We start from the raw sequence: 288,358 nt of genomic DNA, 5'->3' as shown, positions 1-288,358 counted from the left end.
AAATATTTATTCAATGACTTGACCATTTCTTCATTCCCCATTATTTCCATAGCCTCATCCTTGAAAGGCTTATGTTCACTTTGGCCTCTGTCTTCCTTTACACATTTAAAGGAACTCCTACTGTCCATTTTTATAATATTTGGTCAGCTATTCTGAGTTTATTTTCTCTTTTTCATATTTGGTTGCTTTTAAAACTTGCCTGATCTTCTTGTAGATCATTAGTCTCTGCCATGTTGATTTTCTTTCTTTGAATTTGATACAATGCTTAACCATCCCCATCTTAGGATCCCTGTTCTTCATTGGGATATATATTTACGAGAGAGGATTAACTATTTTCTTAAAGACCTGCCATTGTTCATCAAGCATGTTTTCTGCTAAATCCCTTTTCTAATCCACTCCAGCCAATACTGCCCTCATTCCTTCTTAATTATCCTTATTTAAGTTTAGCACAATTGTTTCTGACCCAAGTTTCTCACACTCAAACTGAATACTAAATTCTACCACATTATAGTCACTATTTTTATGGGATTTTTTTTTTACTGTGAGATCATTTGTTACACCTGCCACATTGCACATTACCAGATCCAAAATGGTCTGATCCTTGGTTGGATCAACATCATATTGTTCTAGGAAACTTCTCTAAATACATTCCCTAAATTCTTTCTTGTAGCAACCTCTCTGTAAAGTTAATTATCTGAATCTAAATGAAGACTATAGTGATCCATGATTAATGAATATTTTCATTTTCTCCTGATTTATTCGCTGTCCCACAGTATACCTTGTGTTAAGGGACCAATAAACTGCTTCTATCAGAATTTTAGATTAGATTACCCACTGTATGGAAACGGGTCCTTTGGCCCAATAGGTCTACATGACCCTCCAAAGAGTAACCCACCCAGACCCATTCCACTACCCTACACTTACCCCTGACTAATGCATATAGCAGTATGGGACAATTTAGTATGGCCAATTCACCTGACCTGCACATCTTTTGATTGTGGGAGGAAACTGGAGCATCCGAAGAAAACTCACACAGACACGGGGAGGCAGGAATCGAACCCGGGTCCCTGGCACTGTAAGGCAGCAATGCTAACAACTGAGCCACCATGCTGCCCATATTTCTTCCTCTTGTTAACTTTTATATGTTTATTCACCCATATGGATTCTGATCCAAGATTATTTCTTGCTATCATACTTATTTCATTTCATTCTAACAAAGCTACACTCCCACCCTTTCCATCCTGCCTGTTCTTTCAAAAAGTCACATTTCCTTGAATGTTTAATTCCAATCTTTGATCTCCTTGTAGCCATGTCTCCATAATGGATCTAAGATCTTACACATAAACCTACATCTGTGGTGTTATTTATATTGTTCAAAATATGATGCACATTTAAGTAAAGAACCATTCATTTTGCTTTTCTACAACCTTTCTCCCCTTGACCCCATAAGCTGTTTTTTAAAAAGTGTTTGTACATTCTGTCGCTTTCTGTCCCACACTGGCTATATTTCTTAAGTAGCTGCCATGCAACGCTACCATATCTTTTTACCTTGTAAGTCTATGTATTCCCTGTCTAGAATTCTCCATCCTCCAATTAATCTAAAGCCTTCTCTGCAGCCTTAGTTTTTTTTATTCTAATTAATTAATAATTTTGTGAAAAAGTGTAGAGACTGTGAAAACAGGCCTAATCAAACTAGAGTTTAGAAGGATGAGAGGGAGTCTAATTGAAACTGATAAAAGTCTAACAGGGCAGGACACACTTGAAGCAGGGAGGATATTTTCCCTGGTTGAAGAGTCCAGAACCAGGGGTCACAGTTTCAGGATAAAGGTAGGCCACTTAGGACTGAGATGAGCAAATATATCTTCACCCAAAGGATAGTGAATCTGAAATTCTTAACCACAGAAGGCTGTGGAGGACACATCATTTAATATAAAGAAGAAAGCAACAGATAAATGTTTGAATTTTAAAACATGAAGGTATAAGGGGAGAAAGTGGGAATTGATCCATTGTGGCTCAGCCATGATTGTATTGAATGGCAGAGCAAGCCGAAAGGGCTGACAGGCCTATTCCTGCTCCTAGTTTGTGGGTTTTTTTCTATGATTTGCCAAAGCTCTAGACCTGACACAGTTCGAGTGAAGACCATCCCACCAGATCAGCTTCCTCCACTCAGTAATGCTGTAAGTGCCCCATGAATAGTAACCCACTCCTTACTCATTAACCGTGGAGACATACATTTAATATTTTGACTAAATTTACCTCAGTCTGCCCTTGGCTCAAGTAAGCGGGATTATTCCCTAAGAGATTCTGCTTTCTAATTTCTTTAAGTAGAACTTCATTCAAGTCCTATCAATATCTTTGGAACCAAAGTGGATAACAGAACTGGATCCCTGCCCTCCCACTCAAAGTTCCTCTCCAGTCCTGAGATGCTCTTAACCCAGGAACTGCATAGGCAACACAGCCTCCAAGACTCATGCTAAAGACTACACAAAAGAATATTTATTCCATTAAGTATATTGTTCCTACTACTACTGTTATGTTCCCATTATCTCTCCCACATATAGTTTCTTTTACCACACTGCTGCTGCTCTCATATTCCCTACAGCCCCCATTCTAGTTCACATAACTTGCAAGAACTTCATAACTGTTGGACAATTGCGGGGGCTGAGACTCCTCAAAGGCTGTTATTTTGATTCCCGTACCTGCCTTATCTGCAGTCAGATGCTCCTGTCCCAAATCACAGACCAAATGTGAATGACCTAAGCTGAAGAATATGACTGTCTCCTGGAGATAAAGTGTCCAGTAACTCTTCTCCTCCCTGGTGTGGCACAATGTCTGCAGCTTGGACCTCCACCCCTCAAATCCAAAGTTGCTTAAGCTGCAAACATTTGCTACAGATGTGTAGATTTGGAATCACCTTGTTGTCCAGCACCTTCCATATGTTGTAGTAGCACCATCTGCCATCTCTATTTTATTTAAGTTAATTTAGATTCATCGAGTCATAGATGTACAGCATGGAAACAGACCCTTTGGTTCAACCCATCCATGCTGACCAGTTATCCCAACCCAATTTAGTCCCACCTGCCAGCACCCAGTCATATCCCTCCAAACCCTTCCTATTCATATACCCATCCAAATGCCTTTCAAATGTTGCAATTGTACCAGCCTCCACCACTTCCTCTGGCAGCTCATTCCATACACATACCGCCTTCTGTGTGAAAAAGTTGCCCCGTAGGTCTCTTTTATATTTTTCCGCTCTCATCCTAAACCTATGCCTTCTAGTTCTGGACTCCCCCACCCCAGGGAAAAGACTTTGCCTATTTACCTCATATGTCCCTCATAATTTTGTAAACCTCTATAAGGTCACCCCTCAGCCTCCAACACTCCAGGGAAAACAGCCCCAGCCTGTTCAGCCTCTCCTTATAGCTCAAATTCTCCAATCCTGGCAACATCCTTGTAAATCTTTTCTGAATCCTTTCAAGTTTCACAACATCTTTCCGATAGGAAGGAGACCAGAATTGCATGCAATTTTCAAATAATGGCCTAACCAATGTCCTGTACGGCCACAACATGATCTCAATACTCTGACCAATAAAGGAAAGCATACCAAACGCCGCCTTCACTATCCTATCTACCTGCGACTCCACTTTCAAGGAGCTATGAACCTGCACTCCAAGATCTCTTTGTTCAGCAACACTCCCTACGACCTTACCATTAAGTGTATAAGTCCTGCTAAGATTTGCTTTCCCAAAATGCAGCACCTCACATTTATCTGAATTAAACTCCATCTGCGACTTCTCAGCCCATTGGCCCATCTGGTCAAAATCCTGTTGTAATCTGAGGTAACCCTCTTCGCTGTCCACTACACCTCCAATTTTGGTGTCATCTGCAAACTTACTAACTGTACCTTTTATGCTCGCATCTAAATCATTTATGTAAATGACAAAAAGTAGAGGACCCAGCACCAATTCTTGTGGCACTCCACTGGTCACAGGCCTCCAGTCTGAAAAATAACCCTCCACCACCACTCTCTGTATTCCACCTTACAGCCAGTTCTGTATCCAAATGGCTAGTTCTCCCTGTATTCCGTGAGATCTAACCTTGCTAATCAGTCTCCCATAGGAAACCTTGTCGAACACCTTACTGAAGTCCAATTAGATCACATCTACCGCTCTGTCCTCATCAATCCTATTTGTTACTTCCTCAATAAACTCAATCAAGTTTGTGAGACATGATTTCCCACGCATAATGTCATGTTGACTAACCCGAAACAGTCCTTGCCTTTTCAAATACATGTACACCCTGGCACTCAGGATTCCCTCCAACAGTTTGCCCACCACGAACATCAGGTTCACTGATCTATAGTTCCCTGGCTTGTCCTTACCACCCTTCTTAAACAGTAGCACCACATTAGCCAGCCTCCAGTCTTCTGGCACCTCACCTGTGATGTTCGATGATATAAATATCTCAGCAAGGGGCTCAGCAATCACTTCTCTAGCTTCCGTGATCAGGTCCTAGGGATTTATCCATCTCTGCCCATTTCAAGACATCCAGCACTTCCTCCTCTATAGTATGGACATTTTGCAAGATGTCACCATCTATTTCCCTACAGTCTATATCTTCCACATTCTTTTCCAAAGTAAATGCTGATGCAAAATACTCATTTAGTATCTCCCCCATTTTCTGCAGTTCCATACAAAGGCCGCCTTGCTGACCTTTGAGGGGCCCTATTCTCTCCCTAGTTACCCTTTTGTCCTTAATGTATTTGTAAAAACTCTTTGGATTCTCCTTAATGCTATTTGCCAAAGCTGTCTAATGTCCCCTTTTTGCCCTCTTGATTTCCCTCTTACGTATACTTCTCCAGCCTTTATCCTCTTCTAAGGATTCACTCGATCTATCCTGTCTATACCTTACATATGCTTCCTTCTTTTTCTTAACCAAACCCTCAATTTCTTTCATCATCCAGCATTCCCTATACCTACCAGTCTTTCCTTTCACCCTGACAGGAATATACTTTCTCTGGATTCTCGTTATCTCATTTCTGAAGGCTTCCCATTTTCCAGCCATCCCTTTACCTGCAAATATCTGCCCGCAATCAGCTTTTGAAAGTTCTTGCCTAATACTGTCAAAATCAGCCTTTCTCCAATTTAGAACTTAAACTTTTAGATCTGGTCTATCCTTTTCCATCATTATTTTAAATCTAATAGAATTATGGTCATTGGCCCCAAAGTGCTCCCTCACTGACACCTCAGTCACCTGCCCTGCCTTATTTCCCAAGAGTAGGTCAGGTTTTGCACCTTCTCTAGGAGGTACGTCCACATACTGAATCAGAAAATTGTCTTGTATACACTTAACAAATTTGTTTCCATCTAAACCCTTAACACTTATTAATTACTGTAGCATCGCTGCTCTTTACACTTTCTTTTAACGGTGGTATCAATCTTATTTTTAACAAGGTTTTTTTAAAAAAAAAATTTATTGAACAAGATTTTGAATTTTTTACAAAATTCTAAAATTTCTATAAAAAAGTATAACATTCATATCGTATAACAACAATAACAATAAATGAACTACTACTCTACGTCACAAATTAGAGAAAAAAAATCTACCCATACTACAATTCAATAAATAATGAAACAAGATAAACTAAATTAAAATTAGTTTAATTAAATTAAATAAACTAAGTTAAATTACAGCACTCAGTGCAAACCCACCAAAGCTCCCCATTTCCAGTAGCGTCATTTGGCATATCCGCATTTATTCAGGATTCTTCCTCTCAGGGGCCCCCAGCCTAGCAGACACAGCCCTTGCGGCTTCACAAAGTCCCTGATAGCTGACAACTCTGTGCCCATATAATTCAAAAAGGCCTCCATGTCCTCTAAAAAAGTTCTGTTTCTGGTGCAACATACTTGTAAGAAAGTCTAGTGATATATGTTCAATAACTAACCTATGCCATCCCGAAAGTCCTGGGGAATTTTCCGAATGCTAGCTCATCAGACTGTTCTTCCTCACACAATATGAAAGAATATTACACAGCTTCTTCCCATGCACATCTAAAGCAGGCAGATTCGGCAGACCCAAGAGGAGGGACACTGGAACTACCCTGACCTGTTTCCAAGATCCCTTCCAAAACACTCACCAATGCATCCCAATGCTTACAAAGCTTGTGGCATGACCACAAGCAATGAGTAAGGTACCAATATTTGTTTTACGTTTGGGTCACATTGGGGACGTTCCTATTTTAAATTTTGCAAGCCGCTCTGGACCCAAATAGACCCTGTGGAGAACCTTTAGTTGCATAGCCTGAGTCCTATTACAGATCGAAATCTTCCTCACATTCTCCCAAATATCTTCCCATGCCTCTGACGAGATTTCCATCCTCAATTCCTGAGTCCAGATCCCACATAGCCATTCAATGTCCTTCAAGACACTACCTCTTAGTAAATAGTAGAGGGTACTGATTGGGAGAGTACCTGTGGACCGAAGTACTCTCCTCTCCACATCGGACTTATAGGGATTAACCAGTAATGTAGTCTTTTTCTGTATAACGTCCCTCATCTGAAAATAACAAAAGAGGTCTCTACTAGAAAATTTATATTTCTGGCTCAGTTGATCGAAAGACATCATGACCTCCTACTCACATACGGCTCCCAAACAGGAGACTCCTCTAGCCTCCCAAATCCTAAATCCAGAATCCATCGATCCTGGCTAAAATCCTGGCATTCCTACTTTGGGTGTAAAAAGGGAAGTTTTATGTATATTGTCCTGGTTTTGTAACATCATTCTCCATGCTTTAACCATGTTAATGACAATCAGGTTACTGCAATGCTCCGTGACAGTCCTCACCTTGTCGATAAACAATAAATTGTTAAGGGGGCATTTGCCTGGGAGGCCTCCATATTCTAGCCAAATTGACCTCGGGTCCTGACAAGCCCAATCTAAGCTGATATTTCTTGAAATTTGGAAAGTCCACCAGCTGAAAAGCTGGAATTTAGCAAGCTTAAGAGGTTGTCTGTGACACCAGATGAAAGAACCAATCCAGCTGTTAAGCCTTCACAACACTTGCTTAGTTAGCATCAGAGGGAGCATTCGCATGGGATCTAATAAATGAGGAAGAACATTCATTTTAACCAGAGCTATTCTACCCAACCAAGATATTGGTAGAACCTCCCAACGCTGAAGGTCCTGTCTTATCTCCTCCAGCAACTGCACAAACATAGCTTTATATAGTTTGATCAAAGGCCGGAGTAATAAAAATGCCTAAATACAGTAAACTTCCCTGCGACCACCTGAAAAGGAATCGGATTCCACCCCCGATATCGGGTACTCTGACAAGACCCCCTGCACAGGCATGGCCTCTGATGTCATAAAATTGATTTTATACCCCGAGAAAGTGCCAAATAAATTAATCTTTTGTATTAATGGGGCACAGATATATCGTCCAACTGCATAACGTCGTCTGCATAAAGGATGATTTTATGTCCCCCTCATCCCACCTCTGGAGCAACTATCTTGGAGTCCCTTCAGATAGCCTCCACCAATGACTAAATCACTAATGCAAACAGCAGCAGTGAAAGGGGGCACCCTTGTCGGTTACCTCTACCAATACTAAAATTGTCAGACCTTATGCTATCAGCGAGAACCCCTGCCTTAGGATCATTGTATAATACTGCTGAAGAATCCCCCCCTCTCAAGATCAAATCGTTCCAGGACATAAAAAAGATAGAGCCACTCCATCTGGTCAAACACTTTCTCTGCATCCAGGGAAACTGTCAAGTCCGGAATTGATGTCTGCTGGCACACATGGACCATGTTCAGCACTTTTCTAATATTATTAATGGACCTGCGACCCTTAATAAGACCTGTCTGATCATGTTTTACAATAGAGGGAAAGACTTTCTGCAACCTCAGCGCCAGCATTTTGGACAGAATTTTAAAATCCATGTTTAACAGCGATATGGGCCTGTACGAAGTACAGTACTCTGGGGCTTTCCCCCTCTTGAGAATAAGAGAGATATTAGCTTTTCTCAGAGAGGATGGGAGGCAGTCCTGACTGTACGAATAATTGTACATGTCCAACATTGGTCCAGCCAATATGTTTATAAACTCTTGATAAAACTCACTCTGAAATCCATCTGGGCCATGTGCTTTACCACTCTGGAGATGCCTCACTGCCTCCTGTATCTGTTGGGTTGTCAGAGGGGCATTCAAAAAGGGATGCCTGCTCTGCAGTTACACCTGGGAGGTCCAAGTTCTTGAAAAAGAACCCCATCTTCGCCAACGTATCCTCACAGTCCTCCAACCGGTACAACTCAGAAGAGAATTTCCTGACCGCTGCATTAATCTTTTTGGAATCGCAAGTAAGAGTACCAGCACACTCTCTGATGGATGTAATAGATTGGGGGGCACTCTTCTTCCTGGTCAGGTATGACAGGTATCGACCCGGCTTAGCACCATACTCGAATAACTTCTGTTTTACAAAGAATGTCTTCCTTTTTGATGTCTCACTGAGTGTAGAGTTCAGAGCAGCCCTGAGGGCTGTAATCTGCTGCAACTTGGTCACAGACAGCCACCAAGGTATGCCATATCAGTAGCCTTCGACCGGGCCGCAAGCATACGCTGCTGTTCTCCTCTCTGCTGCTTTTGGGTCGTCAATTAAGAAATAATCAACCCATTGCATAGGCCTTGGCAGTCTCCCAGAGCACCGACGGGTTACTGGCCATACTCAAATTAATATCCCAAAACATTTTAAATTCCTGCAAAAAGTACTCAATAAACTCAGTGTCCTTCAGGAGAAAATGATCCATGCGCCAATGCTGCAAGCCTGTCCTATTACCTCTGGCCTTAACCTCCAGGTACACTGCCACATGGTCAGAAATGGCTATATTCCCAATTCTACAGGACAGCACCGAATCCAAAAAGGCCAGTGGAGCAAAAAACATGTCAATCCCAGTGTGGCACTTGTGTGGGTTAGAGAAGAAAGTAAAGTCTCTACCCTCAGGGTGAAGACATCTGCACATACTGGGAGAACTAGCCATTTGGATACAGAACTGCCTTGAGAGTAGAAGACAGAGGGTGCTGGTGGAGGGTTGTTTTTTGGACTGGAGGCCTGTGACCAGTGGAGTGTCACAAAGATCAGTACAGGTTCCACTACTTTTCGTCATTTGCATAAATTATTTGGATATGAACATCAGAGGTATAGTTAGTAAGTTTACAGATGGCACCAACATTGGAGGTGTGGTGGACAGCGAAGATGGTCACCTCAGATTATAGCAGGATCTTGACCAGATGGGCCAATGGGCTGAAGAGTGGCAGATGGATTTTAATTTAGATAAATGCGAGATTCTGCATTTTGGGAAAGCAAATCTTAGCGAGACTTATACACTTAATGGTAAGGTCCGAGTGAGTGTTGCTGAGCAAAGAGACCTTGGAGTGCAAGTTCATAACTCCTTGAAAGTAGAGTCGCAGGTACATAGGATAATGAAGAAGGTGTATGGTATACTCTCCTTTATTGGTCAGAGCATTGAGTATAGGAGTTGGGAGGTCATGTTGCAGCTGTAGAGGACATTGATTAGGCCACTTTTGGAATATTGTGTAATTCTGGTCCTTCCTATTGGAAGGATGTTATGAAACTTGAAAGGGTTCAGAAAAGATTTACAAGGATGATGACAAGGTTGGAGGATTTGAGCTATTGGGAGAGGTTGAATAGGCTGGGGATGCTTTTTTCCTGGACTGTCGAAGGTTGAGGGTGACCTCAGAGAGGTTTATAAAATCATGAGTGGCATGGATAGAATAAATAGACAAAGATTTTTCCCTGGGTTGAGGGAATCCAGAACTAGAGATCATTAGGGTCTGAGGGGAAAGATATAAAAGGGGCCTAAGGGGCAACTTTTTCACGCAGAGGGTAGTGCGTGTACGGAATGAGCTGCCAGAGGAAGTGGTGGAGACTGGTACAGTTACAACATTTGAAAGGCATCTGGATGGATATATGAACAGGAAGGGTTTAGAGGAATATGAGCCAAGTGCTGGCAAATGGAACTAGATTAGGTTGGGATATCTGGTCAGCATGGACGAGTTGGACTGAAGACTTTACTTTTATTTTAAAAACTATAAATACTCTTCAATTCTACTCAGGATTAGCTGCTTTGTTAGGCAAAAAGCAACCAAATCTCTTACCTTCCCCTTGAAATGCTCAATTCTGGCACTCTATTAAAAGTTACATTAAATTGACTATTTATGTATGCTCCCATCACAAAGATTCTATGTGAGGAAGTTTCATTTGGTTCTTAATTAAGCTGTTCTTTCACTGCAACACTTGAAAAATAAACCCTGCTGAACAATAGCAACTACAGAATTTAGATTAGAAATGTTAATTTCAGTGAATTTCCAGCTACAAATTAAATTAGGCTAAATTAGTTTGAACAAGTTTAAGGTTTAGACTTTCCCACCCAACAAATGCATGCACTGAGGCCCAAGTTGACCTGAGTTTGCTAGCTGAATTTATATGCTCCCAAACTAAAGGGCTCAACTCAGGTAGAAAGGCGGTCAAGAGGCATAAAATGTCAGAAGGTCTCTTAGTTTTCTCTCTTATTGGAGGTGCTCTCTGCTTGGCACTTTTGTGGCACAAATGTTACTTGCTGCTTACCATCCCAAATGGCTATTCTCCCAGTTTTGCTATGCGGGCACAGATTGCTTCATTATCTGAAGAATACTGAACAGAACCGAACATGTGTGAGCTTCAACAAATATCCCTGCTTCCCATCTTATGACGGAGGTCATTAATGAAGCAGCCAGAAGATGGTTGGGCCTAGAGGAACTCCTGTAGTGATATGTAAAACATTTGAACTCCTTGACTAGATTCCAATATGTAATTCACTCTTGGGCACCTGTTATTTGATATGTGAATACTTGAACACCTTAATTAGATTCTAGCCCATAACGTATGCCTGATTATCTCTAATTTTATATATGATTGTCTAACACCCTGGTAAGAGTTGGCATCTTGAGGTGAGAAGTGAACCTGAACTTGAAAGAGAATCAGTACCTTTAAGAGAGGAGCGCTTTACAGTCACTGATGTACAAAATGTCTGGACTCACACTATGGCTATATCTTTGGATTGTTGTAGACAGCAGCTGTAACTACTCACCCAATGATTGATATACATCTCCACTATGAGTTATATATGTGGGTATATTGTATCTCCACATTTTGATATTAACAGACCCTCAGTCTGCCCTCATGCTTTATTTGCACCCACACCCATGCTGTAACTGATATAATATTCCTTCAGACATTAATTGCAGGTTGCAGCATAAATCTATTCAACTGTTACTTACTTCTCACAATTTGGAACAACAGGCTTCAATCTATCAATATCTTCCAATGAGGTATGATGAATAGGGAACAAGCCTCCAAGCACGTATTCTGCTGACAATGTAAAAGACTCTGATGAACTCTCGGGAAAACCATGGATAGCAAGGACAAAAAGGGACTGACGAAGACATATTTTGCTGTGAGGAAGAAGAGGGAGTTCTGCATACATAAAAAATGATGTTTGCCATTTCCAGTTCTTTTAAAGCGTTCAATGTGTGGGATGGCTGGAAAACTGGAAAATAGTTTGCATGAATTTGTATATAATTATATAATATTGTCATGTGGTGATACAAGTATTTCCCCCAGGCTTACAGTTCAATGCTGCTGCTGTTGTACTGGCATCCAGGGCTGTGTCGTGTGTCAAATTTAAACGCTTACTCCATCTGGCTCCCAAGCAGAGGTGTAGCATCTTCCAGAAGGACTGAGGGGAAATCAGGGATATGGACAGCTTAGGACAGAGATCACACCTCCTAATGGCGAGTCAAAGGGGCTGTTGCTGGTCAGGAAGCAGACCTTAAAGAGTTCCTCACCTCTCTCCACAGGATTTGAATCCCAGCAGACTATAAATGGAGGAAAGCTAGTTTTGAGTTCAAGTTATCAGCTAAAGAAGGAAAAACAAATCTTATCTATTAAGAAATAAATATCACTATTGTGCTTATACTAGTGTAATTTTGACAGCACCTTCACATGAGACTTTAACAGTTCAAGGAGAAGTCCTAACATCACTATTTTAGGGCAGTGAAGGATTAGTTATAAATGTAGACAGATACCCTCAGTAATGAGTTTAAAAAAGATGTAATTTAGCTGATAAGATTAACTACAGATATGTATTGCCTACTTTACAAAGTATTCAAGATTATGGGTTAGAGGCTTATCCCTTGCTTCTCCCCAAATTCCACAATTCCCAAAATATTAGATGTGATATGTGGGTCTTTCCCTGCATCCCAAATCCATCATTGTGAATCTTCCAGTGGCAGCTGAAGTTAAATATGGAGAAGTGTGAAGATATGCATTTGGGTGAAAAAAATAGATTATCCTTAAAGTAGGGAAGATTTAAGAGGAGATTTAGTAGGATGTTCAAAATTACAAAGGGGTTTGATAGGAGAAATAAGAATAATAATAAATAGGAATAATTCCACAGTTTGGTAGTCAATAATCAGAGGTCATAGATATAGTATCATTTGCAAAAGTATCAAAGGGAGATAAAGGAAACATTTTACAAGGATATGATTTGGAGATGCCAGTGTTGGACTAGGGTGTACTGAGTTAAAAATTACACATCACCAGGTTATAATCCAACAGGTTTAATTGGAAGCACTAGCTTTCGGACCGCTGTGGTTGTGGAGTACACAGTTGCAAGACACAGGGAGTACACAGTTGTAAGACACAGAATTGATAGCAAAAGTTTACAGTGTAAACCACCTGATGAAGGAGCAGCACTCCAAAAGCTAATGCTTCCAATTTAACCTGTTGGACTATAATCTGGTGTTGTGTGATTTTTAACATTTTACAAGGAAATATGTTAGCAGCTTGAATTAGGTTTATTGCCATATGTACTGGCATGGAGTACTGTGAAAGGTTTACAAGTTGCCACTTACAGCTCCACCTTAGTTACAAAGGTACCTAGGTACAAAATCTTGGTACAAAGCAGAAAAATAAAGAAAACGAAGTGAAGCAATTAAACATTACAGTCCTTCTTAATAAAAAATAGAAAAACAACGAAACACTGTTAACGGTTCAACACCACAGTCTATAAATGCCTGACCATGCTGGACTCGCACGCCTCACAAGGGCTTGACCTCTCCCACTCCAGACTTGACCTTGCTCCTGCTGCTGCTCCGCACTGCTGGCTCCTACCGCTTTGTAGCATGTTCCTATTCCCATCCTTACTGCCAGCCACCTCATGCTGCATGTTCCTGCTGTCACCACCCCTAAAGATGCCGTCGACACTAGGGACCTCTCACTGCAACATTGAGCTTGCCCTCCATGTGCTGACTCGATTTCCTCCGCACTGCACGAACTCGCACCTGACATAAGGTAAGTGGATTAAACTAAGAAAAAAACAGTAGTGAAAGAAGAGAAAATAAAAGTGAAAGAAAAGCATTAAATTAGACAGCCCCACGCAGGAGCCAAAATGCTGCACTGCTACTCGCCACCACCTTGATAGGAGTTTGATTGGAAATTCTTGAAAATGAGAAATTTGCAATGCTGTGGGAAAAGAATGGGGTTGGGTGTGTGTCTAGATTAATTTGGAGATGGTTTCAAGGAGCTTCTATAGGCATGATGGACTGAATGGCTGGTAATGACAGAAGATATTATGATCTCCAGTTTTGCCTATGGCTAAGTCTGTAATGTATCTGCAATCTTTCACTGTTTAGCCTTCCATGTTCAGTGTCTCTATGTCTGCATCACACTACCGATGATTGAAAAACTGGGCCCATGTGGATTTTATTTTTTTTCTTCTATCATTCTCATGCTTTGCTCTTAGATCTGATTTATTAAATCATTGACCCAATGCTCAAAGGTTGTTTCATTCAATTTAGAATTCATTATTATTGGATAAAGTTAGAGTAACAATTTAACAGCAAGTGACAAGTAAACCACTGATTATAAATCAGGGCCTAGTTGCCATGGGCAAGAGCTGAACATTTAGAATATTTCTTCAACACAGAGCCTCTCTGACTAAAGAGAGAATTAAATCCAACTGGGAATCACAGGAGGGAGCTGCACAGCCATTGAATTTCGAAGGCTTTCAGAGTAAATCAAGGTCAATAGCAAGAGGATTTATAAGAGCTGTTGCTATGGAAACATGCATGAGCCTATTTTATATGTCAGAAAAAAAACACTTTATATCATAAGCATTTTCTTAACCTAATGGGATGGCTATAGATGAGAGTGAGGGATTGTTCTTCAATTCTCCCATCTGGATTACAATTTCCCATACAGGTCATGACCTCCTACCCTTTACCTTAGAATGTCTTGTACATATACACTTTACCATGAATTGCACCATCTCTCAGTCTTCCTGTATTTTTAATGGAGGGCTTTTGCTGTTGCTTAGAATTCTGGGACAGTTCTGCATTCAAATGCTTTCCCTTGCTGTCATTACAGAAAAACATGAGAATAGATTTAAGAACTATTCAGTCAGGGCCACTGTGAAAAGAAATTGGGACACTGGAAATCAAAATAAAGAAGAAAAAGAATAAAATATAGAGCAGGTAAATTAAAAGTCTTCCACATAATATATTCAAAGAATTGGTACTACTATTAAAGGAAGGAGGTGAGGGCAAGAGAGAAACAGAAGAGAGAAAGAGACAGTAAATAAAACAATACAGACTGAGGGAGAGAGTTAAATACAAAGAGAAAGTGAATAGATGAACACCGAATCTGCATTATAAATCACAACGCAGGGATGTCCTAATAACTTTGAAGCCACTAAGACAATGAATACTTTCTAAAAAAATTCACATTTGTAGGAAACATAACAATCAAATGCTCACAGCAAACTCCCTTAAACGCCCACAAAAAAAAGAATTTGCTGGAAAATCTCAATTTTGACAGTATTAGGCAAGAACTTTCAAAAGCTGACTGGGGGCTGATTTTCGCAGGTAAAGGGACGACTGCAAAATGAAGGGAAGCCTTCAGAAATGAGATCATGAGAGTCCAGAGAAAGTATATTCCTGTCAGGGTGAAAGGAAAGGCTGGTAGGTGTACAGAATGCTGGATGACTAAAGAAATTGAGGGTATGGTTAAGAAAAAGAAGGAAGCATATAGGATAGATCGAGTGAATCCTTAGAGTACAAAGGCAGTAGGAGTATACTTAAGAGGGAAATCAGGAATGCAAAAAGGGGACTTGAGATAGTTTTGGCAAATAGAGTTAAGGAGAATCAAAGGGTTTTTACAATACATCAAGGACAAAAGGGTAACTAGGGAGAGCATAGGGCCCCTCAAAGATCCGCAAGGTGGTCTTGGTCTGGAGCCACAGGAGATGGGGCAGATACTAAATGAGTATTTTGCATCAGTATTTACTGTGAAAAAGAACATGGAAGATATAGGATATAGAATATAGGGAAATAGATGGTGACATCTTGAAAAATGTCCATATTACAGAAGAGGAAGTGCTGGATGTATTGAAATGCATAAAGATGGATAAATCCCCAGGATCTGATCAGGTGTATCTAGAACTCTGTGGGAGGCTAGTGAAGTGATTGTTGGGCCTCTTACTGAAATATTTGTCTCATCGATAGTCATAGGTGAGGTGCCAGAAGACTGGAGGTTGGCTAATGTGGTGTCACTGTTTAAGAAGGGTGGTAAGGACAAGCCAGGGAACTATAGACCAGTAAGCCTCACGTCGGTGGTGGGCAAGTTGTTGGAGGGAATCCTGAGGGATAGAATGTTCATGTATTTGGAAAGGCAAGGACTGAATAAGGATTGTCAACATGGCTTAGTGCATGGGAACTCATGTCTCACAAACTTGATTGAGTTTTTTGAAGATGTAACAAAGAAGTTTGATGAGGGCAGAGCGGTAGATGTGATCTATATGAACTTCAGGAAGGCGTTTGACAAGGTTCTCCATGGGAGACTGATTAGCAAGGTTAGAGCTCATGGAATACAGGGAGAACTAGCCATTTGGATGCAGAACTGGCTCAAAGGTAGAAGACAGAGGGTGCTGGTGAAGGGTTGTTTTTTGCACTGGAGGCCTGTGACCAGTGGAGTGCCACAAGGATCGGTGCTGGGTCCACTACGTTTTGTCATTTTATGAATGATTTGGATGTGACCCTAAGAGGTATAGTTAGTTAAGTTTGCAGATGACACCAAAATTGTAGTGGACAGCGAAGAAGGTTACCTCAAATTGCAACAGGATCTTGGTCAGATAGGTCAATGATTGAGAAGTGGCAGATGGAGTTTAATTCCGATAAATGTGAGGTGCTGCATTTTGGGAAAGCAAATCTTAGCAGGACTTATACACTTAATGGTAAGGTCCTAGGGATTGTTGGTGAAGAAAGAGACCTTGGAGTGCAGGTTCATAGTTCCTTGAAAGTGGAGTCACAGGTAGATAGGATCATGAAGAAGGCGTTTGGTATTGAGTACAGGAGTTGGGAGGTCATATTGCAGCTGTACAGGACATTGTTTAGGCCACTGTTGGAGTATCATGTGCCATTCTGGTCTACTTCCTATCGGAAAGGTGTTGTGAAACTTGATAGAATTCAGAAAAAAGTTACAAGGATGCTGCCAGGATTTGAGGATTTGAAATATAGGGAGAGGCTGAACAGGCTAGGGTTGTTTCCCCTGGAGTGACCTTTTAGAGGTTTACAAATTCATGAGGGGCATGGATAGAATAAATAGACAAAGTCTCTTCACTGGGGTGGAGGAGTCCAGAACTAGAGGGCGTAGGTTTAGGGTGAGAGGGGAAAGATGTAAAAGATCCTAAGGGGGGTACGTGTATGGAATGAGCTGCCAGAGGAAGTGGTGGAGGCTAGTACAATTGCAACACTTAAAAGGCATCTGGATGGGTGTATGAATAGGCAGTGTGAAGAGGGATGTGGGCCAGGTTCTGGCAGGTGGGACTAGGTTGGGTTGGGATATTTTGTCGGCATGGACAGGTTGGACCGAAGGGTATGTTTCCATGCTGACATTTCTCTGACTCTATGAGGTCTGGCAGCATCAGTAAAGAAATCAGAGTTAACGTTTCCAGTCGAGTTACTCTTCCTCAGAACTCAGAACCTTCCTCAGTGCTCTCAGATGCTGTCAGACTCACTGAGCTTTTGCAGCAATTTCTGTTTTTGTTTTTTATTTACAGCATCTGTGTTTCTTTTGGTTTTTATTCACTTAAACAGCAATGTAGTAATGACCAATTAATCCAATTCCTGTTGAGAAATAAATTTTAAACTGTCATCGTCAGCAATCACTTGCTAATGGGCAAGATATGAGAATTTTGTATGGGGAGAATTGAATTCCTTAGATGCCTTGCGTCTTTTAACATGGGAATGCTATTGCACATCACCAGACACACAGTGTTTGTCAGAAAGTAGATCCAGTTCCAGTAGCAAGGAAACCTTAACAATTGGGTATCTCCCTACTGCCCCAATCTTCATCCATTGTCACAATTGTTGGTATCGCATGAATAACTTCCAGCTGGATTGCCATCGAAGACTTGTTTTGGATTAATTTTAAATAACATGAGTGGCTTTGAGGGAATGGTAAGGAGATCAGTAGATTGGGTTGAGGGATAAGGTAGTTAGGTTAAGGGATGGTGAGAATGTGAATGGTGGTGGTGGTATGTTACAGATCACTCAGCAAGTGCCCTTTTCACCACCAGCCAAGCTATGTCTGGTGCTGGTTGGAAAATTTGCACAATGAGGCATTCTGCCAAATGACATTGACAGTTTGCTCAGCCTTATTCTTTTCTCAAAGGGTCTCAAGCTCTATGTGCTGAAAATGGCCTGATGGGCTTGTGGTCAAAGCTGTTTACCTTTACAAATTTTTCCATGAGGAACAGACGATGCAAAGTGCCCCAACTATTTAGAGTGTTCCACGCCAGTCAGGCAGGTTCATTCTTTCGAACACCAGGGTCAGGTAGAATATCAGTATGTTAGTGACACTTGATGCTTGCACACCAAGGATCTATGCACAGCTTAATGCAGCTGCACACAAAAGTGACCATCAGGATGAGAGCAGCATTGAGTACATTATTCCTCCCCTTATGCAGAGTTTCTTACCTCGTGTCCCTGTGGACATGGTCCATCTTTAATCTCCAGATGAAGAAGAAGATGGCTCAGGTGACTGCAATAGCACAGGTTCGAGGAATAAGTGAGATCTGTGCCACATATAACAGAGTGCTGCACACCTGATGACCATGTTTTTACCTGCAATGGAGAAAGAGCAATGCTCCCATCTGCCCAATTTCTGCCTCAACTTAGTGATACACTCCTCCCAAGTTTTGGCACAATCCTCGGCCCATCTGAACCATATACCGAGCATCTTCAAATAATCTAACTTGAAGGTGAAGGGGCTAAAGGATTGGTCGGCCTGATTTCCAAAGAACATGGCCTCGCTCTTGCCATGATTTACCTTGGGTCCTAAGGCCAGTTCGAACTGGTCACAGATGCTCATGAGTTTGTGTACTGACAGCGGATCAAGCAGAAAACAGCAATGTCATCCATGCTCATGGAGGCTTTGACCTGCAGGCTACTGCTGCCTGGAATAGCCACACCTTTCAGGCTCGTATCCTTCCTGCTGGATTGGGCAAAAGGTTCTATACAATACATAAACGAGGCAGGAGAGAGAGGGCAGTCCTGACTGGTTCCAGATCTGATCGAGAAGCTTTCTGATTCCCACCCATTGATTGAGATTGCACTGATGATGTTGGTGTAGAGCAGTCAGATCCGATTGCAGATTCCCTTGCCAAAGCCTGTTTTGGAGACCACATCTCTCATGTAGTTGTGTGATGGATATCCCTTCAAAGGCCTTCTGGTCCAGCCTGATGATGTAGATGTCCACCCACCTGTCCTGCATGTAGGTAATCATATCTCTGAGGCACTTAGCAATCTTCCTGCCTGGTGCAGGACAGGTTTGATCAGGGTGAATCACCAATCCCAGACCAGACCTGACCCGGTTGGCTATGATGTCAGACAAGATTTTATGATACAGATTCAACACTGAAATGGTGCCACTTACAAATTTCTTCTTTCTCCCCATCACCTCCGTAGACAGGGGAGGGTGATGATACCGTTCCTCATTGATTCATTTGTGAGATCTGCCACAGGTGTTCTGCTCAAAGGCAGAGATATTACATATTGCATCATAAGATTTTCCACAACAGGTAGGTATATGGGATTATCCTATATGGAAGGGATCTAATTATCTTTCCTTCTTCCAACACACTTTTCATGATAGGGCTAGAATATGAATTTGGCCATTCATTGTTTGGATTTTTCCTTTATACCAACCTAAGTTTTAAAAAAAGACTGACCTTGGAGTATTTTTAACTTGAAACATTGTTCCATTACTGGTGTGGTTAAGATGTTGCTCAGCAGATATAAAAATGCAAATATCCCTCAAATGAGGTCGAACAATTACTTGAATAAGAATGACATAACCTAAATGTTCACAATGAAAATCAATGAGTTTCTGTTTGCATAGAAGAGTCAATTAATGTGGAGATTTGTTGCAATTCAAAATGAATTGCTGTCCTGTCTCTTACAACTGATGTTTTTATTTAGTGATGGGCAAGAGTTCTGTGATTGAGACTCAGGGGCTTAATTGAATCAGTGCACAGGACATGCTACCTGGAGTCTACAATATAGGACCCCTGGTTCTTTTCCATACAGTACCCGTTGGGCTTGTTCATCAGTCAAAGCCCGAAGAGGTGACTTGTGACAGGTAAGGTACTCTACTCTGATAAAATAATTATACATGCTCTCCACCCTCAAGGTACTGATTCTCTCTGTAGTTCAGATCACCTACTCTCTTGCAGTGCTGACTCTCCCAATATTCATGACCTTTTGTATGAAAAACTGATTCCTGATTTCACTCCTTAGTGTCTTGGCTATAATTTTCTTATTTCCTTGTTTTTAATTCTCTTATCAGCAAGAATCTGTATATGTCTTCTTTAATCCCTTAATCATTATAAGCATCTCAATTAGATCATTTCTCATACTTCTATACAAGCATAGTCTATGAGTCTGTTCTCATAATTTAATCTCTTTAATTCTAGCTTCATTACAATGAATCTGTGTTGTTCCCCTTTTAAAATCAATCTATTCCCTACAGCCATCCCCACAGTAGGTCATGTATTTGAAGAAGCCAAATGTCAGGCTAGTTGCCAACAGCATGACTTATAGCCATGGGTGAGGTATAGAGAACACTTTTGCTCCTCCATGGCATAAGTTGTCATTTAACTATTTACAGTAATAATGAAAAATGTGATATTTGACATCCCTATACACAGAATAAATGTGGACTCAGTATTTCAATTCCCAGCACCACATCCTGCAGCAAATCACAAGAATAATGCCAAAGATCAACTGTCCTAACCCAACCATGGTTGCTGCTGATATGCCCAAAATCAAGCAGAAATGCAATGCAAGTGCTTATGCTGAGTGTCAGTTGGCTGGTTAGCCACAGAAGACAAGTTTATGTGTTCAAGCGTTGCTTCAGAGACTTGAGCCCATAATCTAGGCCACACACACCAGTGCAGTCCTGAAAGAATGCTTCAGAGTCAGAAATACTGTCTTTCAAATGAAATATTAAACCAAATCCCAGCAGATGATGGGGAAGGCAAATGGAATATTGGCCTTTACTTCAAAGAGAATGGAATATAAAAGTAGGGAGGATTTGCTAAACTGTACAAGGCACTAGTTCCAGTATACCACAGCTAGAATACTGAACAGTTTTGGGTCACTGATCTAAGGAGAAAGTGAGAGCTGCAGATGCTGGAGATCAGAGTTGAAAAGTGTGGTGCTGGAAAAGCACAGCAGATAGCATCTGAGGAGCAAGAAAATCAACGCTTCGGGAATAAACTTGTCACCAGGAATATGGGGCGGGGGAAAAGGAGCTGGGAGGTAACCAAGAGGGTGGGAATGAGGCAAGATAGCTGCGAAGGCGATAGGTAGATGCAGGTTGTGTGGTGATAGTGATAGGTTGGAGGGGAGAGTGGAGCGGATAGGTGGGAATGAAGATGAAAAGGTAGGACAGTTCAAGAGGGTGGTGCCGAGTTGGAGGGTTGGATCTGGGATGAAGTGGGGGGAGGGGAGATTAGAAAACTGGTGAAGTTGATGTTGACACCGTGTGATTGAAGGGTCTCAAGGCAGAAGGTGAGGCATTCTCCAGTTGTCAGGTGGCTTGGATTTGTTGGAGGAGGAGGCCCAGGACTTGCATGGCCTTGGTGGAGTGGCAGGGGGAGTTGAACTAGTCGGCCACAGGGCAGTAGGGTTGTTTGGTGCATGTGTCCCAGAGATGTTCCCTGAAATGTTCTGCGAGTTGGCATCCTAACTCTCCAGTGTAGAGTAGGCCACATCGAGAGCAACAGACACGGTAGATGAGATGTTTGGATTGCAGGAAAGTTTTTGCTGGATGTTAAAAGATTCTTTGGGGCCTTGGACAGAAGTGATGGGGGAGTGTGGGTGCAGGTTTTACACCTCTTGTGGTGGCAAGGGAAGGTGCCAGGTGTGGAAGATGGGTTGGTTGGGGGGCATGGACTTAACAAAGGCATCAGAGGGAATGGTCTCTGCAGACTTATCCCCACTGATCTCCGGGTACACTGTATTATCCTATGCCATTTCTGCCATCTACAATCAGACCCCATCACCAGAGATATATTTCCCTCATTACCCCTATCTGCATTCCGCATAGACCATTCTCTCCATGACTCCCTCATTAGGTCCACGTCCCTCCACCAACCCATCTTCCACACCCGGCACCTTTCCTTGCCACCGCAAGAGGTGATGAAAAGCTTATGCTCGAAATGTCGATTCTCCTGCTCCTCGGATGCTGCCTGACTGGCTGTGCTTTTCCAGCACCACATTCTTCGACTAACCAACCTCACCTACCACTTTGCCAAGGACATGCAAGTCCTGGGCCTCCTCCACCACCAAATCTAAGCTATCCGATGATTTTAGGAAGAACACCTCATCTTATGCCTTGGGACCCTTCAACCACACAGCATCAACAACAACTTCACTAGTTTCCTAATCACCCCTCCTCCCCACCTCATCCCAGATTCAACCCTCCAATTCGGCACCGCCGTCTTTAACTGTCCTATTTTTACATCTTCCTTCCAACCTATCCACTCCACCCCGAACTAATACGGAGACTTGGATATCATAGGGACAGGAATGATTGTCGGATGTTCCTGAGTTTAGATATTTCAAAAGGAATGGGAGGGAGGTAACAGAGATGGGGGAGTAGCAACTCAAGGTTACTACAGGAAGTGAGGGAAGAGATTGATGCACCTTTGGCGATGATCTTTGCATCCTCACTGTCCAATGGAATAGTGCCAGATGATTTGAGGGTGGCAAATATTATTTCCTCATTCAAGAAAGGGAATAGCGATGATCCTGGGAATTACAGACCAGTCTTATGTCTGTGGTGGGCAAATTATTGGAGAGGATTCTGAGAGACGGGACTTATGATTATGTGGAAAATCATAGTTTGATTAGAGATAGTCCACATGGCTTTGTGAGGAGCACATCATGCCTCACAAACCTTATTGAATTCTTTGAGGATATAACAAAACACATCGATGAATGTAGAGCAGTGGATGTAGGCTCATTCAGAAAGTAAAGAGTCATGGTATACAGGGAAATCTGGCTGTCTGGATACAGGATTGGCTGGCCCATCAAAGACGGAGGGTGGTAGTAGATGGAAAGTATTCAGCCTGGGACTCGGTGACCGGTGGTGTTGTGCTGGGATCTGTTCTGGAACCTCTGCTCTTTGTGATTTTTATAAATGACTTGGATGAGGAAGTGGAAGGGTGGGTTAGTAGTTTGCTGATGACGCAAAGGTTGTTGGAGTTGTGGATAGTGTGAAGGGCTGTTTTAGATTGCGACGGGACATCAACAGGATGCAGAGCTGGGCTGATGAGTGACAGATGGAATTCAACCTGGAAAAGTAGTTCATTTTGGAAGGTCAAATTTGAATGCAGAATACAGGGTGAAAGGCAAGATTCTAGGCAGTGTGCAGGAACAGAGGGATCTTGTCCACAGATCCCTCAAGTTTACTGGGTTGTTAAGATGGCATATAGTGTGTTGGCGTTCATTAGCAGGGGAACTGAGTTTAAGAGCTGCGAGGTTATGCTGCAGCTCTATAATGCCCTGGTTAGACCACACTTGGAATGTTGTGTTCAGTTCTGGTCGCCTCATTATAAGAAGGATGTGGAAACTTTAGAGAGGGTGAAGAGGAGATTCACTAGGATGCTACCTAGACTGAAGGGCATGTCTTATGAATAAAAGTTGAGGGAGCTAGGGCTTTTCTCATTGGAGTGAAGAAGGATGAGGTGACTTGATAGAGGTGTACAAGATGATGAGAGGCATGTGATAGAGTGAATAATCAGAGATGGTTTTTCCAGGGCAGAAATGGCTATCAGGAGGGGGCATAATTTTAAGGTGATTGGAGGAAAGTTTAGGAGAGATGTCAGAGGTCGGTTGTTTACACAGAGAATGGTGAATGCAAGGAATGCACTCCCAGCGGTGGTAGTAGAGTCAGATAGATTGACTGTTTGGTAGGCACATGGATGATATTAAAGTGTAAGGTATGGAGGTTAGTTTGATGTTAAAGTAGAATGGCACAACACCGAGGACCGAAGGGCCTGTACTGTGCCGTACTGTTCTATATTCTATCACTATCCGCGTCTACCTATCACCTTCCTGGCTACCTTCCCCACATCTCCCACCCTCCTATTCATCTCTCAGCCCCATTCCCCACCCCCCAACATTCCTGATGAGGTGCTTCTGCCCGAAATGTTGATTCTCCTGCTCCTCAGATGCTGCCTGACCTGCTGTGTTTTTCCAGTGCTACACTTTTTGTGTCTTTTCAAAGTCTCTTACTGGCATTGGAGACAATCCAAAGAAGATTCACTTGGATGATCCCATGTCTTATGAGGAGAAGTTAAGTAATCATGGCCTATACTCATTGGTATATAGAAGAATAAGTGATAACCTTTATTGAAACATACAAGATTCTTAGCGGACTTGACAGGGAAAATGCAGAGAGATTTTTTTCCCCATGTGGGGGAGTACAGGAGCAGAGAGCAATGTCTCAGAATAAGAGGTTGCACATTTAAGACAAAGATGAGGACAGATTTCTTCTTTCGTAGAATTGTGAATTCATGAAATTCTTTACCATAGAAGACTGTGATTCTCGGTAATTAAATATATTCAAGGCAGAGATAGACATGGAATCATGGGTTGGGGGAAAAGGCAGAAAAGTTAAGTTGAGGATTATCAGTTCAGTCATGATCTCATTGAACCGTGGAACAGACTTGATGGGCTGAATAGCCTACTTCTGCTCCTCTATCTTATGGTTATATCTTATGGTTAAGTACTTTGGAATATAAATCGTCATGAAAAGTCTGTATTTCCAAAATTATTTCCAAAAGTGCAAAATGTTGCTTTTAATCAACCTGCTTAGATGTGTTATGACATACCTGCAGGTAGGTAGGACTTCAACATGGGCCTTCTAGCCAAGAGACAGGGACATTGCCAGTGCATATGACCCATCCACCCAAAAGCACATGTTGTTCTATTCTGTTTGTTGATTATTCCTTATTTTGGATGTGGGACAAAGTTATTTCATTCATTGGGGACAGCACAATACTACATTACTCAATGAGTCAATCAACCTGCCTCGATTACCTAGAATAAATGGGGATAATTTTGGTCTCCAGGCAAAAACAGATCCTAAATGCGAATAAGAAGTGCTCACTTTGGTATTCAATTCTCGGCTTCATTGATGAACATTTTGATTTAAATGTACCTGCAGTTGTTATCACTGGTTTTGTCCTCAAGTGCTGATTAGACACAATTTGTGTGGAATGATTTATGTGGGTGCCTTGCACATACTTTCACTAAAGGTGTGAACTGCTCTGGATGACAGAGTAGCACATTAACATTGGGATTGAGCATAGAGTCATAGAGATGTACAGCACGGAAACAGATCCTTTGGTCTAACTCGTCCATGCCGACCAGATATCCTAACCTAAACTTGTCCCATTTGCCAACACTTGGCCCATATCCCTTTATACCCTTCCTATTCATGTACCCATCCAGATGCCTTTCAAATGTTGTAATTATACCAGCCTCCACCATTTCTTCTGACAGCTCATTCCATACACGCATGACCCACCGTATCCCTTAGGTCCCTTTTAAATCTTTCCCAACTCACTTTAAACCTGTGCCCTTTAGTTTTGGACTCCCCTACAACAGGGAACAGACCTTGTCTATTCGCCCTATCCATGCCCCTCATGATTTTATAAACCTCTATAAGGTCACCCCTCAGCCTCTGACATTCCAGGGAAAATAGACTCTCCCGAGAGCTCAAACCCTCTTGTAAATCTTTTCTGAACCGTTTCAAGTTTCACAACATCCTTCTGATGGGAGGGGGACCAAAATTGCATGCAATATTCTAAAAGTGGCCTAATCAATGTCCTGTACTGCTGCAACATGACCTCTCAACTCGTGTATTCAGTGCTCTGACCAATAAAGGAAAGCATACCAAACACCTTCTTCACTATCCTGTCTCCCTCCAATTCCACTTTCAAGGAACTATGAACCTATACTCCAAGGTCTCTCTGTTCAGCAACACTCCCCAGGCTCTTACCGTTAAGTGTATAAGTACTGACCTGACTTGCTTTCCGAAATGCAGCACCTCACATTTTTCTAAATTAAACTTCATCTGCCACTCCTCAACCCACTGGCCCATCTGATCAAGATCCCGTTGTACTCTGAGGTAACTTTCTTCCCTGTCTACTATACCTCCAATTTTGGTGTAATCTGCAAACTTACTAATTATACCTCCTATGTTCACATCCAAATCATTTACATAAATGATGAAAAGCAGTGGACTCAGCACCAATCCTTGTGGCACACCACTGGTCACAGGCTTCCAGTCTGAAAAGCAACCCTCCACCACCACCTTCAAGCCAGTTCTGTATCCAAATGGCTAGTTCTCACTGTATTCCATGAGATCTAACTTTGCTCACCAGTCTACCATGAGGAACCTTGTCAAATGCCTTACTGAAATCCACATAGATCACATCCACCGCTTTGCCCTCATTAATCGTCTTCATCAGTTCTTCAAAAAACTCAATTAACTTCATGAGATATGACTTCCCATGCACAAAGCCATGTCGATTATCCCTAGTCAGTCCTTACCTTTCCAAATGCATGTAAATCCAGTCCCTCAGGATTCCCTCCAACAACTTGTCCATCATTGATGTCTGGCTCACCAGATTATATTCCCTGGCTTTTCCTTACCACCTTTCTTAAATAGTAGCTCTATGTTTGACAACCTCCAGTCTTCCGACACCTCATCTGTAACTATCGATGATACAAATGTCTCAGAAAGGAGCCCAGAAATCACTTCCCTAGCTTCCCACAGAGTTCTGGGGTGCACCTGATCAGTACTTCTGGATTTAACCACTTTTTTGCATTTTAAGACATCCAGCACTTCCTCCCAAGTAATATGGACACTTTTTAAGATGTGACCATCTATTTACCCACATTCTATATCTCCCATATACTTCTCCACAGTAAAAACTGGTGCAAAATACAGGTACACATCCTTTCTCTGAAATTCCAAAATCCGAAAAGCTCTGAAATCCAAAGATTTTTTGTGAAGTTTTTCTCTGTATAACAAGGTTGTTTGGCGTGCGAACAGGTGACTCAACTCCACACACACTTGATCCACATTACTCAAATGTGATGTGGCAGCATGGCCCAGCACTGGCAGGCATCAATTGTGTCTCAGTGCTCACACTAGTCGCATGTGGGTCTGCTGTTCAGTGAGGTTTTTTTATTTCACTGTGAAAATGTCATTTATTCTGAAATCTGAAAAATTCTGAAATCAAAAAAACATCTGGCCCCAAGGATTTCGGATAAAGGATTGTGTACCTGTACTCATTTCGTATCTCCCCCATCTCTTGTGGTTCCACACATAGGCTGTCTTGCTGATCTTTGAGGCACCTTATTATCTCCCTAGTTACTCTTTTGCCTTTCGTATATTTATAAAATTTCTTTGGATTCTCCTTAACCCTCTTGCCAAAGCTATCTCAAGTCCCCTTTCTGCCCCTCCTGATCTCCCTCCAAAGTTTACTCCTACTGCCTTTATACTGTTGTAAGGATTGACACAATCTCTGCTGTCTTTACCTGACATATGCTTCCTTCTTTTTCTGAACAAAAACCTCAATTTCTCTAGTCATTCAGCATTCCCTACACCTACCAGCCTTGCCTTTCACTCTGACAGAAATGTACTATCTTTGGACTCTCGTTATCTCATTTTTGAAGGCTTCTAATTTTTCAGCTGTCTTTTTACCTGCGAACATCTGCCCCCAATTAAGTTTGTGCCTAACACTGTCAAATCGGCTTTCCTCCCATTTAAAACTTTAATTTAGAGCAGTGAGAACATAGTTTATTGAATGTAGTGTTGGAGGTCCTGGTGGAGTAGGTTGAGAATAGGAGGAATACCCTGCAACTGCATGGAGAAAAGATGTCAGCTTACCTTCCTCTGTTCAACTCTGCAACAGCTGGTACTGCTTTGTATTGGCTCATTATTCTTCTATTCTTCAGCTAAGAAGCAAGGAGCACTATAAGCAAGATGCCAATGACTAAACACTCCTTCTCCAGGTGATCTAAAGTTATAACTTAGCAGTTAGTCTTCTTAGGTGAAGTCATCAGAGAATTTCCATTTGTTGTTCAAATATTGATGAAGTCTTAACAAAACTTCCCTGTTTGAGAGGGCCCATCTTCACTGCACCAGAAACGTTTAAAATGAAAAGTCAGAATTATGTGGTGAGGATACTTTTAAGTAGTCATGAAATCCACATCAAGCATATGTTTACTCTCAGGTAGCTGGTTGGTTTTTTGGAGAGGATTTTTAACTAACATAGTGCTGGTTATTCCTTTATCAGATGGTGTATGGTGCTGAATTCAGAGTAAGTTGGCAATTCAGCTTAAGACTCCATATTGGCTGCCTATTTAGTCTCTAAGATATTCAGCAAAAACTCCTTCCTTTGTCTCTCCAGGTCAGGGTCACATCAGGTCATCAGTTGTCTTCTCTGTCTATCTGTATTTCTATCTTTATTTTTTTCTTTCTTTTTTTGTCACCCTCTCCCTCTCTGTTACTCTCTCTTGCCAATTCTCCCTCTGTCAATTTTTCTTTCTCTTCTTCTGCCCTCCCTTCTTATTCTTCTTCACTACTGCCATCACACTCTGTTCGCTCTCCTTCCTTTCTATTTCTGTGTCTTTCTTTCTCACAATGACACGATTTTCTTTGTATTTTCTCACTTACTGTTGCTGCCTTGTTTTCTCTCTCTGTCTGTTACTAGTTCGCTCTAGCTTTTATAGCTGTCTGTTCCTGGTTGATATCCATATGCCATGAATTTCTCATTTATCTCCATTTCAGCTTTTATCCTGTTGGTTATGGGATTTTTCTGGCGATGACGTTTGCAATTGATGAAATAAATAATTCCACCTCTCTTCTGCTGGATGTACAACTGGGTTATGAAACCTATGATGACTGTTTTGAGATGCTGGCCTCCCTCCTGCCCAGCCTTCTATTGTTATCAGAAGACAACAATAATGAGATTGACATTCTCTGTAATTACACAGAGTACAGAAACCGTGACAGCGCTGATAAGATCTTGGGCATCAGAACGAGCAATTGTCACGGGCAAACTATTCAGCTTGTTTTTAATTCTACATATAAATTGTGTTTTCAAGGTTTGTGAACTGAATACTTCTTATGTTGTGATAACTAGGAATTAAAGTTTCCAGGGTATAAACTAGTTGTGAATGACAGCATAAAACAGGTGATAATGAAATTTCAGCAATATTTACATACCACTGAAGTCAACAAAAGAAGGGAATTGAGTTGGATATAAAATTCTCTGTTAAATCATTATCATCCATTTTGTGCAACCACTGTCTAACATTAGTTATATAGGTCCTAGGCTCATATATGGACCGTTCTTTATTCCAGTCTTATCCAAGACTCCCCCATTTTACCAGTACATTGATAACTGTATTTGTCACATTTCATGCTTTCACCACAAAATGCAAAGTTTCACAACCTTTGCTACCAGTTTCCACCCTTTCCTCATCTTGAATGGTCCATCTCAGACCCTCAGATTTCTCTGTTGTCATTTCTGGGGAGAGGTCTTGAACATAATTTGTGAAAAGATTTCGCTTCCTCACACACAGCTTCTTATTAGAATAGAATAGACCACTTAAAATTTCACTCTCTTTCTGTCATATCTGTTCTCATGATGTAAGGTTCCATTTTAGAGCTTCAGATTTTTCATCCTTTTTCCTCAACTGAGGGTTCTCCCACCATTGATTAACAGGGCCCTTGACCATGTCTATTCAATTTCCTGTAAACCTAAATTCATATATTCACATCCAAGAACTACAATAGTATTTTATTTATTCCATTGCACTTTCTACCCCAACTGTAATGGATTATTCTCCAGCATATCAGCCACCATCAATCATATCTTCCCTTCCCCTCCCTTTCAGTCATCCAGAGGGACCATTCCCTCTGTGACACTGATCCACTGTAGGAAAGTGGAGTTGAAGATTATCAGATCAGCCATGATCTGATTGAATGGCACAGCAGACACAATGGGCTGAATGGCCTGCTTCTGCTCCTATGTTTTGTGGTCTTATAGATCAGAATTGAACTAACTAAACTAAATAAGCTAGCAATTAATGGCGTAAGTCTGGGTCTTAAAATCCAGCATCAACACAGCGGATAGTGGGAGGTGAAAAGCTCCACAGTGGTGAGAAGGAATGTTTTGAGAATGGAATAAATAGTACAATGAATCTTGATATCAACATTGTGAACATGCAGAAGGAGATGTGTGTTGAATCTTAAAAATAATTGAAAAGCCAAGTTTAGAGGAGTAAAAACAGGAAATGCTGTTTAAGAGGATATTTAAGAGAGAATCAGGGCTGAATCTTACCAAAACAGTTCATAGAAATGTAATTTAATAAAAATACGAATTAAAAAAAAACTAATGGTGCCATTAATACATATTGTGAAAACCCATCTGGTTCACCAACGCCCTTTAGGGAAGGAAATTCGTCATCCTTACTTAGTCTGGCCTACACATGCCCACAGCACATGTATTCTCCCTGGATTTGGCAGTTAGGGGAATTTGGCACCCCACTTTGCAGATGGGAATCTGGAGGAACTGTGGATGAGGTGATGCAGAGGAAGAATGTCCTTTTTCTCAAGGAAGGCAAGGCACCAGACACTGCCGGCCTTCACATCAATGCTCATACTCTATCAGCCTCACTATTACATGCAACATCTTCCCTCACTTGTCCTCTCCCGCCACTAACCTACTAACCCTGCATACCCTCTGCACTGCCTGCTTACTCACGTGGGGATCTCATCACCTTCCCCTCATCTGCACCAGCACTAACAGCCGTGTCACCAACTTTCATCTCATTCACTCCCTCCTTTCTCTCATTGCAGGAGAAATGGCCATAACTGCACTGAAAAAGCCAGGGTAGGTGGTGAAGTACTCCCAACACTAGGCTCCTCAGCCCCTTAAAGGAGAGGATCTTGACCCCCTTACTGATGAGGACTGGTCCTGTGGAAATGCTGAAACTTCCATATCCTGCCAACCAAGTAAGGGGCATTATTATTGTGATGCTATTCACCCATTACCTCAACAGTGAATATATTATTAACATAAATTTATCTCTTGCTCACAACATACTCTCTCTTTTGTCTCCTGCAGGTACAAGCAGGAATTCCACAGTCTCTGTGTTCAAGAGGATGGTGCACCGACACATCCCCGGCTTTCTCCTCTTGAGGAATAGATGGCTCAAGAGAAGCATTAGCAAGGCTGCCTCTCGCACCCCTCATCAGCTCAGATATTGCCACCTCAATGGATGGATAAGTTAGATTAGAGTCAGGAGCATCTACATCTGACTGCCATGTATCTGCAGGTGGTACAGGATTCTGGCACTTGGAGGACTGCTGGAGACTAGGCATTTGTTCAGCACCAGGCAGGAGAGGAATCTTGGAAATGACCTTTAGCTCAAAATGAGTCCTCTTTGCTGACAAGGAGAGAGGGTGGTGCCAGTAGGTACTGGCCAGAGGAGGAACCACATACAGGCCCCTGAGAAGCCAGGATGCTGCAGACTGTGAATGACAACCCTTTCCTGAATGGCCCCTTTTGGTTCCCTGCTTTGTCATCTCCCCCACTTATAGATTGAGTCACACACCTTCACTTTTGTAATCCCCTCTGCATCCCAGCATTCTGCCTTCAATCATCACCGTTGGGTTCCCCAGCTTCCCTCCCATAGCAGTAACCCCTGATAAAGCCCACTTGTCTTTTAATGGCTAGATGCCAGGACTAACAGTGGCCCACCTCCTAGAGTAACTTAGCCGAAAAGCTGTGAACAATGAGTGACAAGACCCCTGCCTGATACCTGCCCAGAATGATCCATAGTGCTGACTGTGACCTGGCACCTGGACCATAGAGGCATGGATTCTGAACACTCTGAGTGACCAACTGACCATGCCTAATTCTAGACTGATATCAGCAGCAGCCTTTTACTATACTAGGACCCATGCCTGAAATGTCTTCTTTGGCTGAGATCGATTCCCCTTAGACTTTGAGACATGATGCTTGTTTGAAGTTCATGTTGTATGTTTGGCTGGTATGCAGCTTGCACATACGTAGGTGTGAGACTGACATAGCACAGTGTCACACAACACCATGTCTACTCCCTTGAAAATTGTCTGTTGACCACTATGACAAGCTTCCTGATTTTGTCTGCTCTGAATAGCAAGGCGAGGTAGAAATACTGTGAGCATTTAAAGTCTGGGTGAGGGGTCAAAGAGTAAATAGGCAAGACAAGAGAAAGCAGGGCTGCTATAAGCATCCATGAAGGTGTGAAATGATGAGTGTTAAGGAAATAAGGAAGCAGCCCTGAGACATAGCAGGGTAAAATCTATGAGGTGGGTTCTTGGCCCTTTGCCTGTTGTGTCCTTGAAGCAGCATTCCATTGAAAGGTGCTGATGTGCTGCAGAGTGCTTTGAAATGTAGTTTAAGTTGATTGGAGATATGCCATGATGATGTGGAGAGACTGATTGCCAATGTTCATGAACATGGAGTGCATGCGGCTGTTTCCTGCTGAGCATGCCCTGAGAAAATGGTGATGCTGTCCAAGATAGAGTTCCAAAAGAGCAAGCAGTGAGCTGGAGTTGCCAGGTACCCATTCAGACTTTCAGCACTTAGTTTCTATCTAGTATGTGTATGCCTACATATTAATGAAATGAGATTAGATCATGATGAGGGTGATAATGAACAATAATTCATCTTAACAGGCTTCTGACCACTCTGATCAGAATCTTATGTCAACATCTGGGACTTAATTGGTCTCAACATTTTACCGCTAATGGAGTCAGGTGTTACTAGGGGACATAGCTTTAAATTAAGGGGTGGTAGGTATAGGACAGATGTTAGGGGTAGATTCTTCACACAGCGGGTTGTGAGTTCATGGAATGCCCTGCCTGTATCAGTGGTGAACTCTCCTTCTTTATGGTCATTTAAGCGGGCATTGGATAGGCATTTGGAAGTTATTGGGCTAGTATAGGTTAGGTAGGATTCGGTCGGCGCAACATCAAGGGCCGAAGGGCCTGTACTGCGCTGTATCCTTCTATGTTCTATGTTCTAAAGGTCTTGCTTGATATCTTACCTGGTTTTCTCAAACTTCTCACCATTGCGCATGTCATTCAGGACCTGGGACATTTCCTCCCAGAGTTAACATTTCAGGTCTGGTTCTCTCTCCACAGATGCCATCAGATCTGCTGAATTAGTTCAGCACTTTTTTGTTTTAATTTTCAGTATTCACAGTATTTTGCTTTTATGTCAAATTCAGAAGAACGAAAGCCATAGTTTTATTGATTGGGTATAAAGAGAGACAGAGAGACAGGAAGAGAGAAACGGAGAGACCAAGCCTGGTTTGGATGGCAGAACAGTGACATGATGATATAATTGTTAATTCTCTTCAATTTTCAGATTAGTTATGGGTCCTCAAGTGAAAAACTGAACAGCAAGAATATCTTCCCATCATTCCTGAGGACAATGCCAAATGATCAAAACCAAGCCATGGCCATGGTCTCCATCATCAGAAACTTTTGCTGGAATTGGGAGCAATGATGAATATGGGTGATAGGGAATAGAATTAGTTCAGAAATATGCATTATTTGAAGATATCTGCATAGGCTACATCGAGCTGATTTCCTTCCACCTCAGTCTACCCAGCACCAAGCAAAAAAGTCTTTGAGATTGTGGACCGGATCAGGCATATGAATGTCAATGTTATAATTCTCTTCTCCAATGAGAGACCCGCTCATGAATTCTTGAAACAGATACTTAAAGCAAACATCACAGGGAAGGTCTGGATTGGAAGTGAGGCCTGGGTCAAGTCTGTCTTTATTTACACCCAAATGTTAGACAGATTGGCACTGTGATCGGTACAATCATTAACAGCAGAAGCATTCCAGGTTTCGACAGTTACGTTTTAAACCATCTTACTAATGTCAGAGAAGCAACCAGTGACATCTAGTGTGTACATGGCAGTGTACAGCATTGCACATGCACTCCATACTCTGCTCAAGTGCCACAGTCGAAGATGCCAAAACACAGCTGGATGGCACAACTGGCAAGTACAGGAAAGTCTTATTATTTGTGCTCTGGGTTAGATGCTCCAATGGATCATTGCAGCCCTGAATGTATGTTGTAATAAAATTATTACAATTTCTGATGCATTTACCAATTTCTGCATCAGATCTAACCATAGGGTTCCTCAGTAATGAATACACTCACGAACTACAGGATTCTCCAGTTGTGTACATACTGACTTGACCTCAGGGTTCCTTAGTAGTGAATACACTCACTGACCACAGGATAAAGCAAAGTCACTATGGTCTTACCAGCCCATGGAGCTGGTCTCTCATTAAAGAAAAATGACTGGTAGTGTGGTCACCACACAGGCAAGGGGAGAGGTTCATGGAATCTGCACTGCAAGAATTGAACACACACTGATTGGCATCATTCTGCATTGCAAACCAACAACATTTGAACCAATTGACCTAACCTAAATAGTGTGCACACTCACTGACCACTGGATTCCTCAGAAGTGGTCACATTCATTGACCACATGATTCTTCAGTACTGAACATATTCCCTGACCACAGAGTCCCTCTGGATTGAACATACTTCTTAACAGAGGATTCCTCAGTCATGATCACACTCACTGACCCTAGGGTTCCTTAGCAATGAATGTACTCACTAAGCACAGAGTTCCTCAGAAATGATCACACTCACTGTCCACAGGTTCACTAGTAGAGAACTGAATGAGCAGTTCAGGCTGAAAGGTCTGTTCCCTGCTTTGGCAAGTCTGGAGTCCTTTGTTGTTGAAATGTACATATACCCTGGAGGTACTGGTCCAGATACTCAACAGCACAGGGTCCATTTTTTTGAGCAGTAACTAATTTCCTAAGTTTTCAACCTGATGTGGAGGAAATGTGCAGTCAAGCCCATGATTCACCTAGTACCATATAATGAATGGGCACCTGTCTTAATGTCTTTCATCATAGGATCATACAAAATAAGAAAAGTCCGCCATCCAGCCTATCAAACTTCTTCCACTATTCAGTAAGATAATGACTAATTTGATTGTTGTCTTAACTTGATTTTCCTTTTGTCCATAAGTCTCAACTTTCTTGTCAATTAAAAATTCTCAATTAAAGAATCTGACTTGCTCACTTTTGTATATGTTCAATAATGCAATCTCTACTGCTTTTCCTGGTAAAGTTTACAAAGACACTTTAGGCCAGTGTCATTATTTTTGTCTGATTCCACTTCTTCAAAACTTCCCGGGATGTTTTATTTCATTAAAGGTGCTATGTATATTCAAGCTCTATTCTCTCCCAGGCACTGGTCAACCCCTTTCATCGCCATCTTCGCTCCCTTAATTTAAAAAAACAGATTTGATTGATTAGTAGATTTAGCCATTATTTCCCAATTTGCCTGGATATCAGGTCCCCTTCTCCTCTGCAAACTGTTCACTATTTCAGGATCTTCCTCAAATTTATTGCAATCCATTTTTTAATACCCTTCTTGATTCTCACCTCCAACGACAAAACAGGAAACTGAAGGCTTTCTTTTTCACCATTTTGAGATCATCTGCTCAGCTGCATCTGATATTTTTGTCTTCTCCTAGCCCACTAAGCCAAATTTACCCCTGCCCTGTCTCTGAATTGATCTTTCTTTCTTGTGTGATGTTTCTTGGCATAGTTTCCTAGATTAAAGGTTTTATGTAATACAACTTGTCATTGTATCATTTTTTAATGAGAGGATTTACAGGTAGATTAACAGAGTTCCAAGCCATAATTTTAATGCTCCTTTCATTTTGACTATCTTTAAACTAGTTGTCAGGACTGGGGAGGAGGTGGGAAGTGGGGGTATGCTTTGTGGCCACATTCAAATTTTGAGTGAGAGCAAAGAACCACCACACTCACCAAATGCATTTGTTCCATCGGATGATGCTTAAAAATTCTTAACCAGGGCTCAATGGCTCTTTGCTCAAGGATTTAATTGTAAATATTTCTTGAATTCATTAGTATTAAAAGTTATTCGGTACAGAATTTAAAATATTTGTAACAATATTAGACTTTCAGCTTGTAACTCGCTCTAGGGTATTTGTTATCCTATAAATAAGCCACAGTATGCCCTTCAATTAGATTTTAATCAAAAAGTTTGTGTTTCAGATATAAGTATCTGATACGCAGGAGTGAGCTACAGGCTGGTATCCATAACCCTCTCGGTCTGAGGGGCATTGCTGGGATTGTCTAGAGTGTGATTTGAATTCTGCATGCCAATTCCCAGAGCGGAATTTTATTACAGGGCCAGAAAGACGTCTCATCTCTGAACTGATTTCTTCAATCCCTTTAACAAGTATTGGGCTTTGAAACCTAGAATGTCCACACCAGTACAGAAAACACATCCTGGATTTCATTGAGTGATTCAAGGACAGTACACCAAGATTAACTAATTAATAAACATACCTGTATCGGCAGGTACCTCCATCCTATTCTTCCAAGAGCTGTGGCCTGGGGCAGAAGGAAATTGCCATCAGCCTTTATTTCTACTGCTTTGAATATAAAGGTTGTCCAGGAGGAACTTTCCAGAACCTGACCAGTAGGCCTAATTACTTATCGACTATCATACAGTTCACTAGATCAGAGCAAAGGAATAATTCTGTGGAATATTTTAATGCCATTAGTTCCCCACCCCTAATTGCTCTTGAGAAGGTGGTGGTGGGCTCCCTTCTTCAACTGTTGCAGTCCATTTTGTTGTAGGTATCCCCACAGTTAGGTATGGAATTACAAGATTATAATCCAATGTTGTTTGAGAGACTGAATTATATTTCCATGCCAAATGATGTGAGACTTAAAGGAGAACTTATTTTTGGTATTCCCATATTCCTGATATCCTGGATGGCAAAATCACAGGTTAGCAAAGTGATGTCGAAGAAGCTTTGGTGACCTTCTGCAGTACTTGCTGTAGATTTTACACACAGTAATAATTGTGGATGAGGTACCAGAAAGCATCCAATGTCTGACAAGCTCTTGTCACCACTGTGATCAATGGAGACTCCTAGGATGTTAAAGATGAGGATTTTGGGGATTCTAAAGTTGTTGAATATCTCAAAAAGATGGTTAGACACTCTTGTTTATTTTAATTCTTTTATGGGATGTGGGCTTCATTGATTGGACCAACACTTATTGTCCATCCTTAATTACCCAGGTAGTGAGCTGCCTGCTTCAACTACTGCAGTATATTTGGTGTAGATAGACCCACAGTACTGTAATGGATGGTGTTCCAGAGTTTTAACCAAGCAACAATAAAGGAATGGTGATATATTTTCAAGTCAGGATGATGAGTGGCTTGGGGTATTATCTTTTTTTCTGATAGTGTTCCCACGAATCTGTTAACCTTGATCTTCTTGATGGTAATAGTTAAGGGTTTGGATGGTGCTATCTAAGGAGCCTTGATGAATTGAAGGAGCTAGTTATTGCCTGGTACTTGTTAGGGATGAAATACTACTTGCGCAGACCTGTTTGTTACTGCGTACAAGCAAAACCTCATTCATTTTCTGAGCAGTTGCAAATGAACTATACATTCATCAGAGAGAAATCCCTTTTTCCCTCTTTCATAAGATCAGAGGTAATTGATGAAACAGCTGAATATGATTGGGACTATGGTCTGGAGAAAAAGCCATAGCCTTGTCCAGAGTGGAGATGATTGGCCTCCAACGACCACAACTATTGTCCTTTGCCCTAGGTCAATAATTTTAATTAGCTTGTACTCTCAGAGCAGGTAGTATTTGAACCTGTATTCTCTGGCTCAGTGGTGCACTACCACTGCACCAGAAGAGACCTTCCTTTGCCCTAGGGATGACTGCAGCTAATGAAGAGTTTCTCAACAATTCTCATCAACTTCAGTTTTAACAGGAATTTAGGATTAACAAGACATGGAAGATGTTAATGATTTGTTGGTTATCCATCAGATGAATTTTGACTGATTAATTTTTTTGTGCAGATAGCTTTTCTTGCGATGAATGCAAATCTGTTGAATGGTCACCACCAAACAGTCCTTCCTGCTTCAAGAAAATTTTGCTGTATCTGTCCTGGATCTCACCTGTTGGTATTACTCTGCTTCTGTTCATGGTACTCAAACTCACTCCGATACTGGCCATTATGGTGATCTTTCTAGTGTATTCTAGCACACTAACTGTGGAAGGTGCTGGAGGAAAGAAGAACATGATCACCCTAACCTCACTGGCTCTCTCATGCTGCAGCACATTGTTGTACCTCAGAGAACCTTCTGTATTCATCTGTAAATCATGTCTATTGGTCATTGCCTTCAGCCTCACCTTCTCTATCTCAACTCTTCCAGTCAACTTGATGCAGATCCTGCTCAGCACTGAGCTCACTGAATTAGCCAAGTCTTTGCTGCAGAGAAAGAAACACAGTCGTTGGTACATCATCATCTGCCTCATGGGGCAGGCACCATTTGCTATCTTTGGCTGAAAATAGGTGGTGATTTTCTGATGAAGACCACAGGCAATTCTAAAGATGTCCTTGTCCTCTACTGTAAGAGTGATTCAAAGATGATGTCCTGGCTGATGTTAGGTTACAGTGGCACTGTAACAAACACTAGCTTGTTTCATGTGTACCTTTCTGATTCAGACCCCCATCTCAAACCTATAACCTGGCCTGGAAATAAGTGTCTCTGTGCTCTTCTGTATTATCATCTGGTTTTGCTTCATCCCATTTTACCCAGGAGTAAGCAGGAAACATGCATCCACCATTCAGATTTCTGCCACACTTTTCAGTTCTAAGGATTGTTACCTGTTTTAAACCTGTTTTAAAACACTCCTGATTATTTCCTCATTTATGGTCTATAAACATCAACAAGGAGGGAGTGTCAATGATACAAACTCATTGAGTTATCTTTAGAAATATGAGGGAAGGAGATGGATAGAGGACAGCTGCTGGATTGAAGGAGAATGACAAAGAAGAGGAGCAAACACTGATGGGGAGGAACAGTTTATAGAGAGGGGATTAGTTTCACATCTCATTTTGTGCCCTTCACTCTTTCCATATGCTCAGTGTCCTTGCTCTCTATCCCTAGCTGCTGGGAGCTGTATTGATTTGATCCTTACGTGCAGTCTGTCCTCAAGGGTTTCTTATTACTCCCACATTAGGCAGGTTTGTTCTTCATTCTTGACTGGCACCTAATCCAGTCAGGACCTCACTGTTGGGGTAACCTTGAGTATCCACCTCAATCATTCGGTCTGTACTACAGTGATCAAACATTTTATGTCAATCTACTGCTCTTTAGGTCCTGCGCAAAATGTGTTGGAAAAAATTGGTGAATACTTGGTGAATGCATGCTACAAATTGATAATGCAGGTAAATGGAAGACTTTTCAACATTTAACACCTTGCTTTTGTGGCTACCTCTTAAAAAACCCAGTATTATTCACCATGCACTCTACACTTTGCACCTTTGGAATAAATCCCCAATCTGTTCTGAAATACATGCATCTTTGAGCTGTGACTGAAATCACAAAAATTTACATTGCCATTGGCCAGCCCAGCTCACTGGTGCCAGAAAAGACAACCAGATGAGAGTAACTCTTCCCCAGTCATACAAGGCTGCATGATCTCAACTCACTCCCACAGCCATGTCATTCCCTCAACCTATGTCCAGAAATAAATGGCTTACTATTTATTTAATACACTGCCTTTAATCCCATTAAACAACTGCACTTTGTAAGGTGGATCATTTTGACTGCAGAATAACTGCCTTGTTCAGTTATACATAAGCATCTAATGAACATCAGAAAAACATCTGAAACAGATACTTAAATCTCTAGACGTAGTACTACACCTTAACAGGGCCAACCTTTCTAGAGAGACAGAATTGAAAAGCAGAGAAGCTATGTTAAGTGAAAAGAATCTTGGGAATATTATAAAAAGAATATAGATGCACTGGAGAAAGTATAAAGAAAAAAGATTTACACAGAACAGTCTAGGTCATTTCTCTGGAGAAGCAAGCTCTGAGGGGTAAACTGATTAAGATCTTTAAAATTGTGAGGGAATTTCTTAGGTGATATATAGTAAATTTAGTTCCACTTGTGGGGAAACATGGCCAGATCCAATAATTGTAAATTAGACATTAATAAGACCAATTGGTTTTTAGGTCAGTCTTTTTAATTCAGAATTAGTTCATAGCTCATAATCAGAAGGTGTAATTAAGTTGAAGGGTATGAACATACTTCAGAAAGAGTTCACATAGATGAATGGAATTGTAATATGTGTTGAAATAGTTAAATTAAGTGAAAAGAGGCTTCTGTAAAGGGTAGGGTGAACCTGCTGGGATTGATTAGCCTGTTCTTGATGAAGGGCTTTTGCCCGAAATGTCGATTTTCCTGGTCCTTGGATGCTGCCTGACCTGCTGTGCTTTTCAGCATCACACTCACGACTCTGATCTCCAGCATCTGCCGTCCGCACTTATTAGTATCTGTTTTTTTTAAGTCCTTCTCTGTGACTTTGCAATTGTAAACTTGAACTGGAAATAAAATGATTTCCTTTAAGTGGTCACTAGCTGATTAATGCTTTCATGGTTACCTGTAGCTACTGTATCTGCTGACAGGTTAATATCAAAGGTGTTAGGAAAAGTTCAAGTTCTGAGCAGGTAAGCAACCTGTTCACTTCTAACTGCCCATCTGTCTGTTTGGAGTAGGTTAAAATTGATCCAGGTATTCTGTGACTCACAATAAGCAATCACAGGGAGGATTTAATGTGTTATCCTTGAAAAAGTACATCATGTGTATAGATATCATATTTTGTTACATTTGCAACTTAGTTTCTTAAAAGCCAATCATTTACTGCTGACTTAAAACTCAAACTGACAAAAATGGTGAAATTGGCAAAAGTCTGTGACCAAACCACATCTACACTAAGTTGCCAAAGCCGGTCAACTTGACTCTCTCCCTAATGGGTCAGAATAACCAGCGCAGTGACATGATAATAACACATTGTGCACCACTTAGCACCATGCTTCTGTTAAAAAAAAAGTATTTCCTTTGATAAAGTGCCATTATAATGCCATACAAAATCAGTAAGCAAATTTTATGCTGTATCTAAATCTTTCCTCAAAGATTCCTCCACACTTTGAAGTGTCAAAATTGCAGTGTGGTAAGTACACTTGATTGACACAACTATGTTAGAAAAAGCCAGAGATATTAAGTAAAGACCTTGCATCTGTCTTCATGGCTGAATGTAGTGGGCAACCAAGATGTAGTGAAAATTAGATACTTTGACTGTTAATACTGGCAAATAACGTATTAAAGAAATTAATGGGGTTAAAAGCCCCTAAATCCTCAGGCCCTGATGGGATTCCCTTTAAGGTTTTAAAAGAGATAGCTGAAGCGATAGTAGATGCATTGCCTTTGATGTTCCACATTTTCCTATATTCTAGAATGATCCTCATGGATTGATAAACTGCAAAAGTAATCCCTTTACTCAAGATGAAAAGAAAAGTTAGGGAATGATAGGACAGTTATCCTGAAATCAGTAATAAGGAAAATGTTAGAATCTATTGTGACGGATGTGATATCAGGACATATAGACAAACATATAAAGAGTGGGCAGAATAAACACAGATTTACAAAAGGAAATTGACTTTAGCAAGCCTGGTAGGAGTTTTTTGAGAATATAGCTAATCGTAGCAGTGAATATGGGTACATTTGATTTTTTTAAAAGCATTCAATAAGGAGTTGCTCAAGACATGTTACACAAAAATGTAAAGAATGGATTGGATTATTATATTTGCATTGGTTAATAAAAATCAGCAAGTATGAACAAACAGTTCATTTTGCTTTCTCAGGCTGTAAATTGTGGGGTACTGCAAGGATCAGTAATTGGGCCTCACTTAAAATCTATATTAATAAATTAAATAACAGAATTGAGCATAAAGCGTTAAAGTTGATGATACAAAGCTCACTAAGAAAATAAACTGTGAGGAGACTCAAAGATAATGCAGAAGAATTTAGATAAATTAATTTGGTGGAAAAATATGGCAGATGGGATACCGCGTGGAGAAAGGTTAAGCAATTTCCTTTCAGAGGAAAAATAGAATTTTTAAAAAATGCTGAGTGGGAAATTATAATATTCAGAGTGGTCTGGGCATCGTACAGGAATCACAGAAGCTTAATGTACAGATACAGCAAGCAATTAGGAAGGTAAATGGTAAACTCTATTGGTGAATGGTGATCTCAATTACAAAAGTATTGGAATGTAACAGTAAAGTCTTGCTGCGATTGTATAGGGCACATCTGAAGTACAGTGTACCATTCTGGTGTCCTTACAAAGTATATAATTGCTTAAAAGGAAATACAAAGTAGGTTATGCTCCTCAGTCTATAGGCAGAGATTGAGGATCTTTGATCTATATTTCCTATAGTTCCAAAAGATAAGAAGTGATTGAAGGATAAAATTCTTAAGGCTTGACAGGGTAGATGCTAGTAATTGTGGAAATAGTGGTCACAATTTATGCTTTCCTTTATTGATCAGTAGATCGAGTTTAGGAGTTGAGAGGTCATGTTGCATCTGTTTAGGACATTGGTTAGGCCGCGTTTGAAATATTTGTCCAATTCTGGTCTCCCTTCTATCGGAAGGAAGTTGTGAAACTTGAAAGGATTCACAAAAGATTTACAAGGATATTGCCAGGGTTGGAGGGTTTGAGCTATAGGGAGAGCTGAATAGACTGGGACTGTTTTCCCTGCTGTCAGAGGTTGGGGACTGACTTTATAGAGATTTATAAAATCACGAGGGGCATGGATAGGGTAAGTAGACAAGGTCCTTTCCCTGGGGTGGAAGAGTTCAGAAATACAGGGCATAGGTTTAAAGTGAGAGAGGAAAGATTTAAAAGGGACCTGAGGGGCAACCTTTTCACCCAGAAGACAGTGCGTGTATGGAGTGAACTGCCAGAGGAAGTAGTGGAGCTGAAAATGTGTTGCTGGAAAAGCGCAGCGGGTCAGGCAGCATCCAAGGAGCAGGAGAATCGACGTTTCGGGCATGAGCCCTTCTTCAGGAATCTGAGGAAGTAGTGGAAGCTGGTACAATTGCAGCATTTCAAAGGCACTTGGATGGGTATATGAATAGAAAGGTTGAGAGGGATATGGGCCACGTGCTGGAAAATGGGACTAGATTAATTTAGGATATCTGGTCGCCATGGATAAGTTGGACAGAAGGGTCTGTTTCTGTGCTATACAACTCTATGACTCTAATAAGGGGTCAGCCATTTGGCAATGAAATGAGTGACCTTTTTTTACCCAAAAGAGTTGGGACATTTGGGATTGTACAGGACATGTTTAGTGATTGAGTATATTCAAATCAAATATTGATAGACATTTGGATCCAAGGGAATCAAGGGATATGAATATGTTGCAGGAAGAAGGTGCAATTATGTTAAGGATCCATCAGTAATTAATAAATAGTGGAAAAACAAATTGCTCTTCATGATTTACCTTTCTCAATGATGACAGTCACTGTTTCCACATATGTGCGCATTGACTGTCTTACTCACTACCTCAGGCTTCTCTTTAGCCCTAATTTCTCAGTCTAGCTGCTTTGCACTGATCCGACTAGATAGTGCCTCCCAGAAAGTTGGCAAAACTCCAAGAGAACATGGTATTTTACAAACAGGGTTTACTCAGGTAAAGTTGCCATAGTCACAGAAAACCATGCAGTGCTCTTTCATTAGAGAGAGATAACTGGTGTTGACTTTAATTTGAGGGTCACCACGCCTCAAGCAACGGCAATGTTGAGAAAGTAGGACCTTCATGGTAATCTCAGGCTGTGCTGGGGTAAATGGCAAAAGGTTTCATGGTACAAGGTCAAAGGGAATGGTTGTGTCATTTAAGCTCTCCTGCCCTCTATCATTTCACTTGCTCAAAACCTACAAAATCTCTGACTTTTCCCTGTTCCAGTGAAAGGAACAGACTTGAAACATTGAGCAGAATCTTAACTGGTCCTGCCTGGTGAGTTTGGGGCAGGGGAAAATTTAATCATGGGCTGGGATCATGGGGTCCCTGGCTCTGTCCTGATTTAGTCCATAGTGAATTTTGACATTCATGCTCCAATGCCAATTGAGGCCCTTAAATTGGCAGTTAATGAACATTTCCATTATGTTCTATTTTCATTTATTATTGCCATACGATAATTTGTCTCATTTACTGCTGTCCCAGCAGATGGCGATAACATACAGCATTCACTCAGTTCTCACTCGGATGAGTATCTTAATGGAGAGTCATAACAATATTTTGCTATTAGAGATAACTTTTATCAAAAAAAATCCAAACGTTGTTTCCTCAACAGCGATAATTTTGACTGAACTCTTTCAACTGCATTGATCTGAAACCTCCTGCTTACGTATCATTCAACAAAGAATTCTGACAATTTAATTGAAACCATAACATATTAAAATACAGTATTGATAAGTTAGCTTCCCTATTCAAACAACTTAGACTAGGACTGCCATAGTGTTAAAGGTTTAGATGGAGAGGAATTTGTTAAGTGCAACAAGAAAATTTTCTGATTCAGTATGTAGATGTAACTACGAGAGAAGGTGCAAAACTTGATCTACTCTTGGGAAATAAAGCATGGCAGGTGACTGAGGTGTCAGTGGGGGAGCAATTTGTGGCCTGTGATCATAATTCTATTAGTTTTAAAATAGTGATGGAAAAGGATAGACCAGAAGTTCTATATTGGAGGAAGGCCGATTTTGACGATATTAGACAAGAACTTTCAAGAGTTGAAGGCAGGGCAGATGTTCGCAGGTAAAGGGATGGCTGGAAAATGGGAAGCCTTCAGAAATGAGATAACAAGAGTCCAGAGACAGTATATTCCTGTTAGGGTAAAAGGGAAGGCTGGTAGGTATAGGGAATGCTGGATGACTAGAGAAATTGAGGGTTTGGTTAAGAAAAAGAAGGTAGCATATGTCAGGTATAGACAGGACAGAAGAAAGCGAGGACTGCAGATGCTGGAGATCAGAGCTGAAAATGTGTTGCTGGAAAAGCGCAGCAGGTCAGGCAGCATCCAAGGAGCAGGAGAATCGACGTTTCAGGCATGAGCCTGAAGAACTTTGATTCCTGAAGAAGGGCTCATGCCCGAAACGTCAATTCTCCTGCTCCTTGGATGCTGCCTGACCTGCTGCACTTTTCCAGCAACACATTTTCAGTATAGACAGGACAGATCAAGTGACTCCTTAGGAGAGAATAAAGACAATAGGAGTATACTTATGAGGGAAATCAGGAGGGCAAAAAAGGGATATGAGATAGCTTTGGCAAATAGGGTTAAGGATAATCCAAAGGGTTTTTACAAATACATTAAGGACAGAAGGGTAACTAGATAGCGAATAGAGCCCCTCAAAGATCAGCAAGGCAGCCCATATGTGGAGTGCAGGAGATGGGGGAGATACTAAACAAGCATTTTGCATCAATGTTTACTTGGAGAAGGACATGAAAGATATAGAATGTGGGGAAATAGATGGTGACAACTTGAAAAATGTCCATATTACAGAGGAGAAACTGCTGGATGTCTTGAAACATGTAAAAGTGGATAAATCCCCAGGTCCTGATCAGGTGTACCTTAGAACTCTAAGAGAAGTGATTGCTGGGCCCCTTGGTAAGATATTTGTATCACTGATAGTCAAGGTGAGGTGTTGGAAGTCTGAGGGTTGGCTAACACGGTACCACTATTTAAGAAAGGTGGTAAGGACAAGCCAGGAAACTATAGAACATTGAGCCTGACATCGGTGGTGGGCAAGTTGTTGGAGGGAATCCTGAGAGACAGGATTTTTATACGTATTTGGAAAGGCAAGGACTGATTAGAGATAGTCAATATGGTTTTGTGCACGGAAGATCATGTCTCACGAATGTAAATGAGTTTTTGAATAAGTAACAAAGAGGATTGAACTGGACAGAGCGATGGACGTGATCCATATGGATTTCAGTAAGGCATTCGACAAAGTTCCCCATGGGAGACTGGTTAGCAAGTTTAGATCTTATGGAATACAGGGAGAACTAGCCATTTGGATACAGAACTGGCTCAAAAGTAGAAGACTGAGGGTGTTGGTGGAGGGTTGTTTTTAAGACTGGAGGCCTGTGACCAGTGGAGTGCCACAAGGATTGGTGCTGGGTCCATAGTTTTATCATTCATAGAAATGATTTGGGTCTGAATATAGGAGGTATAGTTAGTAAGTTTCCAGATGACACCAAAATTGGAGGTGTAGTGGACAGCAAAGAAGGTTACCTCAGAGTGTAATAGGATCTTGATGGAGTTGAGGGGTGGCAGATGGAGTTTAATTTAGATAAATGTGAGGTGCTGCATTCTGGAAAAGCAAATCTTAGCAGGACTTAAACACTTAATGATAAGGTCCTAGGGAGTGTTGCTGAACAAAAGACCTTGGACTGTAGGTTCATAGCTCCTTGAAAGTGGAGCTGCAGGTACATAGGATAATGAAGAAGGCTTTTGGCATGCTTTTCTTCATGGTCAGAGTATTGAGTACAGGAGTTGGGAGGTCATGCTGCGGCTGTACAGGACATTGGTCAGGCCTCTTTTGGAATATTGTGTGCAATTCTGGTCTCCTTCCTATTGGAAGAATGTTGCAAAACTTGAAAGGGTTTAGAAAAGATTTACAAGAATGTTGCCAGGGTTGGAGGATTTAAGCTATAGGGAGAGGCTGAACAGGCTGGGGCTGTTTTCCCTGAAGCGTCAGAGACTGAGGGGTGACCTAATAGAGGTTTATAAAATCATGAGGGGCATGGATATGATAAATAGACAAAGTCTTTTCCCTGGCTTGGGCGAGTCCAGAACTAGAGGGCATAGGTTTAGGGTAAGGATTAAAAGATATAAAAGGGACCTAAGGGATAACTTTTTCACACAGAGGGTGGTGCATGTATGGAATGAGCTGCCTGATGAAGTGGTGGAGGCGGATACAATTGCAGCATTTAAAAGGTATCTGGTTGAGTATATGAATAGGAAGAGTTTAGAGGGATATAGGCCAAGTGCTGGCAAAGGGGACTAGATTAGGTTAGGATATCTGGTCAGCATGGACGACTTGGACTGAAGGGTCTGCTTCTGTACTGTACATCTCTATGACTCCAACTTTAAAAGACATCGTAAAACTTGAAGCATAACAGCTTCAAACTCAAAAACTTTGGGACATGTCCATATGAAGTAAACATTAGCAGCAGAGAATGAAACAGATTTTTCAATGTTAAAAGAAGTATAAATGGTGACAGAGTAAGGGCACAAAAAAAAAATTTGCCCTAAGGGGCGGAAAGTCTAATTCGGTGCCACCAACTGACATGTCCTTTTTCCAGCAGCATCCTGCCCCTCAGCCCTGTTCCCATAGGTTGTGGGGAGGGCTAGTCACTGGCAAGCAGTGGATAATCAATTCTGGTAAATTAAAGGAGCTGGTTTGTTGCCTCGCTGTGGTGCCATACGGCAGCAGAGTGTAGGGTGATATTCGCTACATCTGGGCAAACATATATATGGTGACTTTCTGAAGAAGACAACAAGCACTGCTGAAGATCTCGTTGTCCCCTTCAGTAAGGATCATTCAAGGTAATATTCTGGCTCATATGTGGGATACAGTTGTCTGCCTACAGGTACTATTTCTGATCCAGATCCCAGATGAAAACTGTAATCCTGGATTGGGAGATCAGCATCTCAAAACACCTCTAATCTCAGAACTGGATTTGTGTCACTACAAGCAAGAAACATGCATTCACCATCAAATTTCCTGCCAATTTTTGAATTTCCAGCAATCCTGGGTGCCTATTTCATCCTCGGATGTTCTGTTCCAGTACAATACACTAAATGTCTTCAAAATATTAACAAAGAAGGATATGGAATGAGAAAAGTGTGATGTGGGAGCCCTCGAACCCAACCCACTGCAGGCTGTAGTTTAGAGTCTCCAGGTAGATACAATTTGTCACGTGATACATAGCATATATGGTGATAACTATATAATTATAGAAGCTGAAAAATTTCAAGTGTTGACCAACTTTCAAACTATGAGTCATTTTTGCCTTCAGTTCTTTTTGCCATCTTCGTCTTATCTCAAAGGTAATGTTTCAAAACCTTGTCTTCCATGAGATAGTCGTATCGCTCACGTAGTCTGAGCCTAGGCAAGGAAGTTGACATAAATTCACAGGATCACTGGGAACCAGTTGTCTTTCTTGACATCAGTGTATCTTCCTACATATCCTGCATCTTTTTTCATATCCTCAGTGGGTAACTGGGTACATAAGGGCGGCACGGTGGCACAGTGGTTAGCACTGCTGCCTCACAGCGCCAGCGACCTGGGTTCAATTCCCACCTCAGGCGACTGACTGTGTGGAGTTTGCACGTTCTCCCCGTGTCTGCGTGGGTTTCCTCCGGGTGCTCCGGTTTCCTCCCACAGTCTAAAGATGTGCGGGTCAGGTGAATTGGCCATGCTAAATTGCCCGTAGTGTTAGGCAAGGGGTATATGTATGGGTGGGTTGCGGGTCGGTGTGGACTTGTTGGGCCGAAGGGCCTGTTTCCACACTGTAAGTAATCTAATCTAATTGAGGACCGTAAATGGATATTGAGAGGAAACCTTGCCTGTATTTGGTTTATCTTCAGAAGTAGCCTAGATTTACAACCAACTTCCCAGGGTAACTAGAGATAAGCATCAAATGCTGGCATTGCCAACAGTGTCCACATCCACATCAAAATGAATACACTTAAATTTTCCAAGTAGTACTAATAATCTTTCATTATTTATCTTTTCAAACTATTTCCAAAAACTGCTTCATGCCTCCTTTAAAAATGGCAAGTAGTGAGTGTGTTATCATTAGTCCCTAAGTGAAGATTGTGGAATCAAGCTGTTCCCAGCAGCTAAGAGAAGCTGAAATACCTATTCCATAAAGAACTAACCCTCTCATTAGGCAGCTCAAGAATGCCACTGGTGGGAGGTTAGTAGTGTGCATTCCAGATAGGGATTGGGATATATCTTGAGGGTCAGAATAATCTAAAGACGGAGAAAATAAATCAACAGTAAGATTGAACTGGGTTTGTACGACTGAACAATGGACAGGGCGGGGGTGACTTAATCTGAGACGTAGTTTAATTTGAAAATTGCAGTACCTGAATGTATTTACACAGTTCAGTGAATCACATGCAAACAAGACAGGACATGAAAGTACAGCAACTTGGTGCAATAATGATACTCACAGGTGTTCAAAATAAACTTGATTTTCTTACATCATGGTCCACTGATAAATTCCGGTACTGAAGAGATTCCTCTTCTTAACTATTTATACCAAATAAATCTTCTCTCAACTAATGGGATATTAATCTTTATTTCAAGGACTTTGGGGAGAAAATTAAGTTTCAGTTCTTCAGAGTTTTGGTCAGAATCTATTTGTGAAACAATATTTAGTTTGAACACTCAATCTCATGGATTTGCAAGGAGTTCAGCACAAATTCACCAGCATTACATAGGACCTGAAAATATTGTGTAGGGTATTTTTTAAAAATGACTTCATGGAGTGTGGGCCAATATTTGTTGCCTGTCCCTAGTTGCCCTAGAGAAGTTGGTGGTGCAGGTGAGCTGCCTTCTTCAGCTGCAGTCATTTGGTTCAGGTAGACCCACAGTGGCATGAGGGAGAGAATTCCAGGATTCTGACTCAACAACAATGAAGGAACAGTCATATATTTCAAAGTCAGGATGGTGTGTGGCTTGAAGGGGAATTCGCAGGTGGTAATATTTCAATGTATCTGGTGCCCTTGTCCTTCTAAATGGTAGTGATCATGGGTTTGGAAGATGCTGCCTAAGTATTTTTGGTGATTTTCTGCAGTGCATCTTGTAGATGGTACACACTACTGCTACTAAGCACCAGTGGTGGAGGGAATGAGGTTTGTGGATTTTGTGTCAATCAACCAGGCTATTTTGTCTTTGATCATGTGAAGCTTCTTCAATGTTGTTGAAGCTGCATTCATCCAGGCAAGTGGGAAATATTCGATCCCACCCCTTCTGACTTGTGCCTTGTAGATGGTGGGCAGATTTTGAGGAGTCAGAAAGTGAGTTAAACACTGCAGGATTCCTTGCCTCTGACCTGCTCTTATAGTAATTATAAAGCTAGTCCAGTTTAATTCCTGGTATGTTGATGGTGATGGATTCAGTGATGGTAACACCATTGAATGTCAAGGGTGATAGAATCTGTCTTGTTGGAGATGATCATTACCTGGCACTTGTCACAAAGCTCATCCTTTTTTTTCTAAAAGCTATTTCTTGGCTCAAGGAGACTCTGTCCTTGATTTTTTTCAGAGGGCCAATAAACCAGGCCGGGCTCCAATCAGTCTGGTTTGGTACAGAGATGAAAAGGATTTTGAGAGGCCTTTTGTTTGTATGTAAACAGATGAGACTTAAGGCCAAAGTGGACATGTTTTAGAAGTGATCTGTATAATGAAAGGGGAGTAGTCAGCTCTCTAGCAGAGCGGTTTTAGTTCACTCTTGAACTGGTTGGAAGTTCAACAGGGAGCTGTGTGGAAACCCTCTCTCTCTTTGCTTCCCTTCAACTTCAACCTGTAAACATATGTTCCATTTATACTGGTTTTTAAAGGGAGTTTGCTTATTGGGACTGTTGTGTATATTCGGAACAGCATAATTAAATCTAGTTGGATAGGTTGAGTTCTGTTTTCTGTAGCGGTTCTTTATTCTGTTCTTTGTGTTTCATTGTGTAATGTTGTGAATGAATGTTTGTTTTAAAATCTTGAGTCAACCTAGCTATCTTACTCCGGTAATTTTCACTGTATACTTACTGAAACAAATTGCAAAGTTATGGTCTGGAGCTGCCTGCTTAAGAATGTTTTGAGTGGTCTGGCCTAGTCCATAACAAACGTGAGGGAGGGAATGGCCTAATTACCACTAGATTGTTAATCCAGAAACCCAGATAATGTTCTGAGCACCTGGATTCGAATCCTGCTATTGGTAGATGGTAGAATTGAAATTCAATAAAAAGTCTGGAACTAAGAATGTAAAAAATGACCATGAAACCCATCTGATTCACTACTATCCTTTTGGGTGGGAAATCTGCCATCATTACCTGGTCTGGCTTATATGTGACTCCTGACTCACGGCGATATAGAAATAGGCATTAATGCTGGCCCAGCCAGCACCACCAGCATCCTGTGAATGAATTAAAACTAAACTTATGTGACTTGCTATTTGTCAGCCCAAAACCCAGATATTGTTTCATTATCTATGCAGTCACGAATGGTGCTGAATGTTGTGCAGTGATCAGTGAACATTCTCGCTTCTGACCTTATGATGAAGTAGCTGCAGATGGTTGGGCCTAGGATGTTACCCTGAGGAACTCCTGCACAGATATCCTGGAGCTGAGATAACTGACCTCCAAAAATCACAATCATTTTCATTTATGCTAGGTATGACTCCAACCAATGGAAAGTTTTCCCCTAATTCCCATTGACTCAGTTTTGTTGGGACTCCTTGATGTTACACTTAGTTAAATCCAGCCTTGATGTCCTAGGCAGTCAATCTCATCTCACCTTTAGAATTCAGCTCTTTTGTGCATGTTTGAACTAAGGCTATAATGAGGGCAGGAGTTGAATGCAAACTGAGCATCAGTGAATTGGTTATTGCTGAGCAAATCTTGCTTGATAGCATCTTTGATGATACTTCATCATTTAAGTGATGATTGAAGGTTATAAAGACAGAATCCATAAATTTAGTTGGTATTCTCTTGGATTTATCATGGGTGGATCAGTGGCTCAGTGGTTAGCACTGCTGCCTCACAGCACTGGGGGCCCGGGTTCAATTCCTGCCTCGGGTGACTCTGTGGAGCTTGCACATTCTCCCTGTGTCTGTGTGAGTTTCCTCCTGGGCCTCTGGTTTCCTCCTACAATGCAAAAGATGTGCAGGCCAAATGAATTGGCCATGCAAAATTGCCCATAACATTAGGTACCTTAGTCAAGGGTATATATAGGGTAGGGGTAGTTGATCCTCGGAGAACCAGTGTGGACTTGTTGGGCTGAAGGGCCTGTTTCTATACTGTAGGGTATCTAAACTAATTTAGAAAAATGGAGCATGGTCTATCTATGAAAGGTAAGGTTATCAAGGGATATGGAGCAATGGCAGGAAAATGAAGTTAGGGTACAGATCAGAAATGATCGAATGAACTAGTCAAAGTACTCGTAGTTGAATGACTTACTCCTATTCGTATGTATACAGTTTCATTAAACATTCCCTAGTCTGTGTGATAATCCCTACAAGGTCCATGGAGAATCACTAATGTCCCTGTGCAGCTTGCTGAATACGAGTTCCCTTAGTAACAGGCAATTTCCTGTCCAGCTAGAACTCATCACCCAAGCCCTTGCTGAGGAAGACATTATCTCCTCCTCCAACTCCATTCTGATTTTACTGCCTTACTGCTCTCTCTTCCTCCCCCTCACTTTTGATGGTTTGCATTGGCCTTAATGGACTTTGCATTTAATTATTTATTGGCTGCAGGAGTGTTTTAGAGGTAGTGGTTAATGTTTAAAAAGGGAAAAATAAACAAAAAAAAGAGTCACTGTGATTCTAGTAGTGGGAAAAAGAAACAGTTCAAATGCATGGTATAAGAGCACTTCTAAACTAAAAAAACAAAAAAGTTAAGGCAGATCCACTCAATTAGAAACTCAGGTGATTTCCTAGTGGTGATTAATAGGATTAAAAGGAAAACTTATTATTGGTGATTTGGTAATGGGGGAATAAAAAAAAAAGTTGTGTGATAGGACTTCCAGGTATGTATACAAGAAAAAGCAGACCCACGGATTTTCCATTATGGCTTCCTGAGTTATTACAGTCAAGCAGAACAGGGATTAGACTGAAAATAAAGTTTCTTCTACAGTACCCCACCAAATGCTACTACAGCAGGTACAGCACAGGTTAGATACAGAATAAAGCTTCCTCTATGTGGTACCATCAAACAGTTTGCGTCTAGTACAGTCATAAGTAGATGTTTTCCTTACAATTTCTATCAACCATAGTATAGCACGAGTAAATTCACAGACATTAGGCTCAGAAAGGTCCAAAGTATGGTTCTGATATCGAGAGAAAAAACTGGCTAAATTCCAGTTTATCTATTGGATTATTCTGAAATTGTACATTAATTTGTAACAGTTCAATAGTACTGTATTTTTCTTTCAAGAAACAAGAACCACGTGCTATAAAATGCCTTCACAAATCCAGAGCAGTGAAAGAACTTCACAGCCTTTAGGTTTGAAGTTGAGCAACCAACATAATTAAACCTGTCAGCTAATTTGCACATAGCAAGATCTAACAAACAGCAAAGAGAGAAATAAAGAACTAATGTGAAGACCCATCTTCTTATTTTCTTCCTTTTTAATTGTGGACTGAAATTGGGAAAGGATTGTTTAAAACCATTGCTGAACTTTGAAAAACAAATTACTGGAGCTCAATGTAGGTTGGGTTTCCATTATTTCTTTTCAAGCAATGGGGGAGGTGAGATAAGTTACCACAGCACTGAAGTGTAGAGTGAAATTCGACCAATAGCAGATCACTGATTGGCTTGTGCAATTGCAAGCAGTCGCTGGCTGTCAGATGTGATCAGCCTGGTAACAACTCTCTGCTTGGTTCCTGACAACTGAGCAACTGGTGTGGGTGAATGATACAGAATCAGAAGGCCTTCAGATTGGAAGAAGCAGGGTCTGTATCTGTGTCTCTCAGCACTAAAAGTAACCAAAGCCTGATGAAAGCTGGTTATTTTCTTCCCCAGTTGCTTTAAGCTGATACCAGTAACTAAAATACTTTAGAATTAGCGTACCAATGCTCTGTGCCTCCTGCAAAGGCAAGAAAGAATCTGGAGAAGGAAATTAGACAATAGAATATCTTGAGAAGTGAAAGGAACACCTCCTCAAATCCTATGGATTGGTGCTATTAAATTGTGTTTTCCCAATGACATTTTTAACCTCCATCAATAATCCCATTTTTTTCGGTGTGTCTGTCTGTATTTGTGTGTAGGTGTTTGAAAAGGGAATTAGAGTGTTAACTAGTAGAGTTATATGTTGATAGAGTTTGGTTTACTGTGGTTAGAGCTTATTTAATTGCAATTAATAGTAATTCTTGTTAAGTATAGGAACCTGGTCAGTACTTTTTGGTTAACCTGATGCCATCAAAAACAGGTAAACTGGGCACTTTATGTATCTTGATTAAATCAGTAACTTTTGAGGTGACCCATGGAGAAATGGAGCTCACAGATTTGAACATGTTCCCAAGTGGTTGTAACACTAAACTGTTTCAGTGATGCTGATAGTGAAATAAGCATTAGCCAGGACACCAAAGGACTTTACTGGACTTCTTGCATTGATGGCTTTGGATCTTTTATGCCCACCTAAGTGGACAAGAAGCATTTTACCTCAACATCACATTCAAAAATGGCATTTCTGACAAAGCAGCACTCTCTCAATGGTGAAATGTCAGCCTGAATTATGAGCTAAATTTTCTGGAACGGGACTTGAACCCACACATTATGACTCTGAGGCGAGGGTTTTATCACCAAGTGACTGATGACACCCATGCAAATAGCCAAAAATGTATGGCAGTATTTCAATATAAATTCAAGTATATAATCCTTGGATACATTCATTGTCTGGGTAAACTGGCAGATTCTGCTGACAGGCTGCCTGGTTCACTTAGAGAACCTGCAATTTGCCATGAACACAATGAAGAAAAGCAAGGGGAGTATTCTAATCAAAACATTAAATAATTTACTAGCCTAAGTTGAGTTGACAGTATCAGGAAAAAATAAAAACTGTCAGCAGTGTAAGAACCAACTGTGTCTCCAAAAGATACAGCCACATACTAAACATCCAATTGCACTGCATGTTGGAATTTCCATGCATGTCTCAATGGGTTCTGTCTCGTACTTAAATTCTCCTTTGATGTCAAATAAGCTCATTTTCCTTGAGGTTTCAGTTCAGAAATCAGCCTGGGGCTCTCTGCCACTGTTGACTGCAAATCTACTGTCACTGGTCAATATATATATGTTGGGATTATTTTTGATCCTGAAAAGTATCTTTGGGTTGTGCAGGACACAGCTACCTGCAGATCAACAACAATCCTCAGTCACAAACACAAATAGTTTCTGCATAAATTATGCTTAAGGAACACCTAGAATATGTCCAGTAATAATGGGAGGTGAACAGGGAAAAGGCAAGATAATGTCTGCTCAGAGAAAGTCTGAGAGGATAGTATTTGGATAAGGAAACTGTAAGAATCAGACGTGTGGTCTGCCACTCAGATATTTAATCTTTCCACAATGCATATGCAACATTGATGATTTCTCATGCAAATAGTGAGTGAATGACGTCTGTGACCTGAGCCAACAACACAAGCATACAAACACTGTACTTGTGCACTTGTTTCAGCTCTTCATCTACTCTTTAACATGCTTCATGTTCATTACTGGATAGTTTTCTGTTGCATCCTAAATGGACAGTATGATACCTCAGCATCTGACCGCAGCAGAGACCCACTCAGGCAGTTCCAGGCTGCTGGTGACTACATACTTGGAGGGTTCTTTCCCCTTTATTCCACTGAAGTGCACTGGATGAGTGAAACAAGGTCAGAGTCTGGAAAATGTGAAAGGTAAGGCATGCTGTTTGTACTGAATTACAATTGGATCTCCATTAGCCTGATGTGGGACTGAATCTATACGATATAGTTTCAAACTCTATTCCTGAGTTAGTACAATCATTTACATTTATATAGTGTCTTTAATGCAGTAAAATATCCCAAGATAATGCACAGAGAAAATTATCAAAATTCTGAAGTCAAGTCAAAAAGTCATAAGGTCATGTCCCCAAAGCATCATTCAAGAGGTAGGCAAAGAATGTCATAAAGGAGGAATGAGAGGTAGTGGGAGGTAGAACTTTAATGAGAAAATTCCAGCGCTTAGAGCCATGGAAACCAAAAGTACTGTTTTCAATTGTGGAGAGAAGAAATTTGGGGATGAATGGGCGATCAAAATTGGAAAAGTGAAGAGATTTGGAGTGAGGGCTTATAGGGCTCACTATGGTTACTGAAATAGCTGGTTCAAATTTGTAAATGACAGTGAAAATAATCAAATTGAGGCTTGGTGGAATAAGTTTTAATGTAGGTGAGTGAACACAGGGATGGCAGGTGAAAGGTTTATGACATTAACTTTGGATGATGATCTAATTTGGGTGAAGAGAAGAGGCTAGAATTGGCCTCAGTGCTGTACCTCTGGTTTGAAATGTAAAAATGCCCAGTGAGTGCATCCTTGTTGGAACTTGTGCAGCGACATGGGCAGTAAACAATCAATAAACTTGATAAATAACAAATGAATACATGCTACACCTTCCAATAGTGCCTTACACCAGAAGCATTACATGGCAGTGGAGCTGGCAAATTAAGGTGGAATTCTATCTGTATAAAATTGAAGTGTTTTGAATGCTGTCTGTAAAACGTAACTTTAGGGACTGCAATTTTTCAAACTGTGTGACTGACTGTATCATTAGTGTTAGCCCACACACTGTCACTCAGTAACCCCTCTCTCAACATACTATGTTACCAACTCTCCTCATGTTAATCTTTCACTCCACCATTCAATAGCGACCTTCCATTGAAGGAAATGTAAAATACCTGATTTTATGAATTTAAGCCTTTTCCTTGCCCTTACGGTTCCATCAGCTATTACTTGTTGACCTTTGCTCTTTTACAGTTTCCAGCAGAATGGTTTCCACTGGTTTCAGGCGATGAAGTTTGCCATTGAGGAGATCAATAACTCCAGCACTCTCCTACCAGGTGTGACCCTGGGATACGACATCCAGGACACCTGCCTCAAATCCTCAATTGCGATACAGTCAGCTATTTCCTTCTTGACCGCAAAGGATGGAAACAGATTTGAACTAAAGTGTGATTACACGAACTATAGTACACGAGTACTCGCTGCTCTTGGCCCCTCTAACTCTGAGCTCTCCAAGGTGATTGCTCGGCTCTTCAGTTTCCTCCTCATTCCACAGGTATGATAGAGGAAATCAGTCAATGGTATGAAAGTCATGATCATTCTTAAGATTCAATGCATTGATTCAAAATACAATGCTCCTAAAGGTGCTCTTCGTTGATAATCTTAACCTGTATTGCTCTAACTATTCCCAGTTGAAGGATCAGTAAAACATTAACGAAGGAGATCCGTTGAGAATCTCACCTCTGCTGGAAAGTGTACTGGGATGTTAGGACCTTAGAATTGTTTAGGACAGAAATGGGCCAATCAACACATCATGCCTGTTCTTTGAATAAAGCTATCTCATTATTCTTACTCTCCTTATACTTTTCCAAATGCCCTAAAGTTTTTAATGAAGTATTCATTCAAATTCCTTTAGGAAGCTACCACAAATACTGCTCTTGTAAACCTTTGTGGTAGTGTATTCCAGATTACATTAGCTTACTGCGTGAAAAGATTTCTTATTCTTCCCTCCAGTTTGTTTTTTTTGATTGGGGAAGCAGAATTGGTCTTGCAATTATGTTCCTCATGATCAAATACCCTGGTGATATTTATTGACGCAAGTCATTGCACTAAGAATGTGCTGAAGCGTGGAGTGTGTCTAGTGACTGTTCTCCAGTGGAGCAGCATTCCAGCAGATTTCAGCATGGTAAAAACTGGAAACAAGGAATTTCTAACTCCTAAGATACTTTCAATAACATCCAGCATTTTTAATGATAAATATTTTACATTAAGCAGAAACCGCTTGTAACAGGGCGACAGGTTGGAAGAATTACTGAATTGTGTTGGGGAATCTACTGAAACATTTGTCTATACCTTATTCACATCAGTACAGTTCCTTCACTCAATCACCCATGTATCCAGGGCCCCGTGTCACTGACTTTTACTGATGTTAATCCACCTTTTTCACATAGTCATTCGATACTGCACCATATTCTTGTTTTTGCTGATGTTAAACAATTCCCTCATGAGTATCTATGTGGTTGGGCTTTTCTTTCTTGTTGCAGATTAGTTATGCTGCTTCAAGCAATTTATTCAATGACAGGATGAATTTTCCATCATTTTACCGGACAGTTCCCACAGATGAAGTCCAGGCAGCAGCCATGGTGTCAATGGTGAAGACATTTCAATGGAACTGGATGGCAGTGATTGGGACAGACAACATGTACGGCCGAAGGGGAATAGAACACTTTACCAAACTTGCTTCTGGAACTGGGATTTGCATTGCATATGAGGAACTGATTCCCTTGAATTTACCTGGCTCCAAATTTCATAGAAAAATGGTGTCAGTCATCAAGAACATTATCTATTCACGAGTTAACATCACAGCTGTATTCGCTGATGAACATCATGCCCAGACACTAATGACAATAATCCTTGAGCAAAATGTGACAGGTAAAGTGTGGATTGCCAGTGAGGCTTGGGTCACCTCTGAAACAGTTGCTAGCTCCCCAAACATCACAAGCATAGGGACCATTCTGGGTGTGGCCATTAAAAGTGGCCATATACCTGGCTTTGAATGCTACAAATCTACAGCACTGGCCCTCAGGGGCCTGCCCAGTCTGAAATCTAAGAGATGTGGCAGTAAAGGGAAACTTCTGAAAGAAGAGTGTAATGAATGTCTAACACAATCTGTTGATGAAGATGCTAATAGTGATAGTGAAGACCTACAGCGCATTACATTTAATGTCTATGCTGCAGTCTACACTGTGGCCCATGCACTCCATCGCCTGCTCCGTTGTAACTTGGGGAACTGCAGTAAGAGCACTATTTACCCATGGCAGGTGAGTCTTGTGTAGTAAAGGCATCTCAGGGGGTCACTAATGGGATCAAATCTTTTGATCTAGTCTGAAGACTGAGGCAAGTAATTAATTGGAAAATAAAAACTCCTAATTTAATCCTTGAAAAATTGCTCAAAGTGCTTAATATTGTTATTTGGTCTTTATAAAGAATGTTTTTACATTAGTGAATGTGTCAGGTATTCTGCAGTATTAATTTGTTCTGTCGTATTATTAATTGAAGTTAACTGTTGCTCAGACTAAGGGAGAGAATTTCCTTGCAGTCATCAAATTGTACCATAGGAGTTCTAACATTCACCTAATCAGTCTCATTTGATAGATGGCATCTCTGAAATTTTTTTTCATTCAATTGTGGGACATAGACATTACTCCCCAGGCCAGCACTTATTGCCCATCTCTAGTTCAGCACTCCCTCAGCATTGCAAAGAGGTTTTGGCATGGATATTTGTCCAAAACTCTGAACTTTATCAAGAATCCATAATGGTGCTGACTCTCACTGGGTTTCAGCTCCCCCACTGCCTGAAGTTGGTATTTCTTAATGGGATACAGTTTTCCTCCTTTCACTGGAGTACAAATTCCACTAATATCGACTAACCTTTGATAGCTCACACATTTGGCTATTCTTCAACTATGTGTTAGGAGAGGGAATGTTTCTCAGATGTGCAGCATTTTTCTTACATATCTCAACATTTTTGTTAACTAAATATGATTCTTGGTTTCCATCCAGCTTCTCAAAGAAATTCCACAAGTTAATTTCACTCTCCATGGCAGAGTGATTTTCTTTGATAAATATGGAAACCCACCCACAGGATATGATATAATTAACTGGCAATGGAGAAGTGGGAATCAAATTCCTGCGTTCAAAATGATTGGAGAATACATAGCACAGCAGAAGGAGCTTCGAATTAATACATCCCTGATCCAATGGAACACACCTCAGAATAAGGTAAAGGGTTTCTTCTCATCTCTCTCCCTTCCCCCTCCCCCCCGCCCCCATATTTCCTTAAAAGATAAAATGGTCTCTGCCTCAACAACTTCACTTGTCAAAGCACTCCATCATCAAGTAACCTCCAGTGTAAGGAAAGCTCTACATTTCAATGAACCTTTTATCACATGCTATGATAACCTTAAATTCCTCATTACTGATTCCCCAATCACAGGGAAGTCCTTTTCAATTTACTTTACCAAAACTCATTGTCATATTAAAAAAATGTCCTCTTGGCTATCTCCATTCTAGTGGAAATGTTCCCAGCATCTTGAATCTGTCTTTTCACCAAAATGGAAAACTACAGTGATTCTACATGAATACTAAATCTAAACACTTTTGTTACTTTTTAATGTTATAAACATTGCAAGAATCTGTACAGTAGCAACAAGAACAGAGAGGTCAGATAAGTGAGTATTGGTGAGGTTAGAAATGGCTTTTAGGAAAGCTTTGAAGATGACAGGACACATTTTCACACACAAGTAGACATGCATGCATGAACTCAGATCAAAGATAAATTCATGGGGAATGTATACTGTGTTATGGAGCTGCAGAGGTCCACTGTACTGAAGGAGCTGAAAATGATTACAAGGATTTTGAAGGTGGCACATTGAAGAACAAGGAGCCTGCAGAGATCAGAACCATTAGGAGAACCGAAGGTGAGGCAGTGTAACCTAGTAGTGCACCCATCAATCTTGTACTGTCTTCATCATCAAGGAGAAGTTTTAACTCTTAATAATGCAAAGTTTATTATGTTTGTACTGTCAGATTCCTGGTTCCAACTGTTCAACTTCTTGTGAACCTGGACAAATAAAGATGGTGAAAGGATTCCATTCCTGCTGCTATGAATGTGCAGATTGTCCAGCAGGAACTTTTCAGAGTGATGGTGAGTCTAAGCATTTTTGTTTTCACCAATCTACAGCTCAAAGGGGTCTTAGATACTAGCACTGAAGTGACAAATGCAGGGACTGTTTTTAGGTGGAAACTGTCAGATAATAATCTGGGGATTGGAGTTAAGGTCTTACAGCAGTTAATGGAATTTAATTTTAATTAATAAAGCTGGTCTCAGTTATAGCAAAAATGACAGCAATCATGTATTGTTGCAAAAAAATCCATCGAGTTCACTAACCATTTAAATTTGACATCCTTACTCAATTTGAGTTACATGGGACTCCAAATCCAGAGTAACGTTGATTGACTCTTTAATGCCTCCTGCAATAGCCAAGCAATCCATTCAGGTCAAGGGCAATTAGGAATGGGCAGCCCTTGCCAGTAACGCTCACAAGCTATAAACAAATATGGAAAACACTGTATTCAACTAAAGACAAATAAAATATTGAAATGGTCTACCCCCAATCGTTTTATTATTTAGTCAAGGGATGAGTGTCACTGGCAAGGTCAGCAATCATCAACTAACTACACTTAAGTGTTTGAGAAAGCAACACTTTAACAGTTCACGTGGCCTGGGTTCATCCACAGTGCTGTTGGGGGGGTGGGGAGGTTTCAGGATTTTGATCCAGCAACACCGAAGGGGCAGTGATATGATTCCAAATCAGGATAATGCGTGACTTGGAGGAGACTTGCATATGCATATACTTTCTTTGTGCTTCGAGGTGTTTGAAATCATGAATTTAGAAGCTGCTGTCAAAGGAGCCTTGGCAAGTTGCAGTGTATCGTGTACACACTATTGCTAATGTGAAATAGGGGTGGAGATATTTGATGCACAAATCCCCCTCGTATAGTAACAATGTTTCCCTTCTTCACACAGACAACCAGTGCATTCCGTGCCTGAAGAATGAATGGTCATTGCTGAAGAGTATTAAATGTCAGAATAAAACAATTGAGTTCCTACGGTGGACAGACACACTGGGTATCCTATTGGTCTCACTGACTACTGTGGGTCTTCTCATCATAGCGGCGATAACCAGCATTTTCATCATCAATCTGAATACTCCCATGGTCCAGCTGGCTGGAGGTAAAACCTGTCTGGTGATGCTGATGTCCATGATCATCTCGTGCTGCAGCCTTTACTTCTTCATGGAAAAGCCAAACTGGTTGCTCTGTACCATCAGGCAGCCCATTTTCTCATTTGGTCTGACAGGCTGTCTATCAGCTATGCTAGTAAAGTCCTTCCATGTAAGTGGCCTGTTGAGAGGGACCAGCTTTAGTGCACAATGGTGGCCCAGGGTTCTGAAGTATCTCGGGGTTTGTTCACTTGTTCTCATTCAGATCATTCTGTGTTCAGTTTGGCAGTCCACATCCCCTCCCTCTGTCTTTGCAAACTACAACATCTCTGTGACAGTAATAGTTGTGGAGTGTGATGAGGGTTCTGTGACTGGCTTTGGGCTACTGCTGGGTTACAATGGTTTGCTTGCTCTTGCATGCTTCCTGTGCACATTCATGGTTCAAAGCTCAGCCAAAACCTACAACCTAGCCCGGCACATCACCTTCGCTATGCTCATCTACCTCATGGCCTGGGTTTTCTTCATCCCAGCCCATGCCGCAGTGAAAGGCAAGTTTGTCTCCTCTATACAGCTGTTTACAGGTCTCGTGAGCATATATGGAATCATTACCGCCTACTTCCTGCCTAAATGCTACATTATCCTCCTTAAACCTGAGTTAAACAGTGAAACCTACTGTCAAAGCCCGACGGTCAATCCTCCACCTAGCACTGAATCCCAGTGACACATTGTCCCTGCTCACTGTTGGGAATAATAATGACACCAAACATTACCTCCATTCATTTATTTCTGTTTCCTTTAGGTTGTATCCCTCCAGATCAAAAGCCATCTCAGATTACTCGTACAAGTGCCTATTCTTCACACAAGCCGTGAGATTGGAAGGCTGTTTTCCCTTTCTACCCACCAGCCAATAGATTATCAATGGTTAGGGATCGGGGGTGGAAAGTCTGGCTTATGTTTCCCTCCCAAACCTAGGTTTACTGAGGGCATCACACACTTAATTTTAATCAGAGTAAAGATTGTGAATGTCAGTGAAACTTCAATAATCAATCTGTACCATGTGGCCCTCTATAAACCAGAGTTGAATAGCCAAACCTATTGTCAAAGCTTTATAAATGCACGTGTGCTACAATGCTGCAGCATTAACTTTCTCATTCTAAGAGAACGAGAATTTTAACACTGTGTCTCAGTCTGGTTAAGAAATCAAAACCTCAGCAATCTCAATTGCGCCAACTTGTCAGCCAACAGCCCCAATCCGAATCTTTTCAACATCAAATCCTGAACCCTGTCAATATCAACCCGACAACAGCCCCAGTCTCAAACCCAGCTCCAATCCTGCTAATATCAAATGCCCAAACCTACCCACTTCATTGTTTCTGTACCCAGCATTTTGTCAGCCAGCTTCAAATTCTCACTAATCCTAGCTTCATCCTCACCCACTTTAGCACCCTGTACTCATCCACACCATTCTTAGTCCAAGAATCCACCTGTCAACTTCAATGAGTTGAACCAAGTATCATTCTAACCTCCCTCACAAATCTTACCCAGCCTATTAAATACCATTTATAAAGACATAATGCAAATTAGTTTCATAAAGTTTTAACAAATCTGAGATACTTCAAAACCGGAGAAAAGCATGTACTTCCTTAGGAGATGCAAGGTGAGTTGTAACATGGACCCTCATCTATGGGGCTCGGATTCAAAGCTGACTATTTCTGACCCACAGGAGCCCACTGTTGTTCACCATTTAACATTCAGTAGGAAAATCAAGACGATATTTGTCAATCTCTGCATATTCCAAATAAACTTAAGAAAAATGGAGTTCAGAGGGTGTGGTCTGTTAGGGAGTTTAACCGAGCAATTAGTCAGGTTGTAACGTCAATTGCACACTTGTCAGCTCACTGTGTAATAGACCAGTATTGCTGTTATGGTCTAGAGAATGTTGTCTTCACCAACACAACTGCCAATTAATCTCCAAACTGTGACCGATGTAAACAGGCATGCATTGAAGCCCGGAAGGAATTGGATTCTAGCTATTCAATTGTGATATGTTGTTTATTTTCTCCCCGACTTGCAACTCAAAGAACAAGCTAATGGAATCCCAGCTGAATGTCAAGTTGACTAGTTATGGTACAAGATTCATGGCATTAGCATAAGAGCAAAGTTTACTCTCGCAAATGTTAACTGGATTACCCTATTAGAATTGTGAGCAATTTATTTCCAAGTATATATGGTGCACGACATATCCAAATTGTGCATATCAGTAAGCGTGAAGGTTATATTACAAACAGGATGAGAGTACAGTGACATTAGTTTACAATGCAAATAATATTCAAACCAATCAGCCAAAGCTATAGAAATGTCCAAGTTTAACCTACATACTTCCTCCAACAGGTGCAATTGGAAAGTGTAGGCAAAACTTTACTCGATATTTAACCTATAATACACTTAGTGTCGGAGATTTTGATGCAATAGTGTTGAGGGTGCTTAAATCTCTACTTCACCTATGCTATATCTAACTTGGGAATGTTTGAGAGGGCTGTGTAACAAGAACTTTGTAGCTAATACATGCAGCATGTATATCAATGCAAACCCCTCTAAGATCATCAATTTGTATGACCAAAGAAATAGGAGTAGACTATACAGACCCTTGAGCTAGTTCTGCCATTCAGTACAATTATGGTTTATCTTCTGCCTCAGCACCACTTTCCCACCCATTTTCACATACATTTTGATTTCTTGAGAAACCTAAAAGCCTTAAACACATTCAATGATGCAATATCCATAACTCTCTGGGATAAACATTTCCAAAGATACACAACTGAGTGAAGAAATCTCTACTCATCTCAGTGTGAAATAACCTCTCATTGTCTATCGTGGAAAGCCCTTTCAGCATCTTTTATTTCAATGAGCTCACTGCTCTTCTCAACTTCAGATAATATTCAACACACCATTGCTGTTCTGCTAACACCCTGTGCTCCTTATATGAGTACACCAAAGTCTGTGAAAGTTAACATTTGGAAGCTTCATGTATTTGAAAAAAAATGTTTTTTCTAGATTTATAATATTCACTGCCCCACATTACTCTAACTGCCACCATTGCCCAGTCTTTAATCTGTCTAGATCACTTCTTTGTATTGTCACAGCTAACATTCTTACCTAACTTAGCATGCATTACCCTGGTTCTCTTGTCTAAGTCATTAATATAGATTTCAGATAGTTAAAATCCTAGCTCACATCCATGCAGCAATCCATTAGTTACAGCCTGCCATGCTGAAATTGGTCATTTATCTCTACGTTTTTTTCCTGTCTGTTAACCATTCCTCCATTCATTCAAATATATTATCCCTTCTTCTTGCTTATTGACCTTTTTTTTGGTTCCTTACCAAATGTATTTTGGAAATCCAAGTGTATTATATCTACTTGCTCTTGTTTATCTACCCTATTAATTACATTGTTAAAATAGGTTAACAAATTTTATATATATGATATTTTCCATTAAAACCAAGTTTATGTTGCATCCTCATACTCATATTTTGTAAGTGTATTATTAACAATTAACAAAAAAAAACATCATTTTCCTGATGACTGCCATCCCTAGCCATTCAGTATTGAAAATTTAAACATCTATACAGTTTTGTTTCTTACCTGCTCAATCTGAATTGCAGTTTTTGTAAGGGCTGTTCTTAACTGTGAGGGCTGAGATAAGTAAATTGAAATAAAAGCAATGTTAGTTCAGACTAAGCTGGTAGGTAGAGCTAGTGGTGAGTTGAAAATGTGTTGCTAGTTAAAGCACAGCAGGTCAGGCAGCATCCAAGGAATAGGAAATTCGACGTTTCGGGCATAAGCCTTTGGTTTTGCAGCATTGTCAGATGAGGGGTCAAGAGATTATGTAATGTCAAAAAGGCTATTTTGAGTGCTTATGAATTGGTAGAGGTTGACAGCGGTTGAGAAACATAAAGGAGGTACTAGGTCAGACCTACGTTGAGTTCAAAAGAATTAAACCTAGTAATTTTAATAGATGGATGTGGGCCTTAAAAATAGATAAGATACACGAGGCTCTAGAGAGATTATTCTGCTGGAGGAGTCTAAAACCTGCTTCCAGAGATGATAAGAATTCATGTGGATGGACAGAAAGTTCAAGAAGTGAGAAGAGTGGCAGAGATGGCAGATGAATATGCATTGGAACATAAGGCAAAGTTTAGCTTCTGACAGGAATTTCATCCTGTGAGGGACAGAAATTTAGAGAAGGGGAGATCTTTCACTACAAAACAAAGAGTAGTTCACACTGGGAATAGTTTACCACAGGTGAAAAAGGAAACCCAAGAGGGTGGAAAGATGGTGAAAGGCCTCAGGGGTGTTTTCACTATAATGGAGTGGGACACAAAATTACAGTGCCAATGGTTTAAGAAAGACACTGGGAAAAGGTGTTTTCACCGCCAGGAGGTTGGACACACAAAATCACAGCGCTGGTCATTGAAGAAAGGCATTGTGGGAAAATAGGCTAAGCCAGTGGGATTAGGAAACGTAGTAAATGAAATCCCAAGAAAATTCGAGGATCTACAGGAGAGTGCACAGCCTAGGCAGGGGCTGAGGATTGAGTTAGTGCCCGGTCTATACATTGTGGGTAATGTTTACTAAGGAAGAATAGGGGGAGAAGGTTAAAAAGTCGTAATTTTGAGAGATATGGGAGCTACTCAGTCTCTAATAGTAACAGATGAACGTATTTGCACTCTTTCTGACATTACCCAAGAGTGATCATTTGTGGAATAGACGGACAGAAATTTAGCGTTCCCAAGTTGGACAGCCAAATTAAGACTGGGGAAGTAACAGTGGGAGTGATTGAGAGCTTGTCAGTTCCAGGAATACAGTTTGTTCTTGGGAACGATTTAGCAGGATCCATGGTGGGAGTGATAACCCTTGTTGTGGAGAAGCCAAAAGGAAGACCAGGAAATTGAAGAGTTAAAAAGAAAAATACCCTGGAATATTTCCAGACTGTGTAGTAACAAGATCCTTCCATCATAAGTCACAAGAAGAAAAAATGAAAGATAAAGATGAAGGAGTTGAAGTTCAATTAGCTGACACCCTGTTTCATGTAATGGTGCAGGAAAAACCTGAAAAGGTAGAGGATCAGGCACGAGTGTTTAGTCCTGAAAGGCTAATGGACTTACAACAGACAAACAAGACAATAAATATTGATGCACAATCTGAAAAGGAATCAGAATGTATTGCTAAAGGCTATTACCTTAAAAGATAGAATCCTAAGATAAAACGGAGAACATGAAGGTTAGTGTCAAGGAGAAATGAGTGGAAGTGCACCAGATTGTGTTACAGATAGAAAGCAATATGGGTAGCACACATGAATTACCAGTAGAAGGTCATTTAAGTGTGAGGAAGACTCAGGCTAAGGTACCTAAGCATGTCTATTGGCCTGGACTGCACAAGGAAGTAGTTAAATTTTGCCATAATGTCACATGTAGGTTGGTAAGCCAGAGGCAATAATAAAACAAGCACCTTTGTTGCCAATTCCTACATTCAAAGAACCTTTCATGTGGGTTATGATTGATTGTGTAGGACCCCTCCCTGAAACTAAAAGTGGGAACTAGTACTTGCTAACCATAATGGATGTGTCTACCAGATTTCTGGAGGCAATTCCATTACAGAGTATTAAGGCAAAATGGATGGTGGAGGAGTTCATAGCTTTCTTTACCTGGTATGGACTGCCCAGAGAGATTCAGTCAGACCAAGGGTCCAATTTTACGGATGGGAGGTTTAAGGAAGCCATGGATAGCTTAGGCATACAGCACTTTCAATCAAGTGCATACCATCCTGAATTCCAGGGAGCTTTGGGAAGGTGATATCAAGACCCTGAAGACCATATTAAGAGCATACTGTCAGGATTACTGAATGATTGGAATAAAGGTATCTCATTCATATTGTTTGCCATTAGAGATGCCCCAAATGAATCTACTCAGTTTACTCCTTTTGAGTTAATTTTTGGACATGAAGTTGGCCTTACTACGTGGTTATTGGCAGGTACCTATATCAGAGAAAGCAAAATAAATTTCTGCATTTGTAACACCAAATGGAATATATCAAATCAAAGTGATACCCTTTGGAATGAAGAATGCACCAACCACATTCCAAAGACTCATGAACAGAGTTGTGGCCGCATGAACAAATTGTGCAGTTTATCTGAATGATGTCGTGATCTTTAGCAAGTCACAGAAAGATCACATAATACAGTTGGCTGAACTCTTTGAGCAGTTATGAGAATCAAAACTGGTAATAAATTTAAAGAAAACAGATTTCGCGAATGCAGAAGAGACATTCTTGCGAAATAACATCGGTCATGGAAGATTGACCTAGAGGAATGTGAAGATGAAGGCCATCAAGGAATTTCTGTGACGTCTTCGAAGAAAGAGCTGCTTCAATATTTGGGACTAAGTAATTCTACTAGAGGTTTGTTCCAATCTTCAGCAGCATGGTGGCACTAAAGAAAAATACAAAGTTTCGATGGACGGAACAATGCCAGGATGCATTTGAGAATTTAAAAGCAGTATTAACCACCACACCAGTTTTAGCTACACCAAAATTTTTGAAACCCTTCAAAGATGTAATTGATGCTCGCGATCTAGGAGTTGGACCTATACAGTTATAGGAAGATGATGATGGAATTGAATAGCCAACTGGCTACTTTTCAAAGAAACTCAACACCCATCAGCAAAAATACTCTAACATCGAAAAAGAATTATTGAGTTTGGACTAGTCTTAGAACATTTTAATGTTTACGTGATGAACAATGTGTCAGAGACTTTTGTGTACACAGACCACCATCTGGTTACATTCTTGGGAAGATTTAAAGACAAAAATATGAAACAATTTCGTTGGAGTCTTGTTACAGACTTAATTTACAAATTGCACATGTTATGGGTCGTTAAAATGTGATAGCAGTTACGTAATCCTGGATTTAAAGGAAAAAGTGTAGATAAGATTTGACAGATTCCAAATATGTGTGTGCAGAAATTAATATGAAAAGTATAACTTAGATTAATGACCTATGTATTTCATCGCAATGGGATTAAGAATTAGGAAAAAAAAAGCCCATCTTTTCATTATGTTTTTTTTCTTAAGGTAGGAGGTGTGAAGTTGTTGAAGGCATGTACTGTACCTTGAAGAGAGACTGAATGCTGTGATTTCAAGCACCTATGTGAGTAGATGGCAGTCCCAGAGTGTGCTGGAAAATTGAAAATATGTAACATTTGGCTGCAAAACGGATACTTGAGTTTTTGGTTGCTGTTTTGACAACAATTCAAATTTAACCAATCAGTTTAAATTATCCTCAGGATACTAAAACCCAATCAAGTTTGAATTTGTTGTTTTGCCAACATCAAACCAATGAGATGATCAGATGTTGGGGGGTATAAAATGAGGACCTTTTGAAAATTGGTCAGAGAGCAACTGCCATTGAGATAGAAACATATGGAGAGCTAACATCTTGCTCTCCAAGAAATTAGGAAATATTCCCTATTAAAGGTACCTTTTCATATGAAACATACTCACTGTAAAAAGACAACAATTCAGGGAGGTCATCAGCCAGTAGAGACACAGAAGACGACAGCGGGTGCATGGTTTTGAAATTAAGTTTATGCAATTTTAATAAGTGTCTTATTAGAACAGCATATTGTTATACAGTTGGAGGCAGATAATAACCAGTGAAAAGAAAGGGGGCCTAGAGTTGTGCGTCGTTGCTTAGTGCTCATTTTTAGAAGTAAAAAAGTAAATTGATGTTATTTTGGAATTTGGGAGTTGTCACTTATTAACAGAGGGATTCCCCTCAGTGTTATAACAAATGGGACAGGAATAAACCCTGGAACCAGTTCCACACCTTTTAAAATGATCAGGGTTGACCTTCTGCCTCAGTGGTTAGCACTGCTGCCTCAGCGCCAGGGACCCAGGTTCAATTCCAGCCTCTGGCAACAGTCTGTGTGAAGTTTGCACATTCTCCCCGTGTCTGCAAGGGTTTGCTCCAGGTGATCCAGTTTTCTCCCACAGTCTAAAGACCTGCAGGTTAGGTGGATTGACTGAGCTAAACTGCCCATAATATCAAGGGATGTGCAGGCTGGATGGATTAGCCATGGGAAATGCAGGGTTACAGGGACAATCAGGGTGTGGGTTGCTCTTCGGAGGGTCGATGTGAACTCAATGGGCCAAATAGTCTTTTCCACACTAGGGATTCTACAATTCTATGATTCACTTTCCTGCCTATTCCCCATACCCTCTGAATTCTTAAAAAAAAACAAATTCTGTTACCTCAACTTTAAACTCACTGAACAATAGTGTAATCACAATCCTGCAGAGTAGACAATTCAAAACATTCACAACCCTATGAGTACACAGATTTCTCATCTCACTCCAAAATGATCAACCTCTTAACCAATCAATCACTCATATTAGCAAAATAACCTAACACCACAACTCCTTACTGAGAGTCATAGAGATGTACAGCATGGAAACAGACCCTTTGGTTCAACCTATCCGTACCAACCAGCTATCCCAACCCAATCTAGTCCCACCTGCCAGCACCCACCCCATATACCGCCAAACTCTTCCTATTCATATACCGGTCTAGATGCCTTTTAAATGTTGCAATTGTACCCGCCTCCAATACTTCCTCTGGCAGCCCATTCGACACACGCACCACCTTCTGTGTGAGAAAGTTGCCACTTGGGTCTCTCATATCTTTCCCTTCTCATCCTAAACCTATGCCCTCTAGTTCTGGACTCCCTTAACACAGGGAAAAGACCCTATTTGCCCTATCCATGCCCCTCATGATTTTATAAACCTCTATAAGGTCACCCCTCAGTCTCCGATGCTCCAGGGTAAACATGCTCGCCTATTCAACCTCTCCCTATAGCTCAAATCCTCCAACCCTGGCAATATCCTTGTAAATCTTTGCTGAACCCTTTCAAGTTTCACAATATTCTTCCAATAGGAAGGAGAAGCATGCAATATTCCATAAGTGGTCTAACCAATGTCCTGTACAGCTGCAACATGACCTCCCAACTCCTCTTGTCAATGTTTTGACCAATAAAGGAAAGCATACCAAATGCTTCCTTCACTATCCTATCTACTTTCAAGGAGCTACAAACCTACATTCCAAAGTCTTTTTGTTCAGCAACACTCCCTAGGACCTTACCATTAAGTGTACAAGTCCTGCTAAGATTTGCTTTTTCAAAATGCAGCATCTTGCATTTACCTAAATTAAACTCCATCTGCCATTTTTTAGCCCATTGGCCCATCTGATCAAGATCCTGTTGTAATCTGAGGTAACCTTCTTCACTGTCCAATACACTTCCCAATTTGGTGTCATCTGCAAACTTACTAACTATACCTCTTATGCTCACATAAGAGATGGAATTAGCAGGAATAAACACTGGAACCAGTTCCACCACCATTCAAAATGATCGTGATTGACGTTCAGCCTCAGTGGCTAGCACTGCTGCTTCAACGCCAAGGGCCCAGGTTCGTTGACTGAAGTAGTATGGGCTGAGGTTAGAAACAGGAAAGGAGAGGTCACCCTGCTGGGAGTTTTCTATAGGCCTCAGAAAAGTTCAAGCGATGTAGAGGAAAAGATTGCAAAGATCATTCTGGATAGGAGCGAAAGTAACAGGGTAGTTGTTATGGGGAACTTTAACTTTCCAAATTTTGACTGGAAACACTATAGATAGAGTACTTTAGATGGGTCAGATTTTGTCCAATGTGTGCAGGAAAGTTTCCTGACACAGTGTGTAGATAAGCCAACAAGAGGCGAGGCCACATTGCATTTGGTACTGGATAATGAACCAGGCCAAGTGTTAGATTTAGAGGTAGGTGAGCACTTTGGTGATAGTGACCACAATTCGGTTAGGTTTACTTTAGCGATGGAAAGGGATAGCTGTATATAACACAAGGCAAGAGTTATAGCTGGACGAAAGGCAATTATGATGCGATTAGGCAAGATTTAGAATGCATAGGATGGGGAAGAAAACTGCAGGTGATGGGTACAATTGAAGTGTGGAACTTGTTCAAAGAACAGCTACTGCATGCCCTTGATAAGTATGTACCTATCAGACAGGGAGGAAGTGGTTGAGTGAGGGAGCCGTGGTTTACGAAAGAAGTTGAATCTCTTGTCAAGAGGAAGAAGGCGGCTTATGCAAGGATGAGACGCAAAGGCTGAATTAGGGCACTGGAGAGTTACAAATTAGCCTGGAAAGACCTAAAGAGAGAGCTAAGAGGAGCCAGGAGGGGACCTGAGAAGTCTTTGGCAGGATAAAGAACAACCCTAAAGCTTTCTGTAGGTACATCAGGAGTAAACAAATGACTAAAATAAGATTAGGGCCAATCAAGGACAGTAAAGGGAAGCTGTGTGTGGAGTCCAAAGAGGTAGGAAAGGTGCTAATTGAATATTTTTTGTCAGTATTCACACAGGAACAAGACATGTGGTTGAGGAGAATACTAAGATACAGGCTGTTAGACTAGACGTGATTGATGTTCGTAAGGAGGAGGTGTCAGCAATTCTGGAAAGTGTGAAAATAGATAAGTTACCTGGGCCAGATGGGATTTATCCTCTGATTCTGTGGGATGCTAGGGCGGAGATTTCAGAGCTTTTGGCTTTGATCTTTATGTCGTCATTGTCTACAGCAATAGTGCCAGAAGACTGGAGGATAGCAAAAGTTGTCTGCTTGTTCAAGGAGAGTAGAGACAACCCTGGTAATTATAGACCAGTGAGCCTTACTTCGGTTTTCAGTAAAGTGTTGGAAAGGATTATAAGAGATAGGATTTATAATCATCTCAAAAGAAATAATCTGATTCGGGATAGTCAACATGGTGAACTTCACAAACCTTATTGAGTTCTTTGAGTATGTGACCAAATGGTGGATGAGGGTAAAGCAGTTGATATAGCGTATATGGATTTCAGTAAAGTGCCTGGTAAGGTTCCCCATGGTATGCTATTGCAGAATATTCGGAGGCATGGGATTAAGGGTGACATGGCGGTTTGGATCAGAAATTGGCTAGCTGTAAGAAGGCGGAGGGTGATGGTTGACAGGAAATGTTCATCATGGAGTTCAGTTACTTGTGCTGTACAGCAAGGATCTGTTTTGGGGCCACTGCTGTTTATCATTTTTATAAATGACCTGGATGAGGGCGTAGAAAGATGGGTTAGTAAATTTGCGGATGACCCTAAGGTTGGTGAAGTTGTCGGTAGTGCGGAAGGATGTTGCAGATTATAGAGAAACATAGATAAGTTGCAGAGCTGGGCTGAGAGGTGGCAAATGGAGTTTAATGGGGAAAGTGTGAGGTGATTCACTTTGGAAGAAGTAACAGGAATACAGAGTACTGAGCTAATGGTAAGATTCTTGGTAGTGTGGATGAGTAGAGAGGTCTCAGTGTTCATGTGCATAGATCCCTGAAAGTTGCCACTCAGGTAGACAGGGTTGTTAAAAAGGCATACGGTGTGTTAGCTTTTATTGGTAGAGGGGTTGAGTTTCGGAGCCATGAGGTTATGTTGCAGCTATACAGAACTCTGGTGCAGCCACACGGAGTACTGTATACAGTTCTGGTCACCGCATTATACAAAGGAAGGAAGTGGAAGCATTGGAAAGGGCGCAGAGGAGATTTACTAGGATGTTGTTTGGTATGGAGGGAAGGTCTTATGAGGAAAGGCTAAGGGACTTGAGGCTGTTTTCGTTTTAGAGAAGGTGGTTGAGAGGTGACTTAATAGAGACATACTAGGTGATCAGAGGGTTAGATAGGGTGGACAATGAAAGCCTTTTTCCTTAGATGGTGATGGCTAGCACGAGGGGACATAGCTTTAAATTGAGGGGTGATAGATATCGGGCAGATGTTAGAGGTAGACTCTGTACTCAAGAGAGCAGTAGGGACATGGAATGCACTGCCTGCAACGGTAGTAGACTTGCCAACTTTAAGGGCATTTAAATGGTCACTGGATAAACATATGGATGAAAATGGAATAGTGTAGATTGGTTTCACAGGTCAGCGCAACATTAAGGGCTGAAGGGCCTGTACTGCACTGTAATGTTCTAACCTTTTATTTTGTGGCATTTTAGTCCATGTCTTTTGGAGATCTGAGTATGCTATATCTATGGCTCTCCTTTGTCGATCTTCTAGGTTACATCCACATTTTCAAACACTATTTTCCAATCAGGAAACCATGCTGACTCTGATCATATGATGATTTCCTATGTGCATTAAGTTTTTCTGAAATAATATATTCAAGTTTCTTTTGAACCACTGGCTTGTGGTTCCTTGCTTTCTCTCCCTCCTTTCTTGAATACAAATATTATATTTGCTCATTTCCCAACCAATGAGACCATCCTCGACAGAGGAAAGTTTGGAAAATCATAACCAGTTGCAACTTCTTTTTCTGCAGCTATTACTTTGAGAACCCTAGGATACAGAACATCTAGTCCTCGGGATTTATTGGCTACTTGTCCTTTACGTTTATCCAATAATTTCCTCTGCTGATATGAAAGACCTTATGTTTATCACTCTTATTAGCCCCTTTGTTACATTTCCAATATGTAATTTGTGTCTTTTACTGTAAGAGAGTCACAATATATTTCTTTTAAGTTTGTCATTTTCTCATTATAATTTCTCATGTCTCTGCATCTAAAAGACCAATATTTACTTGACCCCTCTCTTCATTTTTATATCAGCTCAAACAATCTGTTTTAACATTCTGTGGCATCATGGCTATGAGAGAATAGTAGCTGGCATGGAACCTACCCATTGAGTTGATGATGTTGGTCCTAATCTCAAAACTGTTTCCAGCATAAACAAAATTAAATTGACAAAGACACTGCAAGTGTAAAAAGGAAAATATAAACAAAATAAGACAGGAAAAAATGGAAATTTTTTTAGTTTTTAAAATAGCTTTTACATGGAGGCAGCGATATATTAACTATAGAGACACAGAATCAGAATGCAATATCTACAACACTGTTACACACAATGACAGCCTCCAGCTGCCACATGATCTGCAGTCTGGATTGAACTTCTTTCAGTGAATTTAATCTATAGAATAGTTATAATAATTAATTTAATAAAATTTAATTTCCTACTGTACATTTCTTTTTACATTTTCTCATCATTCTGATTAGCATTCTTAAACTTTCTTCTAAATTTCAATTAGTGTTATTATTTCAATCCAGCTGAGTACAGTCCAAATGCTGGACCAATTTGTGCCAACATTCAAAGAGTGCATTTTACGCAACATCTGTTGATCCTCAAGGTATCCACAAGATGGCCCCAGACAAAGCAATGTTTGATGAAAGGCTATAATTGAAAGTCCTTTTTGAGTGAGTTTCTCACTTCTCTTCAAAGCATGTTGCAGAATCCTGGAATTTTGATACTATTCACACTCACTTTTCGGAAGAACACTTTGCATGTGTGTTAAAGGATGGAGGTGCGCACATACAATGCTTAGTGAGCTTAATCCAGTGCCCTGCTCATTCCTGTACTCTAAGGACTGCAATTAGACCTGGTGGAATCAAATCTGATTCTCCACAATCTACCTCTTCCTCAATTCTAAACAGAAGGAAATCGTTATTTCACACTATACATCCGGCAGTCTGTGCCTACTTTTTTAGTTGCCCGTTTACATTTAGCTCCAACTCTTGAGTAAAGTTGCATATGTTGTGGAGTGGAGAATATTCCATTATATTCCTGTCAGGAACAGAAGGCAACAACACTTCTGGAGTAAGTCTGATGTGTTATCTAGGGTAAGACAGAGTGGGGCAGGTGGTGTTAGGCTTATTGTGTGGCTCATTATTAGGGAGGGGGTGCAGGAGTAGCAGAAAATTGGGGCGGTCCTTGTGCAACACAAATCATCTACAATTCTCCTGGCCCCACGCAGAAAGATTTTGAAACAGTCAATCTTGCAGGATGGATTTTAATTGCAATTAGAGTCTCACAAAGATGACAGAAACATGATCTGAAATGTTAATTTTTCTCAGAATGTGGGCATCAATGTCATTGGTTGTTCATTCATGGACAGAGAGGTGATGGCCTACTAGTCAATAGACTATTAATCCAGAGATCTAGGTAACATCCTAGCACCTGGGTTTGAATCCCACCACGGCAGATGGTGGAATTTAGATTCAATAAAAACTTTTTTTTTAAACATTGGAATGAAGAGTCTAACAATCACCATGAATCCATTTGTCAATTGTTGGGGAAAACCCATCTGGTTAACCAATGCCCTTTAGGGAAGGAAACTGCCATCTTATCTGGTTTGGCCTCCATATGATCCCAGACCCACAGCAATGTGGTTGACTTTTAACTGCCCTGGGCAATCAGGCATGGCCGATAAATGCTGGGGCCTAGCCAGTGATGCCCTCATCCTGTGAATGAATTAAAAACAACCTCTAACTACCCTTGAAACACTGCAGTCATGTGATATAGGTACACCTACACCGTTGTTCGCTGTTCCAAGATTTTGACTGAACAATGTTAAGGAACTGTGATGTAGTTCCAAGTCAGCTTGGTGTGTGGCTTGGAGAGGAACTTGCAGGTTTGGTCTTCCCATAGATCTGTTGGCCTTGCTCTTCTCAGCAGTTGTGGTTTTGGAAGGGCTTGTTGAAGGGGCTTTGGCGTGTTGCTGCATTGCACTTTGTAGATGGTGCACACTGCTACCACTGTGCACTTGCTGACAGTGAATATTCAAGGTATTGGATGGGGTTCCAATCAAACAGGCTGCATGTCCTGAATGTTTTTTGGCTTCTAAAGTATTTTATTAGAGCTACACCCAGCAAGGCAAATTGAGAGCATTCCATCACATTCCTGACTTGTGCCTTGTAGATAGTGAATAGGCTTTGGGAAGTGAGGACATCAGTTATTCACCACAGAATTCCCAGCCTCTAAACTGCTCACAGTAAAGAAAAAGAGCAGGTGGAGTAGAAATAGGGGTGGACAGATGACACCCAGTATGGGGCAACGAGTCCCAAAGATTACAGAGCAGGGCAATCTCATTTGAATGATCTACTGACACTCATTGCACTTGAATAATGGCCACTTGCACATGATTATAGGGCAAATGGGGCCCATAAAATTTGCATCCCCCTGAGAGTTAGCATCTTCATTACAAGTGTGAAAACTGTGAAATAAAGCATAATCGAATTCATGTCCTTATGATTGCAGGCTGGATGCAATAGGTCTCAACACTGAAAGCAGCACTGAACCAAAGTATCATGTCTCAGTAGCTGTTCCAATCAAACTGTGAAACTTTCAGAAATGACTGATCCAGTTACATCATTCAGCAATAACCAGAACAAAAGTGCCCAAGCTAGACAATTTAAAGAAATTGTGGATTGTACACACGCGGCATTCCTGTTGTTCAGGGGAATAAGCTACAGCGTGAAAGACCTGTTTGAATGTTTGGAGATGTAGCTGAAACTTTCTTTATGCTTCAATGGAAAACAATTCTTGGGAGGCTGCTAACCTGCGAAGAAAGTGAATCATTTGTGCGTCATTGCACTGGGAATGGAATCACATCCCTTTGTGCTGAGCCATCTCTGTATAACAAAACAGTGCTTGCTAAAAGGGTTACATGATCCACAATAACAAAAACAGGGTGCACCCATCACAACAGCAGATGAATGATGTTGAGAGGACTATATGAAATTCCCATCTGAGATCATCATCCAGCCAGGTCAAAAGGTCTTCAACATCTTTTTTAAGTCTACACAGAAGGTGATGATTACACTGAAATGTGCAATACACTTACATAAAGCTGTCCTTGGCACCAATATTTACCAAAACCAATACATTTAAAGTTGTTATTAATGGAGGACAGATAACAAAGAGAACCATGGTTAGAATTAGAAGCCTGAGGTTCTTGTGACACCAGGAGTGAGACACAAGCAGTGTTGTGTGCAAAGACTTTAGTGTTGTTTAGTGCAGAAGGCTGATGATGTCACATAATGTCAATAAAGAATTCGCAGGGGTTACCCATGGCCTTTTGGAAGGATTGCCGGCTGCCCGTTAGCTCGGGAGGGACTGCTGCTAGATCCCGGACAGGAGGAGCTCCAGGAGGCCCACTTGTTACCGTGACTGTGGGCAGCTGGTAAACAGGAGGGACCCCCGGAGGTCCATGAGAGCAATAGCTGTGGTGACTGAGCTGGCTTGCTGGCCGTTCGCAGTGTACGCTGTTCCCAGTGGTACGGTCTGGCTCACTTCCATTACCCACTGACTTGGAGTCTGCTTTCTGCTCCTTTTCCTTCCCTGCTGAGCCTTTCCTCTCACCCATGCTCCGATTGGATCCACTGCTCTTGCTTCCTGTACACATAGCAGGTAACACAAGACACCAGTCATTTCACACTATGAGCCTCACCATAATAAAACATCCACAAATGCAGAGGTGTCCAGCTCAATCAACTGTACCTGGACTGTTGAACAGACCTGTTTATAAAATGGTTAAACAACATCATAGTCACGTTTTCCCACAGCTGCAGAGAGAAGAACATGGCTACAGAAAAATCCAAATAAATTTTACAGTCAGCGCAGCAATTAAAGTTGGTCAGTAATGGATGGGTTTCTGAGGAGCAACTGAACATAGCTGTAACATTTGATAAAAGTTCATCTATAAAACTATTTCATTTATTTTGAAAGAAATTCAAATTCTTCTGATGACTCTGTCAGGGTGCTGGGTCACTGCTACTTCCTGAACATATTCAAGTGAGTTAGGCTTCACTTACCTGCCTCTTCTGCTGCAATGAGTTCCTGGGACTATGATCTTCATATAGCAAACGATTTGGTCTTTATATAGTGAACTTTAGATAACTATTTGTAAATTTAACAGAACTGGTGACTCCAGTGCTCAGACAAAAACTCAAACTTGCTGAATGACAGGTTTTCTTTTCTGAATTTTGCAGACATTTATTTTATTAAAACTTCTTAATGAAGCTACATTAACCTTACAATCTCACCCAGCTATAAAATCATTTCCTGTAAATTGTATGGCTCCTCCACTCAGGATTCCTGAGGAAGGGCTTATGCCCGAAACGTCGATTCTCCTGCTCCTTGGATGCTGCCTGACCAGCTGCGTTTTTCCAGCAACACATTTTTCAGCTCCTCCACTCAATCTGACCACTCCCCTTTATTTCCCCATTCTTTACTTCCTTTTCTGTACCTAACCTCTCCCCAAACACTCCCTTCTTTTCTACAGCCACTTGACATAGCCACAATCTGTTCCTGCATCCCTTTCTCTGCACTCTCTTCCTCAAGGCACCCTCCTCATATCCCTCACACTTTCAATTCTGCTCTCCACAGACTTAACCCTAACTCCTATATCCCACCATCTTTCCCACCTCCCAACAGCGCCACCTTGGTGGTTTTGGAAGGCAGTTGCGTTGGCTGCTACACATTGTACATCAGACAAACCAGAGTTAGACCCATATAAATGAATCTTACCTTCACTCTGCTGACTCCCGGTGCTGCCATTTCCATAGGTCAAAGCAGGATCCTGGCAAGTGGACGAGTAATACGGATGAGGCAGTGGATACTGATATGGGAAGCCCTGAGTCAGTGGCCAGGGACAATTTGGATGTGGAAGAGGTGCGAGGATGTCATGCTCTGATGTCCCACTGGAACCTTCATTTAAGCTCAGGCCAGCCAAATCTACCGGCAAAGGGAAGAGTTCACCAAAAATTAAATACATTCCTTCAAGCCTTCCAGCCTCAAAACTGAGTTCAATAATTTCATTTCTTAACAACTGATGTCACTTTCTCAGACAGCTTGTGTAAGCAATTGTTGTGTCACTCTTGACATTCAACAGCATTATTCTCTCCGAATCCCCCACTAGTTTCAACATCCTGGTTGGATACACTGACCAGAAGCTGAACTGGACGAGCCATGTATAGTCCGACAAGAGTAGGTCACTGCCTGAGAATTCTGTGATGAATAACCCACATCCTGACTCCCCAGAGCCTGGCTGTTGAGTACAAGGCACAGTCAGGAGTGTCATGGAATATTTTCCACTGCCTGAATAGTGCAACTCTGACAATAATCAAGAAACTCAACACCACTCAGAACAAAGCAGTCCATTTGATTGGCACTCCCTCCCTGACTAGTTCACAGTGTGGATCAAATACAAGATGCATTGCAACTCACTAAGGCTCCTGAAAGAACACTGTTCAAACCTGTAACTTTTACCACCAACAAGGACCGGGGAAGCAGACTCATGGGTCCACTACTATTAGAAAATTCTCCTCTAAGATACAGACCACTCTAACCTGAAAATATATCGCTTTTCTTTCATTTTCACTGAGTCAAAATTCTGGGGAATTCCCTTCTCAACAGCACTGCAATAAATCTCCACCATGTGGACTGCAACAGTTCAAAATGTGGCTCAATACAACCTTCTCAAGAACAAATACGGGCAAGCAACAAATGCTGCTTTAGCCACTGATGTTAGAAAACTTACAGACTAACCTTCTCTTTCTTTACTTGTCCCATTACTATACTATTTTGACTTGCACAACTGTGACACAGACGTTTTAATCAATCCAGCCTTCCACTCCTTCACAAATTTTAGGTTTTTTTTCCCCCTATTTTTTGCTGTCCCTGTATTTGCTTACAAATTGTTACATTTTTACCAAACAACATTCATTACAAATCCACGGGTTCTCATAGTTGCCTTGACCACACTTGCTTTCACCCTGTTTGCAGTAAAGACTCCAGTCCATTCTTCCAATTTTTCTGTCTCTATTGTGTCTGTCTGATGATACTATCTTCTCTGCCAGTGCATCTGATGTCTTCCTTTGTCCTACCCACCTTGATTGACAGGATTTTCAATTTTATCTGATTCACTTCATGCAACTGGGCTTCTATCCCTTTCCTACCTTTCCAGAAATATATTAGGGTGTTTCTCATTTGTCCTCATCTTGTACTCCATTCCACAAGCCTCCACTTTTAACAAATCATCATTCTTCCAAAGTGCATCACCTCACCTTATCAGGGTTAAATATTATCTGCCACTGCTTTGTCAAGCTGACCAACCCATCTATATAACCTACAACCATCCTCTTCACTATTAACGACCCTAACAATCTTTGTTTAACATTCCCTCCACAGTTTCATCTATATCAGTTATGTGTATAACAAACAGTAAGTGTCCCAGTACCAATCCTTGTGGTACAGCTCCAGACGTTGGCATCCAGTCACTCAAACAACCTTCTACCATTACCCTTTGTGTCCTTTTGCTGAGCTAGTTTCTGAACCATCTCGCCAAGTTTCCCTGAATTCCATGTGCTTTAAACTTCTCAGTCTACCATGTGGTACCTTGTCAAAAATCTTGCTAAAATCCACATTAACTGTTATCATCTGAACTTTCCTCATACACATACATGATCTCATTTTTGAAAAAAAGCCACACTGACTATCGCTAATTAACCCATGTTTTTCCAAGTTGATATCAATTCTCTCCAGAATTTTCTCCAAGAGTTTCCCTATCATTGACATGACCAGGTTTATCAAATGTTAAGGACGCAGAGTGAACTTACTGGTAGAGAGGTCACCAAAGATGTAATAACATTGCTCGGAGAAGGTAATCTTGTTCACTGTGTGCCTTAGGTAGCCATGTTTCAGCATGCTGCTGGCATATTTCCTTGCTTCACGACGATCTTTGAAACCTTGCACATGTGAGAAAAGCCAATCGACCACATCCGCTCCTACAGAAAATCAAAAGCAACTGCATTAGGAGCAAACCAACTAACCAACTGTAAAACCTGCATTCTAACTTAAGACAGAGCTTGCAGAATCTCCCCACACCATTGATCTTGGACAGGATTTCTCAGGATTCCTTCCCACAACTCGGTCAGGGCTTCTCAGGATCATCTAGTCAAGCCCTCCATTTCTTCCTCTCAAAGAACATTAAAGCACAGGAAGAGGCCCTTCGGTCCTCTACGCCTGTGCTGATCCATATCGTCTATCAAAATCTGCCACCCACTTTCAAAAGGGATCTGTAGCCCTTTGCTTCTTGCCCATTCATGTATCTGTCTAGATACATCTTAAATACACTATTTTTTCCTGCCCCTACCACCTCCGCTGGCAATGCATTCCAGGCACCCATCACCCTCTATGTGAAGAACTTCCCACATATATCTCCCCTAAACTTTACTCTTCTCACTTTGAATTTGTGACCCCGAGTAATCGAGACCTCCACTCTGGGAAAAAGTTTCTTACTATCCACACTGTTTACACCTCTTATGATTTTGTAGGCCTCAATCAGATCCCATCTCAACCTCCTCCTTTCCAATGAAATTAATCCTAAACCACTCAACCTCTCCTCATAGAGGGCACCCTCCATACCATGGAACATCCAGGCGAACCTTCTCTGTACCCTCTCCAAATCATCCACATTCTTTTGGTAATGTGGAGACCAGAACTGTACGCAGAATTCCAAATGTGACCGAACCAAAGTCTTATACAACTGTAACATGACCTGCCAATTCTTGTACTCAATACCCCATATGCCTTCTTGACCACTCTACTGACCTGTGTTACCATGTTCAGGGAACCACGGACCTGAACACCCAGATCTCTCTGTACCTCAATTTTCTCCAAGATTTTTCCATTTACTGTGTGGTACACTCTGGAATTACATCTTCCGAAATGCAGCACCTCACATTTGTCCGGATTGAACTCCATCTGCCATTTCTCTGCCCAACTCTCTAATCTATCTATATTCTGCTGTGTTCTCTGCCAGTCCCCTTCACTATCTTAGTATCAATCCACCAATCTTAGTATCATCTGCAAACTTGCTAATGAAGCAACCTACACCTTCCTCCAAATCATCCATGTATATCACAAATAACAGTGGTTCCAGCACGGATCCCTGTGGGACACCACTGGTCACAGGTCTCCAAGCTTCCTTCCACTACTACTATCTGTCTCCTGTTGCCCAACCAGTTCTTTGTCCATCCAGCTAGAACACCATGGACCCCATGCGACTTCACCTTCTTCATCAGCCTACATTAGGGAACCTTATCAAACACCTTACTAAAGTCCATGTATATGACATTAACATCCCTTCCCTCATCAATTAACTTTGTCACCTCTTCAAAGAATTCTACTAGGTTTGTAAGATATGACCTTCCCTGTACAAAACCAGGCTGCCTATCCTAATAAGCCCATTTTCTTCCAAATGGGTATATATCCTACCCCTTAGTATCTTCTTCAGTAGCTTCCCTACCATTGATGTCAGGCTCACAGGTCTGTAATTACCCGGATTATCCCTGCTATCCTTCTTAAACAAGGGGACAACATTAGCAATTCTCCAGTCCTCTGCAACCTCCCCCATGTCAGGGATGTTGCAAAGATATCTGTTAAAGCCCCAGCCATTCCCTCTCTTGCCGATCCAACTAATCCCCCTCCACCGACACATTCATTCAATTGGCAGAACTGGTCCTCACCCTAAACAACTTCTTCTTTCAATCGTCCCACTTCCAACAAACCAGAGGGGTGGCTATGGGTATTCATGAGTCCCAGCTATGCCTGCCTCTTCGGAGGATACATGGAATAGCCCCTCATCCACAACCATACTGGCATCATTCTCCACCTTTTCCTCTACTACATCGAAGACTATATTGGTACTGCCTCATGCTGCCATGGGGAGCTTGAAAGTTCATCTACTACACCAACACCTTCCACTGTGACCTCAAATTCAACTGGACCATCTCGAACACCTCCCTCCTCTTCCTGGACCTCTCAGTCTCCAGCGATTGACTCAACACTAACATCTACTTCAAATCTGCCAACTCACAAAGCTACCTTGCCTACCCCTCCCCCCAAACCCCTCCTGCAAAAACACGATCCCTTACTCCCAATTCCTCTGCCATATCTGCCCGCAGGATGAATGATTCCGCTCCAGGACGTCTCAGATTTCCTCCTTCTTTGAGGACCGTAATTTCACCTCTCCTGTGATGCCCTCAATCACATCTCCATTTCTTGCACCTCTACCCTCAAACTCCTCCCCGCCCCAACCACTACAAGGATAGAATTCCCCTGGTCCTCACATTCCATCCAACTAATCTCCAAATCTAGCGTATCATTGACTGCCATATAGTGAGACCACACCACCAAAAATATATTTCCCACCCCACTCCTATTTGCATTCCGCAGAAACCACTCCCTCTGTGACTCCCTCGTTAGGTTCACACTCCCCAACAATCCCCTCTCCACATCCGGCATCTTCCCCAGTTGCTGTAAGAGGGGCAAACCCTGCACACACATCTCCCTCCTCACCTCTGTTCAAGGCCCCAAAGGATCATTCCAAATATGGCAGAGACTTATTTGCATATCCTAAAATCTCTTTTACTGCATCCGTTGCTCTCAGTGTGGTCTCCTAGACATCGGAGAGACCGAGCGCAAACTCACGGAACAGTTCAGGGAACATCTCTGGTCTGTACACACCAACCAATGCCACCTTCCTGTGGCCATCAATTTCAACTCCAACTCCCACTCCCCCATTCTGGGCCTCCTCCACCACCTCAACAAGGCCACCTGCAAACCAGAGGAAGAACACCTCATCTTCCGCCTCGGGAGCCAATGACCACAACATTGAATTCACCAGTTTCCAAATCTCCCCACCTCATCCCAGATCTAACCCTCTGACATGGCACCACCCTCTCGATGACACTTCCCACCGACCTATCATAATCACTTCCTGCCTTTGCCCACCTATCACCTGACTTTTCCCTAACCCTATCCCCCCAACTTATTTCTCAGCCCCCTACCCAGTCATGATGAAGGGTTATGCCCGAAATGTCAGCGCATAGCTCTCTTGCTCCTCAGATGCTGCCTGAACTGCTGTGCCTTTTCCAGTGACACATTTTATTGATTATGACTCTCCAGTATCTGCAATCCGCACTATCTTCCAAGCCCAATATTTCCCAATGTTGTTCAAACCTGGCCATGACTTCGGGATTCAACTCTAAATGCATTTTTTCAGCAGCGCCTACTATTTTAACACAGAGACAGAGACAGCCAGCCAAACCCAAATCAGCCTTTCTACCTCTGGATTCGCAACGCAATAAAATTAAAATCAAAGACCCTGCAATAGTCATTCCAATGGTTCCTAACTGGACTTTTGATTAACCAATTCCAGACTTCGTGAATAATTAATTTCCAGACATTGGTTTTGTATCATACACAAAAGACTTGAAGTTATTGTGTATCTAATAAACAGTTAACAGAGGGAAAGTTAAACAAAATAAGCTAATGAAAGTCTATGCTTTAAACCCAAAATACCTGCTTTCAGCCCCATTCACACAGAAAGCAGACAGATAAGCCAAAATAACGAACTATCAGATTACTTAAAGGTCTTCCATGATACACTGATTCATAGGCATAAAGGTAGACTCTTTGGTGTTTTTTCTTAAACTTTGATCAAGGTCACCTTCTCAGTGCACCCATGCAGAGGCAACAATACTTCTGACTCAGCTTTCTAATCTTTGGGTTTCCAGAGGTGATGCAGCAGATTAGACAGGTAGCCTTCAAATCTTCATGCTGTCTCAGGAGTAGGCCAGAACCATCTCTCAGAAAACATAGTTAAAAAAATAATTGATTCCTCCCAAGGCCTCAATTGCCATTCAACAACTGCTATCTGGTTGAACACAGGGTCTCTTTTAACTTGCTTGAACTAATTCCTATTAATAGGCAACTTCAAAATCTGCTTAAAGACAATGCTCTTCCTGGGATCACTGTTTCTGTTAAAACATTTTTAATTAGCTTGCAATTAGTCTTCAGGCCTGACCTCATAAACAAACAAAGCTTGATTCGTCTGTTCTCCTTTTACCACAAGCTGTCCAGAAGTCCACCAGTCATTTTGAACTCATAACTCAAAACTGATAAAAGAATAAAAATACTCAAAGATCACTGAGGGTTCTAACACCATCAAATTCAGAACTCATGAAATCAACCAGAATATCAAATCATTGAGCTGCAGGCATCCCCATTTAACCAGAAACAAAAAGGTCTAGCACTGAAAAGCTGTGTCCACCATCAAATTCATCTCTGGCACAGACCAAGTATTGTCCTCTTTGACCATGCAAAAAACACTTGCCTCAGATCATGAACTGTCCATTTGGACTGTGCACCATTGTATCACATCACTTATGGTTCCCTGACACCAGACTTATCCTTGGACCACGAATAACCTTTTTACCCACATACAATCCTTGTGATCATAAACTCTATCCACTTCATTTTCTCTCGAAAAAATCTATAACAAGCTAAGATTGTGGGGAGATTATTGTCCTCCTGCTGCTGACTGTGATTCTTGGTATATGTGACTCATTGATGAGTAATAGATTGGGCAGGATTACCAGTGACCAGGTTAAACGATAAAGTGACAAGGCTGGGGCTCAAAGATCAAGCAAGGTCAGCCCAGCACCACAAAATACTTCAACCAACAGTGACTACACTTCTAAAATAATTAATTAATTGCAAATTATTCTGACATATATGGAGGGTGCAAAAGTCAATTTATTGCAATGTGAATAATTTTTAAGATTCTGGAAATACAACAATTTCATTTTTACTTAATTGGCAACTTTACATGATCGAAGTTTAACTCGAAGTACTTGTGATCTCTGGATTATTCTGGTAACATAATTCCGACATTACCATAGCTCTGTAAGTACTGAGCTGGAATAACTAAGAAGCATGGCAGAGAATAAGTTGTTTTCTGAAACTGGGTAGTTTGTTGCTTTTGAGGGTGTGGAAGGATCCCAGTCCTGTAAGAGTGACAGGAGGTGTAATATTCTAACCAACTGTGGCAAGTCTGGTTACGGCAGGAGGATCACGGCAGCAACATCAGCAGCAGGGTCATTCTCTAGGCATTGGGGCCGGTGGCAGCAGCAGCAGCAGGGTCACTCTCTCCATATTGGGGCCAGTGGCTGCAGCAGTAGCAGGGTTGTTCTTTCAGCATTGGGGCCAGTGGCTGCAGCAGCAGGGTCACTCTCTCCATATTGGGGCCGGTGGCAGCAGCAGCAGGGTCACTCTCTCCATATTGGGGCCAGTGGCTGCAGCAGTAGCAGGGTTGTTCTTTCAGCACTGGGGCCAGTGGCTGCAGCAGTAGCAGGATCATTCTCTCAGCATTGGGGCCAGTGGAAGCAGTAACAGACTGTTTAAGCTGGCAGTGCTGGCAAGGCGACATCTGCAGCCAAAGGAGGACTCGTGGTTTGGAGATGGCCTGACAACAGAGCCAGGGGACTCTTGGTTGCAGAGTGAGTGTGGATTCAGCAACATCAGCAGTGAAAGATGGCGTCAAAAGTGGGATGAGGAGAAAGTGAGGACTGCAGATACTGGAGATCAGAGTCGAGAGGGTGGTTCTGGAAATGCATAGCAGGTCAGGCAGCATACGAGGAGCAGGAGAATCGACATTTTAGGCATAAGCCTGACGAGGGGATTTTCCAGCACCATACTCTCAAATCTAAAGTGGGGCGACTTCCTGCATTGGTGGGTCTGGCGCAGGTGGTGGAGTTCTCCCTTGAAGCTAGGTGACATCATGGACTGTGTTGAAAATACTTATATTCTGAACCTTTTGCTTCTTTATTTTTTCTAATTTATTCATATGATCTATACTGATGGACTACTTATTTCCTTATTTTTCTAAATTTTTTTTGTTCACTAAGAATTTGATCTTAACTATTTGTACCTAGGTCCGTTGTACCCAAGATGGCACTGTGGGGCGGGGCTTGTAAACTTTTCACGGTACTCATTTGAGTACGTGTGACTGTAAAGCCAATTCAATTCAATTCAACTCAACATGGCTAAACCAAGTGAAGCTGTTCCCTAAAATGACAGTGAAATCAAGATGTTCAGGGATAACCGCAAACAGTAAGCAGAACTTAAATTACAATCAGAATCCAGACATGGAAATTATGTGCAAAATAAAAAACGCCAGCTGGTGATTTCCCAGGACCACGTGTGTGCATTATAGGATGCAGGACCACAGAGAGACTCTGGAACATGGCTGAAGAGAAGCCACATGAGACCTATTCCAAAAATAGTGGATGTTGAGTACAAGCTCTGGAATGTCAATACTGCCTGTTTTTAGAGTAAAGTGAGTCTCATTGATTTGGGATGTTCTCTACATTATTGACACAAACACAGTCTAAAATGAGAACACAGTCTCAGAGACAAATACTCACCAATTACAGCATTTGAAATGGTGATCTTCAACCACAGTCGGTTACGGATCTCTAACCCCGAGTCAGACAACTGCATGGCCTTGACAATAACAGGCATGTCGCTCTTAACTGTGAGTGGAGTATCCTCGTACTCTGAACAAATTAAATTAGAAAAATAAAAGGATCTGATCCTCAGATTTATCAGAATATTAAATAAGCTATACCAATATTGCATATTCCATAGGAACACTAAGAGTAGCAAGGGATTATTGGAAAGTCAAAGTTAGTACCTGCCACCAAACAGGGATACAATAGTTTAGTCAATGACCTTTCTTTCAACCTTCAATTAAATCAAAGCTGAACTGTATAAAAACTCCACTTACCAGATCACATTGGTTCTTACCTTAACTGACTGCGGAAGAGTTACTACACGTGGAAATGTCATGAGCTAATGATATCATTAATGCTACTGTCCCACTGCATGAGATTTAGGGTTGGTCCTAAACCAGTAGGCGGCAGAGGCCAAGGTAAAATTTATTTTCTAAGTTTTTGAGAGGATTTCCTCTGACCCAGAAGAGCCTCTGCCCACCATCCAAAGCCTCAAGCCCTCTGTACCACTGAGCTTCTATCAGAGGGCTTCCACTTCCCATCAAAACCTTAGGACAGGGACTGTTCTCTGAGGTTTTCACGGAAGGGATATTACTTTAGTCCTGTCAGCATCAGCCTAAGGGGATCACCCCATGTCCTAAGCACATTCTTCAAGTTAAAATTATGGCTTAAATCTTACATACAGAGAGACAAGACTAGAGGGCCTCATGAACTCATGCCAATATAAATGTAAACCATTCAAACAGTCTACCTCCTATACACTTGACAGGCTTGAGCATAGAGGGTCCCAAAACTGAAATGTTACTTACTTTCTGAATCTGGGACAGAGCTGGTTAGTGAGGAGCTGGTGGAAGTGATGGCACTGGTGGTGGGGCTCATACCATAGCGAGGAAATGTTCCTGTCATAGCAGTAGTATGAGAGATCCAGGCCGCTGGGTCAATGGGTCTCACTGGTTCTGCTACAACACAAAAAGACCAAAGGAAGATTAGACCAAGGAAAGACCAAAGGAAGAGCTGAACTCAGAATGAAAAGAACAACAAAATTGTACATTTATGACTCAAGGTGTACAAGTTCATCAGCAGCTGAGAGAAAGATATCACACCTCAGCATTAAGCTGCAGGTACAATGACAACTGCAGTGTCAGCTCCAGAGAGCAGCAGTTAGAGAAGCTTATTAGAGATGGATGACGTACCCAACAGAGCTTACTCTACTTCTTCAATGGTTTACATACTGTAACAGTACAGCCCAAATTGAAATAACATGCTCTGGGCAAACCAGTCTAAATTTTGTTTAATAACATGCCTGTTAGGTTCCTTGGAATGCTGGAATGAAAGGCAAGTTGTGGCTGGTGTTGTAGGCAATCCATTGTATTTCTTAACTTTCTCCATAAAGCACAGGCACAAAGTTAGAGACTGAGAGGGAGAAAGGGAGGGAAAGGCAATGGAGCGTCGCAATTAAGAGGAGGAGAGCAGAGAGAGAGGGAGAGAGACAGACAGGCAGACATACACACACAGAGTTGGAAACGATTCCAGAGAAAAGGAATTCCAGAGGGGCAGAAATAAAATGTTAAATAATGCCCTGTAGGACTTTTAATTAAAAAACTAGAATTTCTAGAAAAATTAAACAAACACTAAACTTTGATATTATTATTAATAAAATTAGAAATTGGAATTTAAACACATGTTGTAGGTATGACCTTCACAGGCATAGAGAAGCTCGACTGAAACACAGCTATCATTCACAGAGCCAAAAACATCAGCCAAGTCAACATTTATTCCTTATAAATTACTACAGTTAAAATGCTGAAAGTGTTGCTTACTCCTGGGGATGGTGAAATAGCTCCTTGGGGTGGGGTCCCAACACTTGGCTACTGTTAAGCCGATAGGTCTGGAGAAGCAAACATAGTGAAACAGTTATGAACTGTTGCAAAGATTACACAAACAGAGGATTTGATAAATTTGTCCAGGAATCAAGAAAAAAGGAAACTGAAGGCCCTTATGGTTCAGGGAGGAGATGGAACATTGTGTGAAGAACTGAGTGCACAGACCAGGCTGATCTCAGCACTCTGCACTAAATTGGGTAAATGTAGGATTCAATTGAGATGCCTGCTATATTCGAATAGGTAGCTAACACGTGTTCGATCAGTAATGGTGCTGTGATCTATAGTACCACCCATCTAATTTTCGTGGATTAACAGCTCTGCAGGCAGCAATAGGAAAACAAACATGAACAGGGAAGGTGAAAAAATGTTTCAGACCTCTGCCCCTTGGTGAGGAGTTCACTGCTAGGTCATCACCTTCCATGCAGTAGTCCATTGCTTATTGCTATTGCTTAGGGTGACCCTGAGCCATATTCCCAGTCTTCACAAAACACTTCTTAATCACACATGGAGGTTAGTGAAACTTGTAACTTACCCAGGTTTTGAGACAATTTCCCGAAGAATTCTCACAGCATCATCATTGCTCATGTTTTCAAAATTGACATCATTGACCTAAATCATAGAACAGAAAACTGTTCAGTTCAAGGGGCTGACTAAACTCTAGCAATCAACAAAGGGAATCATACATGAGCCAGGGAGACAATGGCAACATCCCAGGGATATCAGCTTTTAGGTAAAATCTGTAAGTGTTTTAAATTAAAGTAACTGGATGTTGAGATACAATTAATGACTCAAAATTGCTTTTCACTTATGTTGAACATACTTCAAATTTTATGCAGTGATGTGCAAAAAGGCATCCAATGTTTGGACTGACGTGCCAAAGGTAAAGCTAAGAATGAGTGACTTATCCATCATCGTTGCAAGTTTATTGGGTGATATGATCCACAGGTAGCAGATGAATCACCATATACTGGAGTGTTTTACACAAGTTTCTTCTTTTGCCTGTAATACGGTTTGAATGTCGCCTCTAGTTGAATGTCAACTAGAAAACACTGACAAATAGAGGTTAGCTCATTCTTCCTGCAAAGCAGTTAAAAATCACTGATATTTCTGGTATTTAACATATAAAGCAATAAATGTGAGTTATAAATTTTGCACTTTGTCACAGTCAAATTTTTTAAACGTTTGCCTCCAAATTGAGTCAACCAGTTAGAAAATCAGATAAACCTGAGAAACTCAGATAAGCAATAAATTGCTAAGCAAGGTCCAGATCAAATTACACTGAGGTTTAAATCTGGAGATGTGACTAATATTTTCTTTCATTTAAAGGACTGATAGTTAAACCTGTAACTACTGCAAAGCAATGCGTTCCTTCCATCGACAGGGTATTAAGTCTGTTTACCAGTCAAGGTCTAAACCACAGTCTGGTGAAGTGTTTATTCCAACAACTTCAAAGCCGAGAAAGGCTATGCCACGGCACATCTTGTACCTGCCAAGCAAAATATGATAATAAGGGTTCCCTATTCAACCCCTGGATTCATTTCAATTTTCCTAGACATTAACAATGCAAAGGCACAGTCTTGTTTAAAGGGAGCAAGGGCTTGGACACTTAAGTGGCCTGAAATACCGAACCAAGAACTATCTCAAAGCTGTAAAAAAAAATGCAGATACACATACCGTAGACATTTCACCATCAAAAGCTCTGGTTTCATTTATTTAAGTTAACAAATAATGATGGAAGTTCAAATGCAGGAGACTACAGGGAAGTATCAAAAACGACAACGTAATTCACTACGGATCAAGGCCAGGACTCAACCAGTGGACAGTTGAACCTAGGCCAAAACATTCAGAGGGAAGGGATGATGTTCAGAGTGCAGGAGACCAGGAGATAAATAAGTTCCAAGGAAACAACAGTATAAAGGGAAAGGTCAACAAGATTCAATGCCCACAGGGTGTAGGAGGGAAGCATCTCGATATTGGGCAGGTAAAGTTTTATTTTGTCAACACAAATACTTTTGTTTAATAATCATCACTGGTAGGTCATATCCATAATAACTGTGGCCTCTGTCAGGACCTGACTCTTCACACACTTTGTGACCTGCAGAAATTTCATCATCCAACAACGGGATTACTTTCAGAAATTCTACAGAGCAGGATACAGAATAAAACTTGCATATCATCAGGAACTAATACTCTACCGACAGAAGAACTGACATGATTACCATAGTTGCAATAGTATTTAACGTAGGTCCAAAAGCTGCAGCTGGTATACTTCGGCTTGAGATATTTCGCTCTTAGTTAAAAGTTTTATTTGGAATGGTGTAGAGGTGAAGACACTGACCTGCAGAAGCATGTCACCAGGCTCAATTCTGCCATCAGCTGCCACTGCACCTCCCTTCATTATTGACCCGATGTATATCCCACCATCGCCCCGATCATTACTTTGACCTACGATACTGATCCCCAGGAAATTGTATCTTTCTGAAAAGGAAGAGGAAAATAAATTACAGTTCATTTAAGTTTGTGTCAGTGATAAAAATTCTGACTTAATGGAGGAGGTAACAGTCTTCATCTACATGGCAGGATAAACAATGAATAAAATAGGACATCAAGGCAGTCATCATACATCCAGAAGAGCCACTAAACTATATGTTGCAGTTCTAAAATGACATATTCAGAGATAATTAAACTATTTCACCTTGTTGCAAATAAAAGCTGTTTTATGCACATTTATAAACCAAGCTGAACATTGGGTGTGTGCTGGTTCTTCGAATACTCTACATATGTATATAAGGCTACTGAAGGGATATGAGTTGAGAATGTGGTGCTAGAAAAGCACAACAGGTCAGGCAGCATCCGAGGAGCAGGAACATCGACGTTTCAGGCAAAAGCCCTTCATCAGGAATCATTCCTCTCTCTACTCTCAACTCTAATCTCCAGCATCTGCAGTCCTCACTCTCGCCTATACCAAATTGCTTGTCCGTTGCTAGATTAGTATATTAAAAAAACAAGATTCTATATTTCAATCAATAAAGATTCACTTCCTTAAATCTAACTAACGCACATTTATTAAAACAGAATTTCAAAGAATGTCATTTGTCTTTCCTAAATCAACTTCACGCAGTGCTCAATGCATATTCCAACAGATCCCCAATAAACATTCCCCTACTGACATCCATAAATGCTCCCACTACTGACCCCCACAAACACCGTAACTTCATGGATAATAGGTAATAGCCCTCATTCTGCCTCCCAATCTGATTATTACGTACATATTCCGGGAACACACCTGCCTTCACACGGCCATTAACACATTATGTTCACCTTCACCTACACATTGGTAAAAGATAAGAGTCACTCACCCATGTTGAGTGTCACGGTGATAATATTGAGGGACATAGTGGAATCTGTGATGCTGCTCAACGACGAGGACTGTATGACATAAAATAGTTGGTTGTTTAAAAGAAACAAAGTATAACATTTTGATTCTGTCGGTCTCTTGACATTCTCTATGAAACATTTATTTCTCAGAACTACTTAAATGTTTTAAAATATTTCTAAGAAATTAAACCTTTATATTTATGTAATGCATTTCATAAACTCAGGATGCCACTCTATGAACAATTCGGTATTTTTGAAGTGAAATAATTGTTGCAATGTAAGAAACAAGACAGTCAATTTTAATATAGGAAATTCCTGGATGCAGCAGTGTGATCCATTTCTTGATTATGTGTTGTGATCTTCCCGCTATATTGTGTCTGCTGCTGATTGCAATCTTACCCTGTCCACCTGTTTCATGCGATGTCTCCGCCTCCTGCGTTTATGTCTCCTCATGAGTCGAGAGGAAGCACTCTGCTCCACTGAGCTACTTAACCTGAAGTAGTAAAGGAAGTCCAGTCAGCACTCTGCATAGGACTGAACTAAACCCAGATCATATCATTTTATCACATGCTTCACATGATCAACATCTAGCTGCAAAATGCCACCATTATCATGTTTCTAATTTTGTACAGAATGAGAACTTGGACTGCAACTGACAATCAAGACCCAGTCCAGGTTGTCTATCAAACTGTCCACTTTGCATCAGGACTGACACATGCAATTTTTTAAAAAAGTATGTGCATTTGGAAGTCTCCTCCCCAAACTTATTGCCTCTCAACAGTGACAGTGGTTCAATTCCACTATTCCTCTAGAGTTTCCAGCTGATTGAATGTTTCCCTTCAAAGGCCTCTTATTGCTTGGAGGAATACTTGGTGAACCTTTTTCACTCAGCTCCTCGAGAATAACTGGTGTATAAAATAATAATTACTCATGCTGGAGCTACATAGCAGTCAGTGTAAGACCTTTACCAAACTGTGACCCAAACATGAAATTGTTTAATCCCCAAGGTTCCAGTAGGCTTATTTCTAGCTCTATTCTGGGAAACAAATCAATGACTTGTTTCTTCTGTATAGTCACTGTCTGATCTACTAAGTATTTTCTGTTTTCATTTCTGGTGTTGGTTGCAAATGGAGAGATTGTAGTGGTGGGAAGATTTGATGTGGAGTTATATAAACATCAGAAAACATTTTCAGGGTTGCAAGGAAATGGCAGTGAAATGGGGCATGCAGAGAGCTGGCAGAGGTATGACAGGCCACAGATATTCCTGTGCAGGCACCATTCTGTGATTCTATATAGCTTCATATGGCAGAAAGATGAAGGGGAGATTTTATAGATATGTTCAAACTCATGAAAAATTTTAAGTAAATAAGAAGCAAATATTTCCACTGATGGGGAAGATACTGAAAAAGATCCTAAGATTTAAGGTAACAGCATGATTATCCAGAATGAAATATTGCTCCTGTGCATGCAAAGATGCTTCAGCAGCCCATTTTAGTCTGTTGATGTCACAGCCTGCGTCTGTGCATACATCACTAACATCACCACATTCTGTGTGCAGTGACAGCAGCTGGCAGTGCATATGCATATGCTCCCAGTAGTGGGTGCACATGTGCAGTGGGCTGGGACTGGGGCAATGTGGAGATGGAGGTAGTTTCTGCTATCACACCCAGCTGCCTTGGCAGGAACAGTTCAGAGAGCCTGGAGACACATTTGGAGGCAGTGCTGCAAATGTGTGCTTGGAAGTTTGATGAGGAAGTGACATGAAGAATGACACTGTCATTCATTGAAGAATGACAGTGATACGAAGAACATGCTTTCTTTTTTTTTTATTCATTCACATCATGAGGGTGTCAGTGGCTCGGCGAGTATTTATTACCCACCCCTAATTGCCCAGAGGACAGTTAAGAGTTAACCATATTGCTGTGGATTCTGGATTCATGTCGGCAGACCAGATAAGGATGGCAGTTCCCTTCCCTAACAGCATTAGTGTACCAGATGGGTTTTTTCCAATAAATCACAATAGGTTCATGGTCACCATGAGACTCTTAATTCCAGACTTTCTTTTGATTATTGAATTCACATTCCACCATCTGCTGTGGCGAGATTTGAACCTGGTTCCCTGGAACATTACGTAGGTATCTGGATTAACAAGCCATTGATAATACCACTAGGCTGTCACCTCCCCTTTGTGCTATTTAGTGATGTCATTGTAGCATATGCGACTTTACAACAACCAAGAAAAAAATGGAGGAATGTTTTGTTTCTGAGTTGCTTTGGTCTGAAAGGTACTATTATAACGGCTGAAAGAAAATGCAGTCTTAACTATCAAAAAGAATTCTACAAATACTTGAAGGGAAAACATTTGCAGAAATGTAGGGAAAAGCCAGAGACGCAGCAAGGTTTGGAAACTCTCTAAGAGAACTGGAACAGGCAATTAGGCTGAACAGCCTCTCTGTGTATTATCAGTCGATTATTCTAAGTTTAGAAACAAACAAGTCACAGACTCTAAGCCCAACATCAATTGTACACTTTCAATATCAAACAAATCTTTCACTGACTACTTTCGAAAATCTCTCTCAGCCTTAAATCCAAACATATAAATTATTTCAGTCTGCTGTGATGGGGATTGACATTGATTTTAATAATCACTATTTTACAAAGCTCAAATCAGCACCCTGTTGAAAACTCAATTTAGCAAGAGTTCTAAATAGTCAAGAAAGATTTATAGCTAAAGTTAATTAAACAGTAATAAAAAGGATTAAAGCTGCTTTCAAAATTATTTAACTCAACCCGAAGTGGCGAGTAAAGGGCTAGATTGAACAAGTAACCGGTAAAGTTTTAACTACAAAACATTCATATCTTCCTTGCATTATTAAAACACACAACCACTTTTCTATTGGCTCGGTTGGGAAAGTTGCTGTGAACAACATTCTCATTTCTACTATCAGAAACTTACAAGCTCCACCTTGGTTTAGTCTATGGTAGCAACTGGCCTCAGTGCCCAGGCTAGAAAGGAGAAACCACCCATTGCTTTTGCAACTCATCGCTATCCAGTACTTCTTCTGCAAAGTGTGATAGTGTGGACATACAGGAGACAGGAATGGATTTGGCTGTGATTCTGTTAGAGAGCAATACCTGTTTCAATTCTCACTTAAATAAGGTACAAGGCTACTGGTTCTCTTTCGGAGAGGAGAGGAGCTGAACGTCAGTATCAGTCAGCACCTTCATAAGAGGAGGTGGAGCTGAACCCCAAGAAGAGTCAGCACCTTCAGGAGAGGAAGTGAACAATCACAATAGGAATTTTACAGCAATGGAGGAAAGGCTGGGGTGTGGTACTAAATGAATTACACCTTCAGATGGGTCAGCACAAAGATACTTTGACTTATAAAATAAAATGCAAAACTGCAGTGAGGGGGCTAGATAATGCAGTGTTATACTACTGTTTTAAGTATGCTAATAAGCTAAATACCAGGATTACACCACATGACTAGCAATCATGAGGAGGTGAAGCAGCAGTGTACTAGACTAAGAATGTGTACAAAAGTTGTTGTGTAATGACAACTTATCAGTTTGAGTGTTAAATAAATCTACTTGAGATTTCAAGTAGGTTGAACCTATGTTACTCACTAAGTACAGGGCGACCCCCATATCTGCGAAATCGTTTTCCTCAATTTCAGTTACTGCGGTTTACCGTGACCTGAACATTTTATTGGAAACTTTCCGGAATCAGGGACTAAGAAGCTGCCAGGAAGATAAATTTCCCATTGAAATGAACGGGTTCGCTCCTATCTGCATTTTCGGGCTACTTTTGGTCTAGGAACATATCACCCACAGGTACATGGGGTCTACAGTATGTGTGTATTAGTTTGATATTAAGGAACGTAACACAGGGTAAAGTTGCTATTGTCAGAGGACGATAAGCCTGCTCGCTCATTAGAGACAGATACCTGGTGGTGAGTTTAATCTGAGGGTCATCATGCCTCAGAGGAAGGCAAGGTTAAAAAAAGTCATACATGGCAACCTAAGCCAGTTCAAGAACTGAACCCATGTTTTTGGTGCCACTCTGCATTGCAAGCCACCAGTCCAGGCAAATGACTAACTGATCCCCAACTCTCAAAATAAGACGACGGCATCAACAACCACTTCATATTGTAGACGAAGCTCATGCCCTGCTCTGAGCATGCTTTACAGAATTCTATGTACAAATGTTAAATTTGGTTTGGATTCTGTGCAACAAGGAAGAAAAACTTAAATTTCTAAATAGCCTCTCATCCTCAGGAAACTCAGAATACTTTATGGTCAATGAACTACCTCTGAGAGGATGAGTGGATCAAGTTCCGTCGCGAAACTGAAATTTTTCAGTCATTTGACTCAGAAGGAAAATTGTATCAATAAAATTTGGCAGTTAGGGAGAATTGCCTCCATACTATACTTTACTCAGATTCTACACAGTGTTTGGTGAAGGGATATTACAGTAAGGCTTCCTTTCTTGTAACATAAGACCATAAAAAATAGGAATAGGTGTAGGCGGTCTCCTTGAGCCTGCTCCACCAATGAACAGTTGATCTGACATTCCTCATGTCCACTTTCCAGTCCTTTCCCCTAACTTGCATGACTTACATTTTTCAGCTTATACTTAGACAAACTTGCTCCTTGGCATGTAAAATAAGCTCAAATTTCTGATTAGAGCTTAAATTTGCTCGATTTATGTCAGTCTAAGTAGCGAGGTTTCTGAAGTCTCCAGCAACTGAAGCAATAGGTCAATTAATCACCTTCCAAGAGCCTCACTCCAAACTGGTGTGTTTTCTATGGCAAAGTGAAAGTGAATATTCAGGAGACTGTTTACCACTGTCCCTCTCCTCAGATTAACTGTCAGCTGAGTTAGAAGGAATTAAAGCAAAGTTTGTGTTCCACTACCAGTAAACCTTATGATTTACTAAATACCTCACACCTCCTAAAAAATGTTTGCCTTTGCCATTAAGAACTGTTTGGTATGGTACTAAGCCAAGAAAAAGATGCAGGAGATTAATTGAAGTGAAACAGGATGATTGATCATGGAAGTAAAGCAAAAGAAACTGGAGCTTTTTTCAAGATGTTCAGAATTATAGTTGGTTTTTGCAAAGCTAATCAGGAAAATCACTTAATTTTGCAGGTAATGGTTATGTCCTGACTCACTGATGAGTGAAAGAGTTTAATAGTGATGAGGAAACTATTGTTGATTGTTATTAAAATCCATCTGGTTCACTAAAATCCTTCAGGTAAGGAAAATTCACCTTGTCTGACCCCCATGAGAATGCAGACCAAAACAATACATTAACCCTTCAATGTCCTTTGAAATGGCCTAGCAAGCCATTCAGTGTATCTATCCATTACAAAGTTTAACAAAATAAACAAAACCAAAAAGACCACACCACAGTGACCAAGGCAATGGAAATGACAAGGACATAAATAGCATTATTGGCCCTGAAAGAGAGCACTCTCACAGGCTAGTCAAGCAAAAACCTGACATAGTAATTCTCATGAAATCAGACCATGTCCCAGACATCAGCATCACTGGGTATATCCTATATCACAGGCAGGGTGGACCCAGCAGAGTTGATGGCACAGTGGTGTTGAATCAGGAGGAAATTGCCCTGGGAGTCCTCAACATTGAATCTGGAGTTCATGAAGTCAGGTCAGACACAGGCAAGGAAACTTCCAGCTAACTAGTACCTACTGCATCTCCCTTGGATGATCAATCAGTCCTCCTCCATGTTATGTGCCACTCGAAAGAAACACTGATGGTGGCAGAGGGACTTAATGTACTCTGGATGGGGAACTTCAATGTCCATCACCACAAGTGGCTAGGTAGCACCACAAGAGGACGCTACTGTTAGATTGGGTTGCACTCTGTGGGATACAAGAAGGGTACACCATCTCGTCTTTATCAGTCTAACTATCGCAGATGCATTTGTCCATGACATTTATGAGTAGAGACACCACTGCACAGTCTTTATGGAAACTAGGTTCCACCTTCACATTAAGGATACCTCCCATTCGCTGAACGAGACAGAGATTTTGTTCTAGCAACTCAAGATTGGCACACATGGTGCACTGTGGGCCACCATCAAAATCAAGGTGGCAATGAGGTCAGGAGTGAAATAGATCTCACAGAACCCAAAGTGAGGTGTCAGTAAACAGGTTATTGTTGGGTGACTACTGCTTATACCCAAACAAAATCTGTAACCTCATGGACTGACACATACTGCATTCTATCATTAACATCATGCCAGCAGGTCAACCCTGGTTCAATGAAGAATGCAGGAGGATACACCAGGAGCAACACCTTGCATACCTAAAAAGGTGTCAATCTGGTGAAGATGCAACACAGGAAGCAGCAAGTGATAGACAGAGCCACGTGATTCCATAACGAGCGCATCAGATCTAGGTTCTGCAGTCCTGCCACATCCAATTGTGAATGGTGGCAAGCAATTAAACAACTCACTTAAGGAGGGGGTTCCCCAAGTATTCCTAGTCTCAATGATGTGTCAATTCATCAGAGCAAAAGACAAGGTTGAAGCATTTGTAAGGAGAAAGTGAGGTCTGCAGATGCTGGAGATCAGAGCTGAAAATGTGTTGCTGGAAAAGCACAGCAGGTCAGGCAGCATCCAAGGAACAGGAGATTCGATGTTTCGGGCATAAGCCCTTCTTCAGAAAGCATTTGTAAGCCAATTGAAGTCAGAAGTGTCAAGTGGACAATCCATCTCAGCCTTCTCCTGAGGTCCCTAGTATCACAGATGCCAGCCTTCACTAAATTCACTCCATATGGTCTAAGAATGGTTAAACTCAGTGAATATTGTAAAGGCTTTGGCACTTAAGAACATCCTAGTAATAGTACTGAAGAGTTTGCTCTAGAAAAAGCTTTAACCAAGCTACTCCAGTGTAATTGCAACACTGGCATTTCCCAGCAGTGTCAAAAAATTGTCCAAATATGTCCAGTATTTCTAACAAAAGGCAGGACAATCCAACCTGGACAATTACTGCCCTATCGATCTATGCTCAATCAATAGCAAAGGTGGGAGGTGTTGTCAACAGCACAATCAAGCAGTAGTTACTCAACAATAACCTGTTCACTGACACCTCACTTTGGGTTCTGTGAGATCCTAACCTCATTGTCACCTTGATTTAAAGATGGACAAATGCTGAACTCAAGAGAAGCAAAGAGGGTGATATTGACAGCAAAGCATTTGACAGAGTATGCAATCAAGGAGCCCTAGAAAATCTAAAGTCTATGGAAGAAAATTCTCCAGTTGCTGGAGTTACAAAAAAATGGTTGTCAGCCACAGAATATCAGTGCAGGAATTCCTCAGGGTAGAGTTCTAGGTCCAACAATCTTCAGCTGCTTCAGCAAAGATGTTATCTTCATTATAAGGTCAACGATTGGGATCATTGATGATGAAAGCACAATAATCAGCACCATTCACACCTCTGCAAGTAATGAAGCAGTCTGTGCACAAATGAAGCATGGCCTAGAGAAGATTCAATTTGGGCTGGAAAGTGACAGGTATAGTACAAGTGCAAAGCAACTACCTTCTCCAACAGACGAGAATCAGATCTCTCCCTGATGTTGAATCCACCAATAAAAAAAATGTAGGGGTTACAGTTGACAAGAAATTGAACTACATCAGCCATATAATACTGTGGTTTTAAGAGTAGATTAGATGCTAGTAATTCTGCAGCGACTATCCCACCTCCTGTATCCTCAAAGCCTGATCACCATCTAGAAGGCACAGGTTCAAGAGCATCGTGGAACATTCTTCACTTGCTTGGATGAGTGCAGTTTCAACAACACTCAAGCAACTTGACATCATCCAGGACAAAACAGCCTGCTTGCTGGAAGCCAGTCTACCACCTTCAACATTCACTCCCTGCAATACTGACACCTTGTGACTGCACTGTGTACCATCTACAAGAGGCACTGCAACAATCCACCAAGGATTCGTAGACAGCATCTTTCAAACCCAAGACTTTGTCCACCTAGAAGGATAATTGAAAAGACCTGAGGTTCCAGCATCAATTCCTGTGGTACACCAGTCATGATATTCTGCCATTCTCTTAAAAATTCAGGGCCCCAAAGGCAGGCAGCTAACTACCCAGACATAAAATCAGATCAGCCCCATAACAAGGCAGGGCTACCTCTGACTTTCTGATCAGTGGATAGGGTCATTAGCTCCAGGCCCTGAATTCAAGTGAACATCTTGAGCAGAGAAGGGGAGGAAAAAAAACCAACAAAGTGAAGAGATGAACAAATGAAACTTAACATAATCAGGCAGAATCTGAGAGGTAGTGACCATGTGACCTAATGAGCAGAAAGGGTATCTTTTCACAATATCATTACAAGACACAGAAGTAAAGTTTTAATGGTTGAACGTGAAATATTGCTTTGTCCAGCCATGAGTCCAGGACAGCCCTTTGGTTAACTCATGGTTAACTTTCATTCTTCCAAAGTAACCATCACTGATTTTTCTCAAAATAATTTACAGTTTCTCTGTTAAAAGTAAGTGTTTTTACAGTAGCAATGATACAACCATAGATTATCTCTAACAAAATTTCCAAGACAATGCAGAGATAATATTTTAAAAACTGAAACCTGATCAAACAGTTGGGTTTGAGGAGGATCTTAAAAGAGGAGAGAGACGTGGAGTTGAAGAGTGTCGGCAAATTTTTTTTCATTATTCATTCATTGATGGCATCTGAGCATTGCTGACCAGAGCAGCATTAATTGCACAGAAGGTAGTTAAACACATTGCTGTGGGTCTGGAGTCATATGTTGGCCAGACAAGATAAAATTAATCAGATGACATTTTACAATAATCAGCACTGGTTACATGTCATCATTAGTCAGCTGTTTATTCCAGATTTCACTGAATTCAAATTTCACCTTCTGCCATGGTAGAACATTAGCCTGGGATTCTGGGTTACCAGTCCAGTGGCATTACCATTATGTCACCAAGTCTCCCTCCGGTGACAACACACAAGAAAATACACAAGATAGTAGAGTTAAAGAACCAGAATGAAGGAGAAAGAGAATTTGGAGCCAGAGGAGATTACAAAGATAGGATGAGGGGGATAGCGAAAGGATTTAACCCAAATAGGAAAGTTTTAAATTGAAGGTAATTGGGGACCAGGAGCCAACAGGCCTGTGTGACCCAGCAGAGATGAGCACATTGGTTTTAATACAGGATAGGACACCGATAACAAGAATATTGGATGAGCTGAAGTTTATTGAGGATTGTGGATAGAAGGTGGGACAAGATGGGAATGGGGAATAGAGGAGTGTGAGGTGGCAAATACTTGGATGAGGGCTTTCATAGTAGACAGACTGAGGTATAGATGGATATGAGTAACATTATAGAAGTGGAAGTAGGTGGTTGATTATGATGGTACAGAAGTTCAGGGTCAATTAGAATTTGAGGTTTCAAACAAACGTAAGCACATGTTCAGAAAGGAAATGGAATTGGAAATGGCTTACAGAGTTTATAGTCAGGCTAAACTCAATGGCTTCAATCTTTGCAATATTTAAAATAGCAACTCATGATTGATTCAGAATCAGATGTGGTAGAAGCAGATTGAAAACAAGTGACATGAAGACATCAGGAAAATTTTGTGTAGAGAAAGAGGTGAGTGTTGTTTACATACATGAAGAAACTGACATGTCTGAACATGATGCTGCCAATGGGACAGCAGGTACACGGTGAAGAGCAGGGATCCAAAAGTAGATTGTTTGGAGGTTATGTAAGAAACATGAATAAACCTTGGTTGGAGGGGGTTAGGGTTACAGTGAGGTTTGGAGGAATTAAAAATGGTTCCAGAATACAATCAAGGAGAGATGATAGGCAAGGATATTGAACTCCTCAATGGTTCCAGCAAGATCATGGAGGAATAATAATCTATCAATGGTTACAATCATGTTCAAGGAGGTTATTGAAGTAACCAGAGTAACCTTACTGTCTGCAATACTTCAAGTACTTCTTGTCATAGAAGAACTGAATCTGCAATTAAATTTCGGTACGACACAAAAAGGGTTACTTGGTCTGTAAAACCAGAGGCCAATGACAAATCTAACTGGAGAGAGCATGACATGGAGATCAGCATCTAAGATACAAATATAAGTAATCACCTTCATTCTGCCCTCATCAGACAGGCAAGGCTGGCAGGTGATATATCACCCAGTTTCCTCCCTGCAAATTGTATAACCTCTAATTCTGATATACAATGCATCATCTTTGCTACTATCTATAATAACATATCATCTGTCCTCTTATGTGTATGATGCACTGCTTGTTAACCTGACGTATAACATATTTTGTTTGTTTTGTTACATGCTCCTACATCACCTTTGCTCCTACCTGCTGGTGTTGTCATCATCTGAGTCAATGAAGCTGCTCGAGTCCAGCTCGCTGCTCACCACTGTGGAAGCACTCTCATAGCCACCTGCACTGCGATGCCGATCTGTTTTAGTATGTCCATTTACTCGTGGAACTGTGGGAGAAGTGCTATGATGTTAGTAGGCTCAATAATGTCCATCAATAATTTTCACTTATTCTAAGACAGTATCAAGCATTTCAGTGAAATAACATCCAAAAAGTCCATCAAGAGGAGTAGACTGCTAATCAGTATCGAGTATTTCACCCATTACCAGCTATTGACTAAATGAGATCATTGGAGATGCTCAAAGGCCCTACAAATGCTGGGTGATGGTAGTATGGCTTTAAGAGCTATATTTTGCCCTGGTTTCTTTTAAATGAAGAAAGGTTGAGACAGAGGTGGCTGAGCAATCTGTTCCAAAGCCAGCAAAGTAAACAGTTTGCAAGCCTTAGATTTTCTTTTTGAAAATTCTAGAAACAGCCTGAATGGGTGAGGGTCAAACACCCACAGAACGAGGATCTTTTCTTTAGTTTTAGCCTTCAGTAACAGTTGCTGGGATCTGGAAGCTGGATGTAGAAGCTCCTATTTCTCTCCCTGTTTACAGTTAAAAGCTCTGGTTCTGTTCCTGCTGCTAGGATCACATGAGAGATAATCTATTTTACTGAATTAACTTTTGCCAAGGGCGTGTATATGAGGTGTTACTCTATTGGAACATTAATTAGTAGTAATTAATATATTTTTTTTGTTAAGCATTTTGATAGTTACAGTTAAGCCAATCTTTTCTTTTCATTTTGTCTGTATTTTAATTATAGTGTATGAATAAAGTGCATTTTGTTTCAAACCTGGTAGTTTGACCAATCAAATTGCATCTGGAACACAACGCCTTACACTTACTTATAAAATGAGTAGTTACAGACTAGACTACCTTCTTCATATATTTGGAGGGGAAATGGTCAGGTCCACAACCACCCTTCCACAAAAAAGGTGCTTTCATTATACAGTCTATAGTATAGACCTTTTCTACATACAACACAAGTGCAAAGGTCCAAACAGTGTTTATACTCCTCATAAGCCTCCTCTCACCTTTTTCCATCTAATTTTGATCCAAGACATTCTTCTAATATATTCTCCCTCATGTGCTTACCTACATTCCCCATACACTCTAGTCACTACGACCAATCAGTTATGGGATATGCTACCGGACAGTGTGATACAGGCAGGTATCATCATGGAATTCAATATGCCATTAGACTATTAAGATAGGGGAATGGCACTAGTGAATTGCTTATTTGGACAGGAGGCACAGAAATGAAAGCCTGACCAGTTTTCTTCTGCGATTTTGAGTGCAACATTTGATCCATTCTTTAGAGAAAGTAACTTTCATTGAATTCCCTAATAAGATTGTCTTATAGGGATGGCTCCTAGATCTGACGAACCTGCAGGCAGAAACATCATCTTTGCACCGATTAATCTCTTCCATAACGATGAAGGCCCCTCTCTGGTCACACCTCAGAAAAAAAAATCTTCTCTTTTGGCTTTCCTGCTTACATCTTCTCAGTTTTGGTCTCATTCTAGCAAATGTTTTTGTACCTTTTCCACTGTCGTAATATCTTTTTAATAATATTAAGAACAGAAACTGGTCACAGTACTCCAAGTATAGTCAAACTAAAATTCAAGTCATTTAATATAAGTTGTCTGTTTTTCAATTCAAACCTCTAGAAATAATTTCTAGCATTTATATATGTTTTAATGGATTTATTAACCATGATCACTATTTTCAAAGATTTGTCTATCCTTCTGTTCCATTTAGATACTTACTTTTCAAGGAATGTGTGACTTTCATATTCCTGCTGCCAAAATGCAACAGCTCACACTCATCTATGTTTGTCTATATAGTAGCTCATACGCAGTTGTATCTTTCCAAAGACTGACAAAAACTCATGAGGTGACAATTCAGAGAATTATAAAGGTTCAAGTACACACTAAATAAATGTTTGAGCAGTGAGAGGGGGAATGGGAACAAGGATAAGAACAACAGCAAGGAAAGAGAGAACGGGAGTAATGGGGAAGCTGTACTGAACAGCAGCATCATGGGAAGAAGTAATGTGTCAGAAACAAACACATCAGATCCCTCCTCTCTTTTTAACCAGGATTTCTGCTCATAGCTGGCACTTAACCTCTGGTGTCAATGTTTCCCATGGTGATGGTCACATGCTCTACCTTATCACACTGAGTGCCAGTAGATCCTCACTCTGGCTGGACTCTACTGGGACTTGGTCTCAAAAACTGCTGGAAGCCCAATCACATACTTTGCTACAAAAGGACCCAATATTGTATCGGAAAGGATGGAGAATGAGGGTCCAAAAATCTCTTGTACTCAGGAGAAGAAATTTGTCAATGAAGACCTGGGAAATGTGGGACTTGGGACATTTCCTCAAATTTTAGAAAGCACAACAGCTTGGCTTTCTTACCACCCTAATGTTGTCACTTAGCCAATGAATGAAATGCTTCTTGGCTCCATTGGCAATCGTTTTCACTTTTGCTGGATTCTGTTTTTGCAAACCATGTGACTGAAGGCTGAGTAACTGCACAAATTTCCTGTGATACCCAGTCTGTCAGTACTGCTAGGCTCAGTATCACACCAGACAGGGCAGAACTGGTGTCATCCCTGGCATCAGTTATCATATCCAGTGTACCCAAACTAGAACATAATATCTGCACAGGCATCAATCTAGGTATACCTAGGCATGAAGCCATCAGTTAGTGTGTGCAAAAGGGCTGTTCAGGTGATAGCCTGAGAACATATATCACTGATTGCATTTCTGCCTCATGATATGTCTAAAATCTAGTACACTATACTTACATAACTGAGAAAGACTATTCATTTAACCTATGCCAGTGGTTATGCTGCACTTGCATAGCCTTCTACTTCTTCCTCCATCATGAGTTTATTTAGATTTCCTTTGAATGCACAACATGATTTGTCTGTACTCCCTGTGATAGCATGATCTTCATTTACATTAGCCTATTTTAGATTCAGAGCAAAGTTGGCAGTGGTACAGACATATGAAGCCAAATAATGTCTCCATAATTAATATCAAGAAAGGCTGTCTCTTTAAAACAGAACTAACTTGCCAATCCTGCTCGGATATAAGCAGTTTTTTTTCCATCAACAGAGCAAATATTCTTAAGTTTCCCACTGTCTGCCCACTCCAATTTAGACAGGTGGCGAGAATAAACCTCAGTGGCTATGACTGCTGCAATTCATATTGATTCCACACTGAAGTATATATTGCCACCTAATTAAAACTGACCAGTGACAATTGCTTATAATCTCTCTTCTTTATGAAGGGCTTGAACACTGAACATATAAGGGACTCCAATGTTTATTGAAGCTAGAGTCAAGCATTAGTAAATTCACAGGTTTCTCACCTCCCTGATATCTTTGTAACTTAGACTGACAGACCGCAAAATATTCAGTTCCATCCCCACTTTGAGTAGAATAAATTAGCTCCAGGGTCACAGTCATTGACCTCAGCACCATGAGGTTAGGAAGGAGAAAGAAATTAGCCATTTGAAGACAGTACATGGTTCAGTTATTATTACTTAATAGTGACACCTCACTCTATACACATCATGTATGAAGTTGACACTGATGGTAAAGCAAATGAAGCCTGTGAAGTTGTACTCAGTAAGTCAGTGTCTGCTAGAGAGGAAATCAGAGCAGGGTGTGGAACAGGAAATTCAGGTCAGCTTGCAGAAGCCAGCTGACTTAGTGACAAGGAGGGAGGCTGGGATACATTAACTTGAGATTTGGTTGGGGTAAAATGAGATTGAGGCATGAATGGGAAAAGGATTAAGGTGAGAGTAGGTCGAAGTGGGATGGGGCAAGGTTGAGGGAAGAGGCCAGGACAAGGGAACAGGCAAGGGTGAGTGAAGAGTGGAGGAATGGAATTAAGCTAAGTGTGGAGGATTTGGAAATGGGGCTCTGTATCACTTTGTGAGGTATTTCATATTTTTCATCTTTAGAGGTTGGACAGATTGCAAATTGTTCAAATATAAATACAGCTTTGCTTGTTTTGCAATAATTGAATAAAGGAATACAACTAGGATAACAATGGACCAATCCATCCCCCCTTGCTCCAGTTGATGCTGACTGCAAATAGCTGGTTCACTCGTGTAAAATTTAGACAGGATCCACTCTAGAGTGCGTCATGGTTGATGCCATATATTTCTTCAGCCATTTTATACCTACACTGATAAACCCGGGGTGGTGGCTCAGGAAAGCATCGCAATGGCTGCAGTGGTTTCAATAGCGAGCGTCCAGATTGGAGGCACCGATTCAGTTGAGAAGAGCATTGTGTAGAATCTGGTCTCTGTCTGTTTCTTCCAAAGCACTGCAAGAACCTAGACGTAACCATTGCTGGTATCACAACTTGTCCTTGTACCAAGCAAACGAGGGAGCTACAGTCCTCCTGTTCCAAGTGTGGCGTAATCCTTGAAGCGATAGGTCACCTGTATTCCCATACGCACAATACAGAAATATTCTACTGGGACAGAAGGCAAAACAGATCCACAGCAAATCCAAGGCTACTTCAGGGAAAAATGATAAATCTGCTGTTCCTTTGAAAGATTCCGTTGGGCATCATTTACCACACCGTAGATGTATGCTGGCCCTTGAATGGTGACAGCCACAATCTGTGGGAAAGTTACATCATTATTTCTACACTCTGCATCTATAACTCACCTTGCGTACATCACTGAATTGGAACTTGCCCCTCTTACGCAACAAAGTAGAACGCTCACAAAAACATGCTGACAGATTGGGGTGTATTTGACAGCAGTAGCCCTAGCTGATTTACCCCTTTCTAATCCAGGGACTCTGAGATCAATTGTAGCATCAAAGTACTCCCTTAGCTGACTGGTGGAATGATAGCTGGAAGCTTGCTGGTCTATGTGACACAGTATCACACTATGTGGTGAGATAATGCTCCCAGCTACTGGGATGCAGTTCTAATGGCACATGTTGCACAATGCCAGGAAGATTACCTTACACAAAGTATCAAACTATCCACAAGAATGAAAGTGAAAACAATTTGTGATTTGGGTTAAATGGAGGTCAACCCCACATCGACTGCAACCTCAAAATCAGCCAAGTAATGGGGGCTGAAGACGTAAAGGAAATGGTAGGCCAGGTAGCCTGATACCTACTCCCTCCCCTGGTGTTCACATATGTGGAGGAGGCATGCAAGTCACACTGTGCCAATGCATCTGAGCAACAGTTTGCTGCCAAAACCCAACTTCTAGGAGTTGAACATATTTCTCTTTAGAAATGAGAATGATTGAGTTTGACCATCATAGAAGTTTTTTTTGCATACCTGCAGCTAATTCATTTGATCTTACATTGCATTAACCTGTATTACTACTGACAGATAGCAATGCTGGTATACTTAATAAAGGTGATACTGAGCAGTGAGATTCTAGGTAACTAGGGAGTTGGTGATTATCTGGTAAATGTGTGAATTGGTAGTAACCCGACTTCTTTGTTGTATGAAAATATAATTCAACATTGCATCCTACTCAGTGTCTGCAATCATTCAGCAATTTCCTCTTGCCTTCCCCTCAGATTTTTGTTTTTATCAGTGGACAGTTTGTAAATGCTACATTATCAAAATAAAATTACCCATTGATTCAGTGGTAGAACATGATAGTGGCCAATCTTGAAGTTCTTTGACATCCAGCTGATGTGTCATCAGCCAGAGGCAATGGCTGGCACAGGAGTAGTGTCAGAGCCAGTCAGAAGCTCAGTGAAAGATTTCAAATTTGTGTCTTAATAATTCACTTTAAATAATCCCCCCACATCTGTAGCTGGATGCAGAAAATTGACTCTTAACATACTCTGCCGAGTCCCAGGAACAGCAGTGATATAGTGAATCGATCAACAATTGACACTTTAACAGTAGGGTTCTGCTTAAGTTATGCAGAAAACCACTAATTTTGGGAGCAACAGAGGCCATAAAGGCTAGCTGTGCACAGGTACAGAGTCTGGCAACAAAATACCTACTAATGAGCACATTTTAATAGCTAATAATATTAACACAGAAACATTGAATTGGAACAGTCATTGAAACACCCTAGATTAGGTCATAAATTACTTACTGTAAAGAAGCACAGCAACTTCCCAGAGATGCGAGCAAGAGTTAAGCATGCTAATTTAAACAGTATACAGAACTGTGTCTGCAGCAGCTTATGTACCTGTGATACAATGAAACTATTCCACTGACAGAGATCTTCTGTTTTTCAGGCAGTGAGGGGTAGTCGCAACAGTCGACAAGAATCCAATAGCAACAGCACATGCAAATTATCCCCCCTCCCCGCCTCCCTCTCTCTCTTCCCCCTTCTGTAGACCGTCAATGCCTGCCTCAGGCACCTTATTATTATGAAGGACCGATTGAGCGGCAACCGAAACTGAAGCACCATTTTATATCAACGGGTACCATTCTCCCCAGCCTTGGAGTTAACCCCCTCCCTGCCACTGCCTTTTTTTTGTTTATTCCAAGGTCATATTCTAATTTGTGTTGTTTTGATTTCAAAATTTTACTTTTTATATTGCTCAATTTTTTTCTGCTTCTTTCCTGCAGTGCTGACTTTCACAAGGAAATCAGTTTACTAGGTTCAGATTCCATCCTTTCCTGATGGAGCTGACTCTCGTCAATAGTGCATTTTTCTGTGCGAGGTTTTAAGTTGAGAACAGGCAGACTATTCCAAAATCAAGACATCATACTGAAGTTTGACCCTCTCTTTAACCAATCCCTGCATTAATACACTTTCCTGCAGAAAATCACCAATGAGCAGATGGAATCCAGAGGGATTTTCCCCTCAGTCATACGGGGGTAGGAGGACCAGCTTCAATTATCTAATTCAGTACAGATGAGGAACTGAACCTGGGATTTGCTCAGAAAACAGACTTGTTTTTTTTTAATGTCAACCCAAGAACACAGACAGGGCCTCAGTATAATGTTTAATCCAAAAAAAAGGCACCTCCAACTCCCTTAATACTCCCCACTGTGACGGAGCAACACTTATGTAATATTGCCTTTCTCAATAAGATCAGATGGGCCAATTACTAGGGATACAGGCTGGGGGGGTGGGTTGAAAAGAGATGTGTGAGGCAACTTTTTCACAAAGGGTGGTGACTGCCTGGAACGTGCTGCCAGGAGAGGTGGTGAAAGCAGACACAATAGCAGCACTCAAGAAACACCTGGACCAATACATGAACAGGAAGGGAATGGAGGGATACAGATCCTGTAAGTGAAGACAGTTTTGGTATGGAAGGGCCTAAACCTGTGCTATTTAGTTCTGCGTTCTTTGGAATGATGAATATCTGCATGCATATTAAAGAGACCAGGCCATTCCTGGATCATCATATCACTCTGGAAGATGGTAACACATGATGTTGCTTGATTAATTTTAGACAGCAGCCCTTCCCAACCTGATTGCAGCTCACTTGATGCACTATTCCAGGCTAAATCCCTTCATATTTCTTAGTGTAATCACTGACTGAAAAGTTAGTTGGTTGGTTGCAATTAGCAAGTTGAAACATTTACCCTTTCACTGTTATCACTATGTGCAATGGTGCTACCAGCTACAAGATGCACTGCCAGCAACTTGCCAAAACTGCTAGGACTACACCTTTCAAAACCATAACTCTTACAATTTAGAGAACAAGGGTATCTGGCACAAAAATGCTGACTATCAACTCCAGGGTCCTTTCCATTCACAAGCCAACCTGACTTGAAAATATATTGCTATTTCTTCACTGCTGCTGGATGAAAATCTTGGAACTCCCTCCCTCATAGCAATGCAGGTGTGCCTCACCACAAGAACTACAGCAGTTCAAGCAGGCAGCTCACCACCATTTGTTGATGGCATAAATGCTGGCACTGCTAGTGATACCTACATTCTGTGAAAGATGCAAATGAACTGTGAAAACTGCAGTCTGATAAAAGAATGGCGCCTTTAATTAACCTTCAATCCAGACATTTCCTCAATATCAGTTCCTACCCAAACTTCTTTTCCTTGGTTTTAAGAATTTCTTTCTGCATTTTAAAATAGTTCATAATAAAACACCTGCTGTTGCATTCCTCACATGACAGAAGAATCACTGTGCCATTCAAAGAGAGTGAAGACCTTCCTTCAAACCCAAGTGGATAAAAATGGCATTTTGCATTGTTTCAGTTCATAAAATCTGATTTACATTAACAGCTCTCAAGAATTCAATTTTAACATACACATTAATTTGCACTGAATCTCATTGATAATCTGAACATCTGGGGCTTGAAATTAATCTTTAGGTACGAAATTTAACAGGGAAGAAAAACTGGGAGAGTGTAAAACAGGCAGCTGATTTCCCTCTCCATCTATTTCCCACATCCAATCTGTGCTACTTTCTCAACAATTCCCAGCCCAAAACCAGATTTCTGAGAGCCCTTACAACCAGTTTAGTACAGATTTTTGTATTTCTTAGCATATTTACTACAAACAAAAGTTCTTCAATTGACAGATGAACTATCTGCACTCCCATCAATTTCTACCCACATGATCCCAATAAAAAGAAAAGTTGAAAGTAAAATGCTGCTATTAAGAGCACCGAATATGGCCTCAAGCTGAGTATTTGTGTGTTTGCGTGAGAGAAAAAGCACTTCCTTAGACACCAAGGAATTGCTAGTGTTTGATCATTGCTGATGGACACAGATTGATCCTTGTGTGTGACCTGCAAACTCTGCCACTATATATATTCAACATTATAGAACAGTGACAGGAGATTTCTGAAAGTGTAAATATTCAAAATATCAAAAGGCATAAGTAACTTACATCAATACAGTGCCTTTAATGCAATAGAAAAATCGCCATATGCTTCACAGAAATATTATAAAACAGAATATGATTCTGAGGCACATGATGATATTAGGTCAGATGACCAGAAGCTTAGACAGAGATTAGTTTAAGGAGTGTCTTAAAAAAAGCCAACAATAGAGAGGTAGAGAAAGGTAGGGAGAGTATTCCAGACCTGACCACTCAGACACTGAAGGCAATATTGGAGTGCTTAAAGTCAGGGAAGATCGAGCGGTAAGAATCAGAACAGTACGGCTATCTCAGATGGTTGTGGGCTGCAGGAGATTATAGGGATGTAGAGGATGAGGCCACAGAGACCTAAAAACAAGAATAAGAATTTTAAAATCAAGATGCTGCTTGACCAGGAGCCAGTGTAGGTTGATAAGCAGAGGTGATGGGCAAACAGGATATAGTGCAAGGCGAGACAAAAGCAGCAGGGTTTTGAATGATCTCAAGTTTACGCAGGGAAACAAGCTGAGTCTATGTTGAAATAATTGTCTGGTAGTGATGAAAACATGAATGAGAGCTTCTGCAGCAGATAAGCTGATACAAGTGTGAAGGTGGTGCATGATACAGAGGCATAAAGAGGTCATAGTCATGGCACAATACAGTAGTTCCCCCATGTACCCGTGGGGGATACATTCCAAGACCTACCGCGGAAGCTCAAACCATGGACAAGAGCGAACCCATTCACTTAAATGGGAAAGCTACCTTTCCAGCAGCTCCCTGGTTCCAGAAGGTTCCTGTAGTATGTTCGTGCCATGGTAAACCACGGGTAACTGAAACTGTGGATATGGAGGATGTCCTGTATGTGATTAGAAATTCATCTTACATCATGTGTTCCACCATGGTTGGAAACAGACTGGTTTAATTACAGACTGGTGCCAGCAAAGAGGATAGTGTCAGTAATTAGGGACTGGGACAGACACAGACAACAATGGGTTCAGTCCCCCTAATATTTCATTGGAAGAAACGTCTTTTTATCCTGTACTAGGTAGAAGAGCGGTCTGTTAATTTAACAACAGTACAGGAATTGAAAAAGATGGTGTTGAGATAAAGCTGGGTGTCATCAGTAAAAATAACAAAGTTATTTATAACCAAAAGAGTAGATGTAGATTAAAAATAGGTAGGGGCAAGGATGGATCTTTGGGCATTACCAGATGTGACAGTGCAGCAGAAAGAGAGAAGTCATTACAAGTGATAATCTGGCTATGGGTAAATAGATAAAAGTGAGAGCAGTCCCACCCAATCAAATTTTAGTGGACATATTTTGGAGGCGGACTTTGTGCTCAAATTTGTCAGTCTGTTGATAAATTGAGAAGAGGAGGGACCTTTGTCACAGTCATATAGGATGTCATTTGCCACACTGATAACCACAAAACGGAGAACCACATAACTGTATAATAACTAGCATGAAATTGTATATGATTAGAAATGGATAATAATTGATATGAACTAGTGATGCATTAGCATAATAATGCGTTAATTTAATAATGAGTATTAAACAGATCAATATTTAACTCACCCTGACTAACGTTAGGATACTGAAAATCTGAAACAAAAATAGAGTGCTGCAGAAACCCAGTAGATCTGGCAGAATCTGCAGCGAGAATAACAGGTCCTTAATTGGATAACATTAACTTGATAATAACTAGCACAGTAAAATTAGCACACAGCTGAATTTGTTTTGCATTGAAATCATGGCAACCATGTGACTTCAATAAAGCCACACACTATTTAACAGGACCTTCTCTTATTACACTTGTCTTTTGACAGTAACTGCATCAGTGAATAAGAACCATGCATGGAATAGGTGCAAATATGATGAAATGTAAAGTACATTATCTAAATGCACAAAGCATACATGAGAAGATTTAATCTGCATTGCAGGCTCATATGAAGAACAGAGCCAGAAAAGGAATTTCAAGAACTAGGAAAAATAAGAGGTGATGCTCAGTCTCACTCAGGACACAGTGACCTAGGCTGAAAAGTTAAGGATTGAGATGTAAGGAATTGATTGTTAAACTGTAAGTGCTGCTGTGATTCTCCCCTCCTTCTAACTGCTGCAGGTTTAATGTGGCTGATACCAGGGCCACAATCGGAGGTATTGTGAGGGCATTTATGCTATAGCCACTGAATCCTACAGGAATGATGCTGTTACTTTATTCTACTTCAAATATTTACTTTATTAACATTATACAATAAGTCACATCACCTGATGAAGAGCAGTGCTCCGAAAGCTTGTGATTTTAAATAAACCTGTTGGTCTATAACCTGATATCGTGTGACTTCTGACATTGTACTGTATGTAGTCAGAATAAGCATGCTCTCTACTCTAATCTTTTCAGCAAAATGTCACTAGTGTTGAAAGTTTCTTTATGAAGACTTGTCTCATTGACTCGGATCCTTTGGGATTAGCCATCAGGCTGATTAGACTTTACATTCCATCTCTTCCACCATCCCAGCAATAAGCACTTCCTTTTATAATGATTTCCTAATCAAATGTTGCACTAAATTCCTGATGACAACTTCTCAGTTTCATGGTATACTGACCTTGACAGTAAAACACCCTTTCCGACCTATGAATAAGTGTGCATTGCTTGGTCTTTTGGATGAAAAAGAGTTTTGCCCTACAGTTGAAAGAGTAAATATTCAACTCAGTGTATCCTGTTGGCTCGGATAGTTCTGGGATCAAAGCCAGTTTTAGACCCCATCTCAGCTAAATGTTCTTGCCTCTGTTAAGGTGCTCTTTAAAAGCCAAATCATTTTCCAAGCTATTTTGTTAATTGCCCAAATAGTATATGTGGTCTGATGTCAAATTTTGTCTCATTTGTTTATGCAAATTATTTTGGAATATTTCATCATATTAAACAGACCATATAAATGCAAGTAGTTGTTATTTAATGCCCGTGGATTAAAGGATAGCAAAGAATTCATAGTTCTGAAGAAGGGTCATTAAACTCAAAACATTAACTTTGCTCTCTCTGCATTGATGCTGCCACACCTGCTGAGCTTCTCCAGCAATTTCTATTTTAATTAAAGAGTTCAATAAGTTTGACAGAATTACCTTTAAGTGATTATGTGCAGGCAAGAAACAATTGCATTCTGACTTCCTATTAAAAAGTGTTCCTTCTTTAATCTGCTTTATCACAAATGATCAAACAATGACCATGGTGAGCACTACTCCAGAGATGGGCACTTTTGTACATGGGACCAATCGGTTAAGGACTAATAAAGGACAATTGGTCCCAGCTCCCCTTCTACACAATCACGCTGCTTTAATTTGTACATAACATCTCTCAGATTCTCCTCAACCTAATGCCCATCTGTAATTAAAGCTGACCTCGGCCATCCTCATGGATAAATTGCCTCTAAGCAAAACTATCCTTTTTATCTTTGGAACACTGACAGCAGCATTATACCAACAGTGACCTCCTAATTACAGAGCAAGAAAAGGATACACCATGTTTGACCCTGAGAGGTGAGTCTTCTCGAACAGGGTGGAGGGGCAAAGAAGAGAAAGAATGAGAAAATACTGCATTTAGTAGTGCACTGCTCAACACATCTAGCAACTTTTATGTTGAAGGGAACTATAAGGGATTGCCAGAGGATATCCAAACACAAAAAAAGGTACAATTTCCTGTTTTGAGGTACCAGGAGTCCCACACCCAAACCAAGAGGCCAAATAAGCCAATTGGTTCCTTTACTGTTTGTAACCGGATCATTTTTGTCCATAAATATTTAAAGACAACTCCTAAATGTCACCCATTCCAGTATCTGATCTGGCACAATTGTTGACAACAAGCTCCCGGGGCTTTGTTCAGGGTCAGGAGAGAAGTCAATTCCAACCGTCCTTAGTTACTTGCTTCACAAAAAGCCCCTCAGGACATTCATACAGTTGGAAAAGGTATGTTATCAGATGGTACAGACGTCCTCCACTTTCACCAACACTGGCAAAGGTCACTGAACAAAGGGGAAGGAACACTTCAGAAAATTGTAATCAAACAACTTCTGTTTAGAATTATGCTACACTGGTCGACTAGGGGTCAAACCAGCTTCACTCAATCACTCAACACCGATACCGTTGTTTCCTGTTCAGGCAATTTAATTGTACACTTCACACAAAGAAAAAATAGTTGTAACCACACATTACACCACATAACATGTAAACAGCATATACTTTAATACATAAGAAGACTTCCAAATGGGTTTGAGTTCCCATGCCCCTCTTGTCTGAGGAGAAGCTGGAATCAATTGTCCTTTATTAGTCCTTAACCGATTGGTCTCATGTATAAAAGTGCCCATATCAGGAGTAACATTGGGAACATGATGAGACTCCCACGAATTTGGACATGCAGCCATTCAAGTGGTGAGCAACATCAGAGGGAAAATAATGTTACTGAAGATAACTGCCATGAAGACTGTAGATTTGCCATTGTGCTGTTGAGTGTGTCCGAAGGGATAAAACACAGGACAGTCAAGCCACTCCAAAGAAAACTGCCAAAATAGCAATTCACAAAGTAAGTAGTCATCCACATTCACAATAATGGAGAGGTGGATGGACAAAGGTAACTTAAACATATAGCTGGGGAAAATGTGAGGTTTCTGACCAGAAGGATTACATAAAGAAAAAATGTCCTCTCATCTGAGACATATTTAGATAATTCTTCAATGATAACATTGTTGAAGTTAGATTTCATATCAGTGAAATTGCATTGGGCTAAAAGTCTTGTTCAACCATTGGAATTCTCTCTAAATAACTCCTTCAAGGGTATCATCAGAAAGAAGTGGGATTATTGGATAACTGGAGAAGACACCGAGGAAAGCAGTGTCCAACCCTGTATAAATGGGTTGTAGAATGGTCTGGAATGAAATCAGATTAGAAATCATTCATTAAATGTGGGATATTCAATGCATTTCATGGCACAAATGATGATTTTTGAATGATATAATAAAATATAATTTATGATGATAATTGCTGAAGAAGATGAGGCTGTTGATCAATTTAGTGATTCAATTCATGAAGCAAATTGGGAATGTTATTTGATTCTCAAGGAAGAGGGTAGTGTTCTCTATACTGTGAAGTAAATGGAATTAAATTATAGAAATGTATATATGTGGCTTTTGATTTTAATAAACTCAGTGCACACAAATTAATGTATGTCTCTATGATAGTTATTATTATAAAGATGTGATAATAAAAATACTTTATGGTCTCTTTTGTATTACACCTGGGGCAGGGATGGCAAGAACAGCCTCCAATCTAGCAGATATAGGATAATAAGACAATGAGAGGAGGTGTATTTCAACCCTTTAAAATATAACTCATGTAAAAGATGAATTTCTATTTTTTGGCTGAAAATTTAATCGCAGAATTCAGACTTTTACGTACATGTATATGGTACATCACTGGCTAATCAACAATATGAATTACATGACTTCTTGGTGAGAGAAATGTACTGTTTCCCTTCAGATGGTCAGATCAAGGGTATGTAATGTATGACACTGGTGTGGAAGCCAGTATTCATCACAGCACTGAAAAGGCACTGCTGCAGACTTTATCACAATTTTGTCACTGTGTCTTTTCATCACACACCCTAGCAGTGTGAGCTTTCTTTTTTTTAGGGGGGGTTGCTCTCTGGGCCATTTAATTATTAGGTTGATCAGCCTTTCCTCACTAATACAATTTCATTGTTTTTTTTGTGAAGAGTTGTTCAATTGATTATGATGTAAGACATTCAGTACAATCTCACCGCACTATTAATTTAATTTAATCAAACACCAGCTGTTAACTAGAATGAGGTGACATGGAACATTTGAATGTTGTGTTTGGTTTGAAGACCTCAGTCAACAATAAGGTTGAGAATAGAGGAGCAGAATTAATCAGCTTGAACCCCTACCCCCTCAAACCTCACCTTTTACAATGCTTAGCAGAGAACTAACTATACAACCTCTCCTTTGCCCTGTGTGGACACAGAATAGCAATCAAATACGATCTGAAAAAAAACAAACTTCATGAATAGGCACAGTCTGCTTAAAATTTCTACACACCCAATCCCAGTAGACTTCTCGTGACCAAACCACATCCCAGTCACCCTCATTAAATAGAATCCCTGATCCAAGCACAACATTCCAAATCAAAATCCTCATCTCTTAAAATTCTCAAGACAAATCCTTCCAATAAATTTTTAACATTTCTGCAAGGTTTTCACCCTTAGCCAGCAGCAGGTTTCACTCTTCCACTTCTGGCTTTATTTCTACATTTTCTTGAGACTCATTTTCTTAATGTTGTTTGGAAACTGCTTCTCAGCCTTTTCTTCCTGCAACTTCCACCCCTTCATGCTGAAGGCCCAGGCATGCGTTCCAATGGCACTCAATGTTCAACTTAGCTTTTTTGCCAATCAACATTTCAAGCACGAGCCCCACTTCACACACAATATTTATATTTATATTTCATTCCAGTAGGCAGCATCCCAATTTAGCTTCAGCAACCATCCTATGTGGTGATGACCAAAGTTGCACAACCCGTTCCCAATTTTGTGACCCTATACTTTTCTGCCTAGGAGAGAGCACCTGGACTGGCTGAAGTCAGCAGCCCGACATCTGTGAGCAAGCCTGAGGCAGGAACAGAGAAGGGCAGATGCCAAAGCAGTTATGCTAGAATACTTGTATCTGTTCATTGGGGCATCAGTCCAGTTTTGCAACTGATTGTTAGGCATGAATTGTTAGGTATGCTCACCCTCTACTCACCACCATGCCATCTGTATATCCCTATATCCCAAGTCCCCTCCATGCTTCTCATTTCCCCTATGCACCTTACTTACCCATGCGCCTCTCACATCTGCCCCCCACCCCCTCCCCAAATGTGCCCTCCACAACCCCATTTATCTTCCACATTCATTTATCTAGTATATATTATGGGCAAAACTCATGCTAATCTGTCAAAACAGTCAGCCATTTGTTGAACCAGATCGTCATCCGTTCAGCCTGTTTGAAAGGTTTCAATGTATTCAGCTCTACATCTTTTGGTTGTACAGCTGAGAGACAGAATCTTATTAGGAATGCAAGGCTGAGCTCCAAACCTACTGGTAAATTCAGTTCTGCAGAGGGTCTTCATAGAACTGTGAAAGAAACTGTGTGTTGAGTCAGATTTAACATTTTATGAGCTGTTGAGAGACCTGCATATCTTCGAATCAGATGTTGAGTGACAGTTTATTATAATAGATGTATGGGTGTGTGAAAAGCTCATTACATTTTTGCAACTGGAGTTTGCATCACTTCATTTATTTTGACTGGTTCATGAGCATTTCAAATACTTATCTTTATTATAAGGCTTATGACTTCTGCCATGGTGGATACCAGAAGGTCTCAAAAGATTCAGCAGATCATTGAATTTTAAAAGAAGAACGTTCAGTATCCAAGTGGCACAGTACAGTCAGATTCTTAAAACTGTTGTGCACAGAGGAGAATTTTATCTATACGATGTCGTAATCCAAAACTAATTTACAGAATTCTGTTCAATTTAATTGTCACATCTTTTTAAGAGTGAGTATAATAATCAATCACTGCATTAAAAACGTATTTAACTTATCATAGGCCATCTAGTTAAGGACGTCTCATGGCAAAATGGGTAGAATCCCTGACCTTGGGCCAGAAGCTCCAGATTGATTGTCACTTAAAAAAACATGCTGTCCAAGGAATGTGTGTTCATTATGCAGCCAAACAGAGTGAGTATCAACCTCAAATCCTTCCAAAGCAGGTCAACAGCAGGTAATAAAAGTGAATCAATTCATGGCCAATCATGTAATGGAGTCTCTACTATCACTATCCAAAGCTCCAGACTATAAAATTCACATAAAAATGCATTCTGACACAGCAATTTAGGCACCAATGAACTGTAAAACATATTCAACCAACTGATGTTGACTACACCACTTAAGTTACCTGTCAATAAGTTCCCAACTCCTCCACAGTCTTCCAAGATTCACAACTCCTTTGAGATGCTACAATGTTTTCTAACAAAATGGACCTGATTCTATAAAAAACATGTCCAAAACATCAACTCTAATAGGAAACAGGATTTACCACGTGCAGACTTGCTACTCATATACTTATACCAGAGCCATAAAAATCCCATACATGGAAATGGGGAGCAACATTTCTAGAACTGAATCCCATCTACATTTTTAAATTCCTCCAGCCCCATTTCAACACAGATAAAGGCATGAAAACTAAGTTAAACTGTCCTGTGATTGCTTTTATTCTATGTTAAAAATTAGACAACTGAGTCAGACACATTAACGTTAAATACTATCAGAGAAGTCAACAATGACTATCTGGAAAACATCTAATAAAGGGCTGAAAAGTTGCATTCATCTTAAGCATTTGCTTCACAAAAGAATACTGAGAGGATAGGACTGCAAGTCTCTATACTCCACAGAGAGAAAGTAGCTGACTAAATCAACTTACTTGGCTCTTCATGTAATTCTCAGCTCTGCGCAAAACCACAGTATTTATGAATCAGACTGCAGGTCTAGAGGTTAAATAGTTACACAGTATCAATACTTAATCTGAAAAAATTAACAATATTTAGTCATTAAAAGCAAAAGGAGATGGACACCAGAAACCATGGCCAGTGATTAATCCAGTTTCTTTATTTCCTTCATAATCACGTCCAATTCTTGTCTCACGAACTTCCTTGATTTCAATCTCTTCGTTACCTCCCGGATGTATTAATTCTTTATCTTTCTCTCCTCCTTTAAGATATTCATACAAAATCCATTTTTCTTTGGTCAAGCTTATGGGGAAATGTCCTGATATCATCTCTAGTGGTTCAATGTGAAACACGTGTTTTATCAATTGATAATACTCAGAGCATCATGGGACCTTGTGGTATATTAAAGGTACCATACAAAAGCTTGTTGTTCTTGTACTCTCAACATGTCTCCAAATTCTGCCTTTCCACAGTCCTCGATACAGTCTATGATGGAAAACCAACTCATTATCCTTTGCACCATTTATACTGGCCACTTCATGGTCCTTATCCCATACCTTGCTTCCTCTTTGGATAGTAATGCTCCTCCTCAGTTCCCTCATGTTAAATCTCTAGTGCCTGGATTTTGAACAATTAATTTCCAGCTATTCTATGACCACTGCCTGCCCAAAGTGGGTAGCTTCAGGGACAAGCACAATCTATAAAGTAAGGCTAGGAATAGCTATTAAATAGAGAAAAAAAAATATTTTTAGGCCAGAGGGAGGGTGCTGCATAAAGAAGCAAAAATAAGCTCAGGTAAAGTATTTTAACATCAATTCCTGCTCTGTGATGCCAGTTACTAAACGAGGCACACACAGAAACGTAGAAAGAGACATGCAATTAACCTGACAGAATCTCAGTAACAAAATGATTACATGTTAAAATATTATGTACAGTATCAGTGCAAGAGAGAGGGAGACTGAGGGAGATACAGCACACATATAATTACTATGATTATATGTTACAATATTTTTAGTGTGGTAATTATCAACAAGTAACTATCAGTGAGAAAATTAGATAAAAATAAACATATTTAAATGGAAGGTAGTAAGATATTGAAAGTCAAAGATGCATGTTCCAACTTCTGTAACTGTAGATTATCAGATCGGATTTTACCTTTGCAAGAGAACCTGAAACCTGACTAAATATGCTAACTGACAGTGTATGACCTTTAACAAGTGACATTTAAGGACTTGGGGAAAAAAAGTAGTAAAACTACTGAGGAGGACAAAGTAAAGTAAGCGATGGTCAAATCGTTTATTTAAGGAAGTAAGCTTTAAAAAGCTTCTTAAAAAAGGCAGTGACGCTGAGGAAGGAAAATCCAGAGTTTGAATCTCAGCTATAACTGAAAAATTTAAATTTGGGATATTCAAGAGACAATAGCTAGAGCAGTACAGGCATTCCGTGACCTGAGATAATGGAAGTGGAGATGAATGATCATAGAGGAATATGAAAGCAACGATGACAGTTTTAAAATTAAGGCACAACTTAATCATGAGACAATGTAGATCAGTGAGCATAGCGGTGATAATGAACAAGAAATGGGGTGAATTAGGCAGGGGCAGCAGAGCTTTGGACAACTTCACATTTATAGAGAGTACAATATCGGAGGTTATATAGGAATGCTTTGGAATGGTTAAGTCGAGACATACCAAAGGCACAGGAGAGCAGCAGATGAGTTTAAGTAGGGGTGGGAATTGAGTGATGTTCAAGAGGTGGAAGTAGGCAGTTATAGTGATAATATTGACCTGGGAACTCATCTCAGGTCAAACATGTAATCAAGATCGTGGACAATGTGACTCAGCCTGTCACAAGAAAGTTATCAGAAAGAGAGATAGAGTCCCTTGGGATAGAGTTTTAATTTCTGCTCATCCAGTTCTGATTGACAGACAAGATGCTAACAATTTTGATTTAGTGAAAGGTCAAGAGACACAGTGGTGAGATAGAACTGGCTGTCATCTGCATCATGTCATTGGATCAAGTCATTGAAAAAATGCTTGCACTTTCAATGACAAGCTCCAAGTACCTGTAGCAGGTTCAGCTTATATCTGCTGTTTAAATATAGCTCCCTTGTGAAAGTGAGAGTACATTATAACAGTGGAATAGACAGAAAGATGCCTTTTTCACAAAGTAAATAGAGTGTTGCAATTTGAACAGCAACTTTGAAATACAATATTGGTACTTACCTGTGCATTTGCTCCTCTCCTTATGATTGCTGCTTCATTCATACACAAACAGCAACGAGCACCATTAATCAGGGGAGCATTTAGACAAGTTACACCCGGCAAGTGAGTGAAAAGCTGGAACTGCCTGCCAGAGGACAGGCAGGAGTCTCAAATATGCCTCATTACATTTCACATCTTACCCCTTAGTACCAACTACAGATTCCACAGAGGCACTCCCAAAATGGCCCACACTCTGACAGTGCCAATTCCAAGCTAATATAAACTCAGGCTAACAGAATGAAAGTGCTTTGAGATAAAAAGCTTTTACTCCAGGACATGTTGTGCTTTAAAATGGTTATGTTTTGTAATTTCTAGGTATATTAGTTATGTATGGTTATACTGAGCTCTACTAGTTTGCTGGTATTTTATATATTTTGCTGTATCTGGCAACATTACTTCACTGTAGTGATAAAATCTATTTTTTTCTAATATGTCTCCTAATTTATTTGGAGAATGAAAGAATCCAGTATGGTCTTCTGAAAGTAAATTCAATTAACTTATTTCAGGTTTTAATAGTCATTGTGGAGCTGCACATGGCTTTTTTCACTAAAAAATATTGAGGGGTATTGGAATTTTTCAGAATATCACAAGGTGTGGCACTACATATTCTCACACTGGTGATTAACTTTCTTGGAATAGATATAAAAAATTAAAAAACTAAGGGATACAAGTGATGATTGAATGAATAATTCCGCAAGGGACAGCATTTCAAGGAACAAATCAGAATATTGTAGGAAATGACGTCAGTAAGATGATCATCACTTTTAAAGAAACCAAGTTAGGAATTATACACACACTGTTCACTCATTCTGAGATTGACCATGTACTATTCATGTATTGACAAATCAATTAGGATTCGGGATGCCTCTGAATGTGCATAGGAGCCAGTAGCTTGCAAGGATCATTAGGCAGTGCTTTTTTTGTCATTTGGTGCACAATAATAAGATTGAAGACAGAATGAAAATTATGGTCAAGCAACCATCCAGACAGCCAGAAAGAACAAGCTGATATTCCATTGTGAATCGACCGAACCCAGTTTTTTTTTTACTGAATATCATTTTTTGTCATTATTAAGATAAACTTGATAAATTCTCTGAAACTTGTGAAAGCATACTTGCACCTGGAATGGTCCTGCAAGGGCTAGCATATATTTAGATTTGCACTCTCAACTCAGTCTATAGATGTAATTGATTTAAATCTTGCAGTTAAAGTGAACACATATACACACAGAGCAAAAAAGTACACAGACATTGCCGTCATCGAACAGTGTTCCATATTATTTTTATTTATTCCTATCATGGCTGTTTAACTACAGATTGTAAGGTAAGGTAATAAAAACAAAGACTTGCATTAATAGAGCACACTCTCTACTACTGAACATCTCAAATTACTTTATAGCCAATGAAATATTTTTTGAAATATGGTCACTGCTGTAATGAAGGAAACAGGGCAGAATTTTTGTATACTGCAATTTCCCATAAACAGAAGTGTGACAATCTTATTGAATGAGGAATGAATAATGACCGGGATACTGCAAATAGTTCATCCATTTTTCCTCAAATCGTGTCATGGGATCTTTTATGTCTACCTGAGAGAAAAGGCATTGTGATAAAGGTTTACAATGTATTAGGTTTTTGAGGGGATTTGAGTTCTAAAGTAGGGGTAAATGGGTTTTTGGTTTCAGTTCTATGAAAGTGACTTTTTTTAACAAAGGTCAGACACAATTTTTAGCAGTAGGTCAAGACAGCATTTCCAAGAAATCATGTGACTTAAGCAAAATGACAAGTGAACATATAACTGCAAGGATATTTACAAGGTTGTGCTTTTAGGGCCTAGAAAAAGAGAGGCCAAAAGCAAATTAAGTTCATAAGAAAAGATCCATGCCTGCAGGTGTGCTGTTTAGCAACCTCAAAGTAATTAAAATAACTGGGAAAAAGCCTGAGATTTTCTTTAGTGGAGAATGACAAACGTCAGAGAGTTAGATTGTCCGTGTTTCTTGGGAAGAGATAGACAGAATCACAGTTAGTGAATGTGCAGAAAGTCACCGAAAGGAAAGATTTGCAACCTTGTTAAGTAAGAAATTAAAGTTGAGTGTCTGAGTCAAATGGTTGAATCTTTCTTTTTGTTGTTTATCATTGGGTACTTCCAAATATTTCAAAATTGTCTTATATCAGTATATATTTTTTAAAAATACCTTTTTTGTTTTTTTTTCATTTGCAAACGGAACTTCATGGCAGTCTCTTGGGAATATGTTCAGAGACTGACCATCAAGATAGCCAAACAGCAAAAATAAAACTTCTAGTTTATCAAACCAGGTTGGAGTCTGACTTGCCATTAGATGGATCCACACTCCCCACCAACCCAACCTCCACTCCCGGCACTTTCCCCTGCAACCACAGGAAATGCAAAACTTGCGCCCACACCTCCTCCCTTACCTCTCTCCAAGGCCCCAAGGGATCCTTCCATATCCGCCACAAATTCACCTGCACCTCCACTCACATCATCTATTGCATCTGCTGCACCCGATGTGGCCTCCTCTATATTGGGGAGACAGGCCGCCTACTTGCAGAATGCTTCAGGGAACACCTCTGGGACGCCCGAACCAACCAACCCAACCACCCCGTGGCTCAACACTTTAACTCTCCCTCCCACTCCACCGAGGACATGCAGGTCCTTGGACTCCTCCATCGCCAGAACATAACAACACAACGGTTGGAGGAAGAGCGCCTCATCTTCCGCCTGGGAACCCTCCAGCCACAAGGGATGAACTCGGATTTCTCCAGTTTCCTCATTTCCCCTCCCCCCACCTTGTCTCAGTCAAATCCCTTGAACTCAGCACCGCCCTCCTAACCTGCAATTCTCTTCCTGACCTCTCCGCCCCCACCCCACTCCGGCCTATCACCCTCACCTTGACCTCCTTCCACCTATCACATCTCCATCGCCCCTCCCCCAAGTCCCTCCTCCCTACCTTTTATCTTAGCCTGCCTGGCACCCTCTCCTCATTCCTGATGAAGGGCTCTGGCCCGAAACGTCGAATTTCCTGTTCCTTGGATGCTGCCTAACCTGCTGTGCTTTAATCAGCAGCACATTTTCAGATCAGATGGATCATAACAAAATAGCCTTAGTTAACATCGCATCCAAAAATCTGCATCTCTAACAGTGCAGCTCCTTGTCAGTCCTGTGTTATCAGCCTTGATTTTTCTTCTGAAATTCTAGAGTGGGATTGAAATTGGAAACTCTGGCTCAAAGGAAAGAATGCCAACAACCATAGTTGAAAGACAACTTATAACAAAAGGTTAAACTATAGTCTGCAAATGGGAGTTGATCTATAGCCTGTAACTGAGAAATGGGGAGAAGAAACATAGCAGTTCAAATGCAGCCTATAACAAAAAAGATGGTTAAACTCAGGAATGACATTGATAGGAAGAGGAAAGTTAAACTACAGCCCGTCTGTAAAAACTCAAATTATAGTCTGCAACTGAGAGTTAAATGATAACTGTAACTGAGGATTACCTAGTCACGACACACAGCCAGATTTTGATTGTACATATCATCAATACCTGACTCTGCCATTTCAAGTTTAATTTCTAGTTATGATAAATCAAGTTTGGAGAGAACTCCTGACCTCTAAGGATCATTACACGTGTCAGTGAGCTGCTCACAGCCTGCTGCAGGTGCTAGGAGTGGAACGGAATGAGTTTGACAGCCACCATCTGTTCATCTGGGGTGCTACAAAAATTTTAATGGTGAGAAGCAGATTGTCTGTAGACAAACAGCTGTCTCTGAAAATATTTTTGTTTTGGTAGTAAATTATTGAGAAATTTGAAATGTTCTACCACCCTGTTCTACATTTAGTCAGTCACAGAATTCATAAATGTTTGCGACTAGGACTTGTCAAAAGCACAAATTAAGGTTAGTTAACATGAGGTGGGAGAGCACAGAGTGGGCACGCCAGGCAAGAGCATAATCAGCGGGCACATCAGGTAGGAGCACACGAAGCAGACATGACAGGCAAGACAGTGTACAGTAGGCATGACAGGCAAGACAGCATGAAGCAGGCACAGAAAGTAGGTGAAGGTGGAGAGAACACATCACGCATGGTATAGTGCAGAGTGAACTCCTCCACTTCCTGTTAACACACTGTCCTGTGTGAACCCTTTCCCTGGTTTATTGAATTGTCCTTCTGAACACTTTATTCTCAGGTGACACACCATCCTGTATCATCCTCTTACCACAACTGTAAAACACAATTCTAGGCCATCCTGAACATATTATTATGATGATGTATGGCAGCATTCTTTGTAGCTCTTACTTTCATCCTGTTTTAAAGATAAACATGCAAACGTACACCACCTGCAGCCCTATACTTCAGGAACTAGGCTGCAAACAATGAGTTGGAAGGAATGTTCCACAGTATTGCCTAATCCAGATACAGATTTTAATTCTTATTTTGCCTGTTCTAGGGGTAAGTGTCAGCCACCTTTGAGGTTGCACAGTTTAGAAAATAGCACAGATATGGGTGATCCCAAATATTCAGAGCTGGAGGACAGTATAATAGGATATTTAGTAAAACTGCAATTCTCTCAATATCTTACTAGCAACATAATAATTTCTTCAGAGAAGACATCATTTCTCACCACTGAAATTTTTGTACCAGCACAGATGGTGGCTGTCAAATTCATTCCATTATTTTCCCATAACATTCCCTGAACAGGCTGTGAGCAGCTCACAAGCATACAGCAATGGTCCAGAGAGGTCAAGACCAAGGATCCCTGTCAAAACACTGATAACCCAGAAGTGAGCATCTCTGTTCAAATAAAGTGTACTGATCACAAGAGACCATGATCTCCCCACATACAGTGTAATGATCCAGAGAGGCCAAACACAGCTTAATAGATAACTTACCATTTTTAAATGTATTTAATCACCAGCCTCTGCACTCTCATGAATATTGGAATCTAAGGCATTGGGAAAATACAATATATCAAATGCTACTGCCCAAAGACAACCCTGCGAGTCCAAATTTGTACTTGTTGCCTGTAGCGTGATGTATTTTTATTTTGCTTGCCGCAGATATGGCTGAGCTGTTTCTGAGTACAGTTTCATGGATTGTGTGAGACTGATGCCTCAACTAAGGCCCAATCTCATACGTTGGCCGGGACTGTCACAATTTCTAAATAACCAAGAGAGGAATAATGACAGAGAAATGATATGTAGAGACTTTTACATCAGTTAGTTAGGCCAGTTGTATAGCATCCATAGATAAAAGATCAAAGAAATGTTAGATGACTTTGCATTTGTTGATTATTTCTTACAAATGGGTGCTACCTAATATTTTGACTCATTCATGTTAGACAATCAGACATCTGACAGGTTCAAGTAATTACATAACTAAGTTACCAATCAATGTTTTTGCCTTGGATATGTGAGGCTTTGGATGTGTGAAACTGCAGAAATGCATCAGATTCAAAACTTGTACTTAGACAGCTAGCATTACAGACTTGCGAACACGGCACCATCCTCCAACTAGGCTGGGGTGTGTATGATTATATAGGGAAATATGTCTAATCACATTCCTTATCAAGTTAACATAGTACTTAAACAGCACACCTTTCATCAGGTCAGCCAGGTTTCTTGTTGAGAATCAATTAAATAGACATCATAAACAGTATTTACAGATACAGGCTGCTGCAGTTATTGACAGCTCCTGTCTGCTTGCTCACTGATTAATGCTGTCAGGATCCTCATACTGTACCACAATGAATGATCTCTAATCAGATGAGAAAAATAATAAATGAATTCATTCAGGATTCCAAACCCACACAGATTATGATACAGCAATTGAGTTTCACTAGCAACAGAGTGAAAATAGCAGTCTGATAGCAGAATCAGCATGTCCTCCAATGTATCATTCTTGGAATGTGAAGAATGAGATGGATTTACTACTGCTATCAATGTCATACAGTCATTGAGATGTACAGCACAGAAACAGACCCTTCCATCCAACTCAGTCCATGCTGACCAGATAGCCTAACCTAATCCAGTCTCATTTGTTCACATTTGGCCCATTTTCCTCTAAGAGGAGAAAGTGAGGACTGCAGATGCTGGAGATCAGAGCTGTAAATGTGTTGCTGGAAAAGCGCAGCAGGTCAGGCAGCATCCAAAGAGCAGGAGAATCGACGTTTCGGGCATGAGCCCTTCTTCAGGAAGAAGGGCTCATGCCCGAAACGTCGATTCTCCTGCTCTTTGGATGCTGCCTGACCTGCTGCGCTTTTCCAGCAACACATTTTCAGCCCATTTCCTTCTAAACCCTTCCTATTCACATACCCATACAGATGCCTTTTAAATACTGTAATCATCTGAAAATGTGTTGCTGGTCAAAGCACAGCAAGCCAGGCAGCATCACAGGAATAGGGAATTCGACGTTTCAAGCATAAGCCCTTCATCAGGAATGAGAGAGAGTAGCCAAGCAGGCTAAGATAAAAGGTAGGGAGGAGGGACTTGGGGGAGGGGCGATGGAGGTGGGATAGGTGGAAGGAAGTCAAGGTGAGGGTGATAGGCCGGAGTGGGGTGGGGGCGGAGAGGTCAGGAAGGAGATTGCAGGTTAGGAGGGCGGTGCTGAGTTGAGGGAACCGACTGAGACAAGGTGGGGGGAGGGGAAATGAGGAAACTGGAGAAATCTGAATTCATACCTTGTGGTTGGAGGGTTCCCAGGCGGAAGATGAGGCGCTCCTCCTCCAGCCGTCGTGTTGTTATGTTCTGCCGGTGGAGGAGTCCAAGGACCTGCATGTCCTCGGTGGAGTGGGAGGGAGAGTTAAAGTGTTGAGCCACGGGGTGGTTGGGTTGGTTGGTCCGGGCGGCCCAGAGGTGTTCTCTGAAGCGTTCTGCAAGTAAGCGGCCTGTCTCCCCAATATAGAGGAGGCCACATCGGGTGCAGCGGATGCAATAGATGATGTGTGTGAAGGTACAGGTGAACTTGTGGCGGATATGGAAGGATCCCTTGGGGCCTTGGAGGGAAGTGAGTGTGGAGGTGTGGGCGCAAGTTTTACATTTCCTGCTGTCGCAGGGGAAAGTGCCGGGGGTGGAGGTTGGGTTGGTGGGGGGTGCGGATCTGACGAGGGAGTCACGAAGGGAGTGGTCCTTGCGGAACGCTGATAGGTGAGGGGAGAGAAATATATCCTTGGTGGTGGGGTCCGTTTGGAGGTGGCGGAAATGACGGCGGATGATACGTTGTATGCGGAGGTTGGTGGGGTGGTAGGTGAGAACCAGTGGGGTTCTGTCTTGGTGGCGGTTGGAGGAGCGGGGCTCCAGGGCGGAGGAGCGGGAAGTGGAGGAGATGCGGTGGAGGGCATCGTCGATCACGTCTGGGGGGAATCTGCGGTCCTTGAAGAAGGAGGCCATCTGGGATGTGTGGTGTTGGAACTGGTCCTCCTGGGAGCAGATGCGGCGGAGACGAAGGAATTGGGAATATGGGATGGAGTTTTTGCAGGGGGCAGGGTGGGAGGAGGTGTAGTCCAGGTAGCTGTGGGAGTCAGTCGGTTTATAGTAGATGTCTGTGTTGAGTCGGTAATCATACCAGCCTCCACCACTTCCTCTGGCAGCTCATTCCATACACGTACCAACCTCTGTGTGACAAAGTTGCCCCTTAGGTCCCTTTTATATCTTTCCCCTCTCACCCTAAACCTATACCCTCTAGTTCTGGACTGCTCCACCCCAGTGAAGAGACCTGGTCTATTTATCCAATCCATGCCCCTCATGATTTTAAAAATCTCTATAAGGTCACCCCTCATTCTCTGACTCTCCAGGGAAAACAACCCCAGCCTATTCACTCTTCCGCTGTAGCTCAAATCCTCCAACCCTGGCAACATTCTTGTAAATTTTTTCTGAAACCTTTCATGTTTCACAACATCCTTCTAATAGGAGGGAGACCAGATCTGCATGCAATATTCCAAAAGTGGCCTAACCAATGTCCTGTATAGCTGCAACATGGCCTCCCAACCCCTGTACTCAATGCTCTGACCAATAAAGGAAAGCATACCAAACACCTTCTTCACTATCCTATCTATCTGTGACTCCATTTTCAAGGAACTATGAACCTGCACTCCAAGGCCTTTTTATTCAGCAACACTCTCAGTACCTTAGCAGTATGTGTGTAAGTCCTGCTCTGATTTGCTTTCCCAAAATGCAGCACCCCGCATTCAACTAAATTAAACTCCATCTGCCACTCCTCAGCCCATTGGCCCATCTGATCAAGATCCCATTGTAATCTGAGGTAACCCTCTTCGCTGTCCACTACACCTCCAATTTTGGTGCCATCTACAAACTGAATAACTACATCTCCTATGTTCACATCCAAATCATTTATAAAAATGACAAAAAGTAGTGGCCCAGCACCAATCCTTCTGGCACACCACTGGTCACAGGCCTCCAGTCTGAAAAGCAACCCTCCATCACCACCCTCGGTCTTTTAGCTTTGAGCCAGTTCTGTATTCAAATGGCTAGTTTGCCCTGTATTACATGAGATCTAACATTGCTAACCAGTCTCCCATGAGGAACCTTGTTGAACATCTTGCTGAAATTCATACAGGTCACAACCACTGCTCTGCTCACATCAGTCCTCTTTGTTACTTCCTCAAAAAACTCAGTCAAGTTTGTCAGACATGCTTTCCCACACACAAAGCCATGCTGACTATCCCTAATCAATCCTTGCCTTGCCAAATAAATGTAAATACTCCCCCTCAGGATTCTCTCCAATAACTTGCTCACTACCAATGTCAAGCTCACCAGTCTATAGTTCCCTGGCTTTTCCTTATGTCCAAGCTATTGCACAGGCTCAATAAGAAAATGCCCATCATGTGTAGCAATAAACTGGATTAGATAGGAAGATTCCCAGTTTAATCTCTGCACTGGTGAGTATCAGTATATTTGATTTGTGTGTTCATCACGTGGACCCCCAATCCACCACCTGCACAGTCTTTTCACCAGATGGAACCTTCACTGAGCTGTAGCTGAATGATTGGAAAATGCAATGCAATTCCCCAGAAAAGAGTTTCAACAAGCCTACCCATCTAAGCAAATATCACAGGCATGCAATCACTTAGAGAGAAGAATTCCTGACAGACGAATGCTGTAAGGCTTAAACAGATACAGGTCAGAAGACAGAAGCACTAACCATCAGTGAGTTACTGCTTCTTACAAGTGTTACATCGCACCTCTACATCAACACCAAGATACTTTATCATCAGCTGCAAAAGTTGCACTGCCAACATCACAAAGGAGAGCAAGTCATTTCAATGTTCCTAATTTAATTGTGATCCTTTGCAGAGCATCATCTGCTGTAAAGTTTCAGTTGCTCCAGTTTCTGGTCAAGTGACTGGACTTAACTCACCATCATCATGCACCTCACGTTCTCTGTTCCTTCGCCGGTGTCGATCCCGCTCCCGCCTGATGCTCAAGATTGATTCTGCCCCTGTTTCATTGTCCAGTCCGTCCCGACTGCCAGCTGTGTTAGCACTGCAATAAACACAAAATTCCAAATATCAACTTTAAGAAATTAATCAACATGAGATTGGATGTAATGAGGAAGATCCACATTGCGCAAATCATATGAGATTTTTTTTTAAGGTGTACATAGAATAACAGGTACTTATGCTGAGTTAGAGGCTAGGATCAGATCAGGTGCTTTTCATCATGAAACGTTAATCACCGTAATTTAATCCCTCAGTGAGATTACAGCTTTCCCCAGGCACAAAATGATAATATCTGATGAGCACTTTGATAAGATACCAGAGGCCACAGGTACTGGCTGACCAGACACTTTATAGGGGACAAAGATAAGCACTGGCTCAATAGACTCTTATGACAATCTTAAAAACCACCTTTCTATTACACAGAACCTTTCATAACCTCAAGATGCCCCAAGCACTTTACACTGCCAATGAAGAACTTTTGAATTGTAGGAAAAGTGGCAATAAATTGAAATAACAGGGTCCCAAGAACAGGACTATGATAATAATCAAGAAGGTTCATAATTCCTTGAAAGGGGAATCTCAGATTGTTGGATAGTGAAGATGATCTTGAGTATGCTTTCCTTTATTGGTCAGAGCATTGAGTACAGGAGTTGAGAGGTCATGTTATAGCTGTAGAGGACATTGGTTAGGCCACTTTTGGAATACTGTGTGCAAGTCTCGTCTCCCTCCTATAGGAAGGAACTGTGAAAGGGCTCAGAAAAGATTTACAAGAATGTCACCAGGGTTGGAGGGTTTGAGTTATAGGAGGAGGCTGAATAGGCTGGGGCTATTTTTCCTGCAGCATCAGAAGCTGAAGGGTGACTTTATAGAGGTTTATAAAATCATGAGAGTCTTGGATACGGTAAATAGTCAAAGTCTTTTCCCTGGATTGGGAGAGTCCAAAACTAGAGGGCATGGGTTTAAGGTGAGGGGGAAAAGATTTAAAAGGAGCCTAAGGGGCAACTTGCTCACGCAAAGGGTGGTGTGTGTGTTCGGAATGAGCTGCCGGGGAAGTGCTGGAGGCTGGTACAATTCCAACACTTAAAAGGCATTTGGATGCGTATATGAATAGGAAGGATTTAGAGGGATATGGACCAAGTGCTGGCAAATGGGACTAATTAATTTAGGACATCTGGTCGGCGTGGACGAGTTGGATGAAAGGGTCTGTTTCCATGCTGTACACCTCTATGATTCTAAGTTGTTTTCAGTCATGCTGGTTGAGAAATACATATTCTCAGGACACTGGGTATACCGTGTTCTTCTTTGTAACTGTGCTACGGGATCTTTCACATCTGCCTGAAAGGGCAGACAGAGTTAAAAATTATAAGTTCATCAAAAACAGCTAGCATAAACTTGTGAAAGACGCTGATTAAAAGGTCACAGACATTAAATAATATGTCAGATGCAATGAGATTTGCTGAGCTTTTCCAGCATTTTGTGTTTAATTATGAATTTGTGAAAGAAAGTCATGCTTGACAAATCTGCTAAAGTTTTTGAAGATGACTAAAGTAGTAGACTTTAGATGTTAATTAGATTCCCTTCCAGAAGGTGTTCAGTAAAATGTAAGTTAAAGTTTAAGCTAATATAATTGATATCGAGGTTGGCTGAGTGGCAGTAGACAAAGTAACAAAGGCAGTAAGTTCTCTCATTGGCAAAATATAACTAGCGATGTCTCAGAAATCAGAGCTCAAGTTTGGACCTCAGCTATTCACTTCCTTTACCAGCAGCTCAGTTAACGGGATAAAAAGGAACATAGCTAAGTTTACCAATGACAAAGATTGGAAGTATAATTAAGGAGCATATAATTACAATGATGGATTAACGAACATATGAATGGGCAAAGCTGTAGTGATTAGGTTTCATAGAGTCATAGAGATGTACAGCATGGAAACAGACCTTTCGGTCCAACATGACCATGCTGACCAGATGTCCCAACCCAATCTAGTCCCACCTGCCAGCACCCAACCCATCTCCTTCCAAACCCTTTCTATTCATATACCCATCCAAATGCCTCTTAAATGTTGCAATTGTACCAGCCTCCATCACATCCTCTGGCAGCTCATTCCATCCACGTACCACCCTCTGCGTGAAAAAGTTGCCCCTTAGGTCTCTTTTATATCTTTCCCCTCTCACCCTAAACCTATGACCTCTAGTTCTGGACTCCCCAACCTAAGGGAAAAGACTTTGTCTATTTATCCTATCCATGTCCCTCATAATTTTGTAAACCTCTATAAGGTCACCCCTCCGCCTCTGACTCTCCAGGGAAAACAGCCCCAACCTGTTCTGCCTCTCCCTATAGCTCAAATCCTCCATCCCTGGCAACATGAGCGATCATCTACTTTGGACCCAGAGAAAACATTATAAATGTTTTTATAAATGTTCTTTATAATTGGTGCAATGCTAGAAACACTGGAAGTCCACAGATACTTAAAGATTGATGTACACAGTTCATTAATATTTCATAGAGAGGTACAAAAATAATCAAATGGCTAAAAGAACGCTGGTTTTTATATCTCAGGGCCAAAATACAAAGGGTTAGAGCTCATAATAAAGCTATATAATGGTATACTGTGGGCAGTCTGGACACAGCACCTTAGCAAAGATGCACTGCAGTGTAGCACAAAATGATACCTAGACTCCAAGGGTTCTGATTCCATGTATGAGGGAGTTCACAACATCTCTATGACTCTATAAATGGGGTTTGGGGATCGGGCTGGGGCAGGGTAGGGGGAAGGTGGTGGTAGAACGAGGATAGAATAAATACACTTACAAAGCAAAAGAATATAGACACAATGTAGCGTTACTATTTTAGTAACGAAACACAAGTTGCATAGAAAGGGACAGAGTAGACAAATAGTTTAAAAAAAAGGAGCAAAGAGGTTCAAAAGAGGAAGAAAAGTCAAGATTAACATCTGGTCCACTCCTACTCCGCTCCCCATAGCCCCATGGCACCTTCCCATGCAATGGCAAAAGGGGAACACCTACCCTTTTACATTCTCCCTCCTCACCATCCAAGGTCCCATACACAGCTTCCAGGTGAAGCTGCAATTTACCTGCACTTCACTCAATCTAGTCTACTGTATTCACTGATTGCAATGTGGTCTCCTCTACACTGGGGAGACAAAATGCAAACTGGATGACTGTTTTGAACACTTGAGCATTCAGATGCCTGCCACTTTAACATACCATCATGTTCTCTAGCCAATATCTCTGCAGTGCTTCAACAAGGCTCAGCGCAAGCTAGAAGAACAGCATCTCATTTTCCACTTGAGAACCCTGCAGCCTTCAGGACTCACTATTATGTTCAATAATTTTAGGGCGTGATTATCTACTTCCATGTCCTTCTCCTGCCCCCACACCCCAAACTGTGTCATCACATTGTTTGACGAAAATATATTGGATGCGATGACAGCAACTTATGGTTCCCTTTCAAAACTTTTCTTTCTCCCTGGCTCACTACTCACCATTCCTTGATCTGCTCAACTTCTGTTCTCTCTCTGGTTCCATCTCCACTTTTCATTTACTTCCCCCTCCCAATCATTCACTGTCCTCAGCATAAATACTGCTTTCTCCTAGCTACAATCAGTTCCGAAGAATCGTCACTGGAACCAAAATTATGATTCTTCTTTCTCTCCACAAATACATATGAGTCTTTCCCGGAGTCTTTCCACAAATTTCAATTCCAGATTTCCAGCATTTGTAGTTGTTCATTTGTTGTTAAGATTAATGACTCTTTATTTAAACGTGCATAGTATTTGGGGAAGAAAAATTGAATTAATTGCATAAATAAATGTTGATGTGTATGATCTCATAGCCATTATGAAGACATGGGTGTAAGGTTATCAAAACTGGGAACTAAATATACAGGGTTATATGACGTATTGATAGGATAGGCAGGAAGGGAAGGGTGGTGGTAGCTTTGTTGTTAATTACGTTAGCAAGAAATTATCTTAGGTAGGATGATACAGAATCCATATGGGTCAATGTAGTAATTAACAAGATGTATGTGACACTATTGGGAATGGTTTATATACCTCTTAATAGTAGCTGTTCTGTTGGACAGAAAAGAAAATGACATAATGAGAATATGGAGAAAGGAAGCACACTAACCATGGGTGACTTGAAACTTCATGCAGATTGGGAACATCAAATTAGACAGAGATAGCCACTGGGAAGAGTTTATTGAGTGTAAAAAGGACTCTGTGTCGAGGGTTGGTAAGGTAGGGTTTTTTAAATCTCTTTTGGCAACTTAAAGCAAATGAAATGGAACCTACGGTAGTTGCACACTCCTCTTGCAGAATGTGGGAGGTAAGGGTCACCACTACTGACCCTGCTGACTTCACCTGCAAGAAGTGCACCCGACTCCAGCTCCTCTCAGACAGCATTAGGGAAGTGGAGCTGGATAAACTTCTGATTACTCGAGAGGCTGAGGGGGTGATAGAGAGGTAGTCACACCTAAATTACAGGATAAAGGTAGCTGGATGACTGTCAGGAGAGGGAAATGGAATAGGCAGTCAGTGCAGGCATCCCCTGTTCCCCTTAATAATAAGTATGCCGTTTTGGATACTGTTAGGGAGGACGACCTACCTAGGGGAAACCATGGTGGCCAGGTCTCTGGCACTGAACCTGGCTCTGTAGCTCAGAAGGGAAGCCGGAAGAATATGAGAGCGATAGTGATAGGAGATACAAGAGATAGGAGGAACAGACAGGAGATTCTGTGGTCGTGAACGAGACTCCCGGATGGTATGTTCCCTTTGGGTGCCAGGGTCATGGATGTCTCGGATCGAGTCAACAGGATTCTTAAGGGGGAGGGCGAGCAGCCAGAAGTCATAGTACACATCAGTATCAATGACATAGCTAGGAAAAGGGATGTGGACATCAAAAGTGAATATAGGTAGATTGGAAGCTAAAAAGGCAGGACGAGCAGAGTAGTAATCTCAGGATTAGAGTGGTACTGGAAAAGCACAGCAGGTCAAGCAGCATCCGAGGAGCAGGAAAATCGACGTTTCAGGCAAAAGCCCTTAATCCGCAATTCCTGATGAAGGGCTTTTGCCTGAAACATTGATGTTCCTGCTCCTTGGATGCTGCCTGACCTGCTGCTTTTCCAGTACCACTCTAATCTTGAACTCCAGCATCTGCAGTACCCACTTCTGCCTACTAATCTCAGGATTGTTACAGATGACAAGGGCTACTGAAGCTAGGAACATAGAGTGAGTGCAGCTGAACATGTGGTTGCAGAGCTGGTGTAGGACGGAGGGCTTCAGATACATGGAACATTGAGACACGTTCTGGGTAAGGTGAGACCTGTACGAGGAGGATGTGTTGCACCTGAACTGGAGGGGCACCAATATGTTGGACGGGAAGTTTGCTAGAGCTCTTTGGGAGGGTTTAAACTAGTTTAGCAGGGGGATGAGAACTGAAACTATAGATCAGAGGATGGAGAGCTGGTGAACAGGGAAATACAACTTGCAGAGAGTCTGTAAGGAAGGGCAGACAGTTGATAGGGCAAAGTTGCCATCAGTGCGATGGTTGAAGTGTGTCTATTTTAACGCACGAATAATGGTGTTGAACTTAAGAGCATGGATCAGTACTTAGAGCTATGGTGTTCTGGCCATTTTGTAGACTTGGATATCACAGGGATGGCTGTTGGGGTTTAGAAGTTTCAAATGGAATAGGGAGGGAAGTAAAAGAGGGTGGAGGAGTGGCACTGCTAATCAGGGGTAGTATAACAGCTGCAGAAAGGGAGGGCGTCAAGGAGGGTTTGTCTACTGAGTCATTATGGGTGGAAGTCAGAAACAGGAAAGAAGCAGTCACTCTATTGGGAGTTTCTATAGACTCTCCCCCCACCCCCGAAAAAAACAACACCCAATAGCAACAGAGACACAGAGGAACAGATTGGAAGGCACATTTTGGAAAGGTGCCAAAGTAACAGGGTTGTTGTCTTGGGCGACTTCAACTTCCCTAATATTGACTGAAACCTCCTTAGTACAAATAGTTTGGATGGAGCAGACTGTGTGTCAGGTGTGTCCAGGAAGGAGTCCTGACTCAATATGTAGATAGGCTGACTAGAGGGGAGGCCATATTGAATTTGACGTTTGACAACGAACAAGGTCAGGTATCAGATCTCTCGATGGGACTGCATTTCAGTGATAGTGCTCACAACTCCCTGACCTTTACTATACTCATGGAGACAAATAGGAGCAGACAATATGGGAAAGTATTTAACTGGGAGAGGGGGGATTACGATGCTAGTAGGCTGGAGCTGTGGAGCATAAATGAGGAACAGATATTCTCAGAGAAATGCACAACAGAAATGTGGAGGTTATTTAGGAAACATTTGCTGCGAGTGCTGGATAGGTTTGTCCCACTGAGGCAAGGGAGGGTTGGTAGGGTGAAGGAACCTTTGATGACAATGGATGTGGAATTTCTAGTCAAGAAGAAGAAGGAAGCTTACATAAAAGGTTGAGGAAGCAAGGAACAGACAGGGCTCCAGGGTGTTACAAGGTAGCTAAGAAGGAACTGATGAATGGACTGAGGAGAGCTAGGATGAGGCATGAAAAAGCCTTGGCAAGTTGGATTAAGGAAAACCCCAAGGCGTTCTACACTTCTGTGAAGAAAAAGAGGGTAGCCAGAGTGAGGGTAGGGCCAATCAGGGACAGTGGAGGGAACTTGTGCCTGGAGTCGGAGATAGTATGGGAGGGTCCTTAATGAATACTTTGCTTGAGTATTCACTAGTGAAAGGGACCTTGTTGTTTATGAGGACAGGATGAAACAGGCTAATACGTGCAAAAAGGTTGATGTTATAGATGAGGATGTGCTGGAAATTTTGAAAAACATGAGGATAGATAAATTCCCTGGGTCAGACAGGATATACCCAAGGTTACAATAGGAAGCAAGGGAAGGGATTGTTGCACCTTTGGCGATGATCTTTGCATTCTCACTGTCCACTGGAGTACTGCCAGATGATTGAAGTGTGGTAAATGTTATTCCCTTATTCAAGAAAGGGAATAGGAATAACCCTGGGAATTACAAACCAGGCAGTCTTACATCAGTAGTGGGCACATTATTGGAGAGGATTCTGAGAGACAGATTTATATTTATTTGGAGAAGCATAGCTTGATTAGAGATAGTCAGCATGACTTTGTGAGGGGCAGGTCATGCCTCACAAACCTTATTGAATTCTTTGAGGGTGTGACAAAACACATTGATGAAGGTAGAGCAGTGGATGGACTGTACATTGATTTTAGCAAGGCGTTTGATAAGGTTCCCCATGGTAGACTCATTCAGAAAGTAAGGAGGCATGGGATACAAGGAAAACTGGCTGTCTGGCTACAGAATTGGCTGGCCCAAAGAAGACAGAATGTGATAGAAGATGGAAAGTATTCAGCCTGGAGCTCAGTGACCAGTGGTGTTCCATAGGGATCTGTTCTGGGACCTCTGCTCTTTGTGAGTTTTATAAATGACTTGGATGAGGAAGTGGAAGAGCGGGTTAGTAGGTTTGCTGATGACACGAAGGTTGGTGGAGTCGTGGATAGTGTCAGCTGTTGTAGGTTGCAACTGGACATTGACAGGATGCAAAGCTGGGTTGAGAAGTGGCAAATGGAGTTCAAACTGGAAAAGTGTGAAGTGATTCATTTTAGAAGGTTGAATTTGAATGCAGATTACAGGGTTAAAGTCAGGATTCTTGGCAGTGTGCAGGAACAGAGGGATCTTGGAGTCCACATTCACAGATCCCTCCAAGTTGCTACCCAAGTTGGTCGGTTTGTTAAGGCAGCATATGGCGTGTTGGCTTTTATTAGCGGGGGATTGAGTTTAAGAACAGTGAGGTTATGCTGTAGTTCTATAAAGCCCTGGTTAGACGACACTTGGAATAGTGTGTTCAGTTCAGGTTGCCTCATTATAGGAAGGATGTGGAATCTTTAGAAAGGGTGCAGAGGAGATTTACCAGGATGCTGCCTGGACTGGAGGGCATGTCTTATGAAGAAAGGTTGAAGGAGCTATGGCTTTTCTCATGGGAATGAAGGAGGATGAGAGGTTATTTGATAGAGATGTACAAGATGATGAAAGGCATAGATAGAGTGGAGAGCCAGAGATTTTTTTTCCCAGGGCGGAAATGGCTGTTATGAGGAGGCATAATTTCAACGTGATTGGAGGAAGGTTTAGGGGAGATATCAGAGGTAGGTTCTTCACACAGAGTGTGTTGGGTGTGTAGAATGCGTTGCCAACAGTGTTAGTGGAGTCAGATACATTAGGGACATTAAAGCGACTCTCGGACAGGGACATGGATGATAGCAAAATGTAGGGTACGTAGGTTAGTTTGATCTTAGAGTAGGATAAAAGGTTGGCACAACATTAAGGGCCAAAGGACTTGTACTGTTTTATGTATTTGGGACAATCTCCTGCAACAGTGTGCTATGGATCCAACCAGGCATCAGTCTACTTTGGATTGTTAATTTGTATTAAGGCAAGCTTAATTTTTGAAAGAATGAGAGGTGATTTTACTGAAATAAGAGGGTGCGACAGGATTGACTGGCATGTGGCCTGACAAATAAAAGAGGTGTCAAACACACACACACACGTGTTTTTGGCCTTATAGAGATGAGCTCAGTATTTCCAGAAGCATCATCTTCAAAGAAAACCCAAGTACTTGTGCCTGAAGCTGTTTGCTTGGACATTGTGTAGCAAGGGCACATGGACATAGAAAAACAAGATAACTGACACTTGATGTGGTATATTGGCCAGGGATTAATAGCTAGATTTAAAAGTTAGTGAGGATGAGAAGTATGCTGGAGCTACAGGCCACAGCAACAGAGAGAACCTCTACACCAATGTATCATTCCATCAGTCCAAAGTCACCACTGATCTCTCTATCCTGAATGACAATGTTCTAATCTTAGTGATTGATTATTTCCAGTTGTTAGTTAAAGATCACTTCAAGCATGTCCGTGGCAGAAATATTGAGTGCCACCTTCAGTCCATCTCTGCATCTAAATTTCTGAAATGGGCCACAGTATCCAGGCAAAGCTTTCACAGGAGTGTTCATCAAATGGGGTGTGAACCATATGACATTCTATCACATTATATCAAACCAAACAGTCCACTGAGTGAAAGCTTTGCACTTCAAATCACTCATTCTGAAGTTCAATACAATGAAACAAGATTTTCATGTTGCCACATTACACCTGACAGCTACATCTGTGGGAGTGAGGTCACCATCATCATGCACATATCATGAGAATGATATTGCCAAGCCATCACTCATCCAAATTCTCCTAGATGCATCACACGTCTTGACAAACAAGGGAGGATGAAGATGGTGCAAGACTAGCATCCAGGCGTGGATCATCTCAATCAAACACAGAACAAACATCGGAGTCACATATCCCACAACAGGAACATGGTTAACTGCAGAGTTTCGAAAGTGTAAAGCGAGCCCAGGTCTTGTAGTCATGATACCTAATAAAGCAATACTGAGGAGGAACAGAATCGAGCTCAAGGAAGCGTACAATGCATCAATTGCATGCAGGGAAGATGAAATTACACACCAAGACAACAAAAGTGTAATGGAACAACAGGGCAATAAATCAATATACTGATGACATGCCTGTAAAACAATACAAGGTAAACCAGGGACAAAGCTCATATTTTTAAAAGGTTACCCCCAAACTAGATCTAAATGAGTCATCAAACCACCAAAACAATAAATGGATTCTTTCTCAGTTCTGAGAAAGGATCACTGGACTAAAACCGTTAACTCTGATTTGTCTCCACAGACGCTGTCAGACTTGCTGAGCTTTTCCAGCAATTTCTGTTTGCGCTGTGAATGGATTCTTAGAGTTCTATACCCATACATTTTCTCATCCCTATGTTTGTATAACATCTTTTCAATTGTAGCATACAAGAGCTATCTTTAGGGGAAAAAAAGTGAAAATTGTGTTATCACCATTGGAGTGATATTGCTTTAACAGATCAATACGTACATGAGCTAAGTGCTTGGATGTTGTTACATGACCAGAGTGTGTCTGCACTGTAGCATGAGGCATCGGCTGTGGCTGGAGATTACTTTGTACGGTATACCTGAAAATAAACCCACAGAGATCTTCAACTAAATGGAATCCACATAGCTGATTTGTATTATGCTTAGATAATACCAGATTATTGTTATTATTGAGACAGGCAGCAATATGAAGGAAAGACTGCAATCACTTAGCCATGATCCAATTGAATGTTGGATCATGTTCAAGACCAAATGGTCTGCGCCTGCTTCTGTTCATCATGTTCTTATGTTGTGTCCTCTTCCTGCCTTAAATATTCCACAAACAAAGATGAAAATGGAGTGCAGAGCTTTTTGCAGCAGGTGTCCCCTCTGCAGCCCTTTTCACCGCCCACAATCCACTGCCATGGTCTCAGAATTTTGGGGATTTTGCCAGTGGGCAGGATGAGGTCTGAGGCTGTAGTGGGCACATTTTTAGTGTAACCAGGTAGGTCAATGGAAAACATAGCATACATCTTGGCAATGGCAGAGAATCTCCACAGAGCAAAATGCCGTCTTTGAGAGATGTGATCGGTCATGAAGAGGATAAATCTAAGGAATAATCTTAAGACACAGGAAGGAAGATGGCATAAAATTACATTCACCCTCCTTCCCACTATCTTCAGGCTTCTCCAGCTGCTGGCATCATCTCTGTGACCCTCAACACTGCTCCTGTTCTAGCCAACATCCCTACTTTCAGATCCTATCGGAGGAGGAGGATACCTGAACTGCTCAAGTATGTCCAGGTCAAGAAATTTGAAAGAACAACACTAATTCCTTATTGTCAGTTGCACACCTCAAATGCACTACAACCATGACACCTGGCAGAACAGTAACTGGCCCGTTATCAATACTTTACATGAGAGTAACGAGCATTGGAGCTGACACTCCTGGATTGTGAAGGGTCATAAGCTGGATTTTCTGAGGGCACTCAATGAGAAAAATTCACCCATAAGTTTTGAAATTAGTGATTGACAAAGGTTTCTGTGCAGCTCCTGTGCATTGTCTGTCTGCCTGCCTATGTTTGTGTGTGTGTGTGTGTGTGTGTGTGTGTGTGTGTGTGTGTGTGTGTGTGTGTGTACATGCTGTGTACAGTGTACTCAAGTAAATTAATTTGAACTAACTCATTGAGTGTGATGCACTTTGAGATATATTTGAGAGGTGACAAGATGCCACACATAAACAAGTTATCTTTCATAGCCCAATAATTGATTTCCCACCTGCGGGGCTTTTGTAAAAAGTACAAAGAAGTTCAAGAAACATTGCTGTTATATTTTGAGTAAAAATCTCAAAACATGCCCCTATTCAATAAAAGGAGACGTGCTGGCAATACTGAGCAGATCAGGCAGCAGCAATTCAATTGATGTTCTGGAGAATGGATCCATGGAGAGTGTTGCATTACATCGCCCTCCAATGGCGTCATCTAAAATTTTAATTCTGCTCAGTTTGCACTGACCACACAGTGGCTGAAAAGCCCAGTAGCCAGGGCCAGACAGCTGTGCACACCTTTGTCATACCTCATGTTGCTGCTGTACAACACTTGTATAATGCAAAGTTCTGACAAAAATGAAAGGCGTTTTCTCTCGCATCTTGCAAAGCAATGTTTGTCGGTACTACTTAAGTGATAGGCAATTGACAATTCAACTGCTGGCCTCTCCATAGATATACCAAACATTGCAATGTCTAACACTTTAACACTACCCAGTCTTTAGCATTGCACTAGAAAGACTTCTTTCACAAGCTCATTGTGTCTCCAGGTGTTGCACAGCCAATCAAGTACTTTGGAAGAATAGGCAGCTCTTGTACCCGAAGAAATATGGGTGCCAATCTTCATATAGGAAGATATAACAACAGTAATGAAATAATGGTCAGACTATGCCTTTTTATGAGGTATGAGTTTGAGGAATAAGTATTGGCCACGGCACTGGAGAAACTCCCCTGTTCTTCGTATAGTGTCATAGAATCTTTTACATCCACCTGAGGGGGCAAACTGCACGTCAGTGTAATGCTCCACATGAAAGATAGCACCACAAATATTGCAGCAGTGCAGTGTCAACCCACTGGAACCCACAACCCTCTTACTCAGAGATGAGAGTGCTATCAATGGAACCAGTTAATGCCAAACTGACACACATCAAGGAATCCCATATAAGTACAGACACATCCCCAGTAACAGCCATGAAAATACTGAGGTACTCATGGGATCACCATAGAAACATACACACTCCCAGAACTCTGTCAAATATTTATACATCCTAAGGTAGTTGAGTTGAATAATGTCACCCTCCACAGGAAAGATTTCTAAACGCAGACAGAGTCCTCCTGAAAGGTAATGTTACCAAACCACAGATCCTGCTATTTTTAATTATAAAGTTGAGCTTGAAATAACTCCAGAGGGCAGTATCCTGTCACTAACTTACCCTTTATTTACATGTGCATAGTACTTGACACAGGTTCGGTTTTCTCAGAGTCAACTTTCAGAGTGAGCAGAACCTTGGACAGTCTGATTATATCTGTCTGCTGGGGCTCCCTGATTGGTGCTGTTAATCTGGTCCAATTGGGGAACTCATTCTATGGGGTTCACCCGGCTGACCTTGTTGCTACAAGTTAAGTCAATAGAGTTGAGTTAGTGAATACATTCTGGAGACCTCATCGCAGACCATTATGGGAATTTCAAGTTGAAAAGAAAACCACAGATAGTGTTCAATCATCATGGTATCAGAGATTTGTGATAAAGTTTATGTTTGAACTGTACACAGCTGTTTTGTTCTTCACCTTGCAAAGTGATGAGGTCAACCACAGCGTATTTTACAATAAACCAATTAAATCTTCAAAGAAGCAGCGACTGAATTAGTGCAAAGCTCAGGTGAAGCAATGTAAGATAAAGATTTCAGTCTACGTGTGAAGAAGAGTCTCATTGGAAAATGGAATATTGCTGAAACTTGTGTTCAGTAAGAGATGTGATAACTCAAGAAGTTGAGTCCAGCAGTTGATTAAAGGGGGAGCATGTAGTGCAGGTCAAGGTGACTTTATGGAAATAGGCACCTTAGGCCAACAGATAATGAAGTAGGCGAAAGTGAGGATTGCAGATGCTGGAGATTAGAGTTCAGAGTGTGGTGCTGGAACTGCACAGCAGGTCATGCAGCATCTGAGGAGCAGGAGAGTCAATGTTTTGGGCAAAAGCCCTTCATCCAAATGAAAAGCTCATTCCTGACGAAGGGGTTTTGCCCGAAATGTCAACTCTCCTGCTCCTCGGCTGCTGCCTGACCTACGGTACCATTCCAGCACCACACTCTCGATAGATAATGAAGCTGGTTCCCTGAAATGGAAACTCTAGTACCAATTGCACATTGCAATCAATCAGTAGAAATTATACATGAGACATGGTTGTTTTCATTTTGTGAACAGGGAAATTGGGGGCACTACTTTGAAAGTGCTCAACACTATATTTCATGTTTGTTTTTTGTAATAGTCACCTTGTGGTAAGGTAACTGATGAAACCTTCAGCCGCAAGATTCCCAGAGGGAATGAGAGGGTAATAAATTCAGAGCACAGCTGCGACAGTTCCAGGCACTGGGCTAGTGTGGCATGAATGTGCTTTCAGTTACATGAATATGATGGCATTCAATGGGTGCTATAGCAGTAATGAATTTCAAAGCCAGGCTTTCAATACACTAATCAGTTCTTCAAATGGTTGCTATAAGAACCCAGAATGAAAGGAAAGAGAAAGTGAGAGCGCAGTGGTGAGGATTTATAAAGCAATAACGGAAGCACTCTCAGTGCAGCTGATCACATTAGCAGAAAGCCTGGGGCACAGTATATTGTTTATAATCTATCAGAAGTTGAGATGCTACATCTTCTGTTTCTGCTGGAAAACACAGAACTGAAAACAGATTGTGAAACTTCCAGTATGGCAAACATCAAGCACTGAATCTATCAGATGAGACCCTGAAGTAGATGAAGCCAAACATTACCAATACTGGATAGTTCCTAAAGCCTACAACTCTCCCTCTCTTTAGATCTGGACATCAATAATCCCTGGTCAAATAGCCTCCCATCCTCCAGCCTCTCTAAATACTAGCATGGCCAAACCTCTATCCTTCATTCCACCATCAACACTTTGGTCCCTTCAAAGCCCACTTGCTACAGCGCCCTTTATAAAACCTGTGTCTCTTATCATCTCTCTCTCTCGTAATCTTAAAAATCTTAAATTCTAGCTTTTTCACTGACCTCCCATGTGCCAGTTCTAATCTCTCACTCTTCACACAAGACTGATTTTCCTTACCCTTTGTGAAGGAACTGTTTAATAAACGCACTCCATTATTGATCCACTCTACCTGGGCTCACACTCAAAGAATGTGGGAAGGAACTGGCATGCACTTCATATCTAGACCTCAACAACAAGCAGCAGCTAAAGGACAAAAACATGCATCTTTCATCAAGAAAGTAAAAACTTGCAGTACCTTAGGGAAAGAGCAGAAGGACATAATTAATTTGATACCCCTTTAAAAGAGTTTATACCTGAACAGCTTCCTTTTGTTCCATATCAAAATCTCTGAACTGGAATGAAATGAGAAACAGAGAGAAAGAATGGTGAACAGACTATCCTTTTGATGTGCTGGACAGCCAGAAGACTAGGAGCTTATGAGGCATTAAGGTGACAAAAATCCTAGGAGGTGACCCACAGAGAAAATGTTGCGTTGTAAATGCAATGGAAGAAAGCACTTTTAGTAAAATGCAATCCAAAGATTATACTCGCAGATAAATGATGATGCAAACTGTTCATTACAATTCAGACATTCAGGTCTTGTAACATACATAAACTGCAATGGTGCTGCATTACTCACAACACACACTTTATAAAGAACAAATATAAATATAACAGGAAGTAGGAATCAAGATGATTGAAAGGTACCTTTTTACCAAGAATGGTATGTAAAATCTGTGGCTACAAATATCCAAACGACATTCAAGATTCTCTGCACATGCAGAGGTTTTAGCTCTTTAAAAATTAGGTGAGTCCAGCTGAGAATTAAAATTAAAACTAAAACTATAAATCGAATTAAAAGCTGTAGAGGGTAGTAACCAGAACAACAATAACTTGCATTTCTAACAGGTTTAATGTACATTAAGGTGCTTCTCAGCAAAAAGGATTGGTAGTTATTATGAAGCAGTGTGGTTTATGGAGTGAAGGAAATCAATGACATGCAAGAGGAGAGAACAGGAGGAGTCCACAGACCATAGAGGGACTAATTTTGGAGAAAAGTGCAAAGAAAGGAGAGAGGAAATATCATGGAGGAATTTGGAAATAATAATTGAATTTTAAAATCAAAAGTTGAGTGAATGGGACCAATGTAGGTCAGTAAGTACAGGGACGATAGGTGAATGAGCATCTAAGTGAGTAATGCTGGATTTGGTAGAATTGATCCGTTTTCTGTTGACAATGCTGAGGTACATTGTTCCTGTTCATGCAGTTTGCTGCAATTCCTATAACGGGATGGTAGAGGGAGTCAGTAGCCCAGTTTGTATCCAGAACACTGCTTTACACAAAGGGAAAGGAATGAAACAAACAAGAACTGCCACTGAACAGAAAAAAAATTGTGGATGCTAGAAATCAGAAACAAAAACAAAAATGACTGGAAAAATTCAACAAATCTGGCAGCATCTGTGAAGAGAAAGGAGAGTGAACACTTCAGGTCCAGTGATCATTCTTTAGAACTCAGCTCTAGGCTTCGTCTGACTGTAGCCCTTTTAAAAGGCAGAGGCTGGAATTAATGAAACAAACAGAACAATTTACTTATGTCTTGATCCAGGTTACATCTGCACGTCCCCGTAAAACTATCCACTGTCTCTGGGCTCAATCCCACAGTACCTAATGCCCTTCACATGACCTCTGATAGTTATGTCAATGTGGGGATGGTGTTGGGGTTGGGGGGTGGGGGGGAAGAAGAGCTGGAAATCACTGAATCCATTTGTTTCCCTACATCAACCTACTGGTCAGTCATCTTCCCGGGCTGTTCATTTTCCTACTCTCTTGAACGGTGCTGCTAAGAGTTGTATGGAAGAACAGGCAAAGGGCAGAAACACTGGGTTCCAGCTGATTCTTGTTCACTCCTCTCTTGGTGCACTTTCCAAATCCTGAGCAGTAGTACCTATAACACTAAAACACTAGCTCAGAACTTCAAAGTTGTGGATTCATTTCTAGCAACCTCTGCATTCTCTTACATCACAGAAACTCAAACTTAACGTAAAAATGTAACAAATAAGAGCAGGACTAAGCCACCTGGCCCGTCGAACTTGCTCTGCCATTCAATAATAACATGGCTGATCTTTTTGTGGACTCAGCTCCACTTAACCACTTGCTCATCATAACCCTTAATTCTATTACTGTTATCTTACGGCACAAGCTGGACATCACCTAATTTAATTAATCTGCTGACTTTTTCTTTGTAACTTTGGCTTCGTGCCTCAGCCATCACCTGGATCTTTCAATAAACAAAACACTGTTAACTGAAGACTTCCTTGCTGATCTCCCACCACACCCTTTTACCACACTACCAGTGTTAAGATTTCGTAACAAACAAAATAAAAACATTTTAAACTCAGATTAAACATTAAAGGAACATCAAGCAACCCAAAGTATTAAAAATCACTGCGCAAGTCTTTCTTTTGCAGATAGTCAGAGGAAAAGGCAACAGATAGTTTGCAAAATGCTGACATCAGGAAAAATTCAATAACAGTAATAGGATAGAGTTTACTACACAGAAATACAAGAACCTCAACCCAATCCTTCTAAAGATCTTTATCAGGACTGGGTTACATCAAGTCCCACTCTTCTATCCACTTTCTGTTCACAAGCACAGCATAGCAATTACCTCAAAATATGAGCATTACACTACAGAAATGTAATGGTAAAGCATTGTGGATGAAAGGCTGGATTTTATGGGCAAGGACTGGTTTCTGGCCCTGGAGTAGAGGACAGTATTGAACCTGTCCCCATTTGCCCCAGAACTAGTTAACGACCATCAGGTTGCGAATTAGCTTGAGAGGGAGGCCTTCTGCCTGTAACTAGGCTGCAAGTCCTTCCTTCAGGGCTGCTGATGAGTCTGAGTGGGATACCCTTTGGAGAGTTGGTACGAACTTATTGGACCAAGTGGCCTAATTCCAAACTGTAGGGATTCTATAAAATATTGCTGAACAATGCCAAGAATTCATCCTATCCAATTACATGGGAGCTGAAGGCGAGCTGAAGCTCAGGGAGAGTCAGTACCTTCAGGAAAGGAGTGGAAGCTGAACCCTAAGTGGCAATCAGCACCTTAGTTGGAGGTACAGCGACCTCTACCTCAGAGAAGAGATAGCATCTTCAGTAGGGCAGGTAAGGATGATTACGACATGGACAAAAATCTGACTGCATGCCACTCATCTTTTGGGAAGTGAGGAAATGACATCTAGGAGACCAAGGGCGGTGAGGAAAGAATTAGAGTGGATAGATGTTTCTGTTATACAGCCTGCTGTTTCATACTCCATAACCATCACTCCCCTTGGACAAAAACAAGAGTTGAAGGCCCAGTCAGGACAGACATTGCTAGGCATGTCTCTTTATTCAATGAAGCTCTACTCTAGATCTTGACAAGGAGAGGTTCTTACTGGAAGGATGGTGGCCTGGAGTCGCCGATGCCGCCAGTCCTCTCAATGGGGGGCGGTAACTCTGACATACTGTCTGCACACTGTGAGCCGCCGTCAGATGCTGAGCCTTCAGCCAGGACCAGCTGTGGAGAAAGATAAAGGCAGAGATTGAGTGGGTGGGGAGGAAGTTGCACACAGATTACACTTAAGCAAGTGGTGAGGGGAAAGAGGTGGAGAAAGGAGTGTAAACAGGAGGGGAAGACAAACTATGGCCTGGGCAGAGTGATGGCTTTTGGGTGTGGGGGGGTGGGGAGAGGAAGGGCAGGGTGGGCGTGAGGAGGGAGAGGAGGGAGCAAGACGAAGACTGTGATGGGGGCAGGGTGGCTGACACCAACTGCATAGGGACAGCACCAAATAAGCCAACTTAGCATTCTGAACCCTGTTTTATAAGTTGTCACCATGTGTTCAGCCAAGAGTTTGAACAAGAATTATCTTAACAATGAAGAACTACTAAATTGCTGTGGTGAGAAGACAGAATAGGTACTTACAAGCATATTATTTTTCCATTGCTCTATTCCCATGTCATTTGTGTGTCAGGACAACTTAAATTCCATTTATTGATGTGCTCTGGTTGTAACTCCTCATGAAGGGAGTCAAGTTGATCTGCATCACTTTCAGCTCCATTATTAGATGACTAGCTGATGTTACCAAGAGCACAGCACACATGCCCCAGTGTCACCAGGTACAGTCACATCATTTAAATTGGACAGGTACACAAACAGGAGAAAGTAAGGATTGCAGGTGCTGGAGATCAGAGTCGAGTGTGTGGTGCTGGGAAAGCACAGCAGGTACTAACCATGCTTCTTCTAGTCTCATCCAAATTTTTTATATAAAATGACAAAAACAGTGGATCCTTGCAGAACACGGCTGACCACAGGCGTTCAAAAAACAACCCTCCTCCACCACCACCTTCTTTCTCCAACCGTCAAGCCAATTTTATATCCAACTGGTAAGCTCTCCTTGAATCCCATGTGATCTAACATTGCTAACCAGTTTACTATGTGGAACCTTGTCAAAGGCTTTACTAAAGTCCATTAAACAACACCTACCACTGACCTCAACTATCTATTTTGGTCACATCATCAAAAACCTCAATTACGTTTGTCAGACGTGATTTTTCACACGCGTAGCCATGCTTCCAATACCTAAATCAATTCTGGTCTCTTAAGTGCATGTAAACCCAGTCTTTCAGGATACCCTCCAACAACATACCCACCACTGACATCAGACTCACCAGTTTGTAGTTCCCAGGCTTCTCTTTGCAGCCTTTCTTAAATAAAGGCACAGCATTAGCCACCCTTCCAGCACCTCATCTGTGGCTGTAGGTGAATCAAATATCTCCGGTAGGAGCCACACAATTTCTTCCCTAGCTTCCCACAATGTCCTAGGACATATTTAATCAGGTTCCAGAGATTTATCTATCTTTATGTTTTTTCAGATCTCTAGCAATTCCTCTTCTGGAATTTGGACTGTTTTCAGAAGTCAAAAGTTATTTCCCCCGAGTTCTCTAGCTTCTTTGTCTTTCTCCACAAAATATTCATTTAGCATCTTTCCCCTCTCCAGAGGTTCCACATATAGACAACCTTGTCAGTCTTTAAGAGCCCTATCTCTCCCTAGTTGTTCTTAATATATTTCTAGAATCTCTCTGAATTATCCTTAACCTTATCTGCTAATGCGGTCTCATGTCCCCCTTTTGCCCTCCTGATGTCCTTCTTAAGAATGCCCCATTTCCCCTTATTCTCTTCAAGAGATTCACTTGATCCCAGTTGTCTATACCAAATGTATGCCTTCTTCTTACTCTTGAACAGAGCCTCAATGTTTCTATTCATTCAGTGTTCCCTGCTCCTATCAGCGTTACTCTTCAATCTTACAGGAACATACTTCCCATGAACTTTTCAAAACCTCTCACTTGCCAGTTGTCCCTTTACCTGCAAACAGTTTACTCCAATCAACTTTTAAAAGTTCGTGTCTCATATTGTCAAAATTGATCTTACTCCAATTTTGAACATTAACTTTTATACAAGGCCTATCCGTTTTGACTGGTAGCACTAGACCTATACACCATTTTGTCAGAAGAGGAAACTGCAGAATATGAAACTGTTAAGAAGCAATACTCATGTTTATGAGCTTTTCACTAATAGTCATGAATTAACATGCATGACTACAAGAAAGAAACCTAGTCAGGAATTTGTAGAATTTGCAAAAGAAAAATTAAATGCTGAGGGATCCGTGGTTTTGATCATTGAAGTTAGAAAAAAATGTTTGAGAACGTAGGAGAAATCATGATTATGGAAGATTTCAGAAACTAGTAACTGTAAGACTTATTTAAATCAAGTAACAAAGGTCTAAGAAGCAGCAGCAGTTTTGTTAGATATCGATGATATCTCACAATTACATGTGGGGATGTTTCCACAAGTAAGAGAAACTAGGGCCCAACGGTACAGCCTCATAGGGACAATCCTTTAGAACTGAAATAAGGAGAAAGTTCTATAGCCAGAGGGTCATTACACTGTGGAACTCATTGCTGCAGAGGGCTGTGGAAACCATGTCATTCAATGCATTTAAGACACAGCTAGAAGAATGGGGTTCAGAAACATATCATCCGTGATCGAATGGTGCAGTAGCCTTGATGGGCCTCGCGTGGCCTAGTTCTGCTTCTATATCTTATGGTTTTATGGGGGAAACTTACATGGAAATCCACAATTAAACTGAAGGATAGCAAATCTGCAGATGGAACCAAATGACATTATCGAAATAGACTTGTATAAAATTTTATTGACATGAAACTCATTGTGTGTAATGTAAACATTTTACTGTTAATGTGACAAATAATGTTACAAAAATTGTTGATAGAAAATGAAAATACCTCTTGTATGATGAAAGATGTGTAAAATACATTATCATTTTTGGATTTGGACTGTTTTAAGAAGAGAGGCATACGGATGTGAAAGTTTTATTTTAAAACGGGTCAGAAAGCCATTCTGGAACAGTAATCTAAATGCAGTTCAAAGAAGATGTCCGACTGCAATAAAGGGTTTGGGAGAACCAGAGGAGAGTTAATGGAAAAAGGTAGTTATACCATTGAGGTTATGACAAGCAGTGCGAATATATCAATCATTTGTTTTATTTTCAGCTCAGTTCAGAAAAGAAGTTTTATTTTTTTAAAAAATCAAGAGTTAAGTTCAAAAGCAGTTTCTAATTCAGTTCAATGAAAACCAGTCCTTGCAACAGGAGTGTTTGTTTATCTAGTTTGTTTAGTATCCAAGCAGAGAGAGTTTGGGCATGAAATCTTCAGGTTGTTAGAACTGTTGAAAGTTTAGGCTATTAGATTTGTGAAAGGTTTCTGCCAGCAGATTCAGGGTGGAATTGTAAAATTGTCTGAAGACTTCAAAGGAAAAGAGACCAGAAGGAGTCAGTTATATAGAAACTTGAACAGTTGAGACAGGAGTGTAATTTTGCTGGACGTTTATGGATTGCATTGGGAAACCGGTTGAACCTGTGATTTAACACTTGTGTTAAGATCTTTCTAACTGTAACATATACATAAATATCCAGACTTAAAGTGATTTGCAAAGAAGCAAATGTGAGATGAGAAAAGAACTTTTCACATAGCAATTAGGGTATGGAATGCACTGCCTGGAAGTGTGGTGGAGGAAAGTTTGATTGAAGCATTAAAGATGGTGATTATTTGGATAGAAATAATGCAAGGATGCAAGGAAAAAACAGGAGATTGGCACTCGGCAATGATGCTCACTTGAACAGCCATTGCAGATACAATGGAATGAACTGCCTACTTTTATGATGTAACATTTGTGTGATCTGTGGTATACACAGGTTGGTTTGTTCATTTGTTTTCTTTCTTTTGTGTAATACTTTCTTTCTTAAAGAACATCTTCAGTCTCTTGTGAATATGTTTTAGTGACCAATCATCCTGTTAACTAACTAAATGAAACAATTAAACATATGATCTAACAAACCAGCTTTTATTCTGAGATCAGACTTGTCCAGTCACCTTGCATTAGGACAAAGGTCAAAAAGTAGGATGTTTGCACAATTCTCAGCGTCATCCACAACTCCGCAGGTACAATGTGCAACAAGTCCTGAAAAACACTCAGGCCTGAAGTGTTAACTAACAAATAAAATTCATGGCATTCTGATGCCTGGAAATGACTATTTGTCCTTGTGAAAATGTAGTATTCAGGACATATTATATACTCTAATAGATGACATTCAGCTGCCACGTTTTAAAAGTGAAAAGTTCTTGATTGAATCTTCAAGCCCACCAATATTGTGCCCGGAGGCAGACAGAGTTTGAAATTAGAATGCTTAGCTGGCATTTTAGCTTTTTGATGCAGTTCTTGATTAGATTCCCTTCAGTGTGGAAACAGGTCCTTCGGCCCTACCAGTCCACACCGACCCTCCGAAGAGTAACCCACCCAGACCCATTTCCCTCTGACTAATGCACCTAACACTACAGGCAATTTAACATGGCCAATTCACCTGACCCGCACATCTTTGGGCTGTGGGAAGAAACCGGAGTACCCGGAGAAAACCCAGAAGACACGGGGAGAATGTGCAAACTCCACACACACAGTCGCTCCAGGCTGGAATCGAACCTGGGACCCTGGTGCTGTGAGGCAGCAGTGCAAACCACTGAGCCACCGTGCCACCCACAGTATCTCTGGTTGAGTTTGCTGGCCTGCCCCACTATGGCAGAAAGACAATTAGATTCATTAAGAATTTCGTTAAAGTGAGGGAGACTGACTAGGATTTTCTGGACAGCCTCAGGTTTCCGGGTGTAAAAGGATAGGGGAAGATCACCCACCTGAAGGCAGGCATGCACCATCAGGCAGTGGTGCCGGTGCCCTGGCCAGCCTGCAGACCTTTCTGACTGTTTGGGTGGTGATGCCACCAAAGATTACTGCAGAAAAAGTTTTTGTTCCCATTCATGGTTGTGGTCGACTGCTTTTTCTTGTTTTATTTTAAAATGTTTTAAAGATACTGAGACTGGACCTTCCTGTTGAACTGTACTTACTGTTACTGACCTTGAACTGCAGCAGGGTATTCCTCTGAGGATGGAAAGCCTCTGATTACCCTTCCAACCCATCTGGCACCCTCCTCCATGAATAAATCTCAATTTTATTCATTTCTAACTGATACACGATTGGGATCTAAAAACAGTTTCAACCTCCGTTCCCCTCAGTGTGAGAATTCAGTCCACATATCTGTCAACATCTTTCTTAACTCAGACTCTCGGATTTTATGCATCTATCTCATGGTTATTTGCATCAGTTTTAGGGAGTTTGAATGCCTTCTGGCATCACAGTGACCAAATGACAATTTGTAATCCGGGTAAAGGTATGACCAGAAACTTACATTTTAAAAATCTGTATCTAGCATCCAAGATACAATACAAAATAGTTACAAGAGGAATCCAAGGAACTAAGGAAGAATATAATTTTTCAGAATAGCTAGAATATAGAACACATTACCACAGAAAGTGGTTGAGGCACATAGTTTAGATACCTTCAAGGGACAAATAGACAAGTACACGTTACAAAAGGAACAAAACAAAAGCTGGAAGGCTGGTGGGAGGTACATGAGAGGAAACTTGAGTGGAGCATAAACACTTGCACAGATGACGTGGCCCAAAAAATCCTTTTGATATTCCACGCAATCTAGATTCTATGCCACAGGAGACTAGGCGGAGGTGGGTGTGGGGAGAGTGATAAAGAACAGCTGTGAACCAAGATTTGTCCTGGAATATTTGTGTAATGAAATGTGAACTTTGAAATCTTTCATTCCATCTTTCTGAACATTGCTACTATCTACAACTCACTTTAAAGCACGATCAGATGATAAGCTTCCTTTGGCTTATCAGCGTCTCTGTGGAACCACATTGGTTTGATTTTGGACGCTGCTGCTTCCACCTAAAGATTCAGGATTTAATGCAAAAGCAGAGGCAAGAAATCAAGAAACTGTAATATTATCCCTATGGTCAAACACTCCGACCTGGTTTCCGATTGCATCACATTGCCGCAAACCATATGATCCAATAGAGGTTAATGAGACAGCTATCAACAGAAGGAACCCTGCTAATTTCTTCTCTCTTGACCCTGGGCCACAGATATTGAATGCAGTTCTTATCGGCATCCCCAGTGAGAAAGCTAACACAGTACAGTTTCACACAAAGCAGTGATCTCCTGCTCTGTGGGTGTTAAGCTGAATCCTGTCTGCCTTCTCAGGTTAAAGGAAATAAACAGAAGAGGAATAGAAGAGATGTTCAGTGTCCTGGCCAGTACTTCCCCTCACTGAACACAGAAGAAAACAAATGAACTGATCATTCACCTCACTGCTGTTTTAGGAAACCTGCTGTACCAAACCAGAAGTAACTTTTGTTCAGTTTGGAGGGAAAATTCGGTGACTCTAGGGAACAGCAATAGGGGTCAGTTCAGAGTCACAATGATGGAAGGTTAATGATTCACCAAATCATTGTTACTTATACACACACATACAGAAATAAGTCAGTCATTCTGGTCATGTCCATGCTAATTCTTTTCTAGAAGAATCCAAATAATCTTATCAAAACTATATAAAGAGGCTGGCATAACAGAAAAAATAAAACTCCTTTCAGAATTTTCCAACCTGGATAATTGTGATGGGATATTTCACAGTTGACCAGCCACACTGATCACAATGAGTCAGAGGGTTGGAACAGGGCAAGGGATTCACAATCAGGTGAGATACAGAATCCTTCAACATTTTGTGCAAAATTCCTATCTACACATACTCCTTGAGTTGGGATTTAACAAGTTTCATCTTGGTCTTTAAAACTTCCTACATGGATCAATGTTGAATTTTGTTTGATGATTGATGAAGCATCCTCACTGCTAGACAACTATATTACTACCTTAAACATGTTACCCAAACGTAAACTGATGTTAAATAATAATGTAGAATATAAGTGTAACAGATAATAGAGTAATACAATTATTTTAATGCACAACTTGCACTGATGTACCAAGGCACTTCATCAGCAGCTTAACAAATAAAAGTTGACACAAAGATCGGTGGCCAAATGATTGTCCAAGAGGTAGTTTTAAGGGCAATTTAATAGAGGAGAGTGCTTAAGGCCTAGAGGGCTGAACGGGAGCAAGTGTATTGTGGCAATGCCACTGAATTGATAGTTCAGACCCTCAGGCCAATGCTCTCGGGACACAGGTTCAAATCCCACCAGTGGAATTTAACTTCATTTAATAAATCTCATAATAAAGGTATTCTCAGTGTCATGGCATTATCATTATCATTGACTGTTGTAAAAATATTCTCACTCTTGGGGAAATTTGCCATCCTGATCTGGCCTACATGTGACTCGAGACCCATTTCAATGTGGGTGACTCTTAAATGCTCTTTGAAATGGACTTGCAAGCTGCTCAGTTCAAGGGCAATTAAGGATTAGAAAAAGAATTGATGCCCAAATTCCATGAAATAATAAAAGGAAATTTATACCGAACATGCTAGCCACACAGGTTAATCACAAAAAAAAACCCCTCTTGGTCTGAAAGCAATAGAAGCCTCTTTAATTATTTTATCAAGTTATTTGTTTCTGTCCAATCAATTGCATTCAGCTTCAACATAACTGGTTTCATGGTGTTGTACTTCATACCACCCCTCATCAACTATCTTATATAAAAATATTGCTCTCCTCACATCCTGTCTACACATTATATATTAAGAATTTCAGTTGTTTTTATTTGGTTTCTCACTGATTTTGCATTATCATTGATAACTTATGCTGTTATTGGCTTACATACAACATAGGATGCACAATGGCAATAAATGCACAACGCGTTGCTGGACTAACTATCAAGAAAGTGTGCCTACCTGATTTCTGATTAAATCAAGCATCATCTCATTATTAATTAGTAACAGATCACTGTATTTCAGAATCACTGCCTGTCAATTCAAGGAATAACATTAGGACTGTCTGTTCCTATGAAGGAGCCAACTCAAAACTAAGAAGAGTTGCCTGCTTACTGAGCTGTGTATTTGGCAGACTTTCTCCATAGATTTCAATATTCCAGTATTCATGATTTTGTTTAACTTTCTACTCCTCAATCACAGAAGTTAAGGAGCACTCAGTCATTGATTTAAAGATATACATTTTTCAAAAGATTTTACGGTTCAATTGCTAAAATCCAGCACACACTAGTTTTACAATAGTATAGCTGCAATACCACAAGATCCCATTCAGAATGGTCTTAAATTATGTGTGCATGTGTTCCCTTATGTATGTGTATCTGCCTCCTAGCATCAAGGCCAATGGCTACAAAAGTGTGTTTTTCAGAACCTTTAATATCACAAAATGTTCCAAGGTGGTACTCAGGTGATTATCAAAGTTCAACACTAAGCCACACAAAGAAATATCAGTGCAAAAAACCAAAAGCCTGGTTAAAGAAGTGAAAGATAAGGAGCGGCCCAGAGGAGAAAAGAGAGGTAGCATGGTTTAAGGGAATTCCAGAGCTGAGGATTTTGGTGGCAGACTGGCACCAATGGTGGAGTGAATAAAATCTTTCACAATAAAAACAGAGCAGCTATTTTACAGTGTTGTTGAAATGGGGGAGAAGCAGCAGGGCAGAGCAGAGCAGCTACAGGCATCCTGGTGACTCTTGTGCTAGCTGTGACTTCTGTTAGCGCTGTTGCCAAGGAGAAAATTTCATCTATCCATCCAGGACAACTTCTCAGCTAAGAATGGCGACCTACTAACCTTGCGTTGGGAACAGGTGCAATGGAGGATCTGAAACGTGTGGTGGCTACACAAATTGATGGTGAACCCCTGCAAGCTCTCCTCTATGCTGAGTGGATAGTGGGCAATTCTAATACTACAGGATGGTTAAAAGCAAGTTCCCCACCAGAACAAGTCAGCCAGGGAATAAGATCCTAGGATCCAGGAATTTATTAGCCCATAGCTCTAATAATTTGTTCAATACCACATCCTTTGTGATTTTCTTTAGCTAGCTGACATATCCCTGGACACTATGGGCAATTTAGAATGGCTAATCCACCGTACCAGTATATCTTTTGACAGTGGAGGAAACTGGAGTACCTGGAGGAATCACCCACAGACACACAGAGAACATGCAAACTCCACACGGTTCCATAAGGTTTGAATTGAAGTCGGGTCTCTGGTGCTGTGAGGCAGCAGTGCTAACCACTGAGCCACCACGCCACCCGGTTCCTCCCTCCCTTCCACTTCCTGAATTCCAGCTAATTCTGGGTTATTACTTGTATCCCCTAAGAATACTGATGCAAAATATCTAATCAATTCATCTGCAATCTCCTTATTTTTCATTACCAATTCTCCATTCTCACATTAGGACCAATGCTGACTTTGATGACTCATTCATTTGTTAACTATCTATAGAAACTCTTATTATCTATTCTTTATAATCTGGAGTATTCGAATATTTCCCTTTTACCAAACTTTTAGTAATTCTTTGAATTCTTAAATATTCTGTTAATCTTTTGACCTGCCAATCATTTGTGTCTGATTATAAACATTTTTCTTTCAAGTCTGATATTAACTATAATGGTGGGACCTCCCTCAATAATTTTTTTCAAAGGGAAGTCGATCTATTCTGTGTAGTCGAATTATCCCTTAAATGTCTGTCACGACATTTCCATTGACCTTCATTGACTCACTTTGCCTGTTCAGCTAGCTCTGCTTTCATGACTTTTTAAATGGCCTTATTTAAATTTAAAGTACTAGTCTTGGACCTACTCTTCTCTCCTTCAAAGTGAATGCAAAATACAATCAGATTTTGATTGCTAAACCTAGGGGTACCTTTACTGTGAGATCACTAATTAATCCTATTTCTTTGCGCAATACTAGGTCGAGTATAAGCTGCTCTCTGGCTGGCTACAATGCTGAGAAACTATCCAAAAACAATTGATGAACTCCTCTTTCATGCTACCTTTGCCCATTTGACTTTTTCAGTCTATATGTAGATTATAATCTCCCACAACTTTAACTATGCTTTTCTGACAGGCTGTCATTATTTCTTCCTTAATAATCCATCCTAACACGAGGTTACTGTTAACAGCCTTGCACGTCACTCCCACAAATGAGTTATTGCCTTTATCAACCCAAAATACTTCCATTTCCTGGTTTCCTAAACTTAGATCATCCCTCGTCAATGTGCTAATGCCACCATTAATTAGTAGAGCCAATCTTTACCATTTTTCCTGGCTTCTAGCCCTTTTTAAATGTTCTGTACCCATTATCCTGTACCTTCAATCCATATTATCCTCAGCCACATCTCTGTAATGGTTATCAAATCAAGCTTACTAATTTCTATTTGCACTCAGTTCATCTGTTTGGTTCTGAATGCCACATGCCTTTAATTTTGTCTTGTTATTATTTTTTGTAATCTTTCACCTTATCTGTTGATTAACTCTTTGGTATGCACTCTCCATGCTTTCCTGTCATTGGTAGTTTACTATTTCCCATTCTGATTCCCATTTCTCATGCCATTGCCAAATCACTAATTTATCACATTTTCTCAAACTTCTTCCATGTTTAATTTAAAGCCTATGTTCTCAGATATTGCTAGATTACTAGCCCCGGCACAATTCAAGCGTAGACCATCCCAACAGATCCTACTTTCTTCAACATTAGTACCGGTGTTCCACAAACTAGAATTCATTTTTCCCATGCAAAAAGATCCAACATCCTTAGCTTTACCTTCAAAAATAAAGCCACTTAGCTGTCTCCAACCACTGCACTGCCCTTTCTGGTGCCTTCCTTATCCAGGGTTTCTGGATCAGTCAGAATGGTCTCCCAGTTCCAGGAAAGGGAATGTGGTAGTTACAGAGAGCTGGAGATGAGCAGAATCCCATTGCAGAAGCTTCATCTCGCCACAACCCCTAGTGCAGGTCTTACCTCCTGCTGCTCCAGGAGTAGCCCACCATCCCACCAGCCCAGGTGGATTCACCTACCCTCCCCACCACCTGCATTTATTTCTCTAATCTTGTATGCCCTATGCCAATTTGCTCAGGACTCAGGTAATAAATTGAGAGATTAGTTCCTCACACTGACAATGCACCTCTTTCCTTGTCCTGTTCATGGTGTTGGTACTTTCATGGACCACAATAACTAGATCCTCCTCCTCCTACTGTAAACCTCTTTCCAATACAATGTAGATGCTCCTAATCTTGGCACTAGGCATGCAACATAGCTGTTTGGACTTCTGTTTCTTTGCTGCAGTGAATCGTGTCAAACTCACTCACCATCCTGTCCCTTACTATTTAAGGTTGCAAACACTATAAACACCAGCTCTAAGTGATGGCAAGAGTGTGCCATCTAAGAGGCTCCTAAGATAATTTTGCAGCAACATAAGATGCACAGTCTCCAATTCGGCATTGCCAGAATGTTCAGTTGGCAGGAATCAAGAACTCAAGGAGGATAGGGTTGGCAAAGAGGAGCCAAGAAGTGCATGGGTTTTACCCTTCTAAAATGAAAACCTTGTCATCCAGTCCTCTTCAGCTACTGCAATGCCCTTCCAAGACCCACTATTATGCCCACTTCCCCATCCCCAGAAGCAGCATCAGCCAATATGGCCACCTGGCTCCAGGAAGGGGAACATGGCAGTTGGTAAGGGCTAGGGATAAGTTCAGCAATGTGCTGATCTTCTCTCCTCCCTGATCTGCGTGCACGTCACTTCCTACGACTCTAATTTAGGTTGGCACTCATTGCATGATGGAGATTTGTGAACATCAACCAAACTTTCGTTCTTTAGTAAAGGCTCCTGTGGTTGAACGAAGAGCTAAAGTTCAAGTCTTATTTAAAAGAGGGGACCACAAGAATGCAGTCACAGAAAGGAGCTGTTCTCAGCAATCTTAAGGTTTTGACCATTGGCATCATTGCGGTTCCACAGATACTGGATTCCTGTCTCATTTTATGCCTCCAAAAGGACTTTATGTCACCAACTGGATTTTATAATGAAAGTATCATTTTATATCTTATGGTTTTACATCACATATGTATGATATGTAATAGATGGGACATCTGGTATAAATGTTCCTCCGAGACATTATATCTATCTGAGCACAACTTGAAATCATACAGAAATAGAGTGGCAGGGGCTAAGAAAAATGTCCCAGTTAATATTTTGCTGGTGTCAGGTGAAACAGTGAAACAGTAACACATCTGAGATAAGGTCACAGTTATGATTCCATCGTAAAGGAGAGCAAGGGATGGAGACCTCAGCCATCTTGGTTCAACAAATTACTCAACTGAGCGGATCATCATAACTGAATTCAAGCCTGTCCCATCCTCTCACAATATCCAATTTTTGTGGTGGACAAGATGAAATCCTTCAGTCTATCCAACATGTCTCACCTAACAGTAGATACCTTCTGCATCATCGTATTGGAGAGGTGCTTGTATAATGGCATTGTTAACGGACTAGTAATGCAGGTGTACTTGGCAGGTGGACCATTCTACCATGGCAGCTGGTGAAACTTAAATTCAAGAAAAAGTTTGAACAAAAAGCAACCATATAACTGATGCTGGAAGTCTAGTGATGGGAGATAAGGAAATAGCAGGAGAACTTAACAAGTACTTTGCACCAGTCTTCACAGTGGAAGACATGAGTAATATCCCAACATTTAAAGGGAGTCAGGGGCTGAGTTGAGTATGGTTGTCATTACAAAAGAGAAAGTGCTAGAAAAGCTAAAAGGTCTTAAAATTGATAAATCTCCTGGCCCCGATGGGATACATCCTAGAGTTCTGAGGGAGGTGGCTGAGGAAATAGCAGAGGCGTTGGTTGAGATCTTTCAAAAGTCACTGGAGTCAGAGAAAGTCCCGGATGATTGGAAGATCGCCGTTGTAACCCCTTTGTTCAAGAAAGGATCTAGACAAAAGATGGAAAATTATAGGCCAATTAGCCTAACCTTGGTTGTTGGTAAAATTCTAGAATCCATCATTAAGGATGAGGTTTATAAATTCTTGGAAGAGCAGAGTTGGATTAGAACAAGTCAACATGGATTTAGTAAGTGGAGGTCGTGCCTGACAAACCTGTTGGAATTCTTTGAAGAGGTGACAAGTAGGTCAGACCAGGGAAACCCAATCTATCTAGACTTCCAAAGGCCGTTGATAAGGTGCCACATGGGAGGCTGCTGAGCAAGGTGAGGGCCCATGGTGTTTGAGGTGAGCTACTGGTATGGATTGAGGATTAGCTGTCTGACAGAAGGCAGAAAGTTGGGATAAAAGGTTCTTTTTCGGAATGGCAGCCGGTGACAACCGGTATCCCGCAGGTTTCAGTGTTGGGGCCGCAGCTGTTTACGTTATATATTAATGATCTGGATGAAGGGACTGGGGGCATTCTAGCGAAGTTTGCCGATGATACAAAGTTAGGTGGGCAGGCAGGTAGTACTGAGGAAGTGGGGAGGCTGCAGAAAGATCTAGACAGTTTGGGAGAGTGGTCCAGGAAATAGCTGATGGAATTCAATGTGAGCAAATGCGAGGTCATGCACTTTGGAAAAAAGAATACAAGCATGGACTACTTTCTAAACGGTGAGAAAATTCGTAAAGCCAAAGTACAAAGGGATCTGGGAGTGCTAGTCGAGGATTCTCTGAAGGTAAACATGCAGGTTGAGTCCGTGATTAAAAAAGCGAATGCAATGTTGTCATTTATCTCAAGAGGGTTGGAATATAAAAGCACCGTTGCGCTACTGAGACTTTATAAAGCTCTGGTTGGGCCCAATTGGAGTACTGTGTCCAGTTTTGGTCCCCACACCTCAGGAAGGGCATACTGGCACTAGAGCGTGTCCAGTGGAGGTTCACACGGATGATCCCTGGAATGGTGGGTCTAACATGCAAGGAACGGCTGAGTATCCTGGAATTGTATTCATTGGAGTTTAGAAGATTAAAGGGAGATCTAATAGAAACTTACAAGATAATACATGGCTTGGAAAGGGTGGATGCTAGGAAATTGTTTCCGTTAGGCGAGGAGACTAGGATCCGTGGACACAGCCCGAGAATTAGAGGGGGTCAATTCAGAACAGAAATGTGGAGAAATTTCTTCAGCCAGAGAGTGGTAGGCCTGTGGAATTAATTGTCGCAGAGTGCAGTGGAGGCCGGGACGCTAAATGTCTTCAAGGCAGAGATTGATAAATTCTTGATGTCACAAGGAATTAAGGGCTACAGGGAGAATGCTGGTAAGTGGAGTTGAAATGCCCATCAGCCATGATTGAATGACGGAGTGGACTCGATGGGCCGAAAGGCGTTACTTCCACTCCTATGTCTTACGGTCTTATATAACCACTGTAGATGTTGTTAAAACCCATTTGGTTTACTAACATCCTAGAGTGAAGGAAATCTCCCTTCCTTAGTTGGTCTCGTCTGAACGTTACTCCAAATTCTCAGCAATGTAGTTGACTTCTAACTGTCCCCTACACAATTAAGGATTGGCAATAAATACTGGTCTAGCCAGTTACAGCAGCATCAAAGGAACGCACAATAGAAAATACACTGTCTGCCCAGCCTATATTAGTGGTTTTTTGCAAGAGACCAATGATCAGCAGTTTGAATCTGATTTTCACTCCCTCTAAGAGCTCTGTTCAGATAATCAGTGTATTCAATGGATTGATCCATGCAATACACTTTCAATTGACAAATTGTTAAGAGTCTGAATCCAGAATGAGCAATGGGTTGCTTGCAGTGGCCACTTGTGTAAGTTGCCTCAATGGGACTTCAGACATTCCAGGAGAAAGTGAGGTCTGCAGATGCTGGAGTATCAGAGCTAAAAATGTGTTGCTGGAAAAGCGCAGCAGGTCAGGCAGCATCCAAGGAACAGGAAATTCGACATTTCGGGCATAAGCCCTTCAGACATTCCAGACAACTGCTTTCTTATGGTCACTTGTCTTTTTTTTTCGTGTGATTACACTATAGATGATGTGATGGCAATAAGGTACAACCTCACCACTAGTGATGTTTGTCAAAGTTCCACTCAGATGACTGCCTTTTTTCCAAATAGAAGAAATGTAACAGCAACTCAATGGACAGTCATGAATTAGTGAGAGGAAAGGGAAGTGAGGGTCAGAAAGGGCTCATAAGTGATTTATTGCCTATCCTTAATTTCCAGTGACCGAGGTACATACCCAGGTCCTAAAGTATACAGAAGTATGTTTTTTGTTGCATGGCATTTGGAGATTTTAGGAAGAAGGTTAATTCTCCAGCTCAGCACATTACCTTGATATACACTTATGGAATTTTGGATACTACAAGCTATGAAGTGCAGAAATAGATGGTTAAAAAGTGCAAACAAAATCAGAAATTGCTGGAGACCTCAGAGGGTCAGGCTACATCTGTGGAGAGAAAGCAGAGTCAATGTTTCAAATCCAGTAACTCTTCTCCAGTTCTTAAGCGCTGAAGAGTCATCAGACTCAAAACATTAACGCCACTTTCTCTCCATAGCTGCTGCCAGATCCATTGAGATTCCCCAGCAATTTCTGTTTTTGTTTCAGGTTTCCAGCATCTACAGTTTGTTGTTTTATTTTATTATTCAAAAGGAGTAATGAAGTTTGCATGGCTGAATGATTTTCTCACTAGACTGTCATTTGTTATGGTGAAGCTGCTCCTTATACTACCAATCACATTCCTTCATCAGCTGAACTTGTCACCATTTCACGGCAAAACTGCAATGATAAGCCACTGTTTCACTCATAGACCAGTTCAACTAATTGAAGCAATGCAACAACACAGTACTGTGGATCTGAAAGAAAAACAAATGATATTCTGCCAAGTTGCAGTTGACCTGAGGTAAACTAGAAGCTTTCCTCTGGATTTTTCTCAGACCAGTTTGTTCTGAAAATACCATTCACTCAAAGAGCTCATCTTTCATTTCATATGATAATAAAATGGAAATACAGATTTCCTCATTTGACTTTCTGCAAAACTCAACACAAACTCAATGCCTTCTGGCACAGTTAGTCTGTGAGCAAAATTACATTGCATCTACAGCACAGAAACAGATCATTTGGCCCAAATAGTAAGTGACTTAATTTATGTTCTACATTGGCCTGCATTCAATCACACCCAACTGCACCTCATTCATATGGGGATCATTTCTGCAACAATTCTGAAATCTTAGAACAGCAAAGCTCACATCCAATCTGCTAACACAATTCACACAAAATCCAATACTTTCAACATACAGTAACAGCACTGCAAATAAAGTACCCTATCAATCTCCAAATGACATTACTATAGAATGTATATCTCTTCTTATTTTGCGAAGCAGAGTGCAGGATGGAGGGAAAGCAGAAAGGGGATGGCAGACTTGAAGCATATCAGCTCTGAGGAGTACAGACTAAAGCTTTTGTTGAAACACCAATGATTCTCTCCCATTATTAAACAAACAGCCTCTCAAAATAAAACAGCAACTCAAAGATCCTTTCAACCCTCTCAAAAGTAAGGGAAGAATTTTCGCCAAGACTTCAGAACCCCATTGTCAGGCTAGTGTGGGAATTAAAAGCCTCTATAATTTGGGCAACAATCACTCATCAGTGGTTTTCCCCAAATTGGCCAGTGAGCAGGGAATTGATTCTTGGTGTTGGAGGGTCAATCAGAGTCTCTCAGCTCCAAAGCAGCAGCAGGATGTATTTGTAGGTAAGTGAGGTAAGGAGAAGTGCCTCAAAATGATGTTATCCTCTCCAACTTCCTTCAAATTTAAAATCTTAAGATTCATCTTATCAACTAGCTGATATCATAACAGTAGAGATGGGTAATTCCACCAGAACATAAGCTGTAGTTATACGTGAAGCCAAAATGCAAACAAAGACAGCCTATAAGTTTATCTGGAGTCCTCTGCTGTCAGAAGTTAATCTGGGCAGCTGCATTGTTCCCCACTATTTCCTGGGACCTAGAGGCTGACTAGAAAATTCCAGTCTCTGCAATAGGCCCTGAACTACTTAAATCAGGCAACTGTTGCAAGTCGACTGGTGACCATGTTGCCACACTATCTCCAATCCACCCGGGTAAAATGGTCCAGGGTGGAGAACCTGCAAAGATCACAAATTTATGTTTCTGTCTGCAGCCTAATCTCAAGTATGGAAAAGGTAAAATGCTCAAATGTTTCACCTGGTTGCTATGCATAAGAGCTCAGGTTTGATGATATCTGACATACAGTTTTAAACATATGAACACCGCCAAATCATCAACAAAACAGTACGATAAATAGAAATAGTAAATACTGAAAAATCTCCGCAGGTCAGGTGGTATCTATGGACAGAAACTGAGTTATGATTTAAATCCTAAATGTTTCTCACTCCACAGCTGCTGCCTCAGTTGCTGAGAATTTCCAGCATTTTATGTTTTCATTTCAGATTTAGTCATTTGGAGGCTACTTGCTCCACCACATACTCTTTGCTACTTGATCCTTGGAGGCATAAAATGAGACAGGAATCTGGTATCAGTGGAACCGCAATGATGCCAATGGTCAAAACCTTAAGATTGCTGAGAACAGCTCCTTTCTGCAGTGGTTGTGACTGCATTCTTGCGGTTCCCTCTTTTAAATAAGACTTGAACTTTAGCAATTGAACCACTACCCACTCCTGTCCATCTCGAGCCTTGTATCAATACAAAACCAGCCCCATTGTCTACTGCTCTCCCAATAACATGGATCAATCCAAAACTAAACTTTACCCTCTCCCCATCACTCTGTATCCTTCCCTGGACAAATACTAATTTTCCCCTAAAAGTCACAATCAACCCTCCCTCAATCACTCTGTTGGGAAAGCCCATTTTCAACAATACCATGTCTTGACTTCTCTAAACCGGTCTATTCTTGCTATCTAAATTATTGCAGCCTTGTCACTTAGGCTTTCGTTTAATATTCAGGTGAAATCCTTCACTATAGAAAACCTTTTCTTACTTTTCTCTACTCCTGTGGAAACAGTCCCACCAGCTCAAAGCTCTCTTTATGGTTCATATATTACTAAACAATCAATTGTTCAGAAGTTTTGTCACACACCTCTACAGCAGGTGGAGTTTGACATTGGACTAGTTGGCTCAGAGGTAGGGACACTACTACATAGCCACATGTGCCCTCCTATTCATGGTTCATGGTGAGGAGGGGTTATATCCTTACCCAGCTAATGGGATTTGGGCAGATTTTGATTGACTGCCAGTTTTACTCTCAACGAATCTTACTTCCAAGAATAAATAGAACAGACCAGACAGGGAACAGGCCAAGACAGGGTGTAAAAGTAGTCAGTTTTTACATCAGATGGGTTAAGTTTAAAAAACCCCTGAGTTTGCCATCACCTGCACCACCCTGCAGAATTTAAGACATCCATTCTCCATGAGTGTGTGCACACACATCTGCATGGTGACATCAGCAGTCGTTCATTGGGATGGAGACCAGTGTGCATGACACCCATATTGCAACAATACATTGGAAGCTAACTGCAAAATCTCAGTAGGTCTCCTTTAAATACTGCTGAATGGACTTCCTGAGGAAATGGTGGATGCAATTACAATTAAACATTTAAAAGGCATTTGGATAGGTACATGAATATCTAAAGTTTGAAGGGATATGGGTCAGGAGCAGGCAAAAGGGACCAGTTCAGTTTGGGACTGTGCTCAACATAGATTGGTTGGACCAAAGGGTGTATTTCCATGCTGTTTGACTCTGCGATTAGCCAGCATCACTGTTTCCAAGATCTGCCCACCTCACACACTACTTTGGTGAGACCAAGTATTTTGCCCAATGGTTTTAATGTATTTGCTATAATACAAAGGCTAACGGTGCACTTAATTTATAACTGTGGTCTATTCAATGTTTATAGAAATTTATTATTTATCTACGCATGTGTTCTGTACCTAAATTATAAAACTCAAACAATGCCCTCCATTTTGTAGCTTCATCTAAGTACACCCTTACTCTCCATAGTTTTGTATTTGAAACCAAGGTCTCTCTGTGTATTCACAGCCTTTGGTATCTTTTTATTATTGTTCCTCCCAAACAAAGGAACTACACACACCAGACATTAGCTGCTGATGATGTATGAGCTGTTGAGTATTTCCATCAACTCCTGCTTTTGTTTCTGACATTAACAAAACCTGGGTCCAGGAATATTCTGAGTCCAAGAAATCACCTGGACCCATTGGGTTAACAAGTCAAAGGAATGCATTACTCCTTCCCTGTCCACTTACTCCCTCTGCCATATCACATACTTACCCATGAGACCACTCTCCCATTGAAACACGGTAACTTGGCATTGTCATCTGAAATTTCTTCCTTCACAACCCTGCAATGAAAATAATGACAATATTAATGAGGACACTTAATATTTATTAAGCAGGCCAGAGTCCCAAGGATGATAAGTTAAAAATTAGCCCTCTGTTCCATCAACATAAGGATATACAATTCCAACTCCTTAATTCAATTAACAACCTCCTGAGGTTGTAGACTCATGCCAACAAATGACATGATATCTTGCCTTTAACAATACTAATTAGCTGCATGTCATCTATCAGCAACCAGCAGTCTGTACTAAACTGTGCATTTCACACAACCTGGGCACAGGAACCTCCTGACAGAACTCAGTCTCATCCACTGGTGTCTTCTGTTACCCAAGTCACAATGTGGAGCTCATTAGTTTTATCCACAGACATCTCTTGCTGACTCAGTACAATAAAGAACAGGCAAGGTCACAAAACGTATTCCAGCTAGGAACTTCAATGTCCGTATCAAGTGAGGCTCGGTATCACTACGACTGTCTGAGCTGGCTGAATCCAAAGGATGTAATTGCTCGACTAAGTCTGTAGCTGGTGATGAGGGAACCAAGGAAAATATCTACTTGACCTTTTCCTCTCAATCTACCGATTGCAGATGTTTCTGCAGATACATCCATCCACAACTGAATTGGTAGCAGTGACTACCACACAGTCCTCTGGAGACAAAGCCTTAACTTCACATGAGGATGCCTTCCAATATGTTCTATGGGGCTAGCACTGTGGTAAATGGCACAGACTTCAAACAGTTCTAGCAACTCAAAACTAGATATCCATTAGTCACTGTGGGTATCAGCAGCAACAGAGTTGTATTCAACCAAGATGTGTAATCTCACGGCCTGGCATATCCACCATTTTACCATTACCATCAAGCTTGGCAATAAACCCGGTTTAATGAAAAGTGCAGGAGGGAATGACAGGAGCAACACCAGGTATACCTAAAAAATAGAGGTGACAACCTGGTGAAGCGACAACACAGGAGTACTTAAATGCAAAACTATGAAAGGCAGGGTTAAATAATTCTACAATAATGGATCAGATCTAAACTCCACAAACCTGCCACATCCAGTTCTAAATGGTGGCAGACAATTAAACAATTAAAGGCTACATAAATATCCATGTGCCACCAATGGAGAAGCCCAGCACATCAGTACAAAACAAGGTTGAAGTATGTGCATTAGTCATCGGTCATAAACACCAAATGGATGTTCCACATCAGCCTCTTCCTGAGGTCCCCAACACCCCGATGCCAGATCTTAACAATCTGATTCACAGTGTGTTCTATCAAGAAGAGCTAAAGACATTCCCTACTGCAAAGTTATGGGCCCTGACAACATTCCAGCAACAGCACTGAAGACTTGTCCTCCAGAACTAGCCAAACCCTTGACAGGTATTCCTTGTGCTGAAAAAGTAGGTTAATTCTAACCCAGTCAATTACTGTCTTTCGGTCGCCAGAATAGGGGCAGATGATGTGGCTGGATGGGCCACTCACAGTGATGGATTTACGAAAAACTTAACAATAAATGAGGCATGCTGGGAAACTGAGACAAGCTTTAACCAAACTGACTGTGCTAATATTCTTGATTAGTGGTGCTGGGAGAGCACAGCAGTTCAGGCAGCATCCGAGGAGCAGTAAAATCGATGTTTTGGACAAAAGCCCTTCATCAGGAATAAAGGCAGAGAGCCTGAAACGTGGAGAGATAAGCTAGAGGAGGGTGAGGGTGTGGGTGGGGAGAAAGTAGCATAGAGTACAATAGGTGAGTGGCGGAGGGGATGAAGGTGATAGGTCGGGGGGGAGTGGAGTGGATAGGTGGAAAAGAAGACAGGCAGGTAGGACAAGTCATGGGGACAGTGTTGAGCTGGAAGTTTGGAACTAGGGTGAGATGGAGGAAGGGGAAATGAGGAAACTGTTGAAGTCCACACTGATGCCCTGGGGTTGAAGTATTCCGAGGCAGAAGATGAGGCATTCTTCCTCCAGCTGTCTGGTGGTGAGGGAGCGGCGGTGAAAGAGGCCCAGGACCTCCATGTCCTCGGCAGAGTGGGAGGGGGAGTTAAAATATTGGGCCACATGGCAGTGTGGTTGATTGGTGCGGGTGTCCCGGAGATGTTCCCTAAAGTGCTCTGCTAGGAGGCGTCCAGTCTCCCCAATGTAGAGGAGACTGCATCGGGAGCAACGGATAAAATAAATTATATTAGTGGATGTGCAGTTAAAACTTTGATGGATGTGGAAGGCTCCTTTAGGGCCTTGGATGGATGTGAGGGAGGAGGTGTGGGCAGGTTTTGCAGTTCCTGCTGTGGCAGGGGAAGGTGCCAGGATGGGAGGGTGGGTTGTAGGGGGGCATGGACCTGACCAGGTAGTCATGGAGGGAATGGTCTTTGCAGAAGGCGGAAAGGGGTGGGGAGGGAAATATATCCCTGGTGGTGGGGTCTTTTTGGAGGCGGTGGAAATGTCGGAGGATGATTTGGTTTATGCGAATAAACAAGCTGCAGAACGTAGACAGACTGCAGTTACACACAGAGTATGGAATTGACACAGCAGCTGCAGACAATACAATATGCACTTGAATTTAAATTGATATAATCAACCTGAATGCCATCCCCAGGACAATCGGAACCTCGAATTGTTTGCTAGACACAGGGGCACCTCACAACCTTATTTGGTGAAGGTTACCTGACCTACGTGCACTTAATACTGCCAGGAACGGATGCCCAAGGACTACCCTGCCATCAACATGTCAATGCCTGGTTGGGTCCAAACGATCGGGATGATCGAGCCCTGATCGATCTATTGGAGTACACGAACAACCCTCTCAAAGGGTTTGAACAACTACTAAGTGTAAGAATCGCTGCAACATCACCCTCAGGGGCAGTAACTCAAGACCAACCACTGTGAAGGGAAGACCCATGGGACCACAGGGAGAAGACAACCAGACAATCATTGGCACATAGATCAAGGCCAAGATCTAGTGCTGTGGTATATGATCATCCAGAGTTAAGTTAAAGCACAAGATAGTTGATTTCCACATACTTTTCGACTCTGACTCTCTAGCATCTGTAGTCCTCACACTCTTAGATTTATAGTGTAAATGGTTAGTTTATAGTGTATTTTGTTGTTATAATATTAATTGTGTTAAATAGATATTGTTCATTATTACTAGAGAGTTAACTCACAGTTTCTTTCCTAATTATAAGAATTAAACACACTGTGTGGCAGGTGCAATAAAGGGATCATCAACATTGCTAACAAGCAGCACATGCAAAGAAATAACATGTTTACTCATCCTTGCTTTGAATTCCACAAGGGCCACTTGGCTGCTGACATCATTAAAGCCTCGGTCCAAACATGAAGATAAGAGCTGAACCCCCAAGGTGAAGTTTGAGTGATTGCCCTTGACATCAAGACAGAATTTGCTTGAGTACGACATCAAGAAGCCCTTGGGAATCATGGGGAAATCTCTCTGTTGGTTGGAGTCCTATTGAGCACAAAGGAAAATGATTTTGGTTGTTAGAGGTCCATCACCTCAGCCCCAGAATATCACTGCAAGAGTTCTTTGGGACAGTGTGCTGGGTCCAGTCATAGAGATGTACAGCGTGGAAACAGACCCTTAGGTCCAACCCGTCCACTCCGACCAGATATCCCAACCCAATCTAATCCCACCTGCCAGCCCCGGCCCATATCCCTCCAAACTCTTCCTATTTATATACCCATCCAAATGCCTTTTACATGTTGCAATTGTACCAGCCTCCGCCACTTCCTCTGGCAGCTCATTTCATACACGTACCACCCTCTACGTGAAAAAGTTGCCCCTTAGGTCTCTTTTATATCTTTCCCCTCTCATCCTAAACCTATGCCCTCTAGTTCTGGACTCCCCCGACCCCAGGGAAAAGACTTTGTCTATTTATACTATCCATGCCCCTCATTATTTTGTAAACCTCTATAAGGTCACCCCTCAGCCTCTTACGCTCCAGGGAAAACAGCCTTTTCAGCCTCTCCCTATAGCTCAAATCCTCCAACCCTGACAACATCTTTGTAAATCTTTTCTGAACCCTTTCAAGTTTCACAACATCTTTCTCTCCATCATGAGGTCAGAGTGAGAATGTTTGTTGAGGATGGGACAATTTTCAGCACTATTCATGACTCTTCAGATACTGAGGCAGTCCATATCTGCATGCAGCCAGACCTCTACAACATTCAGGCTTAGGTTAAGTGGCAAGTAAAATTATGCAACAGAAGTACTAGACAATGATCAGCTCCATCAAAAAGGTAATCACACCACTGCCCCATTCAAAGATATTATCATCGCTGAATTCCCCACTATTGATATCCTGAGGATCACCACTAACCAGAAACTAAACAGAATCAGCCATATAAATACTGTGGCTACAAGAACAGTCAGAGGCAAGTAATTCACTTCCTGACTCTCCAATATCTGGTCACCATCTAGAAATCAGAAATATGACTTGCCTAGATGATAGCAGCTCCAAATCATTCAGGATAAAGCAGCCTGCTTGATAGACACTCCATCTACCACCTTTAACATTCACTTCCTTCGTCACTGACACACATTGGCAGCAGGGTACACCACCTACAAGATGCAATGCAGTAATTCACTAAGACATCTCCAACAGCTCCTTTCAAATCCACTACCTCTACTACCTAGAAGGGCTAGGGCTCCTCTCTAAAAGTACTGTGGGAGGTCTTTCATCCCCAAAGCAATACTTAGAAATCCGTTCTGCATCCTCTCCAAACGCAGTCACATCAGTCATAAAACATGGTCCACAATTGGACACAATACTTCAGTTGAGGCCAAACCAATGATTTGTAATAACTTCAGCATCTGAGGAACTGTAAATGGTATTGAACACTATAATCAGTGAACATCCCCAGTTCTGATCTTATGATGGAAGACCATTGATGAAATAGCCGAAGATCAATGCAACTAATACTCTGCTATGAGAAACTCCTGCAACAATGGCCTGAGGTTGAGATAATTGGTCTCGAACAACCAAAACCATTTTCCTTTGTGCACTCCAATGCATTTCTCATTAATGCAAACTGACCTGAAATTTGCCAGGGCACTTTAATGTCATACCTGGTGCCTAGATGTCAATGATTATTACCTTCACCTTGTCTCTTAGCCACTATCAATCCCCGACAACCCAGTGAATGATAGTACAGAGGTATTCATTGTCACTACAGGAAGTCATGTATCGGGTTCAATTAAAAGAAACAGTGCTGAAATCTCTTATTAGGCTAGCGCAGCAAGTGGAGAAGAGAAGGTGCAGACAAATGCACCACATTCCTTCTAGAATGAACCCAGAATTTTGGGATATGATGCCAAACATCACTTTCACAATTTTCAACTATTTTCTCTCGAAAGCATATTCAGCCCTCCTCCCTAAGCCCCATCTTTCCCCACACATCCCTATAAATACTACCACTACGCTACTCTCCAAGGATTTAAAGGACAGTTAAATGCATTAGTTGTGGCAGATCTATTCACATTGCAAACATCATGTTTTTTTCTCCAAACGTCCAGGAGATTGGCCCAAGGCCAAGACTGGACAAGCTGTGGCATTCTCCTCTCAGTCCGTAACACTGACAATTTAAACAATTTGCACGTGGGTGCATCATGCTAAGCTTTTGCAACCAGAATACAACAGTTTTTAGTTTTCTTCTTGAAGCAAGTTAAAGGCAACTTTAACCACTGAGTTGCTTACATAAACCCACAGGGGATTTCTAATTCCAGCTAAATACTTAACATACTTAGAAACTGTAGTTGTTCACTTTTCCCCTCAAGGATGCATGGTGACTGGGGCTTGGTGCTTAAAAGCAGTACTTCAGAATGGATCTGGCCAAGCATCACTTCCCCACTTCGTATTTCAGCCCTTTAGAGATAAATGCCAACATTTCATAAGCCACTTTGATAACCTTTTTGGGATTTGTTTGCTGTATCTGGATAGTATCCACTGAAACAAAGAACAGCTGCATTTACAGCAGAGATAATACAAATAATGCAATGGTGCAGTGGATCATAGTGTTCACAAAGTCCTAGATTTGATTTGCAGTATATGAGTTTATAGATCGCAGGGGCACAGTAGAAGGGTGAAATGACAATCTAGGTATTCTTGGATTTGGGAGTGACAAAATATGGAGCTGGATTTTATAGCATCCCAGCTGGATGTGGTTTCACAGTGGGAGCCACATCAAATATCAGGTGACTATCCCACTGTCTTCCTGCCCACCCATAACCCAGTCCCCACAATATGGAATGCAAGTGGGCACTGAAATTGGCGGCCCATCCATTAGTGGCAACATAGATACAAAATAGACTGAGTAATAGGAAACACAAAACAATGATGAATGGATATTTTTTCAGGTTGGAGGAAGGTTTGTAGTGGAGTTGCGCAGGGGTTGGTATTGGGATTCTTGCTTTTTCTGATGCATGTTAATGATCCAGATCTTGGGGCGGTGGGGACAATTTCAAAGTTTGCAGATGATACCAAACTTGGACGAATTGTAAGCTGTGAGGAAAATAATGTAGAACTTCAGAAGGACGTTGATAAATTGGTGGAATTGGTAGACGATCTGACCAAAAGGAATAGATAGGGAGAAACTGTTCCTGTTCATAAAAGGAGTGATACAAAGATTGGTGGAGTTGCAGATAGTGAGGAGGATTAGGCGAAAGTGAGGACTGCAGATGCTGGAGATCAGATTCAAGATTAGAATGGTGCTGGAAAAGCACAGCAGGTCAGGCAGCATCCGAGGAGCAGGAAAATCGACATTTCGGGCCAAAACCCTTCATCAGGCTTTTGCCCGAACGATTCCTGATGAAGGGCTTTTGCCCGAAACGTTGATTTTCCTGCTCCTAGTGAGGAAGATTGTCAAGGGAATACAGCAGGATATGGATCAGTTGGAGGTATGGAAAGAAAGATGGCAGATGGAGTTTAATCCAGACAAATATGAGGTGATGCATTTTGGAAGGTCAAGTACAGTTGGTCAAGTACAGTGATTGGTAGAAACCTTCGGAATATTGATATGCAGTGGGATCTGGGTGTGCAGGTCCACAGATCACTGAAGGTGGTAGCACAGGTAGATAAGGTAGTAAAAAAAGGCATATAGTATGCTTGTTTTCATTGGAAGGGCATTGGGTTTCAGGATAAGCATGTTATGGTGCAGCTTTGTAGAACTTTAGTTAGGCTACACTTGGAATATTTCATACAGTTCTGGTCATCGCACTTCCAGAAGGATTTGGAAGCTTTGGAGAGGGTACAGAAAAGATTTACCAGGATGTTGTGTGGTACAGGGGAATTTAGCTGTGGAGAAAGGTTGGATAGACTGGGTTTATTTTCATATTTCCAGCATATGTAATATTTTGCTTTTGTTTGAGGGTTAGCTGTAAGTTGCTGAATAGGAATGTCTGTATAAAGTGAATATTGCTTGAGCTCTCCTGGGCACTGTTTCCACCCTCTCTCCTAAAGGTATGATTCTCACTGGACTTCAGGTCCTTTCCTGACAGTTCTGATGCTTGTTCGGATAGGAGGAGATCTGAAACCAAAGGAGTTGATGGAATACAGCTGGCCTCCATTATTTATCCATCACTCAGAGTCTGGATAATGAGGGCTTGGATGCCCCTCGAGGCATTACTGCCTGGATGCAGTAGCCAATTACATACATGCACTTTTCAAAGATGATTTATCAAGAGTGGCAACCCTAGATGATTTCTTCTTCTCTCTAAGTCCTTATTACATGCCTAATATCTGCACACACTGTTGCAAATGAATCTGAAATAATGCAGTGAACACACTGGTTAAAGGTGAAAACAACTAAGAGTGAAACAGCCAGATCTGTTTTCACCCTTTTTCTGTATTGAGGGCAGAGCTCAACAGAAATTCTCACTTCATCTACTGGGTAACCCAGATGCTTATAAATCACATCATTCATATCCTTTAATTGAACACCATCAGGCTTTAGAAAACTGCATGATGTTTGAATAATGATTGAAGACGACAATGATAAAACTAACTATTCCACTTACATTCCCCAAATCCTTTTTGCTCAATTAGTTCATCGCCAAGCCATTCCACCCTCACTCTATCCCTCAATGTAGTACATACATGGAGCTGTTTATGAGGTAAAAAGCTACTGACAGGATACATAGATTAGTTGCTTTGCAAGTACCTCCATTCCATATTTCTTTCTTCTTGTTAGGCTGCAGGTAGTACATAGTATTGCCAAAATATACTTAAAAGGATAAAATCATTGCAAACACACAGGGGAGACAATCACTCGTTCCCAGTAACAAGTTTTAAGGGACTATATTATGATAAATATTTGTAGCGAGTTCTCTTTATAGCTTTAATTAATCACCAAGTCAAACAACTCTCTGTAAATGGCCACCACATTCAAGAGACACACAACTATTTACACCACAAACCATTATTTTGATCAAATCTATTTAGTTCTGTCTCTCTAGCGCATCTGGACAGAGATATTTTGGGACAAGCTACTGAGCTCAGTCAGGTCCCATTGCTCACTGAAGTATCACATCATTCATGCATTAAAGCAAGCACTAAATGCTAAGGGAGATGACAGCAGTTGCCTTCAAGATCACAGCAATGTTTGATGGTGTACATCACCAAGTAACCCTAGGAGATCTGAAAACAACAGAGGTGGAAAGAGAGCCCTCTAGGGTTGGAGTAATAACTGATCAAAAGAAAGCGAAACTTTCAACACCTTTGCTGCATGAACAGATAAAAAGATTGGTTATTGCACAGATTATTCATGCCCTGATTACTTAAGGCCTATTTGTATCCATCATTCTATTGTGTGTGTCTCGTGAGCAGAAAGCCTTAAAAGACATGCTCATTATATCATAACTTTACCATAGCATGTAACCCAAGTCTTTATTAAGATCGCATACTCCATCTTAACTTGGGTCACTCCAAGCATCTACACTATTGGAAGCATGTGGTTAATGCTGTTCTGTCACAATATAACAGCTTGATGTTATCTCAGACATTTATGCACCTATGAACGTGATGTTTGTATGTAATAAATGTCTGTTGGGACTCTTCAATACATCGTCCAAACCTAGTTTCTTATGTTACAAGGGATAACATAAGCATTGCTATCTCAAGTAAAATGTCCTGCAGGAGGCAAAACCTACATCAAGCTCAAGAGAGCTGTATGATGGAATACTCATCACTTGATGAGAATTAAGTCAATGACACTGAAGCTTGCGACCTTTCAGGAAAGAGCATTTCACAAGATTGGTTTCCAATATCTACCCTTCTCCCATCAACACCAGTACAGCGGACACTGCTGTTAGTCACTAAGGTTACTTTAACAGCACCTCCCAGTACTCCAAACTTATCAGCGAAAAGAATAAAAGCAATAAGAAAGACACCTTCTCCAACTCACAATGGCTTGAGATCACATTGCCTGTCATTCCATCCTCTTAATATTCTTTTGTAACCCACCACCATTTTCTTGGGGAAATTAGAAACGGTCAATAAATCCAGTCCATGTTGACACTATATAGAAATAATATCTATTGGTTGCCGATCACACTGTGGCTTATGGGATACTGCTGTTTCCAAAATGATCGTCCCTTTTGCCTTCATAACAGGAACTGCACTTCAGAGTTATCTGTCATTTGAGAGATGTCTTGAGAGGTGTCAGGCACCCTTTGGTGTCCTGAACTATAGACCTCAACCCTTCACCTTGACGTCCAAAACCAAAATAACCCCTGCTATCAGTCAGCAAACTGATCTCACTGGCATGGCTGGTCACTGGTTAACATATAGCCAAGTAGGGGTCAAAGTGCACATTGCAAGGCACAGAAATTATAAACTATCCTGGTTAATAGCTTCTGACTGCGGTATACTAGCCAATGAAACTAATGCAAACATAATTTGTTTTTCTTGTCAGAGCACAATTACTTAATGCATTACGTAGAAGGAAATGGAAATTGTACAGGGAGCAATTTTAAATTCAGCAGACAGCTGCTACACACACAGCAGGGAGTATCCTCTTCCAATGAGACTGCATATTTCCAACACAGTCTCAGCACAGCAAAGAAAACTGCACCACAGCTACATTAATTAGCATTTGCCTGGCAATCTTAGGGAGTGGAAAGATCAAGTTAGTACTGTGAGAGAGGATGTTTTCCCAATACTGGGCATAATATGTTCTGCATTTGATCTGTGCTACATTAGGAACAAATAGTTCCATCACCAGTTGCTAAGTTATTCCTGTCCCTCCAGCATCCAATAATGATAAGCACCTCGAGAAAGCTAGTGTCAATGTGGGGGTTCATTATTAAATTATTTGAGTTAGCAGTTTTAAAACCTTCTGTTAGTCACCCTTCACATTATTTTGAAAAGGTGCAGTGTGCTGCCTCCACACTAAGACAGTGGTGATGTACTGAGACTAGTCAGAGGCCCAACTTATTATTCTGCAATAAAAAGATAAAATTCTGGAAGAACTGAGCAGGTCTAGCTACATTTATTGAGGGAAAAACAGAGTTAATGTTAGAGTCCAATTTGGCTCTCCTTCAGAAGTAGAACTTCACTTGTTGAAGAGTCATCTCTGGTTTGCAACATAAACTGTTTCTCTCTCCACAGATGTTGCTAAACCTACTACATTTCTCTAGCATTTCCTCTTTCCATTTCAGATTTCCAGCACCCCCGTCTTTTGCTTTTATGGAACTTTGCTTTTAGAGTCTAAATCTCACTCCTGCAACCAGTGAATTTTAAATTTAATTAATAAATATGGAATATAAAACAACCAGACAACTGTCTTTGATTGTTGTAAAAGTCCATCTGGTTCACTCATGTCCTTTAGGGAAGGAAATCTGCCATGCCTACCCAGTCTGATCTACATATGACTCCAGATCCACAATATTGTGGTCAACTCTTAATTGCTCTTTGAAATGGTCACTCAAACCACTGAGTTCACGGCAATTAGGGATGGGCAACAAATTCTGTCCTTGCCAGCGACATCCATATCCCACATAAAAACAAAGAAAAATTTGCTAGGCACCAACACTAGAGATGCAACTGTTAGGGGTAAGATTTGTTAGGCACAGTGCAGAAGAGGCTATCTCTGCTGAAATGCTGAAAATGAATTTCTCTTGGCAGAAAGGTCTGCATGGACGAGTTGGACCGAAGGGTCTGTTTGTGCGCTATATGACTCAATAAATGGACATCTTATCACTGATCAATCACTTTCCCTCTTTGAACTGATTGACTGTGAATTTAAATTTTGGGAAGAATCTGTCTGTAAGTCGACAAGGGTCTCTTTAAATATGCAGATTCAGCTCAACTGGCATTATCTGGTCCATTTCATTATGACAACTGAATTTCTGTCAGATCATCAAGTCCGTATTTTCCAAAGTTCTGTTGTTCAAAGGATGGTCTAAGACTAACTCAAATTCAGTTGTGTCACAATTTAAATTGTATGTACGCGCGCACACACACGCACGCGCACACACACACGCGCACACACACACGCGCACACAGAGCAATATTTATTACCAATTTATAGTTGCTGTTCAGTATGTGATGAGCATTTTGATAAGGGACTACAACCAAAACATGCCTTTGCTTTTTCCATAAACTGATAGAGTTGCCTTATTTCTGGAACATTCAATCTTTATTGCAGGTTTGTGTCTCTTAAGCGTAAACTGTCATGCTTTTTTGGAATCTGGGTTTAATCCCTCCTCTGAAGAATTCCCGACCTGTTGTGCAAAGTAGGGCAGTGGCAGACACATCAGGACGCAGGTTATCTCAGCCGCAGTTTGGCCTAAACCCCACTCATCCTCTTCAGGAGGGAACTGAAGAGAGTTTTAAGGGGAAGCAAGGAAGTGGAATTGAGCAACAATCTGATCGGCCTTAATTATATTAAATGACAGAGTGCAGGACAGGGCAAATTACCAACTCTTGTTTGTAAGTTCTTAGTTTCAATCCTTCATTGCTCTTACCCCTCCCTATCGATTACCTCCTGCAGCCCGACACCTCCGATATCTCTGCATTCCTCAAATTCTGGTACCTTCTACCTCCCCAATTTATCAAAGTTCTACCATCAGGTGTTCTCAGACCCCAACTCTAGAATCCCCTCCACAAAACTCTCCATCTCTCCTCCTTTCACATTCCTCCTTTAAGACATTCCTCAAAACAAGCAGTTCTATAACGCGATGGTTATGTTCTTGTGCAACCCCGCGTTAAATAAAAAACGCACTTCAGAAACAGCACTTGAAGAGTTGGTGGTTAATCACATTAAAGCCAACACACATTTTAAAAGTTCGCTCTTGGGAAACAGTGTCTCCAATTTGTCAATCACATTACAGCAAATTTGCGTTAACAAAATGTGCGCTACAGCAGAACGACCTGTATTTGATGCATTTTCATATGGTGACTATATTGCTAGATTCTGATTCAAAGGCTTGAGATGATAATCAGGATGCACAAATGACAAATGGACCATGGTAAGTAGGGAATTTAAATTCAATTAGTTAAGTAAAATCAGGAATAAAAAACTAGCATCAGTAACAGTGACTATGAAACTACGAGACTGCCACAATAAGGCATGTGATTCACTAACCTCTTTTGGAGAAGGAAATCTACATTCACCTACATGGTCTCCAGACCATCAGCAACATGGTTAAATCTTTGATTAAATCTGAAGAGGCCAAGTATATCATTCAGTTGCATTTAGGAAGTGCAATTAGAGATTGAAAGGCTAGTATATTATTCCTTTGAATGAGCGAAAGAACAACTTTGGTCACCTCTCCTAACATATCCGTGTGGTATGGTATCAATTTTTGTTTGATAATTGCTCCTGTGAAGCACCCTGGGACATTTAACACCATAAAAAGCATTCCAAATGCAAGCTGTTGTTATTTTCTCTCACAGTTACCGTCCCTTGAGAATCAAAGAAAAAAAAGGCAAGAAATTGGTTCTGAAATATTTTTTCAGAAGTAAAATGATATTTCAGCCATCTGGACTGTGGTTGTGGCTCCTTTCACTGCAAGCTTTACAAGCTGTTTCTGAGTAACACAGATTTGAATCAGCAAGAATGGTCACTGAAAATGTGGTTTTCAAAGAGTATTTCTAAAATCTGAACCTACACATTATATACAAGAACATTAGTGACAGACAATTGCAAGTGGAGAGCAGAAGACAAAAAGAACTATTCCGAAAGGAACACAAAAGCGTAGAGTTGTTCAAGGCAGCAGATTGCCGTCTTATATGAAAATGCCAGGCTAGGGTCCCATAAAGACTCTCTCTGAACTTCAAAAAAGGGTATTCACAAACACGAATCCAGTTAGGTTATGAGCCCAATCTGATTGAACAGCCTGATACCGCCAACCAACCACAAAAAAATTGGCAAATAAATAAAATGTGGCCTGATAATTGCAGCCTTAACACAGTATGCTACACCCTCAAATCTCACCCAAAACTGTAACGTCACAAAGAAATTAACAATCAGGTTAAGATTAGGGAGAGATGGGAGATCAGGTTAAAATAGTAAAACAAATATGCAAGTCAATAAAATGCTGTGTCCCCAATCTCCAATCAGGGCAGTCATTGCCAGCACTCTATTTTTGCATGAAATCTCATCTATAATTGATACTGTGGGCTCAGTATTCCAATCTCGGTCTATGATCTTTCTTTAGGAAGCTTTTCTCCATCGTTATGGTTACAAATGATGTTTTTTCTTTGCACACTTACATCATTCAATTGCACACGTCAATTTAAAATACAATCCAGAGCTCTTACATTCTCTGAAACACCATTTCCCTACGACAAACCCCAGCTGCTGCTGTAATTGCTCCATTTTCAATTTGATCTGAATCTGTTTGTGTACCAATGTAATGGTTCCCTGGCCACTTCATCTCCCTACACAAGTGCCAACCCTTCCCAGAGTGATCCATCAATTAGATTTTCATTCACAGGAAGCTAGCTCTTAAATTTTAACTGGAGGAAATGAATCTGAAACAATTTGAACACAGCTTCATTGTGAAACTATTCATGCCCTCTTCACCTCCACTTGCTGCTTGTTTTGCCTTCTCCATAATTTTGAGCAACAAAAGTATATGCAGCAACTGATCCTGGGTTTTGCCAGTGATATCCTGCATTCACTAACACTTTTTTAAAAATGTTATGCTCTTTGGCCTGTCCTCTCCATTTTGCAGAGGCCACAGTTACCCAAAACCTTACAGCTGTGCCCTCTTGGTGCTTCCAAAATCCTCACCCCAGTGCATACTACAGCCAATTTCAAACCACAAGGGAGACAATACTTAACAAACCTGCTCAAACCACGAACACAACAAGCAAATTTGCAAACCTGTTACAATTCCTGTCCTCCACCCCACCAGCAACCAATCCCTTCATCCTCCCCCATCAGTGACAAACACCTCTGGAATTCTTGCACGACATTCTAATACTTCTTAACTCTCTCTATGATTGGGTGCCCAGTACTCAAGCATTTCATTCACCAATGTTTGCAGTTTCCTTCCTCCTCATTATGTCTCCTCTGGCTGACAAAAAGCAAGCTATTTCCACCCTAGCTAAATGGAAGACACTATAAAAGGAATTGCACGGAACCTGTAAGTCTTTTTTTTACAATGCATGCAGAGTCAGAGTAATACAACATGGGAAACAGGCCATTCAGCCCAAACTGGTCCATGCTATCCATGATGCCCACTCAGCTTGTTCTAATTGCGCACATTTGGTCCATATCCCTCTAAACCCTTCCCATCCGTGTACCTATCCAATTTTATTTTAAGATGTTGCTATTGTAACTGCCTCAATGACTTTCCCTGGCAGGCCATTCCACGTATGCACCATTGTCTGCATGAAGAAGTTGCCCCTCAGGTCCTTTTTAATCTTTCCCCTCTCACCTTAAACTTATGCCCTCTGGTTTTCAATTTCCCATACCTGGAAGAAAGACTATATGCATTCATCTTATTTATGGCCCCCATGATTTTATATACCTCAATAAGGTCACCCCTTATTCTCCTACATTCCAAGGAATAAAGTCCTATCCTGACCAACCTCTCCTTATAACTCAAATCTACAATTCCTGGCAACAGCCTCGCGAATCTTTTTGAACTCTTTCCAGTTTAACTAAGTCTTCCCTATAACAGGGTGACCCAAAACTGTACACAATACTCCAAGTGCAGCTTCACCAACAACTTGAACAACTGCAACAAAACATCCCAACTCCTATACTCAATGCCTTGACCGATGAAGGCCAGCATGCTAAATTACTTCTTCACCACTGTCTACCTGTGACGCCACTTTCAAAGTTGCATATAGGGAGGGTTAGGTGAGCCAGCAGGATCAGTCATTTCCCAGAGACTGGCAAGTACAAAACTGGACAGTGACAGTGACATTTAATAATAAGTGAATACAAACACACAGCTTTTCTACAAGAACTTATCCCTAACCACTCTGTGACCACTAATGCATGACAATGATAAGGCATGCCAAAAAATTGAGCTCTTAAGTTAGTCCCAACAAAGACAATGATAATATCCATGAAAGATAATAACACCAATGTAATATCTGATATCTACAAATTATATTTACAGCAAAATCACAATAAATCAAAACATAGGAGGACTACCCACAAAATTGTGTTAAGTGGCAGTTCAAGATGTTCAAGGGAGTCACTATGTAACCTGATTTGCCTTCAGATACACTATCAAATAGGCCTAGCAAACCTGTTAGAACTCGAAGACATAACAAGCAAGTTAGGCAAAGAAGACCCAGTAGACATGATTTATTTAGATTTCCAGAAAGCCTTTGACAAGGTGCTGCACAGGAAAATGCTGAATAAGGTAAGAGCCCATGATGTTAAGGGAAAGGTTATAGCATGGATGAGATTGGCTAACTGGTACAAGGCAGAGGGTGGGGATAAAAGGGTCTTTTTTCAGGATGGCAGCCAGTGATTATTGGAGTTCCGCAGGGATAAGTGTTGGGATCACGACTATCCACGTTATATATTAATGATCTGGACAAAGGGGTATTTGTGCTAAGTTTGCAAATGACACAAAGATAGCTGGAGATTTGGAGGGATAGATAGCAGAAGGACTTGGACCAGCTAGAAGCTTGGGCAAAGTGGCAAATTGAATACAATGTGACAAATTGTGAGGTTACACACTTTATTTGGAAGAATAGAGGCATAGGTTATTTTCTAAATGGGGAAAGGGTTCAGAAATCTGAAACACCAAGGGACTTGTGGCAGTCTTAGATCAGGATTCTCAACATTAACAGACAGGTTCATTTGGTAGTTACAAAGGCAAATGCATTCATTTCAAGAGGGCTAGAATACAGAGCAGAAATATAATGCTGAGACTGTATAAGGTTCTACTCAGGAGAAAGTGAGGACTGCAAATGCTGGAGATCACAGTCAAAACGCGTGATGCTGGAAAGGCACAGCTGGTCAGGCAGCTTCCGAGGAGAGGAGAGTCTATGTTTCAGGCATAAGTCCTTCAGCAGGCTTACGCTCAAAACGTCAACTCTCCTGCTCTGCAGATACTGTCTGACCGACTGTGCTTTTCCAGCACCACACTTTTTGACTAAGGCTCTGGTCAGACCACAATTAGAATACTGTGATCAGTTTTGAGCCCATACCTAAGGAAGGATATGCTGGTTTTGGAGGGGATTCAGAGGAGATTTACGAGCATAATCCCAGGTATTAAGGGCTTATCACAGGAGGAGCAGTTGAGGACTCAGGGTCTGTGCTCAATTGAGTTTAGAAGTATAGGTTGGGGGGCATCTCTGTGAATCTTTCAGAATACCAAGAGGCCTGGATACAATGAGCACGGAGAAGATGTTTCCACCAGCATGAGCGAGTAGGGCTTAAGGGCACAACCTCTGAATGAAAGCACAACACGTTAAAACTGAGATGAGGAGGAATTTCATCAGCCAGAGGATAGTGAATAGGTGGAATGCTTTGCTGCAGGAGGCTGTGGAGGCCAAGTCATTGAGTGTTTTTAAGACAGAGACAGATAGGTTTTTGATTAGTTGAAAAAACATCAGCTATGATTGAATGGCAGAGCAGACTGGCTGAATGCTGCTATGTTTTATCTATCTTATTAAAAAAGTGAAAATACTGATATAGTAAATAGTGGAAAATGTATTTATTTTCCAATTTGCTCAAACATTATACAATAAAAGTTATTGAAAATAAGCTAGGGATTGGCTCTGGAAAATTAAGTGCTTTTTTGCTTTATATGCTGCCTGCAGATGACCCTGCATGTCATCAATGCAATCAAGCATGTTTTCTGTGTCTATGTACTGCACAGGGAAATCCTAAACATTGCTTTGCATTGAATTCACAATTGCCTTAACAGTACAGAGTATGGTGTCATCCACTACAGCAGATGCTTTCATGGGTGCCTTCGCTGAAATTTCCATACTGGCTTCCTGCAGCAAAAAAGACTTCGTCAAGTTGGTTGGGCTCACCCTGCCTCTCTGTATTTTTGGCATTATGCGCAGTTGTAGCCAAGTTGAACTCAGCGTGGTGAAAAGAGTCAATTGAAGCTTCTGTCACCATCTTCCATACCTCCTTCATAGTAACATTGGTATCTAGACAGTTGCTTTGTACTTCTGCTTACTGACTACCTCAATAACTTGAGCAATTTGGTAAAAGATGTTTTACCAGTGTTTTAACTATTTCTTGATCCATGTTCATTTCTTGACAAAGACCCTTTGAGTCATCCATCATTCAGGTGAACTCCATGTGGGCCAGTCTTTTTGTCAAGGCAACATGCTTTTCCCTTAGGATTAGGCTAGAGATGGGCACATTCATCACTCAAGCTTCCTTGAAAGACTTCAGCAAAGTTTCTTCAATGTTGGGATAGGCAGCTGTTCCCCTTCTCTTACTTGCTGGAGAGAATGTCTGCTGTCAAACTGTTTTAAGATGCTTGTCTTATGCTTCAGAATGTTTGAAAAATGATTGAATGGTTGATGGTGAAATCTTCCACTGCTTTAGTTACGTCGGCTTTCATTTCACAACATGGTTTCTCGCTTGCTGTATAAACTTTGTTTGGTCTCTCATCAATAGCACTTAATTTTCTCAAAGATTTAGCCAGATTTGCAGGGACTGAACATTCTTTCACAGAGAAACCTTGATGTCAAATGGTGATTTTCCCATGATTTCATGCTCTGGCATGGCCCATCTTCACTCCAATTGGTTGGTGTAATCATTTGACAAGCATGTGTAATTTTGGCTGAACCAGAGTTACCAGATGAAACATTTGTGTACAGTGGGCATTCTTCAATTGGATTTCCTTCTCTACCAGTGAGAATAGCAGGCAACTGTATTACAACCAGAGTTTTGGGTTATCTGAATTTGACTTGTGAATTGAATTGCGTTTTCACTGCAATTTAAGAAAATCACTAATCCTATCTTTATATCCTCAATGAATCATATGTGAATGGTAATGGAGTTGGAAAGGAGAGTTGTGGCCATGATGCAAAGCCATGCCCATCTTGCAGGATGTTCTTTGTAGCTTGGATGTACTTACTGCATCAGCTGAAAGTAAGCTTCACCAATAATTGCGTGTGATTACATTTGTCGCCCATGCCCACCATTAAGAATATTTTCTAACCAAGATGACAGGGGTGTTATGACATCTCTGGTGCAGAAGAGACTTAAATCTGGGCCTCCTGATTCATAGGTTGGGGCACTATCACTGCACCAGAAGAGCTCTGCTCAATGTTGACTCTTTACATCTTAATTAGAATCACACGGGAACTGATAAAAAGGGAGCAAGTGGAATTCCCATCCAAATCTCATGTTGACATCAGAAATGGGGTTAGAAGAATAGAATTTTAGAAAAAAATTGTCTTGTGCAAATGAAGGGCTTATGCTCGAAACGTCGAATTCTCTATTCCTGAGATGCTGCCTGGCCTGCTGTGCTTTGACCAGCAACACATTTTCAGCAATGGTTAGGATGTCACAACACAGGCCAAATAAAAGCTGTTGTTTTCTTGGTCAGCCTTTGAGGCAAACCGCAGGAAATGTAAAACTTGCGCCCACACCTCCTCCCTCACTTCCCTCCAAGGCAACTGCAGGAAATGTAAAACTTGCGCCCACACCTCCTCCCTCACTTCCCTCCAAGGCCCCAAGGGATCATTCCATATCCGCCACAAGTTCACCTGTACCTCCACACACATCATCTATTGCATCCGCTGCACCCGATGTGGCCTTCTCTATACTGGGGAGACGGGCCGCTTACTTGCGGAACGCTTCAGAGAACACCTCTGGGACGCCCGGACCAACCAACCCAACCACCCCGTGGCTCAACACTTTAACTCTCCCTCCCACTCCACCGAGGACATGCAGGTCCTTGGACTCCTCCACCGGCAGAACATAACAACACGACGGCTGGAGGAGGAGCGTCTCATCTTCCGCCTGGGAACCCTCCAACCACAAGGAATGAACTCAGATTTTTCCAGTTTCCTCATTTCCCCTCCCCCCACCTTGTCTCAGTCGGTTCCCTCAACTCAGCACCGCCCTCCTAACCTGCAATCTTCTTCCTGACCTCTCCGCCCCCATCCCACTCCGGCCTATCACCCTCACCTTGACCTCCTTCCACCTATCACATCTCTATCGCCCCTCCCCCAAGTCCCTCCTCCCTACCTTTTATCTTAGCCTGCTTGGCACACTCTCCTCATTCCTGATGAAGGGCTTATGCCCGAAACGTCGAATTTCCTATTCCTTGGATGCTGCGTGACCTGCTGTGCTTTAACCAGCAACACATTTTCAGTTTTGAGGCAAAGATGACTATGCTCATTCTTTGGACGAGATAAAAACAATGACTGCAGATGCTGGAAACCAGATTCTAGATTAGTGGTGCTGGAAAAACTCAGCAGTTCAGGCCGCATCCGAGGAGCAGTAAAATCGACATTTCGGGCAAAAGCCCTTCGTCAGGAATACCCGATGAAGGGCTTTTCCCTGAAACGCCGATTTTACTGCTCCTTGGATGCTGCCTGAACTGCTGTGCTTTTCCAGCACCACTAATCCGGAATCATTCTTTGGACTGTTTGCTAGAGTTCCACAGCAAGTTTTTGACTGCTAATCTGCAACTAGAAGGTTCTATTTGCAACCAAAAAGAGAAATTGCTGGAAAACGTCAGGTCTGTCAGAATAAGTGTCACCGGACCCAAAACATTAACTAATTTTTTTCCACAGATGCTGCCAGACCTGCAGACTTTTACCAGCGATTTCTGTTTTTGGTTTCTGATTTCCAGCATCTGCGGTTCTTTTGTTTTTTTAATTAGGTTCTATTGTAAATAGGATTTGGGTTTGAATGAGTTGCCGGTTGAGAGTTCCTCTGTTTGCATTTCCTCTCTGCCTCTGACATAAGCCTGCTTTTGAAGAAAGCCACACTATTTTTTTCTTTGGTTGTGCCAGGTTCAGCATTACTGGATGAGCTTTTCCCGATGTACAAAGTCAATGTCAAAATTCCCAATACAGAGCCCGAGTGCCTTTGTGCTGTTTCTTCAATCACTATGGCCTCACAGTGCCAGAGACCCGGGTTCAATTCCCGACTCAGGCGACTGACTGTGTGGACTTTGCACGTTCTCCCCATGTCTGCGTGGGTTTCCTCCGGGTGCTCCGGTTTCCTCCCACGGTCCAAAGATGTGCGGGTCAGGTGAATTGGCCATGCTAAATTGCCCGTAGTGTTAGGTAAGGGGCAAATGTAGGGGTATGGGTGGATTGCGCTTCGGCGGGTCAGTGTGGACTTGTTGGGCCGAAGGGCCTGTTTCCACACTGTAAGTAATCTAATCTAATCTAACCCCAGTTTCAAATTCTCCAAAGATGATTCATTTTGGTAAACAGATACATTCTGACTTTATCACCAGCCCAACTCAGCTGTATCTTGTCTCAATATTCTGGATGAGCTGAAAATGTGTTGCTGGTTAAAGCACAGCAGGTCAGGCAGCATCCAAGGAACAGGAAATTCGACGTTTCGGGCCAGAGCCAGCCCGAAACGTCGAATTTCCTGTTCCTTGGATGCTGCCTGACCTGCTGTGCTTTAACCAGCAACACATTTTCAGCTCTGATCTCCAGCATCTGCAGACCTCACTTTTTACTCAATATTCTGGATGCCAGCTCAGGTAACCACCTTCTCTATCTGGTATTCTGACTGGTCACCTAAAAGGCAGCTCAAGTGAAAATGTTTGAACTTCATGGTATGATGCTGGTACATGGTTCAAGTCTCGTGTGTATGGAGAAAAGTGGACTGAGCTATTATGCTTATAGGCTTTCAGCACGGATAAGATACTTATTCCTTTTCATTCCCAGACAGATGTTCAAGATCCGGAGGTTATACTTACTTTGGCAATCCTTGCAAGGTTCTCATCTGACAACATGGACAAATTGAGATGGTGTACTGCTGAAACAAAGCGAACTTACCCACAACTGGTCATTGTTCGGGTCATTGACAGAAACCTTGGTCTATAGATACACTTTTCTCAAGTAGGCTGATACATTTCTTCAATTTTCTCACACTAATCATAAGACTGAAGTTGTTGTATGCAATGCATAACCAGTCCAAGCTACTTTGCATTCCCAGCTCGGAACTGACAGCTGGTACACAGTCATCGGTAAATAATGAAGGATTTCCTTGATGACCTTAGTCTTTGTCTGGTATTGCTGCAGCATGATCACAATTCCATCCATGCAATATCTGATTTCAATGCCAGGATCATCACCGGATAACATGGCAGAATAGAACCTGCTGAAGGTTGGGTCTAACATGCAGCCCTGTTTAACTCCATTACTGACTGGGAATGGGTCAAAAGACTCATCATCCTCCAAGACATGTGTAAGCATACTTTCACAGAGCTGTCAAATCATTTCAATAAATTTCTCGGGTCAGCATTTCAACACTAACTTGCAAAGGCCCTCATGGCTGGCTGTGTGTGAAAGATCCATATGATTCCTTTATCTTTTCTGAAATTGCACTCACTCTCTGGCTGTAGATCCTAAGTGAGGTATTGCAGGAAATGGTTCAGTGCAATTCTGGCAAAGATTTTGCAATAATGGAGAGGAATGAGCACAAGGCATACACACAGTGTTACTGACAGAACAATGTGTAAGCCAGAGCTTCACTAACAAGATAATGGTGTAACATACAATGTTTGACACTAGCACCACATAGATTTGGTGGTGGTAGCAGTTGGACTGATCATCAACAGAATAACAACACATTCTTCAATCTGTTACTCAAAAGATGATATATAGGCATGTCTCATGTTTTATGCTGGACATCAACAATATACAAAGCAGAATGTTACTAAGATAATGCATAGACAACAGAAGAACACATACTATGTTCACCAGTGACATGATCTCGCCACAGTAACCAGCCTGCTGAAGGCTTGCATATGAAGAATGGCAACCAGGTAGCATTGCACAGGTATGTGGTGTAGGATGCTGGCAATTTGAGATTAACACACTAGATAAATAGGCACAAAATCAAAACTCCCCATTGCAGTTCCAATGCCAACAGGCACCATCTGTCGGCCATCAGCTTACTCTCCAAGCTTTATGTTTTCAACTAACAAAGTAATTATTTCTTTTCAACTTGTCAATGCTTCCCTCTATGCCACTGCAAACTGTTCATAAATTATGAATCACAAGCTCTGGTATCAGCTGCAGTGTGTAACAGACTGCAAAATTAGTAACTGTCCATTGAGTTTAATCATGGAGGGGGAAAATAGAAAAGGCAGCGTGGCCTAATTTGCGTCAGGAGATTACAGCACCTATAATATCATTTATAGCATAACCCTATCCCAATCCCAATGCAGTTTGATGAGATACAATTTGAACCAAGTACAATTCTTCCGTAATCTGTACCGAATGACCTATAATGGCTCAAGGTGCAGCAACTCCTCAAATCTGAGATCCTCTATGATCAATTCACTCCAGGATTTCGAAACAAACTTTGAAACCACTTTCAGCCCCAGAATCCTCAAAGATCTCTGCATTTTTTGAATTCGCACCTCTGACATAGCCCCGATTTTAATCATTCCATCATTAAGGTCATGCACTTAATTGCCAGGATTGTCCTTAAACTGTTCCACACACTCTCTTTTTCTTCAAGACACTCCTTAAAAATGACCTCTTTGACCAAGCCTTTAGGGCTATATGTCATAGTGTCTCCTTCCATAGTTCATTGCCTAATGACACTCAGAAAAACATCCCAAAGTGCTTCACTATTTAAAAAGTTACACAAATTCAAGTTGCTTTAGCTAAGAGTTACACTGTGATGGGTGCTAAAGTAGGTTACAACTCAGTTCTTTCCATGTACTTTTAAATTGTGGATTTTTAAATTTGGAAGCAATATTCAAGTGGAAACTGCTTTTATAAACCAAAGGCATGATTAATAAATAGTATAAATATTACAAACTAATGAAAACATTGAATAATTTTAAAAAGCTGAAACCTTTGTGAGATGATTAAAATTTAAATCACATTGGTGAGCTGTGTAAAAGTCAGTGATCTCTGCTTGCATGTCTTCCAAAATGTCAAATCATGTTGCTGATTAATGTCCCCATTCTTGCTGACAACAAGAACCTGTTCCAATTTCCTCAACACTTACTGGTGCTATATCCACCACTCTATCAGGATCATGACTTCTAACTAAGAGGTTTAAGATCCAAAAAAGAATAACAGATGGTACAAGATGACCCTCACATCTGCTTCCAGCTCTCCAGCAAGTGTGCTCTGCTCATTAACAGCACTGAACCTGGTTTTGCCCCATGGCTTTCAGGAATAAAAGAAGAATGCAATTGTGCCTACACATTTGAAGTTCCCAGGTTTATTGGCAGTTTGAACTTAGAACTCTTTAATCCACCTAAATCATATCAAGAACAAACATTAGTCAGTAATCCTGCACCAGGGAGATCAACATTAATTCAATGAAGACTTAGGAGGGCATACCAGCAGCAGTACCAGGTATACCCAAAACGAGGTTGAAGTTACGACACAAAATTGTTTGTGATCCAAGTAACAGAAGCAGTGTACAACAGATAGAGCTTAGCTATCCAATTAACCAACAAATCAGGTCTAAGCTCTGCAGTCCTGCTACATCCAATCATGAATTAAATAACTAACAGAAGAATGAGGGTCCACAAACATCACAGTGCATAATAATAGGAAGTCTATCAAGTATTTGCCTGCATCTTCAGCCAGGTGTGTTGAGCAACTGATCTATTTCAACCACTAACAAAAGTTCCCAGCATCAACAATGCCAACCATTGATTAATTCAATTTGCTCCACGTAATATCAAAAAACAGTTGACGACCAATCGGAAGGATGTTGTGAAACTTGAAAAGGTTCAGAAAAGATTTACAAGGATGTTGCCTGGGTTGGAGAGTTTGAGCTAAATGGAGAGGCTGAAAAAATTGGGGCTGTTTTCCCCTGAGGCTGAGGGGTGACCTGACAGAGGTTTACAAAATCATGAGGGGCATGGATAGAATAAATAGACAAGGCCTTTTCCCTGGGGTGGTGGAGTCCAGAACTAGAGGGCATAGATTTTTTTAAAATTTTGATTAGGGTTCCTACAGTGTGGAAACAAATCCACTCTGACCCTCTGAAGAGTAACCGAGGGACCTAAGTGGAAACATTTTCACATAGAGGGTGGTGCATGCCAGAGGAAGTGGTGGAGGCTCGTAAAATTACAATATTTAAAAGGCATCTGGATGGCTATATGAACAGGAAGGGTTTAAAGGGATACGGGCCAAGTGCAGGCAAATGAGACTAGATTAATTTAGAATATCTGGTCAGCATGAACGAATTGGACCGAAAGGTGTGTTTTCATGCTGTACATGTCTATGACTGTCAATACAGCAAAAGCCTTGGGTTTGGAAACATTTCAGCAAAAGTAATTAAGAGTCTGTCCCTGAACTGGCTGTATCTGAGAAAAAGCTATTGCAGTACAACTACAAAACTAGTGTCAATCTGACAACATACAAATATAACCTGCTCATCGACACACAGTTTGGATTCATTGGGGCCACTTAGCATCTTTATTATATCCTGGGTCCAAACGTGGACAAAAAGTTGAACACCAGACAGGAGGGAGAGTGACTACCCTTGATATCAAAAGTCTGATGCAAAACTGCAGTCAATTGGTACTGGGAGGGAAAAATAAACTCTCCATTGTTTGGAATCATGACTAGCATAAAGGAAGGTGGTTATGGTTGTTGGAGGTAAATCATTTCAGTCCACAACATCACTGAAAGAGTCCCTCAGCATAGTTATTTTTCAATCAATTTATTCAGACATGTTAAGGCAAACCTCTGGAACAGATGGCTCTTGAACCTAGGCCTCCTAGCCTAGAGGTGGATAAACTATCAGTAAAACACAAGACCACAATTCTTTAGGACAGACTATTTATCCTAATTACACACTTCTGGAGCAGGTGGGACTTCAACCCGGGCTTCCTTGCTCAGAGGGCCAGACAAGATATACCCAATGTTACCACAGTACCCAAGGTTACTACAGGAAGTGAGGAAGAAATTGCTGCATCTTTGGCGATGATCTTTGCATCCTCAATGTTCACTGGACAGGTGCCAAATGTCATTCTCTTGTTCAAGAAAGGGAATAGGGAAAACCCTGGGAATTACAGACCAGTCAGCCTTACATCTGCGGTAGGCAAATTATTGGACAGGATTTTGAGAGACAGGATTTATGATTACTTGGGAAACCATAGTTTGAGCAGAGATAGTCAGCATGGCTTTGTGAGGGGCAGGTCTTGCCTCAGAAACTTTACTGAATTCTTTGAGGATGTGACTAAACACGTTGATGAAGCTAGAGCAGTGGATGTGGTGTACATGGATTTTAGTAAGGCATTTGATAAGGTTCCTCATGGGTAGGCTCATTCAGCAAGTAAGGAGGGTTGGGATATAGGGAAATTTGGCTATCTGGATACAAAATTGGAAACCTAAACATATAAACAGAAAGCAGGAAACACCAGCAGTGCTTTGTCCGGAGCTCACTGAAGAAGTTACCTAGTATGGTGACAAAACATCTGAAAATGAACCTTCCAGCTCAGCGAGCAAAGCTACATCCAGAACTTCAACCTGAGCTACAAATCTTCTCAAAACTTGCTAAGACAGAGAGTGATAACAGATGGAAGTTATTCAGCCTGGAGTTTGGTGACCAGTGGTGTTTTCTGCAGTGATCAGTTTTGGGACCTCTTCTTTGTGATTTTTTTAAGTTACTTGGATGATAATGTGGAAGGGTGGGTTAGTAGGTTAGCTGGTGATACAAAGGTTGGTCAAGTGGTGGATAGTGTGGAGAGCTGTTGTAGGTTTTAACAGGACATTGACAAGATGCTGAACTTGGGCTGATACATGGCAGATGCAGTTCAACCTGGAAGAGTGTGAAGTCATTTGTTTTGGAAGGTGGAATCTGAATGCAGAATACAGAGTTAAAGGCAGGATTCTTGGCAGTGTGGAGGAATAGAGGGACCTTAAGGTCCACGTCCATAGATCCCTCAAAGTTGCCACTCAAGTGGATAGAGTTGTTAAGAAGGTGTATAGTGTGTTGGCTTTCATTAGCAGGGGGATTGCGTTTAAGGGTCATGAGGTTATGCTGCAGCTCTATAGAGCCCTCGTAAGACCACACTAGGAATATTATGTTCAGTTCTGGTCGTATCATTATAGGAAAGAGGTGGAAGTTTTAGAGAGGGTGCAGAGGAGGTTTACAGAATACTGCCTGGACTGGAGGGTATGTCTTATAAAGAAAGGTTGAGGGAGCTATGGCTTTTCTCATTGAAATGAAGAAGGTTGAGAGATCACTTGATAGAGGTGTAGATGATGATGAGAGCCATGGATAGGGTGGATAGCGAGAGATTTTTTTTCCAGGTCAGAAATGGCTATCAGGAGGATGCATAATTTTAAGGTGATGCCACAGGGAGGGGTGAGTGAGAGTGAGAGTGAGAGTGAGAGAGAGAGAGAGAGAGAGTGAGATATGGTGGAAAGGTTAACTCTTTGTGGTATGATTTGAGTGAACACTGGCTTGTCATGGACAGAATGTTTATGTGTTGTTCCCTGGATCTCAAGATCCAGGAATGTTATGAATTTAATTTGCATTCTGGGAATCTAAGATGATTTTAAAAGAAAAAGCCATTTTGTAGAACAATGATATGAGCATGTTAGCTGAGTGAGGTTACCTCATGAACTTTTCCACATAATTTAGACTAGTCTCTCGTTATGATGTACGAGCCAAAGCAATTGATCATTTGGCTTAATCAAGGTTTCCTACTTTGGTGTTCACACAGGTCTGAGTATGCTTGACTAATTAACCTATCAATGAGCTTCTCTTCCTCTGCAAACTTTTGCATTTTATTGCTGCTTAAGAACATGTGGCATTTTTGTAATCTTAATACCAAATTCTGTATGGAGACAGCTTGTTTGCAGCAATAAGGAGGGGTAGGCTGAGAGAGGTCTTAGGGGGTAAGAGCTGGCACGAGTCTTTTTGATGCCTTGCCACAGAGAGCTATAGGGGCAGAGTCCTTCGTATACTTAACGTTGAGGTAGGTAGATTCTTGATCAGTAGAGGAATTAAGGGTTATGGGCAATGGACATAAAAGTGGACACGAGAAGTGTCAATCAGCTATGATCCTATTGAATGATGGAACAGACTCAATGGCCACTCCTTTTCCTTTTTATAAACGCTGTAAAATCCTGGAACTTCTTTCCTAACAGTATTGTGGGGTATACCCTCACCAAACTGACTGCAGCAGTAAGTGAATGCTGTTCACCATCAATGTTTCAAAGGCAATTAGGAATAGACAATAATTTTTGGCACTAGACAGCAAAGTCCAGATCCCCACAGTAATCCAAAATCTCTGACTCAGAGATGAGGATGCTACCCACTGTGCTACGAAATATAGTAGAAGGCCAAATTATTCTAAAAGTGATAAGTAAACCTGATCAGGTGTACGTTAGAACATTATGGGAAGCTGGGGAAGTGATTGCTGGGCCTCTTGCTAAGATACTTGTATCATCGATAGTCACAGGCGAGGTTGTTGGCTAATGTGGTGCCATTATTTAAGAAAGGTGGTAAGGATAAGCCACGGAACTATAGACCAGTGAGTCTGACATCAGTGGTCGGGTGGTTGATGTAGGGAATCCTGAGGGACAGGATGTATGTGCATTTGGAAAAGCAAGGACTAATTAGGGATAGTCAACATGGCTTTGTGTGTGGGAAATCATGTCTCACAAACTTGATTGAGTTTTTTGATGAAGTAACAAAGAGGATTGATGAGGGCAGATCAGCAGACATGATCTATATGGACTTCATTAAGGCATTCGACAAGGTTCCTCATGGTAGACTGGTTAGCAAGGTTAGATCACATGGAATACAGGGAGGATTAGCCAATTGGATATAGAACTGGCTTAAAGATAGAAGACAGAGGGTGGTGGTGGAGGGTTGTTTTTCAAACTGGAGGCCTGTGACCTGTGGAGTGCCACAAGGATCGGTGCTTGGTCCACTGCTTTTAATTGTTTATATAAATGATTTAGTATGAACATAGGTGGTTATGGTTATTAATTTGCAGCTGACACCAAGATTGGAGGTGTAGTAGACAGCGAATAAGGTTACCTCAGACTACAATAGGATCTTGATCAGATGGGGCAATGGACCGAGGAGAGGCAGATGGAGTTTAATTTAGATAAATGTGAGGTGCTGCATTTTGGAAAGGCAAATCAGAGCAGGACTTATACATTTAATGGTAAGGTCCTGTGGAGTGTTGCTGAGCAAAGAGACCTTGAAATGCAAGTTCACAGTTCCTCGAAAGACAGGCTTGTAGATAGAAAGGATAGTGAAGAAGATGTTTTGTATGCTTGCCTTTATTAATCAATGCATTGAGTATAGGTGTTGGGAGGTCATGTTGTGGCTGTACAGGACATTGGTTAGAACACGTTAGGAATATTGTGTGCAATTCTGGTCTCCTCCCTACTGGAAGGATATTGTAAAACATTCCATCTGAAGGATGTGTGAAACTTGACAGAGTTCAGAAAAAGATTTACAAGGATAATGCCAAGGTTGGAGGACTTGAGGTATAGGGAGAAGCTGAAAAATACTGAGGCTATTTTCCCTGGAGTGTCGAAGGCTGAGGGTGACCTTATAGAGGTTTATAAAATCATGAGGGGCACAGGGTGAATAGATAAGGCCCGTTCCCTATGATAGGGGAGTCCAAATCTGAAGGGCACAGAAGGTGACGGGGAAAGATTTAAAAGGGACCTAAGGGGAAACTTTTTCGTGCAGAGGGTGGTGCATGTATGGAATGTGCTGCCAGAGTAAGTAGTGGCTGTTACAAATATATCATTTAAAAGGCATCTGGAGGGTACATGACTAGGAGGGGTTTAGAGGAATATGGGCCAAATGCTGGCAAATGGGACTAGATTAAGTTAGGATATCTGGTTGGTATGGATGGGTTGGACCGAATGTTCTGTTTCCATGCTGTACAACTCTATGGCTCTAAGCACTGACATGAAATTAGGGAAAAAGGATAATCAAAAAAGACAGTACTAAGTATTGGAAGAAGTCTTGCGAAGAATAAATATAAACAGGGCTGTAGTACTGGTGACAGAGGCACTAACTAGAATGAAAGAATACAGTTAAATAGTCTTGGAAGAGAAATATGGCTTTAGCCAGGGTAAGATTGGCAACTAAATATTCTTGGCTCTAACATCTCTAAGAGAAATAGCATACCAATTAGTTACAGTTATGGAAAGGTTAGTTAAAGGTGTCAAGCACACAGTCTATATGGTACACCATAGACTAGTCAGCAACGGAAAAACAAATGACAGTGTGGCTTACAGATAGCTTTGTTGCACTGAAAGTGTAGCAACATGGGGACTCACCAAACAGCAGTGAGTGATATAACAACTATTGTGGTCATAACATTAATGCTGGGTAACAAAGCAGAGATGATCAGAGCCTCAGCTAAAGGTTTCAGATTGAACATCAATTAATCCAATGGGATCCAGCTCAGATCAATTAAATGAAATAAAATCATGGATTAAACTGCAGAGTGACTAAATAAATTACACTTCAAAAGAGCTGCAGAGATTCAATGGGCCAAATGGCCACCATCCATCATTCTAAATATTTTTAATCAACCTGTTCAGAGATGTTATTACATACGTCTACAGCAAGTGTAACTTGAACTCAGGCCTCCTGGCTCAAAGGTAGAAACTGCACAACAGCCTTCACCTTCTGGCATTATCTGAAATGGAGTGTGGATTGTTGAACATTAAACATTAGCAGAGACAGGGCGGGTGAAGTAGTCTCTACTGAAAATATTGATATACAGTAACACTGTACTGTTATTTATGCAAGTGACTGACCTGACCTCAAATTTGAGTACATTTACACTGATAATTGGTAATTTCCTCAGATTTTTCAGCATTCAAGATATCATAGTTAATTATGTTTGGATGAGCATTATCCATTATTATCTAATTAGAATAAAAGACACCGTGTTCACCTGATTTGATTCCATCTTTCATTAAGCCACCTCTGGTAACATTTAAAAGCACTTGGATTGGAAAAATAATTGGGTTGGGTCTTTCTATATCCCACTCATTATTTCATCTTCTCCACAAACTGCTTCCCAGTTGTAAAACAGAGACATGAGAAATTAATTTACAGAATGCTAGGAAATAGATGAGTATTATAATTTTCTTTGAAATTGGATGAAAGCATAAGATGAAAGAAGTAACGGTAAACTTACTTACAAAAATACTTTGGCCCCAATGGTCATTGGACAATTTCCCAAGTAAGTTGTAGATCAGTTGTTAGCACTCTCACCTCTTAGTCCAAAAGTTAAAATTCCAGTGTGTTAACTCAAATCTCCTATCTCTAAACAAGAGGCTGGGTTCAGGTCCCATCTGCTCCAGAGGTGTGTCACAACTTATCTGAACAGGTTGATTGAAAAGAACATTTCTGGCAGTACCAAGGGAATGCTTTACTATGGAGATACTATCTTTCAAAAAAGATGTTAAACCATTGCACTGACTGTCCTCAAACAACAGCAAAATATCATTTAGCATTTTTTTTCAAAAGGGAGCTCTCCCTGTTGTGCTGGTCAATATTTCTTTTATTTTCACTGAAATTGATTGAAACAAACGTTCCAGATGTTGGAAATGCTCAGCAGATCTGGAACATTTCATGGGACACAGTGAAAATTTCAGGTCTGTAACCTTTTGGTTCTGATCTTAACATACATAGGTATTTCTAGCATTTTCTGTTTTTCGTTCATTCAAACAAATTGTCTTATTACACTGCTATTTCTGGGATCTCACTATATGCAAATTGCTACCATCTTGTTATATTGCACTGACTGCAAAGTACTTAATCAGTTGTAGAGCTCTTTAGGACCCTGAAGTCATGATAGGTGCTTTATAAATCATTAAACTGAACAGAACAATGTCAGAAATGCAAGCTTATAATTACGAGATGAGATGAGAGATATTAACATTGTTTCCACTTAATGATTGATGAGGGAAGGGCAATGTGTTTACATGGACTTTAGTAAGACATTTGATAAGGTACCTCAAAGCAGGCTGGTACATATATGGTAGAGTCTCATGGGATCTGGGATGAGCTGGCTAGAAGGAAACAAAACTGGCTTAGTCATTGGAAGCAGACAGCAGCAGCAGTGGAAGGTGCCTTTTGGAATGGAGATCAGTAACTAGTGGTGTTCTGCAGGGGTCAGTGTAGCACCTTTGTTGTTTATAATCTATATAAATGATCTGGAGGAAAATGTAGGTGGTCTGCAGATTATACCAACATTTGTGGTGTTTCAAATAATGGGAAGGATTGTCAAAGGATACAGTGGGATATAGATAAATTGCAGATTTGGGCAGAGAATTAGCAGATGATAGTCTGGACAAATGTGAGGTGATGCATTTTGGAAAATCAAATTCAGGCGTGAATTATACAACAAATGGCAGAACCTATAACAGCACCGACAGGGCAATCCGAGCACATAGGTCTGCAGATCCTTAAAATTGGTTAGGCCACTTTTGGAACATTGTGTACAATTCTGGTCGCCCTCCTACAGGAAGGATATTGTGAAACTTGAAAGGGTTCAGAAAAGATTTACAAGGATGGAGAATTTGAGCTACAGGGAGAGGCTGAATAAGCTGTTTTCTCTGGCGCATCGGAGGCTAAAGGGTGACCTTATAGATCTTTATAAAATCATAAGGAGCATGGATAGGGTAAATAGACAAAGTCTATTCTGGAGTCCAGAACTAGAGGGCATAGGTTTAAGATGAGAGGGGAAAGATATAAACGAGATCTCAGGGGCAACGTTTCCACACAGCAGGTGGTGTATGTATGGAATGAGCTGCCAGACGAAGTGGTGAAGGCTGGTACAATTACAACATTTAAAAGGCGTCTGGATGGACATATGAACCGGAAGCTTTTGGAGGGACATGGGCCAAATACTGGCAAATGGTACTAGATTACTTCAGGATATCTGGTCGGTACGGACAAGTTGGACCGAAGGATCTGTTTCTATGCTGTAAGCCTCTATGACTCTGAAAGTAGCAATATGTGGGAAGAAGACCATACAGCACTCGTCTTTATTGGTTGAGCCATCAAACATAAAAGTTGAGAAGTTATATTACAGCTGTATGAAACTTTAATTAGGTCACATTTGCAATGTTGCAATTCTAGTCACCACACAATCAAAGGGACGTGAGTGCTTTGGAGAGGGTGCAGAGAAGGTTTACCAGGAATTTGCAGTGTTTTAATTATGAGGAGAGGTTGGATAAGCTCCGATTGTTTGCACTGGAAAGATGGAAGCTGAGGGGTGATCTAATAGAGGTCCACAAAACTATGAGGGGCATTCTCTCAGGGTGAAAAAGTCAACTACAAGAGGGCACAGGTTCAAGGTGAGAGGGGCAAATTTAGGGGTAAAGGACAGGTATCATTTTCAGAGGGTGGTGGAATCTGAAATGCACTGCCCAGTGGAAGTGGTGCAACCAGGCATAACGTTTAAGGCATATCTCGATAGACACATGAACAGCAGGGGAACAGAGAGATAGAAACCATGCCTGGTCAATAAGGACTAGGAATCGTCACAGGCTTGATGGGCGAAAGGACTTGATCTGTGCTAAATTGTGTTAGAAAAGCAAATTTAATGGTGGATTTTTAAATGTAAAGGTTTTGGTAAAATTAATAGGAAAGATAGTCTCTATCGCTGAATAATGCAAATCAGTGATGAGGGACCATGAATTTAAAAGTATCAGAGGAAGGAAGCAAGTCAAGATTAATTTCTTTGCACTGTTGGGAGTGTGGAATGCTTTGACACAGGAAGTGTTTAAGAGTCTGCCCATTGCATTTTCTGAAGCAAAACTGAATGGATATTTGAATGAAAAGCACACAAGGACAAGGGGAAAACACAGGGTTAGAAGTTCTGGGCTGCCCTAGCTAAACATCAGTGCTTAAAAACAGAGGGCCAAATGGCCTCCTCCGTGGTAGTGTAATTCTAGTAGAGTCAATGTTATGTAAACAAATAGAGCAGCAATTCGGTTTGCGAGACCCAGACCCAAAACAAATGAATGGCGTTTTAAAATATTTCTGGTGATGTTAGTTAAAAGGAGAAGGAATGCTGGACGGGTCACCGGAGGGTTAAGCAAGATGCAGATTTACACACACGAAGGGGCGAATATCAAATAGCGGGCACTTCCCTCACAAGAGCCCAGTGGCCACCAGACCTTCCTCCATTGACACACACACACGGTCCTGGCTTTGCACAAACCTCCCTCACTTCACCCAACGGCCGGAGCTCGTGCAGCAAACACGGCCCCTCTCAGACCCACGAGACACCCCCAATCCGCCTGAGAGCGGCGGCCGGAGGCTGACCATGACACCCCCCCGGGGGGAGGGGGGAGGTCACTCACCCGAAGTCCAGGTCCATGGACTTGAAGAAGAATTTGAAGCTGCAGCTCGGCCTGTTGTTGAGAACCTGCTTGAAGTGACCGAGGGTGACCCTGTCCGGCGGAACCGGCACCTTCACCAAGTACGGCGTCTCCTCCTCGTCCATGTGGTAAATTATCTTCGTCTCCGCCATCGGGAGGGCGGGGGAGGGTCAGAAACCCAGCGGCGAACCCGCTCCCTCCCACCCGCCTTCCGTCTCCGTCTCACCGGCTCATGGATGTGGGAGAACCGGGAAATGTCAAAACCCGACAGCGCGGCCTAGCGGACGGGCCCGCGCGCCTCCCCCCACGGCAGCCCTGTCCTTCCCTCCTTCCCCCCCCCCCCCCCCAACAACAGCCCTGTCCTCCCCACCCCCCCCCAACAACAGCCCTGTCCTCCCCCCCCCCCCAATGACAGCCCTGTCCTCTCCTCTCCCCCCCCCAACAACAGCCCTGTCCTCCCCCCCCAATGACAGCCCTGTCCTCTCCTCTCCCCCCCCCAACAACAGCCCTGTCCTCCCCCCCCCAACAACCCTGTCCTCCCCCCCCCAACAACAGCCCTGTCCTCTCCCCCCCATGACAGCCCTGTCCTCTCCTCTCCCCCCCCAATGACAGCCCTGTCCTCTTCCCCCCCCAATGACAGCCCTGTCCTCTCCTCTCCCCCCCCCAACGACAGCCCTGTCCTCTCCTCTCCCCCCCCAACGACAGCCCTGTCCTCTCCTCCCCCCCCAACGACAGCCCTGTCCTCTCCTCCCCCCCCCAACGACAGCCCTGTCCTCTCCTCCCCCCCCAACGACAGCCCTGTCCTCCCCCCCCCCCAACGACAGCCCTGTCCTCCCCCCCCAACAACAGCCCTGTCCTCTCCTCTCCCCCCCAACAACAGCCCTGTCCTCTCCCCCCCAACGACAGCCCTGTCCTCTCCTCTCCCCCCCAACAACAGCCCTGTCCTCTCCCCCCCAACGACAGCCCTGTCCTCTCCTCTCCCCCCCCAATGACAGCCCTGTCCTCCTCCCCCCCCAACGACAGCCCTGTCCTCTCCCTCCCCCCACAACGACAGCCCTGTCCTCTCCCCCCCCCACAACAACAGCCCTGTCCTCTCCTCCCCCCAATGACAGCCCTGTCCTCTCCCCCCCCCCACAACAACAGCCCTGTCCTCTCCTCCCCCCAATGACAGCCCTGTCCTCTCTCCCCCCAATGACAGCCCTGTCCTCTCCCCCCCCAATGACAGCCCTGTCCTCCCCCCCCACCTCCAACAACAGCCCTGTCCTCCCCCCACCCCCCCCAATGACAGCCCTGTCCTCCCCCCACCCCCCCCAACGACAGCCCTGTCCTCCTCCACACACCCCCAAGAAAGCCATCCTCCCCTCCCCAATGACAGTCCTGTCCTCCCCCCCGCCAACAACAACCCCGTCTTCCACCCCCCCATACAACGTCAGCCCTGTCCTCCTCCCCTCCCCCAACGACAGCCCTGTCCTCCACCTCCCCTCCAAAGACAGCCCTGTCCTCTCCCCCCTCCCCACAACAATAGCCCTATCCTTCCCCCCCCAATGACAGCCCTGTCCTCCCCTCCCCCCACGACAGCCCTGTCCTCCCCTCCCCCCAATGACAGCCCTGTCCTCCCCCCCCCAATGACAGCCCTGTCCTCCACCCCCCCAACGACAGCCCTGTCCTCCTCCACACACCCCCAAGAAAGCCATCCTCCCCTCCCCAATGACAGTCCTGTCCTCCCCCCCGCCAACAACAACCCCGTCTTCCACCCCCCCATACAACGTCAGCCCTGTCCTCCTCCCCTCCCCCAACGACAGCCCTGTCCTCCACCTCCCCTCCAAAGACAGCCCTGTCCTCTCCCCCCTCCCCACAACAATAGCCCTATCCTTCCCCCCCCAATGACAGCCCTGTCCTCCCCTCCCCCCACGACAGCCCTGTCCTCCCCTCCCCCCACGACAGCCCTGTCCTCCCCTCCCCCAATGACAGCCCTGTCCTCCCCCCCCAATGACAGCCCTGTCCTCCTCCCCCCCCAATGACAGCCCTGTCCTCCCCCCCCCAATGACAGCCCTGTCCTCCACCCCCCCAACGATAGCCCTGTCCTCCACCCCCTCCCCCCCAACAGCCCTGCCCTCCCCCCCCCGCTCCCCACGACAGCCCTGTCCTCCACAACACCCCCAACGACAGCCGTGTCCTCCCCCCTCCCCCAACGACAGCCCTGTCCTCCACCCCCCCAACGACAGCCCTGTCCTCTCCCCCCCCAAAGACAGCCCTGTCCTCTCCCCCCCCCCCCCCCAACGACAGCCCTGACCTCTCCCCCCCAAAGGAGCCCTGTCCTCCCCCCCCCCCCACCCCACCAACGACAGCCCTGTCCTCCCCCCCACCCCGCCCCCAAGACAGCCCCTGTCCTCCCCCCCCCCCACAACGACAGCCCTGTCCTCCCCCCCCACAACGACAGCCCTGTCCTCCACCCCCACCCCAACCCCAACGACAGCCCTTTCCTCCACCCCCACCCCAACGACAGCCCTTTCCTCCACCCCCACCCCAACGACAGCCCTTTCCTCCTCCACCCCCACCCCAACGACAGCCCTTTCCTCCTCCACCCCACTCCCCCACAACAGCCCTGTGCTCCTCTACCCCCCCGCCTCTCCCCCAACGACAGCCCTGTCCTCCATCCACCCCCTGCCAACGACAGCCCTGTCCTGCTCCACTCCACCCCCCCCCCATGACAGCGCTGTCCTCCTCCACCCGCCCCAACAACAGCCCTGTCCTCTCCCCCACCCCACAACGACAGCCCTGTCCTCCTCCACCCGCCCCCCTCCCCAACGACAGCCCTGTCCTCCTCCACCCCCCAGCCTCTCCCCCAACGACAGCCCTGTCCTCCTCCACCCGCCCCCCTCCCCAACAACAGCCCTGTCCTCCTCCACCCGCCCCCAACGTCAACCCTGTCCTTCTCCACCTGACCCCAACGTCAACCCTGTCCTCCTCCACCCCCCCGCTCTCCCCCAACAACAGCCCTGTCATTCCCCCCCCCCCTCACCCCGCTCTCCCCAACTCCTCGGCACCCCCTCCCCCCTTAGGCCCTCACAACACCTCCCTCCCAAACCATATCCCCTAGAGCCCCTTGGAACTTGTCACCAATCACATGAGAGCCCCCTCAACGTTGCCCTCCGAACCACTCGATAAAACCAATGAAACATCCCCCCCGCCCTGATAGCTGTCTGTCCACCCCGCATGCACAATCTCCTCTCTCCATATGCCTACCAAGACAGCTCCCCTCCCCCAATCTCTCCAAAGATCTCCCCCACATCCCTGAGAGTGTCTGCTGCAACACCGCCTTCCCCACTCTCCAAAACAGCTCTCCCACACTGCCTGCTTGCTGCCCTGACAGAGCCCCTCCAAAATCTGTCTGCCTCAGAACCCTACTGCCACTGCCTCTCCACACAGGCATCCCCATTACCCCTACCCATAACTCACATCCATATTCAGCCCTCACACTGCCTGCATGCCAGCACACCACCCAGTTTCCCTCTACAACACTGACTTGCCAACCCATTATCTATATGCTTCAACTCATGTCTGTACCTATTCAGTCTTCTAACCTCCGTCCATACCCCATACATAGTCTATGTATCTAAATTCAAACTCCTCACTCGTGCCGCTCATCCACATCTCCACTACCCTATCAACCAGATCCAGACTCCTACCTACTCAACAGGTCTGTGTCCACACTCTGTCCCCACTATACCTACTAGTAGAATATCTCCCCACTCCACTCTCCATGCTCATATACAAAACCAACTATGCACAGGCTGCATATGCAGTCACTTCCGATTCAACCTGCTTGTGTCCACACCCCCTTGTCAGACCGCCCTCCTGTGTTAACATCCCCTCCCTATGCCTCCCATGGCCACTCCACCCCCATTTGCACTACTTGTTCACTTCTCCCAGGCCAAATCTTCCTGGTTGCAAGGAGTTGGGCTTGAATGCAGGACTAGGAACATATTTCAAAATGAAGGTGCCAGGACAGCAGTCCAACACATCTCTAGGTCATTTTGCCAGGTGCATGCCACCACTGTAAGGAATCACCATTTTATAATTATATAAAATCATAAGAAATGTTGTGAATATTATTGGAGTAACTCTTTCTTCTTGTCCTTGACAATCACAGAACAGTAAAGGCAGTTACCTCCACCAAGGACATGTCTAGACCAGCACTGAAACAAGATGCCAATCCTGAAATGGGGTGGGAATTGACTTAATCACCCATTCATAAAACATCTGTCTGAAGAGTTAGGTATGTTGGCAAGGAGAATGAAGTGAGAGAGACCCACTATTCACTCCTGCCCAGTTATCCTGGCTGTGTATGTTCTTCCTGATAGTGTTCTGGCCAGCTCCTTGAAGCAGGCATGGATTTGTGGAAATTTAAATCATGATATACCAGTTTGGCTTGCTGGTGGCTTCTAACCACTGTGAATTTTTCTGGAGGCAGACTTCCGGCATCCATGACTACTTGTCCCATAGCAGTGGGTTGCCAATTAAGGTTATTAAAAGGGTAATTAGCCCTATTGTTTAACTGTGGCACACAGGCTCCATACATATTGGCAATGTACAAGTCAGTTAGGGCAGCTGCACAATGGAAAGTAAATTTCCATAGTGAAAGTAGATTTCTCTGTGACCATCCAGCATTCTAATGGGAGATACCAACTAGAAAATTCCTTCCATAGTCAAAAACCTGTAAATGAGGGATTATTATTCTAAGATAGATGATAAGAAAGGTAGGGGTATATTAATTTATGGGGTGGCTTCCACTAATATAATATCCTGAAGCAGTTGAGAGTGTAGTGCTAGAAAAGCAAATCAGGTCAGACAGCATCCGACGTGCAGGAGAATCGATATTTCGGGCAAACGCCCTTCATCAACAATGAGACTTGTGAGCCAAGGGGGTGGAGAGATAAATGGAAGGGAGTGAGCTGGGGGAAGATAGCTGAACAGTCCATCTTCCGCAGTTACTCCAGCACCATTCCCCACCTTTTCCTCCATTCGGTTACGTGGAACAGTCAATCTTCTGCAGTTACACCAGCACCATTCCCCACTTTTTCCTCCGCTGCTTTGAATCCTCCCACTTCTTCCACACCAAAAGTGTAGCCATGGCGACCTGCGTGGGCCCCAGCTATGCCTGTCTCTTTGTCGGTTACTTGGAACAGTCTGTCTTCCACAACTAGTTCACCGGCACTATTCCCCACCTTTTCCTCCACTCCCATCCCCTCCCATTTATCTCTCCACCCACTTGGCTCAGAAGCTTCATTGTTGATGAAGGGCTTTTGCTTGAAACATCGATTCTCCTCCTCCTCGGATGCTGCCTGACCTGCTGTGCTTTTCCAGCACCACACTCTCAACTCTGATCTTTAGCATCTGCGGTCCTCACTTTCTCCTAATATCCTGAAGCAGCCTTGACTGTCTCAATATCTTTGCCTGGGTGACTAGTTATGTTCACGAATGACACAGTTCATGACACCATTGCAAAGTCCCACAACAGAGACACATGTATAATGTAACCACTGCAATTTCTACCAGGGCAATCATCAAGAAGACCTCTAGTCTCCTGAACTTGCAGTTCTGCATCCTTGAGGAATCCAATATAATTTTTCAATGACATCACGCATTTGGGGTACTAGGCTGTGCATTGTATAAAATGGTAATGCAGAGAGAAAAGGAATTGGAGATACGTTGTCGGCATTAGTACCCTGCATCCTCAGAAAAGGAAGAGGATGAACTGCTATGGTAGACTAATTAGTAAAGTTAGATCAAGGGGTGAGCTTGCCAATTGGATACAAAATTGGCTTTCTGATAGGAAACAGAGGGTTGTGGCGGAGGGTTGTCTTTTGGACTGGAGGCCTGTGACCAGCAGTGTTCCACACGGATCAGTACCGGGTCCACTTTTGTTGTCATTTATATAAATAATTTGGATGAAAATATGGGAGGCGTGGTTAGTAAGTTTGCAGACGGCACCAGAATTGGTGGTATAGTGGACAGTGATTGGGTCAATGGGCTGAGGAGTGGCAGATGGAGTTTAATTTAGATAAATGTGAGGTGTTGCATTTTGGAAATACAAACAAAGGCAATTAATGGTAGGGCTGTGGGTAGTGTTGTAGAATAGTAGATGGAGGGCTTCAGGTACATTGTTCTTTGAAATTTGTGTCACAAGTATAAAGGGTTTTTAAAGTGGTGCTTAGCCAAGCTTGCTTTCATTGCTCAGACCTTTGAGTACAGGAGTTGGGATGTCATGCTGAGGTCATTTGTGAGGCCTCTTGTGGAGTACTATGTGCCGTTCTGGTCACTCTGCTATGAGAAGAAGAATATTAAATGTTTCAGAAAAGATTTAACCAGGATGTTGCTGGGAATGGAGGGTTTGAGTTATAAAAATAGACTGAAAAGATTGGGACGTTTTTCACTGGAGCATTGGAAGTTGAGGGGTGACTTTATTAAGGTTTATAAAATTATGAGGGATAAATAGGCAAGTTCTTTTCCCTGGGGTGGGAACTAGAGGCCATAGGTTTAAGGTGAGAGGGAAAAGATTTAAAAGGGATCTAAGGGGCAACATTTTCACTCAGAGGGTGGTTCGCGTGTGGAATGAGCTGCCAGAGGAAGTGGTGGAGGCTAGTACAATTACAACATTTTAAAGGCATCTGGATAGGGGCATATGAATAGGAAGGGTTTGGAGGGATATGGGCCAAGTGCTGTAAAATGAGACTAAGTTAATTTAGGATGGACGGCATGGACGAGTTGGACCAAGTGGTCTGTTTCCGTGCTGTATATCTCTGTGACTCTTTGACTGTATGAGTAACAGAGAGTCTTGGAGGAAGCAAAAGGAACACCTCATGGAATTCTGTGGACTAGAGCTATTAAACAGTGTTTCACTAATATCTATTTCTTCTGTAACATGTTTCTTTGTCAGTATTTATCTGTACGCGTGTGTTGGAGATCGAGAAGCAGATTAAAGTTTTGGCTGGTAGAGTTATTTGTTAGTAATTCATAGTTTTGTTTGGCTGTGTTAGATTTGAATTTTTTTTAGTAAATAGTTTATTTTTTAAGTTCAGAAATCTGGTTTGTATTTGCTGTTAACCTGTTCATTATACCGGAAAATTGGGGATCTTGAATTAAGTCTTTTAACTTTTGTGGCAGATATTGTGGGACTTGTGTATAATTGCACTTTCTGAAGTAGGTCATGACAAAACAGTGGACAAGAAAGAGCAAGATGTTGGAAATTTATCGAGTTGCAGAGTAGAGAAAGCCAAACACATAAAGGTTCATCATTGCACTAACTGTTAAAGTGACAGTAACTAAATATATAACCTGCTCTACGTTGAGGTTGTGGCTACAGCAAAAGACATTTCAATAAGGATGTTCTGACTGAACCATGGATGGTTTTTCTTTACTGAGATTCAAGTAGGAGAATTACTTAATGAATGGCACAGATACTGTCTCCTACTGTGAATCCTTCTCCTCCTCCTTTTAGCAACTTGTCCTCTTTTACTTACCTGTTCACTCTACAAATCGTTCCCTACTCATGTCCGGCACCAGCACCTTTTGCAGGAATTTTGAAATCATTCAAACGTTCATCACTTGCCATTTTATTCCCTGTACACTTGCAAATTTGAAACAACAGTACAAGAAAACTGAACACTTTTGAACTGAAGCAAAAATAAGAAGAAATAAAACCATAGACAACCTGTAAGTAGTTGATGGTTCTTTTGAACAGTGTCACTGTGGGGTTATTCCTACTGTTGACCAAATATTTTCCAAGCTTTACAAGCATTTTAAGTTAAGAGAAATCATTGACTGAATTGTTGAACTCCAAGATGGCACTACTGGTAGCAAGCTGGTTTTGCACAAAAAAAGTATGCTAATAAGCCCAATTTCTCCCATGACTCTAAATGGAGGAAGCATATTAGTTCAGTAATTCTGAAATTTACTGTGTTCTTTAGTAAATTATCTTATTTTCCCCTCTATTCCCAAATGAAACATTGTGAATCATTTCTTGAGTCCCAAATTTATTATAACATACAAAGTAAAGTTAAACATTTGAAATCAAATGTCTCAAAAGCAATAAAAGTCTTTGTGTTGTGGTCGAACATCGCCATCTTCTGGCTTTCTAAAAGTTTTCATAGGGTCAGTAGAGGGAGGTACTGAGATAGATCCTTATGCAGGATGATTGTAGTGTAAAATGGACGATTGTGAACTGCTGGCCCAGTTTGTAACTTCCCAGTGGCAGTTAGACATTGGTTGTGAACACGAATGCTTGCCATGGATTACTTCTGTTTGAAGTCCAATAAGCCTCCTACATCTGTGTTCCTCCACTTCTAGAACATAGAACTATATAGCACAGGATCAGGCCCTTCGGCCCATGATGCCAAATTAAACTAATCCCTTCTGCCTGCTCTTGGTCCATGTACCCTCATTCCTTGTATAGTCATGTGCTTATCTACAAGTCTTTTTAAAAAAAGTCCCTGATATATCTGCCTCCACCACCATCACTGGAAGCACATTCCAGACCTCTACTCTCTGTGTAAAAAAACTTGCCCTCACATCTTCTTTGAACTTATCCCCTCTCACCTTAGATGCACATCCCTAGTTTTAGACATTTCAACCCTGGCAGAAAAATTCTGACCGTCAATTCTATCTCTGCATTTCATTATTTTATAGACTTCTATTACGTCTCCCCTTAGCCTCTGCCACTCCAGACAAAACAACCCGAGTTTTTCTACTCTCTCTTGTATATCCTCAACTATTTGCTCAATTTGTGATCATGCTCTCACTTGTTATACCGCCCCCCCCAACCCTTTCCACCTTTTGCCAACTCACTTTTCTAAACAGCCTTTAAATCTATCTCAGTATTAGTGACCTTCCTCCTAATAAGGTCCTTCTGTGACTCAATGTCATAACTTTGTTTTGCTAACCACAATTTGAAGTGCCTTAGGAAATTTTGCTTCATTAATGCTGCTTTAAATGCAAATTGTTCCTAAAAATACATCTTTTAGAAAATTGTTTTGAAATATGATCCCTATATCTAAGTGATTTCCATTTCCTTTATATTGTCTTAATTTCATCTAAATTTAAGGTTCATTGAAGACAGCAAGAAGACATGAGAAACAGTATTTGAAAGAATAACACACAAGCACCTGTTTCTAACTTGATTCGGTCTCTCAAAGAAACAATATGGTAAATTAGTAGAATTTTAGAGGAGGTAGAACAAAGTTCTTTGAAGGTGACAGGGTTAGTTGAGAAGGCTGTTAAAAAGAGTCTTGCTGTTTAAAAAAAAGTTTTATGTATGGACATAAAGTACAAGCAAGCAAGGAAGTTATGTTAAACCTTTCTAAAATTCTTGTTAAGCTTCAGGTGGAACGCCATGTTCATTGCAAGCATCACACGTTAGGAAGGTTATCAAATCTCAAGAGTATACAAAGGAGGTGTAGTGGATTAGTACCACAGATGATCAGCGGTTTAAGTTACGTGATGAGGCTGGGTTAGTCCTCTATAGAGTTACAGAATGTTGAGAGGAAATTTAATCAAGGCATTCAAATTCATAAAGGGTTTTGACAGAGTAAATAAAGGTAAACTGCTTCCAGTGGCAGAAGCATTGGCAAGAGGACGGTCATAAACAGTCCAAGATACCATTTTGGAAACAGCTTTGTTAATAACTTTCAGAAGCAAATTTGATAATATATCAGTGGAAAAATGTGCAGCATTATTGAGGAAAGAACAGAGTTTAGAACTAACTGGATTATTTGGTCAGAGATGGCATAGACAAATGGGGTCAATGGCCTTTTTCTCTGCAGTGCATATCTGTTATTCTGAATTAATTCAGTTCATCTATTCTCACTTTTGGTGATCCTCGTCATTTTCTAGAAGACATCTTAGCTTATGCAAAAGAGACAACTGACAGTGTAACAACTTTATGAGCTGATCTGGATATTTATGTCTTTTTCATGCATGCTTTATCGATCAGTTCAAACCAGACAGGGAGAATATTTGCTTTAAAATAAATTGATAAGCAGCTTTGTTTCACAGACATAAATGAATGGTTGCTCACAAATGATAGTGAAGGAGCAAGTCCTGCAACCATTCAAAAATTATTAGAAACTGCATTGGAGGATTGGGAAGCGATCAGAATTTAAGAGATAACAAAATACTTTGCTCTTTTCAAGTTTGAGAATATGCCACTGTGCCAATTAGGGAAGTCCAAGATTTTCATTAAGTGAGCTCAATTTATACAGATTATGGTTGTTTTATTTGGTTCTTTTGAATGGATTCCAGCAGCTTCCTTGAGATAAAACAAAACAGTGCAAACTAAGATTGGAACTTTTTTCCCTGGAGCATTGGAAGTTGACAGGTGACATTATTGAGGTTTATAAAATTAGGAGGGATAAATAGACAAGGAATTTTCCCTGGGGTGGGTGTGTCCAGAACTAGGGGGCATAGATTTATGGTAGGAGGGGAAAGATTTAAAAGGGTCCTAAGGGGCAACGTTTTCACTCCGAGATGGTGGTGCGTGTGTGGAATGAGCTGCGAGAGGAAGTGGTGGTGGCTGGTACAATTACAACATTTAAAAGGCATCTGAATAGGCATATGAGTAGGAAGGGTTTGGAGGGATATGGGCCAAGTGCTGGCAAATGGGACTAATTAATTTTAGGATATCTGGTCAGCACGGATGAGTTGGACCAAACTGTCTGTTTCCATGCTGTACAACTCTATGATGACATAGTTGCTAATGAGTATATTCAGTTTTTCTGGTATTTATTACCTGTGTATGTGGTATTATTTGGTGTTTCTCATACTATTCAGTACCTTTGGTGAATAATTTTCTGCGTCTAGTGAGTATTATTTCGTGCTTCGGGTATTAGTCAATATTTTCAGGAAGTATAATGCAGATTGACCAGAACAACATCAAGTCCAAAAGTGTTAAAATTATATAAAGGTGGGTTGGTCTAATATTCCCTTGAATTAGATTTAAAAATTATCAAAAAATGTTAATAGAGCAGCTAGAGAGAAAATACAATTCCTCTGGCAGACAAGCGCAGGAGGCTGAAACTTAAAATTAAAGCTTAGCCATTCAGAAGTGATTCCAGGTAACACATTTTCACAGGGTACATAAGGCAGCAGAACACACCATTTACAAGGTTCACTGCAACAGCTCTCCAAGGCTTCTTTGACAGCACCTTCCAAACCCACCATCTCTACAACTGAGGTGGAGAGCAGCAGATACATGAGAACCTACAAATTCCTCTCCAAGCCATGCTGCCCTGACTTGGAATTATATCATTGTTCCTTCAATGTCAGTGGGTCAAATTCCTGGAATTTCCTTCCAAATAGCACTTTGCAAGTATCTATGTCACATGTAATGCAGTTATTCAGCACCACTTTCTAAAGGGCAATTAGAATTGGGCAACAAATGCTGGCTTAGCCATACCCTATGATAGAACTCAAACAAGGAATCAACCTCATGAACATTTTCCAAACTGCCTCTATTACAAGTATGTTCCTAAAATAAAGCAGTCAAAACTGTCTGCACTGCTTTAGGTGTGACCCCACTATGTGGTGTACACGAGGCTTCCCTATTTTCACATTATATAACTATTAGAGTAAAGGACAATAGTCCATTTGCCTTCTTAAATGTTTGCTGTAGCTTTGTGCTAATTATTTTGTAATTGATGTCTGATAATCACATTCCTGTGTACTGCATCATTCTGCAATAGCTTTCTGTTCAAATAATATTATGCTTTAAGATTCTTCTTTAACATAACAGATCCAATCATGGCTTTAAAAATGCTTATTCTCAACCTCCACATTTCAAGTTCAGTTTAATAAGCTCAGATCTGGAGGAAAAAAAGCACCTTCAAGGTCAGTGTTTAAAAAAAGGTTGAGATCTTCCAAATAAAAAGTTTGATGTAGGCATTAAAACACACAAAAGATAATTCAACAGAAAAATCATAACTTTAAAAAAAAATCAAACCTGTATTTTACATCTTTAATTTCTGATGGAATAAAATTAAACTGAAATATTTTCAATAAGCATTTTAAGTGGCCGGACAATGTAGTCATAGAATCATAAAACGGTGACTGAACAGGAGGAGACCATTTAGCCTATAATGATCTTGCCAGTTCTCTGCAAAAATAATTCGTTCAGTCTCATCATCTGCTTTATCCTGGAGGTTTCTCTTCAGATAATTACTCATTTCTATTAAACGCCAATGGTTAAAAGTTGCTTTGGCAGAATCTAGGCTTATACTTTTGCAGTTAGGGATTATTTTATTCCAAGTCAAATGTCATAAAACCCACCTGTATTTTCCAACCAAATGCTATATTTTATAAGCAACCAGTTCAGAGATAACATTTCTCTTGAACCTGGGATCTCACTCCACAAGAACCCCCAAATACCCTATGAAGTGCTCACTTAATCAATCCACAGCCATTACCAGTCAGTAGTTCAGTTTGGCCTCAAGCATTCCTGCAAGGCTTGACTAGATGATAATTCTTTCTGGAAAGCCATGGTTGGATCTGGCTCCAGTCAATCAGGCTGTGCATTCCAGATCATTACCACTGATCATGTGAAAAAAAAAGTTTTGTTTTCTCATGTTACCCTTTTTATTTGCCAATGGCATTAAATCAGGTCAAATTCTTGACCTTGCAATGGGAATTTTTTTTTCCCCATGTAATCTATTCAGACAGTTCTGTAAACCTCTATATATCTCCTCTCAATCTTATCTTTTCATCTTAAAAGAGGATATCTCCAGCGTTTCCAATTTATCCACACAATTTTTCCCAGGAATCATTGCAGTAAAACATTTCTGAATCCTGTCTGATGGCTTCAAGTCTTTTCTAATCTGCAATGTCCAGAGTTGATCACAGCACTTCAGTCGAGTCCATGCCAGTTTTTGTGCTTTGTGTCTCCATTTATTTAAATTTTAAAGAATGCTTTTCTATTTTTTTCCTTATGTATCCCTTGGAAATTAGATATACTGCTTATGCTCAAGCTTCAAATTCAAATGAAGTTCAAGGAGTCACAGATCTGGGAAAACACATCAACTCAGAAGCTGAATTATTTTATATTGCTTTTCATCATTCTTCCTTCTAAAGTGTATCAGTTCACACTCTTTTGCAAAACATTTCACCCATTTCACCAGTCCATATCTCTTGAAGTCCGTTACTATCCATTTCACAGTTCCCAATACTTTCACATTTGTGTCATCCCCAAATTTTGAAATTGTACCCCACAGAGAATAAGTGTGGAATTCCAGGGTACAGAGGGATTTAGATGTTCTGGTATGAGTGACACAAACCCAGCATGCAGGTAGAACAAGTAACTAAGAAAGCTGTTGGGATGTTGTCCTTGAGTACAAAAGGAATTGAATTTAAAAGTCAAAATTATGTGCCTTTCTTTATTCACTCACTTGTGGGAAGTGGGCATTACTGGCTGGATTGCCTGTCCCAAAGTGTCCTTGAGAAGGTGGTGGTGAGCTGCCGTTCTTGAACTGCTGCAGTCCACGTACTGTAGGTAGACTCTCAATACTGTTTGAAAGGGAATTCCAGTTATTGGTGGGATCGCATCTTAAATACTGAGTGCAGTTTTGGTCTGCTTGATTAAAGAAGGATGTAAATGCATTGGAGCAGTTCAGAGATTTACTAAGTTGATACCCAATACGAGTGTGTAGTCTTATGAGGATAGATTGGACAGCCTGGGCTTATTTTCACTTGAGGTTAGAATAGCAAGAAATGAGTTGATTGAAGTGTAAAAGGTCCTAAACAGTCTTGACAAAGTACACGTGGACAGGATGTTTCCTTTTGTAGATCAGTACAGAAATAGAAGGCAGTGTTTTAAATTAGGGGTCATCCTTTCAGAACAGAGATGAGGGAAACATTTTTCTCAGTGAGTTGTGCAACTTTGGAACTCTCTGTTTCAGAAGATAAAGTCATTGAGTCTCTTGAAGACAGTTGTGTAGATTCTTGTTAAGGAAAGGAACTGAGAGTTTTTGGGGTAGATGGAAATATGAAATTCAAATATATAAGCCATGATCTTGTTGAATGGTGCAGCAAGTGTGAGGGACAGAAAAATCTACTTCTTCTCCTGTTTTGTATGTACATCAACCTTATTATGTCATGCCTTTTCTTGAGTAATCTATATTCACTCATGTCAGTGTGACAAATTTATTTGGGCAAATCCCATAACAGATGTTTTATAATGAGCACTTAAAACAGGTAATGTTGACTGAATTGTATAAAAAAAAGACATCCAATAGTATGGAATTTTAAAAATATGTTTATAAAGTCTGTTTATTAAATATGCAACTTAAAATTAGACATATATGATAGAAACAAATTGTGAATGATATACAAAAGCATACTGCATAAGGTTGTACCATGATATTTTTTCCATTTCTAAGTATCAAAAAACATGTTTTGTTCAATCCTTTCATCCAGCAGTTCACCTTTTCTTCGACTGTAGCTATTTTCAATTTCAGCATCATTAAAACAGCACAAACAAATATGACTTATAAAAATATTAGATGCTTTTATATAAGGTTTGCTATCATCTGTACACCAAGATATTAAAAAACTTAATAAACATCGACAATAGTCCCTCGGTACCCGCAGGGGATACATTCCAAGACCTACCGCAGAAACCTGAAACCGCAGACAGGAGCGAACCCATTCATTTCAGTGGGAAACATACCTCCCCAGCAGTCCCCTGGTCCCTGTTTCTGAGATTTCCCATGTAATATGATTGGGCTGTGGTAAACTGTGAGTAACTGAAATTGCCAAACTGACTCCGTGGATATAGCGGTCACCCTGTATGTGTGGTGATTGTAACAATGTCATCCAGTTGGAACTCATAGAACGTGAGTTCCTTGATTGGGGCTGTTAATCTAGTCCAACCAGTGAGCCCTGACTGACAGATACAAATAGGAATGCTCCCTTTTTGATTTTCTTAAAAACCTCCTCCTCTGCTTTTGGTTGCACTTCAGTCCCACGCTCCTGACCTTCGGGCACCCGGTATGGAGGAGGGAGGGCAGCTCTGAAGACCTCCTTGTGGGTCTGCTCCTGGGTCTGGCCAAACTGACCATAAACAGGTCCAGGCAGCGGGCCGTGGAGGGTGTCGTTAGGGCCCTCTTCTGCAGTTACATTAGAGCCCGGGTGTCCTTGGAGAAGGAGCACGCGGTCTCCATCAACACCCTGGAGTTGTTCAGGGAGAGGTGGGCGCTGCAGGGAGTGGAGTGCATTATTTCCCCCTCCAATTCTATTTTGATTTAATCCCTGCCCTCCCCTTCACTGTTTGATGTGAAGGGCACTGCTTGTCACTGGCCACTCGGATGTTTCCTTTCTTCCTGGGGATGGAAACTGAATAAAGATTCATGCACCTTGTGTCTTTCACTGTGTCTCACACCTGCACATACACAATATGGGTGCTGGAGGAAAAAATAAAAAATAGGCATATCAAAGGTTCTGTGCACTCTGAGAGCTGGCTCTGAGGGAGCTGGATCAGTGTCAAGAACTCTCTGTGTAAATAAAATGTGACTTGGTGACTGGTTTCTGTCAAGTAGAGAAAAAACAAACAGGAATGTCAGATATCCTGTTCACTCTGACGGAGCTGGATAGTGTCAAGGATTCTCCACATGTAAATAAAAGGTGACTTGATGAGATACCGGCCTCTGTGGAATTATTTCACTATTTATTTACACCTACGCCATGGAAATGAGGAAGCACTTTTTCACACAAAAGGTAATTGAATTCTGGAAGTCTGTTAGAAAAGCCATTCATGCTATGTTAATTGGAGACTATCAGAAAAGGATAATAGATTATTGTTAGCTAAGGAGCCTAAAATGTATGGAGCAAAGGTTTATAAACAGTGTTGAGGAACACATCACCCATGATCTATTTCAATGGTAATATAAGCTGAAGAATTGGATGTCTTGGTGTACGGGAGAAGGATTCACATTTTTGGACCATTGGAATCTCTTCTGGGGAAGAAGTAACCTGTACAAGCAGAATGAATTGTACCTAAATTGGAAGGGGACTAATATGCTTCCAGGGAGATTTGCTAGAGCTGCTCACAAGGATTTAAACTTGGGAGGTGGGTGGTGGGTGGGACCCAGGGAGACTGATACAGCTGAGTAAAAAAGTGAGCCAAACATTAGGGCAGGCAGGGACAAAGCAGAGAAAAATTAAACTGCATTTATTTTGATGCAAGAGGCCTAATGGAAGACAGATGAATTCAGGGCATAGTTAGTAATATGGGAGTGGAATATCATAACAGTTACAGAAATGCCATCCCGTGGCTCAGGGATGGACAGGACTGGCAGCTTAATGTTCCAGGATACAAATGCAACAGAAAGGACAGAAAGTGATGTAAGAGAGAAGGGGGGAATGGCATTTTTGATAAGGGATAGCATTACAGCTTACTGAGGGAGGATATTCCCTGAAATACTTCCAGGGAAGTTATTTGGGTAGAACTGAGAAATAAGAAAGGGATAATCAAATTATTGGGATTGTATTAAAGACCCCCTAATAGTCAGAGGGAAATTGAGAAACAAATTTGTAAGGAGATCTCAGTTATTTGTAAGAATAATAAGGTGGCTATGGTAGGGGATTTTAACTTTCCAAACTTAGACAAGAACTGCCATATTGTTAAGGGTTTAGATGGAAAGGAATTTGTTCAGTGTGTACAAGAAAATTTTCTGGTTCAGTATGTGGATGTACCTACTCTTGAGAAATAAGGCAGAGCAGGTGACTGAGGTGTCAGTGGGGAGCACTTTGGGGCCAGCGACCAAAATTCTATTAGTTTTAAAGTAGTGATGGTAAAAGGTTGACCAGTTCTAAAAGTTGAAGTTCTAAGTTAGAGAAAGGCCAATTTAATGGTATTAGACAAGATCTTTCAAAAGCTGATTGAGGGAAATGTTTGCAGGTAAAGGGACAGCTGGAAAATGGGAAGCATTCAGAAATGAGATAACAGGAGTCCAGAGACAGTATATTCCTGTTAAGGTGAAAGGAAAAGCTGGTAGGTGTAGGGAATGCTGGATGAGTTGAGAAATTGAGGGTTCAGTTAAGAAAAGGAAAGAAGCATATATCAGGTATAGACAGGATAGATCAAGTGAATCCTTTGAAGATTATAAAAGCAGTAGGAGTATACTTAAGAGGGAAATCAGGAGAGCAAAAAGGGGACATGAGATGGCTTTGGCAGAGAGAGTTAAGGAGAATCCAAAGGATTTTTACAAATACATTAAGGACAAAAGGGTAATTTGGAAGAGAATAGGACCCCTCAAAGCTCAGCAAGATGGTGTTTGTGTGGAGCCACAGGAGATGGGGGGAGATACAAAACAAATATTTTGCATCGCTGTTTACTGTGGAAAAGGTCATGGGAGATATAGAATGTAGGGAAATAGATGGTGACATCTTGAAAAATGTTCATATTACAGAGAAGGAAGTGCTGGATGTCTTGAAACACATAAAAGTGGTCAGATCAGGTGTACCCTAGAGCTCTGTGGGAAGCTAGCAAAGAAATTGCTGGGCCCCTTGTTGAGACATTTGTATCATTGATAGTCACAGGTGAGGTGCTGGAAGACTGGAGGTTGGCTAATGTGGTGCCACTATTTAAGAAAGGTGGTAAAGATAAGTCAGAGAACTATACACCAGTGAGCCTGACAGCAGTAGTGGGCAAGTTGTTGTAGGGAATCCTGAGGGACAGGATGTACGTGTATTTGGAAAGGCAAGGATTGATCAGGGATAGTCAACATGGCTTTGTGTGTGGGAAATCATGTCTCACAAACTTGATTGAGCTTTTGGACGAAGTAACAAAGAGGATTGATGAGGGCAGAGCGGTAGATGTGATCTATATGGACTTCAGTAAGGCATTTGACAAGGTTCCCCAGGACAATCACCTGATGAAGGAGCAGCACTCTGAAAGCTAGTGTTTTGAAATAAACCAGTTGGACTATAACCTGGTGTTGTGTGATTTCTAACTTTCTACACCCCAGGCCAACACCAATGTCTCCAAATCAAAGTTCCCCATGGGAGACTGGTGAGCAAGGTTAGATCACATGGAATACAGGGAGAACTAGCCATTTGGATACAGAACTGGCTCAAAGGTAGAAGACAGAGGGGCAAGGTGTAGGGTTGCTTTTCAGACTGGAGGCCTGTGACCAGTGGAGTGCCACAAGAATCGGTGCTGGATCCACTACTTTTTGTCATTTATATAAATGATTTGGATGTGAGCTTAAGAGGTGTCGTCAGTAAGTTTGCAAATGACACCAAAATTGGATGTGTAGTGGACATCGAAGAAATTACCTCGGATTAAAACGGGATCAGATGAGCAAATGGACTGAGGAGTGGCAGATGGAGTTTAATTTAGATAAATGGGAGGTGCTGCAGTTTGGGAAAGCAAATCTTAGGAGGACTTATACACTTAATGGTAAGATCTGAGGGAGTGTTGCTGAATAAAGAGACCTTGGAGTGCAGGTTCATAGCTCCTTGAAAGTAGAGTTGTGGGTAGATAGGATAGTGAAGATGGCATTTGTTATGTTTTCCTTTATTGGTCAGAGTATTGTACAGGAGTTGGGAGGTCATGTTGTGGCTGTACATGACATTGGTTGGGCCACTTTTGGAATGTTGCATGCAATTCTGGTCTCCTTCTTATTGGCAGGAAGTTGTGAAACTTGAAAGGGTTCAGAAAAGATTTATAAGGACGTAGTCAGGGTTGGAGGATTTCAGCTATAGGGAGAGGCTGAACAGGCTGGAGCTGTTTTCCTTGGAGCGTCAGAGGCTGAGAGATGACCTTATAGAGGTTTCTAAAATCATGAGGGGCAAGGATAGGGTAAATAGAAAAAGTCTTTGAATTGGGGTGGGAGAATCCAGAACTAGAGGGCATAGGTTTAGGGTGATAGGGGAAAAATATAAAATAGATCTAAGGGGCAACATTTTCACACAGAGGGTGGTGCGTGTGTGGAATGGGCTGCCAGAGGAAGTGGTAGAGGCTGGTACAATTGCAACATTTAAAAGGCATCTGGATGGGTATATGAATAGGAAGGGTTTGGAGGGATATGGGCCGGGTGTTGGCAGGTGGGACTAGATTGGGTTGGGATATCTGGTTGGCATGGACGGGTTGGACCAAAGAGTCTGTTTCCTTGCTGTACATCTCTATGACACCATGACCAGTGTCCCTAGTTTGAGTGCCAGATTTGATGGGCAAAGAATGTGAATTCTTCATGTGACTAAACAATTGAATATGGTTGGGTAAATAGACAAGGTCTTTTTTTCTGGAGTGGGGGAGTTCAGAACTAGAGGGCATATTTAGGGTGAGGGGGAAATATTTAAAAGGAACCTAAAGGGCAACGTTTTCATGCAGAGGGTGGTGTGTGTATGGAATGAGCTGTCAGAGGAAGTGGTGGAAGCTGGTACAATTACATCATTTAAAAGGCATCTGGATGGATATATGAATAGGGAGGGTTTTGAGGGATATGGACCAGATTAGGTTAGGATATCTGGTTGGCGTAGGATTAGTGGTAAATAAAGGATTGGGAAAGTTTTAAATATGAACAAAGATGACGATAAAAGAGGGAGAAGATAAACTTTGAAGGTAAATTTACAAGTAATATCAAAGTGAACAGCAAAAGTTCTTTTCATTATATAAAAAGGAAGAAGAAGCCAAGGTGAACATAGATACCTTAAAGAACGAGGCTATGGGAAATAATAATGGTGACCCATGAAACAGCAGAAGAGTTAAATGGATATTTTGCATCAGTCTTCACAATAGAAGACACAAATAGCATCCCAAAATTACCAAATATTCAAGAGACAAAAGGAGGAGAAATAAAGGATTATACCTTTCACTAGAACAAATGTAAGGTGTTGCATTTTGGTTGTGCAAACCAGGGCAGGACTTATACAGTTAATGATAGGGCCTTGGGGTGCGGATGCATAGTTTCTTCAAAGTGGAGTTACAGGTAGATAGGGTGATAAAGAAGGTATTTGGCACACTTGCCTTCATTGGTCAGTGTATTGAATATAGGAGTTGGAATATCCTGTATCAGCTATACAGGATAATGGTGAGGCTACTTATGGAATACTGTGTCAATTCTGATCTCCCTACAATAGTTAAGATGTTGTTTGACTTGAAAGGATGCAGCAAAGATTTACAAGCATGTTGCCAGGACTGGACCTCCTATCTGCATCCATCTGTTTCACAGCCCCCTTCTCCAGTCATAATAAAAGGTTCCAACTTTAAATGTTGATTCATCTCCTCCTCTGATGCTGCTTGACCTGCTGTGCTTTTTCTAGCTCCACTCTTTATCCAGTCTGATCTCCAACATCTGCAGTTCTTACAATCGCCAAGACTGAAGGGTGACCTTATAGAGGTTTATAAAATTACGAGGGGCAGTGGATAAATTGAATACCCAAGGTATCTTTCCCAGGGTCGGGGAGTCCAAAACTAGAGGGCATAGGTGTAAGGTAAGAGGGGAAAGATTTTAAAAGGACCTGAGAGATAGCTTTTTCATGCAGAGGTTGATGCATGTATGCTAGTGAAGGCAGGAACAATTACAACATTTGAAAGGCAAGTGGATGGGTATATAAATAAGAAGGGCTTACAGGGATATGGGCCAAATACTGGCAAATGGGACTAGGTCTGATTGAGATGCCTAGTCAGTACAGATTAGTTGAGCTGAAGGGTACATTTCTGTGGTGTATGACGATGCAAAAAAGTGCTAGGGAAACTAATGGGGCTAAAGACCAATAAGTCTCTCAGATTTACTGGGATCCGTCCACCTTATGTTATTAAAGGAAGAAGGTACAGAGAAAGTGGATGACTGATGTAATTTTCCTTGAATCCTTTGATTCTGCAGAAGTTCCATGGGATTGAAAAACAAAAACTATAAGCCAGTTAGCTTAACACCACTTATTGGGAAAATGTTTATAAAGGATGTGCTTGCAGAGCATTTAGAAATGTACAATGTGATCAAGCAGATAAGAGGACATAACCTCAGGGTCACCCATTTAAGGTGATGAGGAGGAATTTTCTCTCTGAGATTTGTGAATCTGTGGAATTCTTTATCACAGAGTTGTTAAGGCTGGGTTATTAAGTCATGTATCCATATCCATGACAGTTACGTTCCTGAGAACCCCTGCAAATGATAAAATTCATGTGTATAGTGCTCATTTAAAAATGTTTGAAAATCTTTGATAGGAGAATTGGAATTCATGATTTTGCAGATACAGAGGATTTACTGCATATTCAAGGCATAGATAAGACACTTCTAATCAGTAAGCAGACTAAAGAATATCTGGATAGGGCAAGAATGTGGATTTTGGGATATCAGTATGGAAACAGACCCTTTGGTCCAACCAGTATCCCAAACTAAACTAGTCCCACCTGCCTGCACCTGGCCCATTTCACTCCAAATCTTTCCTATTCATGTACTTATGTAACTGTCTTTTAAGCGTTGTAACTATGCCTGCATCCACCACTTCCCCAAGTTTATTCCACATGCAAACCACCCTCTGTAAAAAAAATTGCCCTTCATGTCTTTTCTAAACCCCTCTCATCGCATCTTAAAAACATGCCCCTGGTCTTGAAATCCCCATCCAAGGGAAAAGGCACCTACCATTACCATGATCTCATTGCATGTCAGAGCCGACTCAGTGGAATGAATGGCCTCCTTCTGCTCTGTCATAGAGATATACAGCATAGAAACAGATCTTGCAGTCCAACTTGTCCATGCCAACCTGATATCCCAACACAAACTAGTCTCACCTACCAGCACCCAGCCCATGTCCCTCCAAACCCTTCCTATTCATATACCCATCCAGATGACTTTTAAATGTTGCAATTGTACCAGCCTCCACCACTTCCTCTGGCAGCTGACTCCATACATGTCCCACCCTCTGCGCATGAAAAAGTTACCCATTAGGTCTCTTTTATATCTTTCCCCTCTCACCCTAAACCTTAGATCTCTTTTATATCTTTCCCCTCTCACCCTAAACCTATGTCCTCTAATTCTGGACTCCCCACCCCAGGGAAAAGACTTTGTCTATTTATCCTATCCATGCTCATGATTTTATAAACCTCTAGAAGGTCACTCCTCAGCGTTCGACATCCAGGGAAAACAGCCCCAGCCTATTCAACCTCTCCCCTATATCTGAAATCATCCAACCCTGGCAACATCCTTGTAAATCTTTTCTGAACCCTTTCAAGTTTCACATCTTTCCAATAGGAAGGAGACCAGAATTGCACGCAATATTCCAAAAGTAGCCGCACCAATGTCCTGTACAGCTGCAATATGACCTCCCAACTCCTGTACTCAATACTCTGACCAATAAAGGGAAGCATACCAAATGCCTTCTTCACTATCCTATCTACCTGTGGCTCCACTTTCAAAGAGCTATGAACCTGTACTCCAAGGTCTCTCCATTCAGCAACACTCCCTAGGACCTTACCATTAAATGTATAAGTCCCGCTAAAATTTGCTTTCCCAAAATGCAGCATCTCACATTTATCTAAATTCCATCTGCCACTTCTCAGCCCATTGGCCCATTTGATCAATATCCCGTAGTAATCTGAGGTAACCTTCTTCACTGTCCACTACACCTCCAATTTTGGTGTCATCTGCAAACTTACTAACTATACGTCTTATGCTCACATCCAAATCCTTTATGTAAATGATGAAAAATGGACCCAGCACCAATCCTTGTGACACTCCACTGGTCACAGGCCTCCAATCTGAAAAGCAACCCTCCACCGTGCCCCTCTGTCTTCTACCTTTGAGCCGGTTCTGTATCCAAATGGCTAGTTCTCCCTGTATTCCATGAGATCTAACCTTGCTAGCCTGTCTCCCATTGGGAATTTTGTCGAACACCTTACTGAAGTCCATATAGATCACATCTACCGCTCTGCCCTCATCAATCCTCTTTGTTACTCTTCAAAACGCTCAATCAAGTTTGTGAGACATGATTTCCCAGGCACAAAGCCATGTTGTGTATCCCTAATTAGTCCTTGCTTTTCCAAAAACAAGTACATCCTGTCCCTCAAAAGTCTTGTTGTCTTAAATGCTTCCAACACATGCCAAAAGCAGGAGCAATTTCTGATCAACTACATGATTGAAAGAACAGAGGAATCTCTACTATCATGATACAGTGCTCCAAACTACAATATTCTTGTAAAAAAAACTGTCATAGCAACCTAGACTCTCTGAATGAAATATACCATTACACAGACGCAAGGGACTGAAATGCCTCTTGTACCTATTTTGTGATTTCTGAATTAATTTTGAGTGAAAAGCATATATTTCTGCTATGCAGAAGACATGACTGCCATGGAAACAAATACTTAATAAATGAGACAAAGCGAGGCATGTTGTCTTTATTTGAATTCATGAACATTTGCTCATTTAACAGAGTACTGTAGAACTGTATCAAGCTAGTATACACAGAGACTGTATACCCTATAATACACTTAAGATAAGCATGTAAGAATAATAATGTGATTTGATTGGCTAGTGAGCAGGCACTAATCATCAACATTTTTAAATTCATACTACACAGTCTTAAAGGGAATCATTTGCACGGGACTGTTACGTAAGAATGCAAGTCCTATTGCAGTGATGTGTGTTTACACACCATAGCTTGTGTCACACATCGCTGCACTGGTTAGACAACAAAGCAGATCTAATGTTTTAATGCAAAAGAGGTAAAGTATTGAAAACAGAAACAGCAACACGTCAGACACCTATATATATTTATAAAATAATTTCCTGATGTGCCAAAAATTAATGTAATTTTGAATTAAGTAATAGAAAAGTGTCAACAACCAAGCAACAGACTCAATCTTCTAAAGACTAGGAACACAGGACTACTGCAAACTGCATTATTCTGACTTATCCGTCTTTCGCTGCTTTAAAAAAAACACTTGAGTTTTCGACTATTTCAAGCCTTTGTGGGAAATCATTACATCAACCTTAGTCTGTTCCCCTCCTCTCTGCAGGTCTCATGTGTGCATTACACTTTTAATAATTCTACTTTTTACTGTGTAGAATTTTGACCCAAAAATTAAGTGAGGGAGAGGTTGGTGGTTAAGAGGGCAGTGGACAAGCTGTTTCTCAAGATGAGGTGTGCTGCTGGGTGTGTGGCTTCCAAGTGGGGTTTAAGGAGGGAGAAAGCACCTTTGAAGGTCCAGGCTATTGCACAAGGAATGCTAAAAGGATTGGTTACTTTGGAATGTCCACAACTCCACTTGAATCAACTAGCAGAATCCCATAGATTATGCTTCCTCTTTGCTAATAATGAGAAGTGTAGGCGCTATCAAAGTTATCAGACCATGACTTTGGGTAACAAATACCAGGCCATTTGCCACATACGGAAGCGTTGTCCATGTCCCAATATATGCAATTTAAAAGGAAATGGTTAGTTTTCCAATCTGATGTTTTAACACCTATCTCCCCTACACTATTGGAGTGGTTAGAATGTTCAGAAAATGAGCTGTCTCATGCTTGAAAATTTTATGAGTTTTTTGCTCCCCCCCCCCCCCCCCCCCTCCCAGGCCATGTTTGAGCAATACATTCAGAATGTTGTAAACTGATAAGCTGGACACTAGAACTGTAATTTTAGAAATAAAAGTTCACTTTTCTGTTCATTCTCATATTTGCAACATGAAGATGTCATTATGTTTTAATGTTTTCAGTGAATTTTCACATTGGTAAATGAAGGTTCAACTTTCATTTGATGTATGCCAATATAAACATCGGTCCCATGCTCACCCAACCCCAAACTGTGCATTGCTCTAATGATTTCTGCACTGCTTTCATTAACCACTGTAACAGCATCTGTCTACACCTCTGATCCAGCCGGTCTACTGATGTAACCTCAACTTTACCTTAGTGACTTCCAGATTCAACTATCCTAATGCACTCCTGGCCATTTACCTACTGTATTCCCTTTTCAAATTCAGTTCATCCAAAAATGTTCTGCTGTATCCAAATTCTTACCTTATTGCAGCAATATCTCAATTTTAAAATTTGTATACTTATTTTCAAGTTTTTCCATAGCCATGCCCTTTCTGTAACCACCTCAAGCCCTACAAACTTCAGATCTGTATTCCTCCAATTCTGGCCATTGTGCAACCAGGATTTTAGTCATTCCACCACTGGCCTAGTTTCCTAGGTCCTAAGCCTGTCAGTGCCATCCTGAAGTTTCTCTGTCCTTCATTTAAGGTACTGTTCAAAACCACCTTTGGGTAACTACCAAGCTTTTGGTCACCTTAATATCTCCTTGTGTGCCTTGGTCAGAAATTTTATTTTACATTGGTCCTGTTAAGCATTTCAATGTCTAAGTTGAAAGATGCTATGCAAATACAAATTCTTGCTTTTGCCTCAACCCCTATTCTACTTTTACCCTTGAGTCAATAATGATTCTTGCAGTGGGTCAATCCTAACATTGCCAAGGCTAATCTCAATCCCAATTCACTTACCCGACTCCTGCATTGGGTTAATCTAAAAGCCTATACTGTTCTGTATTATGGCCACTCCCATATTATGGTAGTCTTATCCTCCTAAAAACAGTCCAATTCCAGTGGCTGCACTGACTTGATTCGATTCAAAGCCAAATATTTACTCCCTATCATACTTAAATTACATGTTTTAAACTTGTGCCTATCCTTGCACTATAACCTCACCTTGCATTCTGGAATTTTGCTTTTACCTGCTCCACTTCCACTCTTCATTCTTCCTAAATTCTGTCTTTTGGTCTGATTTGGAATTGGTATTGCAACATATAATGTGCAAAATGACAAACACATGCAGATTTGAAAAGGATATGTTGTTCCTGAAGATCGTGGTTTGCAAGTCTATTCTGTAAAAGAATTCTTCTTGGCTCAGAGAAGGAAGTTTATTATACTCTGACAAATTAAGCTTTAACATTATTTCCAATAACTAAAGTTTACACAATGATAACAATAGTTTTTATTAAAATTATGAAACTTGCTGGGTGCACCTGCAGGTCAGAGACTGAAGATAATGTCATAATGGAATTAGATTATCCAGCAAGTTAGCACAAATGGAACTTCCACAACAAAATGAGTGGACTTTGTTTGGTTCAAGTATCAGAGGCCTTTGTGCTGCCAACTCACTATAGATCTCCTTGGTCAACACTTTCACATGTACCTAGCCTGCAAAAATACCTGCAGTCAATACAGTCAGGGAGGGGATGGCACCAGTAGCAACACTGAAATTTTGTTGAATCAGTGATTTCCTGATTGTGTGCATTTGGGAAAATTCTAGTACTAAAATATCATTAGATAGAACAAATAGTTTAAACAGTGATGGACAAAACATGGATCGATGGAGAGCTAGTTACACTTCCTTTTTCCCTCCTATAGCTCACGCTATGTTAAAATCAAATTCCATCATTCTATTTCCTACTCAAACTCATTATTCCCTTAGCTCTCAAACTGTGAAATTCTTTCTTCATCTTTCCTCAGTCTATAAAAAAAAGGCCAGTTTGGTGTCAACTAAATTCTTTTTCATTTTACAGAACCTCTCTCTAACCCATCTTATTCTTGATGCTGGCCTGACTAGAGAGGTCAACTAAATAAAATACCAGCTGATTAATATTTTTGCAATAAAATTGGATTTGATTTTGTGGTTATACTTGGATTGGAAAACTCACCCAGTCTGCCACATCATCACCATTAGTATTTAGGTCGCAGTTGAAGCCACACATTATGTATAGATATAGGGTTTGCTGCTGGTTACTGACCTGTCATGTTATTCCCAGGCTAGCAGCAGTTATCTCAGGCTTATCCCTGGCATCAGTGCTGAACTCTAATGAAGCTAGGTCAGTGAAAGTTATTCAAGGCTAAATCCTACTGATCACAGGCCAGCATAAGTGATCTATATGATGACACAATCATGTGTAAAGAAAATCAAGTGAGAAAATGTAGTGCAGGCAAAAACACTTGGATACTGTCTCAGTAACTCTATGGACTGAGTAGGTGCCAGAGAGATGGGATATGACTTTTGAAATTGCAGCGTTTTATTAAAAAAGACAAATAGATTGAACAATTGTCACATATTTGATAAGCTTGTATAACATCACTGTTTAGAATAATTGCTGTTCTCTGTGTGTTGGTTAACAAAATTGTTGCAGTTTTGAATTACTTTGGGTTGTAGTTGTTTCATGCAGCATGTATTATAAATTATTCACAGAATATCAATGGAAATCTTCACTTCCTAGACTTGTTCATTGAATTCTAACTCCTAAGACACAATTCACCTTTATAAAGGTAAACTGCTGGTCAAGAGGAGTTGGGAATAGCAGAAGGAACACAATGACAGACAAACTGGAAGATTAACCATATGGGACTGAAGATATAAAGTGCTACAGAGGATAGCTAGAGGATCGAAGGATTAGAGACACAGGAAGTTATATTTATGGGAATAGGGACAGCAAGACAAAACAAACTGAGGATTGCAGATTGAGGGATATGGGCTAAGGGGTTAGAGATGGAGGGATAGATAAACTGTGAGTCTAGAGTTTAGATGGGATGACATACAGGAATTGGAGGAATAACAGTGGGGAACTGGAGGTGGAAGGACAGAAATTGAGGAACTATAGATAGCATATTGAAGAAAAGGAGACAATTCAGATTGGAGCTGGAAGGAGAGACATTGTGAAATTGGAGATGGTAAACAAAGCTGATGAATTGCAGTTGCAGACAGATGACAGGACTCGTGATCCACAATGATGTTAGTTTCAAGCTGTCAAATTGCTCAGTTTTCTTGTTGGTCTTGGCTGGAAAGTAATTGGAAGTTTTTATGCAGCCTTGTTTTACAAGTTATGTTTCATTGAATTTTGATGGTCATTCCTTTGAGTAACACCATAGCCAATTACTTTTAAAGGAGTTGCACTTACCCTTGCATTCTTGCATTCCTAGAATCTCCACCCACTCTGCAGCTAACATCATGTGATAATCTACAGCCAGTCATGAAATTCATTGATCCGCTCTGACTAATGATGCTTCTGCATATTGCTACTGGTGCCTGTCCCCTTATCAAGGAATGACAGACATGTCAGATAAATGAAGGTTCCCAATAAGACAGTCTGAGGTTGTAGTTCTGCAAAATTTGCTGCATCAATCTGAGATATGTTTGTGACAATACCACTGATATGTATATGTTTATTAAGCGCTGTATTATTGAAAGATATTAATAAAAGGCAACTGATTTTCTCATATAGACCCTTCACTGATCAGCTTCTGGATCCAGCCAGCAGCATCATTCTCCTTATTTCCAATATTGCTTCTCAAAATCTAAGGAAATAAATCAAAGTAGTTAATAATGAGCTTTATTTAAATTGGTACAAACAGCATTTGCTAACTGTAATGATTAATTATTAGAGAAACATTTGGTAGCAGCAATTCCTCTTTATGCTGTGGCATTGAGTTGACTTTGAGTACCTTGATCTCTAGTCACTTATTGTCAAATGCAGTTGTTGATGAGCCAAAATTCAGGGTTGAGTGTGGGGATTGATATATAGGTTGTTCTGGTATAACTGCTTCGTCAATACAAATTAACTATAACACGACTGACAAATTGTGGACATTGTTTGGATAACGCAAATTTTCTACTGAACTTTCCATAGCACAATGTTCTATAGTATGAGGTTGCAGAGGAATGCAACTGTCGCATTATACCAGAATACAGTGTATTCCATAAAATCAAGCCCACAGATTCCCAACCTAAGTGCGGAGGTATCAGAGACACAGAACACAAGTTCATCATTATGACAGGTGTTGGAATAGGGGATTGACATACTTTTTGTCTTAGCATTTCTGTTAGTATTTTACTAGCATGGGTTGGCATCAGGCATCTGATGGCCACTTAAGAGCCACTTTCTGCTGCAGCTGGTATTTACCAGGAGTTTTGCCCTCAGCATGTCCCTCCTTCTTGACAATTAATTATGCACTGTTTGGAAGCCCACAAGCAACCTTTTGTAGATTTGCTTGTCATGTTCCCTACATAATGAACCCTCCCCCCCTCCCCGCACACTAATGCTGCAAGGCTAATGGCAAAAGTGGAGGTGCTATAAAGCTCTCTAGTAAACAATAATTGTCTACTTAAAGGCAACAATTGGCAGCAGAACCATATTCCCTGCCACAAATTACATCAGGGTGAGAATGGGATGGGGTCCTTTTCCACCACCAAATTTGCCATGGTGGAAGTTTCAAACATTTGCTCACATAAGATATAGGTAGAGAATTAGGCCTTTCATCCCAATGAGTTTCATAGTCACATCTCACCACCGAGCTCATGGTTGATTACTGCTAGGTAACAATAGGACTGAGAAAAACGAAAAGATAAGGATAACGAGAATATTTCTAAAAAGTGTGAAAAGCCCTAGTGTACCTCTATCTAAGTTCTTTGGGGGGATATCCCTGAGCAGTTCCACTTTCTGTTGGGACATTGCAGCCTTTTCCTTTAGTATGTTGTTCTTGTAGTCTGCTAGAAATAAAAACTGCATTATTATCACACTGCAACAAGCATAAATGTTCAAGTCAGCCGCATTTACCCTTCCACATGCCCTGAACTACTCCCCTCCATGCCCCCAAACACCTGCCTTCCCATTACTGGATGCCTTCCTGATCTCCTGCCTCTAAACTTGTGACTGCTGCAGGAAATGATATAGTTTCCTGTTTAGGAAATGACACAGATCTTCAGTGATATAACATAGGATGGTGCTCTACCAGTATAACCAGGTCATCTAATTCTTGACTATCATGTTGAACAAACAGGTTAATCAACAGAGTTCTGAATACTGGGATTGTCATCAATATATTTAAATGATCACTGGTCCAGAGATTAAAAGCAGTAACTTTACTTTAGGTGTCAGTGTGTCCACTTCCCTTGATGACTTAGTCTGTTAATGCACCACCTGTTGCAGCACTGACCCATTCAAACTAAGAAGATCCAATGTATAATCCCTGATCTGTACCTTTATATGATTTCAGCCTGAGCTGGGTTGGGCTTAGGGTGTATTATTTAAGGCCATATGGAGCTTAAGGGGGAATTAGCTTCAGTTCCTGATCACCATCTGCAGTTTGAAAGTAAGAGCGTGCTTAGGAGTTGAGTTAGGTTATTGTGACTCGTGCATCCAACTGACAGCAAATTAGATAAATTGACAGAATGAGTGGCTATTCGATCTATTGCGTTTGTATTGGATATTTAAGTGGAGCAACAAACAATTAAACGCACTGTTCCGTTTTTTCCCAATGCACCAGTAAGTCATAGGTGCTTGTAATACAGTCTCCAACTGATACATTTCAGTTCACACCTGAAGAATGACAATTTGAATGAAGTACTTATATCCAATGAAACTGTTCTTCAGCATATTTCAAAGGTTTTAGAACAGGAATGTTAAGAAAATAAACCTTGAAATCTAATGTGGGAAATGTGAACCTGTCCATTTAAATGGAGAGATACTGTAGAATTTTGTGTATAGAGAGACCTGCGTGCTTTGGTACAAAGTATATATGCAGATGCAGCAAGTGATAATGAAGGCAAGTAAAATCCTGTCAATTAATTCAAGGGGAATGTGAGTACTGATTCATTTGCGTCTTCAAAGTGAGAGCTAGACCTGTTTTCTTTGCTAGGGCAGAGAACACAGCATTTGAAGAGCAAGTGGATTACGAATCAATATAAATAATAATCAGTATAAACCGTCTTCACACTATAGGAGATTAGAGATGAATTTTCCTGATTCCACCCTCTTCATTCCACCTTCACAACACCATCAAATTGGCCTTTGGTTGTATTTTTGTTTCTCAGTCTCTGAAGAAATCATAGGGCTGCTATGGGTGAGGAATTATTGTGAATCATGATGATTAAGACATCATTAGAACAGGCATGATGGAGTAGCTGGTCTATTCCTGTCTGGGATCACTTTATTCTCATAAGGAGATTAGAACCAGGCATGGGTGAAAAAAGAAAGCAAAGTTTAAGTGTACCTTTTAGCCAGAACATTTTAGCAATGTCACACATACCTGGTCTCATTCTGTCATTTTTATTCAGTCTCAGGTCAGTTGTGTCAATCACAAAATCGTTGAGAGTAACATCTGTTCTTCTGTTGGTTTAAGAGACAAATGACCTTAGCAGTTAGTCAAGCTCCGAGAACAGTCCTTATTTATATTTATTTCTCTCTAAATTGCAGAAACGTTAGTTGTTCCAGTGTAGACCTCTGCCTAAACTTCAAACAAAATTACCACCCACATTTCTGCATATTAGGAAACACAAATATAATACCTAACCACCACAAAAATCAGGACAATTTGTTGTTTCTTTAAGCTGGCCTTTCTGTAAACCAGGCTCCCAAACAGCTGACTTTAACAAGGACTAATGCACACAGGAAGAAAGCAAAGCATCAAAAGCAGAAAGGATCAGGAGATCACAAATTTCAAAGAGGAATGCAGGAGACAAGCAGTATTAAAAAGGGCTGCACAATTGTGGGAGTCTGAGAGAGGGAGAACATGGTGAGGGAGCTTGAGAGGGAAAAGCATAAGCTTGACATAAGGGAACAGAAGACAGGGAGCCTAAGATACAGAGCAGTTGAGCAGCAGCATGAGAAAGGGATACAGGAGATCAGTGGGAGAAGCAAAGACAAAGTGGTACTATCGAGTGAGGAGTAATCCAGAAATCCAAGTAATATTCTGGGCTCCTGAATGTGAATCCCAACATTGCAGATAGTGGAATCTGAATTCAATTTTTTTTAAAAATCTGGAAATAAAAAGTCTAATGATGACTACAAACTACTGTTGCTTGTCAGATAAACACATCTTGTTCACTAATTATGGGGAGGAAACTGTTGTCCTTATTCGTCTGGCCTACACATGACTCCTGACATCAACCTAGGCACCATAAGTGACAGAGTCAACCACAGCCCTATCGATCCTTTTAAGTTCTTTTTATCTGAGAGCTACTGCCAAAACTGGAAAACCTTGCTTACAGACTAGTCAAAAAAAGCCTCATGTAAGTCATCCTCATGAAATCATACATTACAGACAAAATCCGAGATACAACCATCATCATCCCTGAGCATGGCCTGTCCTATCAGCAGGTGGTAGAGGTGGTGGCACAGGGATATTCAGTCAGGAGGGAGGTGATTTCTGGAATTCTCTGGATCTCATGAAATCTTGTGATATTAGGTCAAACATTGGCAAGGAAATCTCCTCATACTATACACCACCAAACCAGGCCCAATGTCAAATGACTTCTGGAAGAAGCATACAGGGGACAAAGGAACAGAATATACTCTAGGTGGGGATTTCAATGTCCATCAAGATGGCTCAGAACCACTACTATTGATCGAGCTGGTCTTAAAGGACATTGGTGCTAGACTGGATCTCAGGCACGTGGAGAAGGAACCAACAAGTGGAGCAAACACACTTCATTTCATCTCTGCTGATCTGACTGCTGCAAATGCATTTACTCATGACAATATTGATACGACTAACCACTGCACAGTCCTTACAGAGACAAAGTCTATCCTGTTCAGAATACATTAGATTGTATTATGTAGCATTATCAAAATGCTTAATGGGATTGGCTTTGAAAAGATTTAGCAACTATATTCCGCATTCTTTTCTATCACCCTGATGTACTTATGTAAGCTAAGATTTACCTAGGTAACACAGAAAGCAATATCTTTCACTGTATCTCCATAGATTTGACAATAATAAATCAAATCAAAATCAACTCAAGACTGTGTACCCATGTACCTCCATTGGCCATCAGCAGCAGAATTGTACTCCCAACACAATCTGTAACCTCATGGCCTGGCAAATCTTCAAGATTAACTTAAGAAATTCAGCAAGGATCTTTAGACAGCACCTTCCAAATCCACTTTTATAGAGAAGGACAAGGGCAGCAGATACATGGGACCACCACATCCTGTAAGTTCTCTCCAAGTCATTCACCATCCTGACTTGGAAATAGATCACCACTCCTTCAGTATCACTGGATCAAATTCCTGGAACACAATCCTTAATGGGATTGTGGGTCTAACATCAGCGCATATACTTTAGTGATTCAAGAAGGCAGTTCACTATCCTTCTCAAGGACAACTAGGAAAGGGCAATAAATTCTGGACAATCTAGCAATGCCCACATCTCATTTACTAATTTTTAAAATGATTTCAGACAGAAGAATAGGATACTGCAGCCTTAGCAAGGGCATTAAAGACTGCGAACCCAAGAGATGAGAGCAGGAAGATTAGCAACCTGAAATTGAGAATCTGGAGTATGGAAGTCTGAGAAATGAGAATTGGAACCTGAGAAAGAGAAGCAAGGAGATCAAAAGCTGGGACAGAGACATAAATAAATGGGAGCCTGAAAGCAGTAGACTTTGATCCTGAGAGAGACAGAGAGCAGATGACTGAATATCAAGTTGATGCCTGCAAGTCCAGAGTAGGAAATAAATTCAAATTGATACAGGAGCAGATGTGTGCACTTCCCAGAGTTAGCTACAGTGTTATGAAATGTTATTTAGGCAAGTGACCTTTATTCAGGGGACCTAAGAATGATGCTAGTAACACCCACATCTGCAAAAGCACATAAATAAAATCCACTGCACAGGTTTTTCATGTGGTTATTGCCACTGTAGCCAGAATGTTTGAGCCTTCTGGCAAAGAGCATGTTTTGTTCAGGTTAAGATGTTTGCAGCATCAGCTTTTGGTTTTCTCTCAGAGCAGGCTGTCCTATCCAGGATGCAAAGAGGAGTTTTAAGAACTGCAGGCCACATGGTCAAGATCCTGCATTACAGGGCTGAAGGCCTTTAGCCAGAGGTCTTTGACCTTAATTCAAGGTTTCTCTGGTTAGTTGCTCAGATTATATTGTAAGTATACAGTCTGATCACAGGTTATTCAAGGAGTTTGTTCTTGATAGGAGTAAGAGGAAGTTGAATAATAAGTCAACACTTACGGTTGAGATGTCTTCACATTGTAATGGAGACCTGTAAAAAGGAAAATTCAATAGTGAGCTAAAGAGGAAGCATGCATCCTTTAACTGCTCTCTGCTTACTGGGTTCTGAATCTAGGAATATAAAAACAGGAAGATTTTCGTCAATTCCACGTCGAGCCTGTTCCACCATTCAATTAGATCATGACTGGTTTTACCTTAAGAAAAGATATACCAACCAGACAGTGGGTTCACTGAAGTGATTCCTGGCATGACAGGTTTGTCATATGAGAAGACAGTAGCTCAATTATACCCTAGAGTACAAAAGAATGGGAGGGGATCTCATTGAAACACATGAAATTCAAACAGAAGTGGGCAGACTGAATGTAGGGATGATACCATGGATGGCAGGGGGTCCAAAACAAGAGATACAGTCTCAAGATATGCAGTAGGCCATTTTGGACTGAGATGAGGAGAAATTTCTTCATTCAGAAGGTGGTGAGCTTGGGAAATTCTCTACCACCAATGACTGTGGAGGCCAAGAAAGATATTTAAGAATTTAGATTTAAGAAACCATTAGATAGATTTCTAGAAGCGAAAGTTATCAAGGGATATGGGAAAGAGTGGGAATATGGTGTTGATGTAGAGGATCAGCCATGATCATGTTGACTGGTGGAGCAAGCTTAATGAACCAAATGGCCTCTGCCTACTCCTATTTTCTATATTATTACAGGACCGCAACTCCAAATCCTTACCTAACAAAAATAAATCAATATTGAAAGTCTATAAAATCCCAATTTGTTTCCTAGCACGTCCAATCATTTAAAGAGCAGATGATCCTTTGTATGAAGAAGTGTTTTCTGATTTCACTTTTGAATGTCCTAGTTCTTATCTTAAATTTGTGCTCTGTTATTCTATGTTTCAAGATACGGATGTTAGTTGTATATTAATTGTGTTACATTTTATGTAGGTGGTGGGCATTAACTGATGATTTATTAAAAGAGATGTCAACAGAAACTGTCATTGTTGGGTTAAGATGTCTATGCTTGAGTTGTATTCGTCTGTAAATAAACAAAAACAATGTGCAAACATTGAATCCAGTTCTATCCTTCACCAAATGGATCTGTGCAATGTCAGTGGACAAACACTTCAGCCTATGAGTGAATTGGAAAGCATAGGATAGCAGCTCCCCGACAGGAACAGAAGCAAGAGATAGCTGTACAAATCTTGCCCACATATCTCCAAGCAACTGACTAGTTCGTAGCCAGCAATTTCGTGAGTCTTTCTCCAACTCCCTATTCTGTTACCTGTATATCATGTGTGCTAAAAGACTCTGGGCGGGGGGAGTGTAAAAGGCAGGTAAATATAAAACCACAAAAAACATTACGAAACTTTAGACATCACCTCTTTTTCTTTGTCGATGGGTAATCAGGGCAATGATGGTTATCAGAATAGCCAATAACAGTAGCATTGCCAGGATGTATCCAAACTGATGAAGGAAATGTGAAGAATGCTCTGGAATAAAAACATTGACGACTTTTGGGACTTCAACTGATGTAGCTGCTAAAGACAAAGAAAAAAATAAACAGCCTTCAAAAATAAAGTCACTCATGCATAATTTGGAGTCCACTAATTGTTGATTTCCTGATGTTCTTGTTAACACCACCATTCACTCTGGAGCTTGGCTGTGAAATACAGCTCCATGTCTTGGCTTCACCATTAAAGTCTCTACTTTAAACAACTGTATAAGTTTGTAAGTTGACATAAAGAAAGAACTTACAATAACACTTGCACAACTTCAGAATGTCCTAAAGCACTGTGCAGCCACTGAAGTACTTAGGAAGTATAATCACTGATGTAATCTAGGAAACAAGACAGCCAATTTTCAAATACCAAGATCCCGCAAACAACAAGTTGATATTGGCAAGATGACCTATTTTGATTAAGTGCTAAATATTGACCATGGATAACTTGGAAAAAATTTCTCTGATCTTCCTCCAACTGTACCATAGTATCTGTTATGTCATTCTGACAGTGTTTCAGCAGATCAGCTCCCATTCAAGATAGGAGGGACACAGAAGGCAGGAAAATACAGTCTAACATCTGTTGTTGGGAAAGTACTAAAGTTCCTTAGTAAGGAAGAAATAGTAGGGCATTTAGAAAAGCTTAACAAAATCAAGCCCAATGCATGGTTTAAATGAAGGGATATCATGTGTAACACATTTGTAAGAGTTCTTTGTGGGCATAATAAGCAAAGCTGATAAAGGGGAACCAGTAGATGTCATGTATCTGGATTTCCAAAATGCATTCATAAGGTGCCACATTAAAAGTTCACTGCAAAAATCAGGAGCTCATGAAATTGGAGGTAATACACTGACATAGATTGAGGACTGGTTATTACACTGATGTCAAAGAGTTGGGATTAATGGGAATTTTTCAGATTGTAAATAATTAATGGAGTGCTACAAGTCCCTGGGTTTCAATTATGTATCAAATATCATTTACTTGTAATAGATGTGATGTATCCAAATTTGCTGGTGGTGCAAAAATAGGAGGAGGGCATGTTGTGATCATGACATAAGGAATCCGCATGAGAGAATGGAAAGGTGATGGCCAAAAACTGGACAGGTGGAGTTTAATGCAGGATAGTGTGAGGTCATGCTCGTTGGTAGGAAGAATCAACAGGTAGACTATTAGTTAAATGGAGACTGTAGTGATTGTAATGATGTTGGCCAGGTGACCTCAGAGAGGTCATAGAATATGAGTTCCCTGATTGGACCAGATTAACAGCCCCAATCTAGGAGCTCTGGCTGACAGATATAAACAAGAGTGTCAGAGATTCTGTTCACTCTGACAACTGGTTCTGAGGGAGTGAGATCAGTGTCAAGGACTCTTCATGTGTAAATAAAGGGTAGCCCAGGTGACATGATACTGGCCTCTATGAAGTTACTTGATGGCAACAACAAAAAAGCATTCTCTAGAAGAAATTTGCTCGCAATTGGGGTAAACATTTCTGGCATCATGCTGTTATTTGGGAAGCTTGATTCATTAAATCCTGGCCCAGTGTGTGGAAAGAATGCAATATTTTTTCCAGGCAGATGAAAAGCAATGAGTAATTCTCCTGACAGCTTGTGGACCAAGAGCTTTTTCATTTATTAGAGGCCTAACATTCCCTAAGGCACTAGATACTAAACCTTTCAAGAGTTCACAGATCTGGTTAAGGAATAGTATGACACCAAACCTCTCCTAATTCTGAGACACTCTCGGTTTTATCCAGCAATTTGAGAACCAGGAAAATCTGTAACAGGATTTTGGACTAGATTAAGACGATTGGTAGAGGCATGTAATTTTGGTTTAACCCTTAATGAGATGCTGAGAGACTGCTTGTATGAGGGATTAATGATGTAACGATGCAAAAGTGCCTACAAGCTAAAGCCCAAATGGACTTCAAACAGGCAGTACAACTGGCTTTATCATTGTGGCAAGTGAAACATATGAGTTACAGTATTCCGATGCAAGTGGGCACCTTCGCCAGTTTGACTGAGCTTAGGGAACACTTCCTGAGTGATGGCAATTTTATAACCTCATTCAGGACATACCCTGAATAAAAGGACTCGAGGTCCACAGCAAAAGCCCAAAACAAAGCCAAGCCATGGCCAAAAATGTTTAACATTTTCTGCAGGATCCGGGCTGGCAAGCCATTGTAATTACTTCTGGTATGCAGACTCGAGAGAGCAAAAGAATCTCACTAGATGTAAATTGAGCAATTGAACTTATAGGCCACATCTTGGCAAGTCCAATGACTTCTACTCTGGAATATTAAATTGCTTAAAAAAATCCAAATCAGAATCAATCAAAATAAAATCAAAATTAAATGGTCACTTGTTTCTAAGAGCAGTTAATAGTAGCACAGCAATTTCAGTGATCACGGATTGCTCTGGACTCCAAACCTTAAGTTTGCATAAGACCTTGGCTAAACTGAGAACTTATAAGGGGGAAGCTTTACAGATTATGAGTACAACTTTGGTTCCAGTCTCTTATGAGAAGCAGCTGGTTCCGTTACCACTGATAGCAGCAAGAAGCTCTGGTCCAAACTTGATGGGGCAAAATTGGTTGAGAAAGATTCACATAGATTGGCTCAACATTTTTTGATTAGAAAATGGCTACCTGAGTGAAGTTCTAACTAGTTCATAGTTCTTTGAAAATAGAGTCACAGGTAGACAGGATAGTGAAGAAGGCATTTGCTTGCCTTTATTTGTCAGTGCACTGAGTATAGAAGTTGGGAGATCATGTTGCAACTTACTGACATTGGTGAGGCCAATTTTGGGATACGGCGTGCAATTCTGGTCTCCCTGCTACAGGAAGGATGTTGTAAAATTTGGAAGGGTTCAGAAAGATTTGCAAAGACGTTGTCAAGATTGGAGGGTTTGAGCTAGAGGGAGGGGCTGGATAGACTGGGGATATTTTCCCTGGAGAAAGTGAGGACTGCAGATGCTGGAGACCAAAGTTGAAAAGTGTGGTGCTGGAAAAGCGCAGCAGACCAGGCAGCATCCGAGGAGCAAGAGAATCGACATTTCGGGCATAAGAGTCCTAAAGAAGGGCTTATGCCCGAAACGTCGATTCTCCTGTCTCCAGCATCTGCAGTCTTCACTTTCTCCTAGTTGATCTTAACTTACTGCGAATCCTCTTGCAAGGATGCCTACCTTGAGGAAGCTCTCCTCCTCCCTCCACAAGGTGAGTCCCTCTCTCACTGCACCCCCCCAGGTCATCTCCTCTGCCCTGAAGCTCTTCAGCCACGTCCTGAAACAGACTCACTACCACAGCCACATCTCATTCCTGAAGAAGGGCTTATGCCAAACGTCGATTCTCCTGCTCCTCGGATGCTCCCTGACCTGCTGCGCTTTTCTAGCACCACACTTTTCAACCCATATTTTTCCTGGAGCGTTGGAGGCTGAGACATGACCTTACTGACCAATATTGTATATATCCAGGACTTTGGCAAATCAAAGCGTGGATACATCCAGGATTGAGAAGGAAGCTTTGGTGGTCATATTTGGAGTTAAGAGGTTTCACTAATAGCTTTACGAATGTGGACAAACCCTGGCTGGTCTACTTAAAGAGGACAAGGTCATCCATAGCTTCAGGCCAAATTCAGCAGTGGGCTCTGATACCAAATGAATATAATTACCAAGAGGCCAAGTAGCAAATGTGGTCGCAGTGAGCTACCTCCCCCTGGCAGATACACCGCCTGTGGTACCACGACTGAAAGGGTCCATAGTGTGACTTTCAGTCACAGCTGACACAAATTTTGAATGCAGAAAGATCCAGTCCTAGCAAAAACTGCTGGTGGTGATGGGAAAAGGGCCATCACAACCAGGATTGAAACCTCTCTGGATCCAGTGAGACCAGATGATAACAGAGGATGGCATAATATAATGGGGAGCAAAAGTGATTCTTCCGAGTAAAGAATGCTGCCAGATACTGGCTGAATTCCACCAGGGTCATCCAGAAGTTTCCAAAATGGCGATGCTGGTGACAAGCTATGTCTGGTGGCCAAGATTGCTTGTCAACATAGCTGTATTGGTGGAAGCAGTGCAGAGAGTGCCAACAAAGGCAGAAATTACTGCCAGTAGCTCCCTCACATTCGTAGGAATGGCCAGGTAAACCCTGGACTCAGTTACACATCAACTATGCAGGTCCTTTCATAGGCTCAATGTTCTTAGTCATTGTGAATGCCCACTCAAATGGCTGCATGTGCATAGAATTCATTCATGAAACACAGGGCTGACAATAGAAAAACTGCAGACATCTTTTGCAATACATGAACTCCTGGAAGTGTTGATCACAGATATTGGGCCATAATTTACCAGTAGGAAATCTGAGTATTTCCTAAAGTAAAATGGTATTTGTCATATAAGGATAACTCCATACCATCCATCATCCAATGGTTTGAAAAAGCAGTCCAAACTTTGAAGGCAGGCTTAAAGAAACAGCCTACAGCTTCATTAGATACAAACTGTCCTGGTTCCTATTTGATTAGGACCACCCTCATGGGACAACAGGGATAGATACAGCTAATGGGGAGAAGATTCCACACCAGGTTAAATCTCATCTTTCCAGATCAGGAGGAAGGGTGAAACTGCATCAAAGGCAAAAAAAATCTGCACTAAGCTTACTTCAGAGGACAAAGTTTGGAGTAGGAAGAATGGAATGGCCCTGCATGGGTTGACGCAAGGTCAGGTCCACTAACATATAAAGTTCAGTTAAATGATAGTCCTGAACAACACATGGACCAGATGAAATCTGCCAACTCGCAAACTGTGCAGATGCAGAACATGCCCAGCTCCTCGAAAACCTTTATGACTATTCAAGAAACCGCACGTTCTCCCTCTTCATCAAGCGTGAAAGACACCTCAGAATCTGAGATGGAGATGACAAATGCTGCCGCCTTTGCCTCTTGAAAATGAGAATTAATTTCTTCTGAGATGGTCTGGACACAAGAGGTGAGCTGCTGTGCATTACACAACATCTGTACCAGAGACAGAGTTGGAAAAAACTGAGCTGGTGCTAAAATGCCCCAGGAGGAACTACAGGAAAACAACTGGTCTATGTCCTCAGACTCAGATGGGGAGGGATGTAATGACTGTAACGAAATCAGCCAGGTGGACCCCATAGAATATGAATTCCCTGACTGGGGATGTTAACATCATCTACTCAGGGAACCCTGATTAACAGATATAACATAATTGTCAGAGGTTCTGTTCAATCAAATCTGGCTCTTAGGGAGCTGGATCAGTGTCAAGGACTTTCCACATGTATATAAAGGGTGACTTGGTGATGGGATGCTGGCCTCTGTGGAGCTACTTCAGAGGAAAACTCTAATAAAAGGTGGAGAAGGATCTAGGCACTCTTATGTAACAAAATGGTAGCATCCAGGTACAGCATGTAATTAAGGAGCCAAATGGAGTTTTAGCTTTTTTCATTTGTTCATGGAAGTTGGGTATTGATAATTATGCCAACATATATTGTCCATCTCTAATTGTCTGAGAGCAACTAAGAGTCAAATACATTGCTGAGGGTCTGGAGTTACATGTAGGCTAAACCCAGGTAAGAATGACATTGACCAGGGTTGACAATAGAAAAACTGCAGACATCTTTTGCAATACATGAACTCCTGGCAGTGTTGATCACAGATATTGGGCCATAATTTACCAGTAGGGAATCTGAGTACTTCCTAAAGTATTTCCTTGAGGACATTAGGTGGATCAGATGGAATTTTATATAATCAACACTGGTTCCATGGCCACCATTACACTAGGTTTTCATTCCAAATTCTAATTCAATTCAAATTTAATCATCTGTCATAGTGTTTTTCAAACCTATTATCCTTAGAACATTAACTGAAAGTTCTGGATTACAACTCCAGTTGCGTTATCACCATGTCCCCACCTTCCCAGATATTGCAAAGGATTGAAGTCTAAACATAGGGAAGTCTTGTTAAACCTGTATAGGATGATGCAGAGGTTACATCTACATACTATGTATAAATTTGGTCCATTATTTGAGGAAAGATGTCCTGCAATTTGAATTAGTTCAAAACAGATCACTGGGCTGAGTCCTGGGATGAAGGAGTTAACTTATCAAGAATGGCTGAACAGATCAGGCCTTTATCATTAAATTTAGAAAAATGAGGGTTGATCTTAATGAAACATGCAAGATTCCGAGGGGGCTTGCCAGGGTAGATGTTGAGAAGATGTAATTGGGGGAATCTCAACATCAGAGACATTGTGAAAGATTAAGGGACCTTCCTTGAACACTCAGATGCAAGAAATTTACTCATGCAGAGTAATAAATGTCTGGAATTGTCTGGTCCATAGATTAGATTAGATTCTCTATAGTATGGAAACAGGCCATTCAGCCCAACAAGTCCAAGCATATCTCCAAGCACCTGCATCAGGAAGAGATCTGGAATACGTCACCAAACTCAAGACAATACATCTTTTAAAGCTAAAATACAAACCGCTGTTAATCGTTTTGAACACTGGCTCATTGCAACTTGAACTAACTGCAACTACTATGCTAGAGATGGATATAAAAACAGAAATAGGTTATTTATTTCCTTTCATTTTTTTCCACCGTTTAATTGGGTTATGACTGATTTATAGTTCAATTTTGTTGCAGGTCAGTTACTTTGTCACACAACAATGACAGCAAGTGAAAGCATCATCTTCAAATTTTCAGTGTGACTATGAACACAGCTAACTTTCTATTTGTGCACTAACTGAACATTTTTGAATCAACAGTGCATGCAACAGGCCTATAGTCAAACTATCAACTATCAAGTTTCCAAACATATTAGATTTCTAAACTAGTTTCCATAACACCCTAGCTGTCTGGAATGTACAGCTGTAAGCATTCCCAGAATCCAGCACTACCTTATCAATGCTAATCACTGTCTTTCACTCCAGTTCAACAAAATTTCCTGGATACAGTAACTGTTTAATATCAAACCCTTGTTTTCTTTTCTTGTGCCTCTGGAACAAGAATCCAATCCTTCATTCATGGATTTAAACCAAGATCAACATGGTTGAAGACAGACTGGTGTTTCGGTTAGCAGCTGTATAGGGTTCTGGTCACTTATATTTTGACATATCTTTTAGATTTAAAAGTAAACATTCAGCTTTGCATCACATCACATTTGCATTTTAGAAATTAATGTGCTCAAATCGTTTTACTCTGTTTAAAAATATTTTACTGCTTGTCTTTTTTCAGAGAATTGAAGAACACTGAGCTGCTGGAATGCAGCCAGTTCCACATGGTTCCCATATGCACCAAATCAATTAACAGGATACGGTTCATGTCTCAGAAACTTCTGGAAATTCTTAGAAGTGAACTTTCATAAAACAGTTGGGGATGTAAGACACCTTTTAAAGAAATAACAACGTCATAAGATGTGGGTATTAGAAGAGTATAATGAGGGCAGGACGATATAAAAAGCTCAAAGTCAAAAAGATAATAATAAGATTTAAGTTGCTTGTTGCTGGCACAGCGCTGAACCCTGCCAAGACTGTACCATTTGATATTAGGTGGGAAAAATTTATCTACATTTTTGAACAGAAGCAGTCTCTTTCATATATGACAACTTTAATACTCATGTTTTGTTTTCTTGCATTGAATTAAAATCTTAATCATTCTCTCTCACATGAAATTTTTTAAAGGTTCTTTTTTAAGATGGAAACTTGTCCTGGGATCCTCAGAACAGAATTGTCAAACAGATGGACACATCCAACACTCGCAACATTAAACTGTTGCTTACTTTGGATTTAACTGCTGCTTCCCTACTTTCTCTAATGGTTATGTTCTGAAAGAAATTGAAATAACTGATTTCCTTCATCTGGAGACTTCAGACATGTGTTGAAGCATGTGCAGCATGTGCAGTTTACCAGAACTTCACTGTTAATTAATTTGCATTATACTGTGATGAAGCTGCTCCTATATAAAGATTAGGTTGTCCTTGTTTTTTCTTTAGGAGATTGTAAAAATACAGGTTCCGAAAAGTCTGAGTTTGGATGGGTTTTAGGGCCAATTTGTTTACAGCTAACAGATCTGTCTCAGGCACAAGGCTTTCAAGTTAAAAACAAACTTGTATAATGAAAGGAAAGTGGACAGTTCTCTCAGCTCAGCTTTCCTCTGGTTTGATTCCTTTTAGCAGTAGTTGTGTGGAAATGCTGCTGGAATTTAGAAGCAAGCTCAGGCTGGTTCTCTTTCTGTGACTCCTATCCTTTAAGAACTTGTGTTTGATTTTAGCTTTTGTGCCGATGGGGTGTTTATAGGGATTGTTGCAAGTGTTTTGGAGCAGCATTATGAAGGGGATCATCTATTTGGTTTTTCGAATGGGAAATGTTATTCAGTATTCTGTTTTCTGTTCTTTGTGTTTCATTCAGTAATCTTATAAATAAATTCTGTTTTGTTTAAAACTAAGTGGTTTGACCAGCTGATTCTCTCCTGGACTACTCACGTTACAGCAGAAGTGAGAGAAAAAGAGTGTTTGAATTTCAGAAATTGGCACTTAGACAGGAAAGTCAGCTAAAAGAATGGAGATGAAGGCTGAAGGTAACCTTAGTGAGGAAGAGAGTGAGGCTGAGCAAACCCATAGTAACCAAAGGCCTGTTTAAATATATTCAAGCATTGCCTAAATTTGATGAGAAGCATGTGGAAGCCTTTTTCATCTCATTTGAAAAAATGACTAAACAAATGTAGTGGCCAGTGACCATGTGGGTTTTACTGATTCAAACAAAACTTGTTGGTAGAGCTAGTGAGGTATTCACATCACTATCAGAGGGAGGTGTCTGGGGCATATCAGGAGGTGAAGGAACCCATTTTTAATTGCAGATGAGCTTGTGCAAGAAGCCTACAGACAATGTTTCAGGAATCTAAGGAGGGATCGCGGTCAAACCTACATTGAGGTTGAAAGGAAGAAACAAAGTAATTTTGATTGATGGATCTGAGCATTAAAAACACAGCAAACCTACGACATCCTTAGAGAGACAATTATTTTGGAGGAGTTCAAAAATTCACTTCCTGAAGTAGTGAGACCTCATATAGAAGAGCAGATAGTTAAAATGGCAAGATTAGCAGCTGAAATGGCTGATGATTATAAGTTTGTTCGTAAAATCAAAGTTTGGCTTCCAGAATCAATTTCAGTCAATGAGGGATGGAAATTGGGGAAAAGAGAAATCCTTACGTGGAAAGTGAAAGGTAGAACTCAGTGAAGATCATAAGGATAACTTACCACAGGGTAAAAAGGGAAGTCTTGAAAAGACAGAGAAGTTAAAAAGATCTGGTGTTTTCACTGCAATAAAGTAAGCCACATGAAATCACAGTATTGGTAGGTCAGGAGAAGTACTGGGAAATCAGATATAGGAAAATAGAATAAGCCAGTGAATTTTGTTGGAGTGGTAACAGAAAGCACAGTGGAAGTCAGAGAGCTGCATCAGAATGTACAAGCTGGTGAGAGGTTGGTTAAGGAGGAAGTGCCAGATATTCTTAAACCATTTACTTGCAAAAAGTAAAGTTTATTTGCATAGGCTAGGAACAGCAGGTAAAGTGGTTACAATATTAAGAGCCACAGGATCCTCTCAGTCTGTGATAGTGAAAGATGAGGAGATATGTACTTAAAGGTCTATTGCCAGAATAGGTACTAGTGACAGGAATTCACAGTGAGATAAAAAGCGCTCAATTATGTGAAGTGAGGTTAGAATGTCCAGAGAAGAGTGGAGAATTCGTGTCAGGAGTACTGGACAAACTCTGAGCTACAAGGATTCAATTTGTCCTTGCTAATAATATAGGTGATACACCGGTAGAAGGGTTGCCTACTTTGGTTGAAACGCCAGTGGAAACTCAGGCAACTGAACTATTGCAGGACACTATTCCACATATCTTGGAAGTTTTTCTGACTGTGTGGTAATGAGGTCACAAAGTCACCAGCTGAAACGGTAGAGATCAAAGAGTACAGATAAGAAAGTTGAAGTGGAATTAGTTTAGACCCTGTTTGATCAGATGGTTAAGATAAAGCAGAAGCAGATAGATGACAATGCAAACATCTTTAGCTCAGATAAATTAACTGAGTTACAGCAGAAAGATGAAAACCTAAACTAATTATATCAAAAGGCAAACACAGAAAAGGAATCTGAATGTATCCCTGAATGTTATTAGCTTAAAAATGATGTCTTAATGAAGAAATGAAGATCATCACATATTCAGGCAGATGAGAAATGGGTAGACGTTCATCAAATTGTATTGCCAGTGTGGTTATAGGAAGGTGTTGCGAGTAGTGCATGAGATACCACTTAGGGATCATTTTGAAGTGAGAAAAACACAAGTTAAAATACAAAAACATTTTTACTGGCTTGGACTGCACAAGGATGTAGTTGAATTTTGCCTGACATGTCATACCATGTCAGGTAATTGGAAAACCACAGGCAAGAGAAGAATGCGTTACTGATTACAACACAGAGGGAAGAACCAAGTCCAGATGATTCTGACTTGGACATTCCTCAAATTAAATGGGACAATGAGCTCAATCAAAAATTGAGTTAAATTGAGCTTGATATTGGCATTACAATATGTTGATGTTAGGTAAAAACAATGACTGCAGATGCTGGAAACCAGATTCTGGATTAGTGGTGCTGGTAGCGCACAGCAGTTCAGGCAACATCCAAGGAGCAGCAAAATCGACGTTTCGGGCAAAAGCCCTTCATCAGGAATAAAGGCAGAGAGCCTGAAGCATGGAGAGATAAGCTAGAGGAGGGTGGGGGTGGGGAGAAAGTAGTATAGTGTACAATGGGTGAGTGGGGGAGGGGATGAAGGTGATAGGTCAGGGAGGAGAGGGTGGAGTGAGTAGGTGGAAAAGGAGATAGGCAGGTAGGACAAGACCGGACAAGTCATGGGGACAGTGCTGAGCTGGAAGTTTGGAACTAGGGTGAGGTGGGGGAAGGGGAAATGAGGAAACTGTTGAAGTCCACATTGATGCCCTGGGGTTGAAGTGTTCCGAGGCGGTCTTCCTCCAGACGGCTGGTGGTGAGGGAGCGGCGGTGAAGGAGGCTCAGGATCTCTATGTCCTCGGCAGAGTGGGAGGGGGAGTTGAAATGTTGGGCCACGGGGCGGTGTGGTTGATTGGTGCCAGTGTCCCGGAGATGTTCCCTAAAGCGCTCTGCTAGGAGGCGCCCAGTCTCCCCAATGTAGAGGGGACCGCATCGAGATTACCAGTAATGTATCTGAGACAATCATGTACACTGATCATAACCCATTGAAGTTTGTGGAGAAATCTAAAGATAAAAATGCAAGACTGTTTAGACTCGAATGAGAAACAGAGGAGTTCAGTGACAGGAATGCAACGGACTGAGGCAGAACGTAGTTGTGCATGTTTATGTGTTTATAGTCAGTGTAATGTATATGTGTGTTTTAAACTACTAACCAATTTTTAAAGGGGTTTTAAAATGAAGCCATCTTTGGATATTGTTGGGTTTTTTTAAGGGCGATGGTGTGATGAAGCTGCTCCTTTAAAAAGGTTAGGTTGTCCTTGTTTATTTCTTTAGGAAGTCATAAAAACACAGGTTCCAAAAGTCTGAGTTTGGATGAATTTTAGGGCCAATTTGGTTACAGATAACCGATACTGTCTCAGGCAAAAGGCTTTCATGTTAAAAACAAACTTGTATAATGAGAGTGGCCAGTTCTCTCAGCTCAGCTTTCCTCTGGTTTGGTTTCTTAAAACAACTAGCCAAGTTAGGGTCTAGGCTACCTTTTTGAAAGGTTATGAGGAGTCTGGCCTGGTCCATAACAGTACTAATTCCGAATTTACTGGTCTACCTAATATCTTCGAAGTGTTGGGGGGTCTGATAATTAAACTCATTTGATTTTTGGTGTTTCTTTTCCCTGTATTTTTCTTTCCTGCCTCAGTATTGGTACACAGGAAAATATTTCATGCACGACACAATTTTTTCTGCATTCAAGGCCACTTATCATTCTGCAGCACTCACTGAACACAAAGCTCTAACTCTAATTTCTGAAGATTCTCTAGGGAAGCAATTGGCTTTGTTTCACCCTTCTTAACAAATGGGACAAAAGAATTCAATTTTGTGGAGCTCCATCAAGAATGCTTGAAATACATCCAACATCATATTGGCAGCCAGAAGCAGGCACTGGGCTATCTGGATCTGCAAATGAAAAGCCTGTTTGAGGATTCAGTTCTGAAAGTGGCTGTAAAGTCAGCTTTTCCAGCTCTCAAGGAGATTAATAAACTACAACAACAGAAGCCTTTTTCTTTTCAACTTACTCTAATGCAGAGAAAAAGGGAACTTTGGTTCCACTATACTTCGCAGGCCACATACATAGGACCTAACTGGAGGACCAATGCTTGTCCAAAAGAAACCATGAGCTACTTTACCGGATTTATTCAGAAGAGGTTTCAGAAGAGGTCAAATGTTCAATTTTGAACAAGTCTCTGGCTTCTAACTTTCTTCACAAACCTTGATTGCGATGATGTAGTTCAGATTTTAAAATGGGTCTAAATCCACCCCCTAGCTGTCAAACTGTCCTGAATAACAATCTTGTTGGTGTGCACTCTGACGTTTGGCATACACACTTTGTTAAAACATGTCCTGCTAATTTTAAATAAAAATGATGCTTTCTGCTCTATTTTAAAATGTCTAATGAGAAGTGTTCTCAATTATTAAATCCTTTAGTGATACTAGATACTGCTTACCACCTATTTGAGTTTTATCAAAGTGTCATTTGTATAATGGAGAAAGACTTACACCTGAGTATGTGCCACTTCTAAATGTCTGACAGCAATGAACTCAAGGCATGTGAATCAGTGCCGTTAGTAGAGTTTAAAGTGACCTTAACCATACAGGAATGCAAAATATGAGCTGTTTAAATACTAATGTGTAGAAAAACATTTTTTATGCAGTGAGTGATTAGGATTTGACATGCACAGCCTGTAAGTGAGACAAGGGGAGGTTCGATCGTGGCTCTCAAGCAGAATTGGATCATAATCTTAAGAGAAAAATTTCCTTGGAATAGACAGCCTGGATGGACATAATGGGCTGAATAATCTCCATGTACGTTGTAACCATTCTATAATTCAAAACAAGCAGAAACAATGGCTATATATGTGAATGAATGTGTGCTGACTTCACACCTGGGACAAAGGTACAGTCAAGGTTCAGGACTGATCATTTCTGATTTTCTCGGAGGCCTGCATCAAGTATCTTGACTGGAATTTTTACTTATTACATTCTTGTTCGTTGTCAAAATAGTAGCCATCAGGACTCTTGTCCTTTCAAAGAATGATCACCTGCCCCACCCAACAACTGGTCAGAGAATTATTTGTTCAGAAACACTTCTATGAATAGACTGCACCCAACAGAGAGACACCATAGGATCAGGTGCACTCAAAACTGGCAAGATATCTGGAGTCACTGGGGCCAGTCAGGCAGACTACAGCCGCAGTATGGCAGGAGACAAGTGCAGCAAAAGCCACTGCCAACAAGGGAGCACTCCTTCTGACTCAATTATAAGGCCTCAATCTCAAGCCCATAGGAAGGCCACCAGCATTCACGTTGCTTCTTCCCAGGATCTCAAAAGTGGCCCACACACCATCAGGATGTCAGCAAAGACAAGATGAGGCTCAACTGGCTATTGACTTAAGGACATGGGGATTATCTTCTACCTTCCCAGCCATTGTAAAAGCTATGGTGGCAAGAAGACTAAAGGCATGCCATCCCCACTTTCTCTTTAATTTAACGTGTCCACCTCCCCACCTGTTTCTTGACAGCTAGTACAGTCTTTTAGCCCAAAACGTCGATTTTCCTGCTCCTGAGATGCTGCCTGACCTGTTGTGCTTTTCCAGCACCGCACTCTCAACTCCAATCTCCAGCATCTGTAGTCCTCACTTTCACCTCACTGGTAAGGTATGCTTATTTTAACAATTTATTTTGAAGATCAGATGTCTCTGATACAGCAAATGTCGTAAATCTCTTCTTTATACAAAGAATCTGAGTGGAGCATTGTACTTTTCTTGAGTCTGAAACAATGACTGGAGTACATCATTCTGCCCCCTTAGGTTCATCTCATATGAAGAATGAGATTTTTTTTTCCGAATGCAAACTTTACTCTGGAGAGAGAATGACCTAGTGGCATTGTCACTAGACTATAAATCCAGAGACCCAGCTAATGTTCTGGGGACCTAGGAGGGCGTGGGGCAGCACGGTGACTCAGTGGTTAGCAACGTTGCTACACAGCACCAGGATCCCAGGTTTGATTCCATCCTCAGGCGACTGTCTGTGTGGAGTTTGCACATTCTCCCAGTGTCTGCATGGGTTTCCTCTCACAGTCCAAAGGTGTGCAGGTCAGGTGAATTGGCAAAACTAAATTGCCCATAGTGTTAGGTGCATTAGTCAGAGGGAAATGGGTCTGGGTGGGTTACTCTTCGGAGGGTCGGTGGGGACTTGTTGGGCCGAAGGGTCTAATTCCACACTATATGCAAACTAATCTAATCTAAATCCAACCATGGTGGTGTTTGAATTCAATAACAATCTACTGGTCACATTGTTGGTTATCGGAAAAAACAAAATCTGGTACATTAATGTCCTTTAGGGATGGAAGTTGCCATCCTTAGCTGGTCTGGCCTACATGTGATTCCAGACTCACAGCAATGTGGTTGACCCTTAACTACCCTCTGGGCAATGGGGAATTGATAATAAATGATGGCCCAATTAATGATGCCCTCATTTCATGAATGAAGAAAACAAATGCATAGTTTAAGGATAAACATATAAAACAACTACAAATGCAAATAATCCCGTGCATTAATCACAGCTGGCTCACTACCAAATTTTATTTGTATGCAGTGAGTGGAATGCACTGTCTGCAACAGTGGTGGAAGCAGATTCAATTGCACTTCCCAAATGGAAGTGGTTAAGTACCTGATGGGTGACATTATAAGTAAAGAGTGTAGTGGCACTAGCTAAACTGCTCTGCAGAGAGCTGGAACAAGCTTATGTTTGAATGGCCTTCTTCTGTGCCATAACTATTTTATCATTCAATCACAACTGTTTCAACTGAATCTCCTTATTAATCACAGTTAGCTAACAACAAGCCAACAGATCAATCACAATTCTCCATTTTTTTTGTCACTTGTTTGGAAAGAAACAGCTAGAGTTGATTAGTGACAGATAGGTACAAAGATAGTCAGTATTAAGGAAATGAAGTTGAGATAGAAAAGCTGAGGGAGAGAAGTAGACACAGGAAGTAAAAAATACAAAGACCAATGAGACTTTAATCAAATTTTCTAACTTTTTGTCATTGCTTCTCATGCACTCTTCATTCAGTAGATCAGGTTATAAATTAGGTTATGCCAGCAGAAGAGCACCAATAAGGTGTCATTGTCTGATAAATGATATGATTCTCATCAACAATGCAATCACATCAAACTATCTTCATAATTAACTGAAAATGGTGTCCTCACATAACAAATAAATTGTCACAGGGTGCTGCAGACCTCTGTCACTGCGCAGTAAGGCAGAGCCTGTCGGAAGATTCCTCTATACTCTTGTTTGTCATAGGCACTGAACCGTAATTCAAATCGAAGCTCATCTTGAGTTTGTTGAACTCACTCATGACAGCTGGAGTATTAAAGTATCAACTTCCCAAAGCTAGTGGAAAGTTGCCCAAGGTTTCTGCTCCTAATCATTATTCTATAACCTAAGAAAAAAATAGACATATTGGATCAGAATAGGATTAGCTCAACAATGACACCTCCTCAACATGCTGACTCTTTCTGAGTAGACTAACGTGCATGAGAGAATGAAACACTGGTTCCATGACTTCTAAAGGAGGTCCAAAGGGAAAATATGTAAACTAAAAATCAAGAAATTAGATTATTTTGTTGTATTTTTTGGTGCAGGATGTAATACCTAAAGTAACAAATGGGTTACTATAAACTTAACATGCACAACTATTCATGAATAATAATATGAAAAATGACTTACATGTTTTTTGTGTAAAGTTCACTTTGACTGGATCTGTAATGAAGAGATTGAAGATGCGTCTCTCATGAATTCCACAATAATGGTGGTGCAAATCGCATGAATAGATTCCTTCATCACCCAAGCTAAGGTTAGAGATTGTCAGTGAAAAGTCACCATCAGCAAAAGCGGTGTCTGATATATTCATCCGTTTCCTGATAAACTGAGGACCATAAGATCGCTGTTCCCCAGAAGCATAGAGGTCAATCAGACGGTCAGCCTGGTCATGCCAAACACCAGGAGGTGATCTATCCCAATGGACCACCTGTTGCTCCTCTTCGCTATGTCTTTCCGTCCAAATATGGTTGTGATTTTCACAAGGCAGGACCACAGTTGAACCAACTAAAGCCACAATCACAATCTTCTCTCCATCCCACAGTTTCCTCACCTTTTTTGCTACAAACAGAAAGCACACTCAGTTAGAGGTTATGTAAGCAATAAATACCATTCAAGCTGTGGTATTGCACAGTGAATAGTTTTGGTTGAGTGCAGTTAGAGCTCTGGAATGCAAAGTATCAAGATATAGACACATAATTCAGTCTTAATTTTAAAGTGACACAATGAAACCTTAGTTTTATAATTTGCTATTTAAATTTCTATGCTGCCCTTTTTAAATGGAAACTGCCTTGTAAAGTTATTACACTCTAATTACACCTCATTTCCAATGGGGGCACTGTTTACACTCCACTAGCAGAACCGAGCGTGAATGAAATGTTTACATAAGCAATTCATATGAATGTAGACAGAAAAAAATCTATAATGGAAAATGTAATGGAAATTCATGCAGTTAGTCTTTTAACATATTCATAACTAGATTATTAAAGATGGTAAAATAGATCAGGCAAAGATTAAAACTCTGGAATACTTGTTTCAGGAAGGTTAAACATTAACTTGGGTTTGCATGTGTGCAATAAATCTGTGGGAATGCCTGCATTTGATATTGGGGTAAAACCAGGTTCAGTAAGTCTCTACTCAGCATTGCTTAGAAGAGCAACATTTGAGGCAAATAGCAAGCATTTAACAAATAGTTTATCTATTTATAGTCTAATTGTCTAATGGGCAATGCTCATAACGCTGTTGTTGAGTGGATATCAAATTTCTTCTGGAAATTATAGCTAGTTCTGCATTTTAAGAAGGATAATGAATTAAACACATAAGCATGACCAGGTAGGAGAATTACTGCCTGTGAAACTCATCTTTGAATCAAAGAAAAATACTTTTGTTTAATGCATGCCATTAATATAAGGTTGAACCAAAATTCACTTAGTCCTATTGTGAATATACATCACACAGTATTCACAGCATTCACAAAATAGAGACATGATATTTGTTCTTGGACAAATACAATAAGCGTGGTGAGCAAACCAAATCCTTATACTTCACTTCTATAGACCTCACCAAGGTATTTGATGCTGTAAACAGAGATGGACCTTGCAGTTAATTTTACTTGACACCTTAGGCAAGGAAACAATCAAATTTGTACCTTGTATTCATTAGGTTGGAGGAAGATGTCAAAAACTAATAGAGGTATTTAATTCCCAATAGCATAATTTTAGCAATCAGGCAACCTTGAAAAGTGAATCAACACAATTTTGAAAGTAAGAGAGCCACATTCTCTCAGTACAGCCTCCTTTCCACCACTCAAATAGGTGCCTTTCGCTTCGATAGGGATTTCCTCACACAACCATAGAACCATCCTCGAAGGCAGAATTTCCATCTGCAGTGTCCCTCGAGAGAAGTCCTTCCCAGCTGATTCTTTCAAAATCATTCCAGATGGAGGAATTATGCTTTACTTTTCTCCAATTTTATTTTTGCCTTATTGATAATGTTTCCAATTGTCATAAAGTTGGTCCTTTTCGCAAGGATAATATGTCCTTAGTTTTTTTTCTGAGGGGTCGTAAACCAGCTCCCGGCTCTGAGGTGACTAGTTTGGTACAGAGATGAGAAAGGATTTTGAGAGGCTTTTGTTTATATGTAAACTGATTAGACTTCAGGCTAAAGTGGTCATGTTTTAGAAGCGATCTGTATAATGAAATGGGAGTGATCAGTCCTGAAAACTGAAGTTAAGTTAGAGTCAGTGCAGCAGGCGCTATGTATGAAACAGGCTGATGAACTCTCTCTCTCCTTGTGCCCGTCTAAGTTCAACCTGGAAGCATTTGTTTCATTTTTACCCTGTGTTTAAGGGGTTTGTTTATTGGGACTGTTGTGTATTTTTGGAGCAGCTTAATTAAGTCTAGTTTGGATAGACTAAGTTCTGTTCTTTGTGTTTCATTCTGTAATTTTGTGAATAATTTTTTGTCTGTTTTAAAATCTGGTGGTCAACCTAGCTAACATACTCCAGGTAATTTTACTGTACACTTACTGAAACAAATTGCAAAGTTATGATCTGGGTTGCCTGCTTAGGAATGTTTTGAGTGGTCTGGCCTTATCTGTAACACAATATATACTTCCCTATGATCAGCGGTGGTCAAAGGTGACTTCTTCCAATCTTTTATTTTTCCTTCTGAACTCAGCTACTGGGATGGGGCTACAGCAGCCAGTACTTGCAAATGTAATTGATTTGCCTTCTTTGATAGTGTTCAATATCTTGCCTGACAAAAAACACAAATCCTAAATCATACCCCCTTTGCATCACTGTTTGGATCCATTCATATATAGGGCTGTCAACAGTTTGCTCTCATTGAGAGCATGTAAGAAAACGTGGGGAAAATATTATAGGTTGGTAACTTGCCACAAGTTTTATGACTGACAGAATGAGTGTGCTGAAAATCAGACCACACATCTCCATGAGCTGGACCAAAAGTATAAATGTTAATGATCACAAAAATAATTAATTTGTTTCTCTTTATTACTGCTTCTTAGGACAAAAAGACTTTCTCACCAGTTTCTATTTTCCCCAATAAACTCAAAATAACTGGTTTATTAGAAAAAAAACAAATGCTTTTAACAATATGTCAAAGTGATCATCAATTACTACACAGATCTAAACAGTATCCCTTTAAACTCATACATATGAGACTAAATGACACAGCTCTGCAGAGTAATTATGAGAACAAGAAAAATAGGGAAAAAACTCTGTTGACCAAGAATCCAAACAAAAAAAGGGGAGAACAAGGTGATGCTCTCATAGTTTTCCAGTTTCTTGTCAATGAGATCATGTTGTTGTCAACCACAGAACAATGCAGAACCCTTGTTTAGATAGCAGGTTAGTTAGACACACGTCTTACAACTGAAATAAACAGTTCAGCTTTCAAGGTTTGTAAGGACATCACAGATATTGATTTTTGGACGTCTCAGATTGTCAGGAAATAGTTCACTGAGATATTTCTTCAACTGGATTTCTTTAAAGTTTATACTGTTACTGAGAGAGAGCCATCACCACTAACCCAGCCACCTTTCAAATCTCAGAAGGTTTGTCCAGCAATCATAAGCAGTAAATCAATCTTTTACCTTTCATTTTAAAAATTTTCTTTCAAAGATTTTTGGCTTTTTGTAAACAGCAGGCAATCCCCAGTTCTTTTGACCTTTCAACTTTTACACCCAAAAAGTCACATTAAATCCTTTGCAACCCAGAAATGATGCAATTCTCAAAACCCATAAATATGTGTTCCTAACATGCATCATGGAATGAGATTAGGTGATTAAGCTTGTTAATTGCCTCGAAGGTGAAGATTAATGTAGGCTGGCAGTGTCAAGCTTAGAATGGTTGTATCATGGAAATGCACCGAGACTAGATCATTTTGAGAGAAGAGGAGCACAACAGCAGCTTGCAGCTTTGTACCAAAACACATTGTGTAATGTTCTTCAGACGTGAACAGAGTTGGTTTAAGTTCAGTTGAGAGAAAAGGTGCCAGGAATAATAATATCATGTAACTAAGGGCATAAATAGGTGTGGGGGGGTTGTGGTCAAGTACCTTTTACCATAGAATCCTGACAGTGTGGAAACAAACCCTTTGGCCCAACAAGTCCACACCAACCCCCCAAACAGTATGCCACCCAGACACATTTCCCTACCATATAACCCTACATTTCCCATGACTAATGCACCTACCCTACACATCCCTGAACACTATGGGCAATTTAGTATGGCCAATTCACCTATTTTGCACATCTCTGGACTGGGAGGAAACCAGAGTACCAGGAGGAAACTCACGCAGACACGTGGAGAATGTGTAAACTCCATACAGACAGTCGCCTGAGGCAGGAATCAAATCTGAGTCGCTGGTGTTGTGAGGCAGCAGTGCTAACCACTGTGCCACCCTTTTGCTGTTCAATACCAAGAATTAAAGTTGTTTTGAGCAGCTTTAATCCCTGATGGGCACACTACTTTTAAGAATACAGATGTGATAACTTGCTTGTACCAAGTCAATGTTCAATAAAACTTTAAGTTAATTTATCCCTACTGTTCAATCTTGTTATAATTCAAAACAAAACTGAAAATCTAAACCCACAAAAGCATTCAATTTCCAACCCCAAGACTGGCTGTAGTCCTTTCCAGAAAATAGGGTAGGTTAAAAGGCAAAGATCACTTAAAGCCCATCGTAAATGGAACACCCAAGAAAAGCAGTGAAGACCATATACTGTTTCAACAAAAGTAATAATAGAACCATTTCTGGTAAGACATATTTGTGGGAAGCTTTTTTCCGTTCACTGCATTTACTGTAATCTCTCTGGAATGCACTATGTATTGTTTATTGAGTGGGTAACCAAAAGATGTTGTTTATTGGTAAAATGTTTATATGCATAATACTTCACAGTGATCAGTATAAAGTTTTTGCAGTATTCTAATAGATTGATATCATGTCATCAATAAACTTGTGATTCAGTTAGAGTATTTCACCCAATAAAGATCTACCATTCACATGGCATGATCAATCATATCCACAGGTCCATACTTTGTGACTGAGTCTGGCAGGTTCTAAATTTGGGGATATTCGCGAAGAATGAAAGCAATGACACAGAACAATGCTTGCTGACATCAGAACTCTGCAATTTGTGAATATAGTTACTCACTTCAAATCCCTTATTCTTTATAATCTGTACAACACAAAGCTTAAATAAATACATTTTCCCGAGTGCACTCCCCTGGATCGATTTGGATATTTAGCTGGTTTGAGAAATAATGGAGAGTGGGGGATATAAAAATTGAATAGAGTTGTTGAGCCCTACCCAGCTTTTCTTATTTTTCATCCCTGTGATTGCATTTATTTTTGGTGATATGAAGTTAATAAGCTCAGTTTTAATTGGAAGCATCACTGTGGCTGAAATTTATAATCGATACTATCAAGAACCAGAGATGTGATGACTTGATTGTTCAGGACAAGTAATTCAGGAGATGGAGAATGTGTTGCAATGTCCCACCTTTTAAACCCATCTAAAAATCCTGAGTTGAGATGCAATAGGCATCAACTTTCAAAAGAGAATGTGCTCCAGAGTCTTAGTTCACATATAATCCTGCCAAAATGAAAGTTTGAAAGGACTGTTCATCCTCTGGAAATAACATAATACATCTCAGAAGTGACAATAATTTCCATGTATTTCTTGTGTGCTTAGGTGCAAAAGAGTTTATGTCTTTTGTAAACTCATCTCTTTGTCACCATCACGCAGATCTCTTCACTAATGTGATGTTGAAAGAATTCAGATCAATGTTCAAGATGGAGCATTGTTTTCTGATTATTCAAATGAGGTGATTTTTACAGGTTAGAGTATTGTTAACCTTAATTGTGCTATAAAAAGCTTGGATTTTCAGTTGTACCTGGACAGACGAGAGAGTTGCATTGACAAAACAGTCAAAGGATTACACTGAAATTATAATATGAAAAAAGGAAATTTAGCCCAACTAGCCGTGCTGGTGTTTATGCAGCAAGCAAGCAGTATTGTTATTCATATGCAAGCCCTGGGCCCACACGCCTTAATTCGTGATTCCTCCAACTACCTATCAATACCTATTCTTAAATGTTGACATGGACAGCACATTTTGAATGGTGAAGTTTCCTGCCCACCACCTGCCTTTGCTAAACATAGCAGTCTCACTGTCACTTCACATTCCAAAGAATGTCAACTTAGCCAGAGATGGAACCTCTGCTCCTCTGATCTGCCCTTTTTGACTGGCTGGCTACTCTTTAGACCCAGCAGGGGCAGTTGAAGCAATGGCCAGATCATGGGTTACAAGCAGTGACCAGATTCCAAGTCACAGAATCCAAGGTCAGATAAAGTGTGGGAGTTTCATGGCTGGGAGGGGAGGAGTCTCGATGAAAAGGGCTTGGTGTAGGGCACACTCATAAAATCAAACCTTGGGGAGAAAAGGGGACTTTTGAGGAGGAGAGCCAGTGTGGCATGGGACCCTTCATAAGACCACAAGACATAGGAATTCGGCCCATCGAGTCCACTCCACCATTTAACCATGGCTGATGGGCATTTCAATCCCACTTACCTGCACTCTACCCATAGCCTTTAATTCCTTGTGAGATCAAGAACTTATCAACCTCTGCCTTGAAGACACCCAACATCCCAGCCTCCAATGCGCTCCTTAGCAATGAATTCCACAGGCCCACCACTCTCTGGCTGAAGTAATGTTTCCTCATTTCCATTCTAAATTGACCCCCTCTAATTTTAAGGTTGTGCCCATGGGTCCTAGTCTCCCCACCTAACGGAAACAAAATCCTAACATCCACCCTTTCTAAGCCATGCATTATCTTGTAAGTTTCTATCAGATCTCCCCTCAACCTTCTAAACTCTAATGAATACAATCCCAGGATCCTCAGTTGTTCATCATATGTTAGGCCTTAGAATTAGAGGGGGTCAATTCAGAACAGAAATGCGGAGACATTTCTTCAGCCAGAGGGTGGTGGGCCTGTGGAATTCATTGCCACGGAATGCAGTGGAGGCCGGGACGCTAAATGTCTTCAAGGCCGAGATTGATAGATTCTTGTTGTCTCGAGGAATTAAGGGCTACGGGGAGAACGCTGGTAAGTGGAGTTGAAATGCCAATCAGCCATGATTGAATGGCGGAGTGGACTCGATGGGCCGAATGGCCTTACTTCCACTCCTATGTCTTATGGTCTTAGGCCTACCATTCCAGGGATCATCTGTGAGAATCTCTGCTGGACACACTCTGGTGCCAGTATATCCTTCCTGAGGTGTGGAGCCCAAAATTGGACACAGTATTCTAATTGGGGACTAATCAGAGCTTTATAAAGTCTCAGAAGTATGTTGCTGCTTTTATATTCCAACCCTCTTGAGGTAAATGACAACATTACATTTGCTTTTTTAATCACTGTCTCAACCTGCAAGTCAACCTTTAGAGAATCCTGGCATAACACTCCCAGATCCATTTGTACTTTGGCTTTATGAATTTTCTCACCGTTTAAAAAATAGTCCATTCCTGTATTCTTTTTTCCAAAGTGCAAGACTTTGCACTTGCTCATGTTGAATTTCATCAGCCATTTCCTGGACCACTCTCCTAAACTGCCCAAATCTTTCTGCAGCCCCCCCCCCCCCCCCCACTTCCTCAGTACGACCTGTCTGTCCACCTAACTTCGTATCATCGATGAATTTCACCAGAATGCCCCCAGTCCCTTCATCCAGACCATTAATATACAAGGTGAACAGCTGTGGTCCCAACACTGATCGCTTGTCACCAGCTGCCATTCCGAAAAAGAACCTTTCATCCCAACTCTTTGCCTTCTGTCAAACAGTCAATCTCCAATCCATGCCAGTAGCTAACCTCGAACACCATGGACCCTCACCTTACTCAGCAGCCTCCCGTGAGGCACCTTATCAAAGGCCTTTTGGCCAGGAGATTTATCAATTTTTAGACCTTTTAGCTTTTCTAGCACTTTCTCTTTTGTAATGGCTACCATATCAACTCTGCCCCTGACTCTCCTTAACTGTTAGGATATTACTCATGCCTTCCACTGTGAAGAGTGACACAAAGGACTTATTAAGATCTTCAGCTATTTCCTTATCTCCCAGCACTAGCCTTCCAGCAGCAATTTGGAGCGACCCAATTTCTACTTTTGCCTCTCGTTTGTTTCAAATGTATTGAAAGAAACTTTTACTATCATTTCTAATATTACTGCCTAGCTTACCTTCATATTTGATCCTCTCCTTCTTATTTCTCTCTTTGTACTCCTCTGTTTGTTTTTGTAGTCTTCCCAATCTTCTGATTTCCCAGTGCTCTTGGCCACTTTATAGGCTCTCTTGTTTTCTTTGATGCATTTCCTGACTTCCTTTGTCACCCATGGCTGTCTAACCCCTCCCTGGATAATCTTTTTTTTCTTTGGGTTGAACCTCTGTATTGTGTTCACAATTTCACCCAGAAACTCCTGCCACTGCTGCTCTACTGTCTTCCCCACTCACTCTGCTTCCAGTCAATTTTTGTCAGTTCCTCTCCCATGCCCCTATAATTACCTTTGTTTAACTGTAACACCATTGCATCCAATTTTGCCTTCTCTCTTTCAAACTACATACTGAACCATACCATATTACGATTGCTGCCTCCTAAGTGAGCCCTTACTTTAAGATCTTTTATAAGTCTGGCTCATTACATAGAACTAAGTCCAGAATAGTCTGTTCCCTTGTGGACTCCATCACAAGCTGTTCCAAAAAGCCATCCTGTAAGCATTCTGTGAATTCCCTTTCTTTGGATCCACCGGCAGCATTATTCACCCAGTCCACCTGGATATTGAAGACCCCATGATCACCGTGACCTTGCCTTTCTGACATACCCTATTTCCTGGTACATTTTCTGTCCCTGGTTCTGACCACTGCTGGGAGGTCTGTACATAACTCCTATTATGGTTTTTTTGCCTTTGTGGTTTCTCAACTCCACCCACACAGACTCCACATCATCTGACTCTATGTCATTCAGTGCCATAAATTTAATCTCATTCTTAACTAACAAGGCAAGGACAGCCAGCCTCCCTGTTTCCTGCCTGAAGCCCAAACAGAGTGAGATTGAACATCTCTTATCAGCTTCCAAGCTGATGTTAGACAGGAGACGTCACTTTTTTGGCTGGACTTTAATTGATACAAGGTCTGGCAAACTGCCTTGGGCCTTGTCCAGGCCACATAAAATTGTTGACAGGGAGGGGTCATGGGAAGGGCCACCCAGATATTTTACAGTACTTGCAAACTTGCCACTGGTGAACCGCAAAATTCTACCCATGTTCTCTCTGTTAAATCATCTTCAAAATAGCACTTTCCACAATCTCAGATACATAAGGTTTCTTGAACTTTCTGCTTTGAATTGCTTCTGTTTAATCTTATATTTATATCTCTTATTGTAGAATAGTCCATCAGTGAAAACAATCTCTTCTGACAGTAACTTCCAAACCCATGACTTCTTTTGTCTAGAAGGACAAGGGCAGCAAATACATGAGAATATCACTACTTGCAAAATCCTCACCAAGTCACACAACATCTTCCCTTGGAAGAAGATCATTGCCATTCCTTGTTTGCCGCAGAGACAAAATACTGAACCTTCCTTGTGGGTATCTCTACACCCCTAAGATTGCAGTGGTCCAAGAAAGCAGCTTGCCTCTGCCTTCTCCAGGGGCAGTTCGGTATGGGCAATCATGCTGGCCTATCTCGTGATGCCCACTTAATATGGATGAATTTTAAAAATTCTGCTTCACACCATTCTGCCCTTCATAATTTTAATAACTTCATTTTTTTTGTTTGTACAGAAACAGTCTCAAGTCACCTCAATAAAAATAGACTAAATGTTTCCTTCTATCTGTGCCCATCTTTCCATCTTACGCCATTCCCACTTTTCTCTTACCTGATCTGGTGATATTAAGTTGTATTTTGACTGTTTCGTAAAGATGACAATAATGGTGGTGAAGATTGCAGGAGTAAATCCCTCTATCATTTATTCTGACATCTGTAAAAGATGGAAAGTGATTAAAATTATTTGAGTCAGTGGATTATTAATATATAGCTTAAAGTCTTGAAAGCATCACACATAAATATTAGCTACTTCTATTATCACTTTCACACCAGAGAACTAATGATCAGCTCGTCTCAACAATGAGAAGACTTACTCCCCAATAAAATCTCCAAACCAAACCAATTACTTTATACACTGCTCATGATATAATATGAATTTCATAGCACTCATGAGCTTTTGATCAGGAGTCTAAAACTTTTGCTTCCTGATTGAATATAATGCACCATCACCAAGTATGAAGTTCTTTCGGTTTTTATGAAGTTTAAATATCTGATTCCTTTAATTTCCATGAGGGGAGAAATGGCTGAGATTTGTTGGACAAATAGACTAAAAGATATGCTGTTCACTAAAGTGGGAAACATTCAAATAGAAGATTCAGAGTATTCAACAAAACTATATTTCATGAAAAAGCAAAAACTCAGTGAAAAATAATCATCTGTGGTTTACTGGGGAAATTAAGATTAATATTAGATTAAAAGAGGCTTATAATATGCAAATAATAGAAATAAGAAACATAGAATCCCTGCAGCGCAGAGAAAGGCCATTCAGCCCATCAAGTCTGCAATGACCCTCCGTAGAGCATTCTACCTACCCACTCTCAACCTACCCCCGTAATCTTGCATGTATTTGCTAATCCAACTAGCCTGCACATCTCTGGACATTACGGAGCAATTTTAGCATGGCCAATCCACCTAACCTGCACATCTCTGGACTCATGAAAAGAAAAATCGACTTGTAATTACCGAGTGTTTTTCTAAAGGACATTCTAAAGCATTTTATGGTCAATGAAATACATTGGCTAGCAGCCAACTTTCACATAGAAAGCTCCCTCAATCAGTGTCATAATAATCAGATAATTTGTTTCAATGCGGCTGATTGAGGGATAAATATTGGTCAGCCCAGGGGTAACTCTCTTGTTCTTCAAAATAGTATCATGACATATTTTACAAAAACCTAAGAGGGCAGACAGGGCCTTGATTAACTTGCATGCAACAGGGCAGCATTCCCTCAGTACTGCATTGGAGTACCAGCCTGGATACAGCCTAAGGATTGGGAGATTTTAAAAATCAACAAAGGGTAATCAAAGGTAATGCAAAGGGAAAGGATAAAACTGGAAATTAAACTAACCTGGAATATAAAAGCAGATTCGAAGAGCTTTTACAAGTGTGTAGCTAAAGTAAACACTGTTCTTTTAAGAGGTAGATATATAAGAAATCATCATGGGAGATGAGAGAATGGCAAAGAAGTTAAGCCAGAATTTTGTGTTTGTCTCCACAGCAGACAAATCATATACCAGAAGTAGAGTTTAAGGGTCTAATGAATGAGGAACTTTAGTTAATGTCAGAAGAGGAAAAGCATTGGAGAAACTCAGGAGATTAAAAGTTGACAAATCCCCAGGACCTGATGGCCTATATCTACCAATATCTATCCAGCTATATCTGAAAGAGGTAGCTGCAGAGATCTTGGATGTTCAGGTTGTAGTTTTCCAAAATTCCCTCAATTCTAGAACTGTCCCAGCAAATTGGAGTTGGCAAGTAGAATACTGCTATTCAAGAGGGGAGGGAGGAAGAAAACATTAAACTACAGATTAGATAGCCTGACATCAAACATTGGGAATATTTTGGACCTGTTTAAGAAAATACCAACAATGCATTTAGAAAAATCATCAGATGATCTGACAGTGGGCTTTTTTGAGCACCTAGTCTGTCCAGTAGATAACAGATAGCCAGCAAATCTAAACTTAGATTTTCAAAAGGTTCCATTAGATGCCAAAGCAGGTTAATATGCAAAAGAAGAGTTCATAGATTCCGGTTTATATACTAGCATAAAGTGTGGTTTGGCTAATTGAAAACTGTGAAGAAACAAACTCTGAATACAGTGTTGATTATTTAGAACTGAATAACAGTTGAGGTCTTAATCAGTAGTTGGCTTTATGTGGTAGAAGGTTTGTGGCTACCAAGATGCCAAGGAGCCAGACTAGTCTAGTGCTATTTTGAAGATGCTAGGATGATTACAGTCTCTGGGTGTGTTGTGTCTTCCTGTTTAGATCCGTTGTGCAGGAATTGGCAGACTGCTTATCGGAGAACTGTTGTTCCTGAATGCGTTGTATAGGTGTTTCTACACGGCTTCTTGTAGTTCCAGGGTACTGCAGTGTGTTGTGGTTCGTTTAAATAGTGTCATGATGCAGCTCCGTTTGTGGGTGTCGGAATGGTTGCTTCTGTAGTTGAGTATCTGGTTAGTGCGTGTGACTTTCCTGTAAGTGCTGGTCTGCAGTTCTCCATTGGCTTTTTGCTCTACCATGACATCCAAGAAGTGAGTCGGTTATTGTTCTCTTCCACTTTGGTGAATTTTATACTGGAGAAGAGGATGTTGTTTTTGTGTTTGTGGCTTTCTTATAGTTTGTCGTGTTTCGGATTGATAAAGGTGTCATCCACATAGTGGACATAAGGATTAAGCTAAATCGTGGGAAAGGCTGCTTGTTTTAACCTCTGCATAACTGCTTCGGCTATAAGTCCTGATATTGGTGATCCCATAGGCATGCTGTTGATTTGTTTGTGCATCTTGTTGTTGAAGGTGAAGTGGGTTGTGACACACAGGTCCAGTAGTTTGAGGATGTTTTCCTTACTGATGGAGTTGGTTCTATTGGGTGTTTGTATCTCTGGTTTGTCTAGCAGTGAGGCCAGCGGTTCTTTGGCTAGCTGATGTTTATTGATGTGAATAGGGCCGTTATGTTGAAGGATACCGTGATCTCATTGTCCTCCATCTTGGTATCTTTGAAGATGTTAAGGAATTCCTGGATAGAGTGGGTTGAATCTTCCACCAGATATTTTAGTTTTCATTGCAGTTTCTTTGCTAGCCTGTGTGTTGGTGTACTGGAAAGTGAGACTGTGGGTCTTGATGGGACCCCTGTTTGTGTACCTTTGATAAGAGTATAACATTACATCTTCTTCTCACATTCAGTAATTAATAAACCAACTCTTTCTGTTCATTCAAGAAAACCTAGTTAATTGGCTCTTTGTAAAAGGCAAGTTCATTTGGCTCTGAGAAAAAAGATATACACAAGGAAAAGGATCGTTATTAAATTAACCTTGTTGCAACCAACCAAGAGGCAGGTGAATAACCTAAGGGAACTTTAACCATTTGGAGTAACCAGCAAGAACCATAACAAATCAGGAAACCTTGTCAGGGTCCTGGTTATAAGAATACCAAGGATCGACATGTAGATGAAGAACAGGAAAGAACTTAGGATGGGTTTTTTTGAGATGCTGGGAATAATGGTGCAGGTGTGACAGAGGAAAGAGAGGAAACAGCAGTGGCTAATCCACTCAGCTAGGTAGCAGAACAAAAGGCATTAGAACAGGATGCTATGGTTAGTTGAGGAGGATGAGAAAGGATAGAGCACTATGGTCAGAGTCAGAAAGGATCTTATTTGTAACTCTGACTGGGACATTTTCAATGCCCATCAGGGTCAGAAACCGAACTGATGAGATTCAAACATAGAGTTGCAGAAAGGAAGGCATGCACTTGGCAGAAAGCAAGATACTCAAGGACTTAAAAAAGACATTGGAATTGATTAAAAATGATAAACTGCAAGATCAGATGAGTTAAGGATGGGTCTTGTGAGGGGGGGGGGAGCTAATAGTCATTTGGAAATCAAGAGTAACATTGTTTACATGAGGGAACTGTTTACAATGTCAACTAGAATTGAACCAGAAAAAACAAGTCATAGTTATACAGTATGGAAACAGACCCTTCATCCAACCAGTCCATGCCAAATATAATCCCAAACTAAACTAGCCCCGCTTGTCTGCTTCTGGTCCATATCCCTCCAAACATTTGCTACTCATGTACTTATCTAAGTGTCTTTTAAACATTATAACTGTGCTTGCATCCAACACTTCCTCCAGAGTTTCATTCCAAACACGAACCACCCTTTGTGGAAAAAAATTGCCCCTCATGTCTTTTTTAAATCTTTCTCCTCCCACCTTAAAAATATGCTACCAAGTCTTAAAATTCCTCATCCTAGGGTAAAGACACCTCTCATTGCTGATGAAGGGCAATTTTGCTGCTCCTCGGATGCTGCCTGACCTGCTGTGCATTTCCAGCACCACTCTAATCTTGATTCTAATCTCCAGCACCATTAGTCCTCACTTTCACCTAAAAGATACCTATCATCAACCCAATCTATACTCCTTTTGATATGACTAATCATAGCATCCTGTTCTAATGCCTTTTGTTTTGTAACCCAGCTAAGTGAATTAGCCATTGTTTGATCCCATTGTTTCCTCTCTCTCCCCTGCCACACCTGTATCACTACTTATGGCATCTCAAAAATAAAACCACCCTAGGTCTCTCCTCTTCTTCATCTACATACCACTCTACAAGGTCACCTCTCAACCTCATACGGTCCAGTGGAAAAAGTCCCAGCTGATCCACCCTTTCTTTAGAACTCAAAACTTCCTTACCTGGCAACATCCTGGTAAATGTCTTCTAAATCTTCTCTAGTTTAATAATATCCTTCCTATGATCAGAATTAAGTTAGAATAGGGTTGACAGGAGGAAGTGAACATGATTAATAAGCACAGTTCATGATGGGAGAGGTGAGGAGCAAGAGACAGATGTGAAATTCGTAACAAATGAAAACTGAGCAGCAATTTGGCATTGTGGACAAAGGAAAGGCAGATTGCAGACAGAGAACGGAATAGATTACCTCATTTACAGTGACACAGAAGTCTTTCAGCTCCATCCACTTGTCAAAGGTGAAGGAAGGGGCCAGAAGATAAGGGTTAAAGAAGGTTTGGTACTGGAGACAAGAAGTCTTGGTTAATCTTTTGGTTTCCAGGATAATTCTGGAATTATGTGTGGTTTTAGCAAGTGGCAGTTCAACTTCATAATGTTTGATGTGTTATCTAGTGATAAATGGCTGCATCAGATGTGCACCAATAGAAAAACAATTTGATTGAGTACCAAAATCAAAGAGCAATGCAGAATACATTTCTTAGAGTTGGCCATGCAAAACCAGGAAGAGCAAATCAGAATGGAGTAGGGCTGTTTATTTTTGGGGGGAGGGGCCCAAGCCAGTACCGAACTACTAGCTTTAAATATCATCAGTGAAACGAACTTGGGGTCTCTGACCATTCAGATTCTGGTGCATGTGGATAAAGCACAAACCAACCAGGGTTATTTGGCAGTAAGTTAAACATTTTATTCAGAGTTGTAATGAAGCTGGTTGAACAGGAAATGGAAGAATTTACACTGGTGTGATATAAATTGCTAGAGACAAAGTTTTGGACAGTGTCAGGAGTTTTACTCAAAATCTTAACCCTTTCCATATCTAATCAGTGAAATCTGTGATGTTGATAGGAAATGGTGAAATCTCAAATGAGCAGGTGATTATCAACTTGACAAATGTAAATTTCAAAAGAATTCTTGAACAACATCAATTTATAAACATATTCTGTATTTATTCTAGTGGACATTTATGATTTATCTGTCCTTTGCTAGGTCTCACTGATAACACTGACTCTAATTCATCTTCTAGTTCCCTGCTATCTGACTGTGTACTTGATATCATTTGCAAACCATGACATTCCACTTGCAACATCGGTGATAAATGTGAGCCAAGGTCTCATGTCAAATGTCAATTTAAACCTACTACTGTGGATCACTGCTCATACTTCTTATAACTTATTATCCAATTTATATGTTCCTTTTTTACAAGAATATTTCCCATAGCCACAAGTCTCTTTGAAAGTGCCTTATCAAGGTCCTATTGAAAGTCCTATTTCATACCCATCTACCCATTGCGTGGCTTTCTTAGAGATTCCAATAAATATTAGATGATTTCAGTCTTCGTTGAATCCCTGTTTAGATAATAAATCCATGTTGGCTTGAAACGTTTGCTTTCTTCTTATCTTTATCCTTGTCCTTTGACAATGTGCCCTGGCTTTTTTTTTCTACTGTAGATAAACTGATTTGCAAATTATATCCTATGTCTAACCTTAAATGAAACATTATTCTGATAAGAAATTACCCTAATTTTAGTCACAAATCTTCTACTTTTCTTCACTTTTTTAAACATCTTTGATGTTTCAGTTGAGGGCCACCTTGTTCCATAGACAGCACTTCTTTACCCCACTTTATTCTAGAAGTGGTGCCATTGTACTTCAGCATATTCTACAGGCATATTCTATACCCAACTTATTCAATAGGCAGTGTTATTGTATCTCCCCAGATGAGATGAAAATGATCTCTTTAATGCAATCTATTTTACAAGCTATGCCATTAGACATTACATTTTACAGGCTGTATAACTCTACTCAACTAATTCTTTAGCTGTGCTACTTATACCAGTACATTCTACTAGCAGAATCACTGTTCTCATGTTTAATCTATGGAATATATCACTGCAGCTCCATCTTATTATATTAGCTGTGCCAATTACAATAAATAAAAGTGCCCAAAATAAAAATGGGAAGGCAGTTTTCTCTTACCCTTTATCACTAAAGAGAAGTTTCCAGTGGAGAACGCAGAAGTTGACATCAGTACTCTCCCTTGGTTGTAGCTATTATAGAGTCGCTGGTCCCCTGCTGAGAACATATCAAGCACACGGTCGACTTTGTATTCACCATTGATTGAGAACCAGTCCCAATGAGCCACACGTTGCCGGTCATTCAAACGATCCTGGGTCCAAACTATTCGTTGACTGTAGCACTGCAATATCACTTCTGACCCAGTGGGAGCAGATATGTTTTGGTATGCCACCACAACGCTATCAGGGTTCATTGCATTTGCAGGAACTAGAAAGAGAAGTAATATTTTGTTGATTACTTCACTATTAACATGCATAGAGAGATTCATGCAGAAATTTGTATTGGGTGTTGGGACAAAATGAATCAAACATCTGCTTGCAACCAAATTAATCAGCAGGCAAGAGATCCAATACCGCCAAAGACAAATTTTGAGCCTATGCCAAGCTTCCTGAAATGGGGCTGTGAGCTAAAAGTTATTGTCTCCAGCTCGAAAGCAGTAATGGCTGCGCCTAAATTCCAATCAATGAACAGCAGCTGTGCATCCTCTCCATTTGGTCTTTTCTCTCACTATGCACCCCCACATCCCCAATCAACACTCAAAGACCTTGCTATTCCAGCTCATTATAGGATCATAATGGGAAAATGTTTGGGAAGCAAGGTCCTAAATGGCTGAGTTCTGATGAAAAGACACTGGACTTGAAATGTTAACTCTGTTTTCTCCCTACAGATACTGCTGAGTTTTGCCAGCAATTTCTGTGTTTGTCCTAAATGGCTGAGTCGAGCAACAAAGAAATTAGAACTTGCAGTCATAAGTAGACTGGGCAAGAAGCTCTACATTGACTTCAGTGCATAGGCAAAGAATCGCATGTGAAATACTCATTTGTGTTTCCCTTTCAGCTGCTGGCACCACTGCTGTGCAATGCTAGCACTTTGACAATGAAACTAGTTTTCCAAAACAACTGTTTTTATCAAGGGAATCATCTACAGAAATATTCAATATATTACCAAAGAACTAAAAACATTCATTCCTTAAATACTTTATATATAAAGACTTAAGTAATAATAAATTGCTTACCATTAGTGTAGGTAGCAGCAAATTTCACTATAAAGGAAGGAATGAGAAAGATTAGAAGGGTTTTAAAAATTCATACACAGTTTTAGAACTGAGGGTTCATTTTATGTAAGTATAATGAATATATAATTTATAATGTCTTAACATGATAGTTTGCCTTAATTGCCCGACAGCTAACTGACATATTACTGTCATTTAGCTTAATATTTTCACCAAATCTACAGACCACTTTCAAAACAACAGAGCTTTAAGTTGAGAAATGATGTACTAGCTTGTTAGAAGTTGCATAAGATTAGTATTTTAAATGGCAGTCAATTATAAACCAAATCTTATACATTAAAAGATAGGCCAGAATCTGTACAAAGACACTACTTTCTCCCACCATTGAATGTGTTTTGAGCTTGAAGAAGAAAAAACAATTGCCATGAACATATATGATAAAAGAAATTGCTGAAATGTAGAATAAGATTTTAAGACATAGGAGTCGAAATTAGGCCATTCAGTCCATCGAGTCTGCTCCACCATTCAATCATGTCTGATAAGTTTCTCAACCTGTTCTCTCCCCATAACCCTTGATCCCTTTGATACTCAAGAACCCGTCCTTCTCAATGACTTGACCTCCACCTCCTTCTGGGACAATGAATTCCATAGATTCACCACTCTCTGGCTAAAGAATGTTCTGGAGAACACCTGGTTCTTGTCTTACGTAACATCCATGCATTTGTGAAGACAGATGAAGTTGTGTTGTAATATTAATTGACTTTGTTACACATTCCAAACAGAATTGCACGAGTAGAAATGTTACTGATGGAAATATATTGAGGGCATGATTGGCAATGTATGTTGAGTTTTACTTAACTTAAAATAACAATGAGCATTGGACTGTGGGAGAGGTGTGAAGATTGTGACCCTGTAAAAATGGCAGCTGTGACCCAGATGTGAAAATCAAGGTACAACAGACCCAGTTTTTTGCCAGTAGAGGAAAGGGGGTGAGCCATTACTGGGGAGGACAATCAGACCAAGTGTTATCAACATTCAAGTATACAATGCTCCTTTGTATCATGGGTATCATAATCAATAAGGTAAAAATGAGAGCCTCAAAATATAACTGTTGGAAGAAATTGGTAGTAGCGTGCTTGTGGATGGACTCCTTGACAACATTGAGGGAGATGGGAGGACATTATCTCTGAATAATCTATGACATCGTTAATATTGCTGCTGCTCACCCTGTTTTTTTCAATCACTCTTTATATCGAAAATAAATTATTCACCAATTAACAGTTGTGTTACATTTTGAAACCATGGGCCAAATATTCATCACTGACTCAGTAAGCATATGACAGGCCAGTTTCCATCACTTAATTTCCAAGTTCTGTAGGAACCTGTGCACACATGCAATTTTCAGCCCAGGGAGTCATGGCAGGCTAGAATGAAGATTATCATCTTCAGAAGCAAGCCCAAGGTGGGAAAGGATGACCAAACCCAGCAGGATAGAACACCTGCTTTCACTGTCTGGGATACCAGCTCAGACAGCAGAAGATCAATGGATCCCTAGTCCTCACTACCTATCTATTCCAATTTCGCCCCATATTCCCAGGCCTCCTGTATACCCAGGTATTGAGCATCTAATCTGGACTTAACTCATGAGTCCAATAATAAACACTTGGCATTCTTTGTTTTTGTTTTTACTTTTATTTTTATATGCATGAGCATTTCATCCATCTAGTCAAACTAGACTTGAAAAACATTGCTTTTCTTAGGAGCTCCGAAAATTGTCAAGCTGACATCTATTCAAACTTTTTTTAAAAAAGCACAACTCTCAAGTGGGTTTTAGTACAGGATATAGACTAGGATTCCACTGCATGACTATATACTCAGATTTCTAGCACTTAATACATTAGTGCCTTCGAAGTTCACAAATAGATGATAGGCTTACAATCAAAGAAGTTAGGTATCTGTACAGTCATTTCAAAGGCTCAACATATGTCTGGACTTAAAAATCAATGCAGAACATGAAGCACAGCGTTCATATAACACATGAATATCTGATTCGTAACACTGTTGGATGTAAGAGAGAACTTTATCCACAGGAGGAAGTACTGCAATGCATCTGAACACTCACACGATACTGCTCACTTTAATGGTTACTTACCTTTTAAGCACATGAACATAATTAAATATTCTATGATTAGTTACATCATTTTACACTGTCAAGGTCTTTTAACCTTACCTGTCAAAAGTTTCCTGACTCCATGATAGGTTTTCCACAAGGTTCACAAATGGATTAACATGTTGTGTTTTGCACTGACTTCAGAAGGCCAACTACTGAAACTATCAATCCCAGGAAAATTCAAAATTGATCATGCATTTAAAAATGCATGATTAAAATTTTTGAACCGAATGTCATATTGCGAGAACATCAGTTTACAATCATCATGACTCCTGCACAGGTTAAAATGGTGGCTGACAAATATTGAACAAGAAATTTAAATATAAAGGATTTCACCCCTCCCCCACCTCAATTTTTGCCTTCCTAACTTGGGTTTGACTGGTGTCAAGATATTAAATATGGCTCCAGCTAATTTGAAATTGACAAGCTCACTTCACTTGTGTGTGTGTTACGGCATAAAATGCATTAGAATACACGATGCTTTACCAAAGGACTAGCAGAGGAGCGATTAGATCATTAATTGAAAACTACATCCACTTCCTCACATCCAGTGCATATACAACAATATTACATCCTCCTAAATGAAACCATTTCCTGTACACCCATCAGTCAACAGAATAATAACTTATCCTCAACACCAGCATATATATTCCAATTGTGAATTCCTCTTCCTCACAATAACTTGCAATAATATTGCACCTTTAATGATATTAACAATCTCAAATGCTTCACGGGCCTGTTATCAAATTTGATATGAAGCCAATTAAACAAATATTAAGCTAAATAAAAAAGAGTTTAGTCAGAGAAATAGATTTTAAGAAGTGACTAGAAGGACAGAAGAGAGAAAAAAAAGGCAGCGAGATATCGAGAGGAAATTCCTGAGGTTTAGAATCCACGTAGCTGAAGGCCTGGCTACCAAACATCCAGTGGTTAAAATTAAGAATGGTCAAAAAGCTGGAGTTTGCAGAGCACAGATCCAAGGTGGGGGAACATCGTTTTAGGCTGTTGAAGATTACTAAGCCAAGGTGATTTGAAAACAAGGATAAGAATTTTAAAATCATGATGCCGTTTAAACATGAATCAACATGTGACCTAGTAGTAAGTAGACTAATTAATCCAGAAACTCAGCTAATGTTGCAGGGATCTGGGTTCAAATCCACCATGGCAGATGGTGGACTTTGAATCCAATAAGAATCCAGAATTAAGAGTTTAATGATAACCATGAAACCATTGTCGATTATTGGGAAAAACCCATCTAGTTCATGAAATGAAAACAGAAAAAAACTACAGATGTGGTAAATCAAAACAGACGTTGCTGGAAAATCTCAGCAGGTCTGACAGCATCTGTGAAGAGAAATCAAAGATAACATTCCTCAGAGGAAGCATCACTAGACCCAAAACATTAACTTTGAATTCGCTTCACAGATGCAACCAGACTTGATGAGCTTTTCCAGCAACTTCTGTTTTCGTATTCGGTTCACTAATGTCCTGCAGGGAAGGAAATTGCCATCCTTACTTGGTCTGGCTTACATGTGACTCCAGACTCACAGCAATGTGATTGATTCTTAGCCATCTTCTGGGCAATTAGAGATGGGTAATAAATTATGGCCCAGCTGGCGACACCCTTATTCCATGAATGAATAAAACTAAAATAGATTAACAAGCACAAGGAAATGTTTTGAGACTTAGTGAGAATTAGGTAGCAGAGTTCAGTACCAAAGCTTTGAATGTGAAGGATAGAACATGGGATTCTGACCAGGAGTGCATTCAATTAGACAAATCTCGAGGAAATAAAGGCACAGTGGTTGGTTTCGTAAACTGAGGCAAGGTCAATGTTATCAGATCTTACAGAAGTGGAGTTATGCTGTCTTTAGTGATGATGTAGATGTCTGGTGGGAAGCTTATCTTATGGTCAAATATAATCACCAAGGTTTGGTTCAAGCTCAGATTTGATTTTGAGAGAAACAGGGTCAGTGGCAAAGAAACATAGTTTGTGATAGGATCTAAAAACCATAGGTTCCATTCTTTTACTACAAAATTGAAGAAAATTCCTGCTCATCTGTACCTGAAGTCAGACAAGTAGATAGTTCAGAGACAATGGTGGGATCAAGACAAATAAAAGAAAAACAGAGCTGGTTACCAGCAATATATATATATGAAAACTGTCACCATGATTCTGGATGTGGGTACTAAGGAGCAGTATGCAAATGAGAAAAAGGAGAGACTATGAATAATAGCCTCAGGGAAACCTAGAGGCAATACTACAGGAATGAAAAAAGAATCAATTGCATATGATTACCTGGCTTTGACAGGACAGACAGAAATGAAACTGGTCAAGTGCAGTTCCAACCAGCAGGACAACAGTAGAGGCTTTGGAGTAAAATTTTGTACTGAACCATGTCAAAGGTTGCAGACAGGTCAAGGAAGATGAGGTGGGATAGTTTACCTTTGTCATAGTCAATTAAGCTGTCTTTTAATAAAAGCCGACTTTAATAAAAGTAGATTCAAACAAAGAATTTCAAAAAGGTTGTGTTCAACAACTTCAGAAAAGAAAAACACACAAGATGGGTTTGTGATTTGCAAGAAGAAAAGGATCAAGGATTGGTTTTTGAGATGTCTAATGTCAACAGCTTTCAAACAGCAGAGGCTACAACCTTAGGAGGGCAATCATTAAGCTCACAAAGAAGTCAGGAAAGGAAGTTCAGTGGTCAGTAATTTAGTAGGAATACGGTCTAGAATTTACAAATGATGTCTCATCAACAAGGTGAACTCAAAGAGGATTAGAGAAGATGGTACAGAAGCTAGAGAAAAGTTGTAAATTCAGATTAAGGAAAAGAACAGGAATCGGCCTTCTAAGGGAATGGAGGGAAGCAGTAATTGCAACTGATTGGATAATCATGCTCTTTATAAAAAAGAACTGCACAATCTAATTACTATTCTAAGATGGAGGAGGCAGTGGGGTTGTTTTAAGGTGATAATAGCGGTGGACAAAAGGAAGAATGTGTTATTAGATTAGTTTAGATTACATTAATTCCCTACAGTGTGGAAACAGACCCTTCGGCCTAACCAGTTCACACCGACCCTCCGAAGAGTAACCCACCCAGATCCATTTCTCTCTGACTAATACACCTAACGGTATGGACAATTTAGCATGGCCAATTCACCTGACCCGCACATCTTTGGACTGTGGGGGGGAATACCAGAGTACCCGGAGGAAACCCACGCAGACACGAGGAGAATGTGCAAACTCCACACAGACAGTCACCCAAGGCTGTAATCAAACCTGGGAACCTGGGACCCTGGGACTGCTAGGCTTCTTGCACTCTTAAATGATGCACAGTTTTAATAATGGAGAGTATATATATACAATAATGCCCCAGTTAGTCTTGTTTGATCTGACAATGAATGGTAAATCTAGATGATTGTTAAATACATTCAAGCTAATGTACCTTGAGTTCACAGAAGCTGATATGAGATCTACATTGGTGGTCTAAGAAGGCAACATAATTCTAATGAGATAAAGGCATTAAAGGTAATGGAAAGATGTCATTAAAGAATCAATATCTGTTGAGTATCATAATGGATTAAAGTCAAAAGGCTATTTGCTAAGAGTTTGAGAGTCTGGAGGTTAGTGACTTGGAAAAAGATTTTCCAGGAATGGACTCCGAAAGAAGCAAATTTGATTTGATTTGATTTGATTTATTATGTCACATATACCGAGGTGTTGCCGTACGTGCTTTACAGGAAAGATACAATGTTACAGCTGCCGAAACGGGTGCAGAAAAAGATCAACATTAACGCTAAAGACATCCATTCAAATGGCTGTTAACAACAGGGAAGAAGCTATCCTTGAATCTGTTCATACCTGTACAGAAACGTTTATATCTTCTGCCTGACAAAAGAAGCTGGAAGAGAGTATAACTGGAATGGGAGGGGTCTTTGATTATTTTGGCTGCTTTCCTGAGCAACGGGAAGTATAGATGAAATCAGTGGATGGGAGGCTGGTTTGCATAATGGACTGGTTTTTGTTCACAACTTTCTATAGTTTCTTTTGGTCTTGGGAAGAGCAGTAACCAAACCATAATGTCCATTCAATGAGATTGGATGCTTTCTGTGATGCTTCTATAAAAATTTGTGAGTGTCTTTACGGACATGCCAAATTTTCTTAGCCTCCTGAGGAAGTTGAGGCATTGTTGTGTTTTTTTTTACTGTAGTGGTTTTTGTTTTCCTGTGGGTTCATTCTTAAGAAGATAAATCTAATGTCTGCAGCGATGATTGAGGGTACAAGTGCATCCGAGGCTGATGGGACATGTGATATCTTTCACTGCCCTTCTACTTAATGCAAACAATGAGCTCAACACGTAGAGATGTACTGTTACCTGCGATTCTGTTCAACTTCCTTTTGGAGGCTTTTATGCCATGTAAGCCTTGCCACAAATGGCAGGTGTCCATGTGGTTAGTCTGAATCTCAAGCTTAGTTTGGTATTGTTTCTTGACCTTGTGAATGTAGTACCTCAATTTCCCATATAGGTCAGGCTCGCCCAACTTGAATGCCTCGGACCTGAACTTCATAGGAAGTGGATCCAATGGTTCATCCATCCTTTCTGATTGGGGAACATTCGGATTGACTTCTTCAGCATGCAGTCATCTATATATTTATTAATGAAGTCCGTAATGGTAGTGGCTAATTTAGGTTGGCCACTGAGTTCTGAAATATGGACTAGTTCGCTGATTCTAAGCAGTCCTGATGAAGGGCTCTGGCCCGAAACGTCGAATTTCCTGTTCCTTGGACGCTGCCTAACCTGCTGTGCTTTAACCAGCAACACATTTTCAGCGCATTACTTTCCTCAGACCAGCATGCACTACTATCCGTACCGCATTCTCACACTTCAATTTCTGCTTGTGAGGAGGAGTAGAGTGTTGTGGTCTGATTTTCCAAAATGCAGAGGGGGGTAGCAGCAGTAGCCATTTCTTATGGTTATATAGCAATGGTCAAGGATATTCGGACCTTTGTTGGAACAGGAAACTTGTTGGTGGAATTTTGGTAGTATGTTCTTGAGGTTGGCCTGGTTGAAGTCACTGATTACAATGAACAATGGTTCGGGACATTCTGTCGCAAGACTGTTTGTAGTATTGTATGCTTCAACAAGTAGTCTTCACTTCTGCATGGGGTGGGATGTAGACCACTGTCAGGATAGTGGAGGTGAACTTGCGTGGCAAGTAGTAAGAATGGCATTTCACTGGGACTGGGACTCTCTTCATTGGAATATAGGAGGCTGGGGGGGGGGCGGGGGTGACCATATAAACGTTTGCAAAATCATGAGGGACACAGATAATGGGTCTTTTCCCTTGGGTGCGGGAATTCAAAACAAGGGGTCATATTTTAGGTAAGATGAGAAAGTTTTAAAAAGGACATGAAAGGCAACTTTTTTACATAGAGTGATTAATGTGTTGAATGAATTGTCGAGGAAGTAGTGGATCCAGGTACAGTTACAACATTTAATAGACATTTGAATAAGTACATGAATAGGAAATTTTGGAGGGACATGGGCCAAATTCAGGAAAATGGGACTAGTTTAGTTTGAGAATATGGTCAGCGCGGACTAGTTGGACCGAAGAGTCTATTCCATGCTGTATTGGTCTATGACTACATTCAGGGACAGATTGAGTAAATAAGCCGGTAAACTCTGAGATAGGAAGAACAAGAATCGTTGAGATAGAGGTGGAGGTTCAAATCACCAAGGATAAAAGGTTGTTTAGCATAGAAGAGGGTAAAAAATTGAGTGAAAAATTGAATGACATATGAATGGGAGGACAACAATGATATTAAATGAAAAGTGTGAGAAGTGCAGCAAGGTGGAAACCTTAAAGGGAAAGTTACCAGAAGAGGAACATCTCCTCTAAGCTGCATGGTTACTCAGGAAGTTGCTGTTGTTCATAGACCTCAGACTCTTTGTGTGATGGTAATTTTATGCCATCAAATTGTTTGTGTGGATAATCACAGTATTGATTTTGTGGTCATGTGATATAAACTAACTTGAGACAATAGCACTTCTTATTAGAAGATCAGTGCAGAAAAGGCATTCAAGATCAACGCCCTTTGAAGGAAGGCATCTTACTTTAACCGAGCAATGGTTATTCACATCTTTTTATGATAAACTGGTTCTTTCATACTGGTTTACTGGATTTCAAGTTTGCAGATGCCAAGTCTTAGGGCAACTATCATATTTGTGTTTCTGTATTCATCCAGGCAAAACTGTTAATTCCATAAGTGATCTGTTAAATCCTGACATATATTCAATGGAAGATTATCCAAAGGCCCTTTTACATGTTAATGTCCTTCCAGAGGCATAACCACACAAGTAGTTCAACCCTGTCCATGTAGACACCAGAAGTGAAGTCACCTGTCCTTCAGATTCCATTTTGACAATGCAGTATGTCCACATTCTTTGCTTCTTTAAAAATATTCATCATCCTCAGATGTTCACAGGATTACGATTTAAGCACAACAAACTAATGTGTATGATGGTTCAGAGTTACACAAAAAGTAATGGGATAGAAACAGTATTTGAGTTCTTTTCTATATTACTTGGTATGCTATTACTACCTGGCTTCTCTACTCTTAATTTGGTATGCTTACATCTGTGGTTGATTCCAACTGTTTCCATTTATTGCAGGTATAGTATAGTTTCTAATCTGGGCCTTCCCCAGTTGTACGGAGGTACATTATTATATTTGAATCAGACTGACTCAATTGGTTAGAAGCATAACATTATGTCTGACACCAAATGGCCCCAGGTATTCTGAGGTCAGCCATTTAAGGTTTCTTCAAAATTATCAAATGTCCAGCTTTACCAAAATTGTCTGTCAAGGCAAAAATTAGATCATCACTTCAAAAGAGAACCCATTGTCCATCAGTGAATGTTCATACAGTTTTTGAATAGTTCTTTACCTCCACCAGATGAACACAGATGTTGTATCAGTGGTACAGCATTTTCCTTCAAGTCATCAATTCCACAAAATGATCATAGCTCTCAGGTATAACAGCTATATCTTTAATGGCCACATTCAGTTCTCATAAGAATCATTTGAAAATCAGTAATTTTGTAATCGAATAAATGGTGAAGCTTAAAGTGAATTTCGAAGAGATTCAGAATGGAAGCTGTGTATCAAGGTTCCCTCTTCTCCCAAAGGCACACTTCATTCAAGTTCAGTTTTCTCCTCTTAAATATGGTGATTCTCACTGGGATTCAGATTTATACAATCAGTGTTGTAAGGCAAGTAACAGATGCTGCAAACATAGAGATAGACTCATACTAAATGAGCTTTATAACAGTGAGTTCATGAGCTGGGTGTGTGTTCCTGAACACAAATTGTTTTTGCTGCAGCATTGCAATGATAGTTACTGGTAAAGCCCAATGTGAAGCATTGAAGTGCAGAGACATCCTGGAAGTGGACCAGAGATATGCCTTGAGGGTTCACAGGCTGGCACATATTGGATGCTGGTGTCAATGAGCATGAAACGTATATGGCTGGTACCCAAAAAGCATGTCAGAGATGGTGGTGCCCAGCGTCCAACTTTGAGTTCTTTTAAAGCTAGCAGAGAGTAGACTGCACCAAGGTTTCCATGTTAAGCTTTCACAACAGCTGGTTTGTTGCCAAGCCACTTAAGCAAAGTGAGAAGTTATGATAAGATTGCCTTGACATTAAGCAGCTATCTCACACAATTCTACCATTTATCTTGCCATAGCCTATATTGTTCATAGCTTGGAAATATTCTGTCCCTCTGTCTTTTCTCTACTAACCTTTATTCATTTTTCATTTCTCGTGTGGTTTATACTGTGGACATAAATCTGGATCAGTGGTTTTACTCTAGATGATTTTAAACACGAGACGTGACAACATGTGCCCAAAGACTTCTAAAGTCTTCAATGCTGAAGGATGTTCTTGCTATAATGCTGAACCAAATGGGCTAGACCACTCCCTGAATTTATTCTCAGATCCAAGATGATTTAGCTCAAGAAAGTAACTGAATCGCCACCATTGAATGCCATAACCTTGAATTAGAGCAAGGAAAGACAGCTGATATTCCTTCTCCTGAATTACTATTCATTGATACTCGCTCTTCAAAGTGTTTAATGTTGTACAAGGACAAGGTGAAGTTTGGCCACAGTGCTTTCCATCATACCAGGCTGCATTTCCAACTTCTGTGTGGATGGATATGGAAGTGACTAAGAGGAAAGTTTAAAAAACACAAACTGGGGTGACTCTTCAATGCAATTCCACCTAAGTGCATTTTCTTGAAGCTATTTCTGTCCACTACTGATTACTTAATCCAGTAGCAGCAGGATACGAATGAGGTCTTATTAAGTCCCCATCTGGAGTCACATTGTCAAAGCTACAATGGTGGATCAGCTCCCTCTGAGGCTGAAGTCCAGCTGTTAGTTGAAGATGGGCACCTGACAGCAGGTCAGGAGAGCATGGGAAGCATCCTTTAAATTTTCCACATACTTCCTGTTCCATGGCTGCCAGAGAACCACAGTTGAGATCACTGACCAACTTGCGATGGAGAGGGGGTTAACCCTCCACATCAATAGCTTGGCATCTGTGGCCACAAAGCTATAATTAGAGTCATAAAATCCATACAGCGCAGATAGAAGGCATTCAGCCCATGCTGTCTGCACCAATCCTCCAAACAGTATTCCACCCTATCCGTGTAACCCTAAATTTTACCATAGTTAAACCACCTAGCCTGCACATCCCTGGACACTACATGGCAATTTTGCATGTCTAATTCACCTAATCAGCACATCTTTGGACTGTGGGAGCAAACTGGAGCACCTGGAGGACACACACGCAGACACAGGGAGAATGTGCAAACTCCACAAAGATAGTTGCTCAGACTAGAACTGAACCTGTTCCCTGGTATTGTGAGGCAGAAGTGTTAACTGTGCCATGGTGATCTGTGTTATCTTTAGGCACCCTTGTGCTCTCATCCCAACATCAACAGTGCCCACATAAGAAAGCATCTCACGGTGGGCCATCTGCCTTTTGCTGCTGGTTCTTCTAGTTCGCCGGTCCATTTCCTGAAATGGATAGGGGTCTAGTAGGCACCTTAATTGTTTTTTTCCAGGAAGATTGCAAATAACATCACACCATGCATAAAAGACAGGTCAATGGAGTCGAGACAAAGATTAAACCTGATTTAATTAAGTGGTGAAACTATCGGAGCTATCTATTCTATTCCTACATTCCGAGAATGGGACAAAATGTTTTTATGACCTTTTGGCAGATAGAGCAGCACTAAGGGGAGGAGAACTGCAGCAGAGGTTAACAACAGCTGTTTTGAATTTGTCAGGAATTCGGAGCTGTGCAGAGTCAGGAACCTCAGGATCACATGGGCTTGCTCTTGAATAGAGAGAAGAGAAAAACAGTTAAAAAAAACATTTAATATATCATCTGGGGAACACCTGCCAGGAAGTGAGTAACTAACCAGGGCACCATAATAGTGAAAGGATTGGAGTAAATCTGGAGCAAGTGATGCAACAGATTAAGTGAAATAACAGAAAAAAGATTGTTTTATAGGTCAAACATAGGAGCAAGGAATGTTCAACAACATGAAAAACCGTAGAATTCAAGCATCTTTCAAAATGTTCTTAAAACAAAACAACCAACATAACCAAACCATCCCAAACAAAACAAAAAGGCAGACTGTAAGGTGTTGCATACAGGGTAGCACAAATCCTAGGTTTTGCTACATCTGGGATAATTCACAGAACGAATGTACTAAGTACAGTTCAACACACAAACATTTAAGCATGTTTATGTGCATAATAAAAATATTACAAGTGCTAATTCAGTACTCAACTTGAGCGACCATCACAACGTTGCCTAATCTTTTTCACTTCACATCCAGACAGTTTCAAGTTGGGATCTCCAGATAGTCATCAGCAGCAGAGAATCTGATAGGAGATTTTCGCTATCCTCAATGGTTAACCCCATTGTTTTTCCAATGTCGGATTCTAATACCATTTTCCGCTTTCCCTGAATCTATTGTCATTTTCCTCATTCGCTCTGATTCTAAGCCCACTCTCCTCTTAATGTCTCTAATCCTAACGTTGACTTATAAAAATACAACTCATCCAATTCTCTTTCTGCAAAATACATTCTTGTAGCAACAAAATCATGATAGTGAAGTTCTCAGTGTTCCAGGAACAATTAGTATAACACATCAGTTTTTTTTTAAGACAACAAACATAATAAAATGTGGTGGATCTGGAAGGTTTATATTAAGGAATCACCGACTTTTGTCTACTTCTGTGGGTTTCAGTGCACAAAGTGCCAGAACTATCACAGTACATCCTGGAATGTATAATTTACAGAAGTTGCTGATCAGGACATTTCATGGTGTATCAGTTCCTCGCACCTCTTTTTACTTGCAAACAAAGTACAAGTTTCCACAAGTGCATCCTAATTTATTATGGGATGAATTTAACCATTCCTCTCTGGCAGAAACTGGGTAGGCAGTTAAAATAATCTGTAGAATTGTCTGCCCCAAACCCACTTTTTCCTGCAGTTTCTAACTTTAGCAGGTATTCTGTACAAATGAAAAAGACCTTCAGGATGCCTCTTTAAATATGGCATTCTCAGAGCCTGACTATTACAACCCTTTGATGACCAGCATGAAGGAGCTGGAAGGGGCCGACAAAGGCAGGTTTTGTTCCATGTATGGCTTCCTTGTAAAGTCAGGAAGAACAAGAAGTGCTCCTCCCATGTCCTGGGTTCACCCTTTCCCTGATCATGAGTCCTTCTTATCCATTTAACTGAGTGTTGAGGACTATTCCTTCAGCCACCTGACATCCATTGCTGCCTGGCCAGGAGCTGCTTCCACCAGTTTGGATGGGAGATGAATGACGTCTATGAGGATAAAATCTTCTGAGCCTGCATTTATCAAGATCAGCAGACAACTGCCCACATTAGACTCCAGTTAAAATCAAAGTTTTAGTCTTTCCCACCCACAGTCAGTATTTAGCTTGATTAACCATCCTTCAAGTGCTAGTCTCAACAACGAGTAATCGAAGCACATTTATGTATGGGGAATCACAGAAAACTCAATTCTATCTTTGATTTTTTATGTCATGAAATAGTCCTTCATTTATTTTTCTTCCTAATCCAAGGCACTGAGGTCAATTATAGAATGACAGAAGTTAGTAGTTGGAATGCCAGAAAGATATCTAGTCAATATGTAAATGTAACTTAACGAGTCCACATTTTGTTCTGTGTTATCTGATCTGGTTTTGGATAAAATGGTGGAACTATCCCATTGGCCAGATCTCTTTAACAGTGAATCTCACTGTCATGATACTTATTTTTTACTGCCAAGAGCTGAATTTTGTGGTCAGCAAGGTGATGGATGTTTGTACCTTCCACAACAAGTAAACATTCAAACAGCAAATTCTGTCAAGGCAGCTCCAGCACAGGTTAGATATGAAGTAAAACTCCCTCTGGTCTGCCATATTGAATACTCCCAGTGCAGACACAGCACAGACTGAATAAAAGACAAAGCTTGTTCATGCAGAGAATTCTAAATGTCCAAGAGAAATTACACAGTAACTTTATCAGTGACAATAAAGACATTCACAAAAATCTGCTGCTTTATTTTCAGGACAAACATTAAAATCATTGCCTATGTCCACCTAACTCTTGATTAATGCAGTAAGAATGATCACAAGTCAATAAGCTTCCACGAACACTTTGTTTATACACACTGTTAAACTCAGAACACGAACCAATAAACTTTAGAATTGCAAATGCCTTTGTCCAGTTAGTGAGTTGAGACAGAAGAACTTAAAAATCAGGATACTATAATGCATTTTATATTTCTGAGTCCTCATCTAAATGACTTGATTCTTTTGAAAAACAGTATACGTAAAACGTCTTACCTTTTAAAATCAGGAGATGCAATACCAGGAGTTTAGCCAGCCGTCCCATTTTCTTTTTCTTGTCTTCAGTAAACTTTTCTCTGTTGTTTCAAATCAAAAATAAATTATGACATCATCACAGCTCTCTGCTACTGAAGCTCGTAGCCCTTTTACTTCAACGGACCTGTTTATAAGTTTGGAGTTTTTCTTTAATTGGGGTGGTGTGAGTGGGTGTTGTCCTCTCCTTGTCGGTAAATATTCTTTTTCTTGGTGAGACCAGCCTCACAAGTAAATGCGTCCTTTTTGCCTGCAAATGATTCAAAACCCAAGCTGTTCCTAACTTTGGCAGAGAAAATGTGACTCTCCCGCTAATCACACTGCTCTGCACGACTCCAGATCCTAAGCTATGTTTTCTTCTTTCTCTGTGTGTTATTAATTTGCTTGGAGTTCGAGCAGCTTTGAGTTGTCCCAGCCTCATTTGGCTCTGGGCCATAACACTTTGCCACTTTGGATTTTTCTGACTTATTTTGATTTTCCTTCCCTTTAATCTGAACCTTCTTCGTAGAGACATCATAGCAGAAATCTTTTAACCCTCTGTTTGCTGGTATAATTTGAATTGCAAAATTCCCTTTAAAAGTATATATTGATTCTATGTGAAAGGTTTATATATAAACCTTATATAAAAAGCATTTTTGAGCTTGGATTTCAAAAAAAAAGTTGTGTATGATTGTTGGTTACTTTGATGAAGGATTTTCTTTAACTTAAGTCAGTGTCATTCCAGAACAGTGACCTAATCCAATTTTTATCAGAGAGGTGAGTTGCAAAGCCAGTGGTGTTAATGGAAAGATGTTTATATTGTTGGGTATACAACAAGTAAACATGCTCAGAAGAATTTCTCCCAGGAGTAGTCAGGGCAGTTCTGGGACCAGTTATCTCAGCAGGAGTTTTAGTTTATGAAACTTCTAAACCAAGAGGGTCTGGTTAGAAAAATGTAGGCTTTTAGAACAAAAGAAAGTTAGGTTGTCTGATTGGAGGAAAGTTCAAATCAGTAGATTTAGAACGAACTCATAGATCTGTCTCCAGTCCACAGGAAAGAACTTGGAAAGAACCAGTAAAGCAATCCCTAAAGAGTTGAGATAAGTGAAATATTTCTGAAATCGAGTCTCTGTAATGTCAGGAAGCAGGTTGAAACTTTGTTTTCCTGTGTGTTTTAAAACGGGTCAACTGTCTTTGATGTTTATATAACTTGTTTATTTTTATTTCTTCGAGAATTGAGTTTTTGTTTAGGTGCAATATTCATTTTCATCTCATTTTGATGCAGACTGTTCCTAAGTCCTATGAACAATAACTAATTCCCATGGACTTTCCCAACTGCCCTCTTCATAAGTGGATCTAGACAATGAGTGGTTGCAGACTATTCAGTTATAAAAATTATTTGATCTTGGGATTATATGCCACTGTACACTGTCAATGAGTAATTACCATGAAAACATTAAGAATCAACAATTAGTGTGGCACT

The 288,358-nt window shown here is 41.1% G+C and overlaps 3 protein-coding genes across 6 annotated transcripts; 1 reads left to right on the top strand and 2 right to left on the bottom strand.

Moving 5' to 3' along the window:
* Positions 1 to 28,523: 28,523 nt before the first annotated feature.
* On the top strand, positions 28,524 to 62,233 carry LOC132833581 (taste receptor type 1 member 3-like). The gene is made up of 7 exons (XM_060851949.1): positions 28,524 to 28,806; positions 55,167 to 55,386; positions 56,483 to 56,783; positions 57,772 to 58,548; positions 59,291 to 59,509; positions 60,317 to 60,434; positions 61,317 to 62,233. Exons 1-7 carry the CDS (start codon positions 28,524 to 28,526, stop codon positions 62,231 to 62,233), a joined length of 2,835 nt encoding a protein of 944 aa, XP_060707932.1.
* A 14,049-nt stretch (positions 62,234 to 76,282) lies between these two features.
* LOC132833511 (segment polarity protein dishevelled homolog DVL-1-like) lies at positions 76,283 to 203,875 on the bottom strand. The gene is made up of 15 exons (XM_060851851.1): positions 203,622 to 203,875; positions 169,606 to 169,675; positions 150,323 to 150,444; positions 132,522 to 132,646; positions 103,462 to 103,594; positions 93,473 to 93,566; positions 93,055 to 93,124; positions 92,034 to 92,173; positions 90,228 to 90,304; positions 89,633 to 89,700; positions 88,622 to 88,771; positions 87,726 to 87,857; positions 81,072 to 81,239; positions 78,982 to 79,188; positions 76,283 to 77,847 (listed from the first exon to the last, which is right to left on the bottom strand). Exons 1-15 carry the CDS (start codon positions 203,789 to 203,791, stop codon positions 77,486 to 77,488), a joined length of 2,088 nt encoding a protein of 695 aa, XP_060707834.1. The 5' UTR covers positions 203,792 to 203,875; the 3' UTR covers positions 76,283 to 77,485.
* Positions 203,876 to 230,668: 26,793 nt separating this feature from the next.
* On the bottom strand, positions 230,669 to 287,309 carry LOC132833659 (matrix remodeling-associated protein 8-like). 4 transcript variants are annotated; one of them, XM_060852104.1, is made up of 11 exons: positions 287,024 to 287,308; positions 286,861 to 286,940; positions 272,752 to 272,778; positions 271,638 to 271,943; positions 264,976 to 265,077; positions 255,156 to 255,587; positions 239,008 to 239,166; positions 237,628 to 237,658; positions 234,697 to 234,776; positions 233,063 to 233,158; positions 230,669 to 231,966 (listed from the first exon to the last, which is right to left on the bottom strand). In XM_060852104.1, exons 2-11 carry the CDS (start codon positions 286,907 to 286,909, stop codon positions 231,941 to 231,943), a joined length of 1,308 nt encoding a protein of 435 aa, XP_060708087.1. In that variant the 5' UTR covers positions 286,910 to 286,940; positions 287,024 to 287,308; the 3' UTR covers positions 230,669 to 231,940. The 4 variants fall into 4 exon arrangements, with proteins under 4 accessions (XP_060708087.1, XP_060708089.1, XP_060708086.1 ...); XM_060852106.1 differs by having other exon boundaries at positions 233,063 to 233,155; positions 286,861 to 287,309; XM_060852103.1 differs by having other exon boundaries at positions 286,861 to 287,308.
* Between the last annotated feature and the right edge of the window lie 1,049 nt (positions 287,310 to 288,358).

The sequence above is a fragment of the Hemiscyllium ocellatum genome, chromosome 37, assembly GCF_020745735.1.
Source record: "Hemiscyllium ocellatum isolate sHemOce1 chromosome 37, sHemOce1.pat.X.cur, whole genome shotgun sequence".
In the NCBI taxonomy this organism is placed as follows: domain Eukaryota; kingdom Metazoa; phylum Chordata; class Chondrichthyes; order Orectolobiformes; family Hemiscylliidae; genus Hemiscyllium; species Hemiscyllium ocellatum.
Note: the sequence above shows the minus strand (reverse complement) of the source record. Positions and strands in the feature narration are given on the sequence as shown.

What these genes read in the sequence shown, in the direction of transcription:
- LOC132833581 (XM_060851949.1), top strand. Translation starts at nt 28,524, where the DNA reads ATGACGTTTGCAATTGATGAAATAAATAATTCCACCTCTCTTCTGCTG. An exon ending in ATATAAATTGTGTTTTCAAG is followed by an intron (nt 28,807 to 55,166) that starts GTTTGTGAACTG and finishes CACTTGTTTCAG; the next exon opens with CTCTTCATCTACTCTTTAAC. An exon ending in GGAACACACCTCAGAATAAG is followed by an intron (nt 59,510 to 60,316) that starts GTAAAGGGTTTC and finishes TTGTACTGTCAG; the next exon opens with ATTCCTGGTTCCAACTGTTC.
- LOC132833511 (XM_060851851.1), bottom strand. Translation starts at nt 203,791, where the DNA reads ATGGCGGAGACGAAGATAATTTACCACATGGACGAGGAGGAGACGCCG. An exon ending in ATGGGAGAGTGGTCTCATGG is followed by an intron (nt 150,445 to 169,605) that starts GTAAGTATGTGA and finishes CTTTCTCCACAG; the next exon opens with CTGGTCCTGGCTGAAGGCTC. An exon ending in ACGTGAGGTGCATGATGATG is followed by an intron (nt 103,595 to 132,521) that starts GTGAGTTAAGTC and finishes CTTCTCCCACAG; the next exon opens with TTCCACGAGTAAATGGACAT.
- LOC132833659 (XM_060852103.1), bottom strand. Translation starts at nt 286,909, where the DNA reads ATGGGACGGCTGGCTAAACTCCTGGTATTGCATCTCCTGATTTTAAAA. An exon ending in TGCTGCTACCTACACTAATG is followed by an intron (nt 271,944 to 272,751) that starts GTAAGCAATTTA and finishes TTCTCTTTCTAG; the next exon opens with TTCCTGCAAATGCAATGAAC. An exon ending in CCCAAAGAACTTAGATAGAG is followed by an intron (nt 231,967 to 233,062) that starts GTACACTAGGGC and finishes TTATTTCCTTAG; the next exon opens with ATTTTGAGAAGCAATATTGG.